At 49.1% G+C, this 286,896-nt stretch overlaps 1 protein-coding gene across 3 annotated transcripts; it reads left to right on the forward strand.

Moving 5' to 3' along the window:
- The first annotated feature begins 36,203 nt into the window (after positions 1–36,203).
- On the forward strand, positions 36,204–141,752 carry GFRA2 (GDNF family receptor alpha 2). Of its 3 annotated transcripts, XM_081075447.1 has the most exons (10): positions 36,204–36,241; positions 58,201–58,308; positions 63,388–63,702; positions 69,483–69,566; positions 90,506–90,845; positions 128,412–128,521; positions 129,290–129,430; positions 131,413–131,585; positions 139,381–139,434; positions 140,355–141,752. In XM_081075447.1, the coding sequence occupies exons 2-10, from the start codon at positions 58,269–58,271 to the stop codon at positions 140,475–140,477; spliced, it is 1,380 nt and encodes a 459-aa protein (XP_080931573.1). In that variant the 5' UTR covers positions 36,204–36,241; positions 58,201–58,268; the 3' UTR covers positions 140,478–141,752. The 3 variants fall into 3 exon arrangements, with proteins under 3 accessions (XP_080931573.1, XP_080931574.1, XP_080931572.1); XM_081075446.1 differs by lacking the exon at positions 36,204–36,241 and having other exon boundaries at positions 57,561–58,308; XM_081075448.1 differs by lacking the exons at positions 36,204–36,241; positions 63,388–63,702; positions 69,483–69,566 and having other exon boundaries at positions 57,532–58,308.
- Positions 141,753–286,896: the final 145,144 nt, after the last annotated feature.

Below are 286,896 nucleotides of genomic sequence, written 5' to 3' on the forward strand. Positions count from 1 at the left end.
AACTGACCGTGAGTTATCTCACAAGAGAGCATTATTATCTCATTTAATCTTTAGAAGAGCTGTGCTAAGACCCAATTAAATATTGGATAGGATAAGAGTTTATAAACTGTAAAGTGCTATAAAATGTCAGGGATCGTTATAAGGATGATAGTTCCCCCCCACCCCCCGCCCATCTGTGCAGCTTGCCCAGCAGCCTACTGGTACAGCGTTGGCACCTACCTTGCTTGTCTCCTTCCCGGCTAATTGGGGAGGCTCTCCAGGCCTGATTTATGTGGACATTCACACATTCTCCCACTGAACATTATTCTAATCAGACACCTCATTATTGGAAGCCTGCCTCCTCGGGCTGCCTGGCCAGGGTTATTACGGGATATTATACAGACCATTTGCATGGCCACCTTCAGGTCATTGCCATCACTTTAAGCTACTTACAGGCCCATTTTCTTCCCCATAATATTTGCCTAATTCGATTATTCCACAGCCTCAGCTCGGCTCAAAATGAAATCAGAATTTACACCTGGGAGCAAAGTCAACTGGGTCCTGACACACCCTCAGTCCTTTGGGCGCGCGCCTGCCTGGTCTCAGGGGACCACTGTGGCAGCCATGTTTCCCGGTCTAAGGGGGGACTTCTGAACCTGGTGAGGAGGCGGTTGGGGTGGGGAGAGAGCAACTTATTGGATAGGCCAATATTCTATAGTTGGAGATGACACAAAGGATCCTTTTCTAGACCCCAGGTCCATCTTTTGTAAATTCGTGCAGAGCTCTCTGTACTTTTCCTCATAACTATACTTGACTGTAATCGATTTGGTACAATATCTATTCTCCTGCTAGAGAGCAAGCTACGTGAGGGCAAGCACTCTGCTTATCTTCTTGTCCTTTGTGTCCCCAACGTCTAGCACAGTACCCAGGGTACAATAACTGATCGACAAAGAGGTAAGTATTTGTGGATTGACTGACTGACTGAATGGCTCCCTAATTGCGTTTAAACATCTCTGCTAGGATGTGTGTCTCTGTGACTGTTCCTGTGATATTGTTGCACACGCCGTGTCTGGTTCTGCCCAGAGACTTCCACTGTGTGGATGAGAAGTCGGGGAGCACAACGCTGGAGAGCAGAGTTCGCAAATGGAGGCGGCTTTGCCTCCCAGGAGGCTTTCAGCAATGCCTGGAGACATTGTTGCTTGAAACTACTCAGGGGTTACTAGTGGCACCCAGTGGCAGGCCAGGAATACTGCTGAACACCCTAAAATGCGCACGCCAGCCCCCCCACGGCAAAGATTATCCCACCCAAAATACCGTTAGTACGAGGCTGTGCAAGCTTGCCTCAGAGTCCCACATGCTTAACAGAAGGGGGGTATCAGGTTCCCAGTGGTCAATTGGACTCTTGTGGCACTTGAGGGGAATCTTTGTATGACATCTCTTCCCTGACCAAGTTCTGAACCATGAGTCAAGCAGGAGACCGAAAGGCCTCCTTTACGACTGAGAGAACTGATGGAGAACAGGGCATTAGTCTATCATCTGAGGGGATCCCTAATTTTACATGTCTGCCTTGAATTTATCCAGCTTCCTTGAAACCACAGGGCTCTGTGTAGCGCCTGGCATAGCAGAGAGAGGAAGAGGGTACTCGTTGCTTTAAGCCACCTGGTCCTGCTCCCTATCCCCACTCTGATAAACCCTTCTTTGCCTAACATGGCAGCCAGGGTAGCCCAGGCCCCGATGAGGTGAAAGTGGAAGGCTCAATGAAAGACAAGGATTCAGAGTCTCTCCCGCTCAGGGTCAGACCCTGAGTGACGTCTGTGGTCATACCTTAAGGACCTGCAGTCAGATGGAATTGGCCTCTAGTCAATCTTTGAGCTTTACTTTCCCAATGCACAAAATAAGGAAGATAATAGATACTGTTCAGTTTTGTTGTAAAAATCCAAAGAATCATGATTGAAAAAGCACTTAATTTTACTATGGGATGGGACCATGCCAAGCCCTCCAGTAACCACAGAGGTGGGCAGGGCGCTATCTGAGGGTCACAGGGGGGTGACTGCTAGGGGACTAGCAAAATTGTGCACGTAAAATACAGACAGGATGGAGGAAACATGGCCTACGTCTGACTTCCATGGATCTTCAGAGTAGAAAAGCCTCAGACATTCAGCTGCGGGGGGAGCAGTGCGTGGAGAAAATGGCTTTGGATTTGGGCCCAGAACGATGGTTGAGATTTTAAACGCTGATAACTTCTTATTGCAAAAGCAGTACATGTTCATTTTAGAAAGTTGGGGAAACGCAGTACAATCCCTTGATAATTCCATCGCCCCCAGATAATCACTGGTATTTCCAGCTTGGGGTAAAAATGTTGTCACATATCCACCTTCCTCCTGTGTTAGTAAACCCAGGGTCTCCACCCTGGGCTTCCCCGTCTTCCTGTTCCCGGAGGTTTAGTAGACGAAAGGAGTCACCTGATCCAAAAGCCAAGTGGAGTAGAACTGGAGAGCCACAGCTTAGGCTGCAGGGATGTCCCTTGTCTGGACTCTAGGGGCGTGGCTTTTAGCTCACACATGCTTAGCTGTAGTCTTCATCTGCTCAGGCTGCCATAACAAAGCACCACAGATTGGACGGCTGAAACAACAGACATTTATGGTCTCTGAACTCTGGAGGCCGCAGTCCAAGGCCCAGGTGGCCGCAGGATTGGTTTCTCTTGAGGCCTCTCTCCTTGGCTTGCAGACGGCCACCTTCTGGCTGTGTCCTCCTGGTCTTTTCTTTGCACATGCATCTCCCTGGTGTCTGAAGGACACCCGTCATTTTGAGTTAGGGCCCCACCCATACGACCTCATTTAGCCTTAATTACCTCTTTCAAAGCCCACTCTTCAAATACAGTCCCACTGGGGTTTAGGGCTTTAACATATATTTTTTGGGGAAACACAGTTCAGTCCATATTGGCTGTGTTTCCCCAAATGCAGCAAAACATCAGGGTAGGCATCCAAAGGGGCTTATATCCCCATCCCATGCTGTTTTGGAAGCTGACGAGGTGGCAGGGGTGGGGGGCACTCCACGCTGGTGGCAACTTCCTGCAGTGGGGTTGGAGTGGTGGGTCGCTGTGGTTCCCAGGAATCTGTACTGGACTCACACAGGACCTCGGGAGGTGGCTGCAGCTCCGATAGGATGGCTTCCCGATTCCAGGAGGCAGAGCTAAGCCATGTGACCTTGGGAGCCCTTTCTAAGTCTGGCCTGGAGGGAGTGGAGCCTCAATTCTTCAAACCTGCCCCTGCACTAAATGCCCTCTAGTCTGTTCCACTGTTCAGGTTGGGGGAGGGGTCTTTTTCTTCTTTGGGGGAGTAGGGTCTTTTCCCTCGTTTCTCTCTGCAGCACATCGTGGTAACTGCATCCTTACCATGTCTCATCTCCACCTCCACTTTTGGGGTCACCTCTCCCCTCTCTAGGCTGTTTTCTAGGGCAGTTTTCCAGAACCTGGCAGGAGCTGGTTCAGCACATCAGCATGTGGGACTGTATCTTCGGGTTGGAAGATAAGCATATAGTCATCAATGCTGCACAGAGCCTCTAATTTCAGGAATGCATACATTGTGGCATAATTAAGAGGGAAGGCTCGTCCTTGGAAAAGATTTGCAAAAAGGGCTTATAATTGCAAGGACATAGACTTCGTTTCAAGGCTTCTTGACTTTTGTGATAATCTCTAGGGCTGCTTTTATCAACTTGTGCCCAGCTGATGTTGCTCTCAAGTCATAAGCAATTGGCTTATCAGTTCCCTCTGGCATCTCGTGGCTGAGCACAGCCTGGGTGGGGTTGGGGGAAGTGTCACTGGTCAGAAATGCTGGATTATGTTTATTACAATACCCTGGTGCAGACTTACAGGTCCATAATGGCTTGACATTCCCAGAAGTGTCCTCAGGATGAAAAGTCCAATTCCTAGAGGACATTTTTCCTAGTAGGAGTTAAATTCGTTTTGCAATTGTTGCTTTTCAAGGAAGAAAAACATCGTAGCCATGAAGTTGCCTCACGAAGGTGGGAAGCCGTTGTTTCGTTTTAGAACAAACACATCATGGATGGTAGACACCCTGCTTTGTGGGAGACGCAAAGGGATGGCCAATTGTTAGCAGCAATGGTGTGGTCGTCTAAGATGGTGGCCGGGAGGTCCCGTTTCCCATTTCTCTTCTTTTTATTGAGGACACCTGATGGATGCAGAAGGTGTGGGATTCCATGAAACCTCTTATAAGTGTGTTTTCTATTGATTTCAAGATCAGAGCACCGTCCAAATACAGTTCTCCACCTGGCTGTCTTGGGTATTGGGGGAATTCTATTGGCAGCACATATCCTACATTTTAAGGTCCTTAAGTCTGGATGTTCTTCCCTGAGTGACGATTATTTGGGGGCACCCCAGCGCGATTGGTATGGGTTCTCTCAAGGGGCTTGGGCGAGGTCCAGCAAGAGGGAGGAGTCGACTCACTGCTGGGCTGGTGTGTACATGTCCTACTAGAGTAAATGCCTTGATCACAGGGCTCTGCGGTCTCATCAAAACACTAGGCATCAGCAGCAACAACATGCAGAGTTCATGAAATGTTTCCAGATGAGCTGATGGAATGATAGCCCATGCTTTGTCTTTTCAGAGACACTTTAGCATGCTGTGTGCAAATGATATGTATTTACTTATTCATCAGACGTGGAGCTAGGTGCTGGGGGTACAGCACAGAACAAGCCAGCCCTGGTCCCTCTCTCCGTGGAGCTTACAGTCAAGTGGTGGAGACAGCTGGTCAACAATAAAGTGTGATGAGGCTGTGTAAAGGAAAGGAAGGAAAGCAATGGTGCCTGTGGCAAACTAGCCTTGGCCCTGACTTTTCTCCCCCCTCTCTGAGACTGTTTCAGGAAATCTGTTGGCACTAGCCTCTGGTTGGGCAGTTCTAAGGCAAACCTAGGCCTCTGATTCCTTTCCTGGAAGCTTGGCCTGCGCTCCTCGCTTCTCCCAGAGCTTGTTGTGGCAATGGACTCGCCTTCGACACTGCAGTCTTGAATGTACACCCTGGCCCTCAACGGCTGTGCCAAAGGGCAGAGGGGAGAGCTGGGGAGGGCATTCTCACTGATTCTTGAGGTACCCCGAGCCCAGCTGATGGCCACCAGGGAGCCACACCGCTGATGAGCATAACTGGCAATGCTGCCCCAAAGGGTTACCAATTCACACGTGCACAGCTCAGGGATCCCCGACAAATGAAAATAAAGACCACCCCATGCCAGGTGACGCGGATGGCACCCACAAGTCCTGTACTTCCCTAATGTGGCCTGAGCAGTGAATGCTTTTAGAGTGATCTTTCCTCTGGAGGAGTCTGCTCTCGGAGCCCCTGAAGCTATAAGGAGAGTTCTGGGCGTGCAAACATCTGGAGGGGTCACTCCCCGAGTCCTGCTGCCATGCCCATTCATGCTCTCTGTGCCCTGTGTGGTAGGGATGCTTTTCATATAGCCACTCCTGGAATGTCTGCGAGATGGGGTGTCTAAGAATAAAGCACACTTGTTGAGGACTTTTTGTGTGCTAGGCACTGTGCCAAAGCTTTATATACGTCTTTTCATCTAATCCTAAAGTCCTTTGATGTAGGTACCTCTTGTTACTTCCATTTTATAGAGGACAGTTTTGAGGCGGGGAGGATACGTTACTTGCTGTAGGCAAAACAGCCCGTGCACGGCTGAGCTGGGATGGCACTGCAGGCTCGTCAGAGCCCGAAGCCCCACTCTTTCGGCGGCTGCATGGTGTTATGCCGCATCCTGCCGTCTCCCGTCTGCAGGCTTTCTTCGGACCCCATAAATGTCAAGCTTGATTTAGTTAAGAGGTGACAATGGAGGCCTTTACGGTGAATTCCACATTCAAGAGGGATGGGCAATTTCTCAACCAGGAAGCCTCCCAGACGGCAGTGTGGGACGGATGGCATGGCTCTGAGCCAGGTGCCGAGCCTTTTCCTTCTAACAGGGTCCAGCTGCTCAGTCAGTGGCAACCAAGGACATTAGTGGCTCCTCTCCTGCCAGCCTGTGTGTCCTAGGTGAGTCCCTGATGTTCTCATGTGCCCCTGAGCTCGGGCCCGCCTCCAATAACTGGCCACGGTGGTTCAGCTCTCAGTGGGATGGAGCCTGTCTGAATCCTACTCTTGTGGGTTGGAGGTCTGTCTCTCTGGCTAACTTTTGCCAGTTTTTCTAGAAGCCAAGATTGTGTGCTGCTTAAACCTAGACAGACCTCTCTGAACTTAGCGAGGACTCCTGCTGGGAGAGCACACCCCCTGGGCTCATGGACATCAATAGTAGCTTGATTGGATTCCAGCCGGACTGTGTGATTGGGTCCCAGGAGAAGGGCGGGGCCAGCTCTATCTTGAGCCCCTTCCCTCTGATCCTAAATTATCCTCCTCTCTTGCTGGCTCACTGATAAGATGCTAACATGTCTTAGTTTCATCATGACGTCCAAACTTCCACGCAGTGAGTGATGGTACTCAGGAGAAGCATGATTTTAACCATGCCTCAAAAACTCATTAAATTGCCCTGGTCTTAGATAAGGTGGGGCTGGTGGTGTGTGTGTGTATGTGTGTGTGTATGTGGGGGGGGGGTGATGGGGGAGAAAACCTGTAACAGCAATTGCCTGGGCCTTTCTAGGGGTCAGGAGTACAGCCTCTTCTTTGCTGGACTCTGTAGTCTCTGAACCTTTAGGGCAGTGGTTCTTCAGTGGGTGAGATTTGGCCTCCCAGGGGAGATTTGGCAATGCCTGGAGACACTTTTGGTGTCACAGTTGGGGACTTGCTATTGGCATCTAGTGGGTAGAGGCCAGGGACGCTGCTAAACATCCTACAGTACATAGGACAGCACCCTACAACTAAGAATTATCCTACCCCCAAACGTCAATAATGCCGAGGTGACGAAATGCTTCCTAAAGTGATGGTGGAATGTCTATGCTTGTGGGCAGGAGCCAGTGTGAATTTGAGTCCCTTGCACGCAGAAGTGTCCCTTCTTATTCTGGTTTGGGGCATATTGTTTTCAACTCAGCTTTGTCTGTCATTCACTGCCTCCCTCCACCCCTCCCACAGCTGCCCCCACCCAGACTATGCACCTGTCTGCAGACATGGAATTGTGCTCCCAGCCTGGATATGCAGGAGCCATGCCTCATTCCCCTTTGTGCCTTAATCTGGAGTAAATATGTTGTTGGACAGTCAAACAGGACTTAGTAGAGGTCTAATCCTGGGGACAGTGCTACTCTGTTTTGTATGTACAAAAATAAAATGAAAGCTTACCAGCTATACTGGGTTGATGGAGGCCCCCCATCTCCTGTGCCCCGGTTCACGTCTACCCTGAACCTGTGATTGTGATCTTAGTTGGAAATAGGACCTTTGCAGATGCAATCAAGTTAAGAAGAGCTCATGCTGGATTAGGGTGGGCCCTAACTCCAAGAACTGGTGTCTTTATACGACAAGGGAAATTTGGACATAAAGACCCCCCCCCCCCCACACACACACAGAGGGAAGATGGAGGCAGAAATTGGATTGATGAGTTTACAAGCCAAAGAATACAAAGTACTGGTGGAAATCACCAGAAGCTAGAAAGAGGCAAGGAAGGATTCTTTCTTTGTTACAGTAGCTCTAGGAAATGAATACACTGACTTATGAATCCGAGGAAGTTGGCAGATGGTCATAAAAACCTTCTTCCTGCCTCAATGCCATCATTTTAGGCGGAGGGTGTTCTCAGCTTTCTGGATGAAGGTCATTGGTGGCAGAGTGGACTTACCCGGTATGTTGTCATCTGGCCTTTTCTTTAAAAAGCACGCACATTTGTTTCCAGATAACGTTGAACCTGGATCGTGGTAACCAGGCATAGTTCATAAAAGGATACAAATGAATGTGTACAGTGAGGTGTTGTCCCCCGGTTCCCAGCTCAAGGAGCCTAATATGACTTAGTCTGGCCCTAACTTCAGATCAGGGGACCTTTCCTTTCCTGGCCTCCTGGGTTTCCAGTGGCTCCCAGAGCTTGTGAGTACTATGCGTGTCCTCGAGCAGCGACCAGAAGCTTCGTGGGCGAGGAGTGTGCCTACAGGCCACACAGACATCCACTCCTGGTGGGGCTCTGATGGGCTGGGCTCTCCACTCCCACACCACACTGGGGTGCTTGCACGCTCTCCCTCTTGCAGTCCTCAGGGGCTAACAGATTTGGCATTTTCTGGGCCATAGACCCATCTGGAGCACTTCCAGAGATGGGACACAAACCCATGGCCACAGCCCCTCCTCCCAGTTCTTACCCCCATTTTCTCCGTCCTGTCCTGCCCACCTTTCTTTAGGCCCATCCCACAAGGGTTTGCATCCTTCAGTTTTCTCCCACCATAGCGTTTAAGAGCAGGCAGAAAGGACTCTGCCCTCAAGTCACTGAGAAAAATCTTTTTATCCATCCTCACGGTGAGGAGAAGCCCTGTTCTGAGAAACAGAAAGGCCCATCCTCCCCTCTTTGTAGGACGCAGGAAAACGCTTTGCATTCTTCCAGGGGATGCCTGGAAGAATTTTTTGCTAAAAAGTGAAAACTAAAACCAAACACAAACTGAGTTCTCATGGGTCACCCACAAGCCAAGGGTTCAGCAGGATTCTCTGCTCTGCACACAAAGCTTCTGTGTTTGTGCTCCAGAGCCCCCCAGTTCAGTGTCCTTGTGCTGCACACGTGGAAGCTCAGGCCCAGACAAAGGGAGTGGCTCGCCCGAGGTTACCCAGGTGACTGGTGGCAGAGCCTGGACCAGGAGCCAAGTCTCCCAATTCCAAGGTCAGGTGGGGCTGACCCCACCCGCAACAAGGGTGTGGGGCCTCAAGAGGTCGGGAACGTTAAGAATGTCTCCCAGCACCACCCAGCATACCTGATCACTTCCGGTGGTGGGGGAGACACTTACCTTCTGACCCCAGCTCCCTGGCTGTTTCCCTGGCCAGAAATAATGACGATAGCTCCCATTTGCCCAGCACTTTATAAAGCTCTCTCCTATCCATTATCTCCTGGGATCCTTGGTTACTCTGTGAAGGAGGCAGGGCTGGGAGCACTGGTTCCCACGTTATAGATAATGAAATAAAGGTTCAAGAGGGAAAGCCACTTACACAAGGTCACACATCTATTGCATGAGGGGAGTTAGAACCCAGGTCTTCCTCTTCAAAATTCCTGGGGACCTTGACCTGCACGTGAGTTATTCGGCAGCTGCCGTTCTCTCCTCTTCTGGCCTGCTCTCCTGAGAATGCCTGGCATGCACTGCTCTAGGCCCCTTCTCCTCCTTATGCCTGTCTTCTTCCTTCTCCTCTTCCATATTCATAACCATGCTATTCCCTCCCCAACTTATTCCCGGTCCCTCTTCCTGGTCCTTTTGTCCTCCAGGCCCCATACTCCTACTACCTGATGCAGGCCTGGCCCCTTAGATAGGTGCTGAGTTGTTTGCACACACAAATCTGTACACTGAGGCTTAGGTTGCAAGCAGATTCTTCGGGGTGATGGGGTGGGGAGGACGGGCTCTGGGATGGAGCTCTGGATGTCCCCTGAGCTCAGGCACTTAGTTGCTTCTCCACTGCCCACTTGGACACTCTCCATGTCTGGGTCTCAGTTTTCCCTTCTGCAGAATGGAAAGGGCTGACCCTGCCCCCTTAGCTTGGGGACTAAGTCTGCCAAAAAGGGGTTAAAAAATATAATTGAGCTTAATCCGGATAGAGGCTTGGTCTGCTCATTTGCATATAAGCATCTCTTCTGCCCCCAGCCTGGCAATTTGCATCTCATTATCCAGGTGCCAGCCTTGGTGATTTCCCACTAGACTGGTCCTGCTGGGTTCAGCATTATCTCCTCTTTGGCCCTAAGCCTTTCTCCTGCCCTCCTGACCCCAGGGGCCTCTTAGCCTGGGCTGGCCTCTTCAATCCAGCTGCAGGCTGTTTCTCAAGCGCTCAACTTCTCACAACTTCTCATCGCAGAGCTGGCTCCAGCTCCCAGCCAGGGACACGATAAGCCTGAACTGGGGCCAATGTGTGTGTCTAGTGGGAGGGTGCTGGGATGGGAGGAGGGGGGGCTCTACCTGCCCACGTGAACATGAAAGGCCCAGAGTGTGTGTGTCACAGTCACACTCTCACTCATACACACACTCGCACACATTCACATACACACACACTTAATATACACACACTCATGTTCTTATACACACTCCTTCTCCCTCTCCCTCTCTCTCTGCACATGTTTTACACATTCTCCTTGGCCCCTCTGCTCCTTTGCTCTCATCCCATGTCATCCGTGCCACTTCTCTTTTGCTGTATAAGAGAGCTTGATGTCCACTTTATGTGATGTCTGTCACCAGGTGAAAGGTTGCGGGGAGGTGCAGGAGGGCAGAGGCAGGTTTTGTGTTTTATCCCCCAGCTTGATCCCCAGGGCAGCCCGGCCCTTCCTAGCACTGGTGTCTCCTTGGGAAGCCAGCCCTGCAGCCTGTCCTACAGTCCAAGCCTGAAAGCCTGGGCAGTTGTTGTTGGGGCTGGCCACAAACAGAGATAAACAGAGGTCACTAGGGAATGAGAGACCACCTGGATGGGGAGGACCCCTTTGTGGAGGGTGGGCAGAGATCTGGCCGGGGTCACAGTGGCTGGGCTGGAATCCATGGCATCACTGGGCCAGCTGCATCAGAGTGGGTCCTGCTAATGTGCAGAGTTGAGAGGGATTGATGAGTGGCGGATCGGGAGCAGGTCACGCACACCTCTTACTAAAAGGCAGTGTGCACTGGGGCAATAGCACTGGGTAGCTCTAGGCAGTGACATCTAGTTCCATTCATTTATCCTGTGAGTGCTTACAGAGCACCTACCAGGGCTGGGCCTTGTGGCGCATTCACCTGTGGGTATAGCAATGAGTGAGACAGATGCGTGACTGCTGCAAGGAGCACACAACCCGGAGATGACTCAGGCAAGTAAACGTGGCAGCGTTAGCTGTAGAAGAGAGAAAGAAGTACAGGTCTGGAATGGTTAATTCTATGTGTCAACCTGGCGAGCTCACAGTACCCAGGTATTGGTCAAACACCAGTCTAGATTTCACTGTGAGATAGTTTTTAGATGAGATTAACATTAACATCAATGGACTTGGACTACTCTATGAAGAGCAGATTACTCTTCATAGGGTGGTGGGCCTCGCCTAATCCATTGAAGGCCTTGTGAGAAAACAGATTGAGATCCTTTGAGGAAAAGGACATTCTGGCCTTCAGATGTGAGGTACATCAGCCTTTCCCTGGGTCTCCAACCTGCTGGCCTATCCTGCAGATTTTGGATTTGCCAACCTCTACCATTGCCTGAGCCAATCCCTCTGTTTCTCTGGAGAACACTGACTAATACAGGGTCCTATAACAGTACCTGGGAAGGGATTGGGACAGGAAAGGATTCCTGGAGGAGGCAGGCTACACTATGACATGTGTGGGGACAGAGCCAGGAGAGCAGTTTCCAGGCTCTCGGCCTCACATGGAAAGGTGCTGGCTCAGGTAGTAGATGGTCATCAGCTGTAACCAGTTAGCCATTAGCCACTAACATAACTGCCGTGGCTAGATTAGGGGATTTGTTGGTTGGTTGGCTGGCAGAGAAGCAGACGGCGGATTGCGGATCGTGTGGAGCCTGCTTCCTGTATATCCCAGCTGCCAGCGGGACTATAGTGGTATGACTGCCCTATCTATGGTTCCTTTTTGGCCTTACCATATTCTGTGTCCACCTGTTGAGAGTGGGAGCGGAACCAGAGGCCCTGCATAACAACATGTCTGCAGTTAAAGACGAGGACAAAGGATGACTGAGGCAAGTGCACCGGGAGAGACGTGGTGGCCCGGCTTAAATCATGACCGTGGGCTCGGCTGGCTGAGTCGAGCCAATGTGCGGTTACTAACTGTCTTGCTGGCCTCAGGCAAGGCCTTGACTTCTCTGAACTTCAATGTCCTCTGCTGTGCAATGGTAATGATAGCCCCAACAACCTCTTTCCAGGAGCTTTGGGAGGAAGCAACTGAGATGCTGAAGGTGACCAGCCGAATAGAGGGTCAGGAGTGGAGGAATGTGAGGGGTGGGTGGCCCTTTGAGGCTTTGGCAGAGCAGGTACGTGGTGGTTGTACAGGTGAAGGGCCCAGAAAACATGGTGCAGTAAAGCCTGGCTGAGGGGGCAAAGGAGGCTCTTCCCTGACTTGCTGTGGGGATTCTGCAGGTTTCAGTATTCCCATCTGTCGAATGGAAGTGGCCAACCCCTTAGGGTTTGTCTTGAGAATCAAATGAGATAATCTGTTGATTGCACATAGGTTGAACATGAACAAAATGATAGACTGCAATGTGTTATGATGGTCGGTGATCAGGAGTAAGAGAGAAGGGAGCGGGCTAGACCAGGATTGAGCCCCGGCAAGTGAGGCCCCTGGGGTGCAACATTGGAGAAGGCCCTCCTCTTGTGGTTTGGGCCCTGAGAGTCAGGGTCTCCTTAGCTGTTGCTCGTTAGGGACCTTGCTTTCTTCCATTTAGGGTGGGCCCTGGAAGTAAGGCATTACTTCATGCAGAAGAGATGGGTACTTTTGTGGCCAGTTGGATTTTAATGTTCTTTGAAAAGCTTGATTGATTGAGTTTTTGCAGGTGGAGTTCTGCCCAAGGGGACAGTGCCTTGCTGGCTGGGCTGGCGAATTTTCTCATGCAGCGGTTCTCAGAGTGGGGTACGGACCTGCAGCATCAGAACCACCTGGGAACTTGGTGGAAGCACAAATTCTCGGCCCCACCTGGATGCACTGAACCAGAAACTGGGGATGGGGCCCAGAAATCTGCACTTTAACAAGCCTTCCAGAGGATTCCAAGGCCACCAGCGTGTAAGGACCACCGTGCTGTGGCCTAGGCACGTGGCAAGGACAGGAGGAGCCTTCCTGGATTGACTAAAACAATTCACCTGTGCAGACAACAACGTTTTCCTTCTCGACTTCCTCCTCTGCCACATGTCCCCCTCCTTTTCTGTCTCTTCCTCTTGTTTTCCCTCCAAGGCATGAAATCAACCTCCACTTGAGGTGGTCCCAGAGTCTCAGGTTCTCTGGTTTATCTGGGAGAATGGAAGCGTATTTCTAACACTGCTTCCACCTTAAAAAAAAAACACAAATGACTAACAAGCACCTGAAGAGAGGTTCAAATACTCTGAATGAGAGAAATGTAAATTTAAACAATGGAGATATGACTTTGCCCTCGTCGGAATGGCAAAGTCAGAAAGGTGGACTAAACAGAGAGTTGATGAGGACGTGTGAAGACAAAACCTCTTTTGAATCGCAGGGAGACATGTAAACTATGCTTATTTTGGGAAGCAATCTGGCAAATTCAGCGCTATTTATTTCCTTTAGTTATTTTTATTGAACACACCTCACATAGCGATTATTGTGTTTTAGACACTGTTCTAGGCAATTCACAAATGCCAACTCAAATCATGACTAACTTATTTAATTGTGTGGTGTGTTTGCCTTACGATCCAGAGATCCCACTGCTAGGATGGGTCCTGGAGAAGGTCTCCCACAGTCGATAAAGGGACATGTACAGTGTGTTGCTTGTGGCAGAGGGAAGCTGGGGGCCCTTCGTGTTCATCCGTGGGGGATTGTAGGGATGGAGTCCCAGGGCAGTTTCCAGGCTCTCGACCTCACATGGAAAGGTGCTGGCTCGGGTAGTAAATGGCCGTCAGCTATGATCAGATGGCCATCAGCTATACCTATTGGCCATCAGCTGTAGCTGGTTAGCCATTAGTCACTAATATAACTGTCGTGGCTACGATAGCAAGCGTGATTATGGCTAGCAAGCGGATTGCGCATTGTGGGTCATGTTGATACTACTTCCTGTGTCTCACCCAGCCACCAGCGAACCTGGGGTGCAGGAAGACCTCTTGTTGGGGTACTGGTGGATGTTTGCTTTTGTGTCTTGACTAGCTGCCATCGAGAACATAGTGGTATGACTTCCCTATCTATGGCTCCATTGTTGTTCCTTTTTGGCCTCACCATGTCCTGTGTTCTTATGTGGGGAGCGGGAGCTAAGTCCCTGCATTATGGGGAAGGACAAGTGGACAGTGATGTGTGCGTGGGACCCTACATGTGTTGGAATCATTGAACCAGATACAGCAAGCGGCAGGATAGAGCGAAAAAAAGCAGTGTTGACAGAAAAAAGGTAAAATGCAGAGTAACATTCGTAACACAATATCATTAATGAAAATTCAACACACATACTCACGACACTCCACAATTTACAGGGATATGCATATATTTGAGGATGTGCAGTGAACCTATGAGAACAGGTACGTAGTACATGGGGGAGGAGGAGTCAGAGAGGGGCCCCTGATGGAGGGGAAGGGAGCACTGGATGCAGTCTTCATAATGAGCTCCCAACTGTCTGAACCTGTGCTCACAAATAAAGAAGAATGAAGCGGCCTTTTCCTGTCAGTGGCTTAAAGCTGAGGGAAACCCGGCCTGAGGGCAGAAGGGCAGAGTTTGGCCAGAATTTCATTCTACAACCAGTCATTCAGTCTCTGTAAAATGGGAATAATAATAATAATAATAATAAATAATAATAATAATAATAAAGTAGTTATGACAGCTGTGTCACATGGTCTAAAGTGACTGGCCCATAAGTGGCCCCCAACAGTGAGCTGCTTTCATTCGCACATATGAAAAAGGAGAGAGAATGGTATCATGAACCCCCCTCCACCCAGGTTCAGCAATTGTCAACATGTGATCAGTGTGAAGGGATCTTAGATAAGAATAACAACAACCCCTTACATTTGTATAGGATACTAAGTCTTATCCATAAACATCATTTACAGACAACATTTCGTTCAGTTTTTACAACCCATGAGGAAGATATTGCCATTCCCATCTTAGACACGGAAACACTGAGGCCTAGTGCAGTGAAGCAACTTGTCTGAGATCCCTCTGTCAGGGGCAAAGCCTGGTACTGCCCCTAGATGTTCCGGTTTCCAATCCTGCCCTCTTCTTCCGCCCCTCACCCAAGAATGGAAGCACTGGGAGTCCCACCCCTACCACTCCTTAGTGGGGTGGCCTTGGGTGAGCCTCCCCCCACTTCTGGGCCTCACCTCTTGCCTCCCTCCAGAGGCCCCTCCTTGGCCTGAGGAGTTAGTTTCTGGGCATCTGCCCTGCCCCTCTCAGAGCTCAGTGCCATCACTCCCCAGTGTGTCCTGTTTACTGGGAAGTGGAACAGTTTAGAAACAACCCAGAAAGCAGAGACAGGCAGCCCGTGCCGCCTCACAGTTCCCATTCCAGAGCCCAGCGCTGGCACCAGGCCACTGGTTGGAAAGAGGAGCCCCCAGGGGGTGGCAGTGGTGGTGGGTGGGCTGGGAGAGGGGCCCCCAGATTCCCTGGGTTCTACTCAGAGCTCAGTGTGGTTGTTGGGCTGGGGACTGGAGAGAGGCAGGAAGAAAACAGGGAGGTTTCTGCTGTTCCTCAAGGTACACTCAGCTTCCAGCCAATACTGAGACCAGGTTTCTGAAACAGAATCTGTCTTTTTAACCACTTTTTTCCCTCTGGTGACCCACTTTTGTAGCTGAGGCCCCAAGGCACTCTGGCCACGCCTGTGAGTCTATCTTCTGAAGAACAGGCTCCCTAGCCAGTCCTCACTCCTGCACTGCGGCTAGGATGCCTGAGGCAGGGATACCCAGAGTCTTCCAGGGTGGGGAGGGCCCCCAGAGGAGGGGAGCCCCCCCCAGAGGCTTACGGCCATGGAACAAATGCCCCATTCCCTTCCTCTGGTCTGGAGGCCTGGCTTGGTTTCTGAGACAACCATGGGGACTTCTGCTTCTGCATTCTTAGTCACTTGGCGTGGGGCCTTCGGGAGGTGACCATAGTTGGGAGAGAGAACGATGGCCAAGGAGGTAATGGTGGCAGCCAGAGATATATGGTCCAAGGGTCATTCAACATTTATGCATTGACCACTCACTAAGCAGCCAGCTCTGAGGATGCGTGGGGCTCAGAGGGGTACAGGGCTCGCAGGGGCTCTTTGGGTTGGGGTTCAGGGTGTACCCAGGGGACAGACGTAGAGAATTCCCATTTTGTGACTAGTATGGACTGGGAAATACTGGACACTCTGCAGGAACAGGGCCGTGGCACGACCTTTAGGGGCCTGCTATTTTGTTGTACACACACACACACACACACACACACACACACACGGAAGTCATGAAAACAGTTAAGCACTTGGTTCTGTAGGTGTAACAGAGGTGTTCTGAAGAGAGATTAGTCCAGTTGGGGGCAACAAAGAAGGTTTTATGGTGGGAGTAGTGTTTGTATCTTGTACTCTATGTGTAGGGAAGTATGTAGGGCCGGCCTTCCAGGCAGTGGAATAGCATGAAAAAAGGTGTGGAGACACACATGGACCTTGTTTGTTCAGAGGGCCCCAAAGGAGACCCACGCCAGCGTGACCACCATCATCCTCTCAAGGTAGCTGGAGAGTGCCCAGCCATAGCAATGGGAGGGGAAGGCAGGCAGACCCAGATATTGCCAGACCCACAGAGCCTGGCAGACCCTGGGCTGTGAATGTGGTCGCACTGTGGTTAGTGCACACCTGGGGGACAGTTCTGGATTATCTAGTCAAGCCCAGAGGTGGCAGCAGGTGTGGGAGGGAGACTGGGGTGCTACAGAGGCCTAGGGGGGAGACCAGCAGAGCCTCTGATCCGTGGGCGCTGTGAACCCGACGCCTCTCCCCCTTTCCCATGCTTGTCATGTCCTGTCCTTTTCCTTGGAATAGGGATAGTGATGGCTGCACCTCTGAGGGTTGTTGTGGTGATTAAATGAGGCTTCTCACTTCGTGGCAGGGGGCCGGACATCCGGTGCTGAGTGCTCTTCTGTTTACAGGGGCCTCTTTCTTTATCTGGCTAATGCCTTTGGTTCCCTTAAGCTCAGTGCTAGCTCTGGCTGGGGCTTCTGCACTCCAACCCACCCTGGGCACACCTGTGACATAGCCCTGAGGGTGAGGTGCCCACAGAGTGTCCAGGTCTCCCCCCAGGAGCAGGGACTGTGGCTTCTTTGTTCTCTGTATCCCCAGCGCCTGGCACCTGCCTCATGGGAGACGCTCAGGAACATTTCTCAATGAATGAATGAATGAAAATGCGTAAGTGCTTTATGAATTGGTCAGAACTTACAACAGTTAGTTAATATGCTTCTCCAGAGAGCGAGCGTTGGGTAAACACATAATTTAGTAACAGAACCCGATTTCAAAGCCAAGGCCAGAATGGAGCCGGCCCTAAGGAGGCTGGGGTGGGGTTCGGCCCCACCTGCAGACCCCCTCCCTCTGCAGCCCCTCTGCCAGCCCACAGGTCCAGCCTCCCTGGCACCACACGAGGCAGCCTGTAGCAGCAACACCACCATACTCTTTCCACAGGAAATTTGCATTACCCCCCATTTAATTTTTTGGTCCTGATTATAAAATCAATCATTGTTAAGCACTCAAACTTCAAACAGGAAGGAAATATTTAATGTATCTAACCTGAAAGGTAAAAAAAAAAAAAAATCCTTTCTTATCCATCCCCAGTCCGTGTGAGATAGCTTGGGTATGTCCCTACAGATTTTTTTTCTGGTCTGTCCAGTAACTTTGTTTGTTTGTTTATGTACAAAAGCAGGACCTTGTGAAGCATAGTTCTACCACTTCCTTATATGACCTAGCAACATATTGTGGGCATTGTTGTTCTTTAATCTACACCACATTCTTTTTAATGGCCATATAATATTCCACGAAATGCAGGAGGCACCACTTATTTAACCAATCCTCCTCTGAGGGACCTCTGATTGTTCTAAATGGAAAATGCATTTTGAAGAAGGCCTGAGTAGTGAGGCCGACTGATAAACACACAATGCTTTTAGGATTATAGGCATTATGTTTACCTTCCGTTGTCCATCGCTTTCTCCAGGTGCCACCTTTATGAGGGGGGAAAACCACTCATTCCCCCCTACCTCATCCCATTCCCTGCTCCTCTCCCAGAGGGGGTATCACTGCAGGTCCCAAGCATGCCCCCCGGCCCCCACCTCTCCTCCTTTCACAGCTTTGCCAATCTAAAGTCGCACCCTGGAGCTGTGTGCCCTCAGCTGGATCTGGCAGCCCACCTGTTTGCTCAGCTTGGGGTTCGACAGTGCAGGGTCTTGACACGCACCTGCGGCATTGTGGGGAGCCTGGATCAGGGCAAACAGTGAGGTGGGAGCGAGGTGAGGGGAGGTCGGTTGGTGGGTTGCAGGGGTGATAGTCACTGGATGGGCAGGTCATCCCCTTCTGGGAGAGGGACAGCCGGGGAGGACAGAGGCTGCAGTTGGCTGTGGCCTTTCAGGTACTTTGGATGATGCAAATGAAGCCTCTGGCGACTGAATATTCATGAGGAGCTGTCCCCTCTGAACAGTGGGAATTCCTCCAGGCTTGCTAATGAACCCGGCAGGCAAAGTGTGGCATGTGGTCTTTCTTTATCCTGCCTTTTCTCTTTCCCAGCCTCCTCTCACCCCTCCTGACCTGCGGAGTATGGCAGAAGCAGAACCAGGTCTTGTTCAGACTCTGTGTTTCATCCCCAATGTTCAGGTTTTACTCAGACTTCTGGGCCTTGAATTTCTCCCTGTCCTCCTCTTCTCTGAAAACCGTGAACAAGGCCACCTCTAGGAAAGTGCCTGAGGCAGAAGTAGGGGAGACTCATAGGGAGCTGGATAGAATCTTAGGTACTGTTTAATCAGATGGGGAAACTGAGGCTAAAAATGTAAATGGTTTGCCCAAGTCATAATGACATTTAAATGATAAGATCAGAGTTAGGCCCCCGCATTCTGACTCAGGGTCTTGACGGCTTTCCACTCTGCTCACCATTGTCCACTTGCTGAGGCCCCACACCCAGTGAATCCCATCTTGGAATCTGTGTACCGGGGTCGAAGCCACTTCTTCCAGGAAGTCTTCCTGTTATGCCCAGCCCATAGCACCTCTGCTTCCTAGACTCCCTGCCACCCACCCTTCTTGGCTAAAACCCTCACTCCACACTTGGCACTGATGTCCAGGCTGGGTGTGTATCTTATCAGGAGCATCTGTTTCCTGAACTTTGGGTGGGGCCCATGTTGTACACACCCAGAAGTGTGGGGTGACCTACTTTATGATTAAAATCAGGACCTAAGGCCTGGCTATTATGACCATGTTGTAGGAAACACAGGAAAAAAATGTGTGAAATCGGGATTGCCCCGGTTAAAGTAACCAGCAAAAAAATATATGTGCATGGACTGAGTCACAGAATGAGACAGAGAGAAAAGAGGAATCACAGATTCCCAAATGTTTTTTTGTTTGTTTGTTTTTTGTCTTCCCCAAGTGAAATCTTACCCAAAGCCTTACAAATAAAAGATGAAAGCAGGGCAGCTTAGGTGCAGGATGAGAGAATGCGATGACAGGCCCAAGTCACCTTGCTAACTCTTCCCCTTGTCTCCTCAGCAACAACCCCTGAGCTTACTCATTACACAGATAAAGAAACTGAGGCCCAGAGAGGGACAGGATTTGCTGGAAGTCACACAGCTCAGTAGCCACAGAAGCAGAATTAGAAATCACGTCTCAGATGCCCCTGGGGAGGGGGGGGTTCTTGTCTTCCATACCCTGAGTTTTTGAGGTGCCCCTCAGGTAAATTCTGGGTCAGTCAGGCAAGTGGACCTCCATTCCCCTCTATCTGCCGTTGACAGCCAGGACCTTTTGAATACAGTGAGCTGCAACTTTTGTCTCCATTAACATTTTAGAGCGGGAGTGGGGAGGGGGGAGGGGTGCGTGGGGAGAGCCGAAGGGAGAATCTGATCTGAGTGGCAGTGCTGGCCTCTGGATCTTATCTGGTTCAGGCTGAGGGGTGGGAGAAGACAGGGGTCACTACTGCTGCCTCATCTCATTGAGGGAGGGGAGGGTTATGACTTGCATGGAGCTGAAACCCAGGCCTGTGCCTCTGCAGCCTTGATGGGGACCCTTAGTGCAGCAGGGCGGTGGTGACCTGTCTGTGGTTTTTCTCGTCATACTCCTAAGGCTCCTGGGGACATTCACAGGCCTGATCTGCCTGCCTGTCCCTTCACACTGAGCACCTCTGCTTCTTGCTCTGTGCCTTCCCACTGTTTCTTCCCCATTTGGGGCTCTTCCTTGTTTCCTTCCTTCCTTCCAGGGTTTCTGGGGAATTCCATTTGACGCTCCTTCAAGGGGCTCTCGAGCACTCAGGAATGAACATAAGTAGGTAGGAGGATGTGGAAGTGGCCTCTGGGCTGACCCAGGGGCCCCACTAGTGCCTCAATGAGGGGGGCCATGAAACCAGGCTAGACCTGGGATTAACGGCTGGCTCCCTTGCTTTCTAGCTGGGTCGCTTTGGGCAAGTAACCTATCGTCTCAACCTCAGTTTCTTCATCTGTAAGATGGTGTGTTGTGAGAAATAAATGAGAAAACGTGGAACATTTCAAATAGTGCCAGCCACACAGTGGGTGCCCAAAGGAACAAGGAGTCTTGCTGTCATGGCAGGAGACATCCCAGCCCCGATGTTGCACAAAACTGCTGTCTTCCTGTCTGCGTGGTCCTCCAGCTGCCCATCAGGCTGTCTTTCTTACTAAGCTCCTTTTTATCGGCCTCTGATCTTCTCCTCCCTCGCTCAGCTCATCTCTCTATCTCTGTCCCCTGTCATGTTATCATGGCCTATCTTGCTCTCATCTCGTGCTCTCTGCCTGTCTCCATCCCTCCTGGTCCCTCCATCCCTGCCCTCCCTCCTTGCTCTGCCTATCTCCTTGCCATCTGTTTGGCAGTCTGGCAAACAGTGCCCCCCCCCTGCCCCCCGCCCATCACTATCCCCTCTCCCCCACGGCCCCTCCCCTGGAACTTACCCATCACTACCATCCCCTCCCTGCTGCCCTTCCTTTGGGCTCTCCCTGGCTGACTCCTCTCCCTCTGCCCATCTCCCTCGGGCCCCTTCTTTCCCTGCCACAGTCCTAGCCAGAGTCTGTTCCCGGCACTCGGCACCCCCACCCGGGGTAAGATGCCAGAGTGAAGCAATGTAGGCAGATGAGGGCGAACGCAGCCTCCCAGGCGAGGGCCGGCCTGCTAATTCCTCTGCTCTGGGTGGAGGAAGCAGGGGCTTCATTCAATTATGTCACATCCACTCATCCGCTCCACCCAGATGATACAGAGCAGCCCTCTCGCCCTTCCCTGCCAGGACCTAATGGAGAGAGATCTCCTTCAGCCTGGCTAACCACAGGGGCCTCCTTCAGTGGGAATGGACCTGGCCTGTCTGGCCTCGGGGTTCTCAGCCTGCCGTGATCCTGATGCCTTGTTCACCATAATTACACCTAACAGTTGGCCTCTGGAGTTTGTCCCTCTCACCTTAATGGTTGTGGAATTGAATCTCGGTGCCTCTCCATTCCATTACTGTCCCCTGCCCCAACCCCAGCCCCCACTTGGCTGCTGCCTGCAGGAGCCAGGCCAGCCACACCTCTCCTATGAGGTGTGAGGCCCGGGGGAGAGTAGGCCAGGGAGGTGACAGAGGGACAGAGGCCAGGCTGCTTCTCTAGACTGAAGTATAGACAGATGGGCATTAGTGGGGGCGTTTATTCTGGGCATGGCATGTTTACTGACTAAGGTTACACCAGGTGCTACGAGAGATCCCAGAGAAGCCCCAAGTCCTGTCACTTTCCTCATGAAGCTCACCCCAAGGAGAGGAAGCCAACAGAATGAAACAATTAAGGGCAGTGTCGACTATAAATAGAACTGGATTCAGAGAAGGGAAGATCAAATAACTGGAGAGCAAACATTTATTGGGTATTTACTAGGTGGCAGATTCTTTCATGTGTGTTGCACCATTTACTTCTCAATCGGTCTGTAAGGAAGTGATGGTCTCCATTCTCAGGTGGGGGAACTGAGGCCCAGAGATATTGGAAGACTTGTCTGATTGCGAGCACCTGGTAAATGACAGAGCCAATGCTAGGGGCCTGGGGCTAAGTCTTTCCTTTCCCACTAGCCCTCAGGGGCTGGGATGGGCAAGGAAGGCTCTGAGGCAGGACCCGCTGGGTAGAGAGAAGGAGTGAGGAAAATTCAGGTGAGGGGACAGCTTGAGCAGAGTGTAGTAACATGATTGAGGACACTGAGAGGAGGAAAGTGAGAGGGCTGCTATGGGGGCATGCTGTGAGGAATATGGGAATTGGGGCAGGGGGCTTGAATATCTCAGGAGAGTCTGGACCTCCAGCTTTGATAGAAGGGTTCACCTTCAATGAGATGACCAGGAGAACAATGTAGTAGAATGAATTGTGTTCCCCAAAAAGATATGTCCAAGTCCTAACCCCCAGTATCTAGGAATGTGACCTGATTTGAAAGTAGGATCTTTGCACATAGATCATCCTGGATGTAAGATGGGCCCTAAATGCAATGATTGGTGTCTTTAGAAGAGACAAGATAGGGAGACACAAGAGAAGGCCGTGTGAAGACAGGGGCAGAGACTGAACTGATGGGGCCCCAAGCCAAGGAACGCCTGGAGCCACCAGAAGGTGGAAGAGGCCAGGGAGGATTCTCTCCTAGAGCCTTTGGAGGGAGCACAGCCCTGCAGACACCTTGAGTTTGGACTTCTGGCCTCCAGCACTGTGAGAGTACACTTCTATTGTTTTCTTCCGCCCAGTTTGATGTAATTGGTTACAGCAGCCACAGGAAACGAATACAACCCGGAATTCATCTGTCCAGCACAAGGAGAGCGACAAGCCGTGAAGCCTGGGGGGAGCTGCATCCCCAGGGCAGTTTGGGCCCCACCACACTGCCCACTGGGGACCTCTGAGGCCTGGTGGAGTCCCCCACATGTGGCTCATGGCAGCAGGACTGACCAGAGATTTCAGTTTCTTGCCCCTTACCTTTGTTGGGAAGGATGTGCTGAGTCACAGAATGAGGGTTCCCCGAGAGCCTGAGGGCGGCGGTGTTAGGCCAACCAGGAAGCAGGCCCTACTTACACCAGGGGATGGCAAATGTCCAGAGCACAGACCCCTTGAGAGGAGATCCTGCTGGAAATATAAACAGGCCACTCGGGGTATCACTCCCTTTGTGGATGATGGCTCCATGACATGATACTAAAAGAAATAAAGGATATTCAGGATGAGAGTGTGAAAAACAACCACGCCCAACATGCATGCCCCCCGAATCATCCTTCAAGGCACTTCCTGAACCACTTCCACTGGGGCTGGCTCAGCAGCTGGGAAATTCTCGGACCTGATACAGTAATAAGTCTAGGCCAGTCATTCTATGAGAACTGGTGCTTGATTTCCCACTGCCACTCTCTCCCACGGGCCCTGACTGAAGCACCAGACTCGTGTCTGTGAGTGCTTTCCCCAGTGGCTCCTGGCTCCATTCCCCAGAGTTTGAAGAGCAGCATTCAACAAGACAGGCTTGAGTTTCGCTTCCAGAGGAGTTTGTGACCGACTGAGACGTCTCCATGGGGACTGACGCAGAGAGTGAGGCCTGGAGTGTGTCGGGGTGTTAAGGGAATGTATCGTAAAATGATATATATTTTATATCAGAATATAGGTGTGTATTAAGGAGGAGTACAGAGGCCTCGGGCTTGAGCTCCCCTTGAAGGTGCCTCCTTAAGGAGGTTGGCATATGGAAACATACACCAAAGAGGGTGAGGAGATGAGGCTGTGGGACCATTTATTTGACCACAGACTTTCGTGCCCAGAATGTTCCTCTTTTCTCCCTGCTGATGGCAGCTCTGCTTGGTTGTGGCTTTTTCCACTATAAAGGCTGAGATGTGTTCCAGCACAGCCGCCGTCTGTGTCATCCTCTCATGCCACAGTCTTCTCCCTGCCCCCTCCCTGCTAGTCAGTCAAAATGAGACCCAGGTCACGGTCAGCGGCAGCGGCCACCAGCCCGCTTTTAGTTTATTTTTTAAGACACTACTCTTCCTGACGGCTGCTTCAGTTTCTCTGTCTATAAAATGGGGGAAGTTTTGTAGTTTTATGCAGGACTGAAGCAGAAAGGATCTCCCAGTCTCCCTCTGTCAATTTCCTCTCTTGAGCTCCATCTCCTTCTGGGCCCTTTCCTTCCTCCTCAGCTGGGAAGGCACATTCAATCAAGGTGGGTACATACCAGCCCGTGTGTGTGTGTGTGTGTGTGTGTGTGTGTGTGTGTCTCATGCTAAGTACACCCTCTATCTGCTAGTGGACCCCATTTGCAAGGTCACTGTCCTTCTCCCTAGCAGCACACCCCTCTCAAGCTTTCAGAGCAAACAAACCACAGCATGTGCTTCTGGGCTGCGTTCCGCTAACAAGCTCTCTCCCTGGCTCACCCCCACATCTATCGGGTACCCACAAGGCTCACATTATGCCTAGTCTCTTACAGCCACTCCTCCCAGAATATTATTGTGGGAAGGACCTGGCCGAGCTCTGGTGTTTCAGATGCTGAAACCGAAAGGGACGCAGCTCTCCAAGGTCACATAGCTAATGAGTGACAGAGCTGGAGCCAAGGCCTCGACCTGTACTCACACGCACAGGTTCTATTTTGGTGCTCTTCAGGCAGGTTTTTCTGAAATATCCGTCCCACACTTTTTAAGTGGGGTTGGAGTTGGTGCCCGAGATGAGCGTTGTGGGGTTCCTACCCAAGCAAGCCTTTGCCATTTCCCTGGGAGTGGCGATCAGTACCGAAGCAGCTGTGTGTACAGACCCAAGTTATTGGGTTCTCTTTCCTTCTTTATCCCATTGATGCTTTTGTGTCCTTTATAGGTTCCTGCCCAGTTGATCAGCCATTTATACAGCCTGGTGGCACGAGACCCCCGACTCCTGACCTACCACTCCAGGGCTCTTTCCTTAAACCCCAGTGTCTCACTTCGGGCATGGGGACACGGTGTGCCCCGGGGCCTCCTGTCTCCAGGTGATGCCAAGATGACCTTGATGCTCTCTCCTAGCTCCTTTCCTAGTCTCTGTTACCTGGCTTTCCTCCTCATTTGGCTACTTGGCTCCCTTCCCTGTTTTTTCCACTGGCACCTCCCTCTGAGAGCTCTCTGGCCTAGAGTCTTCTGCCACTTTCTCTTCCCACTTGTATCTCCAAGGCTCATTGCTCAGACCTACCCATTCGCCTGAGTGAGGACAATTGCATCCACATGGAAGTCCCAGTTGTGTTTCCTGTTTCTCTGTGCTGACTTTGGTGCTGGCACCTCCAGGCCCCCCCCACGTGCCCTCTGGGAAGATGTGTAGAATGTGAGACTAGCCACTGTACTTCCGCTCGGTGTGTCTGATGACCTGGAACTTTCTCACGAAAGACTCATTTCTTTGGCTTAAATGCCAGTGCCCCTGGGAGTGGTCGCACACCAAGCCATTGCCAGTGTTGGAGCCTTGGATGGGAAGGACTTTATCAGTGAAAGGAGAGGGTGTGTCAGTTTCAGTATGAGCTCAGGGCCAGCGACAAGCAGGGGAGTATGGTGTTTGGAGGGAATCTGTAGCATGTCCAGCTTGTCTAGTGCAGGGCTTGGCAAACATTTTCTCGAAAGGGCTGGGATAATAAAAGTCTATGTTTAATAATAATAAAAGTCTATGTTTAATAGGCATTGTGGACCATATGGTCTCTATTGCAGCTGAAGACATAGGTAATGTTATGGGCTCAATTGTGTCCCCAAATCCATGTATTGAAGTCCTAACCCATAGGCCCTCAGAATGTGACTATTGGAGACAGGGCTTACAAAGATGTAATTAAGGTAAAATGAGGTCACTAGGTCGGGCCCTAATCCAATATGATAGGTATCCAATATGATAGAAGAGGAGGTTAGGACACAGACACACAAGAGAGGACACAGAGAGAAGATGGACATTTACAAACCAAGGAGAGAGACCTCAGGAGCAACCAAACCTACTGACACCTTGATCTTGGACTTTCAGCCTCCAGAACTGTGAGGGAATAAATGTCTGTTGTTTAAGCTGCCCAGTCTGTGATACTTTGTTATGGCAGCTCCAGTAAACTGATACAGGCTGCGTGTAAACAAATGAGTGTGGCTGTGTGCCAATAAAACTTTATTTATAAACATTGAAATTTGAATTTTGTATTATTTTCATGTGTCACAAAATAGTAGTCTTTTGATTTTTTCCCCCTACCATTAAAAAAATGTGAGACCTATTCTCAGCTTGTGGGTTGGATAAAAATAGGTGGCAAGCCACGCTGGTCTGTGGGCAGTGGCCTGCTGACCCCTAGGTTGGGCACCGGATGTGGCAGGGGTGGGGTGGCATTAAGGCTGGGAGAATAAGCTAGCCATGTTGGGCAAGCCATTCACAGTGAGAGAGGGAGCCACGTGACTCAAATTGGATTTTCAGGGCAAAGATCATTGTCCTTGATCTTTAGGAGCTGACTAATTCTGCTTTCCTGCTGAAGCCAGAGAGCTACTGGTGCAGCCGAAATTGTGATTGTGTTCTTCAGATTTCTCTCTCACCTCTTCCCTGACAGATTATTTAGCAATCACACAGTGAGAATCTTGTCTCCAGAAATTGCTGCCCATCTTTCTCAAGCTGTCTTCCCCTTTAGAATCTCTGCTTATAGGACACTAGCTACCTTTTCTCTAAATGCCTGGAAGTCAGGCTTCCCAAAGTCTTTGCCCACATCCCTCTGGACCACGGTTCTCATTCTGAGCTGCTCTGAACTCTAAAACTCCCTTCTAAGCTCCTATTCCTTCTGTCCACGGTTTCTGCCATGTGCAGTGTTCAGTCATTTCTTGCTGGTGGATCAGAATCAGGCCTGAGAGGTCTGCTGCTTCCGTCACCTTCTAAACCTTTTGGGGATGAAATTGTGAACAAGGTGAGTCACGATATGAAATGCTCTGCTGGGAGCAGTGCGAGATTTATGTGCGTTTGAGTCATTGCTCATGTATTTTGATCCTGGGCTGGGTTTAAGATCTATGTTTGGGAAGCATCATTTGTTCTAATATCTCAAAGCTGTGGAAGAAGAGAGCAGGATCCAGGGCCCAGGGACATTCCCTGTACTCCAAACCTGGCCCATGGTACCATTTGGCAGTGATCTGGTCCTGAAAGATAGGTTGGGGGGAGCAGGCACAAGGGGGACCCTCCCCACATCACAGAGGAAAGAAAATCTGGCTCAGAGAGGAGGCAGCCCACCCAAGGCTATGCGGCCATTCATTCTCAGGGAAGGCAGGGAGTAATGCAATCCCAGTCTGTTGTATCTTCCACATTTGCCAACACACCTAGAACCCCTGCAGGTCCTGCAGGATTCCAGATTCCAGAGGAAGTCCAGACTCCATCTCTTACCAGCAGGCTTTGCCACCCCCCTCCCCGGTCTTCTGTACCCCTCTTTACTGACCCTTGCATATGCTTGGACACCTCTCCTCTTCCTCCCGTCTTTCTAGATTGCATCAGTATTTGAGGCCAAGCACAAACCCTGATTCCTCCGTGAAGCCCTTCCTGCCCACCCGTTTCTCCTTCGTCTGACTCCAGTGCTCCTATTGTCTGGAGCTCTTGCTGGTACTATCTCTACATTGTCTCACTAGGCCTAGTGCAGATACTCAGTATTTCATGAGTTCCCGTTTCCACCAAAAGATCACAAGGGCGAGAGTTGAGTCTTATAGGTCTTTGTGTCCCCACCATATTTAGCATAGACTTTGAATGTGGGGGTTGCTCAGTGGGTTTTTTGCAGGTAGCCAGGAAAGAAGGAAGGAGTGAAGGAGGGAGGGAGGGAGAAAAAGAGGGAGGCAGCCACGGTGGGAAGGAAGGACAGAAAGAGAGAAGAAGGGAGGAAGGAAGGGAGGGTGGAAATGGGAGAAGGAAACAGTGCTCAATGCTAAAAACCCTTCATGTCTTTGGACAGGCAAAAGTGCTGTTTCTAGGACAGGAAATAAGTGGGGAATTGGGGGTGGGGCATAGGTGGACAGCCAGGAGGGACATTGGTTCTAGATGGCATGGAAGGACCAGCTCCATTCTGGCAGTGATAGCATCTGAAGGAGTGTGTGGGGGGAAGGGAGGGCAGGAAGTGTTCTTTTCTCCAATTGCTGCCTCTATTGTATTTCTCTGGGTAGTGAAAGGAGCTGGGCTGGGGTGCAGGGAGTGGTGGTAGGGGGTGAGTATTGATGCCTTTGGTGGCAGGAGATAAATGAATCCATCCTAAAGAGAGTCTCCTTTTCTAGAAATGTAGCAGTTCAGCTCTTAACTTCACTGCCTTGGGGTTTTAATTAAATGTCAAATATAATTTAGGACTGCAATGTTGATGGGTGTCTGAACATGAGGACCAAAGCCTCAGTTTTGTGGGTCTCCTTGGTACGTACCTAATGTGGAGAGTTAATTGATCACTCTTTATTTGAATGCCACAGGAGAAAACCGTCGATGTCCCCTCTCCCCTTGTCCTTGGTTTTGAAATAATACGTAGTTGGAAGAGTAAAACAAAAGAGAAAACCTTGCATATATGTAATACGCATAGAGAGAAAGAACAAGATTGGGATCTGGGTAATTTGAAACTTACAGAAATATGTATATTTGATGAGCAGTTTTTCTTTCCCAAATCAGGCCTGGGGGCAGAGCTATGAAGCATTTTCTCTGCTCAGAGCTTGGTGGCCGACGGCCTTGATAAAGCTGTCCCATCAACTTCTCTGCTCATCGTATGGGAGGAAAGAGGAGGAAGCCCGGACACCTCTCCTGGTTGCCAACTGCAGTCAGTCGGTCCCCAGGATTACTGCAGAAAGTGACACTGAGTTCTACACTTTCCTTGTACAGATGAAGACGCTGAAGCCCAAAGAGGGAAGTGACATGGTCGTCAACCTTGGTGGCAGAGCCAGAAATACCCCCACGGTCTTTCTGAATCGTTTTTGCCGTTGATTGAAGCAGTCAGTATGTGTCACATGAAAATAGCTGTGGGTAACTTTATTTCAGTTTGATTCAACAAGTATTAAACGGTGGCTGTATAGTGGTAGCAGATGATACAGTCATACTGGACATGACTCATAGATTATCTGTGCCTTTAAAGGGGTGATGACCTTCCTTTATATGACCCATGCAGTTATTTTCTGAAACACAAATATGATCCTCTTCCTCCCTCATTTGAAGCTCTGGAAAGCTCTCCTTGGACCTCCTTTGCATGGCAAGGTGGGCCTTTTATATTCTACTCCTAACCTTCCCCGGCAGCCGCTTTCCCTCCAGTCTCCAATGCACACTCCGTCCTGCAGTCCCACCAAACCTCTCACAGCCCCAGGCATGACTTACGGCACAAAGGTCCGTCTCTCTGAACTCGCCCACTTGGGCTGGTTAGGATGGTGTTGGGCTGCAATTAGAGGACAGTGGAGTGAACGGGGCCAAAGTCTGTGGACCTTATATTTCTCACACGACAAGAAGACAGACAGTTGCCAGACTTGTTCAGCGATGCTGTCAGAATTCCAAGTTTCTTGTCCCTTTCCACTCTGCCATCCTTAGCTGACTGGCGTTTCGTCCTCCTGCTCAGCACTGATGGCCTCAGGACGGCCGTAGCGGCTTTCAGCATCACATTTACATTCAGGGCAAGAGGAAAGGAAGGGATAGCAACAAACCCATCTGTTCTCTTGGTCAGGAAAGCAAATGCTGCCCCAGAACCCTCCCCAGCAGATTTCCTTTCCCTTCTCACTGGTCAGAACCAGGCTACGTGACCACTGCGCTGTAAAAACGGAGGCTGGAAAGCCAGAATCTGGGGAGGGGGTGAGGATTTCATGACGGGCTTATGGAATGGGTTGGTAATGCCCTCAGTTCCCTCAGTCCTTCAGTGGGGTTCATTTTGGGGTGTGCTGCACACTGTTACCCAGAGCTTCACCATGGCCTGAGCGTCAGAAACCCACTGAGGTTGCTATTTAAAAACACTTGTCTCCTGGATCACCTCCCTCCATTCCGCTAGTGTTCCCTGCACCTCCCAAGTTGGCCCCATGTGCTCTGGTGTTTGGCTCGGGATCTGCTTCCAAGGTGATCCAAATTAGGTCGTCATCATGCCTGTATTTCCATAGGGCAGACCCCAGAGGTTCTGTGCAATAAGTAACTGGGTAGCTGAGGAGCACAGAATTATGCATAGTTGAAAAAGGAGGCAAAACGGCTCATGCACTGTGGTGGTAGAGACATTCACTTCTCCCCAAATTTGCATGTGCTTCTCTGTATTGCCCATCCTCCTGGCAGTTAGGTGGAGGCCACGTGACAAGCCTTGGCTAATGGCTGGGAGGGGAAGTGACATGTGGCATTGTGTGCAGCCCTCTAACTCTCTTTGCTGCCACAGTTACCTGGAATCCATGTGTTGATGTAGCAGGCAGAGTGACATGAGGCAAGCAGCTCTGAGCTTCTGCTATGAGGACAGCTGGTCCAGGGTGGCCTTTGTGTGAGTGGGAAATAAACCATGTTAAGCCATGGAGACTTTCTTTTTTGTTATCACAGAGTCATCTAACCTAGCCTGTGCCACTATTCACCAACATTTACTTTTTATTTTTCTTTTTTCTTTTTTTTTAAGATTTAATTGGGGAAGGGGAAGAGGACTTTATTGGGGAACAGTGTGTTCTTCTAGGACTTTTTCCAAGTCAAGTTGCTGTCCTTTCAGTCTTAGTTGTGGAGAGCGCAGCTCAGCTCCAGGTCCAGTTGCCGTTACTAGTTGCAGGGGGCACAGCCCACCATCCCGTGTGGGAGTTGAACCAGCAACCTTGTGGTTGAGAGAACATGCTCCAACCATCTGAGCCATCTGGGAGGCAGCTCAGCTCAAGGTGCCCTGTTCAATCTTAGTTGCAGGGGGCAGAGCCCACCATCCCTTGCGGGACTCGAGGAGTCAAACCGGCAACCTTGTGGTTGAGAGCCCACTGGCCCATGTGGGAATCGAACCGGCAGCCTTCGGAGTTAGGAGCATGGAGCTCTAACCGCCTGAGCCACGGGGCCAGCCCTTCCAACACTTACTTTTGAACTCCTGCCATTGGGTTCTAGCGGCTGGAGAGAGAGGTAAGTAGAGAGGCCAAATCCCAGCCCTCGTGAGCTTTTCGTCTCATCGCTCATGTCAGGTGCTGGGCAGGTCTGACAGTGTTTTGCCAGCTCATGCTTTCTCTTCCAGGTGGGAGTGGCTCCATCTTGGCTCCCTATTCTTCTTCTCCTCAGCCTCACTCCTGGCCTCTTTGGTGAAGTTAGGCAGATTATACATTCGTGGTACTATTGAGGATGGAAGGCACTAATGTCCGATGTTTTTCTAAAAGTTTTGACTGCAACTCACAGTGAGAAACATATTTTACATACATCAGTATACAACACATGTACATGTATGTGTGCATGAGGATGCCAGAGTCAATATTTACCACTGACAATACAGTCTGCTATTTTTTATTCTATCCCATTTTGTTAAAGAATACACATTGTGACCCACTGAATCAGTTTCCATGACCCTCTCATGATACAAAACCTGCAGTTTGAAAAAAATCGGTCTGCACAATAGAGATTTTAGAGAGTTAGAAAATGGTGGTAAACACTGTGGGCTAAGTTTGGGAGGGCTTCCTGTAGGAAATGGTCTTTGACCAGGGTCCTGGCAGACCAGGAAAGGAAAGTCATTCTGGGAGAGAAGACTGAGCAAGGCTGTACAGGATAAGCCTAGATGTTTGGTGAATGGTGGTTGCCCAACTGTAGTGGAGTAGGCAGAGAAGGGTGATAGGAATGTGGAAACAGGCAGAGGTGATATTCAAAAGAACTAATACCTGGAACAGGTCTGACACCTGGAAGAACATAGATTTTGACCAATCAGAACAGGCACCAGCAGTGATCTCCCATGCACCCGTTGAGCAAATAGTACTAGAGTAAGCCTGACATCTTTCTGGAAGCAGGATTGGCCAGGGAAAGGGTTAGTTGTGAACAGGGGTGGGGTGGGGGTGGAGCTAGGAATGGCAGGGTTGGGTACCAGAAGCCCCAATGGGATGGATAAACATCTCTGCATTGTGCTTCTTTTCAAAGAGCAGTCTTATCTTAGCATGAGATTCCAAACTCCTCAAGATTCTTCACATCTCATTCCCTGGTGATGATCCTTTCTGGCTGAAGCCTGGGAGAGATGTAGGACTCAGCGAAGGTCAGGAGCAGATCACAGGTAGGAACCCCTCTGCATGCTGGGCCAGACATGTAGGCAACCTGCTGAATTGTTTGGACTGTGTTGTTAGACTGAGGGCTGAGAGAGGCATTGGGGAGCTGGCTGTAGATCCAGACAACAAACTTTCTGTACCATGAGTTTCAGGATCTAATAAAGGAACTATAAGAACGCGTGCTCCACTGACCTCGGAATTATATTGTGAACATATGATGAGGAGCAGTTAGAAATCACCTTGAAATGAAAAAGTGTTTTATGATCATAAGCACCACTTTGGGGTTGTAGACAAAGCACTTTCCTCCCAACTTGCCTGAGAAGGAGAATTTTTTGTTTAAATAACACAAATGTAATAGAACTGTCCAAAGTACATGATTTTGGCAATGAAATTTGTGGGACCTAACCCGTGGTTCTCGTAGTTTTATAACACTGTAAAAATAATACATTTTTCATCAAGATAGAAATAAAAACAATAATAAAAATCGAACATTTATTATGTGCTGATTAGGTGCCAGCAACTACGCCAGGTCCTTTGAATCTCATTTAATTCTCACAACCAACCTCTGCAGTGCATACAATTATCATCCTCGTTTTGCAAAGAAAAATGATGAGAAAGTTGGTGTAACTCAACTGATGATAACACAACAATTGTTCTGCTTTGTGAAGAGAGCTAAGAAACCAGCGTCCTTCCCCCACAAACGTGTCAGCTGTGCTGTGCCTGAATCCACAGAGGCCAGGCATTAAGGGACTGGTCACCCCCTCCGCCCATTCCCAAGTTGCCCATCCCCACACAGCCGTTTTCTGCTCCCTTTGTCCACTCCCTCTCCCTTGATTTCTCTCTGCAAAGCCTCTTCACTTCCCAAGACCTTCGGTAGGAGTGTGGTGTATGGAGCTACTGCTCCAGAAGCAAAACAGTGCTGTCACTTTCTCTGATTTGTGGTCAATCCTGTTAATCCAGGGTGCAGTGGAGAATGGGGAGGGGCTGGGTGGGCATGTGGAAGCTAGGTTAGGAAAACGCATCACTTCTCTCTGCCATACAAATATCCACCAATACCCAAGGGAGGCTGCTGGGTTTTTCTAGGTCCTCCATGAGATTCTATCAACTCCAGGGTCCTCCCTGCTTTCATCTGCTTTTCCTGATCCTCCCCCTTGAAGGTCAACTTCCAGTCGCACATTCTCCATGAACCCTGTCTCTGTCTCTTACCCCCAGGTGTGTCTTTCTTTCTTGGCACCATGTTTGTTGACATTTGGTCACATGGGGTTCTTACTGTGAAGGACATGTTGAGTTGCTGTCGTCAATGGAGACCCATAGCTGGCACATTCCAGTAGGTAGCTTCCAGGACTGTTCCCACTGGGACACTCTCCTGTGTTCACAAACCCACTTAGGCTTGCTTCTGTCTGCCCATGATGGACATTTATGAGCGAAAATGGTGCAATGAGCTCCACCCCCTTCATCCACCCCTTTCTCTCTGTGTGCCATTGGGCAAATCATTTCATTTTCTCCACCCATAAGTGGGGGACAATGATACCTGAAAAAATTGCTGTGAAAATTACGTGTAATTTATGTAAAGCACTGGCACCGTGCCTGGCTTCACTAAATGGCCCTGAGGTAGTGGAATAACCCAGGAGTCAGGAGATGCGAGTCCTCACCCTGGCTTTGTGACTGTTGGGCTGAACTTGAGCAAGTTCCTCCTCTCTTCGGAGCCTCGGTTTCCTCTTTTGTGGAATTAGCAGGTCTAAGTGGTATTTGAGGTTTCTCTCAGTTCTGATATTGTCTCTGAACCAGTCCCCAGATCTCACAAGGCCTGGATGAACCAGCCCAGTAGGACCCAGCTGGCTCTCAACAGCTGCGTTTCGAAGGTGCTTGCCTTGGCAGCGGGCTTGGTTGGGTTTTCATCTGTGATTGAGGAAGAGTGGGCCCTTGGGTGCGTGGCAACTGGATGAAGAGGAGGGAAGGGGCAGTAAAGAAAGAAAGAGGGCTCCTGGGAGGAGGGCAGAGTGAACTTGGAGTTGGAGCCCTGTTGTCAGCCCAGAAGTGACAGGTGCAGGGGGGGTTCTGACATGCTGCTCTTCTCAAGTTTAATTACTATAATTCTGAGAAGACTGGAGCCTAAGTCCTAGAATTTCTCTGCAGAAAACACTGTCTTTGCAGCGGCCACCGACAAGGACATTAGCAAACTGGCAGTCAACGTGCCATCAACTCCCCACGCAAGGAGGGCTGGGCTGACAGATGGAGGTGTGTTTGAGGCGTGGGTCGGAGCCCACTGAGCGCCTTCCCAGGTGCCTGGCTCTCTCCATGGGATCACAGGGCGACCCAGCCACAGTCACAATTACAGAAATATGAAAACGTCTGTTACCTCTGGGGGAGAGGCACGGTGGTGGAGATAGAGGACACAGCAATTCTTAATGGGTTGAAAAGAAGAAAAGGGGAAAGAAGTAGGGGTGTTGACTTAGACTGTCTTTGTGCTAGATGGCCTGTCCATGTTAGAGGGTTGAGGGGTCCTCTGAGTAGTCTGGGGGGTGCTTTATGTGTGCCTGTGCATGCATGTATGTGTGCGTGTGCATGCATGCACGAGTATGTATACATGTACATGTGTGTTACCATGATGGTGAGCGAGAGCGAAAGAAACACTTAGCGGGGTCTGGCTTGGAGCCGCCTGGTTTCCACCTAAGGATCTTAATGCATTTATCAGACACAAATAACCTGGAACCTGTCCTGATTCTGACAGTGATTATTCAGTAATTTCAATGGTGATTCTTGGCAAAATTCCAAAACAGATGACTGAAACTGAGGATTTGTGAGTTCTTAGAAAAGAAAGGTGACTGCTAGAAGCCAGCATGAGTTCACTTAGAACAAAGCCCATCAACCCACCTTCTGTTCCCCTTTTGGCAGCAATTAGACTGATAGTGTGGCTGGGTGCTTCTGCTTTGTGGGGGGCGGGTATTGGGGGGGTGAGGAGTTGTCCTTTGTTCTAGTACACATGGGATGTAGGTGTTGTGGCCTTGTGGCCTGTCCCTCTTTTATGTCTGTATTTTTATCCTGGCTGTATACAGGAACAGAGACTGAGAATGGACCCCCATGCCCACACTGCTGTATTGGTGGCTGCAACCAAGGCTAGCAGGCAGGAAAGAACAGTTTGGTTCCACGGGTGGGAACTCATCAGCAAAGAAAGGGCACCAGGCCTCCACGACCCTCAGTGCAAGGTGGAGGGTGGGGGCCAGCTCTGGAGCCGATAGTGTACTAGGGCTAATGCAGAACTCTGGTGGGCCTGGGGAAAAGCTGCATACTTCTAATTACCGGTACACAACGTGGGCCCTGGGCAGGTGTCGTGTGCTCTCTTCCACCTCAGAGAGCTATCATGGTCCAGCAAATCGGGTAGAGTTTATGGCCAGGTCAGTGCGCAGAGCTGGCCTCTGAGTTCCCACTTTCTTTGCGGATCACAGCCAGGCAGTCTCGAGAAGGGCTGACTTATAGACAAATGTACACAACTCTGGGTATTCTTGAGAATATTTGGGAATCAGATCCTGGGTTAAGTGGGCGGGGACTCAAAGCCATTGTAATTTGGGTGTGAAAGGAAATGGGACCGCCTTTTATACTTAAACGATGGTGAGACCTAGCTGCTTGGATTGGTCACTCCTTGAGCTGGCAGTGTAAGCACTCATGGCAGCCTTGTGAATAAGTGAAAACAACAACAGAAACGAAGCTCAGTGGATAGTGCACATGGGTGGGCTGATGAACAATTGTCCTGAAAGGGTATTGCTTAAATCTCAAATTTCCATCTAGAAAGGGCTGTGGGGTCCTATATTATGCCATAGAATTCGGTCCTAAATCCTTCTCAGTTCAACGATTTCATCTATGACGTGGGTGAAGACACAGAGAGCAGGATTATTAAATTTTTAGATGACAGTTAGGAGGGATAATTGAGGTCCAGAGAGATAGCTGAGGGTTTGAAAACATCCTGATAAGCTGAAATGATGCCTGAAACAAACAAGATGAAATTTAACAGGAGCAAATATTGAGTCCTATATTTAGGTAATGAAAATGAATTATGTAGGTACAGTACGGGAAGCACGACTTGGGAGAGTTTCAAATTAAAATCCTATGGCCAGGGCACGTTGAGCAGCAAACTGCCTGATGGGGGCAGCAGAGAGCAGCTGGTGAGGGACCCTGTCCAGGGCTGCAGGAGGAATGGAGGCGGAATGGGACAGGAGTGATCATGCAGGCTCCACACGGGCAGGTGAGGGCTGGTTTGTGGCACACAGGTTCCAGGTATTTGGGCTGTCTGAATCCAAGGGAGGCTGGGCTCTTTATGCCTTGGGCCACTTCTGTCCCAGGCCTGCCTGCTCTGCAAAGTCAGTCCTCTTTTCAGCTGGGGTCCGCCCAGCTTCTGAGCTGCTTTTTAATGGCCACTAACTCAATGGGGGCAAAGATTGGAAATGTCACACTTATAGAGATGGAAAACAGATTAGTGATAGTGTGGGGTGGGGCAAAAGAGAGGGAGGGGAGGCGTGTTTGAGGGAGAGGAGTAGGATGAGGGGACCTTTGTGATGATGGAACACTTCTATACCTTGATTAAAGTGGCAGTTACTCCTGTGAGAAAATGGCACAGAACTGTATACATGCATTGTACCTTGTCAATTTCCTGGTTTTGATATTGTGGTATAGTCATGTAATTTGTAACCGTTCAGGAAAATGCACGAAGGGTCTAAGAGACCAATCCTTACTATTTTTTACAACTTCCTGTGAATCTGTTATTATTTTTTTCTCTCATTTTAGGAATTTATTTTTAAGATTTTAATTAAAAATGTAGCTAACATACAATATTATATTAGTTTCAGAAGTACCTGAAGAAGGGATCACCATGATAAGTCTAGCAACCATGCTGTGCTGTCACAATATTATTGACTACCTTCCTATGCTGTACATTACGCACATGACTTTTTTGTTTTATACCTGGAAGTTTGAACCTCTTTTCCCCCCTTTTTCAATTCTTCAATTACACTCGACATTCAATATTATTTTATATTAATTCCAGGTGTACAGCTTAGTGGTTAGACGTTTATGTAATTTACGAAGTGATCCCCCTGATTATATTACTTACGCTATATCTTACATCCTCATGACTACTTTGTAATAACCAATTTGTACTTCTTAATCCCTTCTCCTTTTTTCGCCCACACCCGCAACCCCCTTTCCATCTGGCAACCATCAAAGTGTTCTCTATGAATTTGTTTCTGTTTTGTTTGTTTGTTTTGTTATTTAGATTCCACATAGAAGCAAAATTACATTGCATCTGTCTTTCTCTGTGTGACACTCCACTCAGCACAGTATGTTCCAGGTCCATCCATGCCGCCATAAATAGCAAGAACCCATTCCTTTCCATGGCCAAGAAATATTCCATTATATATGTGTACATATATATCCATTGTAGGACACCCAGGCTGCCTCCACATTTTGACCTTGTAAACAACGCTGTAATGAACACATGGATGCGCACATCTCCTCCAAGTAGCATTTTGGGTTTCTTCGGGTAAATACCCAGAAGTGGGATTACTGGGTCCTTCTTTGTCCTGCCTTTGTTTTAAAGTCTATTTTGTCTGGTGTAAGTATTGCTACCACAGCTTTATTTTTTTTTATTTGCATTTTTATGAAGTGTCTTTTTTCATCCCTTTAGTTTCTGTATGTGTGTCTTTCAATCTGAAATTAGTCTCTTCTTAGTACGCAACATATGTAAGGGTTTTGTTTTCCTATCCATTTAGCCCTCCTGTGTTTTTTGATTGGAGCATTTAATCTATTTACATTAAAAGTAATTATTGATAGATATGTAGTGATTGCCATTTTATTATTTATAATTTTGATTTTTTTCCATTTTAAAGAAGTCCCTCTAACCTTTTTTATAATACTGGTTTGGTGGTGATGAACTCCTTTAGGTTTTTCTTGTCTGGGAAGCCCTTTATCTGTTCTTCGATTCTAAATGACAGCTTTGCTGGGTAGAATAATCAATCTTGGTTGTAGGTCCTTGGTGTTCATCACTTTGAATATTTCGTGCCAATCTTTTCTGGCCTGCAAAGGTTCTGGTGAGAAATCAGCTGACAATCTTATGGGAACTCCTTTATAAGTTACTAGTTGCCTTTCTCTTGCTGCTTTCAGGATTCTCTCTCTTTGTCTTTAACCTTTGCCATTTTACTTATAATGTGTCTTGGTGTGGGCCTGTTTGGGTTCATCTTGTTTGGGACTCTGTGCTTTCTGGACTTGTATGTTTATTTCCTTCACCAGGTCAGGAAAGTTTTCAGTCATTATTTCTTCAAATAGGTTCTCAATCTCTTGCTTTCTCTCTTCTCCTTCCAATTTGAATGTTGTTATGTTTGATGTCTCAGAGGCCTCTTAACCTATCCTCATGTTTTTGATTCTTGTTTCTTTTTGCTGTTCCAATTGTGTGTTTTCTGCTACCTTGTCTTCCAAATCACAGATTTGATCCTCTGCTTCATCTACTCTGCTAGTGATTCCTTCTAGTGCATTCTTTATTTCAGTTATTGTATTCTTCACTTCAGAATGGTTCTTTTTTATGGTTTTTATGTCCTTTTTAAAATGCTTTTCATCTCTCTTTTGAAGTTCTCACTAGATTCCTTGAGCATCCTTATAACCATTTTTTGAACTCTGTCTCTGGAACGTTGCTTGCCTCCATTTCTTTTAGTTCTTTTTCTGGATTTTTCTCTCTTTCATTTCAGATGCATTTTTTTGTTTCCTCATTTTGGCTGCTTCTCTGTGGTTTTTTCTATGTATTGGGTAATGCTGCTACATTTTTCATGCTTGGCTGGGTGCTCTTATGTAGTAGGTATCCTGTGGGGCCCTGGCACAATGTCCCTTGTCACCTGCACCAGTTGCTCCAAGAGTGTTTCTTGTGTGGGTTTTGTGTGCCATCCTGTTATATTTGAGCCTTGATTGTTATTGACATGCCAGTGGGTGGGATTGACCCTCACTCTGACAGGCTGTGAGGTTTGGCCATGACCACAGCTTACAGGCTGAGGTGCAGGGGGCTTACCAGACTGAGTGGAATTCACCCTAGTGAGCTCTGGTACCTGTTAAGACCTCCCTTGTGTATGCCACTTGTGGGGCTAATTGGGTAGTTCTCTTCTGTAGTCTGAAGTCAACCTTCAACTATGTTGGTTCTGGGGCCTCTTGGGAGGGCCTCTGGTGCAGGCCCAGGTCACCCACTGGTTGTGACTGGCGGGGGCTACCTGGTAGGAGCTAAAAGTTCTGTGGTTGTTCACTTCCTGTGTTAAAGTTGGAGGCATGTGGGAGAGACCACACGGTGAAACAAGGAGGTCTATCACCAGTACTGGGCCTGGGGTAGCTCTGAATAAAGCCAGGACATTCAGAGGCCTGCTGCCACCTGTTGGCTCACTTAAGGTTCAGCTATTGATATAGCGTCATGCGGTATCCAAGTTGGGTGAGGCAGGGCCTCAGGGAGTCACTAGAGTGGAAGAGTTGTGGTCACCAGTTTAGTGTAGACTCTGGTTTGGTGCCAGTGCTGAGCCTGGAGCTATGCAGCAAAAATCTCAGAGCACAATGAGGCCAGTTGCTGCCAGCCTGGGGTCCACAGACTCTGATAGCTTTCTAAGAAAGGGTGCAATGCGGGTGGGCTGGCTGCTGACGAGAAAGTACGTTGGGCAGTGCATGCGTTGAATGGGGAGGGGTCACAGCTGAGTCAGCAGAGTGGAGCAGTGGAGTTCACCAGACCAATCAGATTCAGATTTGGTCTATGGAAGGGGGCTAAACAGGAAAGATGGCGTCCACCTGCTGACTTCATGGGAGCAGGATTCCACACAGGGAAAATGGTGATTGTCCTCCAGCCCTCACCTCAAGGCCACAAACCCCAGTCTGCCCCCCACATGCCTCTGATGCCCACCAGAGTCACTGTCCCTCTGGCAGAGCCCAAGGTGAGTTCCTGTGAGTGAGTCTGTGTGCGGGCCCTTTAAGAGGACGTCTGGGTTTCCTGTAGCCTTCAGTCCCAGCTGGATTATCAGAATCCCCACTGATTTTCACAGCCAGATGTTGTGGGGCTCTTCTTCCCGCCACCAGTACTCTGGGTTGGGGAGGCCGATGTGGGGGGCTGGGGTCCCTCACTCCTCTGTGGGAAACCTCAGCGGCCGAGATATTCCTCCTGATTCTCAACCACCACACAGAGGTTTGGGGCCCATTCCATGTCTCCGTCCCTCTTACCAGGCTCGACGTGGCTTCTCTATATCCTTAGTTATTAACCTTGTGTTCAGCTAGACTTCAGATTGTTCTCCAGGTTGATTGTTCTATAATTTAGTTGTAATTTCAATGTGTTCATGGAACGATGCAGGAACAGAGTTTATTTACTCTGCCATCTTGGATCTCCTAGTTCCTGTCCTGTAATTTTTTTTTTTTTTTTTTAAGTTTAAGAAAACAAAATAAAGCTAAGCCAGACCTCGGGGTGGGCGTGGAGGGGTAGATCTCCATCCATTTCTGGAGAACACTAGCTGTTAGGAAAGCCTACACATGTCATGCTTCTGCTCCCCTGGAGCCCATTCCTTTTGTATCCTCCATGTGCCAAGGAGCTGGCATCACCTGGTTGTAGATTTTGATCTATGTTGGCAGCAAACACTCAGGAAGGACTCTGTCCTGGGAGGGGAAGGACTTGAAGAGATTAGGGATATTACTGTGAGACAGAGGCGGAACGATAGGCTCCACACCAGAGTGAGGAGAGGGTGAGAGGCTGACCGCACCACAGCTAGAGACAGACATACTGGTGAGGAGGGCCAGAGAAGGACTGTATATTGCGGGTTAGGTCACTTCCATTCCCAGAGTCCAGGGTTACGGACAGCAGCAGGGGCCTGTTTGGATGTGGGGCACCTATGTGCATCAGAGAAGAAAACTGGCAGGGAGGTGGCCGAGGTATCATCTGCTATGTGCCTTTTGTGTTTGGCCTTTATGGAGCCTGTTGGGCTCACAAGTTCTCTTTGTTGAACTGGGCTGGGGAGAGACCATGGCTTGTTCATTCGGTGCCCATTTTGCAGCATGTGTTGCGGGATGTTCAGGGCGGATTAAAATGTGGTCCACCTATACCCAGGACTGTCGAGAAGCAGCATCTGGGGTTCAAGGCACCAGGACCTCATCTGCTGCAGAGTCTGTCTGCCCTCAGCAGAATCACGTCGCTGGGTGAGAAGGGTGTGCAATTTGCATTTGATGTTCCCCCTACTCTCCTTTTGAGCCTTGTCTTGTACCTAAAGACCTCTCTGGTCCTTGACATCCATTAGACTGATGTTCCAAGAACAAATGGGGGTTGCAAACTGAAAAGCCTTTAGCATCCAGATAGCAGTGGAGCACTGTGCAGGAGGGCGTGACAGGGCCTGGGGGGCCCTGGGGAGTCTGTACCTCAACTGAAATAATTCAGATACAAATTGTTCAAAAACTCTGTATCTGCCAGAGAAGGCCCACCTGCAGATAGAATTTGGCAATTGCTGGTACAGAGCTTTCTCTTTTCCTCTTGCCCTCAGAAGGGACCTCTCCTGGTGCAGTTCTTCAGGGTTCCTCCCACACCAATCCAGTGACTCCGAGGAAAGCCCGTGGGTGTGAGTCAACCCATTTATTAACCCACTCCTTGTATGACTTTGAACAAATACTTGACTTGTCTATGCCTTGCTTTACTCATCTGCTAAATGGGTATAACATCCTTACCCACCTTATCTAATGAAGCATTGTTCTGAGAGTAAAATGAGATGGTGTACTTTTTAAAATTCATTCTCTGCTTCAATCCAAATGGATTCAAGGCAACTTCTAAAAATACCTGTGATATAAAGGGATAAAAATAAATAATATGTGAAATCATTTTGCAATTGTACTGTAAACACATTTTCCTTATCATCACTGGGAACAGAGCGAAAGTGATAATAGATATATTATTTCCCAGACTCATTTTCAATTTAACCTTGGCCTTCAGGGCTTTAACTGAAAAGCAGGCTGGCATGGGAACATCTACTTGGCCCTTGGGCTGGTTTTGCCTGAGCATGCTTAGGGGTAAGTGGCGGCGCTGGTGGTGGTCAGTTCTGACTCTTCAGCCTCTCGCAGCTCTGGGTTAAGACTGAAGCGCCAGCTCCATTATCATTAATGCCAAACCTCCCCAAGCCTCTCTTCCGTGCCTGGCTTGTGCTGGGTGCTCAGACACAGAATAAAATGACTGAGTCCCATCCTATAGGGACTCACAAGGAAGGGACCTGGGAGTTGAAAGCCACATACGAGGCTTAACTTGACTTGAGAAAGTTGACTAACTCCTTTTTTCAATTCTTCATCCATCAGCTGGACATCCTAACCCTCCCCTTCCTCCCTCACAGCAATGCTAGAAGGAGAAATCCGAGAACTGTGCTCTGATAAGAAAAATTGCTATGCAAATGAAGAAAATCATCATCTCTATTCAGTGCTGCTCTAAAGTGATTTTAGAAATAACAGAGCTATTAGGACTTGGGAGCCGATCTGACCAAGAGGGTTTGCCTTAAACACTCTACCCTGGAATTTTCCAGGTATCTGTGCGGGACTGGGAGCCCAGGCCACATAGATGAGCCCTTCTCCCGGAGAAAACAGAATATTTGTCAACTCCGGCATGTACATTAAATATTTAATACGTGCCCACCACTGAGGTAGACATTATGGTGAAAAGTTGTTACAGTCTAAATTGTTTCCCCCCCAAATTCCTACATTGAGCTCCTAACCCCCAGTATTTGTGATGGTATTTGGAGACAAGGTCTTTAAAGAGGTGATTATATTAAATGAGGTCATTAGGGTGGGTGTGGTCCAGTCTCATAAGAGTGTCCTTATAAGAAGAGGAAATTTGGACACCTAGAAACACCAGGCATGCATACGCAGAGGAATGCCCATGTGAGGACATAGTGACAGAGCAGCTCTCTGCAAGCCAAGGAGAGAGGTCTCAGGAGAAACCAAACCTGCTGATACCTTGATCTTGGACTTCCAGTCTCCAGAACTGTGTGACTATGTCTCTGTTGTTGAAATCACCCAGTCTGTGCTAATTGGTTCTGGCAGCATGAGCAGACTAATGCAGATTTATACAGGACAGTATGAATTGTTCCCACCTTTAATAACTACTTATTGAGTTGGGCACATTGTGGTACAGGAGATATAAGGATGAACTAGAAAGATGTGGTTTCTGCTTTCAGGAAGCTTATAGTCCAATAGGAATACTGTAACTGCCTTCAAGATGGGGCGGCAAGACCCGTGCTCAGAGATAAGATGACGACAGATAATTGTGTGTGTATATGTGAAGCTTAAATTGACGTCCAGTCATGGAAGGTCAGCAAACATAAAAGTGAAAGAAAGTCTATAGGGGAGGTTTTGTGGATAGATGGCTTGAAAGATTGGGGTATGCAGATCTGGAGGCCATGGACGTTTCTGGGGAACTTACAGGCCCAGCAAGAGGTGCCCTATCAGTGCTGGCTTACCTGGTAGGTTCCACTCCTTGGGGACTTCTCAGGCTGTCTGGGTGACTGGCCAAGACAGGTTTCTCTGCTGGAAGCCACTGCCACCTCCTTCTCAAGCCAAAAGCTCCAGCTTGCCAGTGGCTCGCCCTTCTGTGGTTATTTACTGCCATTTCTCCAGGCAGATGGGGACTGCTGGCTGTTCATCAAGTTAGCAATTAACAAGTAATTCATTAGGAACCTAATGAACAAATTATTAACCTGGCAAGCCGTGTCCAGCCACTGACTGGGGGGAAAAATGGCAATTATTAAGGTCTTGGAGTGGCAGCTGTGGTTTAGCGTTGAAGGCTTGGGCTGGGCGACAAAAGACATGGGTTTTGGACTCTTGGGCCAAATGGCTTTACCTGTCTAGGCCTTATTTTGGCTGCTCATGGGGTGGGAGTGATAAAACCCTCTTAGTGGGCAAATTAAATGTCAGAAACAATGTATATAAATGCATGGCATTGGGTTATAGAAACTTGAAGGCATCTTCATTCTAACTTCCTATGATTCCACCTCTCCAGGGCAATCTAAGGTGTTTTAGGGCCGTCCCTAGAACCCTGTAATCAGTCAGCTTACTCATAACTTACTATGTGCCTGGAGCCCTAATATACACAAAGGGCTAGGTATGGTAGAGGGGTGTACGTAACGTGTGCCTGCTCTTATGGTGCTTGCAATTTGGTTGTGGATATCAGACATTCACACACAGCAAACTAACTAGAGTACAAAGCAATTTGCGATAGGGCCGAGAGCTATACAATTTCAGAGGAGAAAGATAATTGTAAGCTGAGGTGAGGGGGGCCTTGCAGGAGGGCAGGGGCTTGAAGCATGACTTCATTGTATTTTTCTGACCATAAATATAACATATGCTTATCCCCCCAAATCTCCAAATAGAGAAAAGTGAAAAGGAGATAATCTGTAATCTCATCAGCCAGAGATAACTGTTTTGACATTTTTGTGTGTATCTGCGAGGATTCTTGACAGGCAGAGGTGGTGGTAGGATATTCAAGGTGGAAGAAATGTCTAGAGTGAAAGCTGTGGGTTGGGGAAGGGTAAGACCTGCGGTGAGTGCTCTGGGGGGGTGGGGAACGTGTGGACTGGGCCCACGGGAGCAGGAGTCCTGGAGCAGAATGCAACGGGATGCTAGAGGAGGGGAAAGGCTGGAGAGGGCAGAGGGGGCCAGACTGTCATGGTGGAGGGGAGTGTGTGTGTGTGTGTGTGTGTGTGTGTGTGTGTGTGTGTGTGTGATGGTACTTTGTGCATTGGACCAGAAGCCCCAGCCAGCAAGCCAGACACTCTGCTCTTCAATCATACTCGTGATGCAATGGAACTTATTGATGTGGCTGTCGCACTTAGGAGAAATATTACAAAAACCTCTGCAGGAAAAAAAAAAAGGCTGTGGCAGAGTTGCCAAAGGGAGTACGAGACCAGAGGAAGAGTGCAGAAGGCCTATATCTAGTTGTCATTGTCTGGGGCTGTTTCAGGTGTGCCAGCAAGACTCCTCAGGGGGGAAGGGACCTGCTCAGCAGATGTGATCTCCTTTCAGACCTATGCCTTGTCCCTAGGCGATGTCTAATCCACACACACACACACGCGCACACACACACACACACACACACGCGCGCGCACACACACGGTCCAAAAAATGTATACACGTTTTAAGAAAGGAAAAAACTATATTAAAATAGTAATACTCGATATAGACCGATAACAAAAGATGAACACAAGTTACGTTTGACTTCTGCAATTACAAGAGGTGCTCAAAGTGGTTACCATCAGCATAATTTTAGTACAGTTTTTCCTTTTTTTTTTTTTTTGAAGGGAAACAGGACTTTGTTGGGGAGCAGTGTGTACTTCCAGGCCTTTATTTTATTTTTTTCCAAGTCAAGTTGTTGTCCTTTCAGTCTTAGTTGTGGAGGGTGCCGTTCAGCTTCAAGTTGTTGTTCTTTCAGTGTTAGTTGTGGAGGGCGCAGCTCAGCTCCAGGTCCAGTTGCCGTTGCTAGTTGCAGGGGGCGCAGCCCACCATCCCCTGCGGGAGTCGAACTGGCAACCTTGTGGTTGAGAGGACGCGCTCCAGCCAAATGAACCATCTGGAAGCTCAGCGACAGCTCAGCTCAAGGTGCCGTGTTCAATCTTAGTTGCAGGGGGCACTGCCCACCATCCCCTGCGGGAGTCGAGGAATTGAACTGGCAGCCTTGTGGTTGAGAGCCCACTGGCCCATGTGGGAATCGAACTGGCAGCCTTCGGAGTTAAAAGCATGGAGCTCTAACCGCCTGAGCCACCGGGCTGGCCCCAGTTTTTCCTTTTTTAAAATGTATATACACCCTCTGTGTGTGTCTGTGTGTGTGTGTGTGTGTGTGTGTGTCTGTGTGTGTGTATTTGTCATGTAATAGCAGAGAAATTGATAGTTGCAAAAACTCTTTTCTATAATTAAGAGATAATCTTTCGACATTTCCAACAGTCCCATGAGATGGGTATTGTATTCCTCCTGTTTTACAGTTTGAGGAAAGTGGTGTTCAGAGAGGTGAAGTGACTTAGCCAAAGCCATCTGAGCCCGTCACAGGACCAGACTGAGAATCCATATCTTGGGACTGTAAAGTGTGTGTGTGTGTGTGTGTGTGTGTGTGTCTGTGTGTGTGACTGTGTGTGTATGTGGAGACAGGGTAGTTCCGCATTCAATTTCCTGCTCTGTTATTTTCCTCACTGAAGAATATTAAGAACTTTGGACTTCTTTATTATCTTCATTATCTTCAACCGAGGCTGACAATACCATTTACCTCCTTGGGTTATCAAGAGGCTTAAATGAAGTACAGATGACATTGACGTAGCACATAGTAAGTGCTCAATAAATGTTAGCTATGGTTATTATTGTTTTAACTCTTGCTCGTCTGAGTCATGGACATGAGCTGAATCTTGTGGTTGTTCCTAGTTCTCCACCATGACCAGTCACTTGGGAGTTAGGAAGAATATGGGTCTAGTCCTGTGTGTCATAGATTCCTTGGCCCTGAGGGGCCAGACGCAGAATTCCCTAAAGAACTCTCGGATTAACCCAACACCCAGATTTTGCAGGATGCAGAGTGTTTTTCTTGGCCTCTGTGATAAAGCCACTGATGTCCACCGGACCTCCCATCTCTTTCCCTGCATCTACCAGTCCCAGTGCTATGAGACAGGACCACGTAATTGGTTCTGGTCAACAGGTTGTAGGTGAAAGTGACACATCTCACTCTGGCAAGCTCCCTCTCCTCTTGCCTCAGTGACTAAGGAGGCGTGTGTTCCAGGAGATGGAAGGTGATAGTGCACCAGCCCGCCTGGGTCCTGAGTGACTGTGTGGAGCAAGAGAAATAAACATCTGCAGTGTAGCCCTCTGACTCTGCGGTTGTTTTTTGCTGCAGTAGAGCCTCGCTTAACAAATACAACTGACATGTTACATTAAGAGTAAAACAATTACCTTGCACTGTACAGCTTTCCACAGTTTATTATAGAGCAGGTTCACACCTATCATCTTTTTTGATCCTTGGAACAATTACCTATATGGGAATGCCTGCTGCTAAGAGCTCAGTGTTACTTCTTTATGCAATGACTTCTCTAAAATCCCCATTTCTACCCATATCCGTTTTTCAATTAATCCTTCTCCCCACTATATCCTAATTCTTCCACTGTAGCTTCCAAACTTGGTTGCCTTTATTTGTTTAATACATCTGCCCCAACCAGGCTGGAAGTTCCTCAATACCGTTTTATTCAAGATAGATGCAGTGTTTGTTGATTTTGCGTTTGTGTCTATTGCAGCAGCTGCTTTAACGATGGCTGAATGAGACACCAATTGTGTGAGGTGGGCAGGGCAGGTCTACAGTCCCCATTTTGAGGTGCATCAAGGTTAACGGACCTGTCCAAGGCTGCATAGCTAGTAAGCGGCAGGACCAGGAGTGAGCCCCATCTTCATGACCAATAACCCCGGCCTGTGGCTGCACAGGTGGTGTTGAGGATCAACTGAGATTGTATTGCCAGGACCCTGTGTAAGGCCTTCTGGTTACATTTTCATTTCCTACGTCCAAAGGCCAGTAAGGAGCCCCCACGGTGGTGTCATAGTGGAGAGGGGCCTGGCTGGACTGTGGTGGTATGTTGAAGAGAGGACTGGGAGGGATGCTTCCTGGGGGGAGGGCCTTGTCTGCCATATCCTCAATCGCAGGAAGGGGCCTGGAGCGTAGTAAGTCTCAATACAGTGTCCTCTTGAAACGGGAAGGAGGAAACTAGGTAAAGGAGGCAAGAAAGGAAGTTCTAACTTGAATTCTGAAGGCGCAGGTCTGTGACAATGGTGTGTGATATGGGGACCATGCTCAGGCTCCCTTCCCTCCTGCCCTCTGGCTGCATCCCCGGGGGCCCACATGGTGTCTGTCTCCTGCTCCTGTGGAAATGCCAGGGCTGGGTTGGCTGCCATTGTGATATTGTGTGTGGCTGGCTCATTGTTGCAGCTGGTTCCTCATTGAGGGGGGAACCTGAGGGGAGGTTCTTTCTCATCCTCTGGTGGCCTGGGACCCACCCAGCAGCAGATGGATGCAGCATTCAGGGTAGTGGTCCGGCAGGGGCTATGAGCAGCACCTCGGGAAGAAATGCTCCTCCTTGAGGGCCGATGGGAGGTAGACGCCCTTCTGTGGCAGAGGTTTGTTCTAATTGGTCATCCGATTCCAACAGCGCTGATCCTTTTTCTTGGCACAATAGGTCTCCTCCAACAGACCCCTTCTCTGTCCTCTTTTGGGGAGTGGGAGGTCTCTGTCTTTTGAAAAGCCTTTTGGACACCCCTACTGGACACTCCTGGCTAGGCTGGGCAGCTCAGGTCAGCCCATAATGTGACATGAAGGGGGAAGGGACCAGCCTCCCAGTCACCTCCCAGAACCCCAGTTCTTAGCACTTGAGGGCATTCAGAATTCCTCCAGCCAGCACCTGCAAATGGATTAGATGGACCTGTGTGAGCACCGCAACTGACTGGTTGTGGCTGCCTGGGGCGCTGCATTGAGAAGGCTTAGCTGCCATCAATGAACAATGTCTGCCATGGTTAGAAGAGGGGAGAGGCACGTGCCTGCTGCAAATTCTCCATCTGGGTTCTCGTCTGAATCCTTCTCTCCTGTGCCTGATTTCTATGATTAGAGGGTCATTACTTGCATTAAGGCTTTGTTGGTCCATATTTCTTTAAAATGTGCAGTAGTTAGAGAGGAGTACCAAGAAGATATTGAAGAATTCAATGATTGATTGATTGGGATTGATTGCAAAAGAAGAGACCATTATCAATTTTGCTAGTTCTGGAAAATGCAACGCATTGGCAACTCTTAAAATACATAGATTATCACTTGGCTTAGGATCAGTTTATCGGACTGCCTTCCAAAGTGGCAGCTGGCAGAGGAAATGAGAGAGCAGGTCAGTTTGGTGGAAGGCGAGGCTGGAAACTAGAGGTCCCCCGCAACCAAACTTCCAGCACAAGGTACACCTTGCAGTGGGGACACAAGGGGCCAGAGGTAGGAGGTGCTGACCACTTGTGGAAGGCGCCAGACCAGTTCTGCTCCTTTGTTCAGAAGCTCCTTGAGGAACTTGTGCTCTAGGCCCTGGCACCTGTTCTCTGGGGACTGTGCCCCCGGCACCCACTTCAGGGGTGTCCAGCTGGGGGACAACCCACGTTGCATCTGCTTTGTTTCTTTAGACCAAAAATGTATTAGGGTCACTGGCTTGGACAGAGTGTGGGGCGTGGGGATCACAGGCTAACAAGTAGCAGTGAGGCAATTCGTTGTGTCGATCGAGAATTTTAACATATGTACTAAATCTTTATAGAATTAGACTTTAAAGCGAAGAGCATAAGCCAATCTAGTTTGAATTAAAAGAACTTAAATGGCAAAAAAAAAATATCCTCTGGTCAGATTTATCAGTTTTTTTTTTTTATGGAGAAAAGAACGGAAGGGAAGGCATTTATGTGTGGGTCAGTGACACCCTAGTGAATCCAGTAAAAGGGTACATGCTTTGAATCAGGTCAGCGATTCTGGCTCAAGTCCCTTTGCTAAGGTTATACCTACAAGGTGAGAGTCATTATTTCTTCCTTCCTTCCTCCCTCCCTCCTTCCCACAAGCACTTACTGAGCACTTTTGATGTGTCAGCCTGTGATGACACAGGGATGAAGATGACATAGGTCCTGTCTGCAGAGAGCTTTGAGTTGAGTGAGGTGTGCAGACAAGAAAACGGGCATTTCCAGCCGAGTATGAAGAGTGCTGAGCTCTGGAGGCCTCGGGTTCTCTCATGGAAAGGGAATGTTCCTCGTTACCATGGAGCTCGAGTCACTGGAGCAGCAAGAGCTGTCCCAAGCCTGGCACTGGGTGGGGGCTGCCTATTCCTGAAGCAGGTGGGAACGTGGCCGAGGGTCACCATGGAGCGTGGGCTGCCCCCAAACGCCATGACTCCTTCTTGCATCTGCAGTGTCTCAGACATTTCAAGGCACTGTCCCCTTCAGTGTCTCATTGGTCTTCCTTGTCCTGTGTGAGAAAGGCAGGGTGGGGATTCTTATCCCAGAGGAGCTGAGGTGACATACGTGGCTGGGGACAGAGCTGGGTGTTAGAGCCCCAGTCAAAGCAATAACCCGAACCCTATCCCGACCTCTTTCTGCAATGCCACACTTGCAGTTGGGGTGTTGCCCGGGAGCCAGGTTGCAAAAATGTCAAGAGAAGGGACTGCCCAGGGCCGGGAACAGGGCAGAATCCTGAAGCTCCCATTGCTGTCAACACCCCAGACCCCCTACTGCAGCCAGCCCCTCCCTTCCAGGGAGCAGAGGCTCAGCCATTGTGGAGAAGGGAGACCGCAGGTGCCTGGACCCCTGGGAATGGCCTCTCCTGGAGTGGGCTTTGCAGAGGTGATGACTTCTTCCCCATGGTGACTCGGGCTGGAGAGTCGTAGGTGGGCAGGGCACCTGATGGCTTTGTTAGGAACAGCCTGTGTCTGTTCTGCTGAAAGAATAGGCCTGTGACCTGGGAGGCTGATGGCAGCTGGCTGCCCACGGGCATGTGCAATCTGAGGGCCTCCTGGGACACTCCTTATATTTCCCACTCTGTGGACATGGGAGTCATGGGAGGCAAATTCCGTCTTGGCCTAAGGAAGAACTCAATTATCCCAGCTGTCCAAGACCGTGGAATGTGGGCCCCAGGAGAAATAAACACCCTATCCTGCGTAGTGTTTCTGTGAAATTGTTTCCGTTTTTCCAATGAAAAAGTTTTTCATTTTCATTTTATTTTTTCTGAAGTATTGAAGCCAAGGCCACCTCACAGATAGGGAATTTGGAATCAGAACACCTGGGTTCAAGTCCTAAATCAATCAGCAATTCCCTGACTATGCGTCGTGGACAAGTCGCTTGATGCCTGGGCTTTGCTCATCTGCCCACCTCAGGCTGTGTGGGAGGCCGAAGCGAGACGGATTTACAGAAAAAGCTTTGTAAGCTGTTGCGTACTCTACCCCTGTTGGCTGTTTATTACCGTTGTCCTGGAAGGTTCCTTCCAACCTGAAGAGCCTGAGGGCCCAAGATGATTGAAATTCTACCGTTAGCAATTCATTCCTTTGGGTTACACATTGCCCCTCCCACTGGGAGCAGCATAATTTCGTACTCAGGCAAGAACGACAGGATAGTGGGAAAGCACTAGTGCCTGGGGATAGTGAGAGTAAGGCGAGAACGTTCTGAATGATGTAAAAGAAGTTCCCAGGACATAAAGTCAGAGTGAGGAAGGTGAGCATGCAGGTAAATGTGCTTATGTGGCCAAACTCTGGGAAAGCATGTCTGTTCAGAGAGGGACATTCTGGTCCCCATTTTCTGTCCAGAGCCCCTGCGAGCTGCCTTCTAGACCTTGGAGACTGAGCTGACCCCTTCAAGTGACAGTCCATCTCAGACCTAGCTCCGATGCTCCACCCACCTTGTCAGGCTTAGCTACATAGAGACACAATCCTTGTCCGGGGCCACTGGGGCTGAGACCTTTCCTGGGGGGCTCCAGGCAGCAGGAGCTGGCTCCCCACAGCTTGGCAGAGACAATCACTGTCCCCTCCCTGGATTCTACTACCTCTGACCTTGGGTAACCTGGCAGATTGCTAGTGCCTAAGAGCTGGGGTGGATGTGGGTGCCCAGGAGAGAGGCTGTGGGGTTGTTCCTGGCAGCTGGGGTTTGCCAAGCATAGCGCTGGCCCTAGGACAACGCCAAGGCGTGGCCTGGCAGGTGCCAACACAAGCGGAGTGCAGTGAAGTCAGGGCCAGTGGGGAGGAGGCTTGACAGTCAGCAGGGATATTTTAAGCTGATAGTAGCTCAACAGAAGGGTCCTTACCAGCCCAGCTCCTGCTGCCACTGGGGGGTTGTGAAGGGGACAGGGGAGGAGTGGGGCTTCACAGTTTTCTCAAGACGGCTGTGACTTCTGCTGAAAGAAGAGTTTTGAGAAACAGCCCTTCCCAGGTACCTCCTGGATGGAAAAAAGGCAGTGCCAAAAATTGTTGGATGCCTTTTCCGCCTCATCCATGATCTTCTAGGAGGGAGAAAGCCGTGCGGGCGGATGAATCCTAGGTTTCTGTGTTAGAGGGAAAAGCTCAGGAGGCCATGGTGTAGGAGGATCTGCTTTTGAGCCCTGGCTCTGCCACTTGCTGGCTGTGTCGGGACTTTGGCCACGTCATCAGCTGTCTTCAAGTCTGAGTTTGTTCACTTGGAAAGGAAGGTAATTGTGCCCTGCCTTCCTCCCAGGTATGTTGCGAGGTCTCCAGACCAGAGAGGAAGTTGTGAAACTGTGAGGTGCTAGATCCAGTACGTGATGCTGATAGCTTCCAGCCAGTCACTTCCATCTGCATTCCTGCCTCCTCCCCCTCTAATGGGCTACCCTGGGGCTGGGGGCTCCCAGGCCTGGGTGGGGCTGCAGAGAGGTCTCTGAGGCCCTGAGGAGAGGCTAAGTAAAGCCAGATTCCCACCTTCTTCGGTGCCTACCTCTAAAGAGAATGATGAAGCAGGAGAACATTGACTGAAATCAATTAGAGAAATCAATGCCCCTGAATGCAGTGCTATGCATTTCTTCCCTCCTCCCAGGCCCGTCCCACCCACTCTGCCCGGCAGCCCTGCTCTCTCTTTGGGAATCAGATGGTTTTGTTAAATCCCTGCTGGTCTCCATTCCAGCCAGGCTGGGCCTTCCAGATCTGGAGTGGCCAAGTGGGGGAAGGAATGTTGGTGAGGGGGTCAGCCTGGCATTAGGAGAGAGACAGAGGCTGGCATGGGCCTGGGAAAGCCCATGGATGAGCTGGGCACTTCCTGGACAGGATCCTTTCTAGGCTCTAAGCCAGACAAGGGCCATAGGACAGATAAAGAGAAATTTCAGTTCTCTTGATATCTCCACACTGCTGTTTTACAGGGGAGGGAGAAAGGGAGTATTGAAGGTGTCCTGAATTGGGACATGAAAATTTACAGCCTGGGAAAGCCATCACTTAGCTTATTTATTCAGCTCTCAGAAGCTACCAAGGTTGGACCCTGGATCCCAACTGCTAGAGTTCAAATCCTGGCTCTGCCACTTAAAATATAACCTCAGGCAACTTAAATCACTTTTCCTGCTTCAGTTTTCTCATTCGAAGGGGGGCTATTAATAGTACTTACCCCACAGAGTTATTGTAAGAATTAAAGGAACACCAACATATATCTTGCCATAAAGGTGGCTACTGTACTTTTTCCAATGACAAAGCCTCGGAAATCTGGGCTGGTCACTTTATCCTGGCCTGGCCACCATCTCAGTGGAAGGCGATTTCCCTGTTCCCTGTCGCCTGTGTTGTACCTGTCGTCAACATCTTGCTGATTCATCTGCACAGGGCCTCTGACAGCCACCACCTTCATCCAGGCCCCCCATCTCCTGTTTCGGGCCCTCCTTGCCTTGGGCTGAGACTGTTACGATTGCCTTCTAACGGGTCCCTCGTCTCCATCCTTCACAGAGTTGTCAGATCAATCTTCCTAGAACACCATTCTCTGTCATGTCACTCGCCTGCTCCGAAAGCGTCAGTGGCTCCTAGGGGTGCAAGCCTGAAGCCGTCAGTGCTTTCCTCCACTGCTCATCCCAGTTGGATATTCCAGATCTTCTCCTCCCAGGCCCTCCCACCGGTGCCCTTGCTGTTCCTCAAATGTTTCTTACCACTGTGCTTTGGCCTGTGCTGCCGCTTCTCAGGCTGCCCACCTCTGTGCTCAGCACCATTCCCCCATCCTGTGGGGCCCAGCGCAGACCCTGCCTCCCAGGCAAGTCCTCCAGACCTCCAGGGGTGCTAACTCCTGCTTCCTCTCCCTGGCCCCAGTGTGCCCTGGGGTTGCGCACTCGTTTCATCGGTACCTGACCTAAGTCTATCTATACATGCTCCCATGGCAAGGGTTGGCCTGCTCAGGGCGTATTCCCCATGACCCTGGCACTGTGCGGAGGACAGAGAAGGATGTAATAAGTTCGTGCTGGTTGATCGATTGTGGGAAGCCCTGGGTCAACGGCTGTCCCGTGGCACCTCCGCTTGCCAGCTCTGTGGCTCCTGACACGTCTTAGTGGGCACCTTCTTCCTTTTATTCCTGGTTGGTTTTGATCTCTGGGGCAAGGGAAAACCCTCAGCCTTCTTCCCAAAGGAAGGGAAGGGATGAGCTTTTGCTGGGAGTGGCACAGGTCTGGTCAGTTGAACTGTGCAGCGAATGCGTGCGTGTGCGTGTGTGCATGTACATGTGTGTACACTGGGGTGAGACTGCAACTCTCTCCCCTTCCACTAGTCCTTCTGCCCTGTCTCTGCTTCTTTACTGCTCTTGCCCTCCAGAGAACCCATCCCATAAGACCAACAGGCCTAGAGAGGTAAGGGAAAAGGAAGAAACTAAAGGCCTAAACCAGGTGTCCTCTTTCCTGCCCCTGCACATGACAACTCCTGGATCTGTGATGGGGAGGGACCGTCTTGGGTGGGCAGGAGGCTCACATGCTGGTGCGCTCAGCTGCCGCTGGAATGGGCCCTTGAAGGTGGTCCGAAGGAGGCAGTACCTGCGGGCCTGTGAAAGCGTATCCGGGAACAGAGGGCTTCCGTTTGCATCTGCTGACTCTCCTCTCATGATTTCCTGTTGCAAGATCTTCTAGCCCTGATACTCTACAGGGAGTCTCTATTTCCCTTGAACCCACAGCCTTTTCTCTCTGCCTCTTGTTTGTCACTCAGGTTTTATGTCTTGTCATGGGTTCCCAATTCTTCGTCTGGATGCCAGAGGAAAGGGGTGGCGTTTTAGGAACAACTGTCTGTGACCCTGGTGTTTCACTAGCTGCTCTGTGCCTAGTAGCTCATCTAATCTCTACAAGGTTGGTTTTTTTTAATCCCCACTTTACAGCTAACTGAGGTTCAGCAAGATTAAATTGCTTATGACTAGTAGGTGTTCATCTGTGTTTCCTCTGCAGATCCTGGCAGAGGGGCCCCTCACAAATAGCAGATGTGCAGGAAATGAAGGTGTGACACTTGGACCGCTCAGGTTGAGGGTTGGAGTTGGCAGAGAGTGGGTGGCATGTAATAGGAGAGGCTCATATAGACAGAAGGAAACAGAGGACCCAAGGTCAGAGAGCCCCACAGCCAACACAGGCTGAATGTTAGTCTGGCTGTTGTTGCCCGCTGTCCTTAGCAAGGCGGGTGACCCCTGAGTCCCTGAAAAGCCTCAACCACTCACCTCCTGCTTCTAGATTCCTCTCCCTGCACCACAGGAAATCAGTGGGAGCCAACCCCGGGGTATCCACTGCGGCTTTCTTAGCCGCTTCACTGAAAAGAGGGCAGGGCAAAGCTCCCATGTACAGAGTTTTCCTCCTTATGTCCAACGAGGGTTAAAAGACATTTAAAAACAGTTTTGGAGGAGGGCAAAGGATGTACTGAGCAGTTATTTTGGAACCTGAAGTAGAGCTCTTGGAAGAGAGATAAGCTGAGTGGGATACAAAAATGTGGAAGTGATGGCGGGTATCTGGGCCACTGGAAGATCCTGGAAGTAGGGGGAGAGGTAGAAAGTTTACACATGCCAGTCTCCCAGCCTCTGGCCAGGGACTACCCAGCAATGTAATTCCTGTTGGGTTTTCATCCTCTAACCTACACTTTTCTGAATTTTCTGAAGCCCGTTCTGGAAGTGTCCCAATTTTGGGGAAGAAGCCAGGAGACCTTGTCTGATCTTAACTGACTCCCTAGAACTGGAGAGGTCTGACAGGAGGGAAGCCCCCAGGGGGCTCACCCCAGCTCCAACCCCCAAGCTCTCTCGGCCCAGGTCCTCCACTAACCTAGGGCCGTGCGTGCCTCACTAGACACCATTCCACCGCTGCGACAGGGTGGAGGGAGGGCCAACGCCCCGAGATGCGCCAAATGAAAGAGGCGTTCAGAGCTCTGCGCTCCCAAGGCAGGAAAAGCCACGTTCCCGCCTAAATCCGCAAAATGGAAGTTGCTCCCTCTAGCTTTCCCACGAGCGAAGGCTGCTGGTTTTATGAGTGATCCCTCCCTTCGCACCCAGGTCGATTTCTATCTAGCATTTACTCTTTTCCAAAGTCTTGTACATTTAAAAATGCATCTTAAAAGGCACCACCAACGACGCCTTAGATGGAGCTCAGATCCGGTTTGGGGTAGAGCGTAAAGTTTTTGAGGCACTGAGTGTACCCCACGCCAGCACACGGGGTGAGCGCGGAGCTGCATGCAGGAATGTGTGCGCCAGAGCCGAGGGGTGCAGGCAGCGCTAACGTATTGAGGACGCGTCAGGAGGGAGCGTGAAACGAGGGTGCCTGGCGTGCATGCGTGGGCGTGTACCCCCGCGTGTCCCCAGTCCCGCCGCCACGCCCTTCTTGCGAGAACGTGTCAGCAGCCTCACCTCTCCTTCCGCCCTTTCCCAGCCAGACGCTTCCTTTTTGGTGCTCCTGGGCGTTTATTGTAAATTCGGTGACTAAAACACACCAGCCTGGCCCTTGGACAGATGGATCAATCACCCCCTTCCCGGCTGGGGGAGGGGGACTCCACCCGAAGCCTAGGATGCGAGGAGCTGCCCACGGCCCAGGAGAGCTTCCCGGTGCCCAGCCCGCCGCCGAGCGCGGGGTCGCAAGCCTGGCGCTGAGCCCTAGCTGCGTGATTTCTGGGCGCTCCCGCGGGCGTACGGAGCAAGCCCCCGCCTGACCCGTCCGGCGTGGTTCGGGCGGGTTTGGCGGCCGGCTCCGCAGCCTTCTGCCAGCGCCAGGGAGGAGAGAGTAGGGAAAGGGAATCTCGGAGGGCTGCGACGCTAGGCGTGCGGGGGGCGAGTGCGCCACGGGCGTGCGAGGAAAGTTCTCGAGCTTCGCGTGGAATGCACACGTGTATGTGTGCAAGGGGCTAGACCCGGGCCAACGGGCTGCACCGAGACGCTGGCGGCTGGCGTCCGAGGGGTCCTTCTTTTCCCTGGCGCCTCCGGGGAGACTCTCGGCTCCGGTTCCCCAGCCTTGGACGTAGCCGCCGGAGGAGGGTGTAGCTCCCTCCCCAGACCCCAGCCGCCAAACGGGGTTTTTCTTTTCTATTGCCCCTCCTCCAACCCCCGGAATGACTGGGGGTCCTGGACTCCGCGGCCTAGAGCTTCCGCTGACCCTCCTCCGGCGTCCACAACTCGATGGCCGAGGGGGCGGGGCAGGGGTGGGGTGGGGTGGGGGTGGGAGGGCGCAGCCAGCCCGCGGCTGGAGGTGGGGGTGGGGTGGAGGATTTGGGGGTTTTGCGCGGCTGCCGGGGGAGCCCGTCCGTTTTCGGCCCAGGCAGCAGGTCAGTCCAGGGAACCGCGGGCGGCCGAGCTCTTTCAGCCAGCGTTCCCCGGCGACACCGCCGTGCTGCCGCTGCCACCGCTGCAGAGTGTCGCTGCTCCGCCGCGCCCGCGCCCCGCGCCGCCAGTCGCCTGGGAGCCCCAGCGCCGAGCCCCCGGCGGAGGAGAGGGGCGCGGGCGCGAGACCGAGTGCCGGAGCGCAGGGGGAAGGGGGCGGGCGGAGGGAGGAGCGGGAGAGCGGCAGAGGGGAGGGAGAGAGGCGAGCCGGGGAGAGCTGGGGAGAGCGAGCCAGGAGCGAGAGCCCGGAGAGAAGCGGGAGGGAGAGGGAGGAAGACGCTCGCACGCCGAGACTCGGGCACCAGAATTCCATTAGAAAAAAGTGAGCCGGCCAAGGGGTAGCGAAAGAAGGTTGTTTTTGAATCTTTCCTTCGTCTTGGAGAGAAAGAAGCGACTCCAGTCTGTCGTCCTCCAAGCTCTCCAAGCTCTCGCTGGATTGTTCCCTGGCGCTTCCCCCATCGGTGGATTGCTTTCTATTTGCGTTTTTTTTTTGCTGACCCCCACCCTCGCCGATCCCTTCCAGCCCTTCACTGCCCCGTCACCTCTCCCCCCACCTCCCCCAGCCCCTCCAGAGGAGCACAGGGGATCGGACCCACGGGGACCCGCGCCTCCCGAACCAGCAGAGGGACGGCAGACCTCGGCATCGCTGTCGGCTGGGAAGCGGACATCCACAGATATACCTGTGTGTTTGATTGTAGTGGGCAAGGGGGCTTCGAGAGGCGCCCACCGCCCTCCTTTCCCCACCCCCTCCAGCCAGAGGCGAACATCGCAGGACTCAGGATATTTATCGGGTGGACTCGCTGGGATCTCCGCATTGGATTTGGGGCTGATTGTCACTGCTTGGGTATTATTACTGTTGTTATTTTTATTTTACCCAAGGGAGAAAGACAAAAAGAAACAAAAACACCAAGCAACCAACCACCAAAAACCTGTGGGATTTATTTAACATGATCTTGGCAAACGCCTTCTGCCTCTTCTTCTTTCTAGGTGAGTACCCGGAGGCGACGAGGGCAGCAGGTCCGCTGGAGCCTGGGGCGCCGCGCGGGGCCGCGCGTACGGGCGCCTGCGAGCAGCCGGGGACTCGGGGATGGGGGTGCGGCGAGCGGGGCGCCGGGGAGCGAGCCGAGCAGGGCCGTGCGCGGTGCTGCGGGCAGAGGACAGGAGCCGGGCTGGGCTGGTTCCACGAGGGGTCTGGAAGGAGACTTAGCACACCCCAGCCATCCACGCGCGCGCACACACATACACGCGCGCGCGCACACACACACACACACACACACACACTCGTCATTCACACACAATGATAGCACTCATTTCTCTCAAAATAATGGGCAACTTAAGAAAAAAAAAATCCAACTCTTGATCTGGAAGAGAGGAGGGAGGGAAGAGACTCAGTGTCGGGAGAGAAAAATCCTGCCAATGAGAAAAATCCTGCCGATCCCTCCTTTCCCGGCTCCCCAGTGGGTCGTGGTGGAGGGCATGGGTGTTTCACCAGTAGCTCCTGGTTGGACATCTCTGTGTGGGGAGGGCTGGCAGCCATCCTCCACCTAGCAATCAATCTCTGGAAAATGCACCCCTTTTTCAACTCCCTGAACCTCTTCCTTCGGCTCTACTCCCTGGTACACTTTTCAAGTTTCTCCTACCCTTTACCCTCCCCTATGCCCAGGCTCAGCCACACGAGTGGGCAGGGGGTGGAGGGTTGTGAGCTGTGTTCACTGCTTCCCTTTCTTACCTCTGGAGACCGGGGGACCCTGTAGCCGGTGCTACAGGAGAAGGAGGGAGGCCGAAGTTTGGGTGATGTAGGAGGGGTAATGAAAAAACTGGATCGGAACTACTGCTTATTCTGTAAGACCCCAAGGGCAGGAAGGAGGGCTGCCTGGTGCAGGGGACCCTGGGCAGTCTCTTTCCCACCCAGAATTCCCAACCCTGGTCCTCTCTTTTATGGTCTATGAAATCTCAGCTGCTTGGGAAGTTGGTAGAGAGGGAGCATTCTGGGAGTGGAGGTGAGGAAAAGGGTGTTTGCAAGGCTGTGTGCTGACTGAGAGTCCCAGGCAAGGCTGCTTCTAGGAGCAGGTGCTGTCCAGGGAGCTGGGTGGTGTGTGTGTGTGTGTGTATGTGTGTGTGTCTCAAAGGAGCACATATTTGCTTTAGTGTGGGTACTATTCCTACCACCCTGGTCTGCTGTGTGGCCAGTGGTGAGCCAGGCTGCCTAGCTGGGTCATGAGTACACCTTGTTCCTCCTGAAGGTGAGAGGGGAAGGCCCGGGGAGGTGGGTGCTGGTCTCAGAAAGATGTGGGTGGTCTAATAAGTGCCCTCCTGACTAGGACAGGGATTCCAGTCACTGTTGGTTGGGCCCTGGACCCTTTGTCCACCCTCTCTGCTTCCCCCCCTCCTAGGCATGAGTTCCCCAGGGGCCTTAGCCTTGCTCTAGGGTGTGGTCTCCACTGTTCTGCTGTCCTAAGCCAGAGGCAGCTTCTCAGGTGGGAGGGGCTGAGGGAGGATGGTGGGTAGGTGTTCTGGGCCCACTGAGATCCTGCAGCCCTTCCCGGCAACCCTCTGCAAGTGGACTCTCATTCAGAAGGGGCTGCTATAAAACCTGACCTTTTCTCCCACTGGTTTGAAAACCCAGCTTTCTGGGACCAAGTAGAAAATAAAATTATATTTCCTGGAAAAGCAGTCAGACTGCACGCTGCTGAGCTGCACACACACCCCAGGCCTGCAGGACTGCCAGGCATCAGTGTCTTATGAAGACCCACAGTGGAGGCGAGCCGGATGGTTCCCTCAGTATTTCCAGCCCAGACCCTCATGTTGCAGGCAGGCTTTTCCCAGCTGAGAGGGCTGAGGAGTCCACTCTGTTCTCATGATGCATGTGTAGGGGTGTGTGTGAGAACGCGTGCTGGTCAGAGATACTCACCGTGGTGTATGCGACCCTGGGGGCTGAGGGTGAGAGAAGGAGGTGAGAGCAGTAGAGGAGTGGGGTCAGCAGCCACTTTGGTCAGAGTCCTGCAGTTCCTGTCCCTTGAGAAGTCCCTTTCCAAAACTAGGTGAGGGGTTAACTGAGTGACCACAGGACATTGAAACGCTCTGGGTGAGGCCAGCCAAGAAGGAAGGGATAGGTTGGTGATAAGGAAACTCCAGCCCTAGGGCCCCTTTCCCAGCAAGAAGCGCACAGTTGGGAGTTAGTTGGCGATTCCATTTGGGGAGAGGTTTTCCTGGACTTGGGTTGGGGGCATGGTGAAGCACATTCCCAGGAGCAGGGCCGTTAGTGTGCCCCTCTCAAGGTTCTGAGGGCGGTCTGGGGGTGCAGAGGCCTTTCTGGCCCAGCGCTTCTGATCTCCAGTGTTGACATGCCCAGGGAGACAATGAGATGGGGAAAGCTATTTGGGTGGGGTGGGAGGGTCTGGTCAGAGGGCCCACTTCCCACTGGCATCCCAGCTCTTCTGGGGACACTCAGTGCAGGAGGGTGGCTGTAGCTCTGTGTAGTCGCTCAGTCTCCAGTGTCTCTAGAACCTTTTCCAGGTGTCTTTCTTGATAGATCTGAGTTTTCTCCCAATCTAGACTTGGAAACATCACCAGGATACATTTTGACCTTCACTTTCTCAGAATTCTTGGCCCTGCGTTGCCATGATTTCTTTCTCTGGCTGGACTTGAATGCTTCCATGGGTCATGACACTAACTACAAGAGTCTGGGACAGGTGGCAGTCAGGCAGTTTGGTGATAGGACGCACCAGCATCTCCTGCCCCAGTCACATGTGTCAGCTGGCAGGCTGGGGGAAGCCCTTGCTTTTGGCACAGGAGCCAGGATTCTGTAAGGATCATCTCTAGGGCTCTAGACTCCACCTGTAGGGTAGGCAGGGTAAGTGTTCTTATTGTCCCACCCCCTGGGCTAATATCCTGATCCGTAAGCCTGCTGAGGGTGCCCCTTTCTCAGTGCACCTCAGGCACAGTCAATATGGGAGGCGAGAAGCCTGCTGGAATGCTGGGATGAGTGAAGTCAGTGGAAAGCCAAAGACTGGGTTGGTCTTAAGGCTCCAGCCGGCTGGCTGGCTGGTTAGGTGGACGCAGCAGGTGCAAATGAGGCCGGGTCAGCTCCGCTGCTCCTGGTGGCCCAGGTGCACCAAGTTCTGCTCAGGGATCTAAGAATTTGCTGAATTCAGGAAATAAAGCGGCCGCCTTGGCTTGGGTGGTGGACAGGGTCTGGGCAGATGTCCCACTGTCCATGCTGGCACTCCATGCTGGTTTCTTCTCTGGTCTCGTCTTAGCCTTTAGCTTTTCTGTCCTGAGGCAGAGGTATGGTTGGTGGGGAAAGGAAATGACTATTGCACTGGCCTCCCGAGGCTTTCTCCAGGCCTACTCTCTGCCCTTCCGTAGGCCTCCTTCCCCTAGGAGCCCATTCCTTTCCCTCCTTGGCTCTTTCCCTCTCGGGCTCTCGGCTCTTTTGGGAGACAAGTTCACAGTGCAGTGCTTTCCCTCTAGGTGTCGCTGTCTCCCTGCGGTAGCTCCCCCCTGAGCGCGGAGGGGGGCCAGGGGGGAGTGAAAAGTGGCCTTTCTGGGTAGACATGGGGGGATTCTGAAGAGGAGACTTCTGGCCTAGGATCATAATATGTTTTGGGGTAGGATGGAGTGGAGGAAGCTTTTCAAATCACTCCTTGGGTCTTGGAAAAGGCAGTCTTGCCTATAGGCTATGCTATGGCCTTTATCTAGGGCAGTACCTGGAGTGAGAGGCTCGGAGAGGACAGGGAGACCGGGAAGATGTCTATGATAGGCGAAAGCATTTTGGGAGCTTGATTTTGAAAAGATCAAGTGGACCTCTCCCTGCCGTTCACCTCTGAATCTTGTTCCCTGATTTCCCTCCCTCCTGAGGTCTGTGGGTTTGGACACTGGGGGTGAACGATGAGAAAGGGGGGTCCTTCACTTTTGGAGAAGCCAGGTTTCATGTATGAGGCCAGCTGAGGAGCGGTGCTCTTTCCCTTTTGTAATTGACTTCATATTTGCCTTTTGGAGAGAAGAAAACAGGGAGAGACAGAGGGCAAGAGGGTTTCAGGGGAGGGTGGGAAGCGAGGAAAGAAAGAGAAAAAGAAATAGGAGGTGATGGAGAGAGAGACAGAGAACAAGATTATTCAAAGAGAAATGGTGATAGAGAAGTAGGAAAAGTGAGATAGAGAAGCAGGAAAAAGGTGGAGAGAGAAACGTAAATAATGGAGTTGCTCTCAGGCGTACCTACTGGAGTTTCTTTGGTGGGGGCTGGGGTGGAGATTGTGGAAGGCACGGTTTCAGGCGCTGGCTGCTGTGACGTTGGACTGGGAGGTGTGGCGGGGCTGGGCGGGACTGTGGTACACCTCAGACCATGGGGTCAGGTTGGTCTCTGGGTCTTCTCTTCAAGTCTAGGAGCTCAGAATAAATAGGTTAGGGGTTCGAGGAGCCTTTGCAGCCTGTGTGTGACTTGAGTTGTCATCTCCCTTCTCTGGGCCTCAGTTTCCTCAGGATAAAATCGGGCCCGGACTCGGTGGTGTCTAAGGTCCGAAAGGCTATGAAAGTTAATTACTTTCTGCCCCTTTCACCGTGTACCCAGTGCGTTGGTGGAACTCTGGCTGGAACTGAAGTTGACAGGAGGCGTGGGGGCTAGGAATGCGCTCCCGCCTCTGCACACGCCAGCAGGCCCTGCACCCTGAAGTTCTCTGCTGAGGCCTCACAGTCTTCTCTGGCTTCCTGGCATCTTGGACTGTCTGCGGTCTTGCCCGAGGGGCTTCTGGCTTTACAGTGCTTTGCTGCCAGCTCCAGGGCACATGCTGAGGGGGGTGTGGTTGGAGCCGGAAGTGAATCTGATAGAGTCTGGGAAGAATGGCAGCTTGAGTTCTCCGTGGGTTTTGAGGAGGGAAGGGGGTGCCTTGGGACCAGCAGCCCTTCCTGAGACCTGCTCTGTTGGGAAAGGTGGCCCTGCGTGGGCCTTGATGTGCTTTGGAGTAAATGGGTGTGAGGTTCCAGAAGGGCCTGCCCCCCAGCCCTGCATCTTGGGTGGGAGACTGTGGCGGTCCTCACTCATGCTTGTCTTCCCTCCCCACCACCCAGAGGAGACCCTCCGCTCTTTGGCCAGCCCTTCCTCCCCGCAGGGCCCCGAGCTGCACGGCTGGCGCCCCCCAGTGGATTGTGTCCGGGCCAATGAGCTGTGTGCCGCGGAATCGAACTGCAGCTCCCGCTACCGCACGCTGCGGCAGTGCCTGGCGGGCCGGGACCGCAACACCATGCTGGCCAACAAGGAGTGCCAGGCGGCCCTGGAGGTCCTGCAGGAGAGCCCGCTGTACGACTGCCGCTGCAAGCGGGGCATGAAGAAGGAGCTGCAGTGCCTGCAGATCTACTGGAGCATCCACCTGGGGCTGACGGAGGGTAAGCCTGGCTGGGGGGGGGAGGTGGCCAGGGGTGTGTGTGTGTGTGTGGGGTGGGAGTGGGGAGCGCTGCGGTTCACAGGAAGGGCTAGGTGATGGAGTGAACTGGCCAGCTTCCTGTTCCTCTCTTCTGGGGGGAAACTAGATCCCCAGGAATCGAGTTTCATGGGGGGAATCCCAGGAAGTAGTTACTCAACCTAGGAGGGCAGCTGAGGGAGAGAGAGGGTCAGGTGAACACTGCTGGAGAAAGGAGCAGGGAGCAGGGGTTGTGGGGAGAGGAAGTAGGCTGGGGACAGAAGGACCTATGACTATATGAAGTGGTCACAGGAGGTGAGGAAGAGTCCCAGGAAGATGGAGAAGTGAGAACAGAAGAGAGAGAAGGGTAGAGCTGCAGAGCTGACCGGCCAGCCCGCCAACCCCTGCCACGCCCACTGCTTACCCACCCAAGTGAGGGCTGGCCCCTTCCCGCTCTTCCTGCTCCCGGGAGGCCTGCTCTTCAGGTGGCTTCCTGATCCCAGGACCGGGCCTAGGCACCTAGGCACAGAGCTTGGAGCAGTGTGAGGGCAGCACGGCCATATCACTCGGCAATCCTGTCCCCAATCCCAAGGCGGAACCTGTATCACTCCCCACACAAGACCAATTCCCCTGTTTACTTCCCCTGCAGATTGGAGTGTAGAGGATTTGCATATTCTGTAGGAGGGTTGGCCACGTCAGTCAGACGTTCATTTATTAATTCAACAACTGTTTGAGAGTTTACCATCTGCTAGGCATTGTGGGAACAGTCGTGAACAAGCTGGGGCTGCCTCTGCCTTGATGGAGTTCATAGTCTGGGGGTGCAGATAAGTGAGGGGCTTTCTGTCATTTGGTGGTGAGAGTGCTGTCGGAAGCACTGGAGGCTGTGGTAGCTAGCACTGAAGGGCATGTAACCCCTTGTTACAGAACCCAGAGAGCCTTCCTGGAAGAGGCAGCCTCCCAGCTGAGACTAAAGAGTGTGGTGTAGTTACGTGGTGAAGGGCTATGGGAAGAGTGTGGGAGGTGCAGGGAGGGCTGAGTAAAGGCCTGCATGGGAGACAGCTGAACTCGCTTACACACCTGCAGGTGACTCAGTACATGGAGGGAGGATTTGGGGTGGGGTGAGGAGAGGTGGGGTGCATGGGATCTGGTGGACAGCAGGGCACCCTGGGTGATTGTGAGATCATCCTTGAGCTCTGCTACAGGACGATGCTCGTGTTGTTCCATGAAGAAAGCAGACCCGAGAGACTTGAAGGTGCTGTGTGACACAGGCCAGGAATCATGGCGGCTGGACAAGGATGGGTCTGGAAAGGAGGAGGACCCAAGAGCTAGGCAAGAGGTAGAACCCACAGATCTTGGTGAAGGGAGTGAAGAGTCATGGAGGGACTCTGTTTCTGTCTTAGGAGACTGGGTTGGGGGTGGGGCCAGTCACAAGAGCAGCAAAGGTTTTGAGAGGGGGGAGGGCAGGGAGATGATGAGTTTATTTGTGGTCATGAGCCTCCCGTTGGCCATGCCCTGCAGACACCTGGGGATGTAGGGCTGGAGCTCAGGTGACAGAGATTTAGAAGTTGCCATCAGCTTGTAAGTAGGGCCAAGAGAGTGGGTGCAATCACCCTGGGAGGATGGTAGGGACAGAGCTCCCAGAACCCCCAACATTTACAGATGGGTAGGAGAGGAAGGGGGGCCTGCAAGGGTGACTGAGGAGGCTCAGAGAGAGGTGGGGGGACAGCAGGAAACCAGGGAGGAGCTCACACAGAAGGAAGGCGTGGATCAGCCTCCAGTACTTTAGGTTCAGCAGGAGAGAAGGTGGGAAAGTGTCCCTGATGCCTTGGGCGTGAGCTTCTTAGGTAGCTGGGAGCAGAAGCCTGGCTAGGGAGTGAATGGGAGGTAGTTGGGGAGCTGGGGATGATGAATGTGGACAGCAACTTGTAGAATTTTATGTATGAAGAGGAGAGAACAAAGGATGACTTTTTTAAGATGTGAGAAGGTTGAGCAGTTGAAATTCTAAAGCACTACAGTAGTGATGGAGGGGTGCTCTGTGGATAGTGCCTGGGAGAGGGGACCAGGTGGGTTCAGTGAGGGGGTTAGCCTTAGGTCAGAGGAGCAACCCCGCCTCCAGGTGCTGGAAGGAAGGTGGAAATGGACCAGGTGTGGAGGGCAGATAGCGAAGGGTTCGTGACCAGTGGCCAAGATAGTTCAACTATGCCCTGAACATGGAAATAAGCCGTGCATATAATTTTTAATAGTATCACCACCATTCATAACAGTGATTCCTTATGAATCAGGTGGCCTCTCTTCCCATTACTAGCAACTTCAAGTCCTAGAACTGGAAATGAGTCAAGAGAGGGGCCCACACACTTTGTTCTCCGTGTGTGGAGCTGTCTGCGCCCCAGGCTGACTCTGTATTGCACAGAAAAGGTCCCTAATTCAGTCAGGTTGCTGGGTTGTCTAGTTTCTTGTTTTCTTTCCTGCAGTCATCTGTTTCAACCCAAGGGAGATTGGGCAATAAGTTGGGGTGGGTGTCCTATGTGCTGCGGAATGCAGAGGGGAGGGCACAGAAGAGCTGCCAGCCAGAAGGGCTGGGTGGGCCACCTAAGAACCTTCCCATCTGATGGGCTCCCTCTGACATCACTGCGTCAGTGCACAGAAGACCTTCTGATTGTACGGGGGCAATGAGGCGCTTGGATAATAGCAAGCATAATACCCATTTATGCTGTGGATTGCCCTGTGGTCTTGAAGGCCCTTTCGACCCAGGAATGCCTGGCTGGAGATGGCTCGGTTCTAAATCCTGAGATGGTTTGTTGGTTCAGTGACTCAACACACATCTGTGAAGCACCTATTGTGTGCTTCAGAAGTTAATAGCATGAAGAAGCCATGGTCCCTGTACCAGCCCTCATGCAGGTTGGGAGGCCCTTCCCCTGGACCCACCCTAGAAAAGCAGACCCCCAGTTTTTCTCATTCCTCAGAACCCTGCCCCCTCCTTGAGTCTTGGGGGCCAAAGGTAGTTTCTGCCCAGGGCTGACCAGGGGAAGCCAGGAGGCCTTTTAATAACAGGTAATGTTCCTATGAGTGACAGGATCTATCTGAGACTTAGTTATTTATGGCACGGGGGAAATGGTCTACCGAGCACTTCCTCCCTATTCCTTAATAAACCTAATAACCTGGCTTGGGCCTGGGTGGGGTAGGGAGAATTGGGGGAGACCTGTGTGGGTCTGGGCTTTGATTCTTGGCTTCTCCTTGTTCCCTGCTGGTGGGTAAAAGTCCCCTGGAGACTTGGCCCTACACATTTCCCTCTGCCTGAGGCTGAGGCTGAGGCCAATGGAAAGAGCTGATGCTGGCCGAAATGTGGCCTCTACCGAGCTCCTACATGGTCCCCACTGCAAAGAACCTGGAGTTATTTGGTCCCACCCCCATTTTGAAGGGGAAGCTGAAGTGCAGGAAGGTGAGGTGGTATCCCAGGGCACACAGCAAGCAAGCACATAGCAAGCTGACTTTTTCTCTGGCCCCTTTACCCTGACCTGGGGGAGATCCTGTGGCCTTGGGTCTGTCTTCCCTTTTCATCATCACTACCACCATCACCACTGGTATTTACAAGGCGGGGCTGTTCCTGTTGGCTGCATGGGGAACTCGAGACCACCTTCTTGCCTTCTCCAAAGGTGACACTGAAGTTCCGGGTCACTCTGGTCCTTCAGATGTGAAAAGCCAATGCCTCCCACATGTCCTCTCCCAGGTCATGGCCCAGGAACCTGATGTCCTGATTTGGTTTCAGTCTGGCCGCAGGGGATGCCCGAGTGGCCAGGCCTCGGATTTCCCACTGGTGGATTCTGTTGACTTAAATAGAATGGGCCCCTTCCAGCCAGTGCTGTGAGAGGCTGTTTTCCCCCAGAGCTCCCCTAGCCAATCATACTGGCTGATCTGTACGTAGGTGCACACCTGTACCAGATGCAATAAGGAAGGACAGGCCCTGCGCGGGGCCAGCAGTCCAGCTAGGGGAAGACCGGTCCTGTGAAGAGTTAAACCACAGCAGTACTTGTTTAAGAACACTGTGGTTTCAACAACACTTTATATTTGGAGACAGCATTCATAGTGATTAAATACTTAGACTCGGTAGCCAACTGCTTGGGTCTGAAGCTTGGCTCTGTCACTTTATAGCTGTGTGACTTTGGGCTAGTTACTTAGTGTCTCTGTGCCCCAGTTCCTTATCGGTAAAATAGGGAGACTAATGATCCCTACTTAATAGAGAAATTAGGAGGATTGAATGAGTTAGTACATCTAAAACACTTTCAATAGGGCTGGCATGTGGAAAACACAGTGTAACATCATTTTTTATTATAAAAGTGCTTCCTAAGCACTTATGTTATTTGGCCCCAATGACTAGCGCTGGCTGGTGATCCCACCACAGGGAGTTTCTCCAGGGCTGGTGGGTAGAGAGCATACAGGCCCCATGGGGCAGGTTGGAGACGGGTCTGATGGAATGAGGAACATTTGAATCAGGTCGATCATCAAATACTAGTTGGGCACCCACTGTGCTTCAGGCTGTGTGTTGGGTGTTGTAGGGCATGAGGTGCTATACTGCTATGAGGTCAAGTGAAGGATGGGGCCATTTCTCCAGGAGGAGTGTACTTCCCGTGTTATCTGGGGGGGTCTATGCCCTTTTCGGGGGAGGGGTCTGTCAATACAGCAGAGAGATGCTTTGCTCTGTGCACTGCTGGAGGTTGGTAAAGCCTCCAGTCCTGGCCTCTGGGTGACCTCAAGGGCCTGACTGAGCCCCTCCCCCCCCCACAGGTGGATTCCCAGGCCTGCTTCTGGATGGCTGGCACTTTCCTGCAGGTGGTCCCCGTGGATGCTGCCCACATGGGCTCCCCTAGGCAGGGGCTGCCTGCCGTGGCCCTGGGCCCTGGGTGGGTGGGAGATTGGTGCGTGAGGTGGGCCTTCCGTGTCTCCCCTGACCCTCCACACACACGCACAGCCTGAGTGATTCTTCATTGATTTCTTCTCACAGTAATGTCTCAAGAGGATAGTTCCTTTCCTGTGAGGTGTTGGCTGAGTGGGCGGGAGTCCAGTGAAGTGGTGGCGGGTCTCTAGGGCAGCCCTGTGTCATTTATCTCCTGTCGCTCCCTTGCTTTTCCTGTCGCCAAGCCTCAGACACACTCAAAGCCCCCAGGAGAAGTCTGAGGAGCCAGCAGGTGGTGGTGAAGACAGGTAGGGAGTGCAGGAGGGGGTCAGGCTGCCAGGAGCCTGGGACCAGGCTTCTGCTCAGCTGACCTTTAGCCCTGTGTGATTCTGGTGTCATGGTGGGAAGCAAAGAGGACATTCTGTGCTCTCAAGTGGCCTGAGCAGAGCCAGCCTGGTGTGATGGGAGAGAATGCCAGTGTGAGGGCAAGGAGACCAGAGTCTAGCTCCAGTGCTGCCATGAGTCGCTGTGTGATCTCAGGCAGGTTGCTTCACCTCTCTGGGCCACCTTTGCGCCTTCTCTGGTGAAATGAGGGTGTTGTATTGACGGATCGGACCTGGCCTTCCGCAGGCTATCATGGTTCTACCTCCCCCATGCCTTCTTTCCAGAAGCGTTTGGAAGTCTTTAGAAGAGGGCTAGTCATGCTGGGAGGTCAGGAGAGAGTGGATTAGGCAGTCTGACCTGCTTTGGGGGACATTCTACTATTCTAGCTGGAGGAAATAACTCACCCATGTGACATGTCTAACATTTCATTCATAACTTGCCCATTCACGTTGGGAAGGGGCACTTGTGTATGACACTGTTCTCTCTTCCAGGTGAAGAGTTTTACGAGGCCTCGCCCTATGAGCCAGTGACCTCACGCCTCTCGGACATCTTCCGGCTTGCTTCAATCTTCTCAGGTAAGTGGGTTTGTGCTGGGGCCTCACTGGTTCTCTTTGGCATGGCAGACAGAGCCCTGGGCTGGGCTCAGGTATCCTGCAAGCCCCTTTACGTTTCTGAGCATCATATCCTCATCTGTAAACAAGGAGACATAACACTCACCCCAAAGCTGTCTGTGGAGTAAAGCGTTTATGGGAATTGCTAGCGTTCGCCTGCCACGTAGCAGGTCTTGAATCTGAAACTTGATGTCACTCACCTAATTTGTCACCTGTTTTTGCCTTACTGAGTCCTTCTTTCCAGTTCCCCAGCTCTTCCACTTTGGGGCTCTTTTACTTTGGTTGAGTCATGCAAGCTCTTTGGGCCTCAGTTTCCTCAGCTGTGCAATGGAGCGAGTACCTACCTTGTGAATCGTGAGCTCTGAATGAGCGAGTGGTGGTAAAGGGGTCAGCATGCTGCTGGGTGAGCGTTCAGGAAGCGTTACCTGGGTTTGTTGGCATTAGTGTCTCTGCCATTCATTGTGCTCTGGGTTCCCCATGCCCCTGAGGGCTCCACTCCTTGTACCCCACTGAGGGGTTCTCTGAGGGAGAGCTCTGATCCCCGGCCACTCCCATCTTGCCTGCCCATGGAGTGAGAAGGCTCAGGTTGAGCTCAAGTTTTGCTTGCCACCCATGGTCCATGTGTGGGAGCCCAATGAGTATTTTTGGTTCTTCTTCTTGGCCTTGTTCCCTCTGTCATTTGGGGGAGCAGTGGGCAGCCAGCTCCTGCTCGGGCACTGGAGAGGGGCTTCTGATCTTTAGGAGGGCTCTGTGGGGGCTGAGGGTGAGCTCTTCCTGGAGTAATCACTGGTGCCCAAAGGTGGAGGGGTGGGATCCCTGTGTTTCCAGATGGTTCGGGGCAGTATTTGAAGCCTTCTGAAGTTCCTTTTGCTGTAAACCAGGGTTTCTCCACAGCACCACTATTGACAGTTGGAGCTGGGTAATTTCTGTGGGAGGAACCATCCATCCCGTGCCTTATAAGATGTTTGGCAGCAACCCTGGCCTCTGCCCACGGGTGTCAGTAGCACCCCCTCCCCAAGTTGTGATGACGCAAAATGCCTCCAGACATTGCTTGGGGGTGCAATCACTGCCACGTGAGAAGCGGTATTCTAAAAGGTGACACAGAAGATTCTCCAGTGAAACCGAAGCCCTTTCAAACGAAGAATTCTTTAAGACAATGTTGCCCAACCTCCCCCCCGCCCCGCCATTATCCCCTTAAGGAGAAAACTTAATTCTCTCTAATGACAGAAAGTCTGTCTTAGTTGGCTTGGGCTGCCATAATAAAATATCAGAGACTGAGTGGCTTAAACAGCATTAATTTATTATCTTACATTTTGGAGGCTGGAAGTTCAAGATCAAGATCCAGCAGAGTTCGGTTTCTGGTGAGAGCTGTCACTCTGACTTGTAGAGTGAGAAGTCTCTCTCCACTTCTCACTGTGTCCACATAGGGCTGAGTGGGACAGGAGACGTAGTGGAGGTGGGGAGGAGAAGGGGGAGAGAGAGAGACAGAGAGAGAGACAGACAAAGTGGTCTGTTCCTCTTCTTATGAGGCCACAGTCCTATTGGATTGTAAGGGGGTCGTAAGGGGGCCCTACCTAACAACCTCATTTAAGTTTACCTCCCAAAAGCCCTCTCTCCAAATACTGTCACATACAAATAACAACTCTTTGCGGCGCACAATTCCGCCCCTAGCAAATGCCAAGGATAAAATTTTCTCAGGCAAGATTGAGTTTTGGAGGGCCACAAACCATTGTCATATCTACTTTGTGCTGAATCCAATTTTGTTCCCTTGGGGGTGACACCCTCCTCTCCTGTTGAGAATGCATGTCTAATGGATTGAGATGAGCTAAGACACATATACCTGGTGGGAGAAATCCTGGACCCCAAGGAGAAAGCAGGCACTGGTTAAAGGGGGACCATTTGGACATGCCCTTGGGCCTTGGTGGCTGTGGTGAATGGAATGGAGACTTCGAAGATGCTTTGTGTGTTGGGCCCCCTGGCCTGGGCTCTCACCGTCATAGGCCCTCCTCGGTGGGATAATAGCAGAGATGTTATTTTTGGATAGAAACTCGCCTTGGACCCCTGCTTTGAGACAGTGCTCAGGGGCACAGATGCAGGGGAAAGATATGGTGGCCTGTGGATGCGATGGTGGGCATGACTTCGTGGCTCCGATGTACCCATTTCCCACCCTACCAGTAGCTCAGGTACCGGTTGAGTACTGCTGCATAGGTGGGAGCCATTGGGTTTCCCTCCTGTGAAGAAATACCTTTAACTTGCTCCCTGAAGGTTGCAGGTCAGAGGTCCTCATCTTAGCCAGGCCCGTGCTGCTTCCCAGACTCACATTAAGTACCTTCTTAGCAGAAAATCTTTACGGAATGGACTTGACACTCCATGGGACAAGAACGTTGACAAGACAAATGAGGAAATTACTGTGTCTGCCGCTCACTGAATCAACTTCCTCGACCTGCTGCCCAGATATAACTGGGCGCATACAACCCTGGGTCCCTGTGTCTGGAGACCGCTCCCCACAGTGAGGGCAAGGCTTTGGGGTCTGTGACGGATTCCACCTCCTTGCTCCTGGTAACACGCCCTAGAATTGGTGTGTGGGCGGCTCTGTCTGGGGAAACTTGGGTGCATAGCTGGGTGGGGATTGCTATCAAGAAACCAGTGGGCCGTGGTAGGCTCAGCAGAGAGAAGGTTGCATGGGGAGCTGGGAGGCCCGGGTTCCAGTGCCTTCTCTGCCACAAATCAGCCGAGGGGCTTGGGCAGGTTACTACCTTCTCCAGACTTTACATTTCCTTTCTGAAGAAGGAAGACATGGGTGTACAGCAGGACTCCTCAACGTTTCCCCATCAGGCTGTACAGACAGCATCAGTGTTCTTTAGTATACTAGGGTAAGCAGAGCAGCTTGGAGCTCTGGTGGTCTCAGGCCCTTGCTTGGCTGCCCTGTGGGCCAAGGGGTCAGTATTGGGCACGTGGGTTACTGCCTGTAGCTTGCTGGCTAGGAAGGCCTGGCCTGCACCCAAACCTTGGGTGCATTCAAGGCTGCTGCCCTGTAGGGTGGTGTGGAGACATCTCATTTCCACACACCCATATTTGGCTGTATGCTGCCCCACCACCACCTCTGTGTGGAACAATGGTGGGGTGGGGGGGTATCTCCAGGAGTCTTGGTGGCCCTCCTCTAGGCCATCGGCCCCCAATTGGGGGCCCCAGAGACTATTTATCTGGGGGGCTCAGTTGCTACTTTCTCTTTACCATCTACTGTCTGAGAATTTGGAGCCCTGGTGCAGGGCCCCTGGGAATGTGTCTTCTTCTTTATCTCTGGCCTTCTCTTTTTCCTGGGGTTCTTGGAAAGTCCTACTGGGATTCTGTTGACAAAGAAAGCTGCCAGGATTCCCCCAACACTCTGATGTCAGATACCATGGGGGAAGGGCAAGTCCTCCCCTCCTCTCTGCCCAGTTCAGACACAGGCCCTGGCCCAGTGACTGGTTCTGGGATTCCTGGTGTCCAGTTAGTCCCAAGTCCAAGACAAGGAGGAGAGCAGTCTGGGTATCTCCTGAACCACAGCAACAGTGACGTTGGAGGCATCCAATGGCCTGCCCCAGCCTGATAGACGGGAAGGGAGACTTCATGGATAAGTGACATTTGTCCTGGTTGGAGCAATTCAAACTGCCCTTGAAAACATGAAATGGAGTGTTCAGGGCACCAGTTCCACCTGGTACATGGGACGAGTGTGGGCCTTGAGCCATCTGGTTCTGGGTTTGAATCCTGACTCATCCACTTACGGCTGTGTGATTTTGGGCCTCATGGTGGCCTTTTGGAGCTGTGGTGCCCATGTTTGTCAAATGGGAGTGTGATACCTGCCCGTAGGGTTGATAAGGAGAATTCCACGAGAGTAGATACAGGCAGAGTGACAGTGAGTCATTCTCCGTCTACTGAGGGCGGTCAGTCGTGGCAGCGTACCTTCTAGAGGGGGTGCAGGGCAGGAGGAGCGAAAGGTGAGTGTTCTTCCATCTTCAGGTGTCATGTGAATACTGATTTCCCGCTGGTCCTATCTGGGGAGGCAGGAGAGGATGGAACGAGGTAGAGAGAAGAGAGAAAGCTTTCTTAGGGAAAAAGAAAGATCATCCAGGCAGAGAGACGTTGTGAGGGGATGATGTGGAGAGTGAGGGAAGCAGAAATGCCCCATCCACCTGGAGGGAGGCCATCAAAGTGAGGATGAAAGGCCCTGGTAGGCGAGGCAGCGGTTTTCCTTACAACCACGGGCCACGCTGAAGGGAGAAGTGACAGGCAGATGGCCTCAGCTGGGCTGTCAGCGGGCACTGCCTTGGCAGTCTTGGTGAGAGGCCAGGGCCTCAGGGCCTCTGGCATCCAGTGCAAGTGTTGCCAGATGCTTGGGTAGGAAACATATTTACGCAAACATGTCTTTTCTGCAGCTGGAAGGGAACTTTGAGATCATCTAAGGGAACTTTGAGATCATTTCCTGATAGGAAAGGAAACTGAGGCCCAGAGAGGAGGTACAGACAGAGAGGTTTGAATCGTGATTCTGCTCCTGCCCAGTGGGTGCCTCACCTCTAAGCCCGTTTCCTCTGGTATAACATGGGGCCGATAGAAACCCCTACCTCCCAGGGTTTTGGAAGGACCGAGTGAGATACAGCAGAGAAGTGCCTGACCGGGTACCTAGTACATTGCACTAAAACATGTAGCTACTAAAACTTCTTGTGGAGTAATTTCTCAAGGTCGAATGGCAGGCCATGGCAGGGCCGGCCTGGAACCCAGCATTTAGGCAATATATACGCCTTTGGTGACCTGAGGCTACCTCCAACCCATGAGTGTGCTGGGTGGGGGGCTGGAGTGGGAGGTGACTGGGTGGTTTTCAGAGGACGGGGAACCCCAGGGCTCCTGCTGAGCTGCTATGGCCTTGGTTCCTCCACTATGACTGGGTAGCGACACATGGAGGCTAGGGAGAGGCTGGGCTTGGGGCCTTTTGTGGGTAGAAGGAAGAAGAGATGGTGGTGTCCACCTCAGTTGGCAAGGAAGCCTCTGGGTGGGCCATCTTGCTTCGATGGAGCCAGGACAGGCCCAGAGATATTCTTGTTGGAGGCTCAGGTGGTCCCCTTTTGGGGGGCCCTGTCAAGAAGCCCTGCAGATGGCCCCTGAGAGGTGAACACCACTCTGCCCCCTTGTGCCATAGCACGTTATCCTTTAGCATGGCACTCACTGTCATGTGTTGGGGCTCATGTAGGACTGTGGGTGTTGGTCTCTGTGTCAGTGCTGTGCTCCTGACACAGCTCCAGGGAGGGTCCTGGAATAGTGGGTGGAATGTGGATTCTGAGGCCTGCTGGTCCTAATTTTGAATCCTGGCCTTGACCCACCAGTTGGGTGACCACAGGTAGGTCACTTGACCCCTCTGAACCTCATTTTTACCATCTATAAAGTGGAACAGTTCAGGGCGGCCGGATGGCTCAGTTGCTTAGAGTGCGGGCTCTCAACAACAAGGTTGCTGGTTCATTTCCCACATGGGATGGTGGGCTGCGCCCTCTGCAACTAAGATTGAAAACGGTGACTGGACGTGGAGCTGAGCTGCGCCCTCCACAACTAGAGTGAAGGACAACAGCTTGGAGCTGATGGGCCCTGGAGAAACACACTGTTCCCCAATTAAAAAAAAAGGAACAGTTCGACCTACCCTGCAAGGCTTGGCGATGACGCGTGCGCAGCTCCCTAACACGATGCTGGAGCACGGAGCACTGGGATGGTGGCCATGGGTGGCACTGTCACCGGCTGGAGGGTGTTAGGCCTGCACAAGGAAAGGTGACTAGGAGTTCCAAGCAAGTCTGAGTGAGGTGTCCCGTGTGTGTTATGCATAGCAGTCCCTGAGGCTGAGCGAGGCAGATCCTGGCTGGGTGCTCAGAAGTGCCTCTGGCAGAGGTGGGGCTGGGGCTGTGTCTGGAGGAGCATGTTTCGCTCAGTAAACATCGAGTGCTCAGTGGTTTCCATGTAGACGCAGCTTGAAGTGAATGTCCTCACTGTCCAGTGTGGCTAACAGGCACCCCCTTAGACACCAGTAAGCAGTTTATTGGTGGTGGTGGTGTAGACAGAGTGCTGTCCCAGGAGTCCAGGGGAGGCTGCAGCTGGCAGTATCTGGGGAAATCCGCACAGTCTTGGAAGAGGAGAGAGTGGGATCCGGAAATGACGGCCCTGGCAGCATCATGGCTCGGAGTCCTGGACAAGCTCGGGGTGTTGAAGGAACCACTCATCTTCTGAGCCTGTGGGCTCAGAGGACACTGAATAGAGACCCTTCTGACAGATGGGAGATTGGTCTCTCTGGGGTCTCCTCCCTGACTCCTGCCCAGGAATTTTCTACGACGAACTCAGATCCCTGGTCCCTGGGGAGGGACTGAGCTGCCCTTGGTGGTGGAGGGCTTCAGTCCCCCATGAAGGTTGCCTCAGCGGCTCTAGCAGCGGTGGGAGAGGAATTGGATCTGGCTTAGTTCTGCTGGATGCCTAAGGGGCACTGAGGGTGTGCCTGAGCCTTTGTGCCCCGAACCCCTTGTCCCCTTGGGTTGCCGAAGGCTGGCAAGCAAGGGCTTTATCAATTCATCTCGTTGGTGGGTGCCTCACGGAGACCCCATTCTGAGGCAGCCCCTGTGGGGAGGTAGTGGTGTGTGTGGGGATGGAGGGCAGGGGAGGAACTGAAGGAACAAGCAACCTCTCTCCCTGCCCCCACTGCATGGTGGCTCAGGCGATAAACTGCTTATCCTCAGGTTGTCTCCCTGAGCCAATGCAGAAGCGTGCCATTTAAATTTCAAAATCACATTCTTCTTCTAACAGCTGTCAGAGACTCTGAGTATCAATGAAAATTGGGCTTTTGCTGCTGCTCTGTTACCTCTTACCCCTCCCCTTTTAGGGAGAATTCTTCAGATGGCCAAGAAGAGGCTTGTGGGGGTAGAGGGGACAGGGAAAATTGAGGCGTCTGGGTGGATGGGGCCAGGGGACCAGTGACTCCTGCTGAACAGCAGCTAGGAACAACTGGGAGGAGACCAGCTTTCCCATCACATGGTGCCAAGGCGTCTGGGGGAAACAGGAGAAATCTGCATTCCTCCTTCCCTTTCTGTGCCATTTCTACCCCCTCTCTCATCAATGCCCGGGGACCTCAGGCTCCTGTCACTGGCTAGAAGGATTTGCTCACATTAAGATGTGAGCAGGGTGTTGACGTCATGTTTGGTTGCCTTTGTGTCCAAGGAAAAAATTGCTATAAAAAAAAAAGAACAGAGAGAGAACAAAATTTAACCCTAAACAAGGCTTTTTCATGGTAGAATTTCAGGTGCCATGGTTGGGGTGAAGGTTTTTTGGGTGAAGGTATTTATTCTGGGTTCACCTCCTTGCTTCCTCATGGGAACATAAGACAGGCTGTGCCAGCAGTGGGATGTGTGGTCTTCTGAGCTGGGTCTCTCTGCTCTTAGCTCTGCAGGATTTTGTGCCCCCTGAGCATACTCCTGGCTTAGCCATAGCTGTATTCACTGTATTTACTGCACATCTGCCCTGGGAATGCCCTCCCCACCATATCTGTGAACATAACCCCAGGGGAGGGAATAGCAGGGAATGTGTCTGAGAGAGATCAGAATGTGTGAACATGCATGTAGTGTGTAGGTGGGGGATGTAAAGCGTGCATAGTAAGGTCGTGCGAATGTGGGGTGATGTGTGTATGTGTGGGGTGGCGTGTGTGTGTGTGGTGGGGGTAATGTATGTGTGGGTATGTGTGTGGGGTGGTGTGTGTGTGTGTGTGTGTGTGAGAGGGTGGTTACCAGTGTTTGTCCGTGCCCTCCACTGCATGTGGACAGGGAAGGAAGGGAGGCAGGTTGGAGAAGGCTGAGTGGGCAAATGGCGAGTGGAGATATGGCCCTACCCTCGGAGCAACAACTGCTGTCCTCGGCTCCCTTATCTCTGAGGGAACGGTGATCAGGGATGAATATAGAGGGGCATTAGAAGATGGGAAGGTAATCTTTGCCTGGTCGACCAAAACGATGAGTGGACTGAACTTCGGTGTGTGTATTTTGGGGCTTTCTAGTCTGGAGGTGATGACGTTGAACTCTGGATCTTAGTTACCTTCTCTGCAGGAGCACAGTGTATGAACTCATACCTAAATACTCATTGACCATCTCTTGCGTGCCAAACACTGAGGGTATGTCCATGAACAAGACAGAGGAGTCTCTTGCTCTCATGGAGCTTATGTTCAATTAGCCCAAGACAGAGAAAAACAGAGAAAGATAAGCCAACAAACAAATTAACAAAAACATGTGAAATAGTGATGAATGTTAGGCAAAGAATTAAAATTGGATGACAGGACAGAGATTGACGGGTGCTACTCTAGATTGGGAATGCCAAAATATGGTTCCCGAGAAGGATCCAGCCATGGGAAGGTCTGGGGAATGGCAGAGGGAACAACTGGGGAAAGGCCCCAGGTGGGGACACGCGTGGTGGCAGGCGGGACCTAAGGCAGGCCGTGTGGCTGGGGCCCAGGGAATGAGGTGCTTTGGGAGGTGGGCACAGAGCCGGGCAGGAGCTGGATTGCTACAGGCAAGTGGAGTTTAGATTTCACTCTTAACAGTGATGAGGGACCCTTGGAGAATTTAGACACTTGAGTAACACAGTACAATTTATGCTTTTGAAAAGATTACCATGTTTTGCTGTGTATAATGCGCTCCTGTGTATAATGTGCACCCATGTTTTGGCCCAAACTTTCAGGGCAAAAAAAAAAAATCTTTCATTTTAATTTTTTAATTTGAATTTTTATTTGTTTACATTTAGGTACTTGTTTTTTTTTTTTGTATTATAAAGGAATGTTAGCCTTCATTTTTTAACATATTATGGTACAAGAAATTTTATGTACTGGTAACAAATTTGGGATATTTACCCATCATAGAAGGCCAAGAACTCTTCGGTGTCGCAAGTTCATCGTAAGTTCAACAAAACTGATTATCATATTCTAGGGTATTATTTTGCATACAGATATCGCTATTGATTTCTAGAGTTATACTTTTAATTCATAAGCATAAAAGCATTACAAACATTTATATACATATGGAATTAGTACTACCTATGGATAATGAGCATCCTTATTTTTCCCTCACAAATTTGGGTAAAAATGTGCTCATTGTACATGGCAAAATATGTGACTCTTGTGTCGTGGGAGACTAGATCATGTGGTGAGGAGGGGCTTGGGTAAGAGTGGTAGCAGGAGAGCAGTGAGAGGCTGTGGCAGTGGCCACGTCCCAAGACAGCAGAGGAGATGGAGAGGATGCTTGGATCTGGGCTCTGTTGTGGGCAGAGTTGAGTGGATGTGGGCTGGAGTTGAGGATAATGCTGATAATTTAGGATGGAACCACAGTGACTCTGCCATATGTCATGATGGAGCAAAAGAGGGAAGGAACAGTTTTGGGGAGGGGAGCAGAAAACCAGAATTCTCTTTTGGCCTAGTTAGGGTTGAAATGCTACCCTGAAACTAAGACCAGGTCTTATATTCATGTTTGCTCCAAAAGACACATGAGGGCTTCTGTTCGGGGGATGTCATCCTGACAAATCATGGTAGGGCTTATTTTCCAGTTAGGTCTTATGGGTGGGGAAACATGGTAGCTAGACATCCACCTGGAAATGCCAAGTAGGTAGCTGGCTGTAAGCCTGGAGTTCTGAGGAGAGGTGATGGTTGATGTATAGATTGAGAGTCATTAGCATATAGATGGTGTTTAGAACCAGGGAATGAGGTCACTAGAGAGTGTGGAGAGAGAAAGAGGGAGGCTGGGACTCTCCACACAAAGCAGGGCCAATGAGGAAGGGGAAATCAAGTCAGGGATGTCGGGTGAAGGGGGCCAAGAGAAGCATGGGTCTCAGGACAAGAGGTGGTCAGCTGTGCCAGTGCAGCTCTAGAGGTCAAGTAGGAGAAGTTTAGAGAAGTGACCTTCGGGTTCGGCAGCATGGAGGTCACAGAGGACCTTGATTGGAATATCCTAGTGGGGTGGTGGGTTGGAAGCTTGTTTTGGGTAGGATGGAGGTGCAAAGGTGAGGGGAGAAGGTGGCTCACCATAGGTGGCTCTTTGGAATTTCTCTGTGAAACACACAACGAATAGGAGGATGGGGTTTGGGTCACGGGAAGCCTGTGCATTGTCCTTGCCGTATTCTGAGATGGGCGGCCTGTCAGATGCTGTTGGAAATGACTCACTGGAGAGAGACGTTGAAGCAGAGAGGAAGGGGTCACTTCAGGAGTGATATCCTAGAGGGGGAGGAGGGATGGGACTTTCCTCCCTCAGAATAGAGGGCATAGCACAGGTGGCAGAGGTTGGTCTTGCCGCGGAGGGAAGGTGAGGGAGTTTCTGTCCACACCTTCTGTTTTCTACAAAAGTCTGAGGCAAGAACAGGGGGAGGAGACAGTGTAGGAAGATTGAAGCAGGAGAAGACGTGAAAATGGCCACAATGGCATTTGAGGTGTGAAGTCAGGAATTTAAAGTGAGACCAGTCAGCCTGGTTGTGTGTATTTCTCCAGCTACAGACATTTGTCTCAGAAGCACCATGGGGGCATGGGAGGGGCATGGGTTTAACCAGGATTGGGCAGTGAGCATGATTGAGGAAGAGCGGACTGAGGAGGTCCGGGTATTTGCTGGGTGAGGAGGAAAATGAGGACAGTGTGTGTGTGTGTGTGTGTGTGTGTGTGTGTGTGTGTGTGTGTGTGTGTGTGTGTGGTGGGGGATAGCTAAGGAAGAGCAAGTGGAGGGTTAGTGGGTTAGGGTGTGGGAGTGGGGTAGCAAGGAGGGAGGTAGGTGGTGAGGAGATGGTGGTCTGAGGGGTGTGTTTGAGGGAACCGCTTCAGGAGTGCTACAGCTTCTGAGGAAGTCCAGAGGGATGGTGTGACATGACAGTAGGGAGAGAGGGCGGGCAGAGGTCTCCGTAGGCAGGAAGGCTGAGTGTTGAGTGGGAGCCAATGGGAAGGGGAAGAAGGGAGGCTAGTGAGCCAGGGGTGAGGTCATCCCTGACGGTGGGCAGTGGGGGTAGTGGGGTTGGTAGTGACAACCTCAAGGAGGAGCAGGGTGGTAGCCTGGTGACAAGAAACACACAGGAGAAGAAATGGCAGAGGTAGCGTGAGGAGAAAAGCCTCCCATTGTTTCTGGGCCCAGAGGTCAGCTGTCCATGAGCTGCCTAGGGGCTCACTGTTTTCAAACTCAGTGCACTGAATGACCAAATTGCCAAGTTTACCAAATTTATTGATTTATCAAAACTTGTTTCTTTTCATTATTTTAAAAACGTGTAGAAATTCACATTGAATGGTTTTCATTTCTTCTGAAGATTTTTGGAAATCAGTTTTTGGAATCTAACGGTCATGGTTGATGTATACTTCTTATGGTGAGAAAAGTAGATTCATAATCAGTAAACAAAATGTAGTTTGTGGTTAAGGCACCCCCATTCCTCCATTTATTCACCGCAAATGAACAATGCTGAGAAAAGATTTAGGTGAGTCACGTCAATGTGAAATGCTTCAATTTTGGTTTTGAATTGTCATAAATACAAAATTAAAGTTCATATACCATTGTGGGAATTGGTGTGAGAATGGTAAAAATCCTAAATATTAAAACAAAAAGAACTACCAAAGCTAGTTTTAAAAGGATAAAAGTGGCTCAAAAGTGGCTGAAAAAGTCCCTTCAAATGTGAAATAATGAAATTAAAGTGTTTAATCTCTAGAAACACAAAATTAAGTCTAACATAGTTTTCGTAGATTTGGAGAAAAGGTTCTGACAGTGGTTGAAATTTGACAAGATACCAAATGATATGCAACAGCAATTGGTTTTTTTTCTAACTGATTTTCAGTGAATTTGCCATTCATCAGATTGACTTTTGGTGGTTTGGCCTGCTTCCAAAATGCAGGTGGCCCTGACGGTGCTGGGGTGGCCACCTGTTGTGGGGGACTGGAGGGGAAGGGAAAGTTCGAGAGGAAGTCAAGGGTATAAGGGCGCCTGGCCAGCTTGAGGAGGGTAGCACCCTGGCCGTACAGAGCAGCAGAGGATGAGGGTTGGGGTCCCGCCGGATCCCTGGGCCTAGAGTGATGATAGAGGACTAGCAGGCGAGGCATGCTGGGGCAGGATGGTCGCTTCTTGGGGAAACTGAGGCACTGCTTCATGCCAGATGGTTTGGGGCTCCTGGCCACCACTGCCCACTTCTGGTGGGGCCCAAGGTGAGGAATGCCCCCCTAGGCCCTGCTTTCTTAAGCTTCCTGGATGAGCAGCGGGAGCTCTGAAGGTTGCTTCTTGCTTACCAATAGGAAGACCAGGGACCCTTTTACCTTTTGGGGTATGTTGTGTGTGAGGCTGGAGCACGAGACACATGAGACGGGCCTCTGCGAGCAGGGCCGTGTGAAAACCAAGTGATAGAGGGGAGGCTTTGTCCAGCCAGGGACCATATTCTCAAACAAGCTTATGTTGTGTGTGTGCCATGGGCTGGGAACAGTGTGAGGCAGTTTCGTCTACATTTTCCCATCTAACCTTTAGCGTGGTCCTGTGTATAGGCAGGGTGGGTGATGGAACCCCATTTTGCAGATGAGGAAAATGAGCCTCAAAGAGGTTGCATTACCTGCGCTCTGGTGGTGGCTCAGCCAGGTCCTCTGCCTCCCAAGCCACTGCTGGGCCAGAGGCCCCGTCTCCATTTCCAGCCCAGGCCTGAGCCGGGTGGCAGGGACACTTGTGAGGCCCAGTGAGTGAGCCTCAGGCGAAGCAGAGAGTTTCTGTTTGTTGCTTGATTATACTGCACTACCAAGTAAGCTCCATTCAGCCCTGTTAGAGTTTGTTGAGTCTACACCTCTTTGTTGCTTGCTCCTCTGCTCACCCTTATGCCCCTCATTATTTGGATGCAGTTGACTGTCCTCCTTTTTGAACTCTTGTCTTGGCTTCCATGCACCGGTGTCTCCTGATTTCCTCCACTTCATGGTTCACTCCTTCCCACCCCCTAAGAGATGGTCCCTGGAGCTCTGTCGTGACCCTTTCCCTCTTTCTCACCCTCGGCCACCTCACTGAGTTATGTGGCTTTAAATAGCTTCCAGTCAGTTAGGCTCACTTTATGTCTGTAGCACAGATCTCTCTCCTGAACTCCAGACTCATTTATCCTTCTGCCTCTTGCACGTCTCCACTTGGACATCTAATGGGCACCTTAACCTTACGTCCAAACAGAATTATCCATGTAATTTAGCCCCTCCTTCTTCCCTCCAAGTCTTCCTGCTTCACAAAACGATTCCACCATCCACCTGGTACACAGGCCCCAAACCAGGGACTTTTCTTTGATTTCTTTCTTTTTTCCCCATTCAGCATCCAACCCATCCCATTGGTTTATCTCTAAATTATATGCAGAATGGGCTCATTTTTCACCATTGCTGCAGTTGCCACAGTCTTTCACTGCTAGTGCAACAGCCTGTATGTAGCTGGCCTCCTCTTTAGCCCCGAGCCATCCATGTGTCCTCTGTCTTCCGTGCTTCAGCCAAAGTAAATGAGGTTGGTAGATTCCCCTCCTTAAAACCCTCCAGGCACTTTGCATCTTAGAATAAAATCTGAAGTTCTTACCCTGCCCTGCAAGGTCCCGTATGATCTCCCTGGACTGTCCCTCCGGCTTCTTCCCCCTCCTACTTCTGATTCATTCGGGAAGCTCCAGCCACCTTACCCTTCCTTCTGCCTGTGAACACGCCAGGCTCATGTCTGTCGCAGGACCTTTGCACCTGCTTTCCCTGGTGCCTGGGATTTTCCTACCTTGGATGTTTTGCATGTTTCACTCCTGCCGGTCCTTCTGTCTCAACTTGGATGACCCCTCCTAGGAGAGACCCTCCCTCATCTCCCAGTCATTCTTTTCTAAATTCCCTTATTTTATTTTCTTCATAGCACTTATCAGTACTTTAAATTACTTTATTTCTTATGTGTTTATTACCAATTTTCCTGTCCTGAGAATAAATGGCCCTAGAGAGCAGGGACTCTGCCTTTCCAGCTCACAGCTAGATTTCTAAGGCATATAGTCAGTATATGAAAATATTTGCTGACTGACAGCCATCTGACTGATGGTGAAGCAACAGAGATATAGGTGCCATGCGTGGAGGATATAGGTGCCTGCGTGTAGATGCGTGTTGCTGTTTGCATACCTGTAGTGTTTGCACAGGGTCAGGCTGGACTCCTTTTAGCCTGCTCATAGGATTGGGGTGGGACAGGGAGCTTCCTCACTCCCTGTAGCCTGCAGAGTCTTGTGTGTGTGTGTTTTTGTGTGCGCACATGCACAAGGGGAGGTGGGTAAGCAGGAGAGCCACAAAATGTAGGAGACCATATAGTTTCAGGTGAAGAAACGAGACCCAGATTGGGTCAGGCTTTGTCTGGGGTTTCACACAACTGGGAGAGGCAGAGACAGAATTAGGGCCCAGGTCTCTCATTCTCACTTTAGAGGCACAGCTGCAGACCATAGCCCAGGAGCTCGGTGGGCTCGGGGATGGACACTGCACCTAGAAAAGGGATTAGTGGCCAGCAACCAGACTGGAAGGTTCCTGGAAGGCCAGAAGGGGCGCTGAAGTACTCGGAAGTATCACAGGATGGTGAGCATTTTATTTCTTCTCTTGCAGGGAGAGGCCTGTTTGTAGTTACAAAATCTACCTTGATGACTCTCTCGGTTGGGTGGGGATGTGAAGTCCCGAGGAGCATGCTCTGGTGACAACACAAGGCCACCAACTTGTCTTCTGCTGAGAGGGAGTCTGGTAAATTGTGTGCTGGGTCAGGCGTGTACATATTTGGGAAGCAGGTCACGGACGTTCAGCCTTTCCTCGGTCATTGGTTCTCCAACTTTGGAAAGACAGTCTCAGAATCCCAGGGAGCTTGGAAAATCCAGATTCCTGGGTGCCAGCCATGGAGCTTCCAATTTGGAGGGTCTGGAGTGGGGCAGTGCATGTGTGAGTGTCACGCAGGGGACCCTGCTCGCTGCGCCATTTGTCGTGTGGGGCGTTGGCGGAGGCTCAGCTCCCGTTCCCCACATAAGAACGCAGGACACGGTAAGGCCAAAAAGGAACACCCACGGAGCCATAGGTAGGGGAGTCTAACCAATATATTCTCACCGGCGGCATCCGCCTCTCTGCAATCCGCTCTTGCTAGCCCCCATTCCTTTCTGCTAGCGTAGCCACAGCCGTTATATTAGTGGCCAATGGCTCACTGGTTACAGCTGACGGCCAACTAGCCACAGCTGATGGCCATCCAATCACAGTTGATGGCCTTTTACTACCCGAGCCAGCACCTTTCTATGTGAGGCCGAGAGCCTGGAAACTGCTTTTTGGGGCTTTGTCCCCACAGTGTGTCACAGGTGGTTCTAGAGAGTCGCAACACTATTAAAGTGTTGCGCCTATTAAAGTGAGTCGCCTATTAAATCAGTTCCCTTTGAGTGCACGCACACCCCTGCTGGAATGGGTGATGGCATGAGAATAAATATTTTTGTTTTAACAGCGGTGCTTTTGAACACGTACTAGAAAAATCCAGAACTAACATAGTTGTTGTCATTTAGAACAGATCTAGGTAGGTACTGAAACATTTAACAAAAGTGAGTCAATTGAAGACATTTAAACATTTCATTTAATTGAAGAAATAAAGGATTTAAAGGACAAAATAATTAAATATTATTACAGGTGGTACCGGAAACATGGCCAAAATGATACAGGCGGTACCTGGGTGGTTGAAGCTCTATGTACGTGTCTAGCAAATATTTGGGGGATATCAGTTTGAGTATCTAGGGTCAGTTGGTCATTGGCTCAGGGCAGCCCTGCAGGAGGGAAGGCTGAGACTTGGCTGGGGGGAGGCAGCCCCTCTACAGTTGTCCTCTGAGTTCCTCCCCAACCCCCTTCCACCTTTGCCCTCATCAGGGAGAGGAAGGGAATGGGATGAAGGAGCCAGAGCATGTCCCCGGAGGGTGGAGCTGGGAGGTTTTGGAAAGTGCCAGGCGTGGTTAAATCCCACTTTACTCTCCCTGGGGCAGCTGTTACCATTTACTCCTTGGCTGAATCTGCTCATCTGACTCCTCTCAGCAGGCCTGGTAGGAGTGCGAATGAGTCTGGAGAGTGGGTTGGCCCAGGCCTGGGACAAATTTCTAGTTCCTGTCTCCCTGGCAGTTTCCTGTGTGGTCTCAGCAATCTGTGCAGGGATGGGGTGGGGTGTAGGGATGTGGAGTTGTGTGGGCAGCGGCCTCTCTGCTGTCCTTTGGACATTTTAGTTCTGGGGCTGCTTCCTCCATTGGCTGAGTCTGGTGTTTGCAACCCAGCACCTCCTCCTTGCTTCCCAGTGGGGACTCTTGAAGAGGAAAACGCAGCCTTCTGGAACGGAGGGGAGGGCGCCTTAGTGTGGACGGAGAGGCAGTGATGGGCTGGGAAGGGGCTGTCTAGTCTGCCTGTCGGTCCCCCCCCCCCCGCCCCTCCATGTTTCCTTACCGACAAGGAGAGCCAGACCCAAGCCCAGCTCCCATGACCTTTCCACATTGTGGAGTGGAGGCCCGGTCGTGCCCCCCATACCCACTCGGAGGTCCAGAAGGGACATCTTCCTGGTAACTAGGCAATTACTGTCACTGTTGCCACATTTTTTTGTTTCTTGTATTTTTCTTCTATGAAATTTACCAAGTTTTGGCACAGGGGTTTACATCTGCCACCCCCTAGCAAAAGCTTTCACTATTCAAGCTCCAAATGGAAGCCACCGAGGCTATAATTACACCAGCATTAGCTCAGGAACATGCTGAGAGGAGCGGGAACGGAGCACCTGGGGAACCTAAAAGCAGCCGCAGGCCTAAATTAGCTGCTGTTCTGTTCGTCGTTGTCGCCCTGCCCCTCTCTGGGGTCCCTCTCCATCTTCGCTCTTCTCCACCTCGGCACAGGCTGCTTCGCTCTTCCCTTCTGCCAGCCAGTGTCCTGACAGGTGCACTGAATGGGAAAGAACCACCTGATTGGCCGGGGAGAACCCTCCCTTGGAGGCCGTGCTTCCAGAATAGCTTTTGTGTGGACCGGCATCCTTGGGTCCTTGCCGGGCCCAGGCAGAATGGCTTGGCAGCAGCTCACGGAGCTGCTACGATAGTCAGCCGTGGCTGGCAAGCCCCAGCTTGGCTCTCCAGCGTCATCTCTGCTCAGTCCTCTTTCAGTCTCTCAGTACCCATCTCCAGGTGCACCGAGTACTGTCAGCACCTCCCAGCCTTTTCCCTTGCCGTTAGTTTCCTCCCCCTGGACACCCCTTTCCACTCCCTTTTTTCCTTCCGACTAATCACCCTGTAGGTTTCAGCAGAGATGTCACTGCTTCTGTGATCCAGGGTCTGGGCAGGATGCTTTCCTTTGCGGCCACAACAGCCCAACTTCCCCAATGCACACCTGTACCTTTGTCCCCAGCTGTGTGTGTGGGGAAGTGCCTGCACATAGTAGGCCTTCAATAGATTTGTTAACTGAATGAATAGGAAAACCAACCTTAATGCCCTTTCTGCCTTAATTCTCCTTTTATTTTTATACAAAGAGAGGGAGTTTGCTCTTTCTGCCTTTGTAGGGCTACTGTGAGAGAGGCACGGTGTTGGCTGATGGCTCAGTCTTTGTCATCTGTCCCTGAATTTCACTTCTGAGCACTTCTGGGCTGGGCTCCACACGAATACCAGATCAGACACGGTCTTGTTTTGACCAGCATTGCCAACGCTGGGCTTCCTGAATCATGTCAACCAACACTTTTGGAGCACTTAATATGAACTAGGTATTCTAAGTACATTTATTCTTTTGCTCCCCAAACTTGTCTTCTACGGATACAGCAGAATGAGCACAGTGGACAAAACCCTTGCCTTCACAGAGCTTATATTTGATACAAACAAACAGATGAGTCAGTAAATATATACTATGGCAGATGGTAATGGAGTCTGTGGGGAAAAGAGACCAGAGTAGAGGGGAAAGGCAGTGTGACTTGTTATTATGTACAGGGAGGTCAGGAAAGACTCACAGATAAGGTAACATTTGAGCAGAGACCAGAAAAAAGTGAGGAAAGTAGCTGTGGGGTGGTGGGGGTGAGGGAGAGCTTTCCAGGCAGAGGAAGCAGGGAGTGCAAAGGCCTTGAGGTGAGGGCGTGTTTCAGGAAGAGCAAGGAGGCCAGTGTGGTGGAATGGAGTAAGTAAGATTGCTGGGGAGAGGAGGAGGGGAGGTTATAGGAAACAGTGCTGGCTAATAGCATTAAAATATGAGTCACAGGTGTAATTCTGAATTTTCTAGTAGTTACATTAAAAAAGTAAAGAGAAGCAAGTGAAATTAATTTTAATAAGGCATTTGTTCAACACACTATTTCCAAAATATTATCCCTTCGACATATACTCAGAATAAAATATTACTGCAATGCTTTACCTTTTTTTTTTCTTACTAAGTATTCAAAATCTGGTGTGTACTTTCAAAATCCAGTGGGGACAGCTCATTTCAGACTCGCCGCATTTCAGGCTCAGTGGCCACGTGTGGCTAGTGGTGACCATATTGGACTGCACAGATATGGAGTGCCGTAGGCTATACCAAGACCTCTGGATGAGATGGGAAGTCACTGGAAACTTGGGGGCCCCGGGAGCCTTATCTCTCTGCCTTGGGTTCTAGAAGGTTTGCTCCAGTTGTGATGAGAGGATTGTTTTAGGGCAGGCTGGGTGTGTGTGTGTGTGTGTGTGTGTGTGTGTGGTGGGGAGCCTGGGCAGGCGGTCCTTACCAGCATGGAGGGGCAGTGGTTTGGACCAACGTTGTAGCACTGGTGGTGGTGAGAAGTGGTTGGATTCTGGAGGTATTTTGAAGGTAGAACTGCCAGGTTTTTCTGTCATGCTGTGTGAATGTGAGAGGGATCGGGGAAGCAACAGGAGTTTTGGCCTGAGCACTGGAAGGGTGCAGCTATTTTCAGAGGGATGAGGAAGACCAGGGCTGGGGGCAGCCTTGGGGGAACATGTGGGGTTTGGTGGGGGGCGTAAGTTTGGGATGCGGGTGTCAGCTTTTTTGGTGGAGCTAGTGAGCAGGCAGGTGGACATTTGAATCTGGGGTTCAGAGGGAGGTGTGCTTGGGGATACATATTTGGGAGTCAACAGCGTACTGATGGTGTTTAAGGCCCTGGGGCGCGGGTGCATATAGAGAAGGCGGGCTGAGCCTTGGTGGAAAAGATGGAACCAACGAAGCGGGCTGAGGAGAGCACAGGGACGCAGCAGGAGGACCCGCCGAGAGCAGACGGCCATGAGGAGAGGGGCTGAGGATGAAGAAGCTGAGGGTCCCTGACCGCTGATGAGGCAGGGCACCAGTGCCAGGCTGCCGTGGGTCCAGGAGAGAACGGAAAGGGAGCAAGAGACCGCTGGCGTAGAGGACTTGTTTGAGGGGCTTTGTTTTAAAGGGGAGCAGAAAAATAGGGTGGTAGCTTAGTGGTGGGTATATGGGCAGGGGGAGATGCTTTTTTTCCTTAAAGATGGGTGAAGTCATAGCTGAAGGGGATATTCTAGTAGACAGGGCAAATTCACGTAGAAGAAAAGCATTTGTTGGGTGGATGAAGAATAAATGAAAAGGTATGGCTCATCGAAACCCTAAGCAGTGGTTCTCCCTGGCGTGCCACAGTGCTGGTGAGATCTGGGTCCCTGGCCTGCTTTGCTCCCCGTGTGCTGGGTGTCCTTGGACAAGCACCTTCTTTCCTCAGCACCTCAGTCTCATCTGTAAAGTGAAGAGTTACGAGTTCAACGAGCGCCCATCTGCCGTCACCAGAATGTCTCTGGGGGCATGTGCAGACTGGATTCCCACCTCCCCTCTTTGCCTGTCATCAGGATGGACAAGAGGAGCTCTGGAGGTGGGAGTTGGCTGGCGGTGGAGGGTGGGGTGGTCCCTGGGCTGTATGTTCTCCTTGGAACAGCTGAGACTTGCGAGGTGGGGCAGCCACCCGAGGGAAACCTAACGATTCCTGGGAGTCCTGCTTTGTGCCCAGACGATCTACTCTGTGGGCAGTGGCACAGGACTCAAAGCTGCGGCACTGACACCAAAGTCCCAGCGTCCCCTACTTCTGCCCTGGGGCTGGTGGTGCACTCAGCTCGGTAGCTTCTGGGGCTAGACTTCAGCCTGCCTCTCACTGCCAGGCTCCCTGCCAGGAGTGTTCTCTTTCTTGGGTGACGACACGGACTCGTGTGGTAGCAGGGGCAGTCACGGTGGTCACAGGGGTAGAGGGTGAGGATGGTGGCAGCGGTGCTGTGTGAGCCCCGGCTGCTGAAGCTCCCGTATGATAGTTGTCCTTCCGTAAATGCCAGTAGTGTCCCTGCCAGAAGCCCTGCTGCAGTGTGCTATCGCTGGTACTCAGGGGCCCCAAACTCGTCAGGGCTCCGCTTCCACGCAGCTGTCTGATCTTTTTTTTAAAAACTTTTATTTACTTAAGTGTATTTTTCCAGGACCCATCAGCTCCACGTCAAATAGTTGTTTCAATCAAGTTGTGGAGGGTGCAGCTCAGAGTGGCCCATGTGGGGATCGAACCGGCAACCTTGTTGTTAAGAGCACCGCGCTGTAACCAACCGAGCTAACTGGCCACCCCCCAGCTTTCTGATCTTGAGGCAGCATCTTATTTCCCCATTTCCTGCATTTGTGAACAGAGCCATGAGAACACCTGGGTGCTCTCCTTTACTCCCTAAGCTTGTGATAAGTCTTAAATAAGACATTGGCGTAACAGTCACCATCATAACAGCTCCCCACACAAGTGTGCTCTGCTGCAGGCACTGTCCTGGGCACTGTGTGGACCTGTACACGCACTCAGGTAATCCTTGCCACCACCTGAGGTGGGGCCTGGGAAGCGATCCCATTTCACAGACTAGGAAGCTGAGGCCGATGCTGGTGCACATTGGGAGGTGCGTGTGCAGGCCTCTGAACCTCCCTCTCCCTCCCTCTCCAGGGACAGGGGCGGACCCGGCGGTCAGCGCCAAGAACAACCACTGCCTGGACGCTGCCAAGGCCTGCAACCTGAATGAAAACTGCAAGAAGCTGCGCTCCTCTTACATCTCCATCTGCAACCGCGAGATCTGTAACCGCCGCAAGTGCCACAAGGCCCTGCGTCAGTTCTTCGACCGGGTGCCCAGCGAGTACACCTACCGCATGCTTTTCTGCTCCTGCCAGGACCCGGGCTGTGCCGAGCGCCGCCGGCAGACCATCCTGCCCAGCTGCTCCTACGAGGATAAGGACAAGCCCAATTGCCTGGACCTACGCAGCGTGTGCCGCACCGACCACCTGTGCCGGTAAGAGCGCAGGCCCCCGGGGAGCCCGCCCTTCCCCGCGTCCCTCGGGTCTGTTGGGTGATGACTGTGCGTCCAGCAAAGAGGGTGACTTGGACTTGTGCAGATGAACGGTTCATTCATTCATTCATTCATTCATTCATTCATTCATTCATTCATTCATTCAGCACAGGTTTATTGTTTGCATTCTCTGTGCCCAGCCTCATGCTAAGCACCCTGGAGAAACCAAGATGAACAACTCTAGGAGCTTATAATTTAAATCACACACCCCCTAGAGCTGAGAATAGGAAGGGTCCTTCTATGAATTCAGTCCCCACCTCTAAAGGAAGCCCCCCCACCCCAATATATGAGGCCATGTGGCCATTAGGTCGGGCTCTCATTAAGTCACAGAGGCAGCTCCTTCCATACTGAGAACTGAGCCCATCCCGTGCTGGGGTGGAGTCTGACAGTCCTGGGTTTGAATCCAGACTTTTCCACTTGCTAGCTATGTGATGTGGGGCAAGTTTGAAAAATGTCTCCGGTCTCCATCCCTTCATCAGCAAAACAGGAATAAAAATACCCACATCCCAGGGTTATTTGCGGACTGATTACATCCTGTGTGTCCAAAGCTAAGCACGGAGGCTGGCGTATAGTAAATGCTTAATAAGTGTGTCCTAATTAGTAGGAAGGTTTTTGTTGTTGTCACGGCAAGTTGAAATTTGCCTCTTTATAATTCTTACGTTTTCCCCATTTGTTGCTAAGCATTTATCCAGGCCCTCCTGCATCCAGTGCTGGCTTCTAAGGCCTGGGCATGCTCTCTAAGGAGCATGCAGTGCAGAAGGGGAGACAGCTAGGATAGCATTAATCCCAGGGCAGTGGATGAGGGCTGAGGGCTTCCTGAGGAGGGACGTTTGCCTCAGCTTGGGGGTGCAGATGAGGGGCTTGAGCTGAACCTCAGAAAATGAGAGGGGAAAGCCAGGGAATAAGTCAGCTGGGAAAGCATAGGCAAAGGCCGGAGGGTAGGAGAGACCCTGGGCAGGTGGCGGGTGCCTATGGAGCGTGGGCCACAAGTTGGGGAGGCCAGAGGTAAGGCTGCTGTCCACACAGAGCTCACAATAGTTTAGATAGCCAGAGTGCCTACTATGTGTAAGACACCGGTCTACTATGTGGTTTGTCTCATGTAATCCGTGCAACAGGCTCCGAGATAGGTACTGTTACCATCTCTATCTGCCCAAAGAGGAAACAGAGCGATAGAAAGTAGCCTGCCTAAGGTCATACAGCTCATGTGTTTCAGAGCCGGGATTCGGGCTATACTGCTTTCATCCCTGTGTAGCATAACGGGCTGGACTAAGATAGTGGCTGTGGGATGGAGATGAGTGTGCCATTTCGGAGCTGACTGGTAAGTAGAGTTGACAGGACTGGGTGACTGGTGGAGAGTTCCCTGGAGGCAAAAGCGGTTGTTTTTGTTGTTACTCCACATCTCATCCTGCACATAGAGGCTGGCCCGTGGTCAGTGCGCTACCAACATTACTTGAATGGATAAGTGGATGGTGCCCGCCATGTTTCTGGATGAATAACTATGGGGCAGTGGAGCCATTCAGTGGGGTGATGTTGGACGTGCAGTGTTTGAGGTGCCTGGGGGACCATGCCATCCCCGTGGTAGTGTCTGGAGGCGTCTGCCCATGTGGGCCTGGAGCTCAGTGAAGGGGCCAGATTGGAGAAGTGGGTTGGGAGCTGCTGGGTGCCTAGCTGGTGTTTAAAGCCACTGCAGTGAATGAGAGGGTACAGAGGAGTTGGTAGAGCCCAAGAGAGAGTCTAGGCAGGAGATGCCCACCGATTTGGGCTTTTCAGTGTTTAGGTGACAGAGACAGTTTTGCGTGTGGACAGTGAGGCAGAACTCTGCTGGAAACGGCAGGTCTTGAGGAAGGGGCAGCGGAAGTGGAGCCTGTGAGTTCTGATGGGGAGAAGAAAGTGGAGGCAGAGGGGGCACTACCGTGTTGAGAAGGACAGGGTGGGTGGGGGCAGGTGCAGTACGTAGAGGGGAGGGGAGGTCTCCTTTGTCCCACGGGAACGCTGGGCGGCATGTACAGGGGAAGCACTATGTTGTTTTGGAATAAGTGCTGCTGGAATTGAGAGACAGGGCGGATCCCCGGAGCTGGCCGAGCTGGCCACAGTGCTCGGGAAAGCCAGGAAGAAGGGGGGCCTCTTCTCTCTTGCTTACTTAAAAAATGCACCTTATAGTCCCCCAAACCCCTGGAGTGAGGCAACTTAAACTCTGCATAAACAAGAGGGTGGTTAGAAGTAGAAACTTGGAGCCTAAAGAGGCTTGGGGAGCACATGCTGACGTGTGAGATCTGGCGGGAGCTCCGAGCTTTCCTGGTAGCTGAGAAATTACCAAGACTCGATGGGTAGGTAGCACGACTCCCCAACTTGATGGAAAGGAGCACCGTCATTCTCTGTCCTTGTTCTAACTGCTGACATGACCGTGTCAGGATGCGTCACACACAGCATATGTGGAAGGACAGGAGGGATGAGAGCCTGGAAGGGAGCTGGAGGGTCAGCCTGAGGCCAGGCCCAGTGACCTTCGGGACGCAGTGCACACCTGTGGGCCAGGTGCATCCCCCCCCAAGGCCCGTGGGCTGCAGGGGCCTGGAGCCAAGTTCACGCAGATGTCACTGAGGAGTTCTGAGCACAGGAACAGCATGGACACCAGCACCCCCTTTATTAGTGTTATTTCAAGGAGGGACAATGTGTGTGGCTCCTGAGGGCTCTGCGGCTCCCAGCGAGACAGAGACGGGAGAGCTTGGAGTAGGCTGAATTTGGTGGCTTGTAGGCTTGTAAAACATCTGTATCTGTTTAAGGAGCCAGAGGGGTTTCTGGTTGGTTTGTTTGTCTGGAGGTGGGGGAGCCAGGGACAGGAGTATTGGGGGATAAACTTCAAAACTTAGAATGCGAAAAGGTATTTAAATAAGACTCAGTACTGGGAGGGTCAGGAAGAGGCCTCCCAGGAGTTCAAGGCAGGCAGTGTCTGAGAGACACTCAGCCTAGAGGTTAAGGGGACACATGCTGGCATGTAAATTTAAACAAGGGCTACTGCAGGACCCTTGAACAGTGTGGTCTGCAGAGTGTTGAACTGGGTCTTGTGTAGGAAGTTCCTGGTGTTCCTGGCTGTGGCCAGGTGAGCTCCTGCTCTAGAACCAGGGTATTTCTCTAACCTGTCTCCCATCCCCATGGCCCTGCAAGCAGTGATGAGGGCAGGGATGAGGGCAGAGCCTGCATCTAGAACGAGGCTGGCAGGACCTGGGGGGTTGTTACAGCATGGCCTAGTGTCCCTTAGGGAGTTTGGCCTCCACCTCTAGAGTTGAGGCTTGAGGTGGGGTGAGAGAGGTGCACTGGGGAGAAGCAGAGGCCGGTGGGTCGTGGGGAGGAGGGGTTGCCATGGTGGCCCTGGAGCCAGGAGACCTGGCTTCTGTGCTCACTCTGCCCCGATCTCCTGAGTGGTTCTGGATGGACCATTTCCCTCCTTGTGGTGGCCTTGATGTCTTCATTGATCACCCCAGAATGCTCACCGGTCTGTAAGGACCTGTCCGGGTCTATGGATCTGACTATGTCGAAACAGCTTTCCGGTCTGCCTTCTCCTGTGCCTCTACTGGAGATTAAATTCTGGAGAGATTAGCTCTTGGTACAAGAGGAAATGACCAGAGACACCTCCTCAGGGTAGATGGAGTGGGAAGGTGGGTTCTAAGGAGAGGAGCTGACCTGTTGCAATGTGCATGCCGGGCTGACTTACTGACCTGTGGACCCTGGGGAATTTAAGGAGGAGCCTGGGAGGTGACAGGAGGCTGGAGAGGGCCATCCGGAGAGCAGGCAGTCCTCTGCTATGCCCAGAAAGGAGCGCTCTCCCTTCCCTTCCTGGCCTTGGCTTCCTCCAGGTGTCTCCCCTCTCCCCAGAGTGGGTACCCCAGGTGGAAACCTTCACTGTGAAAATGGGAGAGTCCAGTGCCTTGTTGTTTGGCACAAGAACTGGGGACCCCCCAGCCTTCCTTCCCTGGGTACTTGAGTGACAAAGCTGGCTTTGATGGGGCACTTGGGAGAGCCTGTCTGGGCTGACCCTTTGGAAATGACGCCCTGGTCCATGGGCATCTCCCTGCTTCAGTGCCATAGCACCCAGTTCTCAATTTTGCCAGGTCTGCCTGGCCCCTTCACCCTTCTGCTTGGGGAGTTGGCACTGCTATGCCCACCCTGGCTTCTCCCTGAGGGAATCTTGGCTCAGGATTCTTGGAGGGGTGGAGGGCAGCTTGGCCAGGGCCCACCTCAGCTGGCACTACATCAAAGCAAGCCCCCTGTGGGAGCCTCGTACACCCCCGTGGGATAGTAACAGACCCCCTTGTGTTGTCTTACGAGATCTCACTAACAACAAAGTGTTGGGGGTTGAAGAAGCCTTTGGTTACACAAGGGTGTCCCCTTGCTGGGGTCCCAGGATTATTGGAAGCTCTTCCGAATCCTCTCCCCCCCTCCTGCTCTTTGGACCAGGATCACTTTGGGGTGCGAGTGGATGTTTCCTGCTCTAGCCACCTGGTTCCGAAGGTGCAGCCTGGGAGCCCATGCTCTGCCGTTCACCTTTGTCTGGTTTCCAGCCCAGGAGGCTTCCAGGCTGTGGACTTAAGACCGGGAGCAGCTTTTCCTTTAAAAGTTTCTGACATGGAGTCTGGAACATCTTTTAGAATGAATCCATGGAATTTGGCTGAATTCTCTCACCCCAGCCCCCAAACGCCTATGACCTACTTTTTTTTTTGGTTTGGTTTCTACTCTTACAGCTTACATTCATTCAAGGATGAGTGTAGAGGTCCAGTTTTTTGTTTTTTTTGTGTGTGTGTGTTTGTGTGTGTGCACGCGTGAGTGTTGGGGGGCTGTGGGAAGGAGGATTCTGTTGTCCTGTAAACTGGGTCCCTTCTAGGCCTGTTTGGAAGAGGCCCCCTATAATGTCCTGTTCCTCTTGGTCTGCCAAGAAGATAAAAATAACTCAGTGCTGGCCCTGTGCCATATCCTGGGCTGTAAGCTAACCTCTGGGTGCTGAGGATGTGTATAAATAGATTCCAGCCTGGGGCTGCCCTGGCTGCCGGGGCCCCTCTGTGCACTGGACACTGTCCTTGTCTGAGAGGATTGCTGGGAAGGCAGAGGGCTGGGGGTCCCTCCCTTCCTTTAGGACTGTCTACAAGGAGTGGGGAGCAGTACCTTTAGCAAGCCCTCTCTTACCTGGCTTGGGGCATGTCCGGTGTCTATAGGCGGTGTGGGTGGACAAGTCTGGGTTTGACTTTTGGCTCTTCGGGGCTGTCCCTTCGCTTCTTTTGGACTCTCCATGGAATCTGTTGGCTAATGCTTTTAGCAGGTTATCTCTAAGTGGCAGCAAATAACTATTTGCATAGGGATAAGTGGGCTGTGGAGCTTCTGAACCTTCACTGTTTTGAAAGGAAAGGGTCTGGAATATCTTGAAATCGCACACAAGGTTTAGTGTGTATGTTCCAGAGAGAACTCACTGCTTTCATTAGATTCTCCAAGGGCCCCTTGACCTCCCAAAACTTAAGAACCTCTGCCTTCTCTAGATGGCTAACTCGGATTGGCTACCCCTGGGCGCAGTAGCAGAGAGGGCTGTGATTGATTAGTGTTGCGTGCCATGGGCATGGGAAGGGCAGAATGGATGCCCTTGGACTCCAGCCCATTGTTCCTGGGGCCAGTGGGTCACCTGTAGCAGGAGGATGGGGGCCTTGGGAGCCATTCCTTTATTTGACAACTGTTTATTGATCTTCTACTCTGGGACAGGCCTTGTGTTGGGATTGGAGAGTGAATGAAGTCAGTAGTCCTGGCCCGCAGGGTGCTTCCAGCCTAGTGACGGGACACGTGTTTATTGTCTCTGCAATGGGAATAGAGCCACACAGTAAGCGAGATGATGGTATTTCCACTCAGGGCCTCTTGACATCCTAGTTCTACTCTGCTACCTACCAGGTCTTCCCCGGGCCACTCCAGTGGCACAGGAGTGTCGCCTCTTCTGGAAGGAGATGAGACACACAGATGAGAACCTTGCTCAGGGGTCTAGCTGGACTTGGGCAGAACTTGGATCCCAATAGCCCTATGCATCCTCAGAGCAACACTGTGCTCAGAAGTGCCATGGGGTAAAGAAGTCACCATCTTCCTGAAGAAAACCTAAGCAGGAAGGTTGCCAGTAGAAGGAGACTCTCTCTGAGGGAGAGGCCTTGGATCCTCAGTCCTGCCAGAGACGCTGAGACCTATGCTGCTTCCTGCTGCTGGCCTCCCTGGGTAGCGGCCTCTCTCACCCTTGAACTCTAGGTGAAGGGTGCCCAAAGGACTCCTCTTGGAATTTCCTGTGGCAAGTTGAGATAAGGCTGGAATGTTGACCATTACTTTACTAAAGGCTCTGGGAACATAAACGCAGAGAAGCTCCAACCGAGATGTCTAGTTGACAAGATCTGGTTTCTGTGTCTTCCTGCTTTGGCTCCTACAGGGATATCAGTCCAGCTGGATAGAGAATGCCTTTAACCTTGGCTGTCCAGGCTGTTCTCTGGGCATCTGGGTTCTACAAAGCTCACACTCCAGAGAGATGAGGTGCACCCCTTGTGTAGCTAAGGCTCCCACTTGTGGGGCTCCGCATGAGAACCCACTCTACTGGGTGAGCGGTAGGAGGAATGACCCATTTGGGGAGATGCTGCTATGCAAAAAGAGTCAGAATACAGGTCAGTGAGGTTTGTGTAGACCTGAGGCATCACCTACAGGTGTGTGTTTGCTTATACAGGGGCAGGGCACACATTCAGCTACGCTGAGCTTGCAATGTTCACTGGCTCCTTAATTATTTCTGCTTCCGTTCATTGCCATGGGCTCTTTCCTTGCTAGTTAGTGTCTATGTCTGCTCGGCTGCTATAACAAAATACCATAGACTGTGGGGCTTAAATAACAGACATTTCTTTCTCACAGTCCTGGATGCTGGAAGCCCAAGATCAGGGTACCAGCACGGTTGGGTTCTTGGTGAGGGCTGGCCCTCTTTGGGGTCATGTCTCCTCAGATGGCTTTCCTTGGTGTGTGCATGAAAAGAGAGATTTGGTGTTTCTTCCTCTTTCTATAAGGGCACTAATCCTTTCATGGGGGATGTACCCTCATGACCTAATCACCTCTCAATGACTCCATCTCCAAATGTCATCACATTGGACAGGAGGATTTCAAGATGTCATTTTGGGGTGGGGGGAGGACACAAGCATTCAGTCTATAAATCTAGACTCATGCCTCATTCGAAGCCTGTTTGGTCCTCATCTCCCTGAGCCCTCTTTTAGCCACTCCTTCCACTGATGCTTTCTAGAACTTGTCTGTGTCCTTCATGTGGCATTGATCATGTGGCTTTCCTTTAATACTTTATCTTTGCAATTAGGTCTTTGATTTTTTTATTTTGTTTTTATATTACTACCATGTTAATTAATTTATTTAAAAATTATTGGGTGCCAGGCACTGTATAGACACTAGATGTTTACTGGAGAACAAAATAAAGATGGTCCCTGCCCCCTTGGAGCTTATAGTCAGTCTTATGGAGGAAATAGACAACAATCAAGTAAAGAGGCAAGTATATAATTAATATTTTCAAACTGAGCAGGATGTAGAAATAGAGAATAAGTGGGGAAAGGAGGGTAGTCCTACTTGGAAAGGGGGGGTCAGGAGAAGTTTATCTGAGTACGACATTTAAACAGACCTGAAGAATGAGGAGCCAGAAGTAAGACAGATGGGAGAAAGAACATTTCATTTGGGAATAGCACGTGCAGAAGTTTGGAGGAAGGAAGGAAGTTGGCATTGCTGGGGAAGCAACAGGAGGCCAGTGTGGCTGGAGCAGAGGGGACTCGGGAGAGGGGTACAGGAGGAGGTTGGGGGGCAGGTAAGGACAGGTCACATAGGGCCTTACAGGCCATGGCAAGGAGTTTGGATTTATTCTGAGTGCAGTTAGAAGGAAGCTTCGGAAGCTACCTAGTAACATTATTAAAATTGTGGTATAAAAGACTACTCTGCCTACTGTGTGGAGAATTACGGGAGGAGGCAAGAATGACCCGAAAGAGATGGGGCGGAGGTTATTTTAGTTCACTGGATCAGAGATGATGGCAGCTCACCCTGGGGGTGGCCATGTGGAGAGGAGATAAGTGGGTAAATTTGAGGTATTTTGGAGATAGAAATGATGTAGCTTGATGTGGGAGTGAGGGAGATGGAGAAACTCAAGGGTAACTTATGGCTACTGGCTCAAGCAACTTGGTGGGTGATGGTGCCATTTTCTGAGATAGCAAAGGCTTGGGGCGGGGTGGGGGGAGAGAAATCAGGAGTTCCATCGTAGGCATGTTAATTTTGCGATGCCTTTGATAACATCCCTAGCTGGAGCTTGACTGGAGTTATACATTCTGAGTGTCATTGGCATATTTATGGTGTTTAAGGCTCTGGGGAGGGGTGGGATCTCCCAGGAAAAGCCTAGCATGAGAGGAGGCACGGGAACGTGCCTGCACCCCGGAAGTGCTTGATAAGTGTTTGGTGGTGTGATCAGGACCCCAAACAGCCCCACCTCCCATGTCTCGGGGCTCCGAGAAGCCATCGTATAATTGCCACTGACTCAGCTTCTCCAGTCATGGCCAAAAGAGACCTTAGACTGTGGGAAGAGACCTTTCTCTAAACCCCATGCGCTTCTGAGCAACCTAGATGGCCCACCCTCCCAGAAGAGACAGCTTGGGATGCCCAGAGCGGCCTTGCTTGTTTGCCTTCTTCGTAGAGGAGGCACTTAGAACAGCACTGAGGACACGTGAGAGGTGCCCGTGGGGGTGGACCTGCCCTGGGCTTCCTCTCCGTGGTGTTTCAGGGGTGAGATGCGGCTTCTTCCCAAGGCGTCGTCCGCAGACGTGAGGCAGTCCTGCTCCCTGATTCTTATGTGGCTTTAGCCTGGTGTCCTGGAGCCAGCTGTGCACCTCAGCGCCCTTTTAGACGCTGTCTTGTAAGACTTAGCAGGTAGCTCTGTTACTCCTGGTCTCTGAAGTGGGCCAGCCTATGACCCTACCATGGGTGCTTTCGCACTTAGAGCAGAACCAGGATGTTGAGTTATGCACCAAGAACAGTAAGTTATTTGCTCCCTGTATAGAGCAGGTGAGAAATTTTTGGAGAGCTGCTCACACCCTGCGTGGCCTGAGATCATTGCTTTAATCTGGCAAGCATCCCCCTGAGTGTGTGATTTCTCCACCCGTAGGACCCCCGGGCATACTCTCTGAGCACTGTGATATGCCCGAGGAAAGACCCTAGCTCCTGCCGTGTGATCTTTAGAAGGTGCATGAAGAGACTGGAGTCCCAGTCCTGGAGTTCAGATCCTTGCCTCCGCACTTGCATGAGCTTGGCAGGTTCTTTAACATGGAGGAACCGCTGTGCTCTGTGTCAAAAGAGGGGCACTACACTGAAGCCTGCTACCCCATTCTGTAGGACTGCGTTACAGCTCCATTTCCACTTACTCAGCACCTAGGAGGCTGAGGTGAATCACAGCCTGCCCTGAGTAGCCTGCAGGCTGGTGCTGCCCGGAGGTGGAGGCCAGCCCCACGAGGCTGGTGGGGCTGGTGGGACGGGTGGCTCAGAGGAGATACCTGGGCCCACTTTGGGGGAGGAGTGGACCTGTACTGGGAGTGGCCCTTCTGCTCCTTACAGAAGGAATGTGTGTATTAAAAAAGGGGGCCTGAGGGCAGCAGGGGGAACCAGCTTATAAAACCCTTATATAGTTTGCTGATGGGTTTGATTTTCTCAGGAAGACAGTAGAAAGCCATGAAGTATTTTAAGCAAGAGAGTGACCCAATCCAGTTGGTGGTTTAGAAAGATCCCTTTGGCCTCTGTGTACACAGTGGTCAGAGTAGAGGGAGACTGGGGATGGAGAGTCCTGCTGGGGACACACTGTGATTGGGCCAAAGCCAGGGGTGAGTGGGGACAAACTGCAGAGGTCTGTTCCTGGGACTTACTGATGTGGACGGTGAGGGAGGGGAGAAGTCCAGGGTGATGCTGAGGTCTCTGGCCTGGTGGCCATCTGGCTGGCCGAAGCCATCATGTGAGAGAAGAGAGAGGAGGAGGAGGAAGAGGTCTGAGCATAGAGGGAAGATGTTTGCGTTTTGAACCTGTTGTTTGAAAGCCTTGGAACATACAAGTGGACGTGTTTGTGACGTATTTGCATATGTGGGAGTTCTGGAGAGAGGCTGGGGCTTGAGATCGAGATTATGGGATTACGTGAAATGCTGCAGGAAAAGCAGTGAGCCTAGGCCTGGCACACAGGCACATGGTCAACATTACTTCCTTCAAAGCGCTTATAAGCTCATTTGGGGAGACAAGTCTCACCGCTGTGTAAACACTAACTACAAGGAGGAGGCCCTGTGTAATTAAGTGTTGTAAGGATTAAACTGCTTGCTGTGGGCATTCAGGGAATGGGAGTGTGTGGCTGGAAGAGCCCTGGAAGGTGCCAGGGAGACAGGGTCCTGCAGCTGGGGTGGGAAGGAGGGTGGAGCACCCTAGTGGCAGAGCCTTCCAGACAAGAGGGGGAAGCTTGGGGCAGAAGGTACAAGGAGGCAAGTGTGTGTGTGTGTGTGTGTGTGTGTGTGTGTGTGTGTGACAGAGAGAGAGAGAGAGAGAGAGAGAGAGAGAGAGAGAGAGAGAGAGAGAGAGAGAGAGAGAGAGAAGAGCTTTGAGATGCTTTGGGGAGACACTGAGCAGAGAGGGTCTCCCCCAGTCCCTTCCAGTCTCCTACCTGTCGGTCCCCAACTCCAGGAGGCTCAGGGTTCTCCAAACTTGTTGCTTAATAAGAGGAAGAAATAGAGTTAGGTAGAAAGAGTCCTGGGTTAGAAGTTGTACTAAATCCTAACACTAGTGCAGTCCTAGTACTGCTTCTGCCTGTAACTGACTCTCTGATCTCGTTGGAAACTGGAATGAGTTGCCTTGTTAGGGAGTGAGTTCCCCATCCTCAGAGGTACAGAGCCAGAGGCTGGAGACCCCTTGTTAGGCCTCAGATGAGTGTCAGGTTAGTGATCTTTTTAGGTCCCTTTTGAGCAAGTATAATGCGGCTGTCCTATTTCAGGATCAAATGAAGGGAATGGATTAGTGATCTAGGAGTCCCCCCTTCTCCTCCCCTCCCCTCTCTTCCTCCTTTACTCTCTCTTTTTTCTTTTTTTCCTAATTGTCAAAATAAAATTCCCTTTACTGATTATAAAAGCTGTATGCGCTTGCTCTAAAACATAACTCAGGCAAGGCAGGATGGTATACTAAAGAAAGTAGAAATCACCTGCGATCCTAACACCTTGAAATAAGCCACAGTTAACCTTCTGGAAAATGTGTACTTTCAGACTTTTCAAATATGGATACACAGATTTAACAAAAAACGGTGTCATGCAGTACATGCTGTTTTGTAAGCTATTTTTTTTTTTCTTCTCTAAACATACTGTTAACATTTCAGTCTTGGGTAACAGCTCCATGCACACAGGTTTAAAGGCTTTTCATGGCGGTTTAGTTTTCCCTGTGGCTTTGCATTCCTGTGGGTGACACGCACAGCTTGTCTTCATACACGTGTCTGTTCATTCTTACCATGTGAGAAACTCATGTTCGGACCGAACACTGACTGATGGTGGCAACAGCACCTTCTAAGCCCTCGAGGGTAGGGATGACTCGGGCAAGTAGGTCCTCAGAGAGCTCTTCACTCCCTCCTCTGAACTTCCTTGAGGTGAAGTGGGGGATAGGGCGTGGGGGCGCTGGAATGGAGCAGCGTCTTCACAGTGGGTGGGAGTGTTTCTGGGTAGTTTCCACTTGTGGGTTTGGGCTGTTCTCCGCTAGGCTGGGTGATTAGGAAAGTGTGGTCTGTTTCCTCTTATGCCTTGTCGCAGTGCACAGGTGAGGGCGGCAGTGCAGCCAGTGACTTGTAGAATGGAATATGGGGGGGGGCCTCTTCAGCAGCCGTGCAAAGACAAGGAAAGATGATGCCCTAAAGTGGAAGATTTTAGGAATTGGTACGTGTGTTGGCATCATTACAAGCCAAGCTGGCTGGTAACGTTGAGTGGGGCATGTTGGAGAGTGTTGGGGGGCTGAGCCTGGAAGGCAAGGGCATGGCATATTCCCTCAAGGTGGTTTTCCTAAGCGCTTTGTTTCTCTGGGGGAGTTTTAAGTAAACCAAGCCTGGATCATCCAGCAGGGACAGCTGGAAATCCCTATGAAATCAGATGGTACCCAGTGAGCTCAGAAGATTGGGGCTGTGGCAGCAGAGCTAATTAGCTGCTTGTGGACGGGTTGGGTCATAGAGCTGTGTTTGGAGGAGACCAGGTGGGCTCTTATCTCTGAAGGCCGTAGGGAGGAAACTGGGCAGGTGAACAGGTCTGGGGGACCCTGTAGAGAGGGCCTCAGAGAGAAAACCAACCAGAGCACCTGCATTGGGCCTGAAGGTGGGGGAAAGGAGAGCCTTGGAGATCTCTGCCCACTTGCCTGAACACCCCACTTCCCCGGCACGGCCTGAAGGAGAGTCCCTGGTGTGATGGGGCTCTGTTTTCTACGTCTCTAGTGTGGCTCAGTTTTATGACGGGAGAAAGATGTGCTATTTGGAAAGGCGGCGGCTGTGGGCAGAGCAAGACATCGCTGTGCCTGCGGATGTGTCTGGATGGGGCCCCGAAGAGAGCTGGAGGGGAGCTTGAAGCTCGTCCCAACATTTCACTTTATAGATGAGGGAGCTGAGGCCCAGAGAAGTGAACTTATCTGCCCAAAGTCACACAGCTAGGGAGTGGCAGGACCCGGGCCAAAGGCCTTAATGCCCTGGGCAGTGTCCTGTGCTGCGAGGCAGCTTGGCATGGCGGAGGGGAACTGGACAGGGAATCAAAACTGGGCGTCCCAGACTTCGGACATGGAACGTTTCTGAGCCTGTTTTTTTTTTTTTTAATTTATTGGGGTGACAATTGTTAGTGAAATTACATAGATTTCAGGTGTACAATTCTGTATTACATCGTCTATAAATCCCATGGTGTGTTCACCACCCAGAGTCAGTTCTCCTTCCATCACCATACATTTGATCCCCCTTCCCCTCATCTCCTACTCCCCTCACCCCTCCCTCCTCAGTTGTTTTTAAGTGTAAAATAATGGACAGAATCAAATCTGTCTCGTCCACCTCATGACGCTGCTGTAGAAGATGAGAGATCGGTGAAGGTACTTGGAATGCTGCCAAGAATCTGCCCCTGGCACTCCCCCACCCCCCGCCCACCCCTGTTTAGAAGTGTGATATCTCCAGCACAGAGAGCTGGCCTGTGGATCTGAGAAGAAAGGTGGGGCAGCAGTGTGTAGAGCCCCCAAAGTGGGAGGGGCAGAAGGTCAGGGAGGGCTTGGTGCTTGAGTACCTGTCGTGCCCTGGAGATAGCTTTTTGGCTTCTGGCCGTGGGCAGAAGGTCTAAACCCAGTTGGATCACAGGCTAGACCAGACCTCTGCTCCCTTCCCTTTCCTTCCAGCTCTTTCCCTGGAGCCCAGACAGTCCCGAGTCCCTGTGGTCCTGCCAGGAGCCAGCCGATCCGTGGGCGGGAAGGGCTGGAGGGCCCGTGGGGGTGTCGCCCACGGGGGTCCCCAGTCCACAGCCCTCTCCCTCGCCCCTTCTTTCTCCATGAGGGCTCATGCCTGCATTGCTCTGCTCCCCCCTACCTCCCTCCACTTTGGATCAACCTCCCAGAGGTCAGTGGCAGAAAGGAGGGGGAAGCAACAGAAATGATAATGACTTTGATGTTTTCTTCTGCTGGAGCCTGGGGAGGGTGGTTGTTTTGCTTCCTGGACCTCAGCGGAGAATATCCTCTGCCAGACAATCATCTCGGCGCTTTCACTGCTTTCTGATGTTCCTATAACTGCACAGGGTCGGCTATTAAATGGTCATCAAACCTCAGCCTCTAGCCCATCAATAGTCATAAAGTTGGGGAGATAAAAGCCATCAGTTTTCCATTATAGCTGAAAGCAATACTGTAGATAGCTATTTTCTGAATGCTGCAGATAGATGTATTTTAACTAGATCAGGGTTTCCAGTGGCCCCAGCTCAGCCGTGGGCCTTGCTGGGCCTGGAATCACCTGACAGGTGGTTAAAATGGAGGAGGGGCCAGGGCTTTCTCTTCCTTTGTCTTCTTTCTCTTCCGAGCACTGAAAGGGCACATCCTCAGGTGGGGAGTGCTGGGCAGAGGCCTGGTGGTGGGACTGTGGGCTTGGACCCTTCGTTCTAACCAGATACTGTGGATAAACGCTAAGGTTGTAATCGGCTCATTCTAATTAGAGATGACCCCACTCTCTGAAGTTGGGACTGCGGGCAGGCCATGGGCTGGGCCCCGGGGTTGGTGCCCAGTGATTCCAGAGGCATCAGGGCCTACTGGCTGCATGGTGAGGAAGCTGGGAGACGGATACGGAGTGTTGGAAGGGGAGCCGCTCTTGATATACAGTCCCTGTACCTTCTCCCAGAGGAGCGGGCCATTTGGGAATGGATTTTGCAATCAAACAGCCTGGCAGTGAGCAGCCCTCAGATAAGTCCTCAGAATGAAGTTTTCAAAGCACTTAGACCCCGGGGCCCTCCTGCTTCTAGTTCCAGAAGAATCTGCGGTCTGAGTCCTATTCCCCCGCCTCCCCCCCCCACTACAGCCCCCTTCCCTGGCACCCCTCTCAGGTGCCTGCGTGGATGTGTTACTTGCCTCTGCTTTTTCTGCCTCTGGGATTCTGCAGGGACAGGGCCCCTGCCCAGAGCGTCCTCCTAACCAAATGGCAAGTGCCGGTTCATCTGAGAAGACCCTTCGCGGTCAGCACCTCTCCTAAGCGTATCTGCCTTCCAGGAAGCTGTGCCCTGCGCCCTGTTCTCCAGCCCCACATCCCAGCCCCTGTCAGAGCTATTCTTGGGATGACTGCCCTTGTGAAATATGTGGACTTTCCTCCACAGTACTCTGGGGTCAGATCACATTTCCTGATTTTTCTAAACTGGCTGCAAGTTTCCCTGCCTGCCCTGGCCAGCAGGAAATGAGATCCTAGTGGATTGAGCTTCCCCTGTGTGTGGGCTGCAGGATCCAGGCTCCCAGCAGAGGTGGGGCGGCTGACCTTCAGCCTGTGGTGTGGCTTCTCAGCCAGCCTCGCACTCCTGGGCACTCCTGCGCCCCCACAGTTGTAAACTCCACTGACCCCAGGCTTGCCCAGAAAGACCATACGGGCGATTGGGCTTGCTGTTCAGCAGCTCCCAGGGTCTCTCGTCTGGGCCCTGGGCAGAGAGCCCAGGTTTCTTCTGGCCTGGGAAGTGGCCTTCTCTTCACCTGATGGCCTTCCCTGCCCTCCCCATCGCCAGGCCCCCGGGCATCTCCAGCTCTTAGCCTGCCTTCATGACACTTCTGAAAATCAGGCCTCCTCTTAGCGGCAGTGACCCCTGGCCTCTTGGCCTCAAAATCCTGCTCGCCTTGTAGAAAGGACACATGGGTCTGTGTGTCCTTCCTGTGTGGCAGGGAGGAAAAACACCGTTCACCATCTTAGTTCTTTCTCGTTCTGCTGCACCTCGAGGAAGGTGAGACACAGCTGCCTTCTCTCCAGGTTATCCTGCCCGTAATGCGCCCCATGCCTCTCTCATGGTTACACCATGGCTCAAGCCCAGGCCTGGCACAATGCAGGGTGTAATAAATACTCGTGGAGTTCCTGAATGCTCTCTGTCTTCTACAGAGATTGTAAAAGGTAACTTACCGTTTTCTGGATGACACAGTTCTATCCTTGACTACCAGTTAAGCCACACAGATGGCATTGGCAATGCCCTCTGGAGGGACCGACTCATAGAGAGCTGTTTGCTCCACACTAATTAGCCCCAGAGAATGTGAGTTTGGAGTCAATGTGTTTTGCTCTTGTAAAACTTCTGTCTCCTCCACTGTGTTTGCTGTCACTGCTTGCTGAAGGTACTGTCTGCCCCTGGGAGTTTCCTTCTGTCACTCTTTCTCATTGGCTGGTTTTCCGTGGAACAGAGAACCAAAGCCCCTAGGGGTTAGAGCTAGGTATGTACCGGGAACCACTAAAGTGAGGTGATAAGAGATTTTCTTTGGAGTAAAATATCTGTTTGAGCATACAAACTTTATAGTCTGTGCAGGTGGCTGCCTCGCTCTTGGTAGGCTGCCAGATGAGTGACCTACAAAAGTGCTATTAGGCTGGAGCTCTTTTCGATTAAAAATATATATTTTAAGATGACTTTGAAAAAGAGACAAAAGAGCATATTAAGGCCTCTTGGAATTAGAGTTGGCTATTGAAATGGATAAGAATATGCAAATGATGTTTTCTACGCCAAGAAATATGACCAAATCCTCACCGTGCTCAGTTTCCCTGGTGACTTTGGGTAATAGCACAGTTCTACCCTAGCTTTTTGTCACTGACCGCGGGTCCAGGGATTGGGATGAAGGCAGTTTTGGTCTCAGGGGATGGGGTTGTCTCATCTTAGAGCTGTCGCTTGATCCCTGTGTGACACTGAGCGCCCAGGGGTGATGGGGAAGGAATGCCCTCCCTCAGCAGGCTGCCGTGCAGACCAAGTAGAAATAACGCACAGCGAGAGCTTGTCTTTGAGTATGAGGGAAGTACGAGCTGAGACAGCGTCAGCAGCTAGGATTCCGGGGTCCTACCCCCTAGTCGACACCCTCTCCCTGGAAACCTCAGGGGTGCTCTCACCTCTGGGGGTTAGCTCGTTATCTGAAAACAAAGGGGCGGAATGAAATGATACTTATCCCAACTTCTGTATTTCATAAACTGTGACTTGCCTTAGTTTTGGAATTGGGGGCAGGGGAGGAGGGAGGATATGAGGAAAACTGTGGGCTCAGGGCATTACTAAATTTCCTCCCACCCAAGGAGGTCGAAAAGCAGGAGGTCTCTTTGTCTTGTGATTCAGCAAGTTTGCATGAGAAGACACAGGTTTGTGTGTTTGTGGATGCCACACGCATGTGAGTGGCTCAGGTGTGGGGGACAGATACGGGGGAGCCACGGCCTATGGGAGGAGCCAGGGCATATGGGAGGAGCCACGGCCTACGGGCGGTGCTGAGTGACTGAGTTGTTAGGAGGAGCTTGCAGGTGGCGTGGCGGTTCCAGTCTCTGCTGCGCACCGCACCCCACCGCCTGCTCTGGCATGCAGACAGGAGATGGGCCGGCTGTGGGTGGGCTGCTCCCCTCTGGGCAGCACCTTCATTTCTGGAGTGGGCTCACTGGCCTCAGGTCACTTCTTGGGCCACAATACTGAGAGCCCTGGAGACACCTTTACAATTGCTCCTCCTCTGGCCCAGAGAGGACACCCCTCCCTCAATTCTCTGGGTTGTCCAATGACAGCTGTTCTCTTCAGCGAGTCCTGGGCCTGTGTCTCCAATTCTAGACTTCCCAGGTCTGACGTCAGGTCTGTGGGTCTCCCAGCTGGCATGCCAGGGTGGGATGTGGCCTCTTCATTCTTGTGGTCCGAGGAGCAGAAAGGAGTCATTCCCTGGGTGCACCCAGGTCACCGAGCCCTTTGAGGGTGGTGGGGGGCGGGGGACTTAGCCTGTGTGTGCTTCGGAGGATGAGTGTGCATTCCTGTGAGGGTGCAGGGGTGAGTGCATGTGTGTGTAGCTGGTAAGAGGGATTCTCTACGTGAGTGGGTCTGTGTGTGGCCTGCGGATTTTGTCAGCATGCCCCCCACGGTGCTGCTGAACTGTAGGTGCTGCTTCTATAGAGAAATCGCCTTCCTCTTTAATAGTAACAAATGCAGGCTCTGTGCGATTGTAAAAGGGGAAACGTCCAAGTGGAAGGAAAGGCAGGCCGGCATCCTGGACCCCGGCCTTGTATACTGGGATCGTCTCCCTTGGGGATGTTTCATGGTGACCCCCTCCGCCCCCACCTCATGGGCCTAAAGGAGCGGCACAGCCCTGCTCTCTTGTAACGCTTAGCTCCAGTCGGAATGCCTCTCCTCTGTCTTGTCCCCCACTCTCCCCGCTCCCCGCACAGCTGGGATCGGACTGAGTTCTTTATCTTTATCGACACTGAATAAAGGCCCACGGGAGACAAAAGGAGATAAAAGCAGGGAGTAAGCTGCTGCTGGGTGATCTGTTTTCCCCAGGCCTGGTATGCTGTCTGGGGCTCACCTGCCTCACCCTGCCCTGGTCTTGGTCTTCCCCACATGGTATGTGCCCCTTGGCATTTACTGGGCACAGGCCTTTGCTGCCCAGACCCCAGAGCAGGGCTGGCTGGTGGGACCTGCCCCTTCCCCCTGTAGTTGACACTACCCCCTCAGGAGGCAGGCTTGCCCCAAAGGACGTGGCCTATCAAAACAGTTGACATTGATGGAGCTCTCCTGAGTTAGGTACCCTGTCACCGTTAAGAATTTTCATGCCTGGCCTCCCATGGTCTTGACAACCTTTTGAGACAGGCACTGTTATTATTTCTCCATGTTCAGATAGGGACACTAGGTGACTTGCCCAAGGCCACACAGCTTATAAGGTGGAGCAGGGCTGGTTCCACAGGCTGCATTCTCGGCCTTAGTCTGTATTGTCCCTCCAGATGTGGCTCCATCAACTGTGGTGCTTATACATACTATGATTTCAGGGCCCTCTGAAAACAGATTGAAATAGACACCCTGGGTTTGGGGCCCAGGGATCCAGTGTTCCCCAGCTCCCTGGGTGAGCACAGCGAGGGCTGAAAACCCCGCCTGGTGCTGGGGCCTGTGCCTCAGCTTGGAACAGGGCCCAGTAGAGAAGGTGCGGCCACCCTGAACACGCCCAATCTCATCTGATCTCGGAAGCTAAGCAGGATCGGGTCTCGTTAGTACTTAGATGGGAGAAGGTCCTGGAACGTGCAGCCTGACAAACTCATCTGCATCCTACATACTCCTGTGAGGAAGACTTTGCTGGTATCTTTACCTTCTCTGTATTCTCTAGAGTTCTTCTGATGGGAGACAGAGTGTGCTGGGGCTAGAGAGTGGCCCAGATTTATCTGCCGTTTACTTGTGTGGAACATCCAAACACTTTTGTTTTAATATCCAGCTGGCATGTGTACCATTAAAGTGACCTCTGCTTGTTTATCCTTTGGAAAATAATCAGAATATTTGCCGTGAATCCAGACAGTCATTGAAAATGGGATGTCAGCACACAGAGACCACTGTGGCATGAACGGAACAGACGGATGGCCGTGCTCCTCCTCCAAGACGTATTTAAACTCAGCCTGGAGACCAGTATGTGGTCACATGGAGTGGCAGCACTCCTAGAGGGGCCCGGCTAACCCCATTACAGCTAGCCAACCAGCCCATGACACATCCTGTCGGGCATCTGTAACCGCTGCTGGGGCGCAGCTCGCCTTGGGGGACATTGGCGTCTGGGACCCTGAGGAAGGGAGGCCAAGGCCCCGCAGCTGTCCCGCTCTGACAGGACACAGGGAGGGGAGAGAGCACAGTGTGAATGGCTCCCCTCTGGGGACCTGGTGCTGGGGGGGCGGCGGGTTCTACTCCTCTCCCCGCAGGGCAGCCACCAAGGGCCTACCCAGAGGAGGCTCCCAGCAGGGGCAGAGGAGGCCCTGCCTGTCTCTCGTGGGGTGCTGGACCCAGCTCCGGGTGGGCAGCAGAGGGAGAGATCCTGGGGAGGGAAAGCCTGTCCTTGGAGGAGTGGCTACCCCAGCTAGACACACAGCGGGTCTCAGCCTGAATCTGAACCCAGGTTAGGATGTGGGGAGAGGAAGTGAGATCAAGTGCCTGCTGAAAGGGGCAGGTGACAGTTGAGTGTGAGTGGGTTGAACAGTGTCCCTCCAAAAATTCATGTCCACCTGGAACCTTGCAATGTGGCCTTATTTGAATAAGGTCTTGCAGATGTAATTGGTTAAAATGAAGTCATGCTAGATTAGGGAGGGCCCCTGAATCCAATGACCAGTGTCCTTTTAACAAGGGGAGAGCAAACCCGGAGACACATAGAGAGAAGGGCATGTGAAGACGGAGGCCGAAGCTGGCGTGATGCAGCCCCATGCCCAGGAAGGCCGGGGATGGCTGGGAGCCACCAGCAGCTGGGAAGAGATGGGACGTTTCCTCTCCTGGTGCCTTCAGAGGGAGTGCGGTCCAGCGGAAACCTTGATCTCAGACTTCTAAGCCTCTGGAATGGGAGAGAATTAATTTCTGTTGTTTTTTGGTGTGACAGCTCTAGGGCACTAATACACGGAGGAGGTCCCCACACTTCCCCAGGGGGTCACCAGCGAGTGAAGGGTGGTCTTGCTGTTGTCACTGTGGCCTGGAGGCTGGCAGGCCCTACAAAGTTCGTGACAGGTACTATTCCATGAGAGGAGAGGAGGAGGAGGCTCAAATGGGTGAGTGCTCCTCAAGAAAGGCTGGGAAATGCTATGGAGCCTTGTGAGGAAAAAGAGAGGGAGAGGGGTGGGAGGGTGCCAGGGCTCTTATTTAGGAAAAGATGGTCTGGGGTGTCTTCTGAAGTGAGGGAGTACTGTGGTTTCCCAGCAGACAGAAGAGTTGGAGAAAGACCACGATTTGGAGAGCAGAGACCAAGCTGGACAATAGGCCTGAGAGGGGCCAGCCTTCCTCAGGGCAGCAAAGCCCAGCACCCTGGGTGGAGCTTGGATTTGAGTCTCAAGAGGGAAAGGGCAGAGCGTGTTGAAGGGCAGGCAGCACTGGCTCTGCCCTCGTGACCGGCATGCCCCCTCGGAGCCTCTCTTGGATTCTGCTGCCACAGTCAAACCCCAGAGGGTGATGTCTGTCCCACAAGGGAACAGTGGCTCAAAGTCATCCACTTCTGAGACGACTGGTGGCTTTTGGCCTGTACCACAGGCCTGGCCTCAAGTCCCAGCCCCAGCCCTTCCCAGCTGGGCCACAATCACAGCTTCTCTCCAAGCCTAAGTTCCCTTCTCTGTAAAATGGGGAACTTTGTGTTACTCCCTGTCTCAGGGTGTTTGTGAGGATTAAACGCGTTAATGCTTTCAGAGGTGCTTGGCGGACATGCAGTAAACACTCAAAACCTGTTAGTTCTCGTTATTTAGTATTAGTTTGGTAGGTCTCAGTCAACTCAAAGGCAGCTCTGAAAGGAAATAATCACAGAAATATAAACAGCATACAATACTGGTTTCCATGGTACAGGTTTTACGTCCTGAGTGTCTGGGCTGGCTCAGCATTCTCTCAGCTCTCTCCGCCCAGCGCGGGGCTGTGGGCTGGGCTGTGGGCTTCCTTGAAGGGCTTTCGCCCTCGTCCCGGTCCTGGGAGCGTCAGCCTTTCCAGCTTCATGTCACTGGCAGCAGCAGCCCATTTCCTTGTAGTGGGAGCAGGGCTACACGTCTTGATTTTTGGCAGGAGCTGGATTTGAACGACCTAGCTCTGAGGTCTCTTTTGGGAGGAACTCAAAAACGTCCTTTGGGTGTCAGTGAACTAACTGGTGTCAATGTTTGACTCCTCAACCTCTCCAAGCTGGCTAGCTCTGTTCTGAAGATGCAAGCTTGGGTGGCACCCTGTTCTCTCGTGTACGTGTTGCTGTCCCGTCTGCTCTTTCAGAGCAGGGGGGCTCCGAACGGGTAGGTTTTGAGAAGGTTGCTATGTGAAGGTGAGTGGGAGCAAGTCCTAGCCTGGAAGGCCAGTGCCCAGAGAGTGAGCCTGGGTCATGACTGCCCATTGCAGCTGAGTTCCGACATTGACTGTCCCACTCTGTGTGGTGCCGTTACGTGTGGCTCTCTGTGTTTGATTGACCCCAGGGTGGGTCGGGGGGCCAAGGAGTCTATTGTATCCTTTACCAACTCCTGAATGCTCCCTGGGATAAATTATTTTTTATTTCATTTATGTTCAGTTCTATGCACATAGACTTCCATTGTCTCGGTGTCTTGGACACCTTCGTTAAAATGTCAGCCTTTGCCCCTTGCAGACCCTTTGCCCGCAGATCACCAATTACCAGATCTCAACTTGCCATTCCCGGTTCACCTCCTGGTTTGGGAGGGCTCTGTTTTAAAGCCTTCCAACATCATGTTGCTCTTTCCACGATTTACAGACCTACTGTTGCAGAGGAACATATCAACTGGGTATGCAAAGGATAGCCCTTCCATCAGCTATACAACAGGTCTGCCTTCTTCGTTGCCACAAATCACATGTATCAAAGCTCAGTGTATCCCATTCCAGTGCAAAAGTAGATTCTACTTTCTCTTTCCTTTGAACACCAATGTCTCTGCCACCAGTGATATCCAGATGAAATTCACGTTGCCCATAAAGATATCTAGCACACAACCAGTAGGCCAGGGGCAGCAGGAAGGAATACCATGAAACACCAGGCCCCCGTGTTAGACCATCCACCGGGTTACCGTCCTGTGCAGGGTGGACTGCTCCTTGAGTCCTTAGATTAGACATCATCAGCCTGATTGGCTTTTCTCTCTTCAAGCTCTGTGCCACTTGGGGTGTCGACCTCTGTGGATCTCTTTGAGTAGACCCTGACTGCCCATGGTCCCTCTTGTTTCCTGGTGGGTCTGGGCCGTGGTTGGCAGCTTTCTATCCACTGTGCCCCACCACCGTCATTATTTCTTCTGCCCTGTTTGACTCCCTGCCCTGGCGCCTCGTCTACTGAGTCAGCTCTGCCTTCTGCCCGCTGTGGTGTGGTTCCATCTTGGCTGACACACTGAGATGCTGCCTCTTACCTTGTACCACAGCGGTATGGGATTAAGGAACTAGAGTTTGTTTTACCAGGCATGCTGGATATCCAATGGTGCTATGGACAACCTACTTTCTAGCCTCCTGGCAAGAGGACTGAGTGAGCGAGCAGTCTTGGGAACCTACCTTCCACTTCAAATTCCCTTGGGGAGCTTAAAGCTTTCTAAGTGGATCTGGGCCACCCTGCCCCTAACATCCACTGGAGAGAATGGAGGTTGGTGGTGGGCTTTGTCTTAGCCCATTTGGGCTTCCATGACAGAAATACCACAGACTGGGTGCCTTATACATAACAGAAATTTATTTCTTACAGTTTGGAGGCTGGGAAGTCTAAGATCAAGGTGCAGGCACATTTGGTGTTTGATGAGAGTTCACTTCCTGATTCATAGATGGCCGTCTTTCTGTTGGGTTCTCACATGGTAGAAGGAGGAAGGGAGCTCTGTGTGGTCTCTTTTAGAAGGGTGCTATTCCCATCATGAGAGCTCCATCCTCAGGACCTCATCACTTCCCTAAGGCCTCACCTTCTAATACCTATACATTGGGGATCAAGTTTCAACATACGAATTTGGGGGGGAGGTGAGAACTAACATTCAGTCCATAGCAGACACCTCAGGGGCTTCCTTTGGTTCAAGTTGGAGCACAGGTGCCCTGAAAAGGCTTCTGTTCTTTGCAGACTCTGGGACATCGCTCTAGATTCTGCCTCAATAACCCAATCATTCATGCTTTCTCCCATGGCGGGATCCCCTTTCTGCTCTCCGATGCACCTTTGGCCATCATGGCTTTCTCTCATTCTCTGAGTCTTCCCCTGCTTCTGTCTCAATTTCCACTCAGGTTCCCGCCCCCCCACCCCCCCGACCTTTTACCTTGTACTCCTTGGCAGAGCCCTGTAAGGGGACGTGTGAGAGACTCAGTAGAAACAGGGAGGCACTTTACCAGGCCTCAGAATCTGCGTGTTCTAAGATAAATGCATTCAAACACTTGATGAGCTAAGAGTCTTCTCACTCCTCTAATGGCAGTATGTTTTCAGTCGCCATCTTTTTCCCGCCATCTGGGAATGGTCTACCGGCACTCTTTATCTTCTCCTCAGATGAAGCTACAGGCTCCAGTTCAAACCGTTAGGAGCTCCAGGTCCTGATGTCTCATTGACTTATAGTAGCAGTTTTCAGAGGGCTGGTGACTCATCCAGTGGGACCCAGTGACCACTTGCTCTCCCTGAGTGGTTTGCTGTGTCCCCTCTGATTTCCATCCAGCCCACACCCCGTGAGAGGCACGGGTAGAAGCTGACTCATTGCAGGACTGCAGCTCCGTGTACTCAGTGCTGGTACAGTACTGCCCAGGTGGGCGGTGGGGGACATGGCCCCTGGCCCTTTGATTTCAAAGGGATACCTAAAGTTGTTGCTTGGTGTGGAGTTGGAGGGCCCATGCAAGATTCAGGGCTTAGGGGAAGGGCTTGTGATTGGGGAGGAACGAGGACTCTTTACCTGAGGGGCAGTATGGCCTTGTGTCTGTCAGGGTGGCAGAGCCCTCACATGGCATGAGTGTGGGAATGCACTTGAGTGAGCACCCTCTTTACAGGTGAGACAGACGGCCCGTGTTCTCCATGGATGCTGCTTCTGTGTGCTTGACCTTAGCTGACAGGTTGGAACCCCCAGTTTATAGATTTTATATTTTAAAGCCCTTTTTTTTTGTAAAACACTAACCTCAGCGAAGGAGAAAGAAGGAAGAAAGAGAAAAAAAGCTGAGTTCAGCAGCTGTAGTTTGCTGTGTTTTTCATCTTGCCTCAGCAAGTTGGGACCACAAATAATCTGGTCTTATATGCTTCAGTGATAACTGCCGCTCACGACTTCGCTCTCCTCCTAAGGCAGTATATTCTGGGGAGCCAGCACCCCTCTCCTTCCCCAACCTGCAGCTCAGGAGGCCCTGTGGCCCCGGCAGGGGGTCCACGTGGGAGGCGGAGCACAGAGGGAGCGCTGACCCACAAGGGGGTGGGCCATTCATTTCAGCATGATTTCTGGAATCCGCTAAACATTTCTTTTTAACCAGTTTCCCCAGCCTCACATTCTTTGTTAGTTCAGGGAAAATGTCATGTATAATGAATGCTGCCTTGATGAATTGCTTCAGAGAAGCACAGTATTCTCATTAGTCTATATAATGAGAAAGACTCCAAGTGGTGGCATAGCTGCCCAGATATTTGCCTGACGGGAGGAATATTTGCCTGTGCAGTTTACTCTAGAGGGCCTGGAATGGAGGACGGTCGGGAGGAGGCTGAGGGTCCCGAGTGTGTGTTCTCCCCGCGCTCTCTGAGCGCAGACCCCAGCCACACCTGGTCCTTCCTGCTTCCCGGTGGGTGGGTGCAGGCTGTGGTCTGCAGGCTTCTCAGCTGCTCTGCCACATCAACATTCTGTCCCTGCTCCGGCTCCCTGTGCTGGGAGCTGGTCCCTCGAGTCAGCTGAAGAGGAGAATCTGGGTACAATAGTCTTGCCTCATTCTCTTTTTTTATTATTCCTAACAAGAAAAAGAATAAACATGTAGATAGTGAACTCTATTTTCCGAAAGTGTTTCTGTGTGTATGGTTTCACCACTCACTTTGGCATCTATGGTTTGATTCCAAACACTCTTCTGTGTAGGTGTCCGAGCCGGACACTGAGAGGTGTGGTGACGTTCTCAGGGTTCATGACTTGTAAGCTGTAGGCGTTTTGACCTAAACACTCTGTCGGCCCTATCACTGATTCCCTCTGTGCTCTGCCTGTATGAGAATGGACAGTTTACCCAGCCTTTCTCCACCGGGGCCCATTGGATTTTCTCTGTAGGTCCTCAAGGCACTTCTTCATGTTAAGAGTGGTGCTTAAAGATGTGTGTTAATTCTCGCAGGCCTCTGGGGCCTCCTTTAGAGAATGGCTATTACCAGAGATAGCAAAGATGTTTTTCCAAGTTCCCAACAAACACCATGCAGGACCTGAGGAGGGGAGGAAGACAGACCCACCAAAGGGCATTGTGGGGGGGCTGAGCTATCTTGGTGCCCAAGTTAATGCAACGTTGATGCATTTCGCTGTGCTGCCAACTGGAAATTGCTTGCGATTTTATTTTTCAAGGGGAGATGTTAGGACAGTACTTGGCTCTCTTCCTGCTTAGATACAGTTCCTTCATATCTAGCCCCCATCCATCCACCATCCATCTATCCATCCATCTATCCTTGCCTCCTCTCCCTTTCTCCTTCTATCCAGTGGCTACTGAGTCCCTATCTGGTGTCAAGCACTACTCTGGGAACTGAAGAGTCAAACATAAATAATCCGGTTTCTTTTTTGAAAGAACTCATAGTTTAATGGGAGAAACAGATAGGGAAAAGGTAAATTTATGATATAGTTGGTAGTGTAAGCACAGTCGTTGGACGTTGTGAAGCGCATTCAGAGTTGGGATAAGGCCTTCAACAGAAGGTTTTCTGGAAGAGCTGGCACTGGAACTGGGTTTGGAAGGGTGAACTGCAGGAGGCTTCCAGGAGGACCTGGTTGGGGGAAGGCATGCCTGGCAGGAGAAGCACCCACGGGATAAGGATCTGCGAAATATCCTAGTTGGGGAACCCGTATCGTTTGATATTGCTGCGAGGGTTTGGGACAGGAGAGAGGAGGATGAGTAAAACCACAGATGAGATGATAGACATGAGGAGGGAGCCAATGACAGATGGGGGTCAGGGTGGTAACCGATGAGCTGTCCAAGCCCAGGGAGTCCCCCTGGGCGGGAGGGGACGCATTAGGGGGGCTGCAGTCACCAGTGTCGTACCAGGCATGGTCCTAGGTGCTGTACGGGACGAGACCTTCTTTATGGATGAGGGCCTTCACAGAGGATGAGTAACTTGCCCAGGGCTATGGCCCTGTAATCGCAGAGTCGGGGTTTTGGTGGCTGGGATGTTGCCTGTAATCACTGTGCTTCTCTGGTTGGTCTACAGGTTAGGCTATGCATTCATGTGCTTTTTATTCCCCCCGAATGTGATGTTTCAAGAAATGTGATTTGATGTAAAAACCTGTCTGAATCTCTGTAATAGTATGCCATAGAATAATAGGGTTTGGATGGATTGTGAAGGCTGCGCAACACATTCCGTGGAGATTGAAAGAAGGGGAAGTGCTGGGAATAACAAATGTGGGGAGAGCGCTGGGTCGTCACGTCGGATGTCCTCAGCATCGGGAACAGGAAGAATAAGGTCAGAACAGCTAGACCTAAGAACAGAAAAACTAAGCTAATGAGAGCCCAGGTGTCAGAGTCTTGGGACTAATTACCAGGGTTAGGAAGACCTGTGAGAGGCGACTGGGACCCAGTCACTGGCGACTGGGGCCTTGCCCACTCCTCAGCTACCCCAGAATCATCTGGTACCCCGGGCTTCAGGGAGGCGGACTGGAGCGTTTTGTTTTGCAGCAGGGGAGAGGGTGGTGATAGGGAGGGAGGGACGAAACCTAACCTCCTTCCACCAGCAAAAACCGTATCAGCATTCAGAGAAAGTTGAAAGAAATCTTTCAGCTGGCTGGCTACCTAGCTCAAGGCTAACCACACTCTTAACACAATAATAAGTCAATCCTTACTGAATAATTAAATAGAGAGCCTTCATAAGTATTGACTTAATGTGACAGCAAGTCTATAGTGACTTGGGGTTTGCTTATGTAAACACAATCTCTTGTTCAGCTTACTTAGCAGTTCAATGAAATAGAACAGTCCTTCAATTAAAATCAAATGATGCATACATTTAATTCTTTTCTTTTCTTACCAGGTAATAATAGGTTTGGAACATAGGTGAAGGGATTGGGGGAAAATGGAGAAAAGGGTACCTGCCCACCTGCCTGTATTTTCAGAGGACACGAAGGAGTGTAACCAATCGTGGTCTCCAGAAGAAGCAAGTGGTCTTGGCTCCCACCTCTGGGCCCGGGATGGGAGATCCATGTGGGCTTAGGATGACTTCTGTCCCATCCAGACCCTCCTGATCTTTCCCAAAGCGGGCTTGGGTTGGCCACTGTGATTGGTGCGTCAGTCTCTTGATGGTGGCCTGGGTATGATTGATTATTTCTGGCCAGCTGGAGTCCAGTGGCTCCAACCGCCATCTTCTTCAGGTTGTTTCCTGTGGATGCCCTCGTGGCTCATCTAGAAGACAGAGGGGATGCTGGATGGAAAAGGGGGCCAAGGAGGAAGGTGGCACCCCACTGATTCCCTTGGATGCCACCAGAAGAGACGTAAACCTCCCTGGTTCTGTGGCTGTAAAATGCTGGGAGAGGGGAAGCGTAGAGGGGGCTGGAAAAGAGTGGCTGGGAAAGCCAAAGGCAGGGACAGAGTGGTGGCAGGGAAAACCCATTGGCCCTGGAGCTAAGATTTGAAACTAAGTCTCCTGGCCTTGCTGCTGTGATGTTCAGTGAGTTAATTAACCTCTCTAGGAACTCTGTTTCCTTATCTGTAAAACAGGGTAATAATGCCAACTTCAGACTCGTGGTCATAGTAAAACGTGGTGATGTCAGTGGAAGCGCTTTATGTGACACTGTAAATGCAGGAGGTGCTTGTTAATAGATTAGAGATACTGTGTCCCTTTGGCCTGAAGAGAAAGAGCTCACGCCTTCTCCAAGTGTTCAGGACTGGTTAGTAGAATCCCAGTGACAGTGGCAGCAAGTATTGATGGGGCCCCCGCTTCGTGCCAGGCTCTGTCAGGGCACTTCCTACATTTGCTCATTGGACATGTCATTCAATCCTCGCCACGACCCTATGAGGTAAGTACTGTTATTACCTCCGTTTTGCAGATGAGGCAACGGAGGCCTAGAAAGGTTTAATGACCTGCTCAAGGTCACATGCTAGTGAGTATCCTGTTTCCCCGAAAAGAAAACCTGCTGGACAGTCAGCTCTAATGCATCTTTTGGAGCAAAAATTAATATTAGACCCGGTATTATATTATTATTATTATTATTATATTATATTATATTATATTATATTATATTATATTATATTATATTATAGTAAAATAAGACCAGATCTTATATTAATTTTTGCTCTAAAAGACTCAGTAGAGCTGATTGTCTGGCTCTGTCTCCAGTCTGCTAGATTCTAGCAATCAGGACCCCAGAGTGAGTAGCCCGTTCTCTGAGCTGGTAGCTTTTCTCTCTCAGCCTCTTTGTCTTGGGACAATGAGTCCGTTATACTTGTTAATGCTTCTGGAACCAATAATGGTTTCTCTAACCAAAGGCTTAGAACAATCATGATTTATAATAGGCCCTGTTCAACTAAACTTAAAGAAATAACGACAGTCTTAAAGCAACTTTATTAAAAGAGAACATAACAAAGAGTGTATTAGCATCTCATGAAATTTACATCTGGATCTTGTCAGTTCCTACACTTACCGTATTTCCCTGTTTGTAACCAGGGGACATAGACGCTTGCTTTGTGTTTCCTGCTTTTTATCCCTTAATGTGATTTCATGTTTGAATTTTCATATATTGGCATAATCTGCATCCTCGTCATTTTTAGTAGCGACGTAGCTTTCTGTAGCTTATTTGTCTGAGCCATTCCTCCCTAGAAGAGCTGGGGAGAGAACCCAAAGCCAAGCACGTGCTCCTTCCTGAATTTTACCATCATCCGTGTTCCAAGTTGCTCTCACTGAAATGCTCCTGCACGCCTGGCTCTTCTGCGTAGATTAGTCCGATGCTTTGTGGGTTTGGATTTTGGTGTGTGTCCTTTTCACTGTGTGCCAATTCTGGTTGATTTGAACTTGGATAGAGAAGATCATATCACATCAGAGTGTGAAGCTAAATAGTAGTCAATAGTTTTTCTGTTTTAAGTGACAGAGACCCAATTAGCTTAAGAAAAATTAAAGAGGAATTTATTGGTTTCCAATAAAATATAGAAAGGGCAAGAGAGTATCCAGGACTCAAATACAAATAGGTCTCTGTGTCACTGTCTTATCTGTCTTTCTCTCTCTTTGTGTCTCCTTGTCTGTTTCTGCTTCTCTCTGCAGGTAAGCTACATGTTTATTCTTATTAGGACCATGGGGCTAGAGCTAGGGTCTCTGGGCTCACATCCATAGTGTCCCATAACCAGAAGGAAAAGAATGTTCTCTTGTGCCTGCTCCATTAGGAGAACCTCAGGGAAAGGCTCTGTTTGGCCTAGCTTGTGTTACTTCCTTGTCCCTGGACCAGTCAGTGTGGCCAGGAAAAGAGTTGTGTGGTTGGCCCTGCCTGGGTCATGTGTCTACCTGCGGCCCAGGAGGGTGGAGTGCCATGGTGGGCAGCTCGTCTGGAGGAGGAAGGCCCCAGCCTGCCCCTAGGGGAGAGGCTCATCCGGGCAGAAAGAATAAGTATCTAGCGTACACTTACAGAATAAACAGGGGAGAAGGAAGCCCAGTTGGTACCTAATGTCACAGAACAAGTAGTGGTAGTTTCAGGGAGGAGGTGGGGAAAGGATGGAGGACCGAGCTATCCACAGTGAGCCCAGAGGTGGCAGAAAGCGGCCATGTGGCTGAAACGCACTTTCCCCTTCCTCAGGGTCACATAACATTGAACCCACTTAATGGGGTCCTACACTGCTTGGAGGGGACCTCAGAAAGCCATTCCGGAGGCACATGGGTCTATTAAAACCATTCTCTCTGTGTTTCCATAAATTGCCTGTGAAGCCCAGTATGAGTAATTTGCCCTTCTTGGGAGTCCTTTTTCGCCTCCGTGAACTATTCCAGTACCCTGTTAGTTTGTGGGAGGCAGTACTGGTGGCTGCCCTGGAAGCCTTGTGAGCAGTGATGGCTCCTGGCAGCAGAGCCAGAGGAAGGACCTTGTCCTCACTGGCACGTGCCTGGCCCAGGTGTGCTAGCTGTATGTGAGTTGTATATCTGTGCGACCTGCCTCTCAGAGCTATCCTGTCCTTGCTGGGAAATATGTCTACTGTGTGGGGTTGTGCAGAAAATTCAATTAAGATAACAGTGTCTGGCACATAGTAGGTCCTCAATTATCATGATCTCCCTTTCCTCTTTTTCCAGTTCTCATACCAGTAGGAACAGTAGGAATGAGAACTGGAAAAAGAGGAAAGGGAGATAATTGGTTTCCAAAAAACCCAATCTTCCTTTGGTTTATAACCATTGGTTTCCAAAAAAAAAAAAAAAAAAGGAGGCGGGGGGAACTTTGGGAAGTTGCTAAGAACTTCAGACCAAAAAGCCATGTATTGGCTACCATTGGAATGTTTTGGGGTTCTGTGGGAGCAGTTTACTCCAGAATTAGATGAGGCCAGAGAGATGTGAGAAGATATATGTGTTCAGGAAGGTGTTTGTAGTATGGATCAAGGTAGTGTCTCGTTGATAAGAGGTAACTGTACACTCTCTTGGCTGAGGCCAAAGCATGGAACTGAGAGATACGTGTCCAGGTGTAACTGTATGTAACTGTGTGTCTGTGGGGATAGGGGCGCATGCGCCGTGTGTGTGTGTGTGTGTGTGTGTGTGTGTGTGTGTGTTTGTACAAACACGCATGCTCGTTTACCATGTAAACTGAGCCTTTGGGCTATGGCCGGAAGCATTCCTTTCTTCCTTGACTGGGCTATGAAGTGGGAAAGTGAAAGCTGAGACCAGGGTGTGGTGTCTGGAGAGTTCCCACAGCCCAGCTCTGGAGCCTGTGCAGATTGCCATATCTCCAAATTGTAGTCTGTCTCCAAATCGCTGAGAGGACTTGTTAAAAGCACAGATTGCTGGGCCCTACCCTGGAATGTCAGATCTGGTTAGGTCTGGGCTGGGGCTGGAGAATTCTCGTTTCTATCAAGTTCCCAGTTGATTTTCGTCTGCAGACCACCCTTTGAGGACCATTGACCTATAGGAAGCCCCCCTCATGCCCCCACCCCCGGCCCAGTCTGGATGATTTCTGCTTGTGGGGGTTGGTCTTCGCACATCCAGCGTGCGTGCCTCTTTTTCTTTTTGCGGGAACACATCTTCCATCAAACAGCATTGCCCGACCTAACATAAGGATAATAAGAATACAGGATACAGAATACCCAGTGAAATTTGAATTCCAGATAAACAATGGAAAACTGGTCCATATAAGATAGGCTCAGATATGGCACGTACTTACACTAAAAAGAACAAGGATTATTGCTTATCTGAAATTCAAATTAAATGGACGTCCTGCATTTAATCTGGCAACTGTTTAATCAAATTGGGGGTCAAGTGTCTCTCTTGGTCTCTCCCGCTGCTTTCCTGTGATTGAATAGGCTACAGCTGCTGATGAAACAAGCCCAAAGAAGGTTTGTGTTTTTTGTACGGACCCACCTGCTGCCCTGAGCTCATTTGGCACTCTTCACTTGACCTCCCTGAGATGGACTTGGCTTGTGTTCATACTGGTTCTCTTGCTGGATCTCTGTTTTCTTCTTTTTCTGTCTCTCTCTCTCTCTCTCTCTCTCTCTCTCTCTCTCTCTCTCTCTCTCTCTCTCTCTCTCTCTCTCTCTTGTGCTTTCTTCTATGCCCTCTGTCTTATGGGCTCTGAAAGGAAGAAATCTGCGAAGTGATGGGGCTGATCCAGGAAAGCCTGTATCCTACGCAGTGGATACGGTGCACTAGCCAAAGGATAACATTTGCTTTGGAGTTGTACCTACCAGGGCTGGACTGGGAGTGGTCACTCGGCTGGTGTGCGTCATGGTTGGAGTTGAGAGTGTCACGGGCTTGAAGGAAACGGACACCATGTGGTTTCCCATGCTGACAGAGGGCTCCGGCTGCCATGGACTTCAGCGTGTCTTGAGGGGCAGAGAGAACCTGAGCAATCAAAAGCCTCCTGGAGACGTGGACAGGGCATCCTCCTAAATGGCCCCATTGTCCCTCTTGCCTGCCCAGGCTGCCGTGACACGTGAGAATGGAGGAACAGAAGGCCTAGCTGCTTCGCCTTACCCCACCCTTCCCCTTTGCCGTCTGCTGGTCTTGGGCCTGTTTCATCCCCTTCTTGGGCTCTGAACAGAACTGTGGGCCTGCTGGAAAGGAAATAGGCCACAACCTCAGAGGAACAAGACAGCACATCCCTGTGGTCACCCTGGGCTTTGGCAAAGGGACCTCCCTCGTGCCTGTGGGCCGTCTTCGGGGGCCTGTGCTGCTCCTCCTGTGTCCTCAGCTTGGCATGGAGAGTGATGTTGGAGTAGGGAGGACATCATTCCCCTGGGGTCCCGCAATGTGACTCTGGAGACTGGTGGTGAGGTGGGGTGAGGAGAAGGAGCCATCTTTCCCTGGTGTGTTCACATCACCTTTCATGGGACCTAGACCCACCTTGGCAGCGGGAACTGGTAGTTTTTTCCTTCGGTCAGACATAGGGAAAGCTGTTGCCTGTTTGCACTTGCCAGTGGCAGGCACAGTGCTGGGGACGGCACACCGAGATAGAGGAGGAGGAGAAGGGTACTCAGTGCCTCCTCTCTGGGCCCCGGCTCTTTAATGTCACCCTGTGAGGGAGGGAGGAAGGCGCGGCTCATGCCCCTTGATAATGGGGGACATTGAGCAAAGAGACATGACAGGCTTGCCCAAGGGCACATAGGGGGCAAGAGATGGACAGAGCACAGCTACATGAAAGACCCTCTCCTCTCCCACCATTAGTACCTGTCCTCCCCTCACTGGGGGGCGGGGGGGAGAGTCCCACTGGCACCTCCCTCTGGTGCCACGACTCTGTCACCTCCAATTCTGGAAGGCTTGCTTCGTTTACACCCCCTCTTTCCTCTGATCATGGCCTTGTCTCTCTTTGTGGGCTGTCCTCTCTTCCTTGTTCACGCTTTCACTCCTTCAGCCTGTGGGGCCCAGGGATATTTTGAGAGGCCTCGTGGATGGTGAGGCCAGGCAGGACTCTCAGGGTTCCCAAAGCCAGTGCCTGGAGCACTCGCCTTGCACAATGGATGTGAACCTGTGTGCCAGGCATGAGGGGAGCTGTCTGGGAGGCTTCCACACCTGCAGAGGGGGCCCTCAGCGGTGCATAGTGGGCAGTGTGCTCCCGCAGGAGCCTGGCCTGATGGGCGTGCTGCCCTGTCCCGATTAGCTAGGATTTCCTTCCCGACATGTGTGTCCTTCCCATCCTCAGTCTCTCAGCCACGTGGCAGGGGCTCAGTACATGTTTGGAGAAAGGATGAGTGGCTAGCTACCTAGGGGTTTGGAGGAGACAGATGAAGAAATCAGTAGAGTCTGCTCCCTGGGAACATGTGTTTCTGTTCGAGAGACCAAACAAGACAACATCAGTAAGTTTCTATGCAATTAAGTATGGAATGGCCTATTCCAGACGATGTGTGTAGCTGGAATCCAGAGGTGAGTGGTCAGAAAGGGCTTCACGGGAAGGGCTGCAGGTGGGTCCTGTGGCCAGAGGGAGCCAGGCCTTCTGTGTGATCAATTAGAATGCACTCTTATATTTCCGCTGGGGGATGGTATTTGGACCCTCTTCGGCCGGGAGGTAATGATAACTATTGGCTCTGCTGTGGTGTAGCTAGCAGCCCCATATCCTGCAGGAGCTCAGTGCTGGCTCCATGCTGCCCACCAAATGCCCTTCTCAGTGCAGGGGCCAGACCACATTCCTCCTTCTGGGGGGAGACATTTGGCCAAAGCAAACAATGCAGTGCTGAGAGTGTCCTGTGGCAGCTGTAACAAAGTGCCACAAAGTGGGTGCTTCAAACAAAAATTTATTCTCTCGTGATTCTGGAGCCCAGAAGTCTGAAATCAAGGTGTCAGCAGGGCCGTGCTCCCTGTGAAGGCTTGAAGGGAGACTCTGTTCCATGCTTTTCTCCAGCTTCCTGTTGCCGGCCATCCTTGGCGTTCCTGAACTTTCGGTACATCATTGCAACCTCTGCCTCCGTCTCCACGTGTGTTCTCACTGTGTGTCTGTGTCTCTTTTTGTCCTCTTATAAGGACACAGGTCATTGGAATGACGGCCCATCCTGCTCCACTATGACCTCATCTTGGTTACAACTGCAAAGAGCTTATTTCCAAATAGGGTCACATTCACAGGTCCCAGGGATTAGGAGAACAACATAGCTTATTTGGGTGACACAGTTCAGCCCACAACAGGTGCTTAGAGGTTTTGTTGGCCTCCAAATTCCCTCTATTAAAAAGTCTCTTTCCTCTCTCAGGTCTCGGGAGATCTAGGATGTGGACAGAGACCACTCCCTCTCATCCTTTCATAGCACCTTCTCTCATGTGCTGCGTTGTGGAGTGGGGACATTCAAGACCATGTCTTATTCTGTGGGGGGTTGGGGGGGGAGGCTTGGTTGGAAATACTGTTTTTTGCTGTCTTGGGGCTGAGTGGTGAGGAGCTAGAGGGTGTACTTATGGGCAGGAGAGAGGGTGGAGATAGCTGCAGACTCCCATCTCGTTTCCTGTGAAAGACAAGATAGGTTTACAGAGACATAGAATATGGGTTCTGGAAGGACCTTAAGGGCTTTTGCACGGAGCAGTGGGATCTGCCAGAATGGACATCCACCTTGTGTGGGAGGTCTGGGACGGGGTCCTGGCTCCACAGCTCAGTAGCTCTGGGGTCTCGGGCAAGTTATTTAGCTTCTCTGAGGTTTGGCTTACTCCTCAGTAAAGGGGGATAGTCCTAAGAACTGTGTCAGACTTTTTGTGAGAATTCAATGATAAAAGATGGACGTACAAGTACCTTTTCTTAAATCATTGTTTTTATTGTGGTCAATGATACATATCATAAAAGTTACCCTGTTAACCATTTGTAAGTGTCCAGTTCAGTGGCATGAAGTACATTCACATTGTTGTGCAACCATCACCACCATCCATCTCCAGAACTTTTTCATCTTCTCAAACTGAAAATACGTTTTAAACTACATACTAAGATCACTTTTTATCTATTTGCTAAGTAAGGAAACCAAGTCCCTGAGAAGCCAGGACTCACCTAAGGTCACCTTTGAGTTAAGGGCACAGCTGATGTGAGAACCCCGGCCCTTTGACCCTCGTCATTTCCCATGTCCCCCACCTTGCTGCCTCTGTGGGCTGCAGGGGTTAGGGGCACACGAGGCCTGGTTGGTGTCGAATCCCTCTGGAGAGTTTCTTCCCTCTCCCAAACCCCGTGCTCCAGGATCGGGGGGCCCCAAGCTAACCAGAATGTGTCCTGTGGTGGCACCCAGACAGCTGCCTGCTTTGAAGGTGGTCATCCTCTCTGTCTGCCTGGTGTCTTTCTCTCTCTCTACCTGCTCAAATGGGACGGAGTCCAGGGGAGCTGAATTCAGTATAACCTTTGGGGTAGTTTTGTGAGGTACCTTATGGTGTGGAAAGGGCAGGCACAAGGTGTCAACAGCTGGCTTCTGGTCCGTCTGTAGTGTTCTCACTGAGCACGTGTTTGTTGAGGTCCTACTCTACCAGATCTGACAATTAAGTTCCCGAACTTGTTGCAACAATGTTGCCAATCTTTTTTTGCTATCGGAGGGATTATTCATTATGAAGTTGTACCAACTGGGCAAACAGTTCACCAAGTTTACTATTTGGAAGTGCTGAAAAGGCTGCATGAAAAAGTTAAGACAACCTGAACTTTTCGCCAACAATTCCTGGCTCTTGCATCACGACAATGCACCAGTTCGCAGGGCACTGTCTGTGAGGGAGTTTTTAGCCAGTAGACAAATAACTGTATGGGAACACCCTCCCTAATCACCTGATCTGGCCCCCAGTAACTTCTTTCTTTATCTGAAGGTGAAGGAAATATTGAAAGGAAGACATTTTGATGACATTCAGGACATCAAGGGTAATATGATGACAGCTCTTCTGGCCAGAAAAAAGAGTTTCCAGAAAAAGAGTTCCAAAATTGCTTTGAAGGGTGGACTAGGTGCTGGCGTTGGTTCGTAGTTTCCCAAGGGGAGTACTTTGAAGGTGACCATAGTGATATTCAGCAATGAGGTGTGTAGCACTTTTTCTAGGATGAGTTCATGAACCTAATCGTCAGACCTCGTATACCATTATTGGGAAAATCCCAACATGAGCAAGACCTTATTATCCACCGCTTGCAACTGCTGTGAGACACAAGGGATATGACACTTGAGGACCCCATGGCAAAGGGAACTTACCTATAGGAGGGAGTGATGGCGAGTGGAGGTGGTGCCCAGCCCAGGCTGATGGTGACAACCTGAGGCCAGGGTGCTAGTGGCCAGGGCAGGAGGAAGAAGGAGCAGGAATTGCCGTGTAGGTGAAATATGGTTCCCCGGGCACCATGTGACCCTCCATATCCAGTGCTGGGAGCTGGGGACAGACTCAGTCTGACAGCACCTGCCTCTAGGCATCTCATAGCTGAGGGGGGAGCCCAGGGCTATGCGCATACAGTTCTGAAGCAGCGTCCCTGGTGCTGACACAGAGGAATGGGTGATGGCAAGTTACGTACCCAGGGGAAGAAAGGCTGATTCTGCTTAGTGGGATCAGGAAGCTGATGGAGGGGGAACCAGGAGGCTTTGCTTTAGTTTGATGTGGAAGACAGGTCAAGAACACCCTCAGGATGTGTCACCTAGGGGGATTCTCATACCTCCTTGGGGTATTTTCCTTGGACCTCTGATACATTGTATAAGTAGCTGGGGCTGGGTTATTGTACCCGTTCTTCAGGTGGGAAGATGATGTGTGACAAGACTCGGGCAAGGTCACCAGGAGTGTGGTTGAGCAGAAAGCAGAGCTCAGCTTCCCTGACTTGGTCCCAGGCACTCTCACAAATCTGCTATGGGTATGGGGTCTCTTTGTTCCTTTGACTCAAAGATCCATCCAGAGCGTACCATGTCTAACCCGTGTGCCCAGCTCTCGGGGAGTCCCGTCCTTCAGGAGCTCCCAACCTCGAGCCCCCATGGCTAAGTGCCTCCCCCTAGTCATCCTCTCCGTCTTTTTGGCTTCCTCCACCCCAGGAAGCTGCGGGAGGAGCCCTTGTACCACAGTGGGGGCAGGAAAGCAGCCACACTAAACTTTTCTCCATGGGTCTTCTCCTGATACCAGGTCTCGGCTGGCGGACTTCCATGCCAATTGTCGCGCCTCCTACCAGACGCTCACCAGCTGCCCTGCTGACAATTACCAGGCGTGTCTGGGCTCCTATGCTGGCATGATTGGTAAGCCATCGCCTGTGCGTCTAGGCTCACAGTAGGCTCCAGGCTGCCCCGGTCTCAGCAGGCAGGCGCCCAGGCCAAGCTCTGGGCCAGTGGGTAGACAGCCTGAGCTCGCCCTTTTCTGCGGCGTTTCAGCCAGAGATGCCATGGGAAACCGGAGGTGAGGCTCTTTATCAGGTGAGGAGAAGGCTCCAGGGACCTTAAAAGCTTTAGAAATAAGAAGAAAAAGTAACATTTATTGCATGGTTTTGAAATTCCAGGTGCTGCAGTAATCAGTTTACAGGGACCGTCTTATTTAATTCTCACAACAGCATTTAGTAGGGAGGTGTTGGGATTTCCATTTTACAGATGGGGCAACTGAGGCTTAGAGAAGTGGAGTAACTTGCACAGGTTCACCTAACTAGTACATATGGGCACTGGGATCCACTAGTACATATGGGCACCAGGCCCAGGATGTGAGCCTAGCTGCCCTGAGTCCAGACACACTCTGCTTGGTGGTCAAGGAGAAAGCAAGGTCCATGCTGAGGTGTCTTCTCGGGGGTCCTGGCCTGTCCTCTGGCCTGTCCACACCCCTCTGCCTGCTTTGATCCCCGTGGTGACTGGGATAGAAATGCTCTGAGTTTGGATTGTGAGTTGAGATGATGTCGGTTTGGGGGCAGGTGGGAGGGAAGGAGAGTCCCAAGCTGCTTCTCTGTGGTGCCTGAGGCCTGGGGGCCTCGAAAGGAGGCCTCACTGCTCCCCCCGCCTTTGCCCCCCTTTCTCCCTGCCCAGGGTTTGACATGACGCCCAACTACGTGGACTCCAGCCTCACTGGCATTGTCGTGTCCCCCTGGTGCAGCTGTCGTGGGAGTGGGAACATGGAGGAAGAGTGTGAGAAGTTCCTCAGGGACTTCACTGAGAACCCCTGCCTTCGTAAGTCCTGCAGTGCCCTCCCCGCTCCAGGGGACCTCTCACCCCTCATATCCCAGAGGGGCCCTAGAGGGCTGCCCGAGCCATTCCCTTCGTTCTCTGTCAGAATGGCCAGTGGTCTGTGTGGGGCTTCCCCAGTGTGGGTGTTGCCTATGGAGACCTGGATTGTGTGCTTGTGGGGAGTCACACCAGAGCGGCCAGTAGGCCAGCCTCCATTTACCACTGGAGGCCTTGGGCCCCTGTCATGCCAAGGCCGAAGGTTTCTGCTCTGTTATGCTGCCAGCTTCCTTTGGGGACAGCCCTAGGGTGACAGCTCAGCTGTCTATCACTTCTCCTTTAAGGAGATATTTGGAAGGATCTCCTTGGAATCGGTGACTTTCTTTGCAAGTCACCAAACTCCTAATGTAAAGGCTGGAGAGCGAGGTGAGCCACAAGCTCTGTGTGCCTGATCTCTCCAGTCTGACACCCTTGCTACCCACACCCCCCTGAAGTTCTCCTCCCCCTTCCCTTCCCTCTATTCTTCTTTTTGTCCCTCTGTCCATGCTCCCTTTCTGTACAGCCCTGGGGATTCAGAGATTCAAGTCCCAGTGTCTGTCATGGACAGCTTGCCGTCTGACGGAGGTACCTGTGGTCACAGTCCGGGGAGAACATGCTGGGGTGGGGGCCTGAACGGGGCTCTTCAGGAGCCCAGGGTGGGGATGCCTCCATCAGCCGGGAGGAGAGAGGCCCTGAGGATTTCTCAGAGGCTGGCCCATTGAGGTACAGGGGCATCGGTCAGCTGGAGAGGCAGGGAGGGCATGCCCTTCCACCTTGGGCAGAGGGGTTTGGGGAACCGCACACCGCTGAGCCTTGCGACAAAGTATGAGGACACCGGCAGGTGTCTGGACAGGTGGAGAGAGTCTCCCTCCCAAAGGGCTTTGCAGACCTGAAGGGTCAGGGTCTTCCAGGCCTGCCAGTGTCCAGGGCTGGTGTGGGCCACTGCAGCGGGTCAGGGCGTGGGGCTGTGGTCAGATCTGCATTTCAGAAGGCTCACTCTCTGCTTCTGGAGTCGAGGGGGTGGGGGGTAGGGATGTGGTTCTGATGGGACCCACAGAGGGTGATGCCCCTCAGAGGGTGTAGTAGCTGTGATGGGAGAGGACAAGACGACCGAACCAGGGCAGTGTCAGGAAGGGTGCAGGGGGGAGATGGGTGGAGGGATCTTCAGGAGGTGGGCTCCAATGGCGGCAAGTGGGTGGTGAGAGAGGCATGCTGGGGGACTTGGGTGGGGAGAGAGGACACCTTCAAAACTGGAAACACGGGAAAGCAGTGTCGCAACGGGAGGGGGCGGTGCTCAGTTCAGGTGACGTGATGAGTTTGAGGCACGTCTAGGGCATGCAGCTGAGAACTTATTTAGGCTTTTGGTTATAGGGTTAAGCCTTGGGGATGGAATTTTATCCAAGAGGTCCCATTATTTATCCCTGAGCGAATTAGTGCTGATGGTGTCGGAGTGGGTGAAGATACCCAGGGAGGAGGGCTGAGTCTGGGGTACCTGGATTGCCAGCGGTGGGGACCTAGAAGCATCTGAGGTGGATAAGGAGCCAAGAGAACCTGTGTCTAGGGGGTGGGGGTGGGGTAGCTTCTGAAGGGGGCGTGGTCTGCAGCACTGAATGCCACTGAGAAGAGGGTGCCCTGGGCACAGCCCGCTCCTCCCTTCCAGGCTTCCCATGTTCCCAGCTCTTCTCCTTTCCTTCTCTACATTCCTCATCACATACATTTCTTTCTATTCTGGTCTCTCGTCTTTTTCAACCTCTCTCTTGCTGTTTTCTTCTCTACGCATGAGCCCTGGTGTATGAAGGGGAGCTGCAGCACAGTTAAGTCTGGACAAGCTGCACACCGTCCCCAGCTCTGGGCTGTTACAGGGGAGGTAGCGGCTGGGATGATGAGAGGCAGAAGTGATGAAAGTGGCCTTGATTTCTCTGCGTCTACCTGCTCTCTCCGCCCCACAGGGAACGCCATCCAGGCCTTTGGCAATGGCACAGATGTGAACCTCTCCCCTAAGAACCCCTCATTCCAGGCCACGCAGGCCCCTCGGGCAGAAAAAACGCCTTCTTTGCCAGATGACCTCAGTGATAGCACCAGCCTGGGGACCAGCGTCATTACCACCTGCACGTCTGTCCAGGTGAGGAGATGTGGCTCTGTAGCTGGGGAATGGAGCCAGGGCGAGCTAAGACCCTTAACAAGCACCGTGATGTCAGAGGTGGGTGTGGGAAATGAGAAAACGGGGGGGGGGGGGGCAGACGTGGGGTGCACACGTTCTTCCCTTTGGATAAGGGACCCAGGACGCGGGGAAGAGCTGGTGGGGGCTGGTTACCCATGTATTCATTCACCTTGCAAGTATCAAACACCTGTTGGTCACAGGCTAGTAGTCGATAGCATGGGGAACAGGAGAAATGGAATGGTTTCCAGGTGTTAACCATCTGCCGCTTCCTGGAGCTGCTCATTGAAGCCTCACACGGCTTCACACACAGGACACTGACTCAGAGAGGTCAGGCGATGATGCCCAAGGGGTCGCAGCTGGTTAGAGGTGGAATAAGAGTTCACCTACCCCTGACTCCAAAGCCTACGATGTCCATTGGTCTGTCTGTCCGTTGTCCATCCACCCACCCATCCATCCGATACCTGTTGTGTGTGTGGTATGTGTCAGGTCTTATGTGAGATGCCAGGGATCACTGGTGAATGAGTCCAACAGGGTCCTGGGTTTGGTTGTCCAGGGTCAGACTGTTCAACAAGCATCAGGCGTGGACTGTGGTCAGTGCTACAGTAGGAGACAGGTGGCTCCGTGGAGGTACCTCACAATGCTCCCCACTCAGCCTTTCTGCTGAGCTCCCCTCGTGCCATCACACCAGGTGCTACTGTAGCTGCTTCGTGTAGGAGGCCACAGAACACACACACACACAGTCTCCTCTCTCTCTCTCTTTCTCTCTCTCTCTCACACACACACACACACACACACACACACACACACACACACCGCAGAACAAAGAATTTAAAGTAGGACCTCATGTGGTGGGTGGTGTGGCACAAGGACATATTTCAGGCAGGAGTTGGGACTGGAATGGCCAAGACGGTGGGTGGGGTGTGAAGTGTAGTGGGGGGCACTGCCTGAGGTTAGGTGCGGGGCAGGGGGAACAAGGCCTGGCTGTGTGAGGCAGCGAAGACCCCAGCCTGGGTGGGACAGTGGGCTGGTGGACCGACAGTGGGCAGGCATGCCCTCCAAAGTTTCCGTCATGCAGGACGGGTAAGTCCCAGGGAGCTGGTGGCGTACAGCTGTGGGACTGTCGTTGGCGGTATTCTACTGTGTACTTGAAATTTGCTAAGAGAGTCGACCTCAGACCTGAGGTGTTCTCACCACAGAAAAGAAAGAAAACAGGAAAATGTTGAAGTGGTGAAGTGATGGGTATGTCGATTGGCTTGTGGTAAGTATTTCACAGTGTGTATGTATGTTGGGTCATCAGGTTGCACACCTGAAACATATACCATGCTTGATGGTCCATTATAACGTCCGTAAAGCAGCGGGGAAAAAACCAGTGGGCATTCCCAGTGCCAGGATGAGGACTTGAGCAGGGAGGGGGCCGGCGGGGGCGCTCAGGTCCCTGGGCACCCACTGCATCGTGGGAGCCGGCTGCCCCTTCCCTCCCTGGTGCGCTCCCCTGCGCTGTCGCAGCTGGCTTCCACGTGCTCTCTTGGCAGGCTCAGGGGGCCCTTCCATGCCCTGCTCCCCTCCATTAGGTGGCCCCTCCTGATTTGGGCTAAAGTGCCAGTGTCACCCTTGGGCTGCTCCTAATTACACCGAACATGCTTGAGTGATGGCTGGCAGGGGCTTGGGGGCCTGCTGCACAGACAGTTGCCAGCTCAATTTCATGCTAGAGTGGAGGGCAGCTCGGCCGGCCAGGGCGGTGCCACCTATCAGGTGACCATGCTCTGGCGTGGTCCACATGTCCCTTTGGGCACCACCAGCTTCCCTATGTCACCGTTCCTCCCCTAGCCCTTGGGAGATGCTGACTCAGCAGCTGGCTCTCACTGTGATTGCCTGTAGGTGTGGAAAGTTCAAAGCCATGGCCTCCTGCCCCTCTGTAGCCCCCTCAGTGCCTGGTAACTCTGACTCCTCCTTTCCCCCATTTCCTCTTAGACGTTTGCTAAACCGTTGCCTGGTTTCTTTTGGATACAGCTTGCTTTTCTGCAGCCTTTCCATGGGGGGCTTCTCTTGCCCTTCGTTTGATTCCAGTAGAGTTCATGTGTGGGCTGTATGTGAGGTGATGTACGTTCCCGTGCCTGGTAAACAGAACCACTCTACACAGTTGGTGTTTTGAGTCCTGGGGGCTCGGCTGAGTGGCTGCCTCGTGGGAGCTCCCCAAAGACTGGCCCCCGTAGCCCTCCATTTGGGGTCCACTGATTCCATTACTCTGGGCAGAACAGCTGGGGACAGCCATCTCAGGAGGAAAGGGAGAGAAGCATCCCCTCAGAGGCAGCCCACCCTCCATCCCCCCTGATTCCTTCTCCCAGAAGCTGAAGGGGAAGGGCCCCTTATTCTGTTTTGATGACAGTCTTTTTGATGAGCCCCTACTGCTCCATCCCCGGTGTGGGAGTACAGGTGGATGAGTGGTCCCGGCCCTCAGCTCAGTGAGAGGCTGCGTGGGTGGTTTGTCCCTTCCCCAGCCTACACCCCCCCTCAGCTCTCCTGCTGTAGAAGTGCTCCGTGCAGCCATTGTAGGGCCCTTGGGAATGACAACAATCCATGGCCCAGAGGGGAGTCCCTGAGTGAGGGCGGAGACAGGAAGCTGAGGCCAGGGTGGGAGGGAGCAGGGGGAGGCCGTTCACCCCAGACACCCCCCTGTCCTTTCTATCCACAGGCTTGGAGCTTCCCTAGGGACCCTTCACTGACCCAGAGATGGCAGCCAGTTGGGGGCGTGGAGGCAGGCACAGGGACTTGTGGGAATAGTTGACCCACACTGAGGTGCCACCAGGAGTGTGAAAGAAGTGGCTGTACAGGTGGCACTGGGGGACCTAAAGTGGGGAAGGAACACAGACACGGAGGGAGAACAGCAGCAAAGGGAGGGTTTGTCCTTCTGGAAATTTCTCCCAGCAGGGCCCTTCACACAGCAAGTTGGAAGGAAATTGTCCTCTTCCTCCTCTTCCACACCCACCTCTGTCTGCAGGTCTGGCCCAGATGCTAGAACCAAGTCCAGTATCGTGTCTATGGGAAAGCTGCTGGCTGGCTCTCTCCTGTGTCCCTGCTTCTGTTCCTGGCCCCAGCCCCAGATCTCAGTGCCCTTGGCCACCTCCCTCCTACAGACCCCACCCCAGTAACTCACACCTCCTCCCCCTCCGCTCCCTGCCACTCCCCTAGTTCAAGCCCTCCTTTCTTACCCAACTATTTGCTAAGATCTCTCCGGTCTGGTCTCCCGTCTTTCTCCCTTGCCAACCAATCTCCACCAGCTACCAGACATCTTCCCAGTTTCCTTGGCCCTCCCATGGGTTCCTCTGGGCCAGTTTGCGGGGGCCCATCAGATCAGCTGGAGTCTCCCCTTTCCCAGGGCTGTGGGGTCCCCAGCAAAACAATCTCCTTTGCTCTTCGTGTCTCCACCAGCCAGTTTCTGCTGTTACTCTTGATACCGCCCATCAAATCTGGGGGAATTAAAAACTTTTGGAGGGGTTGCCACAGTCTCTCACCACATTCCTGCATGGACACGCCTGTGTCCTCCTTATCCTGCCTGTTCTGGGCTGGGTCTCTCGCCCAGTGCACAGGCCCACGGACACCAGAGTGGGACCCAGAGACCCGTCATGTCTCCATATGTCTATTAGGCACACATTTCTGATTTACACAATGTTTTGTTTCAAAGCTCTGAGACACTTACATGCATTCTTTCTTTTCTTCCCTCCCTCCAGCTCTCCCTGGTAGTCACTTATTCCTCCACCTGTGTATTCACGCATTGATTCAACACACATTCTTTCTGTGTGTCACTCCAGTCCCGGCACTGAGGCTGACGAGCTTACCAGGCCAGAACCTCAGTCCCATACTGTGGGACGGACAGGCTGCGTGCTCCGATAATCACGGCCAACTTCCTGGGCAAAGGGCCCCTCTGGGATAAATTTCTAGAAGGATGAACCCTGCCTTTGCTGCTGCCCTCCCACCCTTGTGTCTGTGTCCCTTCCCTAGTTCAGGTCTCCCGGTGCCACCTGCACAGCCAGTTCTTTCACTCTCCCGCTGGTACTCCGCACTGTGGGTCAGCCTGTCCCACAAGTCCCTGGCCCGCCTCCACCTCAGAGGCCTGCCACCTGCCCGCCAGCTGCCCAGGCCTGTGCCCTTTGGACACTGCAGACTCCTGGACCCTGAATTTGCCTCACGGGGACAAGAGGCGCACACTAGGATGGGGACGGGCCAGAACAGCCCATCTCTGTTCCCCTCGGCTCATTCCGTTTAAGGAGAGAAGTGGTGAGATGGGCATGAGCGTGGCCTGTGGGCGGGGCCTCAGGATCAGCCTCTCCTCCCGTCCCATTTATTGAACTGGTGTGGAGGTGCCCATGGGGATGTTTATTTTTCTCACTGGGGGGTGAGCAGCGCTGTGACCATCGATCCGTGGCCCCCCTTCGGGAGTTGGTGGGGGAGAGTTAATGGTCAGGGAGGGAGCCCAGGAACTTGAGCCGCCTGTGGTTTTTCCATTAGGTGGTAGAACATCTTTCTCTCTGCACCACCGCCCCCACCTCCACCCCATGTGCCACTTTCAGAAAGGGGCAGCTGATGGGCAAACGCCGCACTGTTCTCTGGGCCTGGGACTGGGTGAGGGGTCTCAGGGCTGCCGTTGGGGAGCTGACTGCAGCCTTCACTGTCTGCTCTGTGTTTCCTGGATGTCAGGTGGTGGCCACTGGGGACAGACTTCTCCCTGTTTTTGCTCCCTAAGATGCTGGGTTAGAGAAGAGAGCAGGAGGCCCTGGGGTTCACCTTCTAGTCCCCTTCCGGGGCCCTGCCTTAGGAAGCCAAACCGAGCGCGGCTCAGCTTGGTGCCTTGTAGAACTAAGGAGGCCTCATATTTGTGTACCATACACACTGTCACCTCGTCACATGGTCAGGGAGGTACGTGTGTTTGTCCCTATTTTGTAGATAAGGAAACGGACGAAAGGACTTGTCCCGGGGTCACTGGCTGACCCAAGATCGGAGCCCAGGGCTCTGGACTCTCAGACCCTTCTTTCCTTGGGTCAAGGAGTGATCCCATGGGGGTGGGCCCCGAGGATTAGGACCCTTCTGTCTAAACAGGATGGGTTGAAGGTGTCTGTGAGGACAGACATCTCTACGCCAGAACCTTAGGACAGTCAGAGGAAGCCTACTGTGCAATCCACATGCAGCACACGGTGTGTGGCCCTTAGCCCTGAAGCCTGCAGTGTCCTCGGTGCAAGAGGACTTCTGTGAATGCCGGGCAAGGTGTATCCATGATGGGTCACTCACGGGGTGTGGGGAGGGGTACTAGCCCAGACCTTCATGGAGACCAATCCTTTCCTCCCCCAAAGTCCCTGTGGCCCCTGTCGGAGACCACAGCTGCACTGGATTCCCTCGGGGCTGGTCCAGGGTGGTGTCTGTGCTTTCTTATTGTAATGTGAGTCAGAGCAGAGGGTGAAGGGTGCTCCTCCTCCTCCTCCTATGTTCCCTCCCCTCCTCTGGGGCCCTCCCCTTTCCTTCTGTTCTCTGCCCCACTTCTTCTCCTCCCCCTCCCCCTCTACTTCCTGCTCTTCCCCTCTGCGCCTTCCCCTCTCCCTCTACACTCTCTCCTTCCCCTCTACTCATTCCCTTCCTCCCTGCTCCTGCCCTCCCTTCCCCTCCCCTCCTCCGTTTCCTCTCCTTCCACCCCCTTCCTCCTTCCCTTTCCCCCTTCCCTCCCTTCACCTTCAGCTCCCCTCTCCTTCGCCCTTCGCTCCCCCTCTTCACTGCCTGTGCCCCTTGTCTCCTGGGTGCTTCCTTTTCCTTTTCTGTCTACTTCTCCCATCCTGTTATTTTCTCTGTTCTACCTCTTCCCTCCTTCCTTTGACCTCTGTAATTGATGACAACACTCCACCCCCCCCCCCCTTAAGAGGAGCCTGTCAAGTGCCACTCACGCTGAACTGCCAAGTTCAGCCATAGACCAGGCTGCTCTCGAGTATCCACACGAGATTTCACCTCCTCACCCTGGCTGAGCCTGTGGTCCTGGGACTCCTGAGCTTCGCTGCTGCTCTCCATGGGGTTGACCTGGGGTGCAGCATTCCAGAGCCAGGAGTGTTGAGGACCCTGAGCTCCCCAAGACCTGGCTCCTGTCACAGAAGGTGGTCTGGCCAAACATCTAATTGAGTTGTTTTCTCAAACCTGATTTAGGTTTAAGCAGTCGACTCTTTCTAAATACAACTTTGTGCCTAATTCATATATAAAACAAAAGCAGAGCTGCGGTGGTTGAGTTGGGGCTGAGGAGCTGGATCCCGGCTGTCTGACTGCGCAGGCTCCACGTTGAGTGCGCAGTGGGGGGAGGCACACAGGAGGGGCACCTGCCACCCCTGGGACAGTTAGAGAAGGAAAGGATGCCAGGAGAAACAGGTGCTGGGCCACGTGGCACAGAACCCGGCAGGCCGTAGGACGTCACAGGTGGGGACGTAGCAGGCACTGAGAGTGGCTGAGGGAGGTGACCAAGGGAGGACTGGTGAAGGTCTCTGAGAGGGGGCATGCAGGCCATTCCAGCAGTGGCCTCCCACAGCCCTCGCTGGAGCTGCACTTGGTCCTGGGCAGTAGAATCCAGTCCTTGGGGCCAAAGGGACCGTAGAGCACAAGGCTTTCCCGGGCTTGCAGGTGGGTGGCTCGGCTGGATCTCGGCACCTGGGGACACTGGTGCTGTGGTCTTGAATAGGAGGCTCCTGGGTGTGCTCCCCAGCTCCAGTCCCGCTGCACTGTTGTCACTGTGGTCACATCTCTGCCGTCGGTGGTGACTCTGCTCTTGACCTCTGTGTGACAGCTACCTGGTGCCTTTTTTAGCTCACCAGATGCCTCGGGTGGTAGATTGTCTGTGACGTCCAAGGGGTTAATAGTACTTCTGGCCAGGAGCGGTGATTTAGGCATAATTTCTTGGGCTTCCCAGTTGCTTCAGGTGACCAGAGGTTCCCCACGGGTGGCTTGAGCAGCAGGCATTTGAAGCCAGGCTGGAAACACCACAGCCCCCCTGCTGGTTCCCATGAATCACTGTTAGGATGATGATAACGAAAGACTGCCCTTCATGTGCGCCCTCTGGTCCTGCATCCGACGAATCGTGCCCGGGGTAGAGAACCCGGGAGTCATCACCACACCAGCTTTCCTTCCTCCCAGGTGACCACAGAGCTCCCAGCGGCCACACGTCGGTTTAGGTGGAATGGCCTGCACGGTCGCCAGGTGTCTGCCTCACACACACCAGTGGCAGACATCACTGATCAATCACAGCTCTCTTCCCCAGGAGCCCAAATGAGGACTCATAGTCTTTCAGGAGCTGACACTCAGATACCAGTTCTGCTCTGTGGCACTCATTCATTCACTCATTCACTCATCAAGTAAAAGATTTACGGAGCTGCTCTTACGAGCCAGACACTGCTCAATGCAAGGACAGGGAGACATGGTCCCTGCCTTATCCAGAGGAGCTCTGAGTAGGGTAGAGAGACTGGCGAATGGTTTATTACTATATAACGCTGTAAGTTGGAGAACAGAGTTAGAGCCCAGAGGAGACAGGACTTAGTCACTGAGGGTGTCAGGAAGGGCCACGCTCTTGTGCTGCATGAGATGGAACCAGCACGCTGGTCATGCGCCCTGTGCTTCATGAGACCAGCCATGGATGGCAGAGCCATGGCATGTTGGGTCTCATCTGAGCCATGGGTCAAAGCCTGGCCAGAGACCCAGCGGCAGTGACCTTTCCTTACTAGTGCTTTCTCTCCCACAGGAGCAGGGGCTGAAGGCCAATAGCTCTAAAGAGTTAAGCATGTGCTTCACAGAGGTGAGTGGGGGCTGAGGGAGGTGGTGCAGGAAATTGGCCACAGGGACTGTTTCCAGGCCAGCCTTGGACTCAAAGCCCTCAGATGACATTGCAGGCCTTGCCAGCTGAGCTCCTGGCCCACGGGACCTGGGTGGACACTCACTGTGCTGGGGTGGGTACAGAGGCTGCAGCCAGGGCCCGTGGCTGTCTCCCTGGGAGAGACATAAGTGGCTGTTCTGAGCAGAGGCCCTTCCAGGCCTTTCTGACTCTTAAGACAAATGTACGGAGCACCTGCTCAGTGCCGGTCCTATAGTCTCGAGATGATAGAGATGGAGAAAGATCCAGAGCCTTCCTAGCAGGAGCTCCAGCACACAGATGTATCTCTGGCTACATATGGAGTCTGTGTGTAACTTAGAAAGGCAGCATCAGATTTACAGGAGGAGGAGAGTACAGTCCAAGATATGCAGGGAAGCTTCCTGAAGGAGGAGGGATTTGAACAAATTTAGGAACAGGAAGAACAGAGCTTCTCCCTCCCCCCAAGAAGCAGGTCCTTGTGGACTCCAGGAGCTAACTTCTTCTCCTGAGATCTTTATACCATCCGCTCCTCCTTGGCCTGCATCTGCAGACCCTCGTCCTTGCTGGGCAGTGTCAGCCAGCTTGTCCTGGGGACTAGGCCTTGTCTGCCCCAGCCTGGGGGCTGAGGTGATGGAGGTATGAAGCCCAGCTCCTTGGAAGTCTGGCTCTATGTCCAAGCTAGAGTGCAAAGGCGCATGCCTCTGGGGAGTGGGGTGGGGGTCAAGGGGTGAGCGGGAGGACAGGGTGTGAGGAGTCCAGCTCCTGCGTCCTTTGCCTGCTCCCAGCACTGCTGACTCATTTTTTTTTCTTTTTTTTGGTCTTCTGTATTCTCTTTGCTTCTGTCTCCCCTTCTGCCATGGCCTCAGCTCACGACCAACATCATCCCAGGGAGTAACAAGGTGATCAAACCTGAGTCAGGCCTCTGCAGAGCCAGACCTTCAGCCGCCTTGACCGCTGTTTCCTTCCTGATGGTGAAGCTGGCCTTGTAGGCTCTGGGCACCACGTCTGGAGATGACCGAAAGCTATGCGGACAAGAGCAGCCGCCTGATGAAATGGAAACACATACACACACACACACACACACACACACACACACGCACACACGCACGCACACACGCACACACCTTGCAAAAAATTTTTTTCCCACCTTGTCTCTGAACCTGTCTGCTCCCAGGTTTCTTCTCTGGAGAAGTTTTTCTAAACCAAACAGACAGCAGGCGGGCAGCCTGAGAGCCACCTGGAGATCCCCTGGTAAGGGCATCCCAGGGCCAAGGCGGGCACGAGGGTCTAGACATGCCGTGCCCTTTCTTCTGGTATTTTCCTCTCTGGACCATGCTGCCGGAAGAGACCAAGATGAGACCCCTGTGGCCCAAGGGACTTGTGGCTGTGCCTGATGCAGTCTGGGCAGGACAGTGGCCGCTGCTCTTATCAAGCTGCCCACTCTGGGGACCTGGTAGGGGCTGGCAGGGGCGAAAGGTGATGGAGCAGGGAGGCTGGCTCTTGTGGTCCAGTTGGGCACCTTTAGACCCTCCACGTGGCTTCAACAGTGGAGTTTATTTTGCCCTCCCTCTTGGGCCGGGCAGATGTGCGCCTGACCTGTGGAGGTCTGTGACACAGGTCCCCACTCTCCCACTGTAGCAAAGGGGGCTGGGCAGCTCCAGGGGCTTGGGAGCTCAGCCCACCCGGGAGACCCTCTGGGACAGAGGGAGCAAAACTCGGGCTCTGCTCTGAGCTGCTGCTTGCACCTTGGTGGCAGGAATTTTGAAATCAAAGAGAAATGATTCTTTGTTGGCTCTTTTGGTTTTTCGTGGGTCCATTTGGTGGGTTTCCCTTTGGAGAGAGGAGCTGCTGAGAGGGGCAGAAAAGACCACGGTGGTATGTGTACTGCCCCACTCTCTGGTCTCCGCAGCTCTCTCTCCCCTCTTCTGCCTTCTGTTTCCTCATTTCCGAGATGTACACCAACTGTATGTACACAACACATTTCCCTTCTCAACATATATGTATATACACATCCATATACATATATTGTGTGGTTCCCCTTTCTTTCCTTTTTTTAAGAAACAAAACTATCAAAATAATACCCCCACAGATGAGCGAAATGTATTATTGTAAAGTTTATTTTTTTTATAACGTTGTCTATAATGGAATAAAAGGAGATTGACTTGCTGTGTCCCGGCCTATCGGGCTGCCAGGCCGTGAAAGAGGGCTTCTGATCGTACTCACGCTGAGCCCGGGCTCTAATAAACGTCCTCGGAAACAGCTTGTCTTCTGCCTCACTCCAGTGTGCCTTCTCCTCTGGTTCCTGGCCCAGTGCCGCATCTTGGCTGCTTACCTGTTACCTGGGGCTCCCGGTGGGCCTTGGGGAAGAGTGTGTGTGCATGTGCACGCGTGTCTCCATCCATCATTTGTGTTCGGTGTGGGTGCTGCAGCTCCCTTAGGAGCTGGTTTTACGCTTGGTGGGTCTGAGGATCCCACTACACTGAGTCTGCTGGGCCACTCACCTCTCTCCTATCCCACCCCCCTTCCTGGTCGGTGCCTATTGGTCCCAAACTGGAAAGGAATGGAAGTGGCCATGGGGATGGAGGAGGGAGAGACAGCTTGAAGTTATGCCTCGGGTGTGTTTTTGTGTTACGGATGCCTGAGTGGTCTTGTTAGGTGGCCCTTAACTGTTAGGGGGCAGTGTCTTCCCACTGGGACTCTTGCTTTATTTAAGGTATGTATATGAGTGTGAAGGTGGGTCCCACCGGGGAAAGAAGACAACTGTGGTCCACCTCTTCTCTTTGTCTTCACTTGCCACCCAGCTGGCACCAGACGCTGGGCCTACCATGTCACCTTGGAGAGAGTCTCCCTGGAGCCGAATGTGTGCGTCACGTGCAGGCTGGCGAGTTCGCATGTGTGTGTGAGTGCTCATGGCCGGAAGGAGGGGGAAGACAGCCCGGAGGGATGTCCCCACTTTCCGTGTGGCCTTCAGGACTGCACATGATCCCATCCTGTCACCATGGAGAGATCGGGTGCCGTTTTCCACTCTCCCAATCCTGGGTCCCCTCGAATGGCGCTCATTTCCGGTCACACATTCACCATGTCCACGGTGGTGGTCACTGATGTACTGTGTTCCGGCCTCTGTGTAGAGGGACAGGGAGTCAGCCAGCCATTTCCCCGGCCACCATGGGCCTGACTGTGGAGGCCCCTTGGGATCCATGTGTTTTGCAAACAGCGAAGTCTGGCTACCTGAAAGGCTTCGGGGGGAGGTGGCTCACAGCGTCGGTGGGAAGTGGGAGGAGGGGGGAGGCTAAGGTAGGCACCCAGGACATCTGAAGGTCTAGACAGTAGGCTCTACAGGGTCAGCATGCTGCTGCCTCTGTGATGGCTGAGCTGGGGCCCTGGGGCTACTCCCTACCATTCTCGGGTGTGAGGATGGATCACGTCTGGCATCCCGAATGGGAAATGAGCCCTTGGATTGCATAATGGGGGACATTCCCACGAGGAAATGGAGGTGCGATGATGAAGGAGGAATGGATGCTGGGCAGCTTTACTCTGCCTTAAACTCCACTCCTTCCAGGCATCACAAAGCTGAAATTTTACCATTCCGTTAAGTATTTATTCCTTTGGTTGAGATGATTCCCATTCTCTGTGATCCTCTCCAAATGTGTCGGTAAAACTGGGAAGAATAAAATGTTGCCATCTTAATGTTAATTAGCTCCATGGTTTGAATGGTCTTAGTAAGGCTTTTGGACCTAGACGTTAAGATTGGGCTTCGGGGGCAGATTAGGGGAAAGAAATAGGAAAGAAATTAGGAGAAGGATGGTGGGGGCTGCCAGAGATCTTTAATTATTTTGGAGTCCTTTTGGGGAGAGGCAGCACGTGCAGCGTAGGCCCACTATGCGTTTACCCCACAGTCAGCAATGTCTATGAAACGAGCTTTCTTTGCTGCCAGCTGCCTGCGGACTCCCGATCTGGGACATGCATTGTCTGCAAGGTGGTGGTGTCCTACGTTTTCTAGGCTCTAGTACCTTGTCGAATCGGAAGCACATAGGAATGCCTCTTCGCTCGCGGGGAAAGCTTACAGCCTGCGGTCAGTTTGCTCAGCAATGAAGCCAGCGATCAGCTTCCCCCCGGCTCTTGCCCCTGCTGCTCTCCTGTCAGTGCTGCTAGGACCGCTCGGACCAGTCTAAAGGCCCAGCAGAGCCCCGTGGCAGTGGAGGATCCAAGGAGGCTGGTTGAGGGGTTCAGGGAACTCGGCATCCAGCGATCTCTGGTCCTGTGCTGACGCGGTGGTCGGCTGCACAGCTGGCCTTGTTCCCACAGCAGACACGGGGGCGTTTTCTCAGTTTCCTGCACTGCAGGCCCAGCTGTTATAACCTGCTTGGCAATACAGGTTTCTCAGGTCTGAGCCCAACCCTGCCCTCTCAAGTCCTTCTCGGACACAAGCCCTGACTTGGGCCTCAGGTCCTCGCTGGCCCTGCTGTCTCCATCAGGCTGTCCTGAGACCAGGCAGCTCCGGGCCTGCCAGGGTGGCTGCTTTCACCTGCTACCTAGCTCCTGCCCATGGCTCAGCTGCTCTCTGAGCTGCCCCCCTGGGAGCCCTGGTTCACCTCCCCAGTGCTGGTTCCCAGGTTCTAATGGTCCACCTTCAGTGTCTGAACTTCATGCCAAAGGGCCGTGTGTGTGCGTGTATGTGTGTGTGTGTGTGCTTGCTCGTGCACGCGCACACACCCCACCTGCCTGCCTAGTTCCCAGCCCTGATCACCAAATGTCTGTATAAGACAGTCTTTCCTTTACTCACATAAAGGCAAAGCCCCCAGGTCGCCTGCTGGCTGGAGAAATTCTTTGTAGCCATTTCTAATCTGTGACTGAGCTTCTCATAGGCATTTCCTCCAACTCAGCCAGAATGCTAAGGGAACTGGTCACGTACGCCGTGATGGTACAAGGAAAGGTGTCCAGAGCCTGTGGCCCATTCTTTTCAGTCTCCGTGGGGGTAGATATTTGTCTTTTAAAGCTAAAGTTTTGAGGAACAGCCAGTCATTTGGGGCCGAAAGTGGTAAATAGCGTTGGTAACGTTCTTAGTGGTGGGTTTCAGGGGTAGGGAGGCTGGTTTCTAGTCACCTTATTCAACCTGGGTTACCTCGCCTACAAAGGTATATTAGATGATGGTAAAGATCCTTCTCAACTCGGAACGAGCTCCAGTGGGGAGGAGAGGGGCAGGGAGAGGAGAAGGACAGAGAGAGACACACAGACACGGACCGAGGCGACACTGAGCTTCCCTGCCCGGGCCTCCTCTCTGAGCAATGGCAGTGAGCTCAGTCTGCCCAGCTGACCACCTTGAACTTCTAAGTTCTGACGTGTTTTCTAAAAGCCCGGCTGCATCACTTCATCATATACTTCCTGGGTTAACACAAATGAGGAACTAGAAAGGACGTTGCAGGCTTCACAGAGGTGCTGTTTACAAAATCAGGGCCGTGCAGACGATTAATATTAACTACCTAGAACATTACTTGCCACATTCTACTTCTAGAGTGAAGTGGTTTTTGTTGTGCTGTACCTTCCAGAGCAGCAAAAGGGATTGGGCATTTTAGGAGGATTGTCATTGCACGACTAAAACCCCAAACCAAAATCAAATGCAGATACTTTAAAATATATGTATGTTACGATGTGACTGACACTCATACAGCTCTCACCCTGTGCAAGGCATGGTCCCAAATCGCGTGAGCATGAACTCCTTTCTTCCCACTGGGGTGCAGTCAGATTGACACTGTATTGCCCTGCTACAGAAGAGCAGGCTGAAGTTTCCGTCTTGCCTAAGATCGCCCAGAGGGGAGGTGGCAGCACTCAGATGCAAAGCAGGCTTGTGGGTCTGTGCTTGAACCGCCATACCAGCCTGTCGCCCTGATCGGAGCTGGCCTGTGGCTTCCCCCTCGGGGAGGGGGGCTCCAGTTACTCTGGCCTTTATTGCTACGCTCTCCTCTCCCTCCCCAGCGTGCAGGGCATGTGGCAAGGCAGTTCTATAAACTACTTCATTAAATCAAGTGCGGTGTGTGCTCGAGAAGGGAGAAAAGTACAAGGAAAATGCTGTGTCAGACATGGCCCCCGCCCCAGGGCAGTGGAGGGTGGGGGTGAGCACTCCACCTCGGGATTCGTCATCCTCATTTTCTTGCAATGGATGATGACCGTGTCGGAAAATGGCTTTGGCTGGAGGATGAGCTCTCCAAGAAGACTGACCAGCGGGGAGCCTGCTCGCTTGACTACGGACTGCTCCTGCCTTGGGGGCACCATGGTGACCAGGAAAGAAGATACATTTGGGGGTCAGGAAGACCTGGGTTTGAATTCCAAATCTGCCGCTGACCAACGGAGGGACCACGTCCAATCTGAGCTGTACATGGGGATGGCAGTCCCGGTCTCATGGAAATACTGTGGGCACTAAATGGGATACCCTAAGTGCCAGGCATACCATGCCATGCCTCTCCTGTGGCCCGTGGGCAAGCTACCCTGGGCCTCCATGGATTCTCCACAACTGCCTGTCTGTCCAGGGCTCCTCCTCCTGGCAGTGGGAGGAGCTGTGCTGGGTTTCATCTTTGGAGCTTCTTTCTGCACCCTGAGAAACTGTCACAGATTCCCTGTGACAGACACATGCCTGCCCTCAGGCCCCTGGACTGTGCTCTTGGAAGCATTGCCAAGTGGAGTTGAGAGGGCAGGAGGAATGGGGAGAGAAAAAAGGGAACCCCCTTGTATTTGTATATCGGAGTTGACTTGACCTCATCGCTGAGGACAGTGGCTACGGAATATCCAAATATCATGCTCTCTGGAGTCCCTTTGATTGGCCACCCACTCTCCACCCCTGAAGGCAGAGGACATGCCACTGCAACGAGTGCACCAGCTCCAAACCCAGAACAGGGAGCATTGATTGGCCACGGGAGCTAGGACAACATCAGCACCATCAGGAGGCAGGCTGGTGTGGGTCCCTGTGAGGCCAAGGCAGGCGCAGAGCGGCATGGCTACCACAGGGTCTCTGGAACTGTCTGCAGGGAGGGAGCCCCAGGCTCCCAAACTTAGCTTTTGGGAATTATCTCAGAGTCACCTCGATGCTTTCTGAGCAGAACCATCTCTCCCCAGTGATTCCACCACAGGAAAAATTTGTGAATGAGCTGAGAGAGTCTGATGATGTGTCCTAGTCCATTTTCTCTCTGCAGGAAGTCTGGGGTAGACTGGGAAGGAAGGCAGGGGACCTGGATTGAAACTTTGTCTTGGTCATCCGTCAGCTAGTGACAACTAGCTAAGTCACCGAACTTCTCTGAACCTCAAAAAGGTTGCTTTAGGTCAGGGATTGGCAAACTTTTTCTGTAAAAAGCCAAGTAGTAAGTAGTATCAGCTTTGTGGACCATGCCATCTTGGTCCCTGCTATCATGTCGGCCGTTATAGCTTGAAAGCAGTCATAGACAATATGTAAATGATGGGGCCTGGCTGTGTACTAAAAATACCCTATTTACAAAAACAGGCCCAGGCGGGATTTGCAGTTTGCCACGCCTGCTCTATCTAGATGGTCTCTGAGACTAAACTCTCAATCCCAGGCACTCTGAATACAGAGCTTTGGTAGCTGGGAGTGATAGTGGGTGATGGAGCTGAAGTCGTCCTTAGGCTGGAGGAAGAGAGAGGGCAGGTCGCCATTCTGATGAGCGAGGTGAACTTGCAGATGAGTTGGTGAAAAAGAAAGCTGGGAGGAAAGGCCCTACACTGGGCCAGCTGTGCGTGCAGAGAGAAACCAGGCAGCCTGTGGGCCATACACACGTAAGTATGGTCTGGAGTATGGAGGCTGCATGTATGATTGGGAAGTTGTGCTCTGCATAGAGGCTTCAGGCCAAGAGGTCGAATGGAGCTGCAATTCAGCTATGCCCACCCTGGGCCTTGGCTCCCTGGTCTGCATGAATACACTTGCATGTGCTGGAGCAGGACCTGTGGCTGAGAGCAAGCGGGGGGAGGGAGAAGGGAGGCTGTGTGCACGGAGAAGCCCAGGATGTGTCAGCGGGGCCCCTGAGAGCCCCTGTGTGGCTGTCAGCAAGTCACTTAACCTGGCTGGGCCCCACTCTCCTCATCAAAAAAGGGGAGGATCAGAGAGGCCGCTCTCCAAGGTGCCTTTCCACAATGGGATTCTGTGATTTCTATGACTGCCGGCTATTTCTGAGCTCACCAGCCCAGCACAGACTGACTTGGAAAGAGACGGAATTCATCTCTCTCTCTCTCTCTCTCTCTCTCTCTCTCTCTCTCTCTCTCTCGATAAACACTGCAACCCGCTTGGTTGCTCTGATTTTTCACCAAGAGCTTGCACAGAGTTAAGGACTGCAGAGCTCATTCTGCGTATGAGCTCATTCTGGGTATGGCTGACAGTGGTGGCCCTCACCCTCTGTACTATTCCCTCCCAAGACAGCATTTCCTGGAAAGTCTACACCTGCCAGGCCACGTGGAGCAATGACTTCCCCACTCAGTCCTGGCCTCCCTCCCTGGGGAAGGGCAGTCTTGAGTCACCGCCTTGACCTGAATGCTGCTCTGCTGCTGGAGGTCACAGCGCCTCCTACTCTCGGACCACCCAGGCCCTGAGTGACTCATTCTTGTCTAAGATCTCAACGGGGAGAGTTTGCACACGCCATGGCCAGCATGATCCAGGCTTCCAGGAAAACCTCCCCTTTGACTTTTCCTGGGCCTGCACCATAGCCCGCCCCTCCTCTCCTCTGCCCACCCATAGACAGGAGTTTGACAATTTAAAATAAATGCCGCAGCTCTCACCCTACTCCATTTAAAAACCGGAGTCCAGCCTGGCTGGCCAAAGAGATCCTTGTGGGATGACACTTCTGGCCCAGGCCATCCTTCATTTTTATCCTCAGTGGAAGATGAAAGGCCTGTTTTTCAGGGGCCCCGGTAACCTGAAATCACTTTTAATTCTCACTGTGTTGGAAAGCTGCGTGACTGTGAGTCCACAGTGACCGGAAGGACCTGTATTGTACTAAAATGCATGCCTCCAGGGAGGTGTTTACAGCATTTCTACTGGGGGCCTGCTGACATAACTTTCTCTCCTGAATGGAGGAGACTTGACCGTATTGGTGAGTGGACATGATCCAGGGATACTGTTACCCCAGGTGATGGCGAAGGCCCTCTGGCAGCCCTGCAGACTTGCCCACACCCCTCCGTCTCACTGTCTGGCCCCGGGCAGCTGTGCAGAGGACAAGCCTGGAGAGAGCCCAGGTAGTCTGACAAGTGTTTGTGTGAGCAGCCACACTGCTGGGTCCCTGCGTGAGATATGGGGCGTCAGGTAGGGTGGTAGGAATGGGGCTGAGCTGGTGCTATGGGGCCACATTCCTTTTTGGGCACTGCTGGCAGGATTTCCTCACACAACCCAACCAACTGCCCCCAGTCTGCACTGGCAAAAGATGCATTCAGACAGCAGGCCTGGGGCTGCCTTCCCTGTGCATACCAGGGACGGCTCAGCCTGGGCAGCGCCATGTTGACTGGGGAGTCCATGGCCTCAGCCTGAAATGTGACAACAGCCGGAGAGTGGGAGGACTTAGGGTGCTGCCGCCTCTGAATAACTGGCTGGTTGAGTGATTGATTTCCAGTGTTCCCAGGGGGGTCTCCTCAGGTGGAGTTCGTCCTCTGCAGGACCTCCAATGTCCTCTTCTGGAGCTGCTCCTCCCCTTCTCTTCTCCTCACTCCACTCTGTTATCAGACCTGGGCTGTGTTCGCGGACACCGTCCTCATTGCTGACGCCAACCCAGAGCCTACACCTCAGGCGGGCCTGTGCTGAGCTTTGGCGGCAAGTGTGGAGCTCTGGGTATGGCCGGTCCTGACCATCAGGGCTGAGACTAATACTCTAGTCCAGTCCTCCTTCTCCTACCCTGGAAGATGGCTTCTTCTCCTAGGTGGCTACATACATACCCAGCAGTTTCATTTGAAAGAATTAATTTGCTTAGCGAACTCTCTTCTGGTGCGTAGAACAAAGGGAGCTCTTGGTGGATTCAGACCTGGTCGGATTTGAAGAGAAGCCTGTGGGGAGTACATCTGGAGACTTGGACATCTGTTTGAGTGAGTTCAGTTGAGTTCCTCTGCAGGAAGCTTATCTTATAATCAAGCTGACAGTCATCTGGATTTCTCCATCCTGTCCCTCCAAATAACTGCGTGTCCCGGTTTACCCAGCCTCACCCTCCTCGTTGAGAAAAGTGACGTTCCAATGCGAAAAGCCAGGCATCCACAAGTGTCTTTCTGAATTTGCATCAAGAGTGGTGTACATGCTTGCTGTGAAATGTGGCCAAGTGTCTGGTCAATAAACTGGGACGTTAGTGAGGAAAAAGCTACCCAGTGCATGAGTCTGAGCTTGTAAGCGTTACAGAGGAGCCTCGGCTAGAGAAGGAGGAAAAGGGGTGTGGGGGGCGTATTTACTGAGCTGAGCGGCCGATAATGAAAGGGGGAAATCAAATCTTGCTTGTTCAGGTATGTGATTGAGAAAGGCCATCAGCAGAGGGACGAGGAGCTTGTTAGAAATCACCAGGCCATTATAACCAAGAGCAACAGCTGCCTCTTGAAATGGAGAGGAAATAGATACAATCTCAGGAGGATGATCAAATCGAAAGATTCCATTGTGCCCCAGTGCACAGACAAGCTTCATGGAAAGTCCATTTGAGGGAGCAGTGTCCTTATGACAATCGCCCCCTGCCATCGGTGATGGAGAGTGAGGGGCACTGGTCAGGCCACGACCAGGAGGCAGAAGCAAAAGTTCCTCTCCCTCCGGTCAGGGGTCCCAAAGCTGCGGACGTAAAAAGACAAGGGAGGAGGAAGGGCCAGGAACGACAAGCCCTGGGTCTTAGGTGTCCTAAGTTTACTGACAATCTTCGATTTCAAATAATGCGTAGTGTGTGAGGTCACTGTGATCTCTTCTCTGGGAAAGGGCCAGCCTCAGAGGCCGGGGACATGGCGCTGCCTGCTGGAGTGTGACAGAACCATCAGACCAGCTTGTGTCCTGGGCTGAGGGCCACACGCATTTCTCTTCCCTGTGCCCTGCTCTGCAGTGAGGGGTTAAGGGGCGTGTGCATACCCGCGGGTGTACACACACACACACACACACACACACACGCACATGCACACACGAAGTTTCTGGTTGGCAGAACGTATAGGGGGTGGAATTGTTTATTCCTGCACAATTCTCTGAACCAAACCCTGACTTCCTTTGTGGGAAGCTGACTGACTAACAAATCAAAGGGAAGTGGACTGAGAAATGACCATAGAAATGGCCTCATTGGTCTGGCCCTGCATTGACCCAGCTGCTTGTGGTCTCAAGTGACCGCAGGTGACCACAGGGCCACAGTTGGGCCTGGCAGTGGGTGGGGGGAAGCCCACTCTGCAGGTGGGTCCTGCTGCCTGTCTCCCTGCCTTCCTGTCTCAGACTCTGATTGAAAGCCTGCCAGTCCAGGGGCCATTTCCCTCAATGGCCCCCGTGATGGCATTTTTTCCGGTGATAATTTGCAACGAGTGAAGAATTTCGCTAAGCCCCTCATTTGGCTTTTGGGAAATGTCATTAACTCTTTGCACATGAACTCAGACAGAAATCAAAGACAGAGTGGACAGAAAGAAAGAGGCATCCACAGAGAGGTCTGGAGGAGAGAGTACCCTGCTCCCTTTCCTTGGCTTCCCTGTGCGTGGTGGACATGCCTCATAATAAAAGATGGATGGGACTTTGAACACCGCATCCCCTTGGATGGGGTCCAGGATGTGTTCCCCCTTTGGGGAAATCTGTGCGTGGCCCTCAGGGCTGTACTAAAGTGGCCGTGTCCTTGAGAGGGAAGGCAGGCAGAGGGCAGAGTGGTCCTAACAAGCTCCTCACCACTGATAAATCAGAGCTCGTGGATGCCCTCGGCTGCTGCTCCACCAGAACGAACAAGGCCTTTTCCGGGGCCTGGAGGAAAAAGCGTGAGGGGCAAAGTATCTGTCTGCATGGGAGTCAGGAAAGCAAGGCTGTGGTTCCTATTTTGGTCTAGGTCACTTGCCTCATGTCTGGCTCAGTTCCTTCTTTTGTCAAATGTGTGGTTTGGACCAGGTGATCAGGCAATCGACAATGAGTGGACTAGCTGAGAGCTGTGGGTGCTCACCTCGAGTGGATGGGCTGCCTCAGGGTGGGCCCTCTCAATTTCTAGGTCCTTCAAGAATAAGCTCTGGTTATGTGACCTTGAGAAGCCACTTAACCTCTGTAAGTCTCAATCTGTCACCCGTTAGGGAGTTAAGTGACACTTGCTTTGAAGAGTTAGGAGTACTAAATGAGCTAATGTGCATCAAGTGCCTGGGGCAGGACCTGGGATGTAGTGGGCTCGTAGTGAAATTCGTCCCCTTCTCATTTCCTTATTTTCGCACTGTCCACGCCTACAACCTTCTGGTTCCATTGCCGCACCAAGTTTGAGAATTGGAAAGCCACCCAGGAGGCTGCATTAGTTTGCTTCCCTGTATACATGTGTGTGCTGGGGACATTCTAGCATCTTCTTTAGGCTCTCTTGGGGGATTGCTGTAAGTCACAGCCCATTGATGGAGGTTTGTCCTGTCTGAAAACCCATTCTTGGAGACACTGCCCATGATAGACAATGTCCTTGAAAATATTGAGATAGATAATCTTAGAGGTTTAGTACAGGAAAAATGAAGTCTCCTTGAGGTTAGACCACTATGGAACAGATCACATTTCCCTGTTTTGCCTTGAGTTGCCAGAAAACTCAATTATGTTTTGTGCTTAGGTGCTACCAGGACTGAAATACTTACACTACCCCACCTCCGTTACACGTCCTGCAAGGAAAGCTTCTCGGACTCTCGAAGTCTGGGAAAGAGGCACTCATGCTTTCCTTCCACAGAACACTGTCTCATTCTCTTTCTTTCGGCATGTGTACACACACACACACACACACACACACACACACACACACACACTTTAAGTTTCTTGAGGCCAGGGAGTATGTTGTGCTCACTATACCTGGAGTCTAGAACTTGCGAGACACTCACTAAATGCTCGTTGGATGGAGAGATGACTGAATGAACAAATGGTTAAATGAAGCATATTAGTTCAGGTGTCAGCTATACTCATCTTCCCTTGCTCCTCTATGGGTTTTGATCTTTTATATTTTGATCTTCTACCATTATTGCACACCTTTTATTATAAACACAACTTGAAAGCTTTTTGGAATTATGTGGGGGCAGAAACATAAATAAATGAACCAAGGAATAACGAAATGCCTCGTCCCCAAAGCCTTCTTTGCCAACGCCAGTGAGTGCCTTTGTGCTCACAAACATAGACTTGGGTACAAAGCAGGACACACGTCTTCCTGGCTCTGTCACTTAACATCTGTGTGAACTTGGGCATGTTGCTTTGCCTCTCTGACCTTCTGTTGCCTTATTTATAAAAACGGAGGTAATGAAACTTCCCTCATAGAGAAGTGGAAGATCAAACAAGACCACATAAGTACAGTGTGTAACAGGGCACGTGGCCCATAGTCAGTGCTCGGAGAATGTTTATGATTGAAAGAAAGTCTCCGGCAGAGTGATATGATATGCCATGTGTATCCCGCCGTTCTGACTCGACTTTGAGGTCAGGCTCTTGCCTGATGCTCCTCGTTTGAACTTGACACCTGGCTCAATGCTGGGCACATTGGCTCTGCGAATCTCTGCATAAACTTCTGAACGTCAGTGGAGGGAGTGTCCAGGCAAATACCAATCTGGTTCACGAACTCCACATCGATGTGAGAGGGGCCTCTGAGGTCAGGTGGTTTGGCCCCCAATTCACAGTGAGAAAAATTGGGGTCCAGGGAAGTGCTGAGTGGCCAGGCTGGCCCGGACCCTGGGCTCTCTGTCATACTGCTGCTCCTTAGCTATTAGCACAGACACTTGAGGGGACAGAGAACCTGGCCCAGGACGTCAACCCTCTGAGCACGTGGCTTTGGGCACTATCCAGAAGCTGCAGTAATTAGTTATGGAGTGTAATGTTTCCAAAGTGCTATTTCACAGCCAGAGTCTTATTGCATCCTTGTACCTGGAGCAGGCTGCAGGTGTTTTCATCTTGACTCTCGGTGAGAAGCTTGAGGCCCAGAGAGATTTAGGGACGGGAGGGGCTCTCTCAGCCTGTCTGTGGCCCAGAGGGGCTTAAACTTGCAGCCTGAGACCCTGGTCCAGTGCTCTAGGGATCCAGGGGTCGAGGGGTCTAGGTCCAGTGCTGATGGGAATATTGCCAGGGGCTGTGTCTACAAGTTGGCACATCTCTTGAGCTTGCTCTGAAGAAGGTCAGAGCTTAAATCCCACTCAGTCTGGTCTGTGGGAGCTGAGAGGGCCTGGCTTTTTGGTGAGGCCACCTTTGCCTGTCCTTACATGGGGTGATGGCTTCAGGAGGAGATTGGGGGTCCTGACTTGTCTCTGGGGCTGAGCTCAAAGTGAAAAGCTCTGACGGGCAGCACTACCAAAGACAGTAATAATAACAGGGAGGACCTCGTGTGGAGAGTCAGGGCTGTGACGTTTGCCTCTGGACCTGTATCATGTACATTCACACGTCTCCATTCAGAGTGGCCCCTGGACACACGCATGATTGGCATTTAGCAACTTCCCAAACACGAATGGCAATATAAAATTAATTTCACATGTAAAGGTTTTTAACGCACAGCCTGTTTATTCAGCAGCTCTTTACGAAGCCCTCACTGATTTATAATCTGTAGTAATTCAGTCCACTTGCTGAGAGCTGGGTGTTAACCCTTAGCTAGAAAAAACACATCTCTCGTTGGACAGAGCTGGGCTCAGCTTCCTGGGCCCACGAGACAACGGAGACCTGGGGGTGCTGCTGACTCAAGGTAGGTGGGCCCCTGGTGGGGAAGGTGATGTGCCTGCCACCCCCCACCCCCGTGCCCTGATGACCTACTTCTCCTGGTCCTCTAGAAATCCCTGTGGGCTCAGAGCCTGAGATGCACGACCAATCTATTCGTTCAACACCATTTATCTAGAGTCTAGTATTCTTTTAACCATGGGGGATCTCAACAAGGAACTGCCTTAAAACATTCTGGACTGGCCAGCCAGCATGATGGGCTTCCCTTCTTGTGTGGGGGTGACTGATACCCATTAACTCTTGCCCCTCAGCTCTCTCCCTACACCTTCTCATGGAGTGAAAAAAGACGCCCCCCCTCCTATCCGCCCCGAAGATCCCGCCTTGGCCTAACTCCGCATCAGCAGAATCTTCTCCAAAGGTTTTCAATGAAGTCTGTTCTAGGGAGGAAAACCTTTCTCTGATACTTGGGCTAATGCAAGCAGCTCTCTGCGGTCTCCTTCCAGAGAACGATTCGGGCCTTATGGGGTGTCTCCTCCATTGCTGTTGAGGAGCACTTGTGCTAATTATTTGCTGTCTCAGTTACATAACCAGGTCTTTGCCAGCACTTTTCCGATGGGACCTTATGTGAAGTTGGAGTGTGCTGTGCAGGAAGCATTTCTGATGGATTCTCCAGAAAGCACCCTGGGCTGTAACTGGGCTTCTGCCCAGCTGAGTTGCATGTATCATCAGCTACCCCCCGCTGTGGAGTCTTTGGGGTGTGCTGTCCGTCACCGACAGCTGCTCGGAAGGACCCTTAATCCGGGATACTCTGTGAGTCCATTGGCAGGCATACCCAGCTCTGGCCTTGGCTGGGGCCGACACGTCTGTCGGAAAGGGCAGATCGTGGTAGAAAGAGCTCTCGTGCCGGAAACGGGAGCCTTAGCCCAGTCCTGGACCCTCTCGTTAAATGTATAGCTCAGGCTTCAAACCTCATTAAATAAAATCTCATTAGTGGCCAGGAGAGGAACTAACAATAATTGAGTGCCTTGTAGGCATATTACCTGTGGTATCTTATTTAATCCTATTAACAATCCTGTGAGGAGGCGTTATTACTCTCTCCACTTTGTAACTATTGACACTGAGGCTAATGGAGGTTTAGGACTGTGCCCATGGTCATGGCAGTAAGTGGTGGTGACGGAGGCTGGATCTGAACCCTTGGCCTCCTGCTTATTGCTTTGTTAGCTCGTCCATGTTTTACAGACACATACTGGATGTTTTCTACATGTCCAGCCCTGGAATTCAGATGAAGTCCTTGCCCTGGAGAAGCTCAGAATCTAATACGGAGGCCTTCTTTGCAGCCTGCCTTCTTTGCAGTGGGTGAGGCCTGGGGAAGGGCTCACACAGAGGACACACAGAACATGCAACACTTGAGCGCCCCCAGGAGGATACTGAAGTGTCAGCCCCTTGTTGGCGCACGGAAAAGGGTCAGGGGGATTCCTGGCAGTGGTGGGTGCTTGAGCTGTGTCTAGAAGAATGGGCAAGAGCTGCCCGGCAGCCAAGGGGACCAGGGCATCCTAGCAGGAGGAACAGCACGTGCCAGTACACAGAGAGAGGGGAGCCATTGCCACCTCTGAGCGTGGTGAGGTGTTTGGTGTGGCTGGACTATGATGGGCCCAATGCCAATAGGAGGCTCATATGTCTGAAGGAAGACTCATCTGGATGGAGGGAAGGACATCCCTAAATGGAAAGACAAGGGGAAATTTCATGGATCTCAACGTCTTGCGGAGGCCCATCTGCCTTTCACGAATGGCTTTCTCGCTAACCTTGAAAATTTAAAGCCAATTTTGCATGCCCACTGGGGGTCAGTGTCGTAGGATTCTATCTCAATAGTTCAACGCAAGCTATTGAACCCACCTACATGCTCTGGGGCATTTAGGAATCTATACCTCCATGTGAAACCCCTTCCCCAGTCTTAGCACATGGGAAGCACTCACTATACTTGTAACTTGCTTCCTCTGCTCTTTTCTCTCCCCCACAGTGACACTGAGCAATCCTACTCTTAAACTGGATGTTCAGGAGATTATGAAATGAGATCGCATGTTTAGTGTGTCTTGTTAAATAAACTTCCTCCATGCCCCTATGTCCTCTCATAAAATCTCAAATAATAGGACTGAAACTAGGAACAACTGAGGTGAACATTGGCCACGAATACTATGGTAGCAGGAATGGCTGCGGGAACATGGTGAATTCAGACTTCATTCTCACCATGCTATCACCCCATGTCCCTGCCTCAAGACCCTGCAGCGGGAGCTCACTCTCTCCCCACCTCCCAACTCCACCCAGGTTCTTGGATTCGATACCACGAAAAGGTTGATTCTCTCTAGGTTAATTTATACATTTAATACAATCCCAATCATATTCCAATGGATATTGTTCTCCCCCTGGAACTAGGCCCATATTTTAAAGTTTATATAAAAAACTAAACAAGCCAAAAACAAAAACAAAAAACCCTCTGAGAAACAGCAACAACAATAAAAAAAGCATGGAGGGGCGACTACAAGACAATTTCAAAACACTATACATACAGCCTCAGTAATTAAAATGGTGTGTCACTGGAATAGGTAAATGGACCAATGGAACAGAACTATCCCAATGTAGGCCCAGAACATATGTAACGAAGTAAATGGTACAGGTGGCATCTCAAATCAATATGGTAGAGATGAATTTTAAATAAAAGATATTGGGACAACAGAACAGCCATGTTTTGGGAAAAGATACATTTGGCTCTGTATTTCATTTGGGAAAATCTCCAAGTGGAGCAAAGACTTAAATATTAAACACAAACATAAAAGTGCTATAAGGAAACAGGAGGATCACCTTGGATGGGTGGGGGTGGCCTTTCTACCTATGATTCAAATTCTAAAAGTCGAAGAAAAGATAGATACATTTGACTATATAAAAATAAAAGAAGTTTCTGCACAAGCAGAATCAAAAGGCAAATGAGAAACTGGGGGGAAAAAAGATCTGCAACACATATCACAAAGAGCTGATCCCTCTAATATAAAACAGAATTCGAAATCAAGAAGATCCATAACCCAGGAGAAAAATGCGCAAGGGACATGAACATTGAGTTTATAAAAAAGAAATGCAAATTGTTTCACCTTTTGAATCGACCAGCAACCTGTTTGTAGTGAGAGATGCGAACACTGAGAGAAGCCATTTCTCCCCGCTCAGATTTGGCAAAAATCCATACTCTTGACAAAATGCAGTGCTGGCAGAGTTCTGGGGAAGCACGCAGTCTCTGCAATTGCTGGCAGAGTGTGAGGTGGAATAATTCTATGGAAACCGACATCAAAGGGCGCTTACCTTCCACCAGCAAGTCCACTTCTGGAAATCAGTTCTACAGACACACGCGCACAAGTGTGAAATCACATATGCACAGTCAGTCATTATGGCGTTGTTTGGGATAGCAAAAGACAGCACACAACCCGCTGTCTGGAACAGGGGGCCAGATGAATCAATCAGGTACCTCTCCCTAGTGGAAACTCTGCGTGGTGAGACAGAAAGAGGAAAATCCACATGTGCAGATATAGAGAGATCTCCAGGATACTTCTGTTAAGGGAAGAAAGCTAGGTACAGATCATGTAAATAATGTCATGTCTTTGGTGAAAGGATGAGAAAAAATAAGAAGATATATATTCATTGGTGCTTGTATTCGCATAAAGAAACATTGGAAAGACAGACAACAAAGAGTTATGGATCAAAGTGTTATGTGTGGTGGAGAGTAGGGGAGGCACTGAGCGAGGCTTCTCTGGGTGTATCTTTTTTATTTAGCTTTTGATGAATACAGATGTATTTACTGACTTGTCGGGAAGTCTGTATGTCCTAATCCAGCCTGATCACAAGAATCTCTTGGACTACTTGTTAAAATTCATGCAGACGCCAGGCGCTTATCTGAGCTGGACCCCAGGAATGAATGTCTTTCCATGGGCTAGCTTATCTGGTGAAGGTAATGGGTGGAAAAATGCTGAAGCTCGTCCTTGGCCACAAGAAGCCAGTCATGGGAGACCATCCCCATTGGGTCCTGAAGCGGGGTCACGACCCAGGTCCTGAAAACCCAGGTGCAAATGATGGGCATGGAAATCTCACTCCTTCTAGGGGGTCTGCTCTGCTCCCCCACGGGGCTGTAGTCCCATTCCCCATAGAATCACTGCATGGTTTAATGCCTGTCTCCAGCCACCAGAAGCATGTTGGATTTTATTTTCCACATTGTGCATTATGAAAAAAACAAACTTATTTTTGTTGTAAAGAATGAAAGTGTTATACTTATTTTTTTTAAAGAGAAAATAATTTTTTTTCATTGGAGAATATTGGGGAAGAGAGTATTTTTCCAGGACCCATCCGCTCCAAGTCAAGTCATTGTTGTCAATCTAGTTGTGGAGGGTGCAGGTCACTGGCCCATGTGGGGATCTTTGGTGTTATGAGCACTGCACTCTAGCCAAATGAGCCAACCGGCTGCCCTGTGTCATACTATTTTTATTTTGTGTTTTTTTTTTGACATTCAGTATTACCGTGTATTAATTTCATTTGTACAGCATAGTGGTTGGACACTATATAATTTAAGAAGTGATCCCCCTAACTAGTCTAGTCCCCCCCACCTGGCACTCTACAGTTATTACCATATCATTGACTATATTACCTATGTTTTACTTTAATCCCCATGACTACTTTGTAACTTCCAATTTGTACTTCTTTATCCCTTCACCGTTTTCACCCTGCCTCCCAACCCCCTCCCATCTGCCACCCCAACTAATCTGGTACTCATCTGACACCCTACATAGTTATTACAGTATTATTGACTATATTCCTTATGCTATACCCTACATCTCCATACCTATTTTTAACAACCAATTTGTACTTCTTAATCCCTTCCCCTTTTTCAACCACATCCCCAACCCCCTTCTCATCTGGCAACCATCATAATGTTCTCTGTATCTATGAGGCTGTTTCTGTTTTGTTTGTTTGTTCATTTTTTTCTTTACATTCCACATATAAGCAAAATCACACTGCATCTGTCTTTGTCTGACATACTCCACTCAGCACTATACCCTCCAGGTCCATCCATGCCGCCACAGATGGCAAGAACCCATTCTCTGCCATGGCCGAGCAATATTCCCCTGTATGTATGTACAATCTCCTCTTTTTCTGTTCCTTCGATAGACACACAGGCTACCTCCATATCTTGGCCAATGTAAACAATGCTGCAATGAACATATAGAGGCACAGGTCCCCTCAAAGTAGTGTTTTGTGTTTCTTTGAATAAATACCCTGAAGTGGGATTACCAGGTCCTTCTTTTTCTCTTGTTATAGCCTTTGTTTTAAAGTCTATTTTTCTGGTATTAGTATTGCTATCGCAGATTTTTTGTTTTTGTTTCCATTTTCATGACATAACTTTTTCCATCCCTTTACTTCTTGTCTATGTGTGTCTTTCAATCTGAAGTGAGTCTCTTGTAGGCAGCATGTGTAAGGGTTTTGTTTTCTTATTCATTCAGTCCCCTATGTCTTTTCATTGGAGCATTTAATCCATTTACATTGAAAGTAATTGTTGATAGATATGTAGTCATTTTATTATTCATTAAATTTTTTTTTTCATCTTAAAGAAGTCCCTCTAACATTCCTTGTAATACTGGTTTTGTGGTGATGAACTCCTTTAACTTTTTCTTGTCTGAGAAGCTCTTTATCAGTCCTTCAATTCTAAATGAACAGCTGTGCTGGGTAGAATAATCTTGGTTGTAGATCCTTGCTTTTCATCACGTTGAACATTTTGTGCCAATCCCTCCTAGCCTGCAAAGTTTCTGTTAAGAAATCAACTGACAATTTTGTGGGAACTTACTTATAAGTTACTAGTTGCCTTTGTCTTGTTGTTCTTAGGATTCTCTCTTTGTCTTTAACTTTTGCCATTTTACTTATAATGTGTCTTGGTGTGGGCCTGTTTGGGTTCATCTTGTTTGGGACTCTCTTCGTGTCCTGGCTGGACTTGTATGTTTATTTCCTTTGCCAGGTTAGGACAGGTTTCCGTCATTATTTCTTCAGACAGGCTCTCCAAACCTTGCACTCTCTCTTCTTCTGGTACCCCTATGATGCGAACGTTGTTACACTTGATGCTGTCCCAGAGGTCTCTTAAATTAGCCTTTTTTTTAAAAATTATTCTTTTTGCTGTTCTGATTGGGTATTGTCTGCTACCTTGCCTTCCAAATCCATGTTTGATCCTCTGCTTCATCTCGTCTGCTGGTGATTCCTTCTAGTGCATTCTTCATTTCAGTTATTGTAGTCTTCACTTCTGAATGGTTCTTTCTTTTGGTTTCTATGTCCTTTGTTAATGCTTGTTATGTCTTTATTGAAGTTCTCACTAAGTTCCTTGAGCATTTTTATAACTTTTGTTTTGAACTCTGTATCTGGTAGGTTGCTTGCCTCCCTTCTGATTGGTTCTATTTCTGAACATTTCTCCTGTTCTTTCATTTGAGACATGTTTCTTTATTTCCTCATTTTGGCTACCCTCTCTATTTGTTTCTATGTGTTAGGTAAATCTGCTATGTCTCCTAGTCTTGGCTGGGTGGCCTTATGTAGTAGGTACACTGTGGGGCCCTGGCACAGTCTCCCTGGTCTCCTGGAGTGTCCCTTGTGTGGGTTGTATGTGCCCTCCTGTTATAGTTGAGTCTTCATTGCTATTGGCACATCAGTGGGTGGGATCGACCCATAGGCTAATTTGCTGTGGGTTTTGGCCATGTCCCCAGCTTATGGCTGCTGTGTGGGGTGCTTACTACATGGAGCAGGATTCCCCCCAGTGGGCTCTGGTGCCTGTTGAGACTACCCTTTGGGTGTCACTTATGGGGCTAAATGGGTGGTGCTCTGCTATGGTCTGAAGCCAACCTCCAAGTATGTTGGTTCTGGGACCTCTTGTGAGGGGCTCCAGTGCAGGCCCAGGTCAGCCACTGCCTGTGACAGGCCAGGGAGTACCTGGTAAGGGCTACAAAGTGATCCATGGTTGTTCGCTGCCTGTGCTAAGGCTGGGGGTGCGTGGGAGAGGACGGCTGCCACCAACACTGGGTCTAGGGTAGCTCTGCAGAAAGCCAGGACACCCCGAGGCCTGCTGCCACCTGCTGGCTCCCTTAAGGTTGAGCCCCGATAAAGCCTTGTGTAGTACATGAGTTGGGTGAAACAGGGTCTGAGGGAGTGATTAGAGTGGGAACAGTTGTCACCAGGTTAATGTAGACTCTGGTTTGGTGCTGAGCCTGGAGCTACTCAACAAGTCTCAGAGCACACTGAAGCCAGTTGCCCACTGCCTGGGTCCATGGACTCCAATAGTTTTTCAAGAAAGAGTGCAATGTGGGTGGGGCTGGCTGCTCAGGCGAAAGTGCCTCTGGTGTTGGGCAAGTTGCGCGGGGTGAGGTCCCAGTGAGTCAGCAGGGCAGAGCAGCAGAGTTCACCAGACCAATCAGACTCAAATTTGGCCTGTGGGGGCGGGTTCAACACAGGAAAGATGGCGCCTGTCTGTGTCCTCATGGGAGGATTATTCCACACAGGGAAAATGGCAGCTGTCCTCCAGCCCTTGCTTCAAAGCTACACACCTCAGTGGGCCCAGCCCTTCCCTCCATGCCTACGATGCTCCTTGAGTTACTGTCCCTCCACCAGAGCCCAAGGTGAGTGCCTGTGAGTGAGAGAGTCTGTGTGGGGGCCGTTTAAGAGGACGTCTGGGTTTGCTGCCGCCTTCTTCCAATCAGGATAATTGGAATCCCCACTGTTTTTCACAGCTAGATGTTGTGGGAGGCTGGTGTGGGGCTGGGGTATCGCACTCCTTTGGGGGGGACCTCCGTGGTCGAGATAGCCCCCCCAAGTTTCATGCACCACACAGAGGTTTAGGGACAGCCAGTTCTGCGTCTCCACCCCTCCTACCAGTCTCCACGTGACTTCTTTATATCCTTAGTTATAAAACTTCTGTTCAGCCCGACTTCAGATGGTTCTCCAGGTGGATTGTTCTGTAATTCAGTTGTAATTTTAACGTGTTCATGGAGGGACTCAGGCGCAGTGTTTTTGTACTCCGCCATCTTGGGTCTCTCTCTGTTATACTCTTGAACATACTTTTTTGCTAACTACCCATTGCCCTGCCCTGCTCCCCAGGGAATTCTGAGAGCTGATGGAATTCTCTGTCCGCCCACCCAGAGATACCCGTCTCCCACCCTCGAACCTTGTTCACGAAGAAAAACTGACGGAAGATGCTTAAAAGAGATTACCTCTGGTCTGGCCTCTTTCTCCAGGAAACACTCGCTCCACTTATGTAGAGGAGATAATGCAGGAGACCCTAGTCTTGAGAGGTGGGCTTAGGGTCACCCTAAGGTGTTTCTTGGCTCCAGGCCATCTCCTCTTTCTCTCCTTCTGGAGCTCTCCTCCCTGTCCCACGGGCTGTGTGTCCCACAGGGTGTGTGTCCCATAAGAAGGTCATCTCTGCTTCCTCCCCTCCTTGCTCACCCTGGAGCTAGGCACATAAGCCCTTTTCTTTTTAAGGGTTTTACTGCTAATCTTCATGGGGGAGCAGCAAGGAATAAGCCAAATAATGACAATGTGGGAGGTACAGAGGCTGGGGAAATGGGCCATGGTCTTGGTTTTCAGGTGACAGTTTTGAGGCCGTCTCTGAGATGTTATCTAGAAGTTAGGGAGACATTTGTGGAGAACCCATGCCAAACATTGGCCCCTTCCATCCCTCTCCTGCTGAGAATGCTGCCAGGCTGACCCAGGGGGCTCTGGCTTCCAAGCTAGGGCTCTCTGTGGGCCCACAGACAAAGGGACAAGACACTGAGGACTGCTTTGAGTGCGGAGGCCAGCTATCCATGAGGACAGCAGTGGTCCTCCCCGGCCTTCTGCCCCACTATCTCCTGGCTGCTCATTTCCGCCTTCCCACCCCTTCTGGAATTGGGAGGAAAAAGTCCATTTCTTTCCTGTTTCTCCCTGAGGTCCCCAAGTACTAATGACAGCGTGCCTTGGGAAAGCTTGAGGGTTTTGACTGGCTACTGATAACGAGGAAAAGAGTAGTGCCTGTATCTCCCCAGCACCCTGCCTTGCCTGCATTCCACCTGCTGGTGACCTGGCACCCAGCTAGGCTTCCTGTAGGAGGGAGGAGAAGGAGTTGTGAGAAGGGGGCTGCCCTTTCTTCTTTGTAGCCTCAGTTTACACCCCAGTGAAATGGGTGGATGGGGACTTGCTCCAGGCCATCTCCAGAGGCCTTCCTAGATGGAAGTAGTATTCCTGCCTGGAACCCGCCCTATACTGGGACCACTCTGCTGCAAACGTTTGGGGTTCAGGGAAGCCCCCTTGAGGGAGCATCTGTTGGCTCCATTCCCTAAAGGACAGAGTAGCTTTTGCTGGACTTTCTACCATGGCAGCGCCAGGCAGTTTAGTTTGCTTTGTCAGAGCAAATAATGGGTGACAGGGAGACCAAAAGAGGAGACTCCCGATGGGTCTGCAGTCCCCAGAAATAACAGTGGAATGTACTTAGGGAGGCAGGCGGACCCCCAGCCACCACCTCTCACGGGTCTTTTCTCAGTATGGCTTTGTTCCCTCAGCACCCAGAGAGAATAAACAATGCGTCAAACCTTCAACTTCATCTGGAAACAGACATTTGTTCCCCCTCCACTGTTTTTCTTTAGATGTTGCAGGCGTTCAGGCCCCATTTCCTGCCACTCCCTCACTCTCTCTTGGCTGGATAAGGAACAGCCTGTTCTCCAAGATGCCAGAGCCAAAGCATTAGGGGTTGGGGGGAGAGCCAGGCTGACACAGCCCTGGTGTTGGCTCTCCAAGGCCCCCACCCCCGCGGTGGAGGGGCGTTGGTTATGTTCACCCATTCAGCTCGGGAAGGTGGGAGTGATCAGGGAGAGACGTCTGGAAAACCTCCGCAGAGACCAGAGCTGTTAGGAAAGTCTTCATATTTCCCTAGGCCCAGAGGGCTCTGAGGTAAACAAGTGGACAGGCAGGTAGTGGACGGTATTTGGAAGGGAATGGTGCCCACAGGGACAATTTGGAGGCAGCCCAGGATGTCTTTGGAACATTCCTATTTTGCTTTGTGCCCCTCTCCCAACTTCGTAGGGTTTCTTCCCTCTCTTTGACCCCATATGTACCTCTCACACTTGCTGACACAAGCCCCCCTGTTTCCCGAGGTCCTCACCACAGAGTCTCCCTCCCAAGTTTCACGTGCTCGTTTCTTCTCTCAATGAACATTGGTGCAGTGCCTATATGTGCCAAGGCACTCTGGGAGCTTAGCAGGGAGCGAGCAGCCAGCTCTGCCTGTGAGGAGCTGAGGCCACAGGGGTGATGGCTGAGTGATGCTGGCTGCATAGTCTGCACACAGTCCACGCTTAGCAGACTCCCCACCTCCCCTTCCCACAGAGGCCCCCCGTTTACAGGAGAGCAAAGACGTGGAAAAATTCACACCGACATGTGAACTCCCAGGTACACGTTAGTTCTTCCTGGGATGACTTCCACCTCACAAGGGAGCTTGTTACCCCAATTGCACGTCCTGGAGAGAAGGACCCTTGACTATTCTGCTTTCTGCCCTTTGCCTCTTCATGGTATCAACCTGTACCTCCCAGCTGAAAAGCGACCAACATCTTGTCTAGAGGACCAACACATGTTGTGTATGCGTGTGTGCACGTGAACACTACACTATTTTCGGAAGGAGACTGGCCCTGGGAGTCCAGGAATGTGGATGTGGAGGGCTGTTAATTAGCTTTGTGACCTGCACTGATGCGTCCTCCTACCGCTGCGGACCTCCATTTCTTTGTAAAGGAAAGTAATGCTATCTGGCCCGTCTGCATCATGTAAAAGCCACTGGGAGAGGATTAGAGAATCTGTGTCGGTGTGTTTCCAGCATTTGACAAGGTCCCCTCTGAATACTAGGAGGGATCACTCTGGCACATTCTGGTGTGCTCGATAACACAGGTCTCCCCCCATTCTGACTAGGAACTGGGGTGCTCTTGGATCACGTTTCTGTGAATGCTTCTGTGAGTTCCTTCCTGGCTCAGGTGAGCTTTTGCCCTTGGGGAGGATAGCCCTAAAGGTCCAGGAGCTGTTTTCCAAAGTGCCAGCCCCCCCCCCCCCGCCCCCAGCTCCCTCTTTCTTACAGGGTCCGCCTGGGAGCTCCTTCCTTAGGAAGTCACTTTTACCTGCATCCTGGCTCAGAATACCAGGGTCTGTGTCTGCAGAGCTTGGCCTTGGGGGAAAACTTGCTGGAGATAATGAGATATTGAGCTATTCCGTTTTATCGAGGAAGGGAGAGGGAAGAGGAAGGAGAAACTGCTGAACAATTATTAAGCACCAGCAGTATGCCAGGCACTGTGCTAAATGTCGAATATTTCACCTGATCCTCAAAAAGCAATCTGTATGACTGGTGTAATTTCCATTTTATATTAATAGTTGAGGAAACTGGAGCTCAGAGAGTTTAAATAACTCACCCAGATAATGAAGTTAGCAAGTGACACTTGCATTCAGGTCTCCCACTCTTTCTAGTTTCATTCTGTTGCCTCCTTGGTGTGCTGTGGTTTTGGGTACCTGGGGTTGGCTTTGGGGGATACCTGGGAGCAAGGCATCTCCTTGGTCCTGAGTGCAGCCCCCCCATAGTCATGTACTTAAACATGGGGCAACCTTGGGAGCCTTTTGTTTCTCCGCTGGAGAGCAATGTATTTATGTCTGTGTGTATGTGTGTGCGTGTATATGCACGCACGCGTTTGTGTGCGTGTCTGTATGTGTATACATGTGGGTAGGTGTGTGTGCGCGCGCACGTGTGTGTATGTGTGTGTGTGTGTAGAGGGTGGGTCTGGGGAGGAGGGTGTCTTCCTACCCTAGTAATGAAGTTTAATTACCAGCTGCCTTTCTAGAGTTTTGAAGGCAGTAGGCTGGGGAGACAAGCTGCTTTCTGAGTGTACCTGTCATAACCCACTCTCACCCCAATCGTATGTCTTTTGTCTCCCCGTCTTCACTGTTAATGGTGAGCTCTCACTCTCAACTGGCCATCACACACTGCTAAATCTCCTGCCAGCTGCAGGGAGAGGGAGGGGGACAGCTGTTCCCTTCTCTTGTCGCTGCCCTGCCAAAGTAAAGGAGATGTGTAAGTCCTCCTGGGAACTGCCACAATGATGAACAAAATGCGATGTGACCTTGAGCCACTCTCTCTTTCTGCTTCCTGGGCCTGTTTCCCCATCTGTAAAACGGACATGATCACACCTGCCTGGCTTTCTTCGTGGAGCTGAGGAATGAACGAGAGAGCAGGGACCCAAGTATCAGCAGGGAGATGGCCTCATAAAAACGTCGGGTGCTCCCTCTGCACCTCCGCCTTTCTGCACAAGGGGAGGACAGTGGGTCTTCCTAGGGGGTGGGGCTTAGAGTCTATGCTGCAGGGGGGGGTCCTGCACAGGACAGGGCACCCCCGCCGCTGTGCATTCCCTGCGCTCCCCTACCCACACAGCCCTGTAAACTGCCTGGGCTGAATTCCACACACACCTCAGTGGAAGGGGAGTTATTTGCCAGATATATGGTGTCTGCAAGAAGGGTCTCTTATGAGTCAGTGTTCAAATATGTTACTGGCTCAATAAATAGAGATTTGTTGTAAATTAAGGGAAAGAAGCGAGGTGCCTGCAACAGCCCTTGTTCATCTATGTTTTCTATTACCAACACTTTCCCCTAAGTGGTGCATAATTCCTTAGGAGCTGCTGGGTGGGTGCTTAGAGGGGATGTAATTACACGGCAGTTGTTAGGTAGTTAGAACCACAGAGTAAAGTCAACAGAGGGAGGGGGCAGCCCTGGGTGGCTCGGCTGGGCTCCACGGACGGGATGAGGTTTCGCCGATATCCTCTGGACAAAAGTAGGGCTGGGGTGGTGAGGGGCAGTTGAGGTTGGTGAAAGGAAGAGCAGACAGGGCAAGAGTGGGGGCATCTGGGAAACGAGGCTCATGCCTGGGATGAGGTGGGGTCGCTGGGCCGTGGCACTGGTGGGAACCCTGCGCTGGTGGGTTGACAGGCTGTTGGCAGGCGTGGCTGTTGCTGGTAAAGAGGTTGGCATTGGGGCTGCCAAGATGGGGTTGAGCCCAGAGGAGTGAGGCCTGGTGAGAGTGGGGAGGCCTAAGGTGAGGAATATTGGGGGGTGGTTGAGAGGAGACCGTACATAGAACCCAGGCCAAAGTCCCTCCAGGCTTCGGCTGCCTCTGAGGGAACTCTCCAGGAAGCTGGCTGGCTGGTGAGCCTCACCCTGGGAGGCATTTTCTGGCACGGTGCACCCCCCAGCTCTTTTTAGGTAGGTCTTATGGAACCTCATCCCACCCACAGCCCTAGACTCTGAGCCAGTCCCACCTGAGGCAGGAACAATGCAGATGTGCCAGCCACCCTCTCCCAGGTGCCTGGGATTTGAGTAACCCCCTCACGTTAGGCCTCCGGGCTCCTGATATGTTCTGTGGAGCTGAGGGGTGCGGGTTTGGGGAGGCACAACCCGTCTGGTCCCGACACAACTGCCCAGGCAGGCACCCATTGAGCTGTCATCACCCCACCGTCCCGAGGCACTCATCTATTAAGTTGTTGCCAGGGCACCCCTGCACCCACCATCAGCCCTTTCCAAGGAGTGCCTCTCCTTTCCTCTCAGCCTGGCAAATATTTAGAGAGGAGGGAGGTATCCTTGAACCCTCAGTCATTTAGTAGGCAAATTTGAGGTCCTCTCAGCACTTCAAAGACACAAGCCTGTGACACCCCACAGGCAGGGGGAGACTCCAGCGTGGTTTGTGTGTCCTTGCCCTGGGGTAATGCTCAGGGAAAGGCGGGGAGAGCAGGGGGTGAAGGGAAAAGAGTACTGCTGCTCCATAAAAGGTCTTACTGCCATGGAGAATGGCAGAGGCAGCAGGGACCTTGGACAGCTCTGTTCAGCCCCCTCGTTTATGGACGGAGACTTAGTGACAGCAGGTGCCCCTCTTCTGGCAGAAGAGTTTACAGCTGACATCCTGGCATGTGCCTGTCACTGGTAGGTAACCAATGTATTTTAATTGAATGAATGAATAATGAATGAATGAATGAATGGAGAGTGGGGGCCTCTAGTGGTGGGTGAAGAAGGAGATTCAACCAGAGTTCCATAGTGTCCTCACTTTTCCCTCCCCCCCTTCCTTCCAGCATCACGGTGCACAGGCAATGCTAACATCGGTAGGCACCCTAGAATAATGGGGGCGGCCCTTGCACCCAGAGGCCAGCCCTTGTCCAGGCGCCAAGAGAGCTTCAACCATCAATGTCTCACATGCCTGTGACCCACTGTCGCCTCACCATTGTGCTGCCGCAGGCAGGTTGGGCAGCTCTGGGCCTGTGGGGCTGGCTGGAAGCACATGCAGGCCTGAGGGCTTGTGGACCTGGCTCAGAGGAGCAGGAGGAGAGGCTGGGAGTTTCTACTCAGCCTTCAATTACAGAAGGCCCTCATTCATTTAGTGGCACAGAGGTTTGTCCCACTACTGACCATGAGCACAGCTCCTCCCCGGAGCAGTTCAGTGATTGAACCCCTGGCCGGTCACTTATTGAAACACTGATGCTGCGTGCTTGAGGGGGACTCTGATCTTTCTGCCCTCCCTCCTGTCTCTCCGTACCCCCCAGTAGTAAAGCACCTGTAGTTAGCTATACGTTCCTGCTCCCCTTCTCTGAGTGTAAAAAGTCCTCATTGCGGCAGCATGGAGGGAACTCCCGTTTATGGGACTGGAGAGAGCTCACGTCAGTTCAGTTGGGGGTGGGGCTGGGCTTTTTGGAGAACTTCCAATTCTAGAGGCCTCTGTCCAATGTCCAGTCTTGTCTCCCCAGGCTGATTACAAGTCTGCATTCCCTCTGTGCCTCTTTTCTGTTTTCACTCTGATTTAGCTAAGTCTTCTCCAAGAAAACAGTTTCTTGCTTAGAACCTCCATGTCTCAGAAGTCCAGGGAGCAATGTCAGCGCCCCGACTCCCTTACCCCGAGCCGTGCAGCACGGGCCTATCCCCAGGCTGGTCCTCCAGGAGGTCTGTCTCTTTGGGAGCCTGTATCGTCCCTGACAGACCCTCTGGTCGTCACTGGCTCTCCCTCTTCCCCTATTCTGTGTGGGCTGTGTGGTACAGTCAGAAGAGCATGGACCTAGGACACAAACCTCTCCTTTGGAGCCTGGCTCTGCGGTGTGATCTTGAGCAACTCAACGAAACTCTCTGTTTTTACCAAATTTAAAATAGATAATGATTTACTCCACAGGGTTGGGGTAAGGATTATAGGACCATCTGTTTGTAAAGCTCCTTTGCAACATTCTAAATTACTATGAAAAATATTAGTCATGATGGTTCAGATGGACCGTGGGATCTCATCATTTTAGTTAGCATTCAGCCACCTAACTTGTCAGGAGAACAGGCTGTGAGGGAAAACCTTCTCTTTCCCTACTGCAAACCCCAACGGTGGGGTCCTGGGACGGCCTCGAAGGTGAACACGTTGGTTTGCACGTGGCTTTCATTAGGCACACACTCCACAGATACTTACTCAGCACCTCCTGCAAGTGCAGGCACCTGGGACATGTTAGGAGACAAACAGACACATGGGTCCAGGTCCATCACGAAGGTGTCACAATGGGATTAGATTTACTGGGGAAGAAGCAAGGAAAGGCAGAGAGAGCGCCTCCCAACGGCGATGCAGGCGTGACACCTGCAGAAGCAGAGGGGGAAGAAAGGAGACTTGGGGTAGAAAGGCCTTCTGATTGAAATGCAATTCCAGGAATGGTTTGGGCCGGCTAGTGGGGGATCCTTGAACCATTTGGCCGGATTGGGCCTGCCTTGGTGCCTGTTGTGCTTAGCCACTGGCTGGGAATGGCCCCTGGGACGTGCAGCCTCAGTATGAACGTGGTGGAGGCAAAGGGCAGAGCTAAGACTGTTGGTCCATTATACCTCTCATAGCAGAGACCTAAATAACGTATTTTTTGTGGCCACAACAGACAGAAGTTCTTATTCTCATGGAACAAGGAAGACAGACAATAGTCAGTAAACATGATAAGCACACAAATAAATAAAACAGTATGGTAGAAGTTTGTAAGTACTATCCAAAAAAATGGGGTGTTGCAAAGGAGATTGGAAGTGCCAGGGTGGGAAGGCTTACAATTTAAATAGGATTGCAGAGCAGGTTTCCTTGAGAAGGAGACACCTGAGCCAAACCCTGCAGGAGGTAAAGGAGTTAGCTATGTTGGTATATGGGGAAGAGTATTCTATGAAGAGGGAGCAGTCAGTACAAAGGCCCAGAGGTCAGAGCATGCTTGGTGTGTATGAAGAACAGCAAGGAAGCTGATATGTCTGGAGTGGAATGAGCCAAGGGGAATTTGATAGAAGAGGGTCTCTGAGACAGGTGGGCCTGTAAGCCATTGCAGAAACTTAGTTTTTTACTCTGAGTGACCTGAGAAGACATTGGAGGATTCAAGGATGGGAGTGACATTTAAAAGGATCAGTCTGTGTTGAGAATAGATTCTAGGCAGCTAAGATACAAGATGAGTTGGGAAGCAATGACATTAATTCAGTTTAGAGATGGTGGTAGCTTGGAGCAGGGTGGTGTCAGTGGAAGTGTTGAGAAGTAAGGGGTCTGGATGTATTTTGAAGGTAGAATCAACAGCATATCTTTCTTGATGGGTTGGTGAGAGAACGCGAGGACTCAAGAATGAAGTCAACATTTTTGGGCTGAATAACTAAAAGAAATTGGTGCCAAAACCATAAAAATAGAAAGTAGAGTTTTCATACCAGCAGAGGAAAATGTTGTCTATCCAGTGAGAAGGAGGAAGAAAGGAAGAGTACGGAAAATGTGAAATAAAATAACAAACATAATTCTTAATATATCATCCATTTATAATGATATAAGTGGATTAAACTCATAATTCAAAATATGGAGAATTTTAAATTGAATTAAAAGCACAAGATTTAGGAATATGCTTTTTACAAGAGACACAACAGCAGGATGAAAATCAAGTGGGTGGAAGTATAATAGATATAGCAAGTAAATATGAACAAAAGAAAATTTATAAGAAAAAAGAGGAACACCCCAGTAAGAGGCATAAGAGATCACAAAACTATAACAGTTACAAAAAGTGTATACACACCTAACAATATACCGTCGAATATATATGAGGTGTGATCAAAAAATACAGTGAATGTTTAAATAAAAAAAGTATTACAGTAAAAGACACATTGCCATTAATTCCCCTTAAGATACTCTCCCTTGCTTCATACACACTTATCCCACTTCAGAAAGTTTTTGCCACTTTTTGAAGCAGTTCTGGAAGTCCCCTTTCATGAATATCTTTAATTGCACTGCTTAAATCATTTTGTCCTGAATCATTTTGACTTTGGGGAAGAGCCAGAAGTCACACGGTGCCAGATCCAGTGAATGAGGTGAACGAGGACACACCATAATGTTTTTATTTAACGGAAACTGCCATACACCAGAAGAGATGTGTGATACGGAGCATTGTCATGATGGAGGATGATTTACGGCACACGTTAAAACACACCTTCTCTCAACCGTAGCTCACACCCAACTGACTGCACTGAACAAGTTGAAACTTGCCACACACTGTTACTACTAAAGTTCAATGCGCCACTTCCCACATTGAAGATCTCTGCTTTGCCATTGGATGGCACTCGGCAGCAGCATTCGCTGTATTTTGTAACCACAACGGAAAGGCTCTGTGTTACACATTGCTTCTGGTATGGCAATTTCTGCTAAATAAAAATATTATGGTGTGTCCTCATCCACCTTATTCACCAGATCTGACACCATGCGACTTCTGGCTCTTCCCCAAAGTCAAAACGACTGTGAAAGGTAAACATTTTGAGTCGATTCAGGACATTGAGCAGCCACAATAGTGCAACTAACGACACGAAAGAGGACTTCCAGAACTGCTTCAGAAAGTGGCAAGAATGATGGTGTTCAAAGCAAGGGGGAATATTTTGAAGGGGATTAATGGCAACGTGTCTTTTACTGTAATACATTTTGTTTTTATTTAAACATTCACCGTATTTGATCACACCTTGTATGTGTACTTATATACAAGCGCGCATATAAAAGTATCTATAGGGAGAAATAGGGAGAAATAGATAAATCAACCATTTTAGTTGCATATTTTTTACATATTTTGATAGAGGAAGCAGAAAAAATTTATTAAGTATATAGAAGACTTAAATAAGTTGTTTAATAAGCTTAAATGTGTGTGTATAGTTACACACGCATATGACTTTATATCTAACAAACAGAAAACGTACATTCTTTTGGTTCTATGTAGAGCACTCACAAAAATGACCGTAAATGAGGGCACAAAGGCAACTTCAATAAATTCCAAAAGACTGACATCCTACAGACGACATTCTTTGAATGTAACGTGATGAAATTTGAAATCAGTAAAAGAAAACCAAAACAACACACCAAAAATATGTATTTCTGGAAAGTAAAAATGACACTATTTAAAAAGTCTGGATTAAAGAAGAAATAATAATATCAATTGAAAATATTTAGAACTAAATGAGTGAATAAGCCACATGCATACTTTTTGGGACACAGATAAAGCAGCACTTAGGAGAAAAGCATAGCCTTAAATTCATGTATTAGAAGACGGAAAAAAATGAGCTAAGCATTTATCTCAAGAGGCTGAAAATATAGTGACAGAGTAAGCCTAAAGAAAAAGAAGAGAATAATAGACAAAAATGCAGAAATAAATGAATAGCAAATTACAATTAAAAATCACAGAAGCTTCACCAACCTGACTCTACAGTCTCTTGGAAAGAGTAATAAAATGAACAAACCTCTGGCCAGACTGTCTGAAAAACAAGATATAATAAAATAAAATTAAATGAAAAAGAAAGATGACAGGCACAGCAGATTTAAAAAATAATAAAATATTATTATGAACAAATATTACAAAACACCAACAAATTTGAAAAATAGATGAGATGTATAGCTTTCTGGGAAAATGAGAAATGCAGAAATTGGCAAAGGATAAAAAGAAAACTCAGACAGACCAGTGTAATTTATGTAAATAAATTAAAATCATAACCAACCCCTCCCTTTAAAGCCCCAGGTCCACACCACTTTACAGCTGAGATCTACAAAGTATTTGTGGAGAAATAACTCTCGTTTTGTAGATGCTGTTCCAGAAAATAGAAAATGAAGAAGGAAAAACACTTGTCTAATTCATTTAATGGGGGTAGTTTAATTGTTATTCTTAAACTAGACAAGGACAGGAGAAAAAAATTGTAGACATATTTCACTTGCAAAAATAGATGAAAATAATACTAAACAAAACATTAGCTAACTGAATCCAGTAGTGTATTAAAACAATTACCCAAATCATGTTGGGTTTTTGTGAAAAATGTAGGGGTGGTTTAAAAGCAGAAAGTGTAGCAATTTACCACATTAATGGACCAAAGGAGAAAAAAAAATCATATGATTAGCCTGAGTTGCAAAAAAGCATTTGATGAAGTTCAATATGTATTTATAAGGATAATAATAATAAAAAAGATGAAGTTCAATATCCGTTTATAATAATCATCATCAATAAAATACATTTCTCAGAAAACTAGGAATAGAGGGAATCCCCTGGTTCTGGAAGGGCATCTCACTAAATGGAGAAATGTGAACTTCATCCTTTTATTTTTTTAAGAAGAAACTGACGTGTGCACCCAGGTCAATCTGGCCCCAAATCTCATGCTGTCTCCTGTGTGGGGGCAAAGGCTGAGGCATGGACAGGCTCTAGGGATATTCTTTGGAGAAAATCATCCTTTTGGGTGATTATAATGGAAACTCAGTTCTGCAAAAAGTGGGGACTTGGTCATAGATATAACAGGGGCAAAAGCGTTAAATTATACATCATAGACCGTGACGTACCTTGCCCGTGAGCGGATGCCCGCTGGTCTCGCTGTTGGCGCTCACTCAGTGTCTGTGGGATGAATGAATGAATCACTTTGTTTTGCACATGAACGTTTGAGGGGAAAATCGTGGTGGATTCTACAAGACAAAGGCCGTGATACCCCACCGATGGCACTTGGAAGTGTGTGGTAGAGGGTGGAAGAGGAAGGGGACAAGCGATCTGAGCAGCGTCCTGATGTGTGGGACTCTGAGAAGAGAAATCCTTAACAGTATTTTTAGGCATTTTGCCCATATTGTTAGGTGTAGCCCCCTTTTCCTTAAATCCTCCAGAAGACCTTTAGTCACCTGCTACTGTTTATCTGTAGGCCTTCTGGTGTCAGGCATGGGTTTTGTTTTACTCAAACTGTCCCCATAACAAAGCAGGAGCCAGAAAGCCAAATCATATTCGGGACACATAAAGATACCGGTTCTCATGGAACCCAGGGGCAGAAGGCATAGCCTGGTTCCGGAGCGGGGTCGTGCCCCACTTCCTGTCCCTCCCCAACTCAGGGTCTCTCCTCTGCTCCCCTAAAGCTGTGCATACTCTTCACTGGCCTTCTTTTTGCTCTTGCTCTTCTCTCACTCCAATCCCTCCAGATCCATGAAACGCTGGGAGTTGTGAAGCAACTATCCTGTGCAAAGTGCATGAAAATTTCACATCTTTCATTCCAGGGACCAATAGAGACTCTTTGACCCACGTTCAAATTCTTGGAAGAAGGACTCTGATTACCTCAGCCCGGGTCAGGTGTCCAGACTGCTCTAATCTGTGTGGCCAGTGACTGGTCAGTGAAAGGGGATGGGACAGGTCTCTGGCACAAATACGGTTACAGAGGCTCACCCGGGTGGGTGGGATTTTGGATCTAGGAAAAGGGCGGTGTGGGTTGGCTGGATTCCCCAAGTTCACTCTGCATCGGTCTTAAAAGACAAAAAGCACAAAATTTCCTTAAAAGTCAGAGTCCGGCTGAAGAGGGTGACATGGAATTGTACCTGTGAGGTGGCCCTAGGACAGCTCCAATGAAGAAACTGACTGAAGAAGCAACGTCCAGTTGTCTGCCTGGTGATTTCTGAGGACATGGAGCTAGTAGTTCTAAGGAGGAAAGGGAAACGTAAAAGAAAAGAATTCATAACAGCTTGACACCCTCCAGGCTGAACCCAGCAATTTTACTTTTACATGTTCAGGAGGGGGAAAAAGTCATCGCTTATTCCGCAATTACTTTGTTCCAGAGAACTTGTGAAAAATGACTTCAAGTGTGAAATATTGTCTACTAAAGAATTAACGTAATAGACAATTTGGATTCAATTATTGGCTCAATACTAAAATTTGCTGGGAAAAGCGCAGGCAATATTTTATGACTGTCACATGATGCAGTGATTGTGAAATTAGTTATTAATGACTTATCAGAGAGACACTTAAAATAAGTCAACTAGGGGAAGGAAATACATCACTTAGGCTTTTATAGGGCAGGCCCAGGTGCGGGAGTCTTCCTTCTCCATTTCTCAGGTAATTCTGATTTTGCTGACCGATCCCATTGCCTTGGCTTGTGTCCTTCTTCTCCCCGAGTGTGTGATTTGGGGCTCGAATCATACGTGCATTCTTTGGGAGCAATTAGAAGCTGAAGGTTGCTGCCATCCATCATGGCCAGGGGGCTGCTGTCTCCACCGGCCGTGAGAGCTTGGGATGACCTCTCACCTCTGCTCCACACCATCATTTATCTCTGGCCAGCATCCTGTGAGCACAAGATGGACTTTTAAAACCAGAATCAACTGCAGGCAGTTTATAACCATTACTTTCCACCTATAACTTGCTTGCTAGTCAAAGGGGAAAATTTGTTGAAGTCCCCTGGATTCCCCTTTGGGGTGAAGATGATATACCTTCATTAGCTCTTTTAAAATTATTACAGAAGCTACCTTCTAAATTCAATTTAAAAGACATTTGTGCTTTCTCCCCGATCGTGCTTATTGGGCTCCTATTCCATGTCCAGCACAGCGAGGGCCTGTGGGGAGTAGGAGAGATGTGTAGCACATGCTCCACACTCACCCAGAGCCTTGAATGTAAGCAATGACCCGTGAAGCTTCGTAGGGACAGCACTTTTCAGAATGGGAGACTTCCAAACTGCATGGCTGACAGGAGGTGATGCTTGAGGCAATGTGTGGCCTGTAGGGTGGGGTGTCAGGGACCCAGAGGGTCCTGGCCAGAGCAGCAGTATGTGTGGGGTTGGGGCAGATTCTGCACATCATCCCAAGAGCAGTGTGAAGGGAGGCTCATTCATTCCACAAATCCCGCAGTCGGTCCCCCCTGTGCCAGGGGAACTTGATGTGGGTGCCAGAGACACAAAGCAGACAAAGCCTTGTGCAGCGTGTGTGTGTGTGTGTGTGTGTGTGTGTGTGTGTGTGTGTGTGTGATGTGGGGCAAGCAAGAGGAGATGACTATAATCGACACCCGTTTAATCAGTAAATTACGTAGTACATCACAAGGTAAGTTGTAGAAAAAGGAATACAGTGGGGTAAGGGGGCTGGAGGTACGGACAGAGGGGGTGGGGTACAATTTAAACTAAGGCACCAGGGTGCGGCTCCCTGAGACAGTGATAGCTGAATAAAGATTTCCAGGAAGGAAGTGGGGGGGCTTGGTTTTAATCTTGGGGGAGAATTTTTTTCAGGCAAAGGAACAGCCCGAGCACAGCCCCAAGGCAGGCGAGGGCTTGGTGTGGCCCAGGGGTGGCAGCAAGGCCCAGAGGAAAGGAGTGGGTGGAGAGAAGGAGACGGGATTGGAGACCTGATGGGTCATGGTGTGGGGTCTTGTAGGCCATCGTAAGGATTTGGCTCCTTGGAGTAAAATGTGAAGCCACGGGCGATTTCGAGCAGAGGAGGGCCATGACCTGAATTACGTTTTCAAGGGATCCTTCTGGCTGTTGTATGGAGACTAAGTACGGGGGCAAGCATGAAAGCCGGGGGGTCTGCTAGGAGGCTAACATAGGTCAATGAGCCCTGTGTGTAGAGGTGCAGGTGGTGAGAAGTGATCCGATTGTGGGTCTGTCTTGAATCAGAAAAATGTGTAGGGCATGTGTGGGATGACAGAAAGAGGATGTCAGGTTGGCCCCAAAGCTCTGCCTCACCCACCCCATTAAACTCTGAGGTTGAAACATAACGCAGTCTGAGGAAAGGTGCGCAAGGCACAAGAGTCAGGTTAGACAGCGGCAGTGGGTGCTGTTGGTGCTGCCCAGAGCCCCTCACTGGTCTGGTGTACTGGCCCACAGCTGCTGTGAGGGCTGGCTGCTCAAGGTCACAGCTGTCTCCTTCTCCAGAGAGCTGCCCTCGGCCACACCTCTCCATAAACCACTTAGACAGGAACCGCATCTCAGGCTTTCCTTCTAAGGAGCCTGACTGAAGATGATAAGCTCTGACAAAGTGAACTCATTTGTGTAACCACCATCCACATCCAGAGGTTGACGAAGGTCAGTGCCTCGGAAGGCACCTCATGCCCCTTCCCAAAGGCTGCCATGAATCTGAATTAGAACACCATCGATTCGTTCTGTGTGCTTTAAAACTCTACACAAATGCAATCATAGGGAATGTCCTCTTTCTTGTCTGATGTCTTCCCTCGCAATTATGACCTTTATTCATGATGGCGCATGTAGTGATAATTCACTCTCCTTCATTGAGGTATGGCACTTCCTGTGAATACACCACAACTTCTTATCCAATCTAATGTTGATGGATGGACATTTTGGATTCTTTCCAGGGTTTGGCTATTACAAATAATGATGCTATGAATATTTTTGTATGTGACTTTTGCTGCATATGTAGGCATTTTTGTTGGATGTATACGAAAGTATGGAATTTCTAGGTCATAGGGTATGCAAATACATTTAGTTTTAATAGATACCGCTCAGAAATTTCACACAGTGTTGGTACCAATTTACTCCCTGCCAACAATGTACGAACGTTCCAGCTTGTTACACATCATTATTCATCTCTGTGTGTGTATATATATATATATATACATATATATATATATATATATATATATATATATATATATATATATATATATATATTATTTTAGCCATTCTTCTGGGTGTAGTGTCTCATTGTGGTTTTAATCTGCTTTTCCCCAACGACAAATGACTGAGCAGGTTTTTCTGTGTTTATTGGCCATTTGAATATGCTTATTTTTGTCTGATGCCTGTTCATATCTTTTGACCATTGAAAAAAATGGGTGATCTGTCTTTCTCTACTTGACTTTTGGGAGTTCTTCATATATTCTGGACACCATCCTTTATTGATTACAAACAATGCAAATATCAGTTCCCACTCACACTCCGCTTTCACTTTCTTAATAACTTTTTTTCTTGAGAAAGAAGTTCTTTGTGGTAATGTTACCAGTATTTCCTTTCTGGTGAGTGCATTTTGTATTCTGTTTAGGAAATCTTTGCCTAACCCAAGATCTTGAAACTATTCTATGTTTTTTTTCTAGAAGCTTTATAACTGTTTTTGATCCAAGATTTGGGAAGAGTGGAGTTGCTAGCAATTGAGATGGGGAATCTTGTAGGGGGGTGATGGGTTTCTGAGGGTGGGGGGAGGTGGGGGTGCAGTTTGGGATAGGTTTGAGGTGAGTGTTAGACTCCCAAGTGAAAGTTCACATAGGCCTCGTGTGTTTGGATACATGAATGAGTTCAGGAGTTAGGTGCTCAGGAAGATAGTACTACAGCCTTAGGAAAGAGACCAAGCACAGAGCCCTAAGGCATGACCACCTTGAGAGTTCTGGATGAGGAGGGACCAAAGAAGGAGATTGATGAGAGAATCCAGCTAGATAGAGAAAGACTCTGGAGGGTGGTGTCCTGGTGGGCTGGCGAGTGACAAGTAGTAGATCAGGGCATGGCCAGCGTTGGGTGGGATGCCACTGACAGGTCACGTGAGATGAGGATTAGAAAGTGAACACTGGATTATGCAATGTGGTTCCTAGTGACACTGATGAGAACAGTTTGGGAGGGGGGTGGAAATGGAAGTCTGATTGGAGAGGGTTCAGAAGAGGAATGACCTGGATCAAGTAGAAAGCATGGCAGCCCCCAGAGGTAGTCAGGACACGTGAGAACGGGCAGTGCAGCAATCTAGAAGTAAGGGAGGTGTCTGAATGTTGTGAGGCAAAGCAGAAGACACGGGGTGAACCAGTTAATCCTGCCAGATCCTACAGCCATTTTTATTGAGCCTGCTGCTGCTTTAGCTGCCTGCAAGCCCCTGGAAGACCAACGAGGGCGGGAAAGAGGGAGACTGCTTTGTGGCGGCCCTGAACCACACCACATAGTGCTTTTTAGACTTGGCTTGGTCTTTGTTTGACTTTCCCCACTCATTCCCTCCTTTGTTGCTCTCCTCCTGTTCCTTGTTCTTTGCATGTTGAACTTGCAGTTTGAGGTGTCCTATTGCTTCAGGTACTTCACATCTCTGGGCTTTCATTTAGTCTGTTTCTTCTCTTAGACTCTCTCCTACTACCTCTGCCTGACTGAATCCTGTGTAGCCTTTTAGACTCAGTGCTGGTACCACCTCTTCTAGGAAGTCCTCCATGATCGTTTAGCACCCAGCACCTCTCTCTGTAGCAGCTGCCTCCCTGGGTTTAAATGCTCTCTTTATCTGTGTGTCTGCTGCATTAGATGCTGAGCTCCTAGTGGGCAGTGACTTGTGCCTCAACCATTTCTGTCCCTGGTGCACAATGCTGGCACAGAGCAGGCACTCATGTGGTTTTGGCAGGGAACTGCAGATGAACTTGCACTCAAGGTAGGATGTGGATTGGCAGACCAGAGGGGGGATGGCATTCCAGGCAGAACAGTACCCCAGCAGTGCAATGATGGGGGTGAGGTGAGGTGTGGGAGCCCAGAAGGCTGAGTGTTTGAGTTGGGAAAGTCAGGGATGATGACAGCTCAGTGGGTGCAGACCACGTCTGAGGAGGCAGCAGGTGTGAATGTGAGTGGCAGGTGAGGAGAGCAATTATGAACATCAGATCAAGCTAATTTACATGGATTAGTGCAGCCAGTGAAATGTGGCTTTTGGGGGTCTGATTTATTTAGGGTAGGAGGGGATCCAGCAGGAAGCTTCCCCCAGGTGAGTGAATAACAGCATGCGTGGCCGTGGCCGTCTGGTATAAAACATCGTGCTGTCAGCCCCCGTGAGAGCCAGGGTTACTCTGTTTAGTGCTGCAGGAGGAAGCACGACGCCAATCTCAGAAGTCGCCCGAAGTTTTTAGAGAGAGGGACTCTTTCTTTTTCTGGATCACTGGAGGACTAATCCTTTATAAATACGTTTGATTGCTTTAAATCTTCCTTCCCAGAAGTAAGATTATTGTTACATATTGTCAAACTACTTTCCAGAATATGTGTGTGTGTTTGTTTGTTTTTTTTTTTGTTTTAATCAATTTATACTCCTATCAGCAATGATTAGGATGATCATTTTATGACACTAGATGTGATTATTACAAATATTGAATGGCCATTTTTGTACAATAATCTACATTCTTTGCCTATTTTAATTGGTGGTGTTTTCTTTTTCTTTCTAAATATAAGCTCTATTTATAAGTAGGATTGTTTAATTATATCCTTATTTTATGTTACCCAATGTGTCACTTTCCTATTTGTTTATAACAGGGATTTTGACATGCTCAGACTGTAACTTACTTGTAGAACATTTTCTCAGTCTTTCTCTTTATGATTAGGCAGTCTTTTCCACCTCAAGATGAATGAAATGTTCACCTATATTTTTCTACTTATTTTGTGATTTCATTATGATTTGTGGGTTATAAAATCCATCCATCTGGAATTAATTCTGATGGAAAACTTTTTTTCAATTATTAACATAACCCTTTTCTGACAGATTGGTGATGACATCTATTTTTAAAATAAATTCACAATTAAGTTTGTGAACTCATCTTAGAAAAAGTGCTATAATACATACCTCATTGCTGAATATCACTATGGTCGCCTTCAAAGTACTCCCCTTGGGAAGCTAGGCACTGATGCTCGTGCCTAGTCCATCCTTCAAAGCAATTTTGGAACTCTTTTTCTGGAATTGCCATCAGAGCTGTCCTCGTGTTACCCTTGGTGTCCTGAATGTCATCAAAATGTCTTTCTTTCAATATTTCTTTCATCTTCAGGTAAAGAAAGAAGACCTTGAGGGCCAGATCAGATGTGTAGGGAGGGTGTTCCAATACAGTTATTTGTTTCCTGGCTAAAAACTCCCTCACAGACAGTGCCGTGTGAGCTGGTGCATTGTCGAGATGCAAGAGCCAGGAATTGTTGGCAAAAAGTTCAGATTGTCTAACTTTTTCACGCAGCCTTTTCAGCACTTCTAAATAGTAAACTTGGTTAACTGTCCAGTTGGTACAAATTCATAATGAATAATCCCTCTGATAGCAAAAATTGAGAATCCAGCTTGTTCCCTAACTGCTGCTTATAGTCTAAATGTTTGAACTATCTTCTTAGTTTCTCTCTCCTTCAATCTCCAGATAAAGCCAGAGCAGAGTTGTATTTCTCTCTCTCTCTCTCTCTCTCTCTCTCTCTCTCTCTCTCTCTCTCTCTCTTTCTCTCTCTCTCTCTCTGTTGCTTAGGAAAATCCTGTCCAGACAGCCTGAAACTCTGAGCCTGGGGAGCCTCTGGTCCCCATTCTTTACCAGCAGCACCCTCTAGCTCCTTATCTACTTTCTCTTTGAGTGAAGAGCTCGGTGTTCCTGGAGCTGAGGGCTTGTCTGAAATGGACGAGTAATAGGGGGGACACATTGGGTGGGGAAACTGTCCTGGAATTCCAGACTGACAAGACCTTAACTTAGATTAGACCCAAATAATCAAACTCTTATGCTCCAGGCACCCTCGTTATCCTGGCCCCGGGTTACGAGGGGTTTCCTGGGACTCGTTCTGGGCCAGAAGGATGTACCCTATTCTACTGCCTGTACCATCCTCCCGCCTGCCTCAACCTGATCTCAGCAACTCGCCCTTACCCCAGGTCACCTTGGGGTGGTGGTTGGGATGCCGGTCACTGCTGGGTGTTCACTCTCTGCTGAGTGTTCACTCTCTTCGGGGTTTCCTGGTCTTGGCAAGAGGGCAGCGTTGAAGGAGAATAGGGACAGAATGAAGTACCTAAGGTTAGCTTCCCAAAAGTTCTTATTACTCCAAAGAAAGCTTCTCAAAAGGGTTTGCCCCTCTGAGAAGTAGAAGGAAAGAACTTCTCCTGGTAAAGGGAGGGGGAGGAGAGAGAAGGAGGAGTGCACTGACATTTATTTTCTCTCCTATCTATAAATTTCTGGTTTTGGTGTGAATTTCTGTTGTAGAGAGGACTACTTCTTTACTCACACCCTCTTACTCAACCCTTTACTCAACCCTTACTCAGGTATTCCTGGCTTGTGGCTTGGCAACCATCCTCTGGTCCTCAGACCTCACCTGCATCTTCTTGCCCTCTCTTGCCATGCATCCTACACAATTGAGGGGCACCCCTCACCTCTCTCCTATTTCTCCAGAGAGTTGGGCTCCATGTCAAAGTCATACCGAATTGTCTAATTATAACAGATTAATCCATTAGGATTTATGCCTTTCTATTTACTGGCTGGAACTATCCATTTCACAGCTGTGGCTCCCATGTCTAACCAGCTAGCAGGCAATTTAAATATAGAAAGCAATTTAACCTAGTTGGATACCGAGGCATCTTGTTTAATGTAGCGCATAAATTTTGGAGCTCTTTGCTCTCAGCCCTCAAAAGGGCAGCCAACAGTTTCATGTCCTGAAAAGATTTGGCTTTTCAGGGAATTTCCATCCCAAGAAGGGATTCTGGGTATTGGATTAAATAAAAAAGTAGTTTTCAAATGAGGTCAAGGGTTGTTTTCAAGTCACTTCAGTTTGCCTTTTTCTTTTTATTTTGGGGACAATAATTTTCTGCTTAACTGAGCTTTCTGGGAGTCTGACATCAATTGGAAGGTATCATTTTCCTCTCTCTTTAACTTTCATTTACTGCTTGTTTGGGTAAAGTGTTTTTTCCCACATTGCAGTAACAGTTGGGGTCACCCTGCCTGCTCAGAGCTTGCGGTCCGATGACCCCATGGCTTCAGCCTCCTGGTTCTCTGGCCCCTGGCCCAGCTCTTACCTTGCAGTGGTATCTTATCAGTGTGACCCAGCTGGAAAAAGACGAGGGAGGGGGAGTGGCCGTGTGATCTGACAGACCCAACTCTAAGCCCCAAACCAGAAGAAAAAGTGATCAAGACCCATTATGAGTGAATACACGGCCACCTCCCTTTTGGGGAGGAGATGAGCAGAGAGACAGAGAGGTTCTGCTGAGAAAAGAGAGGAATAGGAGGGACATGGTAAGTCTTCACGTACCAGAAGAGCTGCCAAGAAGATGTGGGATTGAATTTTTTCTTTTCTTTTCCATATGGCCCCTGAGAGCAGAAATATTAGACCAAGGGACAGAAGTTATAAGAAGAAAGAATGGGGCTTTACTTAGTTATAGGAAGATCTTGGCATTGATCACAATTCTTTTTTTTTTAAATGAAATCCTCAACTTAAAAAGACAGTAAACTTCCCGTAACTATCGGTGCTTAAGCAGGGAATGGGTAGCTATGGACAGGGAGGCCGTCGCAGGCTTTAGACCCAGACAGGGCTAGAGAGCTAGAGGACGCCATCTGCCTTAGCTCTCCTGCCATGGCCACCCTCCCATGTGTCTTCAAATGTGGACCCGAAATGCAGGCTTTGTCCACTTATTCCGGTAGATGGGAAGAGTAGACCACAGACCTTGGTGGGGTCCCTGAGTCGAGAAAGGAAGTGTAGTTTCCCTTGGGCCTCTCCTACCCCATCCTCAGAGCGGGATGACAATGGAGGCAGTGGACATGGGCGTTATTCATTTTCCTGTGGCTGCCACAACCAAATACCACAAAATGGCTTAAACAATACAAATTTATTGTCTCAATTTAGGAGTCTGGAAATCTGAGATCAAGATGTTTGTAGGGCCACATTCCCTCAGAAAGTGCCAGGGAGAGATCTGTTCCAGGCTTCAGAGAGTGTCCAACTTAAGTTTCCTGGCTTGTGGCAGCATTATTCCAATTTTCACATGACACTCTCCCTATGTGAGTACCCGTGCCCAAATTTCTGCCTTTTTAAAGGACACCAGTCATATTGGTTTGAATGGTTGGTTTGATTGCAGGACCCACTGGAGGCTTTAGATAATTTTTTGATAGGTGTGAAATAACTGTAGAGGGTTTCAGGCTGACTACTTCCTGAACCCCTGATCTGCTCTTTTTTGAAAGAACGTATACTGAAACAGTATATAGAGTGGGTATCACAGCTTAGCCCTTAATTATGTCTTTATACTAGTCTTTGGTTTACATAAAGAAACTATTATTGAGCACCTACTGTATATATGAAACAGGTGATATGCACCATATCGCAATTAAACATGACTCTGTGAAATGGATATTACTAATTTCATTTTCTAGGTGAAGAAGTAAATGCTTAGAGGATGTTCTGAAACTTGCTCAAGGCCATGCCGCTAGCAGGTGGTGGCAGAAGCGGGATTTGAACCCCTGCCTCTTTTGCTCTAAAGTTCAAATTTCTCTTTGTTTTACCACACAACTCCCAAACCTGTTTGCAAGCTCCTCAAGTGAACAAACTTCTCTTACGTTCTTGTCACTACCCTGATCCATTAGAATTTACTGTAGACATTCCTTATAGTTCTTTGTGCTGAAATGCCCAGTTTTTCCTGGATGATCTCTAAGCCTCCTCTTAGTGCTAACACTCCAGGATGAATGATCCCCATGACTGACGTATTGGTTTACTTTGAGTCAGGAGTTCTGTGATTTTCACAGGGTTGGTACATGATACAGGATAGTGCAGACTGGGAATGGCTCGGTGCTGGGTCACCTGCCTCGGAGGTAGCCGTGGGCAGCCTGGGTCCTCTGTTTTGATGTCAGAAGCTCCATATCTTCATTTCTCCAGGGGTCATTGGGCCTTGGCAAATTGATTTACACTTGCCCAACTCACAAAAGTATTATTGATAAGCCAGAATGCTGATTTATTAATATACAATGAGACACAGTTGCCAAGAAGTCTGAATGATGGTGGCATACTCTCTTCACTCTTTGAGAAGCAATTCAGGCCCGAAAGTTAGTAAACGTGGAAAGAGACCAACAAGATCCAGCGGTTGTGAGGGCTTATTATCAAGCTGCAGTAACCTGAGCGGATCCTTTTTTCTAAGCTCTGTCTACCAAGCAGCCAATATATTCAGGTCAGTAGGGCAGGATGCCTTCTCTGGGGGTGCTCACCTTCACGCTCTTGCTCTCCAAAGCAGCAGGGTCAAAACCTGACGAGAGTCACTGCTGCCAGCCCTCTTTTATGTAGTAGATTTCATGACCTGGAGGACACGATCTCACCTTAGGTGGCCTGCCTCCGATGGCCGATATTTATTGAGCACTGGTGGTGAGCTGAGTGCTGGGCTGTGCATTAGTGGGGACAGGGAAACCGAGGTCCTCAAGGAGTGTGCAGATGTTAATACACATGGTGATTCACAGGTGGGGATAGGCTCTGGATTTTATGGGAGCACTTGGTGGGGTGGGGGGCTGGGACTTTGGGAAGCCTTTCAAGGAGACATGCTGCTAGAGTTGGCTCTTGAAGAGTGAATAAAAGTTAGCTAGGACCAAACCAAAGAAAACAAAACAAAGAAACAAAAAAAAAAAACTGCCAACAAATCCTGGCAGAGGGAAAAGTATAAATAAAATCGTGGATGGATAAAACAAGGTGTGTGTGTGTGTGTGTGTGTGTGTGTGTGTGTAAACAGGGATTGGAGTAGAGGTGAAAATGCTGGGAGATGAGGGGAGGTGGACAAGTCATGGAGAGCTGTCTGTGCTGGGTTAAGGGACAAAGCCTTAATTAGCCCTGTAAACGACAGAACCACTGAAATGCTTCAGCCACTGAAATGCTGGCTGTGTGGAGGGCGTCCTGCTGGGATTCCTGGAGACTCCCTGATCTCCTCCGTGCACATTGCTATAGGAGCCACTCTGGAGGGGCTGCTTCCTGGGTCCCCAGCACAGAGCTCTGCCCTCTTCCCTCTGCTTGCTACAGTGCCAAGGGCAGTCGCAGTACCTGAGTTTTCAAGTTCATTTTCTTCTGGAGGTTTAGGGGTCACTGTTCGCAGCCACACTGTGGACTGTTGAGAGCTGCTACAGGGTTGGAGGAATGGCGTGTGTGTGTGTGTGTGTGTGTGTGTGTGTGTGTGTGTGCGTGTGTGTGTGTGAGAGATCCTCCACAACTGTGAGCTGGGCATTAATCCATCAATGCCTGAGTTGTTCTCTCCTCTCTGCTCACTTAGCGTCTACCCCAGCACTGCTTACATTGTATGTATAATCTTTTTCTGTCTCCTCTACTTGACAGTGGACAGAGGCTGTCTTCATCATTTCAGAGGTAGTCCCTGAATGTAATCATTTTCCAGTGAATGTTGGTAGAACATACAGGTGCAGGGGAGGACGAGGGTTTGGGTGCTCCTGTGCACAGGCGCAGGCCTGGCATCGGAGATAATGCTGAAGACAGCAGCATGGCCTGCCCTGGCGCTGTGCCAGGCAGGATGCCAAGAGCATTAAGTGGTCTTAAATAGAGGGCAAGGCCTTTGATTAGTATATTAATTGTTTGAGGTGGAGACTGGGGGAAGGTCACATGTCAAGAGGGCCCCAGGGTACAGCTCTGAGTGTCTCTGTTCGCTGGCCTTATGTATGTATGGTCACCAGGCTCCCTGACTGCTTGGCATTATAGAAAAATCGCAGGTGGGACAGGTGGGGTAGGCTCCTGTGGACTCATGCTCTCCCTTGGAGTTAATCTGTCCAATTATTAAGCTTGCCCTCCTATCTGACAGAACAGGTGCTGGTGGTCGGTCAGTCCAGAAAGACTGCTAAAGCCAGGTATTAAAAAAAAAAAAAAGGAAGGTAAAAGAACATGGATTAATTTTAAGCATTGCATTTAACTTGAGGTATATCACTGTGCAGTTATTTGGCAATCCTTTGACAGAAGGTCAAGGTCCATCGTTTGGACATGGGTCTGCTAAGTCCCCTTCCTCTCTCTCGCCTCACCCATGCCTGTGGTCCATCAGCTAAGAAGTCTAGTTTGGGTTTCTGTAAAGTGGAGCAAGAACTGCAAGACTCCTGGGAAACAACATAAATGCAGAATTCTAGGTTTTTATGATCCCTCTCACAACTTCTCCCTAAACCCCCATGTTGCTTAGTGGTCTCGCGTACCCCTTATTTCACAACGTTTGTCATGCCATGCCTTGTCAAGGTTCCCCAAAGTGTTCAATCGGCTGTTTGAACTGAATCATCAACTTCCTTTGCACACTTACAGTTTATAACCTTGCATAATATTTAATCTGGTTGCATAAGCAATTGTAATAAGTGCAGTGGGCAGCAAACTCCGGGTAAAGAGACAATTTACGGCCAGGAGACGGGGCCCAGGTATCCTGGCAGCAGGCCAGTGATTGCTGGGACCCAGCGGGCCGAGGGCCCCGTCAGAGGAAGCAGCTGCCTCACGTCCTCTTGTCCTGGGACTTCAGGACCAGCTGCCTTTGCTGTCTTCCTCTCCAGTTTGTTAGCCTGTGTGGGTGGGGGCATGGGGCCGATGCCTTCTGATCTCCCATTTGTTCAGGTGCAGATTTCTGGGCCCTCACAGGAAACACTTCTAACCTGTCCTTCTTTCCCTGCTTCCACCCAGACTTCTCCCTGAGGTCCCCGTACTCCTCTCTCCCTGTACACCCAGAGTGTCTTGTTATTTTTTTAAGTCACACAGATATGAAACGGGATGTAACCTTGACCAACACACTTAGCTTCTTTCAGCCTATCACACTGGACTGCTGTGGGATTAATTGAAGTCAGGTAAATGTGTTTGTTATAACAATAACTATCATCTTGGAATGTTTGCTGTGAACCAGGCAGAGCTTTATAGAGATTACTTCATTTCACTTTGGCTAACCCCAGTGAGCGAGATGCTACTGATCCCAATTTACAGCAGAAGAAATGGAGACTCAGGGAGCCCGAACCTCCCTGTTAGCCAGCAGCAGAGCTGGGATTCAACCCCAGGCATCCAGCTCCAGTAGCCACACTCTGGCTTCAGGAAATACTCCATCTTATGCCAATATTCCAGTCACATGGTAGACGCACCATAAAAGCACAAAAATACGTGAATGCATATTTTTACTCTCAAATCCCTGCCCTTCCCCCCATCCTGAGAGGGCAGGGCCCCGTCTTCTGCCTCTTTATATAAGACAATGCCAAGTGCAGTGGGACAGAGGTGCTTGGGTGTCTACCAAAGATGCATGTTCCCCTTCTGTAGTTGAGCGCTGCTGTGGAGTTGTGGCTGCCCAGCCAGGACTTCTTCACCTAGGTGTGGCTGCATGGCAGTCTTACTTACACCCCACTTCTGGCTCCCAAAAGCCTCCCATGGGACCCCCACCCCACTCTCTCCCTTTCTCTCTCTGCCTGGACATCACTGATCAGGACCACACACTAACGGTAAAGCTTGCCCTCCCATTTCAAGGTTACATCCCATTTCTGATGACCCGAGTCCCTAAATGACTGTGCAGTGCAGAGTCCCATCCCACCTGCCAACTGTCCTTTAAGAGAAAAAGAACGAAGCCCTGCGATGTTGGGGTTTACCTGTTACAGCTGCTAGCACTCTCCTGACTCACATACACACTGGGGTCCCCGTGAACTTGTTGGAAAGTGACCGCCTGCAAACCCTCTGATAATTATCTCCATGGGTCACCACATTACGGGTGTAGCAGAATGTGTTCTAATGCGTAGCTTGTTAGATGCCATATCCCTAGATTATCGAAGCCGAAATAGCAAGTAAAACCATATTTGCTACAACAGGATGTAATGAGAAAAGGTGCTTTGGAATCAGGAAGCTCTCAGCTCACATTCCAGCCCTGCCATCTTTCAGCTGTAGTGCCTTAAACAGATTAATTAATTCCCTGCTTCTCGGTTCCTTAGATAAGGCATAATAATAAATTCCTAAAGAGGAGCAATAATGTCTACCTGGGAGGGTTGTCGTGGGATTAAATGAAAGTGACAGTGCTTGGCATATAGTGGGAAATCTACTAATGATATTTTGTTTATGACCCATTCATTTGATCAGGGTTTAATGAAAACCTGCAATGGGCTCCGAACTGTTTGAGGAGCAGAAGACACAGGGCCTCCCCTTCGGGGATAGACCTCTGCTTGTGAACTGTGCTTGACACCAGAGAAGTGGTTGAGTGCCATTTCCATGTGGCATGGGACATGTGCTGGAAAAGGGGGACGTACCCGGAGCCATTCTGAGACACGGCCGTTGGCCAGAGGGACACTTCCCTGAGGAGAAGGGAAGCCACGGTGACTGCTCGGGATGGCCCCCCCGGGCTTCTGGTCCCCTTTGTTGCCTGTTGCTGGGAGACTAGAGTATTGGAAAGATTGGTGGAGGTTGGAGGTGTGGGTGGCTGGGCGGAAAGCTGTGCACTTGAGCATGTCCTGCCTGCCAGCCCGAGAGCAGGTCACCGTGAGATGATGGGCCTGCTACCCCAGGGCGAGCGTGTGCGGTGAGGGCCTATCTCTGTAACCTCATCAGCTAGCAATTTGGCTGAGAACTGTTTGTAGGGCAGGAGAATACCTGCATTCTGGCGCCTGGGGAAGGATTTAACTGTTCAGTGGCCAGCTGTGGAGCACGGCCCTATGTCTCTTGCCTTCGTTGAGGCACCAAGAACAATTCCACAAAGGGATGCTTATTTCTGGGCAAGACCCCAGTTTTGCTACTGCCTTCACTGGATCCCTTAGGAGATGGGCTCTCCTTCTGGGCCACCTGCGCTCTTGACGTCTTCTGCCGGGAGGCCAGAACAGCTCCTGCAAGGAGTGTGAGCTGTGTGTCATCCCCGTACCAGGGCAACCACAGCTCGCCGTGAAGAAGCTCCTTGGGGGCGACACAGGCCAATGGTCTCCCTTTTCTCTGGGTTCCAGGTCCCCTGGGCAGCTGTTCAGCTGCCATAGACCCCTCTGTGTTCAGTGTTTTCCAGGTTAATTAATCCTGTTACTGTCACTGGTCTATAATTAGGCACACTGTGCAATTATATCATGCGTTCTGCATTATTGATGTGCAGCTTGCCAGCCAAAGATGATTATTAATTATTACCCTATTAGATTGTGTTCCACACAAGCGTGGTGCACCCTTGGTCCCGATACGGATGGTTGCTGGTGTTCCCGGCTTCCTGCTTGGGTCTGGACGAGCTGTATGGTTGGAGGGCCACCCATCGAGCACAAGTGGGCCAACGCCCTGCGAGCAGGTCTCCTTGGGAGAAGATGCTGATCATCGTCAGCATCTTAAAACTGGGAAGAGGAACATGGTCCCCAGCCATCTCATCTAGGCTTTTACCCCCAGGGACAGTTACCCCTTGCTGTCCCCCGGCCCCAAAGTCCCACAGCACTTGTGCTTCACTGGGCTTAGAAGCACAAAGGCACCACTACCTTTTGTTCAGTATCTGCTGTGTGCCAGGCTCTTCACAAATGCTGTTGCGTTTGATCGTCAACAATCATATGAGGTAGGTGTTATGGCTCCGATTTTAGAGATGAGAAAGTTGAGGCACAGAGAGCTTTCGTAACTGGCTAAGGAATTGTGGAGAGATTTGAACCCCCGTTTGCTTTATTTAGAGGCCAATACCTTCTCAGCCTAAAGAAACAAACCTCATTTTATCAAGAATAGAGGGAGATGGGCATTTTAATTCCAAACTTGGGAAGAAGAATTAAGGAAGCGTGTCATGCATTAGCTCCAGGGAATGGGGAGACAAAAGACATTCAGGCAGCGAGGCCTCTGGGACTCCTGAGACCCTGAGTGTGTATCAGTGGTGTGGCTTTCAGGGAAGCCAGGCTAGGCTGTTTCTGCGTGCACGTGTGTGTGTGCGTGTGTGTGCGTGTGCGTGTGTGCGTGTGTGTGTGCGTGTGTGCGTGTTTGTGTGTGCGTGTGTGTGTGTGCGTATGCATGCGTGCTGTTCCTGCTCTTCCTGCCCAGGTGGCGGGGTGGGCAGTACCCATGTAGTGAGCCAGATGGAGTTTGCTCACCACTGTGTCTCCTGTACGCTGTGGGGCTTCTGTAGGGGAGACAATGACATTTGGGGTAGAGACAGGCCCCACCACCTGGACTGTGTGCCCTTAAGTACACGACGTCTGACAATTAAGTTTGCGAACTTGTACGTCTGACGAGTAAGTTCGCGACTTGTTGCAATGAGGTTGCTCACCTTTTCTGATATCAGAGGGATTATTCATTATGAATTTGTACCAACTGGACAAACAGCTAACCAAGTTTACTATTTGGAAGTGCTGAAACGGCTGCGTGAAAAACTTAGGCGACCTGATTCTCCTTCTTTCCCTCCTTGTTTGGTAGAAAGAGCTGGAGGGTGGAAAGGTCACTTGTAGCAGAGCTTGCTAAGATTTCAACGGCTGTAAAGGGGGTCCTGTCATCCCTAGTCTTATTTTAAGATCTTCTTGATGTCTGTATCTTTTCCCCCCACCTCTGGAGATCAATATTATTGCAGAAGTGAGAGATCAAAGCTTTTCAGGTGGTGGGCGGGCAGGGGGCTGGGGGCGGGGGTGGAGTGGAAGGAGAGTTCCTCTTAAACTCATCTCTGGACAAGTCTTCCAGAGCCTGTTGTTACCTATTCTTTGCTCTCTCGTTCACTCCTGTCTCCACCCTGTTTCCTCCATCCCATCCCTTCCCGTAAACAAAGCCACAGCCTCAAACAACATCTTGTAAAGCACATTATAAAATGCTTCTAATAAATCGCTGACAGCCTTGGCCATAACCAGCTGAAAGAAAGGTGATTATGACACGAAAGTATCAGGTTAGGACAACAAATTGGGATACGCAGGCAAGGATTTATTCGTCTTTGTAAGTGTGCTATAAAGGTCTATATAATTTCACAAATAAATACGAACATTTCTTAGTAAGTGGCTCCTGGATTTAGAGCCCCAGGACCATAGGAAGCAACCCATTAATGCCAGCGGGGCAATTTCAGATATGGGACAAATCAGCCCGGGGGCACCAACCAGATGGCACTCAGCCTTCCACTGTCCCTTCTCAGATGTGTGGGGCGCCCCAGGCCTGGACAGCAGGAGGCCTGGGCAGCTCCCAGGGTCGAGGACCAGAACTGGAGGCCAACGGGTGCTGATGGGCCCTGGATTCCTCACCACAGTCCCTGAGGCCTACAAAGAGCAGGAGAGATCAAGGAGGAAGACGGGCTCCTCCTGGCTCGCAGGTGGATGGGGAGTTGTCAGGGTCTGGCAAACCGGGAAGTAGGATGACCCGCCTCCGAGTTTTCTGGGATCGACGGATTTCCTGGGATGCTGGACTTCCGGTTTAAAATTGGGACCCTGGGTCACTCCAGCAGTGAGACAGCACTGATGTTACCCACTGCTTTATCACACACTGCCTCCTGCTGGGGGGTGGCTCCAGCAACTAAGAGTGGCCAGGAAGCTGAGGCTGAACAAGAATGAATGTCAACTGCATTTATATGTACATATACATATACATATACATATACATATACATATACATATACATATACAGCATTAGAATTAGAGACAGTGGAAATGTAATGGCTGTATGCGATGTCAGAGGGGTAGGAGATGGGGGGGCTATCACTGTGTGAGGGATATAAATGATAAATTTCTAACTATTACATTGTTTTATACACCTGAAACTAATAAAACAAAAGGAAAAAGAGTCGGGGGCTGCAGAGAGAGTGGAACTGGATATATACAGAGGGTGCCAAAAAAATGCCTACACGTTTTAAGAAAGGAAAAAAACCCGTATTAAAATTATAATACTCAATTTATACCTATAACAAAAGATGACTAAAAGTCATGTGTATACCTCAGTGTTTTACAACTCTGGCTGCACTTGATGTGCTCTTTTTATTTTTGACTTCAACGTCTTTTGTTAAATTCAGATTTTAAAAAAATTAAGTGTAGCTGGTATACAATATTATATTAGTTATATTAGCTCTGGTGCACTTGAAGTGCTTTTAAAAAATCCTAATTTCTGGCCCCAGATCAGACCACGCAGCTGTCATCTCCGAGGGTGGGTCGGGGCACCGGTGCTGTGTTGGGGCTCCCCAGGCAGTTCTGATGGGGTGTGTCAGGTGTGATGCAAAAGGCATGGAGCCCACCTTCGCCAGCCCATCCAGTGCTGCAGCCTGGCTACACCTTCCTAGTGCCTCTAGGCACCATTCACCATCCTTTGATCCGTTTATTCTCTTTTTTCTTGTTGTCATCACTACCCCTCCCCCACCCCATTTAAGTACCAAATCAGATGGGCTCACACAAACCCTCTTGGTTAATTGAGTCTTAACTCCATCGGGAACACTGGCTGACCCTTTCCCAGCTGGTGCTTTTCTCTTTCAGACACGGCCTAGATACAACACGATGACCTGCCTTTTCAAACCAAAGATGTTACAAATAGGAAAATCCATCCTAACAAGCATTCGTTTTATAACCAAGACACAGGTGTTGTGATGAGCTTTGGTAGAATGCGTATCTCTCTGCCCCTCTCCAAACTCGATGGTTGGGGGCAGCAGCCTGGTAGTAACTTGTCATTTCACTTGTTGGCCAGCAGAGCGTGGCTGGCAGGACACACAGGCACTAAATTTAAACCTAATATGTCTTCCTGTACCCTTGAATTTTTGTTTTTGGACTGTTTCACTGCATGGGGCAGAAATCTGCATTCTAAGCGCTAGAATGGTGGGCGGTGGGGGCTCTCTGTTATGGCCTTTGGAAGAGGGTGGATCATGGCTCCTGGAAAAGGGAGTTTGGTCTCCATGGAAACCGGACTTGGGTGCCCCAAGCTTGTGTCCTGCTTCTGCCATGAGCCCTCTCACCCGCTCCTCAAGGCTGCCGTTCTCTGAACTCCAGCACCCATTGTCTGCAGCCCAAATTCTGCTCTGACCCCTGGAACAATAATGCTTTAATCAACACGGCAGCGCTTTGTCCTCTCACAAAGCGATAGGTGTCCAGGTCTCATTTGATGTGGGCTTGCATTATCCTCTCGTTATTTTCTGAGTGGGGAAAGTACATAGAGATTTAGAATCAGAGATTGGGTCCTAGTCCTACTCCACCTAGTGACTCTGACTTTCAGCAAATCACTGAACACCTTTCATCCTTAGTTTCCTTCTCTGTATGATGGGAATAACAGGAGCGCCGAGCCATGAGGTGTATCATGTTATAGACAGTGTCTGGCACCCAATTGGTATTTATTGTGCTTGTTACCTCTCTCCCCACCTTCCTTCTTTTCCTTCAGGTGAGATAACATTTGATAGCATGTGAAAGCTGATTTGAAGCTAACACATGTAAAGACCTCATGCCAGGTGCCCTACTCACACTCGGAGCTATTCTACTTATTACTTTAATTCCTCTTAGGCCTTTATTCTCCTGGGTTATACCTAGAGACTGGAACTATTTACCTTTCTGTACTAGACCGTCTCTCCTGCTTTGCCATCTCTCAGACCTCACTGTGGGAGTGAGTACCAAACACCAACTCTTCTCCGTCTGTCCCTGTCCTTCTCTAAGGGGCCTCATTCAAGTCCAACTTTCCCAGGAAGGAAGACTGAGATTTTGTGATCTTGGAGCTGGTGAGGGAAAGCAGACTATTAGGGCCCTGCCGAGACTTACCATGGCCACCCCACCCCTGAGGGCCAGCTCATCTCCAATTGTTCCACTGTGCGCAGGCCATCTGCCCTTCACTCTGCTGTGCAAGTGGAAGGGTCCTCCTTCCTTATCTTCCCAAGGATAAGGAAGGCCCACTCATCCGCCCGGACCCAGCCCTAGCCCTGCCTCCCCCAGACAGGCCTCCCCCCAACGACTCTGACCTCTTGTGCACTTATCACTTACGATGCTTGCGTGCTGGTCCGTGGACTGGATGTCTTCTCTTGGTCCCTCCACCTCCACCCCACCCTGCTCTGTGCTGGGAGGGTGACCTCATGGACTGTCTTCCATTTGGCTTCACGTTGGGTTTGGCTAATGGGATGAACCAGCAGAAGATCCAAGGGTGGGAGGAGAGTGAGCTGGGGGTACATAGTCTCTGTTCTCCTTCACTGTGGGGCTGCCTCTGGTTGCTAGACTTCTTGTTCAACTGCAGCTTCCCATATAGCGAGCCTCTCTGCCTTCTCCAACGTCTCCTCCCTCGGCCTCCTCAGGCCTAGGGCAGGGGTGCACATTATCACTTGTGGCTTTCCCTCAACCCTTCCCACATATTTTAAAACAGTACTCTCATTAAACTCTCCTCAATAATCCAGCTTGAATGCACCATCTGTTTCCTGCTGAGACGCCGACTGATAGGCCTTCTGATGGTGCAGGGTCCAGGTTAACAGTTTAGTATATATTGTTTCAGTTGTTCATCTTATACGCATGAGGGTGAGGGTGTTAAGGGAAGACATGACTGTCATCTTGCTTTTCTTGGTGTCCCTCAGCTGGGCCTCATACTGGGCATGAAGCAAATGTCCACAGAATTGCGGGGGAAAAAGACTGCCGTGTATGTGAGCTTCTGACTGCCTTTCTTCAGTCTCCGCCCCGGGTTTGTGAGTCTAGTGGCTCCCTCAGAAGAGAAGTTCTGACCTGGTGGGCACTGGGGAAGCTTGAACTATGGAAACCAAGCTCACACTTTGGGCTGAAAGTGGCACCAGAACAAGGCCCCCTGTGGCTTGGAAGTCCAGACAGGACAAACCTCACCTCCAGAGAGTGCCAGGGTCAGCATTGGGTGATAAAACACAGTCTGGGGAGCTAGCAGGACAGGAGGTGGCATTGCATCTCCTGAAAGCAGGAAGGCAGAGGCTGCTGGTGGAGGGTCTGGGGTCAGGTAAAGAGTAGAAGCAGTCACGAAAGCAGAAGTCACCTAAATGAGAAGGGAATAGGATCACCTAGTCCCGCATTGTCCAACATGGTGGCCACTAGACACCTGTGACTATTGGACACTTGAAATGTGGCTGGTATAAACTGGCGTGCGTGTGCTGCAGGGGTAGAACACAAAGCAGGTTTCCAACTTAGTATGAAAGGAAAGGTAACATGCTCTCATTAAAAATGTTTATATCCATTATGTTGAAATGAGAAAACATTGTATATGTTTAATGATATAAATTACTTAAATTCACACATTTCTTTTTACTTTTTTAAATGTGACTACTAGAAAACGTTAAATTAGATATGAGGCGCACATCGTATTTCTATTGGGCAGCTCTGGTTTAGTCCCACCCTCTCATTTACAGATGAGGAGACCAAGGCTCAGAGAAGGGAAGTCAAGACCACGTACACAGTGGGGTGTCAGCAGGGACAGCTGGGAGGGTGGCAGGTTGTTTCACTGCATCAATTATTTTTGCATAAACTGTGGTGGGGTGGAGAGGAGGGGGCATGATCCCAGTGGCCTGCCTTCCAAAGTTGAAGCCAGCGGTTTAATTTTGGCCTGGGTTTGGGACCTTGTATATATTTGGAATAGAGGCCTAGGACCTTTCTCTGAGGCAAGTGGCATGTCTCTGCCCATTAAGCCATCTCCCTGATGAACGTCTCTGTGGGGGGGCTCTTGGTCCTATGGGCCAAGGAGGGGGTCTTCTCCACACCTGTCCCTGGCCCAGGCAGCCTAGACAGGACATAGCAGAAGAACCGAAGGGCAGTTTTGAGACAGCTCTCCCCAGTAGCTGCCACTACATTGGAGTTGAACAAGGCTTGCCTGTCATCTGGGGGAATCCCCTAAAGCTACAGGACTCAGGACCATTTGAGCTGATTTTTCAAGTAGTTCTTGAGCGTGTTCTCTGTACCTAAGCCAAGAAAAAGAGAAGCCACAGTTCCTGGGCTCTGTGACTTGCAGTCACAAGATAACCCCTTATACATGAACAACTCAAGAACAATGACAGACAGCAAAGATTAAGTCCCAGGTGGATAACGCAGACTGTAGTTGCGATGTGGTGGGCGCTGTGGTCAGGAAGCCAGCTCCGTGTTCAGTGAAAAGCCTGGCCTAGAACCCTTGCATATTCTGTGCTCTGCTGCTACGAAATCCAGTACTTGGGGTAGATCACACCTCTCGTTGTCCCCAATGCCTGCCAACTGGCTCCCACTCTCAGGTGGGGAGTGATGAGAGTGCCACACATGGCCAGGAAGGAGCGCCACCTAGGGGGAGAAGTCAGGACACTGTAGGTAGGAAATGGGTGGAAGCAGCTAAAGAGTGCCCATGGGGGAGGCTGGCCATATAATTTATCTTCCAAAAGGGAATGCTTCTGAGGATAAAAGGAAATGCTATTAATATTAAAATTGGGACACAAGATGACAAAACAGATTGTTCTACAATGATGGGACGTTTGGCACTCTACTGGTCAGAGGCCAGAGGGCATAGCTACGGCTAAGTCATCTGGTTTGGTAGGTGGGCCGTGGGGGAATAGCGTTGCACTAGAGGTTGGAGGGCAGAGGATGGAGTGTTAAGTTTAGGTAGGGGTCAAAGCAAAATGACATTTTGGGAGAGCACTGACTCAGACAGAAGCAGGAATGCAAATAGTGACAGAGTGCTAGGCCTGGAGCCTGGTGTGGGAACCTGCTGCCCAGACACCTGCCTCCCAAGGCTACAGGGAATCTAAAATGGTAACAAGGCAGGACACATGAAGTGAGGACACCCAGCAAGGCCTTTCTATCCTCAGTACTGACAAGACAGGTGAGCATTTCTGTGGTCCCTGGCTGTTGATGGGGAACGCCTGCTGCTCGGAACCCCACAAGAGTCCAAGCACATGGCCGAGTGAGGCCGCAGTTGCTGGCCAGGCTCTTGAGTGACCCCCCTGGCCTCCAGCCCCTCCCTCAACCCAAACAATGGGCTCTGTTGAGCCAGCAGTTCCTTGGCAGCAGGATGTCCTTGGTCCAAGCCCCACACATGAACAGAGGCTTGGAAGAGATGCCCCCAGGCCCTCTAAGCTGGGGAGCTCAAAAGGGCCATTCTTCCCTGCTGTGGGGCTGCGGTGGGGCAGGAATGGTGCTGCGGCTTTGACCCTAGAGAAACATGACTGGCCCAGTGTTCCTGCCTCTGCCCTGAGGCTCTCTTGGTTCCGTCTGCTGACCTCATAGGATTATCCTCCAAGTCTGTCTTGGCTGCTGGGGAGACAGGGTCTTTTCTTCCCTCACTGCAGCCCCTGCGGGTCAGGTGGTGGGCCCTGGTGGCTGCTGCGTCCTTTTTGCTGCCCCCTGCACATCCCATGCCCCCTTCCTCTGCCAGTCTTCCCCATATCCTCTCACTGGGGCCCACAGGGATTTCAAGGAGACGCCTGGTGAGACCCCAGGGATTGGGCCTGTGTGCCGTCCTATTCTCTTGCGACCACTACCCACCCTGTGGGCTGGGATTCCACTTCATACACTCTGGTAACTAATGCTGGCAGGCAGCCCTGAGGCGGGACATTACTGCTGCTGTGAAGGGACCAGTCCTCGCCCTCAGGGATGGTGGTGTTTCCTCCCTGAGAGATTCCCAGATAGGACCCTCTGCCCTTGTTGGAGGCCTTTGCTAGACCCGAGGGCTGTTCTTTAGTGGTCTCTGTATGAAAGCCCATGCTCGCAGTTAGTCACACAACGTGAAGAGGTCTTTGGTAGAGCATTGGGTACTATTCTGTCTGTACTGAAAAGGAGGCAGGCCTAGGCCCATCTTTCGGTGTCCTCTTTATTCACTTAGTTGGTCCCATGAGAAATTTTCTGCATGGTTCCATCAGTCATTGATTCTTACAGCCCAGCCAGGCTGCCCTCCCCTCAGGGAGGCCCCCATGTTTTAAAGGTGCCCAGAATTTTTTGAACCAGGCATGTAAGATGTGCAGACCCGTAAATGACTGTCCCGAAGAAAACAATTTCTGTTCACAGATCCCAGAAGCAGGAGGCAGGACAGGGCACACACAGACGCGCAGAAAAGCAGCAGGGTGCATCAGAAGGCAGAGGGAGGGGAGGGGGAAATGTGGGTGGAAGCCTATCTTGTGGTTTCTAAGGAAAGAATGGGTGAGGCCGGGTGAGCAGGTTTCAGATTGGCTGGTTTGAATAGTTTCACGGGCTGTGGGGTATAGAGGCTGTCCCAAGTCATCTGGTACCTGTCCCTGAGGTGATTAGGGCAGGGGACAGTGGCCCAGAGTAAAGTGTAAGAGCCCATTAAAGGTGGACGCTGGAGTATGGGCCCTGGATTGGTTGGTTTGCTATCTCTGTGAATTAACTAGCCCTGGGAGGCGCTGTCCCTCTAGTGTCAGCGAGACCCGGACATGACATAGAATCAAACACAGAAAGTAGAAAATGTGGTCGTTACCCTCTGTCGTTCTGCACAGGCCCAGAGAGATCCTGGCTGTTCTGCAGGGATTACCTTCAACACGTTTTCTCTGCCTTTTGGAGTCTCATTCAAACATCAAGGACCCCTCCAGGAAGTCTTTTTCCACCCCACCCTTGGGACCCCCAAATGGAATTATCCCCTTCCCTGCCTGTCCCTCTGCAGCATCCACTATTCAGCGGCATAGCTTGTTGGCCTTCTCCCCAAGAGTCATGAGATCCCTGAGGAGTCACCTTATCTCCTACCCCTGGCAGTGCTTCCACAGGCCGCGCACACAGGGAAAGTTCCATAAGTGCTGCAGGATATTGATCGTGGACTGTAGGCCATTTGGATGTTCTCCGTCCCCACGGGGTCATTTGCATCTCAAGGGAACTCTGGATCATCTCTGCTATTTTGCCGTCCCCCTGAGAAAATGGCAGGAGAGGTGAAGTGAGGACAGCCAGCAAGCCCCTCTCTTCTCATACTGATGCTGTCCGTGAGCATTTATGTGGGTGTCCCCTGGCTGCTGATGGACTGTGCCTGGAGGAATGCTTTTTTATTTTTATTTTATTTTTTTATGAACGTGTATTAAGGCTTCTCTTTTTGAACATTACTTATTGATATGCCACCATAGAAAATGATGTTACATATTTTTACATTTAATACTATTTTATATTAATTTCAGGTGTACAGCAATATGGTTAGACAGATAATTTAAGAAGTGGTCCCCCTGACTAGTCTAGTACCCACCTGACACTACACATAGTTATTACCATATTATTGACTATATTCCCTATGCTTTACTTTACATCCCCGTGACTATTTTGTAACTATCATTTTGTACTTCTTAATGCTTTCACCTTTTTCACTGTGTCCCTCAATCCCCTTCCCATCTATCACTCCGATAAATCTGCGACCCATCTGACACTGTACATAGTTATTACAATATTATTGACTATATGACGTATGCTATACCCTACATCCCCATGACTGTTAATACTTTGTAACAACCAGTTTGTATTTCTTAATCCCTTCCTCTTTTTCACCCACCCTCATCAACCCCCTTCCCATTTGACAACCATCAAAACGTTCTCTGTATCTATGAGTTTGTTTCTGTTTTGTTTGTTTATTTTGTTCTTTAGATCCCACATATAAGTGAACTCCCGTTGCAGCTGTCTTTCACTGTCTGACACTCCACTCAGCACAATACCCTCCAGGTCCATCCGTGCTGCTGCAGATGGAGAGAACCCATTTCTTTCCCTGGCCGAGCAATATTCCATTGTATACATGTACCACCTCCTCTTTATCCATTCTTCCATCAATGGATACCCAGGCCGCCTCCACATCTTGGCCACTGTAAACAATGCAGCAATGAACATATGGGTGCACACGTCCCCTCGAAGTAGCCTTTCGGTTTCTTCAGATACATACCCAGAAGTGAGATTACGGGGTCCTTCTTTGTCTCTTGTTATAGCTTTTGTTTAAAGTCCATTTTGTCTGGTATAAGTATTGCTACCCCAGATTTTTTTGTTTTCATCATTTACATTTTCATGAAATATCTTTTTCCATCCCTTTACTTTCTGTCTGTGTGTGTCTTTCAATCTGAAGTGAGTCTTTTGCAGACAGCCTATGTAAGGGTCTTGTTTTCTTATCCATTCAGCCACCCTATGTCTTTTGATTGGAGCATTTAACCATTTACATTGAAAGTAATTGTTGATAGATATGTAGCTATTTCCATTTTATTATTCATAATTTTGACATTTTTTTGTGTTTTCCATCTTAAATAAGCCCCTGTAACATTCCTTGTAATACTGTTTTGGTGGTGATGAACTATGCTTTTTCTTGCCTTGGAAGCTCTTTATCTGACCTTCGATTTTAAATGATAGCTTTGCTGGGTAGATCAATCTTGGTTACTGTAGGTCCTTCCTTTTCATCACATTGAAGATTTTGTGCCAATCTCTTCTGGCCTGCAAAATTTCAGTTGAGAAATCAGCTGACAATCTTATGGAGGCTCCCTTAAAAGTTATCAGTTGCCATTTCTCTTGCTGATTTTAGGATTCGCTCTTTGTCTTTAACCTTTGCCATTCTAATTATAATGTGTCTACGTGTGGGCCTGTTGGGTTCATCTTGTTTGGGACTCTGTGCTTCCTGGGCTTGTGTGTCTATTTCCTTCTCCAGCTTAGGAAAGTTTTCAGTCATTATTGCTTCAGATACGTTCTCAATCCCTTGTTTTCTCTCCTTTCCCTATGATGCGATGTTGTTATGCTTGAGGTTGTCCCAGAGGTCTTTTGAATTATCCTCATTTTTTGGATTCTTTTCTCTTTTTGCTGTCATGGTTTTTTTCCCGTTACCTTGTCTTCCAAATTGCTGATGGGATCCTCTTCTTCATCTGCTAGTGATTCCTTCTAGCGCATTCTTCCTTTCAGTTATTATATTCTTCACTCTGACTGGTTCATTTTTATGGTTTCTATGTCCCTTTTTATGCTTGATATCTCTTTGTTGAAGTTCTCATTAAGTTTCTTGATTATCATTATTGATAGATATAGAATTTGTTCAGACTTTTTCTGGAGTTTTCTCCTGTTCTTTCATTTAGGGTATATTTCTTTGTTTCCTCATTTTGGCTGTCTTTCTGTGTTTGTTTCTGTGTATTAGGTAGATCTTCTATCTCCCAGTATTGCCGGGTGGGCTTATGTAGCTTGTGCCCTATGGGGCTGGACCAGTCTCCCTGCTCACCTGCTATGGGTGCTCCAGGAGTGACCCTTGTGTGGGTTATGTGTACCCTTCTATTATAGTTGAGTTTTGATAGTTATTGGCATGTTCGTTGGTGGGATTGACCCTCAGACTGATTAGCTGTGGGGTTTGGCCATGGCCACAGTTTATGGGCTGCTGTGCAGGGGCCTTACCCCACCGAGTGGGATTCACCCCAGTGGGTGAGACCGCTTTTGTGTGTGCCACTTGTGGGGCTCACTGGGCAATGCTCTGCTGTGGTCTGAAGCCAACCTCCAAGTATGTTGAGACCGCTTTTGTGTGTGCCACTTGTGGGGCTCACTGGGCAATGCTCTGCTGTGGTCTGAAGCCAACCTCCAAGTATGTTGGTTCTGGGGCCTCTTATGAGAGTCTCTGGTGCAGGCCCAGGTCACGCACTGCCTGTGACTGGCGGGGATTCCCTGGTAGGAGCTACAAAGCGATCTGCAGCTGCTCACTGCCTGTACTAACCTTGGAGGCATGCTGTGAACTGAGGATGGCTGTCACCAATACTGGGCCTGGGGTGCCTGCACAAAAAGCCAGGATACATCAAGGCCTGCTGCCACATGACAGCTCAGCTTAAGGCTCAGCCATTGATAAAGCTTTGAGAGTATGTAAGTGGGTGAGGCAGGGTTTCAGGGAGTCATTATAGTGGGAAGTGTTGTGGTCACCAGGTTAATATAAATGGTGTGGTGCCGGTGCTGAGCCAGAGCTATTCGGCAAAAGTCTCAGAGCACCCTGAGGCCATTCACCACCCGTCTGGGGCCTGAGAACTCTGATAGTTTTCCATGAAAGAGTGCAATTCCGGCAGGGCTGGCTCTTCGCAGAGAAAGTGCTTCCAGTGTTGGGGGAGTTGGGTGGGGCAGAGTCCCAGTGAGTCATCAGGGCAGAGCAGTGGAGCTCAACAGGCCAATCAGATTCAGGTTTAGCTGTATGTGGGCGGGCTCAACATAAGAAAGATGGCGCTGGCCTGCCGACTGCATTGGAGAAGGACCTCACACAGGGAAAATGCCTCTCTTGGAAGCCACACACCTCAGTCTGCCCCCTGCATGCCTCTGATGCACCCTGAGTCACTGTCCTCTGGAGCCCAGGGTGAGTGCCTGCGAGCGAGCAAATTTGTGTGTGGGCCCTTTAAGAGGATGGCTGGGTTTTCCACTGCCTTTTGTCCCACCTGGTCGGTCCGAATCCCCACTGTTTTAAACAGCTAGATGTTTTGGGTGCTCCTCTTCCCAGCACCAGTACAGGGTGGGCAGTCTGGGGTTCCTCACTCCTCTGTGGGGGACACTCTGTGGCTGAGATATTCCTTCTGATTCTCAACTGCCACAGGGAGGTTTGGGGCCAGCCCGTTGTGCGTCTCTGCCCCTCCTACCAGTCTCCACGTGACTGCTTTATTTCCTTAGTTATAAAACTACTGTTCAGCTAGACTTCAGATGGTTCTCCAGGTTGGTTGTCTATAATTAGTTGTAATTTTAATGTGTTCATGGAAGGAAACAGGCACAATATTTATGTACTCCGCCTTCTTGGACCTCCCAGGAATTCTTATACTAGTGTTCACGAGTTCAGTGGAGTCCTTCAAACCTTGAACTTCCATACAAATTATAAATGTGTATTTTCCTAGGGGAGAAGATCCAGGGCATTAATCAGATTTTGGAATTGCTCCAAACTGGGAACAGGTTAAGAGCCTTAGAATGGATGGTCCCTGCCAAGACCACGGTCCAGAACTGGTGTCTGGAAGCCTTCCACTGCCCGTCTTGGGGTCAAACCTGCTGAGTGCCCATTTTCCTCTGTGCCTTTCCTTCTCCAACAGTTGGGCATCTCCAAGACTGATCCTGGCCAGGGGGTGAGAGTGATTTAAGTAGCTCCAGATCATTGCTCCGTCGTAGCTAATCGGACTCTGATCTTGTGTCCCATATTGTTCCTTATGCCAGAGGCCCTGCCAGGTAACTCCTCTAGTGCTCCAAGTTCTCTCAAGTAGGGTGGCTTGCCTCCTCCCTCACCTCCCTCCTACTGCCCTGCCCAGGCTGCCCTGGCCTGCAGTAGCCAGGTAGCTGCTGAGGGACTCAGCAGATACCAACGGTTGTGGCAATGACAACAGCAACAGCTGCCATCACTATTGTCGTTATCAGCAACAGTCATAATAATACTATTAACAAGAACAATGGCAAAAGTTGACATTTACCAAAAGCTTATTCTTTATGTTCATTTTCTCATTTGATTTTCACAACAACCCCGTGAGACAGAAACACTTATCTTTCCCATCTCCATTTTACAGAAGGAAACTGAGGTACAGAGAAGTTAAGTTACTCGCCCAAGGTCACATTGCTGGTAAATGTAGAGCCAGGATTTAGACCCAGGTGTATCTGACTCCCAAGCTCACACCTGCAGCCCCCCTACCACGTTGTGCTCGCTTGGTCTGGGAGCATTACTGTCCCCGGAGCCTGCACTCCTTTGTCCTCCCCCCATGGGTTCCATAGCTCCCTGTCCTCTGCATCAAAGCCCTCATCACACAGAATTGTTATTGCCCGTTTCTAGAGGGTGAGCTCCATGAGGGCAGGGCCTGGGTCACTCTTGTCCTCCATTGTAATTCCTGGCCTGACACACAGCAGATGCCCCAGTCCCCGGGATTAATGGACCACCACCCAGGTCTTGTCTGGTTCTGTAGTGACGACAGCCTTGGACTTGGCCTATGCCTGAATTCCAGTGAGGTGCTGACGGCTGCCCTGCACTGCCCCCATCACCCCAGGTGAGCCTGGAAGACAAGGGAGTCACTGATGACAGAGTTATGAGTGTGTCACAGGCAGCCCCTCTCCCTGGTTGTGGTGCTAGACCTTGATGGGAAGTGACATCTCCTCTTGTGTCTTGACCTCTCCCTTTCCCCTTCCCTGGGGACTCAGAGCCCAGAAGCTGATTGGGAAGGACAGGCCTACTTTTACTGGAACAAACATGCCAGCAAACATGCCAGCCTCTCCCTGCCACGACACAGGCCAATCTGTGCCTGTCGGGATGTTCTGACAAATAAGATTAATGCCCCAGGACTCGGGGTTGCTCACCGGGGCTTCTCAGTTTGGGCATGGGGTTCAAGGGCTGGACTGCCTCTCCAATTTCTCAATTCTTAGGAGCCTTTACCCTGGTGGGCTTCTGTCTTCCCCACTAAGACCACAGGAACTGAGGGCTCTGGGGTCCCAGCCTGACTGGGTTCCAGGACAAGGCCACATTGATGCTCTTGCCCCAAGTATAGGCTTTGGGAGCCATGGGAACAACTGCTGGAGGCCTCATCGCAGTGGATTCCCAGGTGTAAGCCAGGTGCACCATCCGAAGCCAGGTGCACACGGGCTGTGTGAGAAGAGACCAGGCAGGATGTAGAGCCAGGCAGAGGCATATCAGAGAGGGCCGACGCACATGGAGAAAGTCTGCCTGGGGGAGTCCCTGGGCTGAAGGAGAAATGACTAGAGGGTTTTTAAAGACACGCTGCTAATCGGGATGTACCAGAAGCGGTAGAAGGTGTCGGATCCGCGCCGACACCCACTGGAGAACCAGAACTGGTGTCCCCACATGCTCTCCTGGGGCCTGATTCCTCCAGAAAACCTGCTTCTGTTGGTTCACCTGTCAATCCGTTGACTCAGCACGCATTTTTGATGATCTGCTGTGCACACGGCACCACCCTCGGCAAACGCTTACTCTCTGGCTGGAGAGACGAGACGTATGGATGCCTTTCATGCCAACAAATAGGGAACCGGCCGTCTGGAGCGAAGTGTGAATGTGTGTGGGATAGAGTAGAGTGACTGGCACAAAGTGCTGTCTGGGCAGGAAGACGACCGTGGGAGACATCAGAGACGGGTGGAGTCCGCAGGGGCTGGGGTGCCAGGGGAGGGGCACGCAGAGGGGTCTGGAATAATGCGGTTACGTGAATGGGAGGGCAGAGCCCCCAGATTGGATGGAATCGCGCCACACGGCTCTCAGTCTACCATGACCACCCTCCCAGCTCCAGTTTGAGCATGACCTTGTTATTGCCACAGCACCCGGCAGAGTGCTGCCTCCCCCTGGTGCCCACCCTGATGTAGAGAGAACAGTGGACAGGGAGACAGGACACCCAGTCTTTCCTTCCCTCTCTCCTTCCTGGTATGCCAGGCTCTGCTCACAACAGTGAACATAAGAGAGAAAACCCCTGCCCTCATGGAGCTTACATTAATCTTTGCCACCAAATCCAGCCTTCAGTTTTTCTACTGAGACTATTTCTTCCTCCAAAGCTTTCTAATTCCGTGGAACTTACAGTTGTAAGCTGAGCTGGTTGCAGGTGTGGAAGGAAAGCAGAGGACCTGTCCTGTCTTGGGGACATACACCACCACCACCACCACCACCTAAACAAGAGCATTGGAGCCACCCCAGCTACCTGTGGGGCCACCCATTGCATACCCAGCCCCTGGCTGGCTCGCATCAGGCGAGACCTTCTCGCTGCTCACGTCACACACATCCCAGCATCCTGGTGCCCGTACCTTCTCTTACTTTGCCCCTGGGCATAACAAGAAGGCCTGCGTGGCTGTGTGTGTAGGTGAGCTACTTCAGGGCGATTTCCAATCCCTCGTCTCTAGCCTTTGCTGGAGACTAAACACCGAAACAATTACTGTTTAATTTCAAGTGAAAGGAGCACTGAAGGAGACATGGTGTGACCTTTTCTGTGTATGTATCTATAGCGAGAGATATATAGACATTGGAATTTATTTCCCCAGGGACAGAAGTGCCACCGTGCTGCCAGCTGGGTTTGTGTTTGGAGCTGTGTTTGTGTACAGTGCTATGTGTAATTTATTTCCCCAGGGAAAATCAGCTAAGATGGCGCATCTGAATCCTAGTAGAGGTTTCTTTTTCTTTTTCTATTTCTTTTTCTTTTTCTCTTCTCTTCTCTTCTCTTCTCTTCTCTTCTCTTCTCTTCTCTTCTCTTCTCTTCTCTTCTCTTCTCTTCTCTTCTCTTCTCTTCTCTTGTCTTTTCTTAAGAATCTAATCCAATCCCTGCACTGAAAGGCAAACTGTGACCTCCAGCTAATGCCTTATTTGATTGGTGTCTTTGAACTTCACTAGGTCTCTACAGAGGGCTTGGGCTCTGGTCTCTGCAAATTCCCTGGGGCCCTACTGTTACCCGGCCTCTTTTTGGGGTAGACCTGGGTGGAGCTGGCTAGGAAGGAACTGTAGAATGAAGGAAGCCAAGGACACCCACTGCTGGTCTGGCCCTGCCTCACATGGTCCTTCTCCTGGGAGGCTCCAAGTGAGAGTTCAGTGCCCTTGCTTGTTTGGCCTGTGTTAGAAAGCGGTGTCCTCATGTTGCCTGCACCCCCCTTCCTAATGCCAGCTTCCTTTCTCAACCAGAGCCCCTATGCGCAGCTCTCTAGACCTCCCGGTAAATAAATAAGAGCTTCAGTTCTCCTCATTCCCTATCTTCCTCAGGGACTGATGGCTGCGAAATTACAACTATTTAGAAGGCATTACTTAATTAGTTAGCAAATACAAAGCTTACTTTGATTGTGTAAATTCAGTAGGCACAAGTGCCCACCCACCTGTTCCAGTTGCCATAACAACTTTAAATTTCATCTGTGGTCTCTGCTGATGTTTTCTCTTTGTTTGTGTGTTTTGTGTGAGTGTGTGGGTTCTCTGCCCATCCTCTTCTTCCCCTGCACCCCTACTGTGGTGTCTTCTGGTTCATCCCATTCTTTTTGATGCCCCTCTTCTGTCCTTCATTTCCTTCCAGCCTCTCTCTCTCTCCCTTCTCTCACTATGGGGGTTTAGGGTAGAAGTATCTTCATCCATTGCCAGAACCCGTGAGCCAAGAGTTCTTACAGGCTCTCTCAGGAGCTTTAGGCCCAGGGTGTACATGGCTGTCGATCTGAGGCAATTTCAGGGACACTGAGAAGGCCCTGAGAGCCCCCTAAATCAACCTAACCCAGTGCCATGGTACCTGAAATGTCCCCAATCAGAATTTGTAACCCTGGTTCCCTCCCCTCAGGGGACGGTGAGTGCTTTGGTGGGATAAGCTGTCAGCAGGCTCTTGGGAGCAAATGGTGACTGGCCCGATGGGTGCTGCTGGTTGTGGGAGGAGCAGGAGGGTACCGGATCCCTGCAGGGGGAGGAGAAGTGCAGGAAGAGAGTGATGGCAGAGGGCATCTCTGAGGTTGCACTTTCTGCTCTGCAGACTTCTGTCTAGGAGAAGTTCCCCTCTTTGGCCGGTGTTTAGCACTTGAGACACCTGTGGGCCTGCGTACGGGATGTTGGCTTCCCCAGGCTTCTGGGACGCTGGGACAAGGTTGACCTGACACTTCACTGACGCAGGAGGCTTCCCTGGGGGCTGCTGAGCAACAGGGAGGCCTGACTACAATTGGCCTGGAATGCGACCTAAAAGCAGAGATGGAGCGATGTTTCCATGAAATGGCTGCCCGGTTGCCTTGAGGAATGGCAGCATATCGAAGGCTCCACAACAGTCATCAGCTCATAGTAGTCCCTGGGAGTAGCTACGTCAGTCTTGTAAGAGGGAGTCCATGCCGTTGGGCTCAGAGGTCTTCTCCTTCCCTGTTACCAGGGCTCCATTCACTGGGTCAGAATGTCAAGGGCAGAGGCTGGCTGCCCTGTTCAGGATGCTGCCCTTGTGGTTGTTCAATGCCCCCTCTGTGGGAATGCTATCTAGTGGGCACTGAGAGAGATCCATATACTCTGTCCCCTCTTCCAATCTTGTTCCTTCCAGTCCCCTGACCAGAACTATCTTTAAGCCATTCATCACTGCTCAGGAGTATGGGACAATCATAACTCCTTCACACTATCACATCAGGTCGGTGATCAGTGAAGTGTCTGAGGCTCTCTCCACCGGGAGGCTTTCCTTTCACTCCTGACTTTCAGGGCCACCTCTGAGTCAGGCTTTAGGGAGATGGTCGTCTAGTTTATCACACTAGTATATGGAGTCAACTATATGTGAAAGAGGTCCAGGGCTTTCCTTCTCTACCAGCTGGTGATGGGGACTCCCTACAGGTACGAACTGAGGGTAACACATTGTGCAACAAAAGTAGGTGACATGAGGTCTGGATCACAGGTTTGTGCCCTGTGGACCTGCTTGGCCGGTCTCGAATGTGCCATTCCAGGATGGAATGCTTCAGTGTCCACACAACTGAGGGCCTGAAAACATCCAGATCATGATGGACAGCTCTGGAACCATGGTACCTTGATGTCCCACAGTCAGGTGCTCAATCCCTGCTCGGGCCCAATAGCATACTTGAAGCTGCTTTCTTAATGGTGAGATTTTTTTTTTTTTTTTGCTCAGATAGCTCAGCCTTGCTCTACAATCCTAGGATTTTTTTCCTGCAAGTTCTCTGCAGACACCCCAAACAACATTGTCATATAACCCAGAAATTGGTAACATCATGGAATCTACCAGGTCTTACGGCACCAAGTGAGGGCCTCTCTCTTAAAGATGGATGTTCAAAGTCCAATGATTTCACCTTTACTTTGGAGGAAATATCTCAACATGCCATGACTGCTGAACCTTTAAAAAGTTTACTGATGTGGCAGGCTTCTGGGTCTTTGAGGAGCTTATCGCTCAGCCCTGGTGCATATGTCTTAGCAGGGTTTCTGAGTACTTGCCACTTCCTGCTCACACATGACCTGTTATGATGATGTAGCCGTGTAATGGGCCAGTCTGATGTTCTGTGGCATGTTCAGAAAATCAAGGTCCCTTTGAACTACATGGTGACAGAGAGCAGGAAAGTTAGATAGCTCTAGGGCAAGACCACTGAAATGTAAACTGTGCATTCCAGCTGAACACAGACGTGTTCTGACCCTCCTTGAAGGGGATGGAGAAAAAGGCATTCACCTGATTGAGAACCCGCACACCAAGTGTTGGAAGCTGTGTGGATCTGTTCTACTAAAGATATCTGGAGAAAGAGCTGCCATTGAGGCTACCACTTGGTTAAGTTTACAATAGTCCGTTGTCGTGTTCCATGACCCATTTGATTTTGCTGATGAATTAAATGGGTATATGATATGGACCGCTGCCTTATATCCTTTAAGGCTGAACGTGACACTAATCTCTATCATTCCACCTAAGATACAGTATTGCTTCAGTTTTATTCTGTTGGCCCAGTGTGTGTGTGTGTGTGTGTGTGTGTGTGTGGTGACAGAAGACTCCAACTTGGCTTTTTCTATCCTAATGACTGTACCACACAGGTCAGGGAGAGTTCTGCCAACCCTTAGGTCTGTCCATGTGGATTACTCACTCAGGGATTTGGGAAATTACAGCTGAATGAGGATGCAAACCCCTGGATCCACTGTCCTTTACTACATGGCCTCGCTGCTCCCACTCTAACGGCAGCCCTCGGTATCAGATCAGTACGCTCAGACCCTGTGCCTAACAGCCTTTGGAGTTTTGGGGCATTTCCTTCTCTCCTGTATACAATTCAGTTCGCGAACTCATCCTAGAAAAAGTCCTGCACATCTCACTGCTGGATATCACTACCGTCGCCTTCGAAGTTCTCCCCCTGGGAAGCTATGCCCCGATGCCAGTGCCTAGTCCACCCTTCAAAGCAACTTTGGAACTCTTTTTCTGGAATGGCCATCAGAGCTGTTGTCATGTTACCCCTGATGTCCTGAATGTCATCAAAATGTCTTCCTTTCAATATTTCCTTTATCTTTGAGTAAAGAAAGAAGTCATTGGGGGCCAGATCAGGGGAGTAGGGAGGGTATTCCAATCCAGTTATTTGTTTCCTGGCTAAAAACTCCCTCACAGACAGTGCCATGTGAGCTGGTGCATTGTCATGATGCAAGAGCCATGAATTGTTGGTGAAAAGTTCAGGTCATCTCACTTTTTCACTCAGCCTTTTCAGCACTTCCAAATAGTTAACTTGGTTAACTGTCCAGCTGGCACAAATTCATAATGAATAATCCCTCTGATAGCAAAAAAGGTTAGCAGCATCATTGCAACAAGTTCGCGAACTTAATTGTCCGACCTCATACAACGACCTGGTAAATGCCCCAAAGTTCTTTCAGGGTAGGATTGGGGATATTGCGACAGTATGTGTTTTCTGAGGCATTTTTCGGGTGCTTTTTCAAGAGGACATGTCCTCTTCTTCCATTGATGGTCTCCGGGTCCAAGAACTGTCTCAGGTCTGGAAACTGGATTGGGGATTATACTTTTCTATTGTGGCAGCCAACATTCTGCTCATCCCTCTTTGACCGTTTTTGGTTATATTAGTCAAGCAATGCCTTTGTTGGCAGAAAGCATCTATCTCACCTCTGGGAACATCATGGATTATCAGTCATTGCAACAGATTCCAGCAGGTCAAGGCTATAATTCCAGTCTTGCTGCCTATCACATAATTGCATTTGCTTTGCCTTTGGCTTGGTCCTGGTTATTATGGAATCTTAGCACCATTGACCTTTGGCAGCCATGACAGCATTGCCCACTGGTTTCCCTGGCCTCAGACAATAGCCACTGACCTTCAGATCACAATGCCCCATTATTTTTATTGCTTTAGTGAAGGGAATGTTTTCCAGGCCCTCCTGAGGCACATAGTCAGTTAGCATGTTCTCTGGTCTGACATAGTACATCTGTCCCATCCAGGATACCTCTCTGAGCCTTTTGTTCTCTTCCTCAATAGTCTGCCAAGGCAGTTCTGGCATTTCCACCTCATATACTGTAGGCCATTATTCTTTTCAACCTTCAAGGAGCCATGCCAACCGTCTATTAGAATGGGCTTGGGGTGTCCATGCCAGGGTGCTAAATCCTGAGTCGTGAAAAGGTGCTTTTCCATCAAGAAACTGTCCACAACCCAGCCTCATCACTCTCAAGGTCCATGCCCAGGCACACTCTCCACATTCCTGCCAGCTTTGTTGCAGCTTTTTGCTGAATGATCTCTTTCCTTCCATAAGGAGTGACATACTTCTCTAGTCAAGTCATGCTAAAAATTGGTCCTAGGTATTAGCCTAGAAACCTAGAGAGGAGGTGCATGTTCTCTGGTCTGACATAGTACAGACACCCAGGGAGGATTGCCCTTGAGGAGGATAAGAATCATCTTGTGAGCCATTAGCCTCTGGTGAGGCTTTTGCATACAAATGGAAACTTGTTTCTTACAAGTGCAAGGGGCCACTTCCACTGGCCCAGAGGATTCAGAGAACCTGAGACTTCAGTATTCTCAAGGGTACCAACCCAAATGTCCTCATTGTGGGTCTCAGGGTCCCATCTGTTCCTTACTGGAGCCTTGCATTAGCCCTAGAAAGCTTGCAGGGGCTGTGACTCCCACCACCTTTGTAAGTCTGCCATTCTTATAACCTGACGTGGAGCCTGATATTCAGCTCAGGCTGCCTCTCAGTGGCAGGGGATGGAACCTGTGTAACATGGCCCCAGATACCTTCCGGCTTTCTAGTCCATCATTTGCCTGATCTGAGCCTGTTATATTTTACCTTCAGAACTTATAGTGGCAGTTAACAACCAACGCTGCAATCGTCATAATTAACATTATGTCCAAAATTTTTAAGTCTAGGCTAAGTGCTTCTCAGTGATCTATTTTGAAGAAATAGTTTTTTTTTGTTTTTTTTTAAGAAAAGTTTTCGTGGAATGATGAATTATTAGAAAAATAAAAAAGACATAGATGATGTAAGTCTACTTTTTATAATTATTAGATCCAACAGACGTAAAATTACTCTGCCAAATTGCTATAAGATTTTCTACCTGCTTCCTCTCAGTTTCTGTACTTAGTCTTGTCAGAGACTGGTATCAAACCGGTCATGGGCTGGGGTGGGCCCATGGACGATACTTTGAGTACCATCCTGTTGTCTAAGTCAGTGCATTTCATTTGGCTTGTGTTTCGTCTGAGTTCATTTCACCACAGGTAAGAATTTCAGCAGTTGTGAACTGCAGTTCACCATGCTGGGCTTGTCCCACCCACTTGTCCTTGTTATCGTGTGGTTGGCATGTGATTTTAGCCAGGACTTTACACAGAAGGTCTACTTCCTACCCTCATTCTGGCACCAAATTCTTCAGTTGGCTTCCCCCCAAAGCATTACCTGAGCCAAAGATGTGCATGCATGTAGTTTCCTTGGGAGGTGATTTTATGAAGCAGTGGTAGGGGGCGGGTAAGTAGTACAGGGAAGGGAAGAAAGCTGAAAAGCGTGTGTCATTGTGGAAGTTACTCTTGTGGGAACCTGAGCGCAATTCTACCAGGAAACTTGGAAACAGATTCGGGCATTCCTCAGTTATTTTACCCAAGGATTGTTGGCTGATGCCTTCTCCTGGCAGACTGGCTCAGCATTTCTGGATTGCCCTGCAGATTTTCAGACTGAGAGAAAGCTCTTAGAGGTGGTATATATGCTTGCTGCAGGATACCACCCAAAAAGGGATCTATCTGGGCAGGTGATTGCCAGCATCTGTCACAGAGAGGTACCAGAAAGTCCACTTAAAGAGGCAGAGGCACGAGGTCATCCTCAGGCACAGAGCAGGGCAGGGTGGAGACGACAGATGAGTGCCGGCGCATGCCGGTTATTGAGAAGCTACAACCAGGGTTCAGAAAACAGCACGGTGTGATCAGAAAATGGGGTACAGTCCAGGTTTCTCAGTGACCAAAGATTTTTGCATCTGGGGGCAAGAGTCTTGCTACTCAGGTTTTGGGTGAGGAAGCTGGTCGTTCATTAAAGTATGAGACTGGGCAGCGCTATTTATGTACCAAAGAGTGAGGTGGGGTAGAGATCTACAGACATTTTGTGGGTTAACTTAGACAAGGGATTTTTAACTCTTTTTCTGAAAATGCTGCTATGTGATAGCAGTGCCTCCGAGGTCTGGGACCAGCCAAGGTGGGCGGCTAGGCCTCCACGCCTGCTGCAAGCCCAGTAGCTTTGCACTCATCATCTTCTAGACCAGACTTTGTTTGAAACAACGTTTCTGCTTCTAACAGAGTACCTAAAAACCATGGCTCTCATTAATCTGCAGAGCTGTGATTTATCTACTTTTGGGTGAATCCATTTGCCATGTCAGAAGGTCAGGCCTTGGGGCAACTGATGTCCTGTGCTGGAGGCCCTGGCACTTAGGGAATGTCCCTGAGTCTCCTTGAGAGTAGCAGTGCCACTTAAAACTTTATTTTTTCCATCGCTCTCTAAACCGAGCAGGCGGGGATGTTCAGCAGTAGTCATGTATCTCCCGAATGACATGTATTTATGTTGGAAAACAACCCTGCTGGGAGTCCTGGGGAAGGTGTCAATTCATTTCCAACTAAGAAGGATTTCAGAGAGTTTGTTTATCTGCCTCCGCTCCAAACATTAGCCTCTCTTCCTCTCTCCTTTCATGGGACGACACATTTGGACCCGGCAGACACACACTTCTTCCTTTCAGCGTCTGCCCGCCTAGCACCTTGGACAGGGACACATGAGGCCATTTCCAAGACTATTTCTCTCGGGGGGACAATTTACTCGTTGCTCTGTGCATGTCAGCAGAGCTCTTAAATTTCGAAGACAGTTGGATGAAATTGGATGTAGCCAATTTGCATCTTCAAATCGATTTTATACACATGGGCGTGTGCACTCACATCTCTGCAGACAAAGGGGGTGGTATTTGACAGCTCATGGGCAATGATATGACAGTTTGCTCTGCTTGCCTTTGCGCAGGGGCCTACGTAACCTTGTACCTCAGTCTTCTTTCATGGAAATGGGGTTGGACTGGGTGATCTCTGAGGTCTCTTTTAGCTTTAGTGTTCTATGGTTTTACATCTGTGGGGAAAGAGGGTGGTAAGAAAACCAGCGGAGCATGTTGTACTGTGCAGCTGAACCGCAACTGAAATCGGGAGAGTAAAAATGTGCTTTGCACAATCTTGGCTTCAGACCGAGGCTCAGTGTCTGGATGTTATTGTGATGAGCTGTTCAGGAGGTGTGGAGGGTGAGGGGACAGACTTCTTGTGCCCAGGGTAACCTGTTGCAGGCTGGGCACAATTGGGATGGACTCTGGGTGACACAGAGGGTCATTGCATCTCTCTGAGCCTCAGTCACTTCACCGGTAGAGTGAAGCCAAAAAGAATCCCTCCCAGGGTGGTTGAGGAGAATCAGCAGGTATTTGCTAGAATATCACAGGCACCTGGCCATTTTAGGTTCCTGGCCCTGAATCTGGAGTGGTGAATGTGGTCGCCTCCACAGCTGGATTCTTCTCACTCTTCATCTTTGTCTCTTATGGCTCCCACAGCTCAAGGACTTTCTCCCTGCAATTGTGCTCTCACTTTCTCTCTTGCATCATTAATTTTTACCTCTCTGTTCTCTACTAGAGTGTTCCCAACAGAATACAAACATGCTATAATATCTTCAATCTTAAAAAAAAGTCTCCCTTGACCCCCCAAATCCCTCTTCAGCTACTGCTCAATGTCTCTGCTTGCTTTGGCAGCAAAATTCTCTGGTAACTTGCTGTTTCCACTTCCTGACCTCCAATTCTTCCGTGAGCCCATTCCAATCAAGGTTGCATTCCTACCACCTCACAGAAATAGCTCCTGCCAAGGTCGTCTATTGCTAAATTCAGTGGTCAATGCGGAGAGCTCATGTTGACTTGTCAGCAGCATTTGTCACAGTGATCACTGTATTTCTTGAAACCCTTTCTTCCCTTGGCTCATGCTCACTGTTGTTCTTCAACAGTCGTCTTTGCTGGTTTTCCTCTTCTTCCTGACTTCTTACTATTGGAGTTTCCCAGTGCCCAGTTCTCAGACCTCTTATCCTTTTCTAGGCTCCTTCTCAGATTTCTATTTCTGGCCCCCATTCTCTCCCTTGATTACAGACTAATATATCCAGCTTGCTCAACACCGCTGCTTGGCTGTCTAGTAAGTACCTTGAACTTAACACAGCCTATGCTGAACACATCTTAGAAGCTGACAAACCAGACTTCCCCATTTTAGTAATGGGCAAATATATTTTTTCTAGAGGTTAAGAACAAACACCTTCGAGTCATCTTTGACTCTCTCTTCCTCTGAGTCCCTGCAGCCAATCTATCAACAGAGTGAGGCAGCTCTGTCTTCCAAATAATGTTGCCTCCAATCCCTTCTCCTCATCTCCACCACAATCACCCAGGAGCAAATACGATCTCTTGCTTATCTATGGCAATAGTCCACTAACTTGTCTCCTTGCTACCACTCTTCCTCCTAATAGTCATGGTTTAGAAGAATAATTTTAAAACATAAGTCAGATCATGGCGTAACTCAGTACAAAGCAACCCAATACATTCCCCGCTTTCTCAGAATAAGTTCTATGTGCTTTGGGCCTTCTCCCCTTATCTGACCTCACCTTTGCCCTTTGCTCACTGGGTTCCAGCCACATTACATTCTGATGTGCCAAGCATGTTTCCCCTCGAGGGCCTTTGCACCTGCTGTTCCCTCTGCCTGGAATGCTCATCTCCCAAGACGATCATATTGTTCACTCCCTTACTGCATTCAGGTCTGTACACAGATGGCCCCTCCTCAAAGAGCCGTTCCTATACATCCTATCTAAAATACACGTTTGTCATTCTCCCTTAATTTTTCTTTTTACTTTAAACATTTTACAGCTTTATTGAGGTATAATTGGCACACAATAAACCATGCATATTTAAAGTGTACCATTTTGATAAGTTTTGACATATGTTATCCATCAGTGAAACCACCAGCACAATCAAGATAAGGAACTCATCCATTACTCCCAAATGTCTAGTCATACTGCTTCGTAATCTCTTCCTGCTTCTCCCACACACACAAGTAATTACTGATCTGCCTTCTGTCACTATAGGTTAGTTTGCATTTTACAGAATTTAATGTAAATGGAATCATACAGGATGTATTCTTTTTTTTTGATTTTTAAATTTTTTTTATTAGTTTCAGGTGCACAAGACAAAGTAATGCTTAGACGTTTATCATTTATATCCCTCACACTGTGTGGACCCTCCTCCCTCCATCCACTATCCCTCTGACATCGCACAGAGCCATTACATTTCCACTGTCTCTATTCCTAATGCTGTACTCCGCTTCTTGTAGGTATATACATATACCTAGTTTTTTTCTTATTTTCTTTGAGAAGTTTTATGTTTCATACTTAAGTTATATATATATATGTATATATATATATAAACTTGTAGTTGACATTCATTATTGTTCAGCTTAGAATGTATTCTTTTTGTCTGTCTAGCATTTTTTTCCCCAATGTGCTTATTTACCATCCATATGTCTTATTTGGTGAAGTGTCTGTTCAAAGCTTTTATCCATTGTATTGGTTTTCTGATGCTGCATAACCAATGGTTATAAACTTAGTGGCTTAAAACAACACACTAGCTGTCTCATCTGGAGACCACTCTGAACTCCTAGAGGCTGCCTGAAGTTCCTTGCCATGTGGCTCTTTCCATGGGCAGTTCAAAACATGTCTTTTTGCTTCTTCAAGACTAGCAAGTGAATAGCTCTCTCTCTGGCTGCTAAGATGGAGTCTTATATAACATAAGATAGTCATGGGAGTAGCATCTTATCAACTTTACTGTATCCTGTTGGTTAAAAGCAAGTCATAAGTTCTACCTGCACTCAAAGAGAGGTGATTATACAAGGACATGACTCATTGGGGGTCACCTTAGGGTGTGTTCACCAATCTATTATTTTATTGGGTTGTCTATTTTTTTTAAATTATTGAACTTTGAAAGATCTTTATATATTCTGGATACAAGTTTTTAGTTAAATATATAGTTTTCTCCCAGTCTGTGGCATGTCGCTTCATTTTCTGAACTGTGTCTTTCAAAGATCAGAAGGGTTAAATTTTGATGAAGTCGTTTTTCAATTTGTTCCTTTATGGATCATGATTTTGGTGTTGGATCTAAGAAATCTTTGCCTAACTTAAAGTAAAAAAGAGGTTTTTTCTGTATTTTCTTTGAGAAGTTTTATGTTTCATAATTAAGTCCATGATCAATTTTAAGATAATTTTGTATATTAGGCCAAGATAGGGACTGAAGTTTATTTTTTGCACATGGATAACCACTTGTTTGGATATTGATCTGTAGTTTTATTGTAATGTCTTAGTCTGGTTTTCATGTCAGAGTAATGCTGACCTCAGAGAATAAGTTGGGAAGTATTCTTTTTTTTCAATTTTCCAGGAGAGTTTGCATAGAATTAATATTACTGCTTCCTTAAAGTTTGGTAGGATTTGCCAGTGAAATATCCAGGCCTGGAATTTCTTTCTGGGAAGACAGTTCTTTAATAGAGACAAGGTAAATCAAGTTATTGGTTTCTTTTTGGTTGAGCCTTGGTGGTTTGTGTATTTTAAGGAATATTGCATTTAAGTTGTCTAGTTTATTAGCATACTGGTTTTCATAATATTCCATTATTATCCCTTTAATATCTGTAGGATCTATAGTGATGTTATCTCTCATTCTCGATATTGGTAAGTCTTTGGGATTTATAATATACATCTTTAACTAAAGTCTACCTTTAAGTGATATTATAGTACTTCTTATAAGAACCTTACATAGTATACTTCCATTTTTGTCCTAACATGCTTTGTGCTATTGTTGCCTCACATTTTACTTTTACATGTTATAAAGCACACACTACATTATTATTATTTTTGTGGAATCGGTTATCTTTTAAAGATTTTTAAATAATGAGAAACAAATGTTAATACTATTTACCTATGTGTTTATCACATCCAGGGCTCTTCGTTCCTTTCTGTAGATCCATATTTCCATCTGGTATCACTTTCCTTCTGCCTGTAGGACTTTCTTTACCTTTGCTTGTCTTCCAGGTTTGCTAGTGATGAATTCTTTCAGTTTTTGTATGTCTCAAAAGTCATTGTTTTGCCTTTGTTTTTTTAAAAGACAGTTTAGGTTGACAAATTTTTCTTTCAGTTACTTAAACTGCTTTAAGTTTGCTTTACTTTCAAACTACTTTCAAACTACTTTAAGTTGCTTCACTGCTTTCTGGCTTGCATGGCTGCTGATGAGATATTTGCCCTCACAGTACTCTTGTCGCTCTGGACACAATGTGCCTTTTTTTCCCTCTGGTTGCTTTTAAGATTTTCTGTTTATCACTGGTTTTAAGCAATTTGATTATGATGTATCTTGGTGTAGTTTTCTTCATGTTTCTTATGCTTTGCATTTATGGAGATTCTTGAAGCCATAGATTTATAGTTTTGATCACCTTTGGAAAAATTTCAGCCAATATTCAAATATTTTTCTGTCTTCCCTTTTTTGTTCTCTGACTCCAATTCCACATATATGAGACAACTTGAAATTGTCCCACAGCTTACAATGCTGTGTTCATTTAAAAACTTCTGTGAGTTTAATTTTGGATAGTTTCTATTCATATTTTAATGTTTTAATGTTAGTAATTAGTAATATTAGTAATTAGTGATATTATGAATTTCTCCTCATCATGAATTATATTTTCTTGTTTCTTTTGTATACCTGGTAAGTTTTGATTGGATTCTAGCCATTATGAATTTTACCTTTTTGGGTGCTGGATATTTTTATTTTCATATAAATATTTTTGAGCTTTGTTCTGTTATGAAGTTAAGTTACTTGGAAATAATTTGACCTTTTGGGTCTCGTGCTTAAGCTTTATTACATGGGATGTAAATAGTGTTCAATGTAGGGCTTATTATTTTTCACTATTGAGTCAAAATCCTGGAATTACAGTTTTACAGTATGGCTGGTGGGAACAGGCATTGTTCCTGGCCTTGTGTGAACACTGGACATTGTTCCCTCTAATCCTTTTGGGTGGTTCTTTTCCTAGCCTTGGATATTTTCCACATACACATGTGCTGATCAGTACTCAGCTAACTACTCAGTGGGACCCTTCTCCTAATCTCCAGAGTTGTCTCTCTGTGTACTTTCTTCCTCTTCTACTCTGTCCTGGAACTCTACATGCCTGGACTCTCAACTCTGTCTCCTCAAGTAAAAGAGTCTTCCGCTTTCCATCTGGGTTCCTCTTCCTTGTTCCTTGACCTGGAAACTCTCTCAAGCTGGGAATACTGTAGTGCTTATTTTGTTTATTTCCTGTCTCTCAGGAATCACTGTCCATTGTTGCCTGATGTTCAGTGTCTTAAAAAGTATATATGCATATACACACAGAGGGTGCCAAAAAATGTATACTCATTTTAGGAAAGGAAAAAACTGTATTAAAATTACGCTGATGGTAACCACTTTGAGCATCTCTTGTAATTGCGGAAGTCAAACGTGACTTGTATTCATCTTTTGTTATTGGTATATATTGAGTATTATAATTTTTTAAAAAATTTATTGGGGTGACATTTGTTAGTAAAATTACATAGATTTCAGGTGTACAATTCTGTATTACATCATGTATAAATCCCATTGTGTGTTCACCACCCAGAATCAGTTCTCCTTCTATCACCATATATTTGATCCCCCTTACCCTCATCTTCCACCCCCAGAGTATTATAATTTTTATACAGTTTTTTTCCTTTCTTAAAATGTATATACATCTTTTTTGCACCCTCTGTATATATGAGGTCAGACAATTAAGTTCACAAACTCATCCTAGAAAAAGTGCTACATACCTCATTGCTGAATATCACTATAGTCACGTTCGAAGTTCTCCCTTGGGAAGCTATGCACTGATGCCAGTGCCTAGTCCACCCTTGAAAGCAATTTTGGAACTCTTTTTCTGGAAAAGCCATCAGAGCTGTCATCGTATTACCCTTGATGTACTGAATGTCGTCAAAGTGTCTTGCTTTCAATATTTACTTTATTTTCAGGTAAAGAACGAAGCCACTGAAGGCCAGATCAGGTGAGCAGGGAGGGTGTTCCAATGCAGTTGTTTACTGGCTAAAAACTCCCTCACAGACAGTGAGCTGGTGCACTGTCATGATGCAAGAGCCATGAATTTCTGGTGAAAAGTTCAGATTGTTATTGTCTAACTTTTTTTATGCAGCCTTTTCAGCACTTCCAAACAGTCAACTTGGTTAACTGTTTGTCCAATTGGCACAAATTCATAATGACTAATCCCTCTGATAGCAAAAAAGGTTAGCAGCATCATTGCAATAAGTTCACAAACTTAATTGTCAGACCTCATATAGTCAGTATTTTAATGTTTTAGGCAGGAGGGTAATGGCCCCTCTTATTTGACTGGAAACCTTAATCCTCCTTTATTTTTCCTCATAATTTTTATCTCCATCTGACATTATATATTTCTCTTTATCATGAGAATGCATACTTCATGAGAGCAGGGATTTTGTTGTTGTTGTTCACTGCTGAGTTGCCTTTAGCTAGAACAGTACCTGTTATATAATAGGAGCTCAATCAATATTTCTTAATGAATGAAAGGATGACTCAGTAAATAAGTGTGTCCTAACACCTAGCTCCCACTCCTGCCACACCGGTTTCCTTATGTTCCCTACCCCTGTTGGAGCTATGCCTCTGTGCTTCTGCTCACGCTCACTCCTGACAAAACTCCACTCCTCTCTGAAATGTTTACCCATCTTTCAAGCTCCAGCTCCCATATGTCCTCCTCCATAAGTACTTCTCTGATTAATCTGGCTGACCTGGATATCTCCCCTCTCCAAGCCTTTTCTGCACTTAGAGTCAGAACCACATAAGTAACAACTTCAGTGCTCCCTAGTAAGGTGATGTAAGCGTTTTGAGGACCTTCGCCTGGTGCTATCCCTCTGCACCCAGCACAAAGGTGGTCTCAAGAAATCCACGTTAGTAATGGTTGGGGTTGCTGCCCTTTGCCTGACTTGTGGGCAGAGAGGTTCTTTTGTTCTTCCACAGTTTCAATACTCCCACAATAGTGCCTGGCAATATTCCATGGGTTGGTGACCTGTCCCTCTTTGAAGTTTCCAGAAATTAGGGTGTCTTCATTGGGTTGGAGCAGAGAATTCTGAAGAGCTTTGAGGTTTAGAGTGGAAGCAAGGGGAAGAAAAGAGGATCTAATGAGGGTGAGGAACTAATATTTGTTGAGTATCTATTTCATCTGCTCACTTTGTCATGATCTCTTTTAATTGCCTTTCACAGAGCTGTAGCCTCACTATGCCAATATCAAGGCAGACATGTTGAAACAGTATTGCTTATAAATGAAGATAGATAACAGAGAGTAATTGGATTTATGCCAAATAGGCTGCTATGGACTAAACTGGGTACCCCTCAAATTCATATGTTGAAGTCCTAACACCCAATATGATGGTGTTTGGAAATGGGGCCTATGGGATGTAATTGGGGTTAGATGAGGTCACGAGGGTGGAGCCTCCATGATGGGATTAGTGCCCTCTCCTCCCCTCTCCTCCCCTCCCCTCCCCTCCCCTCCCTTTCTCTCCCCTCGTGTCTCTCTCTCTCTCTCTCTCTCTCTCTCTCTCTCTCTCTCTCTCTTTCTCTCTCTCTCTCTGCAATGTAAACACACAGCAAGATGGAGGCCATATGCAAGCCAGGAAGAGAGCTCTCACCAGGACTCGTGAGAAATGGTACCCTGATCTCAGACTTCTAGCCTCCAGAACCATGAGAAAATAACTTTCTGCTGTTTAAGCATCCAGTCTATGGCATTTTGTTATTGCAGCTTGAGCTGACTAAGACACGTGTCCATCAGTGTGTCATGACTCAGGAAGATTGGCAAGAGTAAGTCACATCCCAGGAGAGAGTATCTTGTCACTTATCCTGCTTAGCCTTAATGAAGAATCATGTAGTGTTGAAATTCCTAATAAATGCCCCTGAGCAATCACCCCCGTAGATTGCTCAGTTGCTCTACTTTCTTTCTTGGCAGGGCTATGAGAGGGCCATCCTGCAGTGCAGCTCTTCCCAGCTTCCTTACCCTGTCATTGGGGCCAAGGTCACTCTGATTGAGGCTGTACCAATGGGTTAGCTGCCCCCTGGTGGTCCAGGCAGCTCTAAGGAGGAAGTGCCCTTCCTCTGTTAGATCTTGAAGCCCTTGAAGCATGAGGTGAGGTGACCTCTGAGGGTGGACTACAGGAATCTTTGGCCTCACTCTCCAATGGATCCCAGGAAGATAGCTCAAGCCACTGTTAGTTCCTAATCTACATAGATCATGCTCCAAACCCTTTTCAGGTCTCAGTGAGGTGCCCTACTGGGGCAGCTTCCTTGTCTTAAAATTTATTTCTGTACCTCAACCTGTGGGATCACCTGCCCTCTACTGCCATCAAACACAACCATGTGACACCTCGTTCACTCCTGACTGAGGGATGGTCTCACTACCACCCCTCAGCTCTTCCGGCAAAACGCCTGATTCCTCTCCTCCTGGTAATAGCTTTTGAAAAATGTCCTTTGTCCACTGCCCCAGTTAATGTTTCCAGGGTGATCTGAACCCCTCAGAACCTCCCCCCGCCCACCTTTGGCTGGGATTGATTTTGCCTGCCAAATAGGAGGCCTGTTGGGCCATAGAAAGAAGATACCTTGGAAGGTACCCAGCCAACCAGAAAAACCAGTGCCAGCTTTTTAAAAGCCTGTTACATGTCCTGAGGTGAGCTTCACAATGACTACAATTCTTTTCTGGGAATGTGGCCATTTGGGGCCCCGAAGATAACAGCTGGGAGGTTTTTTCCTGTTTTGAAGGGCTTTTTTTGTTTGTTTGTTTGTTTTTTAATAAACACTTTCTGGTTGAAAAGAACCTAGATTTTATAAATTCATGTGTTCATGCTTATGGTTTTAGGTCTTTTATCTCTCCAGCCATCAGGGAAAACATAACTGGCAGAAGTGAAGGTGGACTGGCCACTCTTATCTCTGTCACACTCAGGGGAACTACTGTCAGGGCTCACACGACAAGGATAGATTTCTTGTAGAATAGACCTTGTTCCCTGGAAAGTTGGATGTGATTTGTCTTAACACTCAGATTCCCCTGCCAGGGTGTGCAGGGTATGTTTGGACACGTGGTCTTGCAAAAATGGTATCTGGAATTTCATTATTTTTGTAATCCTCTTGGAGCTGGTTGTTTTGGGGGTTCTCGAGCACCTGAATTGGGAGTAGCACTGTTTGGCTTCCACTGGGAGCCACTGGGAGATGGGTAGATCAATTCTCTACGACAAATCTTTAGAGAGTTGTACTGATTGAAAGAAATTTCTCAACCTTCTCATTTATGAGTAGAACCCATGGTGTCGAATGGTAGCTTACGGAATACATCTGGGCAAATTTTAGTGGTACCTCTTCTCTGTTATGGCAGCTCTAGCACTACTGCCTCTGATGAAGGCAGCCCACCTTGGGGTAGCAGCATCCAAAGGATAGAGAGTCTGGGTCAGGTAAAAGGGACCATGATCTGATTGTTTAAACCATGGACCCGACTGTTCCAGAGCCCACTGCTCTGCAACTTTTCTTGGGAAAGAGAGAGAGATGAAAAGGATTGGATAGGCAGAAGAGCTTTCAAACTCTTTAGGATCTCAATATTTTTTCTCCAGGCCCTTGACATAGTGGCTTTACTTACTAGCAGCATATAGAAAAGTTAAAATTGGGTTTAGTTGCCAAGTGTTCCAGCAAAAGTGGGTCTTACTCTTCTGGAGTCTAGTTTAATAAGAACTACTTAATGGTAAAAACAAAAACAAAAACACGCAAAAACAAACAAACAAAAAACAAAATACCACTCCACCCACACACAAAATTAACTGGATTGGTGAAGGAAGACAAAGGCAAATAAAAAAATCAGAAGTGTCCAACTGGGACCATATCAAATTTAAATCTGTTATAACTTTTGTCTGGAAAACACTTAGTTGTAATAAAACTTAGTGGGATGGCCTGAATGTTCCAGATAGATCTGATATTAAAAAGAGATTTCAGGACCATCACCGGAGGCACAAACCTGGGGATTGAGAATGTAGGTCTCAGATTCCAATTGAGCTCTTGGTGGTGGAATTTCCCAGCTCTAAAAGCCACCTGCCCCAGTGTTTGCAGATTTCACGTTGCCCTTGGTGAAGCCCCTCTCCTTGTATAAAACGGTAGCACATGGTGTTAAACACCATAGCTGAATACCAAGCCAGAGGCAAATCATTTATGCCGAGAGCTGTGAATGAACTCTCTGAATGGTGGGTTTCCAGCCCTGTAACTTACCTTCATTGACTCTATGAGCATCTATCAATTGGCTGGACAAGATGAGAGTTTACCACATCTTAGGAAGGAGACATCGGTCTGCTTCTCCCAAATGCATATTTATGACTTTTTGGACATTCTATGGAAAACGTATGTCTGAAGACTAACTGAACAAAGCCTGGGTTTTTCAGACGAATGTTTTACATGAGGAGCAGACAGGCTTTTCAGCCGCAGACCACGTTTTTAACCAATTCCCACCTGGGAGGAAAGTCCACCAGGAACAATACTAGATCATGTGTGTGGTTTTGTTGACTCTTCTCTCGCTTTCATACTAATTATGAACTAATACATGAGCTCATCCAAGACTCAGTACTATGATTTTATAACAGCCGTCAGGGTGAGCAGATGTGGCAGCAAAGGCAGGGAAGTGTTTGAACCCCATCATTACCATTTGTTTCTTAATGGTTTGATATCACCTTCTGGCTGGATGGGACACGAGCCCCCACTATGATGGAGCGGCGTCCATTGTTTGATATTCAGATCTTACTTTTCACGGCCTTCAACTAGAAGAGACCTGCAAAAAAAAAACAGGAGTCTCATACCTACTTACTGCCAGAAGGAGGTCTCCTGAGCAATGATCACAGAAACAACGCTACCCATTTTGGTAGATGTTTCTAACGCTTCAACTGCTTTATGAACAAAAATTGTGCATGGTTAGTAGCACGGTCTTTGGCTCTCACTGCCTGAATTCCAGTCTCGGTTTTGCCACTTATTAGTTGTGTGGCCCTGTGCCCCGTCTCTTCATCCTTGAGCAGTAAGTAACAGGGCCAACTCCTTGGTGAGTCCAGAGAGTAGCCTGGCATATGGAAAGGTTGGCTCTGAAAGCCCATGTCCTTTGCTCCTGTGCACATGAACTGAAAACTTCCAGGCTAAAATTCTTCTGGCCATTGTCCACGGTGTGGCCTTGCTCACCCATTCATCTGTGTGCTGGGATTGACCCAAGACTCTTTACTAAGGAGAATCTTTGCTTTGCCTGCCCGTTCATGCCTCCAGATGGAGGAGAGCTGGCTCCTCCTCAGCTGTTCTCTGTCGGGGGCTCCTTGGCTCAGCTCCTCCCAGACACTACCCTTCCCCTTGGCTCTGCTCTTGGTTAAGGGGCATGGGTTTCATATGACAGCCCAGACTAGCTGCACCACAGGTGCTTTTTGGATGAACAGTCCTGAACTCATTGTCTCTCCGTACTGACTTAAAAACAAACAAACAAAAAAACAAACCTCTACTAAGAGAAACAGTATCTAAGGAGATTGTTTGGCTGACAACCTGAAGTCTAAAGTCTAAAAAGTCTAAAACCTATCCCAGATCAAGTCATGTCACTCGAGGGGGGCACTGAAACCCCATCACTCCGTCCTTCCCACGTCCCCTCCCCTGACTGCTACTGCTTTCACTAAATGGGCCATTGGTGGCGTGCAGCCAGTCTACATTGGGAGTGGCAGAAAACAAAATGCAGTAGGGCCTTCCTTATGAGGCTTCCACAGAGATGTTCCTCTCTGGTTTTAGTGCCAAGTACAGCTCTACCTCTGGTGTTTCTCTTAGGAACCTTGTGAATTATACAAATGACCAACCTTCCCTTTCCACATTGACTTCTACAATATTTCGTGTTAAGTGTGTGGCCAACTCTTGAATCTTTGTCATTTTCACTTTTCTAGCCTCATTTCTAGCTTCTGCTTTGTCCCTACTTCAATTCCTTTTCTTTTTCTGCTGTCAGTTTCAACCTTTATCTTGTTGCCCTAACCTCATAAGCTTCCTGAAAACTTAGCTGTAACAAGGTGGGACTATACAATAAGTAACTCCAAGAAGCAGATGTTGTCATCCCCACTTTAAAGATGTGGAAACTGCGGCCCTGAAGGGTCTATCAACTTGCCCAATGTCATAAAGCTAGTAGTCAGGAGATGGCGAAGGTCAAGCTCAGGCCTGCCTGACTCTGTAGCCTGGGCTTTTTTCACTCCCCTCCTCATTCCCAGAACTATTCTCAGAAAGAGGTATCTCGGAGCATTAGAGGACGTGCTGGTGCAAGTGGCTTCTGGGGTGAAATTGATGAGAACCGAAAGTTACACTTCTATGTTACATCTAGGAACGACATATTTATGAAACATTTGGTCATAAGGATATAAGTAATCTGTGGAGTCAATCCCCATTGCATCGTAACCTTGATTAACTGAGACTGGTTAGCAGGAGTGATTGGATTGTCACGTTAACTGAGAGTTAACTCAGTAGACTGCACTTTTCCACCCTGACGACTGAAAGCTTTCGGTGCTCTCTAGTTTCCTGCTTCAGTTACTATCCTGTAATACACATGATGGGACCATTATTATAATTCCAGATTGCATTCAACACTGAATGCAGTGCCCAAGACATAGGAGGCCCCAGTTGTGGTTCTCGATTCGGTGGACGGTCTGGAGTTTTCTTGGGCCTTGGGATCAAGCTTGTATTTATCAGTTCCCTCTGAGCAAGATGTAGACGGACATATGGACAGTAGGGTGGGCACTGACCCCGCTGCAAGCATGCCCAGGCTTCTCAACCCACCCCATTGGCTACCGCATCCACTGACCTGAGATGAGGGCCAATCTTCTTATTATTACAGGCAGAGACAAATCTATTTTGCTGCGAGCTGCCTGTTTTCACTTAAAATAGAAGCTCAATGATTTTGTTTCAGTTACTTGAGAGTCTGTGTTGGAAGGATTCTGGCTAATCAAGATTTTGTTTGCCTGTATGACTTTCTCATTACCCATAACCATTTATTGAGTGCATTCTGTGCCCAGAAAAAATATGCTGGGCTTTGAGAATACAAAGATGTAGGCAGACTAGAACATTTTGATTTCATGGGGATGAACAACAGATCACGCTGGCTATGGCTGGGTGTATATTGAAAGCGACATAAATCCTCTTCTGTGGAATATTGGAAAGAGCTCTGGCTCTGGCCTCAGACCCACCACTGACAGTCTGGAGGACTTGTGCTTGGCTCTGTAACCGGGCTGAACCTCAGTTTCCTCCTCGGTACAGTAGGGATGCACATGTCTATTCAGAGCTTTGTTAGAAAGATCAGAGATAACGTATGTGAAATCCTGGCACATAATGAATGCTCAGTAAATGGTAGCTGGTAACATCGTGCCTTTGAGCATTCTCTGCTCAGAAAAACCGGGAGAACTCTCTACCAGAGAGTGGGTGTATAATCTCCATGAGGTCTCCTTGTTTGGCAGGTTGAAGGGTCAACGCCACAGAAAACTACAGTCTAGGGACACGCATGTCTATAAATAGCCCCTGCCCGTGTAAATACACAATTGAGTGGAACCATCACGTCATAGTGAGGACACGCGTGTGCTGCTATTAGCCATTGTGCAGCCGGCAGAGTCCCCTTCCACGTCCATCAAACTGCACAGTCGCCCAACAGAGAGAACACTGTGCCGTGCTTCTTCCGCACACTTTATGCCCAAAGAGAGCAGATCAGTAGGAGAAAATGTGGGTGTATTCTGCTGAGATGAGTGGTGGGGCTGCAGGGAGTGGTAAGGAAAGGGAGAATGAAAAAGAGCGAGGTGGAGAAAGGATGTTAAGGGAAGAGAAGATGAGGATGGACACAGAGGGGTCCCTTCTCTCGTGGCGGGTAACTTCTCAAATCCAGAAAGCCTCTTTGCCTTTCACAGACTGAAATGACACTCACAAAACTGGATAAAGTGTTGAGGACTTTACTTGCTCTGGCCATGTCAGTGGTCCCCACCAGGGACAGTCTAACCTCTTCCTGTTCTCTTTCGCATCTCTTTCCCTCTCCTCTTGCATCTCCTCTTTCCTTTCCTTTTTCTTCCTTTTTGGTTGATTTCCTCCCCTCCCCTCTCCTCTCCCCTGCGTCCTCATTCTCCTTTTCCAAACCCCAGGGCTGATGTACAGGTATCTCTTTCACTAACTGAACCCCACAGCCCTCATCCCCTCACCAAGTCATTAACACCCAGGTGCTCAGTGGGGCGCACACCCAGCCTGTTATTAATTTTAGCTCAGCTGCCAAACCATGTGCTGACTAATCCTGCAGGGTGACGTGGATGTGGGTGTCTGGGAAAATGAAGGCATCTGGAACCCGAGTCCACACAGCCCAGAGCCACTGGGATAGGACGAGAGGGGCAGGGGGCAGGGGATGGTACAGGTGAGGGAGGATGCGATGGTTTGGGAGTGAGATGGTCCCCATCCTCCCCCAAGACCTGGCAGCTGCTTGGCAGGCAGCCTGAGTCCTCCAGGTGCTGAAGAAAGGCCATGCCCAGGCTGAGCAGACAGGGAGGAAGGAGCCCGGGATGGGATTCTGGAAGCCCATGTCCTCCCAGGTTACTTATCTGCTTTGAGCCTCAATTCTCCCCCTTTAACATGGAAGCAAGATTACCGCCCTGCTACTCATGGAGCTCTGTTGAGGCTCAAATGAGCTAAAGTGAGGGAAAGGACAGGAAGCTTTCTCTACAGTGAGGGCATGGCATGTTAGTCAGCTCGGGCTGCCATAACGGAGTCCCACAGAGGGAGGTGGGGCTTAAACAACAGGCATTTATTGTCTCACACTTATGGAGGCTGGAAGTCTGCGATCAAGGTGTCCAAAGCGTCGGTCTCTTCTGGGCCTCTCTCCTTGCCTTGTAGATGGCCGCCTTCTCACTGTGTCTTCACGTGGCCTTTCCTTTGAGCAGGTCTATGTCTGCATTTCCTCTTCCTATAAGCCATACTGGAGGAAGACCCGCCCTGGAGACCACATTTTAACTTCATTATCTCTTTAAAGACCTCATCTCCAAATACAGTTACATCCTGAGGTCCCAGGGGTTAGGACTTCAACATGTGACTTTGGGGGGGGGCGCAATTCCGCCCAGAATATGTGACTATTTCTATGTGATCAGTCCTCATAGGTTCAGGGTCTGTCTTGTAGATGGGAGCATGTTTATCTGTGCAGATGGGAGGACGGAACAGTTTGCAGAGGGCCTGTGGGGGCTGAGCCAGCCAGTGATGGGAGCAGGGACCTATCAGGGAAACTTTGCATCCACCAAGGCTCCTCTCCTCAGTGGCCATCTTCCCGCCACAGGTCCACTATAATAGCACGTCCAGTGGGGCTTGGTGAGAATTGGTGGTTTCAGTCACTCCGTCTGGGGCCTATAAGAGGAAACAGAATTGGCATCGCCACCCCCAGTCATGGCCCCAGCCTCTCCCTCTCTTGCCTGTGAGATGAGAGGAGGGATTGGGATGTCATGACTCATTTATCTGTGAGGAGTTCTGAGGGTTCTCTCTTCCGTTATGTCTGGGTGGGAGGGCGTCCCCTTCAGAGGCCGTGGTGAGGCGTGAGATGATCACTCATAGAAACTGGGGCTGCACAGCTCTCCCCCCTGCTGAGCTCTTGTTGAACTGGGGCGCTGGCAGGTTCATCATGGTGTTCTCGCAGCAATGGTGTGCGAGTGGCGAGTGGGCTTGAGGGACAGCTGATGTGTGCTGTGAGGAGTTGGAGCTGAACGAGAAGGTAGGCCCTCATCCCTGCTTCTCACTGCAGGTCTCTGGTGGTGGGAGATGGGCTGGAGCGGCCTGTGGGTGGCAGCAGGGAGAGCAGAAATAGGTGTGCTGCCTGGACAGAAGGGAATGGAGGGTGCCTTGCCTAGGTGGCAGGGTTCAGGGTGAAGGATCCTGGAGGGCAGGATGAGGGGCTGGAGCTCAGAGCTGGTTGAGGGCACGGACCCCAGCAAGGCTGAAGAGAGCCTCTTTGCCCCTCTCAAATATCAGCAATGGAGGGCTGAGTGAGTTTGGTGCAACGAGCAGGATTGGTGGGAAATGATTCCAGGAGCTCTCCAGGTACCAGGTATCTCTGGCTTCCCCAGTCAATCCTGTAAACAGTAGGCACCCCAACCCCAACCCCTGGACCAACTCCCCCATACTGGCCATGATATTTCACATCTACACTGTTCAGAGGAAGAGCAGGCGGGGAGGGCAGTGGCCACTGCAATGGGGACCACACTTCCATGTCCAGCGGAGTGACTGGACAGCTCTCTGTGGGCGAGGGGAGAATGGAGCCTATGCCTTCTCTTCTCTGGCTGACTCAGGCTTATAAGTTTCCCTTTCTCCATCAGAGCCCATTCCTATGCCATATGATATTGTAGAATTGTCCTGAACCCTGGTGCACTAAGTGGTGACCCATAGGGACTGACCTGGCATGAAATGCCCTAAGGAAACCGGGCATGTGGGCAGAGGTTATCACAGCCCATGGAGTCAGGCTGAACAGAGAGAGACCTGAAGACTTCATAGTTAGCTCGGGCTGCCATCACAACATAACAGGCTTGGGTGGCTTAAACAACAGACATTTATTTCTCACAGTTCTGGAGGCTCCAAGTCCAAGGTCAAGGTGCCAGCAGAATGGTTCCCAGATGACACAACTCTTCTGGGCTTGTAGACGGCCACCTGTTTGCTGTGTCTTCACATGGCCTTTGCTCTGTGCGCTTGGGGAGAAAGACCTCTAGTGTCTTTCCCTCTCCTTATTAAGAAATCAGTGCTACAGAATTATAACCCCACGCTTATGACCTCACTTAACCTTACTCCATTCCGTAAGGGCTCTATCTCCAGATACAGTCCCATGGAGGTGGTTAAGGCTACAACACACAAATTTTGGGGAACACACACTTACTCCAGCCACTTAAAATGCTGTCACCTCTTAAAAAGTTGTTCAAAAGATATCAGTTAAAAAAATGTCACCTTTCTCTTTTTGCCTCCCCGCCCCAACACACGAGAAGAGAGAGAGGGAGAAGGGGTTCTTGAGGTGGTCCTTGGCCCCCGCCTTTCCCATCTGTACTCCAGGTAGAGAAAGGAGCCATGAAACATTAGACCCCATCTTCTTGCTCCTTTAGGTCCTGGAGCTGAATCCTGTCCAGGGCCGAGGAGGGGAAGAACTTTAAATCGACCCAGATCGAAGTGTAAGATGGACTGAGCTTTTTAATAATCAAAATTGACCAGGAAGTTAGAGAATCTGCCCAAGGTGCCATTAAGGGATCGGCTACGCATGGAGGAAGGAAGATTGGCTTTAGCAGAGTACGCAAGTCAGACTGCTAATTGACCAGCTCCATCACTGGGGGAGACAATGTCCTTTGCAATTAGAAGAGCTTTCTATCATCCACATACTCTCCTGACATACAAACACTCCCGGAACGCCCACCCCCTTAAGGTGTGAAGCTGGGAGGGCTGGGCTCCCAGAGCACAGAGCCCAGGGTGTGGGGGGGCTGTTGGGGATGGCAGACAGGGTACAGCGCAATCTCCGGGCTCTCGGGCACTTCCAGAGAAGGGACATGGGCAGGAATGAACAATTGGAGGGCATCAGGGAGACGAGCACAAAAGGCACTTCCAGCTGAAAGGTCTGGAGGCAGGAGGGGCTTGATCTGTTCCAGAACCTACGTGGTTTAGCCTAGGCCTGCGGTTTCCTGGCTCTGGAGTGCAGACACCAGAAGAAATCAATTCTCGTTGGAAAGTGATACAGCTTTGCGTTTGGCCAAGAAAGGGTATCAAGATCACCACCCCTCCCCTCCGCACCATTTATTACTATGATCCTTTCCTAAATGGAGAGATTTTTAACATTCCCCACTCCAAACAAAAGAGAGAAGGGGCATAATCTCAAAATGATGTGTTCTACAAATTGAATAAGAGTTCCGACAATTAAGTTCACGAACTCATCCTAGAAAAAGTGCTCCATACCTCATTGCTGAATATCACTATGGTCACCTTCTAAGTACTCCCCTTGGGAAGCTATGCACTGATGCCAGTGCCTTGTCCACCCTTCAAAGCAATTTTGGAACTCTTTTTCTGCAATGGCCATCAGAGCTGTCATCACATTACCCTTGATGTCCTTCCTGGATGTCATCAAAATGTCTTCCTTTCAATATTTCCTTTACTTCGGGTAAAGGAAGAAGTCATTGGGGCCAGATCAGGTGAGTACGGAGGGTGTTCCAGTACCGTTATTAATTTACTGACTAAAAACTCCCTCACAGACTCCCAACACAACTCCCAACACAAACTCCCTGTGAGCTGGTGCATTGTCGTGATGTAAGAGCCATGAATTGTTGGCAAAAAGTTCAGGTCATCTAACTTTTTCATGCAGCCTTTTCAGCACTTCCAAATAGTAAACTTGGTTAACTGTTTGTCCAGTTGGTACAAGTTCATAACGAAGATACCAAAAAAGGTTAGCAAAATCAGTGCAGCAGGTTCGTGAACTTAACTGTCAGGCAGGCCTTGTAAACACAGCATTGGGGAAATGTCACTGCATTGCCGTTTTTTTTTTTAATCATTGTGCTGAGACTGATAAAAACTTCAGTCATCTGAGCTGAAGAGTGGCTGGTTATGCCTGTGCATCAATGTGAGTCCATATGTGGGAAGGGAAATGTGGGAGACTGTGTGTGTGTGTGTGTGCATGTGTGTTGGGGACGGCGGAGGAGGGTAGAGGTGTGTGAGTGTGGTAGGAACTGGGGAGCCACTGCTGTAGGAGTTGGGGTTGACACATAATCCTGTGATCTTGATTGCTTAGAACCCGCGCATAGTTCTGAGTGCCATTCTTTCCTTCTGCGCCCTCTCTGCCATCACCCCATGTGTGCTCTTTTCATTCCTCTCCTCTCCAAGGCTAATTACCATATTGAGCTGACCCCCACCCCCCAGCCCATCCTCTGGTGAGAGGAGAGGCCCGGCAGCAACCCTGTTAGGCTTCTCACATCCTGCCAAGAAGAATTGTTATTCTGTAAAGGAGCCTTTACATCCTCCTGACACATAGTCACTGGGGGAAGCAAAACTGGGCCAAGTCCTTATTCAGCAAAGGACTCGGCTCCCTTGGGGCCTGGCCCTGCCTGAGCCTCTCACATGGTTTATGACCTTGACTCAGTGATGCTGCCCTTCGGGCCCCCGCTGGCTGGTACAGAGCTACAGGTGAGGTCAAGCTTCCTGGAGGGATGCTTTGGCCCTCCTTGTTCCATGGGGCTGAGCCACCTGACATTGGTCCAAACTCCTGGACTGGGCTTGGGGTTCTCCCTCACTGGTCCCAAACTAATTCTTGGCCCCTCTGCATAACTGCTCCCTTATGGAAACAATTTGCTCCAGTTCATCTGAGAGCCACCCAAACCCTCCAAAATTCTGCATCATCTATTGTCTCCATGATTTTGTACAGTTATCCTCTCCTGAGAAGAATGCCTTTCCAAACGGTAGCCCAGCTTCAAAATTCAGCTAAAATGCCACCTCCTCCAGGAAGCCTTCCTGCACCACTGCAATGAATGATGACATTGCATACCAGGGTGAGGTAAAATGGAACTGAACCTCCAAATTCTTGTCCATATTTTAAAACAGGTGCTCCCTGCATTGGGGAGCATTGGTGCCTGGCTTGCCTTTTGGGCACAGTGTTATTGTTTGAGACTTTAGAATTCAGATTAATCTCTTCGGCTGGCAACGTCCCCTCCGGCCCCCAACACAAACCCCTATGCTGATTTTGCCCAATTGTTTTTTAAAGCCATGCTTTTGTTTTTACTGTTTTTAAGTTTATCTTTTTATGGAGTTGTTTTTTAATACTTATTATTTTTTATTGATTTTACTCTCTCGTTTAGTGTTTACTATAAAAGAGGGAATAGGAAATGGCAGCAGGAGGGGCAGCATGGGAATCCAGTGCAGGCCCAGGCAGGAGTGATGTTCTGAGGTCTCTGGCTGGGGCTGGATGGGGAAGAAGGCAGCGGGCTTTGAGCAGAGTGGAGCCAGGTTCAGGCCCAGCTGCACCCCTCAGCCACCTGCAACTTGGGGATCAATTCCATCTCAGCCTCAGTTTTTTCATCTGTAAATAGAGATGAAAAAAATCCAAGGACACTGGGTTGTTGTGAGAATGACATCGAATGCTGCCTGTAGGGCCTGCAGCACAGTGCATGGGCCATACCAGGTACCCACAAAATGAAACTTCTCCTTATTTTTATTCCCCAAGCAGGGTCCTGAGTTGGTCTTTAAGGAAGCCATGGCTTCTTTGGGAAGCAGGGCTTCTACTAGCCTGCCTGGTGCTCTTTTGTGAGTAAGAGAAGGGCACCCCCTCTGGGCAGTGCCCATATGCTGGCTGGCAAATGAGCACGGCTGGTGGTACTGACTGCACAGCGTGGGCAGTGGCCTCCTACTGACAGCAGAAGGAAGGCAGCCAACTTCATGTTCGACACTGCCCATTCCTGGGGCAGGTTGATCACACATGAGCCATGAAGCCAGCCTCAAAGGCCGCTCAGGAGAGCTGTTGGGCAAAGGTGTTTGTGTGCAGAATCTTCTGGGTGGGCGGCAGGGGGACACGACTACTTACTCTATTTTTTCCATATACTGTGTATGCCATGTTCCTCTACGTGAACACAAGCTCCTCGAGGAGAGGGATTCCCACTTAGTTCTCTTTATACGGAAGGTGCCAGAAAAAATGTATACACGTTTTAAGAAAGGAATAAACTATTAAAATTGTAATACTCAATATATACCAAAAAAAAGATGAATACAAGTCACATTTGACTTCTGCAATTATAAGAGGTGCTCAAAGTGGTGACCATCAGCGTAATTTTAATACCTTTTTTCCTTTCTTAAAAGGTGAATAGATTTTTTTGACACCCTCTGTATTCGTTGCTGTGCCCTCTACTTCCTAGCACATGGGAGGTGAATAATAAATGCTTGTCTTGTAGGGCACACGCATGAGGGGACCTGGGGACGAGGCTGAGAAGGGAAGGGAGAATGGCCTATGAAGCCCCCGCCTGTCCAGGTGCAGCCTCTAGGAGCAGGCGCGATACCAGCTCATGATTCTTTTTTATGCTCCAATCTACAGCATTTGTTAACTGGCCAAATGCATCACAGCAGAATTTCTGTTCCATCTACGGTAGTGTGCCCTTGCATTCTGACGGTCCCCACCCCAGGCTCACCGCATAATACACTGGTGAAATACTTCCCACGTTCAGAAACCAGCGGGCCACTTTGCTGCCTATCCTCTCCCAGCCTTAGCTTCCTCATTAGAAAAGTTGTTTACACTTTTATTAGGTTGGTGCAAAAGTGATTGTGGGTTTTGCAATTATTTTTAACCTTTTAAACGGCAATTACTTTTGCACCAACCTAATAGAAAAAAGATGAGAACCAACAGTCACTTTCTCATAGGGTTATTGTAAGGATGAAAAATGATAATGCAAAACATAGTCCTTAGCACAGGGTCTGAGAAGCTCTTGTTAAATATCCTTATCATTTTCATTAATAACTAATGTGCATGAAGAAGAGCTTCGACTGGAGGACCTGGGCACCACAGAGAAGAAACGCTAGCTGCAAATCCCCCTCTTCTTGGCGACTCCTTAGAGTGAGCTGGGAACAGAGCTGGGTTGTCCCTAGTTTTCCATGACAACACGAGGCTTCAGGAAATGGGGTCCTGTGCCGGGATCACTGTTTCTAAGCAGCAGAGAGAGTTTTGCAGCTGGGCGGCTCTGTGCCAATGCTGGTGCTTTCCCATATTTCCTTGGGTGAAAGTAAACAAGTGGAGGCATGGAGAGTCCTTTTTTCATTTTTTTTTCCCCACAAAAATATTTAAATTATTTCCCCACGTTTTAATAAAATGATATGAACTTCAATTGTCATCATTTTCTGCAACGTTACAAAGCTGCTTGTGAACTTTTCTCAGCCCATTAGTCACTTGGGTGGTTAATTATTAGCCATTAATTTGGGCGAGGCTTTCTGCAAAGTGACGGCTCCAAAGAGCCATTTACCTGTTTATTCATACTTTCCACCAAAGACTTATTTTTCTTTACAACAAACCCAATATTAAATATGCAGCCGGTTTTATTTATTTATTTTTACAAAGAAACCCTGACCTGTGAAAGCTCCTTTCTTTTCATCCTGGTTTCAAAACAATTCATTCATGCATTTTAGAAGTTATGCAAATGAGCTTCCCTTGATTTTAGGGGATTTCTCTGGAATTGATTTTGGGATTCTGACAGGCATTGGGGCTGTCACATAATGGATATATTTAGCCAGAATGACAAGGCTGGTAATTATGCACGAGGAGCCTTAGAACAAGGAATGTTTACTTTGATGTTTAATTTTGGCAGACTTCTTTAGTTTGCTCAACTTAATCAAAAGCAATCAAAATACACTAGTGTGAATTACACCAAATTAATTTCAAACCAATGGAAGATATCATGTCTTTCAAATACTGTGTTTCCCCCCAAATAAAACCTAGCTCGACAATCAGCTCTAATGCGTCTTTTGGAGCAAAAATTAATATAAGACATGGCCTTATTTTACTATAATATAAGACCAGGTCTGTAATATAATATAACACAACACAACACAACACAACACAACACAACATAACATAATATAATATAATATAACTGGTGTTATATTAATTTTTGCTCCAAAAGACTCATTAGAGCTGATTGTCTGGTTAGGTCTTATTTTTGGGGAAACAGGGTACGAATGTTGAACTGGCACTTCTGAATGAACGAACCACTCAAAGCAAGGAAGGGAGAACGTTTGTCCCGGGCATGAATTAGGATCTGGGTGAGGACTGGGCAGGATTTCACACGGAGCTAAGCTTTCGTGAAAGACTGAGGCCTAAGAATGACCTTCCTTTTGGGATGTAAGGCAACCTCACTCTGTGACTTGGGAAGCTCAGTCTTGTGACTTAAAGCTAGCTTCTCATGGCCTCAGCTTGCTGCTCTGTACAACAACCTAATTCTTGCCTTGCTACTATTATTAGTAAAGAATGACTTACCTTTATTATATTTGTTGAGTGTTTACTCTGAGTCAGGTTCCATGAGCACCCTTATTTCCCTTCAACCTGATGATGGCCCCGTGAGGTTGGTGCCACCCTTGACTAGACAAGGACTCACTGGGCTCTAAGCCATTTGGAGACCAGGCACCCTCACTCCAGTTTAAGACTCTAGGGACGTTGTGCTTAATTCAGCAGACTTCTTTGCTTTGACAACTTAATCAGGAGCAATCAAAATATGCTTATGAACGTATAGAAAATTAATTTCAAGCCAATGCAAAAGATTATATTTCCTTACCATGGAGAATCAAGTGAGAAAATGGATGTGAAAATATTTTGTAAAATGATAACTGCTATGCAAATGAGCAGTTTTAACAGTGAGAATCAGTTTAGCAGAGGCTCATCCTGCAGAGGAAGACACTCAACTCCTCCAGCTCATTACTCATGATGGGAGGACAGGTTTTCTTTTATGAGATTTGGAATTCAGCGGGGCCCATAGAGTCGCTCCAACATTGATTCATTGAATACATTTCCTGAGTTTTTCTACCAAGATCAAGGTACCGTGAGGAGAAGGACACAGTTTGGTAAGACATCGTCTTGACCGCTGGGAGCCCAAATGCATCGACAGAGACAAACAAACAGGTTGTTCACGATAATCCAAGAATCCATGGAACAAGACCAAAGGATGGCACTTGTTTGGCACTATTTTAAAAGTGGGAAGTAAGTCTGTCCCATTTACCAGTGTATTCCTAGTACTTGGCCCACAGATTGGCCACAGGAAGTATTTGATAAATTTGGCTGAATGAATGAATGATCAATGGGTCCTGGATGTCAGGCTGGGAATCGAGAGTGGATGAGAGTCAACTGAACCTTGTAAAGATGAACCTGGTAATTATGGGGGGAGGTTCTGAAGGACACGCCAGGATGAAGGAACAGTGTGAGGGGTGAGTGTGAGTGGTGTGACTAGTTGGCTATGGTTGAGACACAGGGCGTGGAGAGAACAGCATTCGAAGAGCGTGACAGGTCAACTGTGGTCAGCAGAGGCTGGGCTTTGGTGCTCATGCTACAGAGGTTGGGAGTTATTCTGCGTGTTTTGGAGGAGGGGTGTGACCTAATCCTCTGAGATAGTCTGTGGTGTTACTTTGAGGGCCACACGGCCTGGGGCTTAAATTTCTGTTGCCCTCTTTGCTGGCTGGGTTAACTTGGGCAAGTTACTTAACCTCTCTCCATCTTGAGTAGTCCAGTGTAAAATGGGGATGAGAATTGTCTTGTTTCGGGGGAGGGGAGGTTAGGAGGATTGCATGAACTGTTAGGTATAAAGCACTTAGAGCCACACGGACACGTAGGTAGTCCTGAGTTGGTACTAGCTGTTACTATTAATTGGTGTTCAGTGGCCCGGATAGGAATCCTAGCTTTGCCACTTGTCAGCTATGTAACCGCGACATAATGACCACAGCTGGCCCAGCCTCACTGTCCACTTTTGTAAATGGGGAAGTAGAAGTGCATCCGCCGAGGGTGAGGGTTAGATGGGTGCAAACGCTTTGCACAGTGCCCACCTGAGAGCAAGCCAAACCAGACCTTGGCTTGGGTTAGGAAGACTCCTGCATTATGAGAAGAAGGGCGGAGGAGACACGAGGGGTGCGGAACTTGCTTGAAGGGTCTGAATTGTCAGTATGAGAGATGGGGACAGGAGCCTTTGTGAAGCCAGAACGGAAGCAGGGACTGGGGCAGTGGACAGAAAAGCGGGGGAGTTTGAGAGACATGCCTGTGGGACCTGGAGGCCTCCAGGAGGGAAGGAGGACAGTGAGGTTGCTCACCTGCTTCCTGGGAGGACGTGTGTACATGGCCTGACATGAAGGAGTCAGCAGAAGCAGGTTGGGGATGAAAAACTGCGATGATAGACTCACTGGTGAGGCCGACGTGTGGTTGAGAGGGCTTCAGAGAACATTTCTTGTAAGCTAATCACGTTTTCGCAAAATCTGCATTTTTAGGGAGATGAACTTCCCCACACTACTTCTTTTTTGTGTGGTAAAATACACCTAACGTAAAATCTACTATTTTAACCATTTTTAAGAGTACAGTGCAGTGGCACTAAGTACGTTCATATCGTTGTGCAACCATCACCACCACCCATCTTAGGAACTTTTTCATCATCCCAAACTGAAAATCTGTTCCCATTCAACACTAACTCCTTATTTTCCCACCTCCCCGGCCCTGCCAACCACCATTCTACTTTCCATCGGTATGAATTTGATGACTCTAGGAACCTCATATAAATGGAATCACAAAATGTTTGTCCTTTTGTGACTGGCTTATTTCATTTAGCATCATGTCTTCAAATATCATTCTTACCGTAGCATGTGTCCGAATTTCCTCCTTCTTAAAGGTTGAATAATATTCTACTGTATATGTAAACCACATTTTGTTTACTGAATCATATGTTGATGGACATTTGGGTTGCTTCCACCTTTGGGTTATTGTAAATAATCTTTCTGTGAACATTGGTGTACAAATATCTATTCAAGTCCCTGCTTTTAATTCTTTTGTGTATATGCGTATACCCAGAAGTGGAATTGCTATATTATATAGTAATTTTATGTTTAATTTTTTAAGAACCACTGTGCAATTTTCCACAGCAGCTGTATCATTTTGCATTCCTACCAGCAATACATAAGGGTTCTGGTTTCTTCACACCCTCACCAACATTTATTTTCTCTCTTTTCTTTCTTTCTTTCTTTCTTTCTTTCTTTCTTTCTTTCTTTCTTTCTTTCTTTCTTTCTTTCTTTCTTTCTTTCTTTCTTTCTTTCTTTCTTTCTTTCTTTCTTTCTTTCTCTCTCTCTCTCTCTCTCTCTCTCTCTCTCTCTCTCTCTCTCTCTCTCTCTCTCTCTCTCTCTCTCTCTCTCTCTCTCTCTCTCATCTTTCTTTCTTTTTTAAATACCCATCCTAATGGGTGTGAAGTGACATCTCATTTTGGCTTTGATTTGCATTTCCCTCATGATTAGGGATGTTGAGCATCTTTCCACGTGCTTATTGGTAGTTTGTATATCTTGTTTGGAGAAACGTCTATACAAATCCTTTGTCTATTTAAAAATTAAAAAAAAAATTTTTTTTAAAGTTTTGTTGTTGAGTCGTAGAAGTTCTTTAATATGCTGGATATTAATCCCTTATCTGGTAAATGATTTACAAATATTTTTCTCCCATGCATTTTTACTCTCTTGATAGTGTACTTTGATATGTGAAAGTTTTTAATTTTGATAAAGTCCAAGTTATCTATTGTGGCCTATACTTTTGGTGCTACATCGCTTCTTGTAAGAAAGAGTCACCTTGTTACGCGAAGTTTCTTGGATAATTTTGCAACTACATGTCTGAGCAAGTCTATTTTATAATTCTCTCGGGTTTTGAAATTATTAGACGTATGGATGTACAATGCCACGTTTGTGGTCCTTGTACCTTCCCCTCTGAATTTTCTTGTGTATCAATGGTCCCATCAATTTTCTAGTGTCCAGGACTGAAAAGTCATTCTTGTCTTCCCGTCTCTCTCCCTTCATAGCCAGCTGCAGAAACTGGGAAATTGTTTCCCTTATTCTCCTGGGCAGCTAGACGACATTTTCCAACCTCCCAGCAGTTAGATGAATGACCTCTGGCTGACAAAATGTGAGCAGAAGGATGTTTACTACCTTCTGGGCTGGGAATAAAAGCTTCTATACAACCCTCTCTATGCTGTCTCTCTCCCCTTATCTGCTGGCCACATGCAAAGTGCAGACATATCCAGGGGACTATGTGGACTGTGTTGGAGCCACAAGATGGAACACACCTGGGTCCCTGAATGACTGCATGGATCAAGCCCTTCCATTCACCCACGTTGTCCTGTGATGTGAGTGAGAAATACACCTTTACTTAGTTAAGTCACATAGATTCTGTGGTTGTTTGTTATGGCTGTTAGCCCCTGCAGACTAATGCACCAATTCAGAAGTCTCATCTTCTGAAGAAGCCTTCTTTTGAAGGCTATCTTCATAATGTCTCTCTTGTCCCCTCTTCCCATGCCTATATAGACTATTTTAGTCTTGTTGCTGCTCCCCCAACCCCTAAACTACTATGATGGTTTCCTAACTGGATTACCTGTTTCTAATCTTTCCTCCTCTAGTTCACCATTCATTCTCACAGGGGATCAAAAGCTTTATATGCCTTTGTTTAAAAACCTTTGGTTTTCAGTGATTTTCCCAATAGGATGGAGGCCCTTTTTCCTTTCCTATCCTCCCCTCCCCTCTCCCCTTGGAGCATTCATCATCCTCTATGTATGATTGCTTTTTTTTTAATTTAAATTTTGGCTATTCCTCCTCCTCTCTCCTCCCATCTCCTTATTCCGACTCCTATCTCCTTATTTAAAGCTTAACTACCTTTCAAGTTCAGTGCTTTCCATCCTCCAGGGAGCCTTCTGTGAACTTCTGTCTTACTCTCTGTCTCATACATTTGGCACTGGATATGTGTTGCTCTTTATATATGTATATAGTGCCATGCTTAATGTCTTCAGCTAGACCAGCAATTCTTAACTCCGGGTTTATCAGTGGGATATGTGAGCACCCTGAAGTTGTGAGCTAAATTCTGGGTGTGCGCATGTGTGCATTTTGTTTTTGGATGTTTTTTTTTTTTGTTTTTTTTTTTTTTTTTTTTGCTGGACTTACAGACCTCAGAGGTCCCTTCCAGTGTTGAAAGTCCATGAGACTTGAATATCCCTTAGAAAACAATTCATGAGAGCAGGAACAGACATAACACCTCAGAGGTAAGAAATGCAGGGCGTGGAGGCAAAGTCAGCTCACAGAGGGAGCCCTTTCTACTTGTCCTGCGTACACAGGAAGCACTGCCAGGCTTCTGGAAGGGGAAGCAAGGCCTCTGCAGCGGTGACTCCGTCCCCGGAACAGCCTCAGGGTGGGGCCCATTCCCTTTGGTTCCCATGAGGCAGGTGGTTTGTGCAGTTGACTGGAATGGGCTAGAGTGCCTCCAGCTTGCTTTACTCTCCCCCCACCTCAGAGCTGCCTGGGCTGGGAGGGCCAGTTCTTATCAAATCATGGGGCAGGTGAATAGTTCCCCTGTCCTGGCTGTTCCCTTGAGATAATTCCACACTAGCCAACAGCCCCTCTTTGTTGGTTCATCTTTACACTCATAAGATCCATCTCCTCTCTAAGACCCTGTGATCGGGGCCTCGTGGCCTCTGGCACTTGCTCTTCCCCCCCAACCCCCCCATCCCTCGTCTCTGTGACTCTTACTGTTTACTCATCATCCCCTGGCAGCTAGCAATACCTTGCTAGCTTTTCCCCTCTACAGCTCTTTGAATGTTTAATAAATTCTTAATTAAACGCTGGACACCTCATCTATTTCCGTCAATTCCTTCTCTGTTGTGAAGAAGAGAGGCTTACAGGAGGGAAATGTTAGCTCTGCACCCGTCCTCCTTTCACACCCACAACCACACACGCTCACGAGTGCACGCGCACGGCAATAGGGTTTGGTGCTGTATTTACATAATTCTATTGACATTTTGAGGCTAAAATTATGTATGCTACTTTAATTTGCTGTTAAATTAAATTATGAATGTTTGGAACATAGTAATTTCTTTTGTTCTATGAACAGATTGTTTTATATATCTGCCTATATTACCAAGTTATTAATTTAATGATTTCATAATAGCAGCTCATTCCTCTGGGTAATATAAAGGCTGAAGTGCATGCTCTGTACAGCACCGGCAGACGCTGCTTGCCCTACGTGCATTGAAGTTTTTAGGAATAAAGATATTAGTTTTGGCAGAATGTTTAAGTGTGGATAGGGAAACTGGAGGATGTGACAGGTCAGCTCCGGTGTCCCAATCTCATTTAAAAAAGGCAGGACATAGTCCATTGCCCATGAGACTGAATGAAAAATAATTTTCTTAAATAAAGTCAAGCACCTAGCTCAATGCTGGCAAGTTTGAGAGCTGCTGCCTGACTGTTTACTCTTGCAGCTCTGGACACAGTGAGGTTCAGCTGGGGTCTTTCCTTCTGTGGGGCTGTGGGGCTATTATCCTGTCAGCATCCTGGAGATGTGCTGCCATGGCAACATAGCATTAGTTACATCATTCTGCTCCTTGCTGGCATCCAGCCCTATTTTGGGGTAAGGGCAAAGGGCTAGCTGCTGTGTGTTGAGGGGATAAGAGCACGGAGTCTGGATTCAGAGGAGCCTTCCTCCATGCCCAGGACTTGTGGCTTGGGGTCTCTGAGCCTCAATTTCCTAATTAATAAAATGGAGGCATTGAGATCAACTGCCCAACCAATTTTGTAGGAGTTGTATGGCTCAAACAAGAAATGAGAGGAGGATGAGAAAATGTTTTGTAATTGGTAACAGATAGGGCTCTTTGGGGTCTGTGTTGTGTGGGGTGTGGGCAGGTACCAATCACCACACACAATATTAGAGCAACGATCATGGTCATTCTTACAGCCTCCAGGGAGTCACTACTCTGGGGGCTTCAGTTTCCTCAGTTGACTCTAGGATTTGAGCTTGATAACTTCCAAGGTCCTCCCCATGTCTGGAAGTTTTGGACTCTATTCTTTTTCAGGAGAAACCACCACAATGGTTCATGTTAGTTGGAAAGCCAATGCTGAAGGACGAGCCTCACCAGGAATCACAGCACATCCAGTTGTTCAATAAATATCGAGCACCTCTAACTCAACAAGCACTGATTTAGAGCTGCAGTTACAACCATCTCCAACACAGGCACAGTTTCTACCTTCTCCAAGCTGAGGGTCTAATGGGAATCAGATCGCTAACCGGGAGAGGGGATGAGCAGTCTAGGCTGAGACCTTAGGGTTGACGATGTGGCAGCCATGCACAGACAGCGAGAAGGGGTGTGAAGAGCAGAGGTGCTTCAGGAAGGAGTAAGAGCACACGAGAGAAAGGAGGTAGGAGAGAGCAATGCAGCATGGATGGACATCAGACCTGGGTTTGGGGGAGAGCGCTGATCCACCAGGCTGGGGGGATCAGCGGGGGCCATACCTGGCAGACACTGAGAGCCTCGTTAGGCAAAGGGGAATGGGGGGCCACTGCGGAAGAGACAGGATCTGTTTTATACGTTAGAAAGGACACCGCGGCTGCTGTGGGGAGAATGATTTGGGAAAAAGGGTCAGATTGGAGACACGGAGACCAGTTCGTAGTAATCTGTTGCAGTAATCAAGATGAGAGGTGATGAGGGTCCAATTTCAGTAGTGACAGTGCCGTGGGGAGAAGGACACCGGCGCAGATGTTCAGAAAGTAGAATTCATAAGTCTCCATTAGGCTGTTGGTTACATGGGGACAAAATAGAGAAGAGTTGTGGAGGGGGGCTAGCAGAGGTCTTTGAGGTTGCTCTTTGCCCTTCAAGTTCTTCCTTCTCTAGCTCTCCTATCATTTCTTTAAAGGAAACTCTGACGCCAACTCTTCCTCCCATGGCCAACACACGCTGGCACATGTACAACACATGTACTTGGACGCACAGAGATACACACGCATGTCTCAGCTGCTCTGTGTGCACTTGGGTAGGTAAAAAATATTTCTCCACAGAGCTGACAGAGTGCCAAGATAAAAATAGTGCCATTGCTTACCCTTTCTTCACTTTTTTTTTGTCTCTGCATGTCACCTCTGAAATATTCCTGATCTCCTAAAAAAAAAAAAAAAAAGGATTCCTTTCTTCTGTGTTTTGTCCACAGCCTTTGTTATCGTCTCCGTTTCCATGTTATTTTCATGTGCTCTAGTGTGTTTTAATCATTTCGGGATTCCCAGCACCATACTGGGGCAGACTAAAATCATCATTGTTGAATGACTGATAAGCTGATGGACCAAAGGACACTGGGTCTGATGCCCCATGAAGGGTGTTTTGGGGTACCCTTCCCACCCCCCACTCCCAAGAAAAAGCCTGGATCTCCTGCCTTAAGACGTGAGGCACCAAGTCATCAGAAACTGATGTCAAGCATCCCTTTCAATTACAGAAATGCCAAAGCCAGAGCCCTTTGGTGCCACAGAGAAGTACAGGTGTGTAGCTGTTTTGTAAATATCAATTCACGCGGGCTAACTCATTAGCTGGAGGTGGGCAAGACTGAGAGAGAAAGGGAAAGAGAGAAGTAGGGTTGGTTGTGGCTCTGGTGGGAGAGGGTAGGAGCTCTAAAAGAAGGAATGTCTACTTAGGCACAAAATAGAGAGATGATGAAAAATAGAAATGGGCAGGGACGGTGACAAAGACGTTGTGGAACAGCTCAGGGTGAGCCAGGACCCGGGACTGGAACGGAGATCAGCAGTGGAAGGTGATTTTCCAAGCCTGTAGGGGAAGAAGGCAGTGTAGGATTTGCCAACTAGGATCCAGGAAGGTGGACAGCAAATCCTTTGGGACATCATGGGAGACAGAGAAAGGGAAGAGCTTGGCCTGGAGTCTCCATAAGGACAAGATGTGTTTGTCTTGTTAATGGCTGTGTACCTGTCTATGCCCGAGGCTGGCATTTCACCGGTAGTGAGTAAAGGTTGAATGAATGCAGGGTGCTGTCTTTGAGAGGCCTGCAGAAGTGGAAGAAGAGAGATGCCAGCAGGTAAAAGAAGGGTGCAGCCTCCCGGATCTGGGTTTCAGGACTGGCCTGTAGGCAAAGCAGGGGGAGGCAGATTCGAGGTACTGTGTCGCATTCCAAGGTAAGTATCTCTAGCAGGTGCCCCAAGAATCCTCCACCAATGGTAAATTATTGCCTCTACAGTTAACATCATGGACTAAGAGAATGATGACTCAGAGGCCCCTAGAGGAGAGGCCCTGGGCAGGAGGCAGGGGGTGAGGCTGAGCCAGGGTCTCCTGAAGAAGGAGGCAGAAATGGAGTGGTCTTCAGGGAAATGCAGCGGGCCTTCACTTTTATTGCAAAACATAGGATGTCTTCTTTTTGTGCCTCACAGAAAGGCACATCTGTGTGTGAGAATGGAGTCGGGGAGGGGTTTATGGTTAACATCCAGGAGGGGGAGAGCCTGCCTTCACACTGTCTGTCTCCACACACAAAACCCGGAGACTTGTGAGAGACCATTTGGAGCAATTTGAAGCCGGGAGCCCTGGGCTATTTAATGTTTCCAGCAATGAACTAGATGATGAAACAGAGCACGCTCATTAATTTCATAGATGTCACCCAGCTGAGGCTGGAGGGGCACCTTGGAGGATCGGATTAGAATTCAAATGGACTCCAGTAGGTCTTAGAGATTGGTCAGCAACCAACCAAATGAGATTTGAGAAGGAGAAGGGCAAAGGGAGGGAAAGGCAGCCACACAAATGCTGAGTCCCACTTCTGCCCGAAACCTGAAAACTTTCTTGACCTGCCCGCCTGATTCATCACAGCTGACACGTGCACACAGCTTACAATGAACTTGCACAGTTTTCTCCTTTGAGCCTTGTGACAACCCTCTGAGAGAGGAATTGGTATGAATAAGGTCATGGGGGTGCAGAGATGTTAAAAAATCTGCCCAAGGCCACACAGCTGATAGGTGTCAAAACCAGAGGCAAACTCTGTTATCACTTCACAGCAGAGTGACTTTACAGTATTGTCTGATCCAGCGTCATTCTGAGGTCACTTGATGCTTCTCCTTGTCCCCAGGCTAGGCCCATCCCCTCTCTGGCCTCAGGTTCTTCTCTGGGTAGCTAAGATCCTAGGTAGGGTACATCCGTTCAACCCAATTATTATTATTATTTTTTTTAATTTATCGGGGTGACAATTGTTAGTAAAATTACATCGATTTCAGGTGTATAATTCTTCAACCCAATTCTTAGGCAGCTCCAATTCTTATCAATAATCTGGATTCATTCTAGTTGGACTACATCCACTCTAATGACTTTTGCACCTTGGGTCAATCCAACTACCCTCATCTGCTTGCTGAGAGCTCGTGGAGGAAATGCTTGGGGGAAATGGAACCCAACTGGAGCCACTGCAGAACTCCTGGGCGGGCTCTCAGGTCTGCCTTTATGTTTATCTCTGGTCAGTTCACTGTCCTCGAGGTCCCCAGCTCCTTACTGGCTCGTTTATTATTATCATTATTATTATTATTATTATTATTATTATTATTATTCTATTGATGAGCACGTGGACGTCATCCGGCATAATCTCCCTCCGCTCCCTGTTCTCATCATCTCCCACCTCACCCAAATCCGCACCAACTTTTCCCTGCCCTCTTCTTGGTTCAGGGCCAGGAATGATTTCTTGGTCCATTCCTATCTCCTGTGCTCCTAGCCCTCCCTATTCCACTTCCTCTGCCTGAACTCCCTGAGGTCTGCCCACTTCACCAGTTCCTTCCTCTCAGTGTGTAAACCTGCTCTAACCTGAACCAGCTTCTTAAATTCTGCCCAGAGAGGGAGGCAGTAGGGAGGCGCGGAGGGTGGGGCACCCTGGCACCAGTGATGGTCCGTAGGTTAAATGGAGTGGTCGTGGGCGCTTCCTATATACTCCGTCACGTACCCATTAGGGCATAATTTAAAAACCTCAGACTTAACGAAAATAGCTCCCCTTCAGCCATGCCGCCAGCACCTTGTCCTTCCCTTCTTAGTGAAGTTCCTCGAAGGCCATCTAGTCTCCAACATCATTTCTCATTTTCTCTTCGAACTCTCATTCCAATGACAAAGGACACTCGTGACCCCCTCACGTGGACCTTGGCAGCCCACACCTCGTCTGATTTTCCCAGTGCATTGATGGTCAGCACTCATCTTCTCCTGAAAGCCCTCCCACCTGGTCGGTTCCTCTGTCCTTGCTCTTTCTCCCCCCAGCTCTCTGACCAGTATCTCCTAGTGTGTTTGCTGGCTCCTCTTCTGCCGAGTGCTTCCACACGGTAATACCCAGAGGCCTGGCCGTGAGTCCTCTCTGTCTTTCCTCCCACTTCTTCCCCAGCCGAGCTTCTCCCATGACCTCACTTCCACCCACTCACACACATACCTCCTGGTTACTCCTCTGCCCTACCCCACAAACCTTACCTCGAACAGCCCGTGACATAGCTCCACCTGAGTGCTTCCCTCCCACTCAACCTGCCCCTAGCTGGACTCGTTTTATTGCCACCTTCAACTTGCTCTCCTCCTGGGTGCCAGCCTCTAAGAGTTACCTTAGATCCCTGTGTCTTTCTCACGTTCTCCACATCAAATTGGGGGCCAACTTCATCCCCCGAGTCACTATCTCCCTTCGTGGTCATGGTCTCCTAACTGATCTCCCTTTCTCTCCCCTTCCTCCTGTTAGTCCACAGCTGACCTTGCCAATATGCAAAATTTGCTTCTCTGCCTAAATCCCTGAAATTCCTCCCTGTTACCTACAGGCCTGAGTCCAGATTCCCTAATTCACATGCCGCCATCACCTGCTGCTGTCTGCCTCTTTAGTGACAGTTCCTGCCCTACCGATGCTTGGCTGCTTGCAGCTCCCAAGGACACCATGCTGTTCAACCTCCACGCCTTTGCACGTGCTGTGCGTGGGTCTCAGATACTCTTCCCCTCATTTCCTACCTGGAGCTGTTACTGACAGCCTCTCGCTTCCGATCGCAGGCAGTGGTACAGCTCAGTGATTCAGAGTGCTGGTCCTAGCGTCACACCGCCGAGGTTCAAATCCTGCTTTTACCCCTTCTGGCTGGGTGACTGGGTCACACGCCCTAAGGCTCTCTCTTCTCATCTGTAGGGTGGAAATGAGGGAAGCGGCTGCATTGTAGGATTGTCGTGAGGACTAACCATGACGCTGTTAAGCGCCTGTCCTGGCGCTCGGTGCATGGAAAGTTCTTACTGCTCGCTGGCCCTTTATAATGCAGGAGGGGTCCTGTCCATCTTCTGAGAAGTAGGACCAATGCCACCTGCTCTGTGAAGGTGTCCCTGACCTTCTAGTCAGATGTAATGTTGCTACCTGTTGATCCTTAGAATGTAATTATGAGACTTTGTCCCTCCACGTATACCATATATTATTTGTGTTGTGTCCCCAGGGTCTGACACTGTATTTCAGGTTACACAAACCTCTCACTCGTGCCCCAAAGAGGCTTAGTTTCTTAAGGGCTATGGTGGTTTGAGACAAATTTTCTGATCCAATTTACCCATCTACAAACCGAGGCCATTGTGAAAAGGATGTTGTATTCTGAAAGGGGGTTCTTAAACTGGGGGTAAAATTTCAAATGTGAACTCAAATCCCTGAAATGCTCAGATGGAATAGCTAAAAGCAGGGCCAGCCAGTAGAATACACATTGCCTATTGAAAGCTGTGGCTGTGGGACAGAGCAGGGAGCTGTATGAGAGAGGGAAAGAGAGAGAGAGAGAGAGAGAGAGAGAGAGAGAGAGACTCTGCACCCTGGCTGTGCGTTGTGGGGTGGGTCGGCTGACGGTTGCCTCACTGCTCTGTGCCCGAGCAGCTGTTTGTGGGTGGCTGCAGCTGGCCTGGCCAGTCTCCCTAACAGTGATCTCAGGGGGCAAAAGTCATGTTGCTACAGTGAAGAACAGAATCCCAGATCTACTAATAGGCATGAGAGAGGAGCTCACGGACAGACAGGGAGCCTTTGTGGCCTCCCAAGCACACAGCGGTTGGGTGCTGCCCCAAGGGCTGCCAGGACATTCTTGTGTCCGGGCTGGGCCGGGAAACGGCTGACCCCAGCCCAGGGTGGACGCCGACACAGGCTCCCCAGGCCGGGCGGGCAGGACTGCAGGCCTGTGCTGTGCCTGAGCTCCTCGGTGTGGTGGGAGAAGCGGGTAGAACACTGTCTTGTCCGCAGCGGGGATCCCTGTGCCTGGGTGTGGGGTCTTCTGCTTTGCTCATTTCTGTCCACCCTGCTGTGGGCTCCTCACTGTCTCTTCTCCAGTGTCCATTCAGGGCTCAGACCGTCCTTACCTGGGACTACAGAACCAGTGAGGGAAGCATTTCTCCTGTCTGCTTTTGGCACTGCTCTGGGCCTGGCTTCTGGGGAAGAGGGGCCCACTCCAAGCTGTCTTTTGCAGTGGCAGTCCTCAGTCTCTGTGGGGTTGGCACTAGCTCTTCCTTTACTGGCACCATTGGAATTTTGTCACCTGCCTGTGAATGGCTCCTTTGAGACCACCTGTAGCTCATTCCCTATTCTCCACTGGACATTGGAAGTGCCATCCCCACCCAGAGAAGGCCTGGGCCTGGTGCTCACCAGCTTTTTGGGCAGGGGCAGTTTGGACACACGGGCTGCTGCTTCTCCAGCACAGAACGGGCCACTCACTGCTTTTTGTTCAGGCTGAGTCCACCTCCTGGCCTATAAGTGACCGGTGGGCTTGTGTGCTACAGGCAGGACTGGCTCTGTGGAGGCGATAGGATCGGATGTGTACCCTGAAGGCCAGGCAGGATAGGGCTGAGGCAAGACGGGTTTGGGGCTTCTGGGTAAAGAGACCTGTCCTGGGAAATGGTGTCTCAACTGCATTCCCATAGCTGCCAATTAACGCCCGCCAGGTGAAGGCTGCAGAGAGAGGAGAACTATGCCCGGAGGCCACCCCAGATGCCACTACTACATTCTAAGCTGTGCCATGCTCAGGATCAGCTGACTTGTCATCTTCCGTGTGGCCTTGCGGAATGAAGACATTGAAGGTTGCCTTCTCCTCATGACCTTCAGCTGAGAACCAAGTCCGCCTGTGCGGCAGCTGAGTCCCCGCATTGGCCCTGCCTCTGCCCAAGCAATTAACTGCTGTTGTAATTCTGGGTCTCTGTCCACATGTTCAACAAGAGTCTTTACAGAAGGAAGGAAAGTGACTGTCTGGTCTGGCAGCAAAGAGATGATAGGAGTCTGAACGGAGGGGCCTTGTGGTTTTAATCACTACAGATGCTGTTCCGGGAGTGGATGTAAGACGTGGCACCCTGAGGATAAGTGAGGGTGACATCCAGAAGACAGGAGATCCTCCCTGATCACCAGCCCCCGGGGCTGGCCCCAGGCCCTGCCAATTACCTCCAGGCTTGCAGGCCCTGCTGTCTGGGCGGGGCCTGGCCTCATCCTGTGGTGAGGTGTCCCACCCGTGAGCAGAAGGGTGCTCTCAGCCTGGGGAGTGGCTTCTGGGAGCACAGATCCCTGGGTCCCGCGAGCTGTTTTCTGCCTTGCAGCCCCGCAGCAGCACCTGTGGTTTATCAGAAGTCGGGCTGATCCTGGGAGGCTGGTCCCAGAGGAGAGAACTATTTTGAGCTGGTGAAATGATTAGTGGCACTAATCACGCGTTCTCAGCCCAGACCCTTCTGGCCTACTTACCGGCGGTTCCCCAGTTTCTCAGCCTGCACACTCTTCACTCCCATCCCTCGTCCTCTTCTCTGAGCTGGCTGCCCTTGCCTCTCATTCTCACTCACTCCTCCTCTCTCCAGGGAAAGGAGACCCTGAGAGCCTCTGAGGGCTCTAGTCTGCACCTCCAGGAACCCCCAAAGCTTTAAAACTCACGCGAGGAGCTTCTAATGCAGAGTTACCCTGATCTCAGGCTGACCCAGGCATAGTCTGTGATCTACAAGGGTGTTAATAAATATAAAAGGAGAGAAGGGACACGTGGGTGCCCATGAGGTGACAGATTCAAGGGTCTTCCTTTGGACATGACGGGTCCTGGGTGTGAATGGGGAGGTGGGACTGGAATAGCCAAGAGGGAGGGGTCAGAGGAGTGGTCCTGCTCTTGGCCTGTTGCCAGCTCTCCAGGCTGCAGGGGAGGCGTTTGTTGAGTGACTTAAGGTAGAGCTGTGATCTGGGGGCATCTGGAAGAGCTAAAGAGGCACCAAGGGACCTGGCACCTCTGAGAACATGGACCAGTGGTTTGGTCCATTGAACATTTGTCTGGCTGCCAGGGGAAGGCTGGGCCCATCCTTATTCACTCATTCAATAAATAGGCATCGAGCACCTATTATCTACCATGCTCTGTGCTAGATGTCTGGGCAAAGTGGAGAGTAAAACATAGTACGAAGGAAAAGAAGAGGGTGTTGGAATAAAAATCAACAGGGGGGTCTATTCTAGATTTGGGGGGCAAGCTTCTCAGAGGATGTGTGACCTTTGAGCTGAGATGTGAAGAATGAGTAGGAATGAGCTAACTAAGAGTGGGAGTAGAAGGCTAGGTGGAGGCCTCAATGGAGCCTCTGAGGCAGACAGGCATGAATGGCAGAGGAAGGAAGGCCCGAGTAGCCACAGAGTAGCGTGGTCGAGCTGGTGGGGGGCCATGCCCCGGAGTGTGGATTTTGTCCTTTGAAACCATGGAGAAGTATCCCCTTCCTGAGCCTGCTGCTCTCTGACTCATTGATTGCCCTGACCCCACGCTGTTCTGTTTGTCTGGGGCTGACCCCACACGCTGGGTTTTTGAAGCTCGTGGGAGACACTGGCTGGTGAGGGGGCAGGAGGAAGAAGCCAGGGTATTTCTCCCTCTCTGCTTTGGGCAGTGTTTCTGGTACTGGCTGACTCCCTCTTAGGTCTGCAGTTCTCAGTGAGTAGATGTACCGGAAGTCCAGGCCTGCCAGGTGACACAGGCCCCTGTGTCCTTTCACCCAGCCTCCTCCTTGGGCCTACCAGCCCAGCCCAGGCTGTCAGTGGCTTCTTGTGGTCCACTAATCTCTGGGTTGTCCTGTTTTCTGTTTGGATTCTCAGTCTCCTTCGATTCCCTCTGTTTCAAACACTCCCTGATTGAACATTTACATGTAGCAGCTGACTGACGCAAATGACTACATACGCGCCTTCATTTCAATCGCTATTAGAGCTCTGTGAAGTGGCTGGGCTTGCACCCATTTTATAAATAGGTAAACTGAGCCACAGAGAGCTGCAAGTACATAGATCGTGAATATTAGAGCTGGGTGTTAAGCAAGGTAGCCCAGCCCCAGAACTTGAGTTTTAACCCCTGGACTACAGGCCTACTCTCTCCACGGGCCAGGCTTGGCATAATTGAGCTGGCAAGATTCAATGATAGAGTAAATAAGACTCAAGATGGAATCCTGACTGCCCTGTGATGGATTCTGTGACCTTGCATACGTCACTTGATCATGAACTTCAGTTTGCCCAACTGTTAACTGGGATAATAAAGCAGAACTTAGTTCACAGGGTTTTTGTAGGATCAAAGGAAATGGTAAAACATGTACCACAGAGCTCGCAGGTCGTCAGCACTTGATAAAGGTTGGCTTTTCTCCTGTTCTTACATTTATACTCCTGCCCTGACCCAGGACTCCAGCAGACCAGACGGAGCAATGGGATCTGAGGTCAGGTGGGGCTGAGACACTGCTGGGACCAGGAGTGAGCTCGCTGAGCTCCGTGGTGCCTGGGTCTCAGGCCTTGTCTCTAAAGACGTCTTTAAGTATCTAGGCTGCCCTGTCCTTGGATGCGTTTTCCGTGCCCTGGGGCATATTTCCCAGAAGTCTCCCACTGAACCTTCTTTCTCCGAGGCCTTCTGTCCTGTGGGGACCTCCTTGTGGTCCTGGGAGGACTTTGCTGGACTGAGTTAGGCCGAGAACCCCCAGGCTCAGCTCTTTGGGGTCAATCTCAGCTCACTGAGAACTTGAAGAGTTCTCTGTGTTTCTTCTCTGCTTTGAGCCTCAACAAAATATGGAGCATGCGCATGCATACACACACGCACGTGCACACACACACCACTAAAATCAACGACCCGGAGGCAAACCTCAGTGAATTGCTGAGCCTTGAACAATTTCAGCCGACTGATGATGATCCCAAATAATTTCCATTCTAATCTATGTGGTTTGACTTCTAAGGAGGTAATGGCCCCTTTGGTGACATGCCGTCCTTTCTGTACACAATTTATGGCTGTGTCTCTCCTTTTTGAATTGCTAAAAACTGTAGAGGAAAAACAGCCTTTGAATTACTGCCAACCACCCTTTCCCGAGGTGTTGGGCCCCGGCTCCCAGCCTGGGCAGCCATGGCGGTGTCTGGGCCAGGGGGAGGGCGGTGAGGAGATGGAAGACAGACTGACCTCAAAACCCAAAAGATGATAATGATACAAACAGTGATACTAGCTCATATGTACACACTTCACAATTGCAAAGCACCTTCACAAGTATGCATTCCATGGGATCTTGTTGCAACCTGACATTTTACAGAAGATGAGATTTGCTAGGTGACTTATCCAGGGAGACCTCTTCAGTTGGCAGTGGCACAGTCACAACTCACACCAGGTCTTCTGATGGCCCTACAGTACTTCTGATGAGGGTGTGGTGTGAGGTGGTAGGTACAGTCGGCCCAGGGGGTGGGGGCTTCCTGGATGCAGCATGACTCAAGGTCACATATTCAGTCCTGGAGTCAGATGATTCTCTGGCCTTAAGCTGAGACCCGATCAGTGGCCAGTCACCTCCTAGGTCGTGATGCCCGGAGATAGGACAGCCTCAGGATGAATTGGTTTATGGAAGTCTGTCCTCTTTGGGAAATGACTCAGAGTGAATGCTCTGCAGGCCTTGGAAAGTCTTTTAACCTCTCTCTAAACCTCAGCTTCTTTCTCATCTATAAATGGGATTGCAACAATCAAGTTATGGTGCGAATTAAGTGAGATAATTATGAAAGTGAAAGAACTTGTAAGTGGTAAAGCATCAGAGAAATGTACAGGAATCTTACTCTATCATCATCATCTTATAAGAAGAACAGTATAAATAAAAAAAACCATTAAATTATGGAGCAACACAGAATTACATAGGGAACTTATTTAAAATGTGGCTTCCTGGCCACAATCCCAGAGATCCTGAATCAGAAGGTCTCAGTGGAACCCAAAAATCTTCCTTTTTAACAAGCACCTTGGGGTGATTTTGTTGCAGGCTGTTTGTGGATCATACTTAGAGGAACATTGCTTTAGAGCTGTAGGACAAATAAAGATTATGTGTCACACAGGGTTGAGTGGTACTTATGAAACCAGTAAGCACACGGCGATCTATCTAGTTGTCTAGAACATTTGAAAGGAAACATCAATGTCAGTAGTGAGATCACTGACAGTGTCCTCCACCCACCACCACTCAAGAGCAGGAGTATCCTTCCTGAGTGTTTTGGTCTTTCTCTGTCTAGTTTCAGCCACCTGAGGTGAGCAGCTTAGAGCTCACAGGTCAAACACATCCATGTGAAATTGGGTCTTTGGATTGAACCAGCATTCTTGAGATAAAGGAGAGAAGTATTTATTTTATAGTAACATAGTACAAACAGTTTACACTATTACACATAATTAAATCGTTCGAAATGAAGTTGAAGCCTCTAAACTTGTGAGCTGGAGCAATCCCTGTATGGCTTCCTGGAGAGGACACCTTCCCCAGCTCTCACCCAGGGCCATGGCTACTCTGTTCCTGACAATTCTGAATGGCTCCTAAGCTGTCACTGGTCAGCTGGCTTTGCAAGTTGGCTTTTTAAAGGGTCAGACTCATTTTGCTACAGCAAACATGTAGGTTTTGTATGAAGAAACCCACGTAAGCGAAATGTGCAGCAGAGTCTAGGGTGGTCTGCAGATGAGATTTGAATTTATTTTGCTATATGGAGTCAGGGACTACCCTGCAAATCAAGTAAGCACCTGCTGATTTACATGGGGGCCAGAAGCTCCTTGGGGAAAAATACTGTAGCTATGTCTGAATTTGGGGTTCTTATATAATCAGACATGTCTGGTCAACTGAAAATGGGGGCCAGACAGCAGAGGACAAATTACCAAGGTGAACTGAGAGGACCTGGCTGGTAAGATTGCAAAAAGGGATCCAGATGCAGACCCAAGGCTCAGGGCCATTGGGTATTTTGGTGAGTGTAGGGCTGTTACTTACGAGCTTCCAGCCCTACTGCTGTGGGGGGCATATACTAGTTCTGTGGAGGAAGGCGTTTTGCAGGGTTCCCTCAAATTCTATAGCTGGGGGACCCCTGCAAGAGAGTGTAACTCAGAAGAAAAAGAATGTTGATAACCTGGAATGGAACAAGGGAGGGCAGCAGCTAGATAATGCACCCCTGAAGGCTCAGAGTGGTAGCCAGAGCTACTCCGTCTAGTGAGGGGCCTGGCAAGGAGATTTTAGGGTAGCAGCAAAAATGGCCTGGGTTCTGGTTTGAGAGTAGTGTGGCCTGAAGTGTGGGACTCCCATAGGCAGTGGAATGTGGATCTGGAAGCGGTGTACCCCTCCCTTTACATGGGATGGGATGGTGGGTGGGGCAGGACAAGAAGACAGCTGTGGAGCTTGCCTCGTGAGGTGGGCGTGGGACAACCTACTTGCACAGATTGGGCCACTTAGGGTTTGGGTTTCTCTGTCAAGTTCCCACTGGGCCTCTCCCTTCACCATAGAAAGAAAACTTTCTTGTTTGCTTTTTTTGAAATTATCTGTCCATTCCTGGTGGTTCTGGGTTGTCTGGCTCTGGAATACCCAGTCTGGTGTGTATGGGGGACACAAACAAACCATAAACATTGCTGCAGTGTCATTTTTCAAATCTTGAGGTCCCAATCCAACCCTCTTTCCACCTTTGAGAGTAATTCCCCTGATTGTTTGTTGAATGATTTCCAGAGCATTTTATTGGATTTTCAGGAGAGGAGCAGGGGAAAGTAGGCCTCAGGCATCCTGTCCCAGAACTGGGACAACCCGATGGGGAATTTGCAGGGGAGCTGGTCCTCAGTCTGAGCAGGAGTGCAACAAGTGTTGGGGCTGTTGGTGGCATCACAGGCAGAGGCCAGGTCACCCAGAAGACGGGTCAGAATCATCCCGTGTGCCTCTCTCGGTGATGGCAGCTGTTGAGGCTCTTGCTGGAAATGATACTGGGCTGGATGTGCCAGGTCTGAGCCAATGTGGCCAAACTCAGGGTCTCATCACTGCTGAAGGAAGCGAGGGTGCATGAGGTGGGGCAGGAAAGCAATCCATTTCTCACCGGTGATTACAGTCTTCGGTATCATGTTATCTTATAGAGCCAGAGCCCAAGTGCCAGCTGGGATCTACAGGCATGGGGGCAATTGGGGAGCTGCACTCAGATGCCAACAGTTTTCCCACCAGCAGAAAGGAACATGCCCTTTTAACTTCTGTGATTTAGTCATCTCACATTCTAAAATCAACTTTCTACCATGTTCCTGCCATAGTGTTTGATGTTGTAGGGAGACAGAGATGAGTGAGACAGTCCCTGTCTTTGGGGAGCTCACCATCTAGTGAGGGGTCAGCAATGATGATGAGATATGACCATTGTCATGTAGGAGCCTGTTGCAAAGGGCTGCGATACCATCGAGGGGTCCCGGGAGGTCTTCACAGAGGTGGTGACTGTTTGAGTTAGACACTGAAGGTGCCAATAGGAGGTTTCCAGGGCGACAAGTGAGAAAGACACAGGGGATACATCGAACCAAAGTCTTGCAAGTCCGAGACACGTGGGTGAGGGTGTCTACAAGGGGAGTTCGGGCCAAGAGGCTTTGCTTCCCAGGGGTTACAGTTGATGGGAGAGTTGGACTTAGACTTAAAAATAAAGTTACCACTTGCTCATTGGCACCATGGGGTGAGAGAGTGAAAGCCAAGACGTTAACGCTTCCACATGTGTTTGTAGCTTGAACCTTTCCTCCATATCATTGTGGAAACTTCTCTCCAGGTTAATGAATTTCTAGGAGGTATTGGGGTGAGTGGGAGATTTGGAGGAGGAACAGTTGTGGCTTTTGGCTTCCTCAGCAGGGGGCCTGAAGGGTAACTATCCTGTGTGGTGTGCGTGTGTGAGTGAGAATATGAGAGTGTGTGTAAAATCTAATCTGCCCTGAGATAGTCTTCTTTTCATCTTCTCCACGCCTAGCACATTGTGGGTCTCCAATGAATGGGTATTTAACAGCCCATTCAGACCTGACTGACAAAGGTGTATTTGCTCCACAGGAAGGAGGTGAAAGATTCCATGTAAGTTTATAGTATAAATGGCAGCAGCTCCATTGGTGGGGTCCACACTCTTGGAGGGCAAGCTGTTCTGTGTCCCCATTAGTACTTGTTTTGGTGCTGGGTTCAGAGGAGGTCCTGAAAAGACTTGGCTGCTTGAGTTCCTTCATGACCTGCCTCCAGGCTCCTCTTCTGCCACACACCCTCGGTTCCAATCACCCACAGATCTCTCACTCCTCAGTGCCTCTGCTCAAGTGGTTTGTTCTGCCTGGAAGGGGTTCCCCTCCACCACTAGAAAACTCATCTTTATTAGCTCATATCAAATGTCACCTCCTCCAGGAAGCCTTTCTTGTGACCCTCACCTGGGTCACATGACGCTCCTCTGTGTTCCCCAATTCTGCTGGGCTTTCATCATAGTACGAGTGTAGTTGTCGTCTGTAATTGTTACTCATTGCTCTGTTTTTCTGTCTTTCCCACTAGACCGGGAGTTCCTTGACAGCAGAGATTGCGTTTTGTTCCTCTCTGAATTCCCAGTGCCTAGAATGTGGTTAAGCTTTGAGTCATTATTTGATACGTATATATGGAGTGCTCTCTCCATAACAGGCACCATTTCTCTTCTGTTAATTGGGAGCATTTGCAAGAGCTCTAAGGTTCAAAAAATCTTGATGCATTTGAAGGAATCCAGGGTACCTGGAGCACTGTGAATGTGGAGCAGACGGGTGTGAGGTGAAGCTGGAGAGGAAAGCGGGAGCTGGGCTGTGCAGGACCTACCAGGCCTGAAAGCCTAGGAAAAGATGTGGATATTAAATTCACTGATGCCTCTTGTGGGCCAGGCATATGGTAGATCCAGTAAGGGTCAATGCTGCTTCTTCTAGCTCTCCTTCTAGTATTTCAGGAGATTCTAATTACTCCCTTTTCAGAGAGAAGGAGGGTAAATAGGTAAGAGCTGTACGTAAGGCAATCAAAATGATCAAGAGGGATGGGGGAATAATGAGAAAGATCTGTAAAGATCAAGTTTGACGGAGGATGAGATGAAAGGTTGAAATTTTGACATCTTAGACCTACATTCCCCCTTCTCTTTCATCCCCTTAAAATCTGATGGGAGATAGTTGTAGGAGAACTAAAGGGAATCCCGCTTTGCCAGTGAGTAGTATAAATTTATGCAACTCTGTATCCCCAAGAGATGTGGAACAAGCTGAACGTATAAATAACGTCAAGAAGGGTTTACACATTTCAAAGATTAAAGTTCCCTAATAAGCCCAGGAAGGGAGTTAGTACGTTAGGATTCTACTCTGAACATCACATTCATCTGCGGAACAAACTCCTTGTCTCCTGTCACAGATAGAAAGCAGGAAGTCTCCCAGACTTGACAGTTAGTGATTTTCGGTTTCTTTGGCCAGGCAGCTCCGCTGTGAGTAGAACATCGCTCTGTGAGGGCATGGCAGGGTATCAGGGGTTGCTGGTTTGGGGCTCTCTCTAAAAGATGTCCTCAGCCCATGGGAAAGTCTGCACTGGGCTGCATGGGTCTGGCCGCTGGGGAAGGCGAGCTGGACTTCATCAGAAACCGCCAGTTTCAGTTTCAGCACTATTATTTTTTTAATTGTGATGAAACACACGTAAGGTCTATCGGATTGACCATTATTAAAGTGTATAATTCAGTGGCATTCAGTATGTTCACAATGTTGTGCCATCATCACCGCGATCTAGTTCCGGGACATTTTCATCACCCCAAAAGGCGACCTCACACCCTTAAGCAGGAACTCCTCCCCGTCCCTGTCTCCCAGCCCCTGGTGATCCCTAATCTGCTTTTTGTCCCTATGGAATTTCTAGGATTGATTTTACTTGCCAGGCCTACATGGCTCACTAGGTCTGCCTCCCTCTCTCACCCCATCTTGTTCCATTTTTCCCTTTGGCTGTGACAGTCCAGCCACCTTGGCCTTCTTCCAGTTCCCCACAAACACAAATTTTGATTCTCATGACCCATGTGTGCATACTCACTCGCTGGCCCTTGCCTGTGCTCCACGCTGGCAAGGGCAAGCGAGTGAATGTGAATCAACCACCCTGCCTGATTCCACCCTGAAATCTGTGGCTCCCTCCTGGAATCAGCCTCCAGGCTGAGACCTGGCTGGTCTGGCCTGGTAGGGGAGGAAGGGGAGGACTTCAAGATGTGTGTGCATGTCCTTGGTAAACTGCAGAGTACAGTCTGCTGTGCAGGGTTGAGAATTACTGCCTGCTCCAGGAAGGCAGTTCCTCCACGGAACACCCATGGGACTGGCTGCCTTTGGAATCCAAACACGGCCCGGTGCCCCTCTCCAGGTAAATAAGACGTGCAGCACCTACAATGTAGTCTGTGGAGGTGAGCAACTCCTGCCATGGAGGCCTGAGAGGAGAGAGTTTCAACAGCACAGGATTTCTCGTGGTGGTGGTTCGGGTACATTTTTTGTTGGCCCACAGCTGAGAAGGTGGCAGGGTGGGAGTGGGGCTGTCTGCCAGGCCTGGCGTCCTGAGACTCCCACCCTTCCCAGGCTATCACGAGGACCAAAGTGTACAAGTGACAGAACTCTGGAAGGGAGTGAATTGCTAGACGCGTAAGGCAGGATATTTTTACACTAGTAATAACTGAAGTCTCTAGCTCTTGCTCGCCCATCATGGCCAGCATGTGTGATAGGCCCGAGGCGCTGGCCAATGGTCTCAGAGTCATTCATTCATTCATTCATTCATTCATTCATTCCCTCACTCATTTATTCACTCATGACTTAGATCTGTACTATCCAGTATGGGAGCCACTAGTCACGTGCCACTGTTGAACACTTGAAATGAGCTAGTCCAAACTGAGATGTGCCATAAACGTAAAATGCACACTAGATTTCAAAGACTTGGTACAAAAAATGTAAACATCTCGATAATTTTTTAAAATATTGGTTACCTGTTGAAATGGTAGTATTTTGGATATATTGGGTTAAATAAAATATGTCACGAAAATTAATTTCACCTATTTGTTTCTCCTTTTTGTAAAGTGACTACTAGAAAAATTATAATTTCCTGTGTGGTTTACATTATGTTTCTAATGCACAGGCCTGATTTAACTGTATCCGTCTCTCGGAGGGATGGGGTGCGGGGGGTGTGAGGTTGATTGGTCTTGGTGGAAAAGCAGTTCATTCTGTGATTTGCCGCTTGGAATAATATCACAGAGGGGTGAGGCTGGCCCACAAGTCCCCAGGTAGGGACTGGGCACCCTGCACCATGAGGGGAGGTCTTCATTACCACTCTCTCTGAGGGACTGAACACAATGTACATGGTGGATAAAAGCACTGAAGCCGTTCATTATTTCTGTTGGCTGATTTGTACTTTGGTGCGTCTCAACAGTGTAGGAACAGGAACTGAGTAGCTGACCCAGTGACGTGGGAATTCATGTAACTCACACCTTGAGTATGCTGTGTGGATGGAAGTGTGTGTGCGCATTTTCCTGAGATGCAATTTTCTTTCAATTTGGGGAATCCCCAATGCTCCCCTGCTTTGTTTTCTCTGACTCTAACTAGCAGCTTCGGAGGCAGCAGCAAACGGGGAGATGAGATGGAAATAGCTGGGCATAATCCCTCGGAAGGGTTTCCGGTGTTTTCTTCATCTGGGAACTTCCTGGGGCAGGGCGTGCCCTCCGTACACTTTAGAGTCTGGCCTTTGTTCTCGCCTTGTCTCTGGTCTGCTTTCCTTGTCTTTCTGGCAGCACACAGTCACACCTGAGAGCAAGCTCTTGGCAGAGAATGAGGGAATCTCAGGGTCCCTGCAGTGCAAGCAGGTTAGCACCACAGGCGGACTCAGTGTCGGAAAGGCTATAAGGCAGAGTAGAAAGGGCTGGGCCCCGCAGAGGGTTCTTCACAGGCCCTTAGGCACTACATTCATCCACGACGTCCAGGCGACAGTATATATGGGACATGTGCTCTTGGCTAGGTGCTGAGGAAACCGAAATGAATCAAGTGTGCTCCTTGCCCTCAAAGCATTTGCCTGGGAGAAAAAACTGCAGAAAACGAAGACCAATTCAGTACTGGCACTTCTGGGAAGATGGAGCAGGTGTATTTCTCCCTCTTCCTCCTGTTGAATACAATGAAAACCCCTGGATATTATATATGAAACAAACATAAGGAGGCTTTGAAAGGGTGAGGAAAAAAGGCACACCATTTAAGGGCTCTCAGGACCTGAGGAAAGACACAGTGGTGAGTTCCCTGGGTTTTCTTATTGTCTGGTGTATCCCAGACTTGGAGCTGAGGACACTGGCAACTCAGACAAGCCAACAGATGCAGAGAAAAAAATAAACAACCCACAAAAATCTTCTCTCTAGTCAGAGGAATAGAAGAGGAGACCCTAGCAAAACAGATTACTTTTAGACAGTAACTGCTGTATGCAGACAAACAGCACAGAAGAGACTGTACTCTATCCCTACATCACAGACTGAGTGGGGACCCAACACTCCCACTCCTGCCAGGCTGTCATGAGGTGCCCACTTCAAGCTGGAGTGGTGTGGGAGGAGGTGTGGTGCAGATCGAGGAATTCCATCACTGCCCAGTGGTCACAGTGTCACCCGTTCACCGTGGTGTCAGGAGACACCACGCAGAGAGGATTCCCACGCATCCTCCTAGCCAGGGTGGTTTCAGCGGAGCCCTGGTGAAGTGCCCAGACTCTCAGTCCTGCTCTACTATCCTGAGGAGTCCCTGCCCACCTGAGTGTCCAAGTGGGGAGCCTGGACTGCTCTCCCCACCCAGCAGTACAGGCAGTGCTCCCATTCTCCTTCTGGAATGTTGTCACAGGAAGGTAGGCAATCAAAACTGTGTTTCCCTGAAAATAAGACCTAGCCGGACAATCAGCTCTCATGTGTCTTTTGTAGCAAAGACCGGGTCTTATATAATATAACATAATATACTACAATGTACTATAATACAATATAATATAATATAATACAATGTAATACAATGTAATACAATATAATATATATAATATAATAAATATAATATAATATAATATAATATAAAATACTGGGTCTTATATTAATTTTTGCTCCAAAAGACGCATTAGAGCTGATTGTCCAGCTGGGTCTTATTTTCGGGGAAAGACGGAATTAGCCAATTGGAACAGCTGAGAGAGAATAGATTGAAAAAAAATGAACAGTCTCAGGGACTTGTGGGACTCTAACGAAAGATCTAACATTTGTTCATTGGCATCCTAGGGGAATAAAAGAAGGAATGTGGGCCTGAAATGGATTTTTAGGAAAAAAGGCTGAAAACTTCATAATTTGGGTGAAATTTGAATCCTACAGATTCAAGAACGTGAGTGAACCCTAAGTGGAAAAAGGCCAATCTCGAAAGGTCACATGCTGTATGATTCCCTTTTTAAACATTATTGAAATGACAAAATTATGACATGGAAAACAGTGTAGAGTTTGCCAGGGGCTAAGGGACGTGGTAGGTGGGAAGTGGATGTGTCTATATAAAGACAACACGAGGGAATCTTGGGATAGCAATGTTCTGTGTCTTGAGTGTATCAATGTCAGCATTCTGATTGTGATGTCGTAGGGTGGTTTTGCAAGATGTTCCCCTGTAGGAAACTGTTCCCATATGAAGGGTACATAGGGTTTCTTACCATTCCTACAGCTGTCTGTGAATTTACAATGATCTGAAAAAAAATGTAATTAAAGCAAGTAACTATAATCAAATTTGACAAGTACTATCATAAAGTTATGTATAAAATTCTTTGGGAGCCCTGAAGATGGATCAATTATTTCTTCAAAAAGGAGTCAGTGAAGGTTTCATAGAGCTATCAACATACAATCAGAGACTTAAAGATCTTTCGCACCTCATCTTTCATATGCTTTTCTTTCAACTTTCTACCAAGTTCCTTTGTATTGACATCAGCTTTTATTTACTGATGGTTTATTAAAGGCCACGCACTGTGTTAAGGGATTTATGTGCATAATTTTAAAACATTCATACCAAAATCTTCGTGCACGAGTACTTTATTTACAGATAGGGAAACTTCTTAGGGAGGTTCAGACAATTTACCAAGGTCACGCAGTGGGCAAGTGGTAGAACCAGGTTTCAAACTCTGGTGTGTCTCAAACCATGACGTAAGTGGCCGCTGAGAGTTAGCCTGCTATTTGTCTCTTTTAAATTTTTTTCTTTCTGTTCTTCTTTTTTTCTTTTTTCTTTTATACCTCCTTTTGGGCTAATAAAGTATTTTTAAATATTTTACTCTATCTTCTCTATTTACTTTATAGCTATATGTCTTCGTATTTTTACAAAACTCTTTGTCTAGGGATTGTAACATGCATGCTTAGTGTAATCATAATCTACTTGAAATTGGTATTATACCATGGTTTGTTTAACGTATGAATCTTAAAAAAAGTATAATTCCATTTATCCCCAATGTCCTTTGTTCTACTGTTGTCATGTAGTTAATTCTACATATTGTATAACCCTCACAGTACATTATTACTTTGTTTCACTCAATTTTCCTCTAAAGACTCTAAGAAACATGATAATATAAAAGGTTACCCATATATTTACTATTTTCAGCACTCTTCATTCCTTCCTATGGGTTCAAATTTCTGTCTGGGATCACATCCCTTCAGCCTGAATAACCTCCTTCAGCATTTGCTGTGGTGGGGATCTGTGTGTGATGAATTCTTTCTGCTTTCAATGGTCTGAAAATGTCTTTCTTTTACCTTCAGTTTTGAAAGATATTTTCACTAGATTTAGAATCTCTGTTGAGGGCTTTTTGGCTTTAATCCTTTCAGCACCTTACAGTGCTGAAACAACCCTTATGTTGTTTTCTGTTCTCTCTTTTTTTCGGATGAGAAGCAAAGCACTATTGCTGTTCCCCTGTTTGCAATGTGTCTTTTTCTCTGGTTGGTTTTGAGATTTTTTTCTTTATCTTTTATTTTTTTAGCCAATTTAATTATGATATACCTCGTGAGGTTTTCTTTCTATTTGTCCTGCATGGGTTTTGCTGAGCTTTGCAAGCGTTTTATTCAGATTTGGAAACATTTTGCTTGATATTTTATCATTTCCTTCCTGACAAAAATTTTAAGTACAGACAGGATCATTATTTTTGATTCCCCCCTCCCCTTGGCTTAGCCTGGCATCATTATTAATTTGACTTTTATTTAAATTTTGGGGGTTTTGTACATTATGGATTTCTTTTGCACTAATTTTGATTTGTTAATATACTGCATTATATTATTTTGATAACTGGGTTTCTGGGGCACCTCCTTAAATTTTATACCCAAAGCAAGTGCTTCCACTCATCTCATTTTAGCCCCATCCCTTTCTACACTTGATCTTAGCCAAAAGGCCGAGAAGTGATGCCCCATCCTTTTCTAATAGTAACTTAAGAGCTCTTTTCAATACCTGTGTTGTCTATAGGTCTATTTCTATTGACTATTTTATTTTTTGAATTGTTTTTTGTTGTCACATTTTCCTACTTTTTTGCACATCCAATAGTGTTTGATTACTGGATATTATGGATATTATATGCTAGAGACTCTGGATTCTGTTTTCTTACTCCAAAGAGTGTTAGATTTTGTTCTATAAAGTAGTTAGTCACTGGCAGATCACCTCAACTTGTGGAGAGCTCCTTTAAATGTAGTTTTTAGCATTATCATTTATTTTAATAATTTATAGTGATGGTCTCCCCTCCATTATTCTTATTTTACAAAATCTTTTTTATTATAAAAAATAAAGCCCATCAATTTAAGCACACACACACACACACACACACACACACACACAAATTCTAGAATGACATTAAAATATATAAATTAAATTTAGTAAAGAATTGCCCTCTTTGTAATGTTGAATCATTTTATTGGGAAACATGTCTGTCTCTCCTTTTATCCAAGCTTTCTCTAAATGTACCTTTGATTTCCTCCTTACCTCCATAATTATTTAGGATAATATTTTATAATTTCCAATTGACATGTTGTATGGGGGCATCTTCATTGACATTTTAGTCTTACAGAGTAAAACAGAGAACAAGGCTGGTCATTTTTGCTTTTGAACAAATTTGAGGGTTTCTTTAGTGTCCACTGTATGGTCGTTTTCTATACATTTTCATGGACACTGGAAAATGAAGTGTGTTTTCTATAAAGTGCCAGGTTTAATGAAGAATTTAAATCAAATCTTAATCACATTATTCAGATTTTTCTATTTTCCTATTGTTCTACCAAGGCCCTAAAATATGTGTTAAGAAATCTCAGACTTCTAATGTATTTCTTCCAACTTCTCCTTGTAGTTTGAATTGTATTTGTTTTGTACAAAACATATTGTACAAAACATAGAAGTTTTATACTATTTTAACTGCATTGTGGATTTTGCCCTTTATCAGTAAAATACGAGCCTCTTTATCTTGTTTATTGCATACTGCTTTGAGTTCTACTTTAATATTAATCTATGGCTTTCTCTTTGTTCACATTAGCCTTGTACATTCTTGTTCATCTTTTTATTTTTACCCTTTCTATGTCATTTTAAATGTATCTTGAAGATAATTTATAATTGGATTCTTTTTAAAATCCAATCCAATCTTTTTAAAGTTCAATTTCAGTAGATGAGTTTATCATACTATTATTTACTACCATCACAAATAAGTTTTGTTCTACTTTTTCATCTTGTTTTTATTGGTCATTTTTATACTTAAAATATATATCCTTTGTTTTATTTTTGGTAAATGAATTAGCTCTTCATTTATCTTTTTCTCTAGTGATTATCTTTAATTAAAAGTACAACTTGTCCCCTTTCTTTAATTATCAATGTCAAATAAGTATTATCTAATGTTATCTAAATATATAATATTATCAATATTATCTAATATTACCTAATGCTTTCTTATGTAATTTTTTTTGGAAATTAACATTTTATTTTCTTCTGTCAATCATTCTCTTACCCAGAGTATATATCAATTTGTTCTATAATATATGGACTAATTAATTATTGGTATTTACTATAATTTTACATGATATATATTTTGATATTTTTTCACATTTCCTTTTGTTTTGTAACTATATTCAGAGCAGATGCTTTCATTTAAATCTTTGTCTTAATGATTTCAATATTTCCTAGTCTTTTTATAGCATGCCTTCCTGATTGTTGAGATCTTTATTTTAATTCATTTTTTTTTGTTAGCCATTTTGTCTTTAACTGGTTTTTATTTTCTTCAAAAAGATTTTGTGAGTGGTCTATTTTTGTGTCCTTGTATATTAAGACTATTTTCTGTTGCCATCACATGTAAATAATTAAGTTAACTGGTACAGAATTCTCAGGTAGTAACTCTTTTCTTTCAAAACTCTGTCGCTGTTATTCCATTGCCTACAGCATTTAAATTTAGGAAGTACATTCTGAGGTTAGGTTGCTATCCTCTTTTTTTAGGGGAGCTATTTTATTTTCCTCGACTAGATTTTTATATGATTTGTTGTTTTCTTCTTGAAGTTAAAAATTTCACTAAGGCATTTGTCTATCATTTTTTTAGATCGTTGTAAGTGACTACTTTTGGTCTGGCACATCCAGTTGTTTTTTATATCAGGAAAGGTTTCAGTTTTATCTTTGGTTATTGCCGCTACATGTATTATATTTCTTTTTTTCCCCTTCAGGAACACCAATTATGTTTGTTTCCATTCTCTGTCTTCCATAATCATAATGTGCTCTCTCTTTCTTTGGGTTTTTCCATTTACAGTCATGCAGTGCATTAAGATGTGGTCAGTGCTGAACTATGCGTATACTACAGTGGGCCCATAAGATTATAATGGAGCTGGAAAACTTTCATCTCTTAGTGATGTCATAGCACAACAGATTCCTCATGTGTTTGTGATGATGCTGGTGTAAACACACCTACTCTGTCGCCAGTCTTATAAAAGGAGAGCATACACAATTATCTACAGAATACTTGATAATGACAATATCCAAGTTTCTGGTTTGTGTATTTATTATACTATACTTTTTATCCTTATTTTGGAGTGTACTCTGTCTACTTATAAAAAAAGTTTGCTGTGAAACTGTATGCTGTGTTACCTTGGCAACAGGCTCATGTGTACCATGTCTCTTGCTTGCGTTGTTTTCTCTTGTGTTTGGTTTAAGCTCGTGTTGTTTTGTGCAGTAACATGCTGTACAGCCTTGTAGCCTAGGAGCAATGGGCTATCCTGTACAACAGAGATGTGCGTTGGGCTATACCAGCCAGGTTTCTGTAAGTGTACCGTGTGATGTTTGCACAATGACAAAATTGCCCAACGACCCATTTCTCATATCCCCATCGTTAAGTGGTGCCTGACTGTATTAGAAAAGGCTTCTGAAATGTGCATTTCATAGTGCTGTTTGTGTTTTAGCAGAATCAGGACTGCTGTTTATTTCTGTCTTTGTTTAATGCTGATATCGTATTTGAAAATTTCTTACAATTTCTCTTTCATTTAAAACTCTCATGTAAAGGTCTCAATGAATATGACCCTCAGTACCTGCCAACCCAGTCTTAATCAGTGGTGGAAGAACGGTCACAGAACTGTTTGTCTCAATTGGCCATTTAAGTGTAATAGTAAAAGACTGGTTAATGATCACAATGCATCGTAAAACCTTCAGAAGGAAAGGAGAATGTTTTGTGGACCATTTGTTCTTTCTGTGTGGCAGTTTTTAAGTTATTAGTTTTTAAAATCAGTCCTTTTTAATGGAAACCATTTGACCAAAGATCTGTCACAGAATTTTGAGACCCATGAAAAACAAAGTTTAATGAGAAAAGAAATTCACGTAGCATATAAATGATAGTATATATGTATTATAAATTATAATACATATATTGCATATAAGTTATGAATCATGATTGTAAAACGAGAACTCATGACTCACTCTACCATGTAGTTTAAGAACTGGAATATTAACTATTGCATTAAAGGTACTCCTTTGCTTGCCTCACGCCCTTAGGTAACCACCATGATTGACTTGTGTTTGTCATTCCCTTATTTTCAAAAAATAGTTTACCACAAGTGCATATCTTAAAACAGTATAGTGTTCAATGGCTTCATAAAATAGGATCGTGCAGTGTGACTTACTTTTTTTCACCCACTGCTGTATTTATAAGATTCATTTCAGTTTTTACTTGCATTTGTGGTTTATTTGTATTACCTGCTATATAATACTCCATTGCGTAAGTATATCACCGTTCATTTGGCCGTGCTCCTGTAATGGATATTTGGTGGTTTTCATATTTTTTGTGCTTATGAGCATTCTAGTCCATGTTTCCTGAGGTACATTTTATACAGTTTCTCTGGCCATATATCTAGGAGTAGAATTGTTGGGGGATAGGATATGTGCATGTTCAGAATGCCGCCCTTTTACCAAAGTGGATGTGCCCTCTTACACAGCCATCAGTGCTGCATGATTTCCCAGTGGGGGTAGTAGTCCTTTGCCCTCAGGCTTCCATATTGCTGCTGAGGAATTTATGGCTAGTGTAAGTAGATGATCTGTTCTTCCTCTTTAGCTTCTTTTAAAGCCTTCTTTTCCTTTAGTGTGTTTAGATTTACTACAGTGTGTCCAGGTGTGAATTTTTAAAAAAACAACAATCCTGCTTGACATGTAATTTGGGAGATATCCAAGTTTTGAGGCAGGTTCTGGTAAAAGTGACATCTGGGTGGGGTCCGTAAATAATAGGTAAGTATATACTCTAAAAGATGCGCTGTATTTTTTAGAGCAGTTTTAGCTTCAGAGGAAAATTGAGGGGGCAAATACGGATTTCCCCCATCACCGCCTTCCCTCACTTAGCATAGCTTCTCCCACTACCAACATCCACTCCTGAGTGGTACCTTTGTTACAATTGATGAACCTACACTGACATGTCATTATCACCCAGCGTCCATAGTTTGCAGTAGGATTCGCTCTTGGAGTTGTGTTTTCCATGGGTTTTGACACATGTATAATGCCATAGATCTCTCGTTATAGTACCACAGGAAATAACATCACTGCCTTAAACACCCTCTGTGTTCTACCTGTTCATCCTTCCCTCTCTTGAACGTTTGGCAACCACTGGTCTTTTCACTGTCTGCCTAGTTTTGCCTTTTCCAGGATGTCATGTAGTTGAAATTATACAGTACATAGCTTTTCAGATGGACTTTTTTCACTTCTTAATATACATCTAAAGTTCCTCCATTTCTTTTCGTGGCTTGATGGCTCATTTCTTTTCAGCACTGAATAATATTCCGTCATCTGGATGTACCACAGTTTATTTATCCATTCATCTACTGAAGGACATCTCAGTGGCTTCCAAGTTTCAGCAAGTCTGAATCACACTGCTATAAATATCCATGTGTAGGTTTTTGTGTGGACATAAATTTTCAACACCTTTGGATAAGTGTCAAGGAGTGTGATTGCTGAGTCATGTGACAAGAGCAGGTTTAGTTTTTTAAGAAACTGCTAAACTGTCTTCCAAAGTGGCTGTACCATTTTGCATTCCCATCAGCAGTGAATGAGAGTTCTATTGCTCCACATCCTCACCGGCATTTGGTGTTGTCAGTGCTTTGGATTTTGGCCGTTCTAATAGGTGTGTAGTGGTATCTCCTTATTGTTTTAATTTGCAATTTCCTAAGGTTGGACATTTTTCCATATGCTTATTTTCCATCTACATGTCTTCTTTGGTGAGGTATCCGTTAGATTTTTTGTTCATTTTTTAATTCAAAATGTTTTATTATTGAGTTTTATGAGTTTTTGTATAGTTTGGATAGCAGTCCTTTATAAGAGATATCTTTGCAAGTATTTTCGTCCAATCTGTGGCTTGTCTTCTCATTCTCTTGATAGCGTATGATACAAAGCAGAAGATTTTAATTTTAATGAAGTCCAACGTATCAATTCTTTATTCCATGAATCATGCCTTTGGTATTATATTTTAAAAAGCATCTGTTATCTTCTAAGAGTTTTATAGTTTTGCAATTTACATTTAAGACTATGATCCATTTTGAGTTAATTTTTGTGAAAAGCTTAAGGTCTGTGTCTAGATTCTTATTTTTTTTGCAAGAATGAACAATTATTCTAGCAACAGTTTTGTCATTTTTCCATGATATTGCTTTTGCTCCTTAGTCAGAAACCAGTTGACTATATCTGTATGGGTCTGTTTTTGGACTTTCTATTCTGTTCAATTGATCTATCCATTTTTTTCACAAATACCACACTTTTTTAATTACTGTGGTTTTACATCAAGTCTTGAAGTCAAGTAGTGTTAGTTCTCCTTAGAATCAATTCGTTGATATTCACAAAACAACGTGTTGGGATCTTGATATGAATTGTATTAAATTTATAGATCAAGTTGGGAAGAATTGACATCTTGACAATATTGAGTCTTCCTGTCTATGAACATGGAATATCTCTCCATTTACTTAGTTCTTCTTTGATTTCTTTCATCAGAGTTTTGTAGTTTTTTGTAATGTCTGTATTTTATTTCTGTTGATTCTCAATTATGGTAGTTTGTTTCTCTGCGGGTTAAAATTTTTTGTTTTGAGTTCATATTTGGTTAAACTCTAGTAGGGTTATTTTTATTCAGAGAGGGTTTTTGTTTATTTCTACTGGGAAGAAAGGAGTATTATTGACCTAAGACCATTCAGCCTCTTAAAAGGACCTCAGTTTAATAGGAGATGTTCAGGTCCTTCCAATTAGCATAGGGCCACAAGTTTAGTCTCTCGATTGTAATGCAGATACAATAATTTAATTACAAAGCAACATTGGCTTTGTGTTCTTCAGTTCTTCTTACCTTAAGATAGTCTTCCTTTTTCTGAGTCTCACTCCTTTGTAGATTTCTTTTTCTTGAGAACTCAAAAATGCTTTAAAAGGTGTTTTTTATAATCCCTCCATGTCTAGTCGTTTCCATCCATTGTCTTTTAAATCTTGACTTCTTTTCATTCTGTTTTGTTGACTTGTTGCATTCTATTGAGAATACAAATTTCCAGAAATTTTCTTCTGATGCCTGGAGGTGATCACTTTTCAGAGCTAAGTTCTTCTAAATCATAGATGTGAATTTTTCTTTCATTGAATTATTTTCCTTTATTCATCTTCAAATAAATTAAAATCTGTATTATTCATTTGTTAAGGATTTGAGAATAGATATTTCCCTGTTTTTTTCCAATTGAGGAAAATTTTCTCATCCTCACTTTCCCACACCTGAAGTTGTTGTCTGGGTTTGTGCATGCAACCTCTAATCTAAATGCCAAATTTTACCATAATGCCATAATTTATCTACAAGGCGTCTTCTCCTGCTTCTATTTGCCTTGTTCTCGATAAGCTAAATGGTTGGGATACATAAGAAAGTACATTTCCTAGCTGCCCTGCACTTCTGATGAGCAATTTCAAAGAGCTGTAGAAAGATGCAATATTTAAGGTTGGGGGCCAATAGAAGGGGGCAAGACATTAGGCAACAGTTCTCTGGCCTAAACCCAGGTCAGCACCAAGGGATGGCTCCTCGGATTCATGCTTGGCATAGACCTGGGTTTCTGAGTCTCTGAGTCAGAGAGCAGACAGTGGGGGAAGCATGAACTGTCTTCCTAAATTAAAGAGTCTTGGTTTCACGTGGCACAGAGACTTGTACATCATAAGGCAAAGCTTAGCTAGATTACTTTCCTTAATACAGTTCCATCTACTTTCCAGTAAAGCTCTATTAGTTTTCTTTGTTGTAAAGTTTCTTTCTTTCTTTTTTTTCCTCTCAGTATCTTTGTAGGTATTTTTAAGGGGGTATCGGAAGAATCTGCATTGGATACCAAGCTAACCTCAAGTTCAATCGATGGTTTCTAAATGGAATAAAATCAAATATAATCGGTGTTTCAACTTAATCATGATTGTGAGTACTATATTTCTATCCTTATTTCTTTTTGCAGAGAAGTGCTTCAGTGGAGTTTCCAGGCTTGCTTTTACTTGGTGGGGGCATAAAGGAAACTGAGTAGTCAAGTGGATGGGGAAAAAGAAACCTTTAGGTTTTTGACTGCCTCGGCATAGCTAAACTTTTTGCTTTTAGTGGAAATATGGTAGGTATCTTCATGTTAAGTTGCTGTTAATATTTCCCTCACTTTCAAAACTGTCTGGAGACAGCCATAAACACATCATGTGATAATGGATCCTTCCTTCCTTCCTTCCTTCCTTCCTTCCTTCCTTCCTTCCTTCCTTCCTTCCTTCCTTTCTTCCTTCCTTCCTTTTTTCCTGCCCTCAACAATTATCAATCTCTAGTGTAAGGGTTGGCACTAATTAAAGGAGTGAGAGCTCTTCATACTGCCCACTATCAATTGGGGGTGAAAGGTATTTAAATACCCAGTAATCATATGATGCGATAAGCGGTACAACAGAAATGGGCCCAGCAATAGACAGAGGGATGACGGAGTCAAGCTCACAGAGAAATGATTTTTGATTTCTGAGATGATTCCTGAAGTCTGAATCACTCATCAACAGAGGGAACAACACATACTATGAAAAGAGTCATTGGAAGCATGGCAGTTATTTGGGAAACTGAAGCTTGGGATGTGTTTGTGAGAATGGGAGGGGGTGGGAAGCCTGGAAAGATAGACTGAGGCCAGCTTGTGAAGGGCTAGTGTGTTGGGCGGGAGTGTGGTCTCTGCCCTGAGGGCGTGGGTAGTCGGTGAAGGAGCTTTAGTCAGCTCGGGTGGCTCTAACACATTCCATGGACTGGGTGGCCTGAATAACAAACCTTTATTTCTCAGTTCTAGAGGCTAAAAGTCCAAGATCAGGGAGCCAGCATGGTTGGGTGCTTCATGAGGACCCTCTCCGTGGACATGTCCTGACATGGCCTTTCCTTGGAAGGGGGGGGAGGGAGAGAGAAAGAGTGAGAGAGAGAAAGATTGGTATCTTGAGTCTCCTTTTATAAGGATACTAATCCCATCTTGGGGTCTCATCCTCATAACATCAGCTAACCCTCATCACCTCCCAGAGGCCCGCTCCATCTTCAAATACCTAACCTTGCAGGTTAGGGCTTCAGCACATGGAGGGGCACAGATATTCAGTCTATAGCAGAAGGATTTTAAGTGGAGTAGTGACAGGTTTAGGTCTGTATCTGATACACAACAACAGAAGCCTAAACATACAAACAGAAAACCACCTTGAAGCAAAGGCCAAATATCTCTGTAGGGTGCCTTTTCGAATTGAAAACACTCTGCATTATCTATAAATATAAAGATAAACTTTATCTTTCTACTCCACCTCCTACTAGCTGAGCCAATTTGGGCTAGTCAGTAACCTTTCTGCATCTGTGTCCTTATCTTTAAAATGGGGCTAAGAATCCATCACAAGGTGGTTTCGAAGAACAAACCCAATTAGGTAATGCAGAGAAAGGTATTTTGAACTTGAAACCAAAAAGCTGCCTAGGTACAGGTCCTAGTGGTGCAGCCCAGCATCGGATGTTGGTCCTAGGCCGAAACCTCCCCCACCTGCTAAAAGCTACAGGGACTCCAGACCCAAGGCATTCCCCCATGATCCCCTGGGGATATTCTGCCCATATCAAGCTCACCTCCACCCACCCACCCCTAAAAAACCAAGGTACAGCAGAGCCTTAGATGAGTCCCCTCACAGCCCTCCTCCCAATCACCACTTGGGGCATATTCATTTCATATTCAGCCCCACCAAAACAAAAAAAACAAAAACAAAAACAAAGCAGCAGCAGCAACAACAACAAAGAACTTGAAAGAACAATAAAGCTGAAGCTTCTTCCCAGCACTTGGCTCTGGGAACTACCTGGTGATACTGATTTCTATCTCCAGTGAGGCCTGCAGAGTTTAGGAAGCTGCCCAGTTACTGGAAAGGTAGTAAATGGATGAGCTGGCAGGTGTAAATTCCAGTCGGGTGCTCCTTCACCTACCAGGACGGCCAGTGCAGCTTTGCTTCTGATATGAGAGATGGGTTCTACAGAAATGGGCTCCTGTGGAATTGTATGTAAACAAAATTCACCCTGAACATCCCTCAGGAAGGCACAATGTTGGAGACCTTTAAAAATTTCCTCCAGTGTTTGAACAAGACAGAGTGGATGAAATATGGCTCACATATGGGGATCTGTTGAAATGAAAATACTTGCTATTTCTTTCAAATGCCAGAATCCCACTTAGTGTGCTGAGATGCCCACACCAGGAGATGCATGAAGGGGCTGAGAGCCCATCACCCCCTCATGCCAGGGAATGTGCTCATTGAGGGTAAAGATGGGTAGAATCACCCACACTTTTGAAATTACTCTCTTTTCATTCAGATAGAGCCTGAGTGATTGCATTTGAATGAATCAAATGTGCTTATAATGTGACCGTGCCGTATGCATAGAAGATACTATGTGCTAACTAACCCCTGGACTCTTTCCCACTGACCCTGAGCTTGGCCTCAGAACCCATCTCAACTCAGAGCTCAACCCGGGCACCTGTAAGCAGTCAATGGAATTGGCATCCCTGAACTATGTTAATGCTAAACTATATTAATGCTACCTATTCTCAACAATATATTTGAAATGTTTTGGAAAATATAAATTGCTAGGAACACATAAATAAGCACTATTATTCTAATTACAGGAGGCAGACTAACCTCATCCCCATGACCCTGGATTTGAACCTCTGTGCCTATAGGAAGCTGGGCCAGGGCGGAGCGTGTCTGCAGAGGAGTACGGCAGGTCCAAGTGGGTCACGAGATGGGGAGAGTGGCTCTGGCTGAGGTCATGAGAGGGAAGAGGCTTTGATTTCATTTCTCGAGGAGGAGAACACAGGGAGAGGGTCAGGCAATGGCAGGTGTCCAGGCTTTAAGGTGAAATGCCAGCTCAGCCACTAGACAGCTGCATAATGTTTCTCATCTGTAAAGTATGGACAAGAGTTCCTCGGTCCTTGTATAGTTGTAAAAATGAAACGAGTGACAATGGCCGGGCAGATTGAGGCACCACCCCAGAATGGCCCAAGGGGGCAGTGCCCCACCGGATCCAAGGGCCTGGAGCCCTCCAATCCCTGCACCCTTCAGGGTCCTTCCTGCCTGATGTTTCTCCACACCAATCTCCCTTCAAATAAATCAGTAAGTGCACAGATGAGGCAACTCGGGCATTAGAATATTTGCAAAGGGTGCCTCTCAAGACAATGGACGTGTGAAATAATCCGTCTCGGCACAGGGTGAATTTGTTCTCACCAAAGGGCCCTCGCCATTGTCAAAGGCAGTTAGCGTCACACTGCCTCTGTATCTATTTCTTGTTAGCTTTCCAACATCAAACAGTAAACACATTTCATTGTTTTGCAAACCTCTCCAAAACAAATATTCTGACAGCAACATTAACCATTTTCCTACCTCTCCTCACCCCCATGAGCCCTGCCTATGGCTTTTTCTTGCTCACACTCTCTCATTCCCAAATTTTTCAAGTTCAAGACCCTGGGTACCTGCTGAGTTCAGGAAGAGGAGCTGAGCAAAGTTCCAACAGAAAATTTTCTCTCTTGATCTCCTTTCTCTTCACCACGGCTAAAAATATACATTTCTCCACCCCACCCTGTTAATTCCCCTGTAATTAGAAGGGCCACCAGATTCTCATCTGACAAATCTCTGCCCCAGAGCAGAATGTAGGGAGCAGGTATGAAGGAGGGTGGTGAGAAAGGAGAGCTGGGGCCTGGGTGAGCCCAGGATTTTGAGTTAAAAGCTGATGGTCAGTGAAGGGGAGAGGTTCATCCAGGAAAGATGGGCTCCTGTTCCCAGAGGACATGACCCGGGGGGGGAGCGTCTTCCATTCCCCCAGTCCAGTCAGGCCTCTGGGCATGAGAGTGAGATGGGGTTGCTGGAGGGGCTCACTGCTGTGCACCAGAGATAGACAAAAAACAACCGCAGAGCGCTGTGCAGAGAGGGATGTCTGAAAGCATGAGTGCAGGTCAACACTGGCTATTTGTGAGTGGTGGGAGTTTGCGCAACTTGCTGCATTCTTTATATTTTTCTCTATTGCTTGCTTTTAAAATAACGAACATGTGTCTTTTATAAAACGTGAGAACTTTATGACTTTAATAAAAATAACAGTGTAACATGGTGTTATAACAGCGTGTTATAACAGCGTGTTATAACTGTAATAACAGTATTACACGGACTTCTTTCTAGAAGTCCAGTGTAATCTGGGGGCCCTGGAGTTTTAAAGCGAGAGCGGTCCTCTGGTTGAAGATAATTTCTGAACCAGAGTATAATTAGTTAAATTATTTCTACCTAGGACCCCATTCTTGTATCTGAGGATGCAGAGAGGGTGTTGCTGGGATAGAATAGGAGGTGGGGAGAAGTGAGAGGTGGACTGCAGGCCAGGCGTGGGCCAGACTGTGAGCGGCTCACATGCCAGGCTAGGGGGCTGGCATTTCTGTTCCGCAGTCAGGGGAATGGATATGAGGTGGTATGTCATGGAGAAAGCCCCAGACACATAAACCCAGTGCAGTCTTCCAGAGGCATTAGTTTTACTAGACCATCGTTGGGGAAGAAGCTGAGTAATTCAGTAGCGAGGTCAAGTATTATCAAAGCGTTGGAACCAGCCCTGCGGCTGGGTTCCCGCTGGCCCCCTAGTGGGGAATGTGGTTGCTGTGCTCTGCTGTTGGGGAGACTGCCCTGGAAAGTGGGAGGAGGGCTGCTGTGATAGGAAGTGAAGGAAAGAATCACCAGCCTGTCTGTGTTTTAAAGTCCACCTCCTTGGCTGGCATGAAGAGGGAGGAGGAGTTTTAGGGCAGGGAGGCCTGTTAGGACCCCTCATGATGGCTTTCTTTAGAGAAGCCAAGAGCCTGGCCATGGCAGTGGCCATGGGGCAGGAAGGGAGTGGGCTGTGGGAGTGGGACTGATGGCACCTGGATATCACTGGAGAAGGGGAAGGACAGGTTGGAGTCAAGATGACCCCAGGCCCATCTTTGGTCCCTGGTGGATGAGGAAACCATCATCACAGAGGACACAGGAGGAGGGGGTGGAGTTATTTGTACCTCTAGCTGGGGGTGGGCCTGAGACCACTCAGGGAGAGGCTTTCTGAGGAGAAAGACAAGAGAGACAAGGGAGCAGCCATGGTGATGGAGATTTTAGGGAGCTGCTAAAAGGAGGAGGAGGGCCCAGTGAGGGGCAGACACCTGCGCTTATCTTCCAGTCACACCACGCAACTTACAGGGGCCACTGCAGGCCTCCACTTCTACTTCCTCTGCTCCTCTGCCAGGGCTACATGCCTCCCCTTGTCTTTCTGGCAAATTCTGTCATTTTTCAGCTCCCCTCTGAAGCTTCCTCTCCTAGGTGTAAGTGACATTTCCTCCTTTTGTGCCTTCTCTAGCACCTAAACTTCTGGCACTGCACCTGGAACACTTTACGTAGAGCTCTGGTCCTCACGACTGCTTTCCTCCACCAGCCTGTGAGCTCCAGGACCCAGCCTCGCACGAAGTAGGTGCTCCATAAATGTGTGCTGGGTGAGCAAATGAACTGTCGAAAGGAAGGAGAAAGAGGCAGGGAAAGGTGTAGTCACTGAGAAAGAGAAAGGAAAAAGTTTAGTCAAGAGTACCAAATGCACCAAAGAAACACGTTATGTAAGAGCTAAGAAGTATCCACGCCACTTGGCAGCTAGGCCGTATGCCTGGCAAGAATAACTTTCCTGGCATGATGGGAACAGAAACATATTATGGCATGTTTACATTAAAGAGTGAACAGAAGGTAAGAAAGTGGGGATGCTGAATGCAGACTTTTTTTTCCCCTAAGAAAGTGCGACTAGGAGAGGAGGAGAGGTAAGTTCACGATTACAAGTGGTGCAGATTTTTAAGACTGTAGAGGAAGTAGCAAGTGATGGTGAGAAGCCGACAATGTGAATGAGTGTGTGCCATTGATTGAGACGGGAAGGGATGAGACCCAGGGCAGAGGGGAGGGTTGGCATTGAACCTGAAGACAAATACCTCTTCCAGTAGGAAGTAGGAGGTGGATATAAGTTTTCAACTCTTTTGGGTAAATACCAAGGAGTGTGATTCTTAGATGGTATGTCAGAACACATTCAATTTTGTAAGAAACCGCAAAACTGTCTTCCAAAGTGGCTGTACCATTTTGCATTCCCACCAACAATGAGTGACAGTTCCTGTTGCTCCACATGTTGCCAGTGTTCAGGATTTTGGGCCATTTTAACAGGTATCGTGGTGGTATTTTGAGCAAAAACAGAAAGAAAACAACAACTATGTAATCCATTATGTGCCCATCGGCAGGTACTCCATGAATTCGTGGTTCTATGAATTGACTTGATTAGTGGCTTACCCTGAAAGAACAGGTCTAGCACGTGGTTCTATAAAGTCTGGCAGGTAAGGGAAGCAAGGCAGGTGGATAAGGACCGCCTGTCTACTAACTCTTCCTTTTGGCTCTTAGCTGATGAGTGGCTGGAACACTTAGGGGGGCTTCATCTCTTTTCTCAGTTTCTGACAACAGTGGGCTGTACAGCAAGACCCACGGCTGGCAAATACAGGGGATGGTGCTGCCCCTAAACTCTCAGTGCCCCCTCCTTGCGTTAGGGCCTAAAGTGCCCATCTACTTGCAATGAAGTCGTTGATTCCGTTCACCAAATTGGGAGCCTGGCTGAGAAGAGCCCCTACGCTAAGTTTGTACCAGGCGTCTAGGGATGGCCCTCGGTTCCCTTGGATTGGCAGCAAATCAATCAGTTATGTTACCTCCTTCCCTTGGGACTTCACAAGACCTCCAGGGGAAATGACAGCTACAGGAAGTGTGGGGATGAGCCGCTGGCCTTAGTCCCTCATGGTCTCTGTGGAGTGGCCTGCACAGTGGACGGCTCTGCTGTTTCCATGCCAAGGTTGGGCACAGGAATCTTAGCCGAGGTGCTCAAGCCACTGACACCACGTCTGTCTCCTGTGGGACACGTCCGGGCTTCCATCGGAGCTCTGAGAACCCTAGGGAACTGCAGGGATTGGGGTTCAAGTCCTTTTGCTCAGAGTTACCCTCCTGTTCATCCCTACCCATGGCCCAAGGGCCTGGGGATCCTACCCTTCCCCTGCCCTGGTCTCCACTTGAACTCAATCTCAGTTGGGGTTGGTCATCCACGTGTGTAGTACCACCTCCTGTTATTTTGGCTCTGAAACATAATATGATGTTAACCCCCATCATATAACCCCCATCAAACTTCCCATAATATGATGAGGCGCTGGCGATCAGACTCAGGACACGGTTAGCCAACTCCTTGGTGGGGGACTGGGAAACAGCCCGGTCCTTTTGTGTGTCCTACAGCAATGAAATGAAAATGAAAAGCACATTAATATCTCAATACATTGTTTGGCTATACCCTGCAGGTGGAAAACCCGGTTATATTTAACCATGACTTTTCCAACCTTATTTGGCCATATCGCTCTTTTCCCCCCTTTTGTTAACACCTGTATCAGTTAGGGCCCACAGGAAAGAGGTGGCACCGTCAAATGGGAATAATTCAAAGAGGGTTAAATTAGAAAAGGACTACTATGTTTCCCCGAAAATAAGACCTAGTGAACCATCAACTCTAATGTGTCTTTTGGAGCAAAAATTAGTATAAGACCCGGTCTTATTTTACTTATAGTATTATCTATATTATCTATCTATAGTATTATCTAACATAATATAAGACCAGATCTTATATTAATTTTTGCTCCAAAGGACGCAGTGAGCTGATGGTCCAGATAGGTCTTATTTTCAGGGAAACACAGTAGGTACAAAGTGTGGGAGGGGCTAAGGGACATCAACCTGTGCCAGCAGCATTGGAGCCGTTACCAATCCATGCCAAAGAGCAAGGATCAAATGTGTCAGCCTTGTGGATCAGTATCTGTTCCAAGTTCCCCATCTCCATCTCAGAGTGCTACTCCTTCTCCACCTTATATCCAAGGTGGGGTGGGGTTGAGAGCAAGTTAGTACTGGGATTCTGTAGCCACTCTGGGCTTGGTCCCTGTCATATCTGCTCCCTGATACCTGCAGGAGGTAAGGAACTTCAATGCTGCCTCAGGGCCTCAAGTTCTCCAAGCAGGTTTTTAATAGCAGTTCATACTCTGTAGGGATAGAAGGCAGAGTGAGAGGGCTTTGATGTCTGATGGCCACTCCCAGACAAGTAGGATCCCAGGACACGAGGTTCAGCCTGAGGTGCAGTGTCCGGAAGCCTGGCCAGGGCCCTGGGGTGGAGTCCCTTCCCCTGAAGCTCTGATGTCTGGAGCCAAGGGTAATGCCTAGGAAGCAGCATGCTTATGAGCAGACAAGTTGTCAAGCTGGAGAATGAGGCAGCGAGGGAAGCTCTGGGTGTTAGGCGGCGGGGGAGGGCCGGGGTGGGGGGTGGGAAGACCAGGACAGCCACATCCGACCTAGGCGAGGGAAGGTGGAGTGAAAGCACTTGTGTGAGTCAGAGATCGGGGGTTTTGCCGTGGGTTTTGCTCTGACCCCCACGTGGGCAGAAGGAGAGCCACTCAGGCTGCTGGGTTGGAGGGGTGCTGGGGCTCCTTTCTGCAGGTTTACTAGTGTTTCTGCAAGCCTCTCTCTCTCTCTCTCTCTCTCTCCCCCTCTGGTCGTAGCTCTTCCTTCATCTCTCTGCCCTTCTCCTTTCTGTTCATTCCCTTCCTCCTGCCACTGCTGTTTACGTGACCACCTCTGCCTCCTTCTGATCTTTTAATCTTGCTTTTCTTCCGTATTTCTGTCTCTTCTCCCCTTTGTGACACAATTTTGTATTAGGCTGTGCTATCTATATACTTTAAATCCCAGAGGTGTATTTCCTAATTGTATTTTTAGGGAAATAATTATGCAAGTTAAGATGATTAAATAATGAACGTTCTCTGGGCCTGGCCTCTTTACAAAAGGATGATGGGACTGCGATGGGCATGGGGACCGTTTCCACTTAAACTAGCACGGTGGTACAGCTCTTCACGGAGCACTTCAGAAACCACTGGAATGTAATCAGATCCCTCCCAGAGTTTGACCAGAGAGCTAACATTGGGAGCTGCCTGCCCTGGGAAAATAACTGGACATTCAGTGCCTTTGAGGAGGGCTGCCCAACATGGCTTGGGGTTCAGGACCCCATGGAATTCCTAGATCTGTACGAACATTCTGAAGACACTTGGAGTTTCTGAACATATGCACAACTTGTGCGTGTGTGCACACGCACACACAGGCACACAGGGCAAGATGATGGCTTCCCTCAGGCGGAGGGTTTTGTAGATACTAAATCGCTGGAACATATCAACTCTGGAATTGCTTCATTGCACACTGATGGCGGCCATAAGCTTCCTGCTCACTCCCTATTGACATATAAAAAATGTGCATGAGACACATGCTTTCCTTCTCTGTGTTCTGCTCTTGATCTACCCGTGGCGGCCTTGCAGGACGCTGTCGCCTCTCCTGGGCCATCGCGGGGAAGGGACACTCCCCTGCCTCCAGCAATGTCCCAACCTCCCTCGGCAGGAAGAGGCGGGGTCCTCTCAGCCTAAAGCCCTGAGTCCTGGGAGAGATGGTGGCGAGGCCCAGGGCCTGAGTCGGGAAGGCGCAGAGGGAAAGGTTCAGATAGGACTGGGTGTGTGGCGGAGCAGGAAAATGGGGCTAGGAAAATGTGCACCTGTGTGGAACTGAGGGTCTGGGAGGAGTGATTGCTGGAAAGAATGAAAGGGGAAGGCAGACTAATTCGGGGAGTATGTTCCTCAGCGAAGGGAGAACTTGGAGCCCAGAGAGGTCAAATCACATGCCCAAGGCATATGGTCAGCCAGTAGGGGACAGCGACTCAAATCCAAGGCTCATGGTCCTTGGACTGTCCCCCCCACCCCTGCTTGGGGAGCAGGATTGTCGTGGAGTGTCAGAGTTAAATTAACCCCTCCATGTCCTCAAGAAAGAGGATACTTTAAAGACCTTTCTGGCAAGAGGTGTCCACTGACACAGGTGCTGCCGCAAGGAATTTGTGATCCAGCCTAGACTTTGACCATAGAAAGGGAAGAGCTTCCTCCCCAGACTTAACCAGAGTTCTCTCACTAAACCTAAGCCCTTTGCTTTGTCCACTTTCCCATAACTGACACCATGCCTCAGTTGTCCCACAGGCGTCTGGACTGTAGGTCAGCTCCTTTTATCATCATCCCTCACAGGCAGCAAAGGAAGTGGTTTTACCCTTAGTGTGACAGGGAGGACATATTGCCTGAGGACACAGTCAAAGGAGGGAAGGCGGCTTAGATAACGGATTCCCACTTTTTGGATTTATTTTGCTCCTCTGAATTATTTTGAAATTATCAGGCAGCCCCAGTTTGGGTACCCCTGCTTTCAGAATGCTCCCTCCACTGCAGCCTCCAGCGAGGAAAACCACGGAGTTCAATTCTTCCATGAAGTCCTCGCCTGGGTCCTGACCACTCACCCACCTTTGTAGGCTTCTGGTGGTCCCAGCACCCACATTCACTGCAGGCAGGGTCGCTGGGGTCAGTAAATAAAAATACACAACTCCGTTAAATGTGCATTTCAATACAAAAGCAAATACCTATTGAGTGTAAGTATAGTCCATGCAATATTGAGGACACACAGTCTGAAAGTTTTTGTGGTTTATCTGAAAGGGCCTGAAAAGATTCCATTTGGAAGTTCTGTAGCTTTGGATGCCATCAGCATGATTGCATTCGAGTGAGTCCAGTTAGAGCAGAGTGAGAAGATGTCAAACGCCCAGAGCCCCAGCACAGGTTTCACCACGTCACCCCTTTTCCAGCACGACCTACCCCAGTCTCCTACACACCCCCTTCCGGCGAGACGGACGTGCTGTGTCTGCAATATCATGTTCCAGGAGAAAGAGGTACACAGATGAATTTCCAGAGCTGTGTGCACAGACCCCTTTTCTCTCAATATCAGTGAGCATTCACTTTTCTGACTTGTAAAATAACACATGTTCATTGTTAAACTTTTGGAAATCATAGATCAATAAAAGGAAAAATAAATATTCCTTTGGAGCCTATGAACTCTGGAGACAGACTGCCTGAGTTCAAATCTCAGCTCCAGCACTTACTAACTGTGTGGTTTCAGGTAATTTCATTAACCTCTCAGTGCCGATTTTTCAATCTGTAGAATGAAGGTGATGCTAGTGGATTAAATTAGTTTTTGATGACTAAATGAGTTTATGTATATTTGGGTGCTTAAGAAGTACCTGGTACACCGTAAGAACTGTATAAAAATTTGACAAATAAAACGTAAAATTCTGTCAACTAGAAATAGGTATTACTGATGCCCTTTTAATGCATTTCTATGCATTCTATCATACAGGTTTGTACTATAGATTTCCATACTGCGGCAGATTGCATTTTCCAAAGTTGGACATAACCATTCTCCCACCTGATACAAAATTCTGCAATGTGGTCTGAACACATCTCCATCGAGAGGTGGAGTGAATTTCTCTTCCTTTGAATGAGGGCTGTCCTTAGGGGGCTGTCTTTAGTTGTCTGGTCAACAGAATGTGGTGGAAGTGGTGCCTGGGTCTCCCAAGGCTGGGTCAGAGGAACCTTGTGGTTTCCGCTTCCCTTCTCTGGCACCCTCACTCTTGGGCACTTCCTCTGGAATCCACTCTATGCCAGAGGAGCCCATGACACATGGTAATAAATAGTGTTGGTGCTTTGCTCAATGCCCCAGCTGAGTGGCTGACTGGCAGCTAGCCCCTGACTGCCAGCATGTGGGAGTGGGTCAGTCCTGCTGAGCCTTCAATAACTGCAGCCCTGGCTGCCATCTGCCTTCAACTGGACGAGAAACCCTCAAGCAAGAACCACACGACTGAGCTCAGTCAAACCACAGAGCTGTGATCATCAATTATTGCTTGGAGCCACTAAGTTATGAGATGGTTTGGTATGCAGTGATAGAGAACCAGAAACATGTTTAACGAAAATACTCAAGATCCTGAATTTTAAATATGGACCGAAGGGTCTTCTATGTCTAGTTTCATCATTACTTTCAGAGAGAAGGGACATTTTCAAACATCTGAGTGGTTCAAATTCGAGCAAATACATTCCTTTCTCTTTGGACAAATTAATGACCAGCTAGGCTTGAGTCCTAGGTCATTCATGTTTGAAGACAATGTAGAGATCACCTAATAGTTGTTTGTCTGCCTGTTTGCTTTCCAGAGGAGAATTGGGGAGGTGACTTGCCCAAGGTCACCCAGATGCTAAATGACAGAGCCTGGGCTAGACCCCTGGTCTCCTGACTCCTAGCTCAGTGTTCTGTCATTACACTGTGCACCGTGTTTATACTAATGTTTAGGGCAGGGTAGAACTGGGAGTTTCCAAAGGCTTGATGAGAATGATGAAAGGGGCTGGGGTCCTGAAATCTTCTGGGCTCTTTCACAGCTATGTCCAGCCCGTGCTTCTGGGGAGCAAACAGATTCCCTAAAAAGTGTCGTTTCATGCTGTTTGGTGAGAAAACTGAAATGTGGTGTGTCAAGGCCAAGTCTGTGGAGAGAAAGGGCCTCCGTGGGGGAGCAGCTGTGCTGAGGGTCGGGAGGGGTGGCTAGCCTCAGGACACCTGTTGTCCTGGGATCGAGACGGACTGGCAAGAGTGAGGCCCATGGTGAGTGTGGCCCCTGGCCTGGGCAGTGAGAGTCAGTGCAGGGGACTGTCCCCAGGGCCTCCTGCTTACTACCTTTCATATGAGTGGTTCACATGCAAAGACTGGCGGTGCTGGCTGATGCGGGAGGCAGTTGATCTTATCCTAGGAGGAGGCAGGCTTCAGAGAGAGAAGCTCAATGAGGAGAGAACATCAAGATGCTTGTTATGGATTAAACTGTGTTTCCCACAGTCCATAGGTTGAAGTCCTAACTCTTGATGCCTCTGAATGTCACCTTATTTGTAAACAGAGTTGTTGCAGATAGAATTAGTTAAGATGAGGTCATGCTGGAATAGGGTAGGTCTCAAATCCGATGAGTGGTGTCCTTAGGAAAAGGGGGAAATTGGACAGACACACACACGAAGGAAACATCGTGTGAAGATGAAGGCAGAGTTCGGGATGATGCTTCTACAAGCCAAGGAACATCAAAGATTGCCAAAAAACTAACAGAAGCCAGGAGTGAGGCACAGGACAGATTCTCCCTCATCACCTTTGGAGGGAACCAATCCTGCCCACACTTTGATCTCAGATTTCCAGCCTTTGTTACTGTGA

The sequence above is a fragment of the Rhinolophus hipposideros genome (assembly GCF_964194185.1).
Source record: "Rhinolophus hipposideros genome assembly, chromosome: 16".
NCBI classification, from domain to species: Eukaryota; Metazoa; Chordata; class Mammalia; order Chiroptera; family Rhinolophidae; genus Rhinolophus; species Rhinolophus hipposideros.

Bases quoted from the DNA above. Each gene is read 5' to 3' on its own strand.
- GFRA2 (XM_081075447.1), top strand. From the start codon at position 58,269: ATGATCTTGGCAAACGCCTTCTGCCTCTTCTTCTTTCTAG. The intron at 63,703-69,482 runs GTAAGCCTGGCT...TCTCTCTTCCAG, and splicing joins CCACCTGGGGCTGACGGAGG to GTGAAGAGTTTTACGAGGCC. The intron at 129,431-131,412 runs GTAAGTCCTGCA...TCCGCCCCACAG, and splicing joins CACTGAGAACCCCTGCCTTC to GGAACGCCATCCAGGCCTTT.